This window comes from Sturnus vulgaris, chromosome 1 (assembly GCF_052056855.1).
Source record: "Sturnus vulgaris isolate bStuVul1 chromosome 1, bStuVul1.hap1, whole genome shotgun sequence".
Classification (NCBI taxonomy): Eukaryota; Metazoa; Chordata; class Aves; order Passeriformes; family Sturnidae; genus Sturnus; species Sturnus vulgaris.
The window spans coordinates 109,313,381-109,550,706 of NC_142243.1; the positions used below are offsets into that span (position 1 = coordinate 109,313,381).

General features: G+C 39.6%; 3 protein-coding genes and 1 long non-coding RNA gene across 16 annotated transcripts; 1 reads left to right on the forward strand and 3 right to left on the reverse strand.

Annotated features, from left to right (window-relative positions):
- Positions 1 to 12,369: 12,369 nt before the first annotated feature.
- Positions 12,370 to 14,336, reverse strand: LOC148225402 (uncharacterized). 2 transcript variants are annotated; one of them, XR_015803962.1, is made up of 4 exons: positions 14,183 to 14,336; positions 13,447 to 13,502; positions 13,120 to 13,292; positions 12,370 to 12,703 (listed from the first exon to the last, which is right to left on the reverse strand). It is a non-coding gene; the product is annotated as an uncharacterized LOC148225402 (long non-coding RNA). The 2 variants fall into 2 exon arrangements; XR_015803946.1 differs by having other exon boundaries at positions 12,370 to 13,292.
- A 17,229-nt stretch (positions 14,337 to 31,565) lies between these two features.
- Positions 31,566 to 161,993, forward strand: GREB1L (GREB1 like retinoic acid receptor coactivator). Of its 7 annotated transcripts, none has more exons than XM_088173845.1 (34): positions 31,592 to 31,790; positions 39,246 to 39,365; positions 87,140 to 87,243; positions 101,912 to 102,083; positions 102,362 to 102,559; positions 109,556 to 109,732; positions 112,153 to 112,329; positions 117,531 to 117,668; positions 119,513 to 119,650; positions 119,992 to 120,111; positions 121,829 to 121,966; positions 123,747 to 123,932; positions 129,437 to 129,763; positions 130,617 to 130,745; positions 131,318 to 131,452; positions 133,304 to 133,501; positions 134,284 to 134,464; positions 135,859 to 136,051; positions 137,440 to 137,573; positions 139,593 to 139,932; positions 142,846 to 142,961; positions 143,308 to 143,552; positions 144,598 to 145,160; positions 145,623 to 145,725; positions 148,587 to 148,742; positions 148,945 to 149,084; positions 150,778 to 150,939; positions 151,246 to 151,453; positions 152,137 to 152,302; positions 152,996 to 153,223; positions 154,546 to 154,687; positions 155,809 to 156,009; positions 157,729 to 157,867; positions 159,279 to 161,993. In XM_088173845.1, exons 4-34 carry the CDS (start codon positions 101,915 to 101,917, stop codon positions 159,440 to 159,442), a joined length of 5,811 nt encoding a protein of 1,936 aa, XP_088029971.1. In that variant the 5' UTR covers positions 31,592 to 31,790; positions 39,246 to 39,365; positions 87,140 to 87,243; positions 101,912 to 101,914; the 3' UTR covers positions 159,443 to 161,993. The 7 variants fall into 7 exon arrangements, with proteins under 7 accessions (XP_088029978.1, XP_088029971.1, XP_088029972.1 ...); XM_088173846.1 differs by lacking the exon at positions 39,246 to 39,365 and adding an exon at positions 46,903 to 46,916; XM_088173877.1 differs by lacking the exon at positions 39,246 to 39,365 and adding an exon at positions 114,247 to 114,369 and having other exon boundaries at positions 101,912 to 102,071.
- Positions 161,994 to 162,540: 547 nt separating this feature from the next.
- ESCO1 (establishment of sister chromatid cohesion N-acetyltransferase 1) lies at positions 162,541 to 195,414 on the reverse strand. Of its 5 annotated transcripts, none has more exons than XR_015807041.1 (13): positions 195,315 to 195,414; positions 192,580 to 192,683; positions 192,223 to 192,421; positions 190,297 to 191,659; positions 189,559 to 189,670; positions 188,302 to 188,365; positions 186,124 to 186,238; positions 176,774 to 176,905; positions 170,081 to 170,203; positions 169,402 to 169,491; positions 166,900 to 167,043; positions 165,863 to 166,050; positions 162,541 to 163,526 (listed from the first exon to the last, which is right to left on the reverse strand). XR_015807041.1 is itself a non-coding variant. In XM_088173897.1 (13 exons), the coding sequence occupies exons 4-13, from the start codon at positions 192,417 to 192,419 to the stop codon at positions 163,379 to 163,381; spliced, it is 2,553 nt and encodes an 850-aa protein (XP_088030023.1). In that variant the 5' UTR covers positions 192,420 to 192,421; positions 192,580 to 192,683; positions 192,936 to 193,029; positions 194,321 to 194,732; the 3' UTR covers positions 162,541 to 163,378. The 5 variants fall into 5 exon arrangements, 4 of the variants coding, with proteins under 4 accessions (XP_088030023.1, XP_014726773.1, XP_088030015.1 ...); XM_088173897.1 differs by lacking the exons at positions 170,081 to 170,203; positions 195,315 to 195,414 and adding exons at positions 192,936 to 193,029; positions 194,321 to 194,732; XM_014871287.2 differs by lacking the exon at positions 170,081 to 170,203.
- Positions 195,415 to 201,930: 6,516 nt separating this feature from the next.
- ABHD3 (abhydrolase domain containing 3, phospholipase) lies at positions 201,931 to 226,127 on the reverse strand. 2 transcript variants are annotated; one of them, XM_014871290.2, is made up of 9 exons: positions 225,852 to 226,127; positions 224,118 to 224,281; positions 221,353 to 221,535; positions 219,588 to 219,633; positions 216,660 to 216,772; positions 213,056 to 213,229; positions 212,362 to 212,410; positions 212,112 to 212,277; positions 201,931 to 204,029 (listed from the first exon to the last, which is right to left on the reverse strand). In XM_014871290.2, the coding sequence occupies exons 1-9, from the start codon at positions 225,996 to 225,998 to the stop codon at positions 203,851 to 203,853; spliced, it is 1,221 nt and encodes a 406-aa protein (XP_014726776.1). In that variant the 5' UTR covers positions 225,999 to 226,127; the 3' UTR covers positions 201,931 to 203,850. The 2 variants fall into 2 exon arrangements, with proteins under 2 accessions (XP_014726776.1, XP_088030043.1); XM_088173917.1 differs by lacking the exon at positions 201,931 to 204,029 and adding an exon at positions 204,144 to 204,328 and having other exon boundaries at positions 225,852 to 226,112.
- Between the last annotated feature and the right edge of the window lie 11,199 nt (positions 226,128 to 237,326).

Genomic DNA, 237,326 nt, shown 5'->3' on the forward strand with positions numbered 1-237,326 from the left:
CTAGAGTGAGTCCTTACAAATAGATTATTGAAACTAGAAGTACTATGTCAAAATTATTATGGAGTTTCAGTTTGTTTACCTGATTACATGGAGTTCCCAGCACTCCTTGATGGTGGCCATGCCATCATTTTATATTCCTATGAAGGAAGAAATGTTATACTGCCTGCACTGTAAAATATCCACAGCAACTTAGACCACATCTGCAACGTGTTGACAGATGTGATTGTATAATCTATCTGGCTGAAGTCAAAGCAGGTAACATGAATTACCTGCTAGCCCCAGGTCATAAGACCAGAAGTTTATCCTTTTGCTTGTCAATGTGCATGCAGAAAAGGGACGTACAACTCTGTTGCTCCCGACTTACCTGAACTAGTTTCTAGCTAGCTAGCTGAGGCATGTACAGTGACACAATCATCCTCCACAGACCATCATGTTACTTGCCCAGGCCCCAAACCCCATGTTGCTGCAGCTTCATGCAGCTGGATTACACCATCACATCTGCTGAGCATAGTGTGGACATGATCTGAATTCCTATGGGCATTTCACAGTGCTGGGAGCATAATGCTGCTACCTTCACATATGTAGAAAATGATGGCACCATCACCAGAGGGGCCTGCTGAGAACTGCTTCAAGTTGGATAAACACAAGACCTTTTCACAGAAGGAAACCTGAACTCTGTTATAGTTCGGATATGGTACATGTAGTTTCAGTAATTTGAATATAGGAATCTGTCCAAATATGAAACATCATGCAGTTATAATAGTCAGTGGTCAGTGATGTTATCTGCAGTGTGGGTAACTATGGCAAGAATTTCTTGTGGCCCGTATTTCTACTATTTGATGACCACATGATTTTTTTTTTGCTAGTTGTGACTATTTCCATCTTGACTCACTCCTAAAAGGCACTGAAACATCATAGACTTACCACTCACATAGCAATAACTGCAACTGTCCTTAAATCAGTTTTGCAAACCTGCATCCAGAGCATCTCCTACCAGAAGAGTGTGTACTTTGCATCTTGTGAAGTTGAAGTCTCCCACTTTCTTTTGATGTAAGCCATGAGATCCAGCCTTTCATTTGAGCTTCTTTAGACTGGATTGAGTCTGAGGGGAAGTGCCTGCAAAGCACTAGATGCCACACCATGGGAAAATGAGGAAAGAAATGTATGTCTCCTGCAGTGTGGGAGACAATCAGCTATTAGCCACCATTCTTCTCAGCTGGGTGGAGATTTTAATCCCCCCACCTCACCATGGGCAGCCAACAGATCATTTCACAGCAGTCATCTTTATAGCATCTATGTGAGCATGGTGGGGTGCCTTGTGCTTCTGCACACACATTTCGTTAATGTCTCTTTTCATGCCCTGATCAGACTATTGCAAAACGCCACACGCAGACTCCCCAAAATGAGTCATGTCTGCCGGCAGGGATGTCTGTAAGATGTCTCTGCACAGAGGTGCAGAGCCGTCCAGGAAGCGTGGGAGAAGACCACCCTGGCACAGCACAAACGCTTATTTATTAGAGAGAATGCCTTAGTGGAGCAGAGCAGGCCTAGCAGGTCTACCCCAGGTGGCAATCCATTAGCTTCCAGGTAAAATGTAGTGGGTTCATTGTGACCTCCAACTTCCAAAGTCTGACTGCCGTGAGGGTTGCCCCTCTATGAAATACATCCCCCCTTGCATCTGCAGAGAATTGAAGTTTTGTCTGGAAGGGTAATCCCCCAGTGGGACTTGAGACACTGGTACATGATCTGCTCTGCATCTCCAGGTCCCCAGCTTTTCCTTTCTTGTGGCATGTTCTGATTTGTCTGGTTTTACACCCGCTGTCCATGAGATTTTTCCCGTACATCAAATCTTACACTGGGAGAAGGAGCTGCATTACTCATACATAATTTCAAAATTGTGGGCAAACTGGATGGCTTCTTGCTCCCATAGACATATGACTTCATCTTGTCTATCTTCCCAACTTCATGCACTAATACTCATTGCTTCAGAGGCCTTATCACCAGCTGAAAAAGAATTCCTTCCTTATCACCTGATAAGTTGAAGGTTCAGTTGGGGCAGCCATGTGGCATCTCTTGGTTTCTGTCTGACAGTAAGTTAGCTGCATTCAGTTTCAATAACTTGGCTTTTCTTAATACGTTAATTCTTTTTTTTGTTGTTATTTAAATGAGAAAAAAATAGATTGTCATGGCAAAATTCAGATCCTCTAAAGCATAGTATACTAATACAATAATGCCTTGATATTGAAGAAAGTGACAAATATTTTCCCCTTTGGCTCCAGAACTTTCCACAACACAGTTACCTGAGCAATTTACTCAGGTTATTCATAAGTATGATGTGATTAGCAGTATGCTATTAATTGTTGAAACCCTCTGGTTTGCTGCTATTGTCCATAAAGGATAAAAAAACGCTTCGGCAGCCCAGTTCATTTCCAGCCATACAATTTAAAGTCACTAAATTACTAGGCCAAATCTATATTCAGAAATTGTTCCACCCTACTCTATATGCTTTCTCACTCTGTTTCATCTTTTTCCAAGCATGTATTGGACAACTTACATGCAGAAAATAACATCTGTAAGGCTTACCTTGATTTTTAAAACTATTTAGTCTCCTATTGATCAAAATAAACAAAAAAACCTCCCAACCAACCAAATAAAAAAACCTAATTACAAAGCTATGTGCAGACTGATACAGAGAAATCCTAATGCAAATTTACCCATCTTTCACACTCAATAGCTGTTTCTAGTACTCTGCCTTTGTCCTTAGGATTTAATTAAATCTCTCACAGAAAACAGAATTTTCTAGTACTTGACCTTTGTTTTCAGAGGCCCGAAACACAAAAGGCATTTAGAATCAATGACAAGGCACAAAACACAACGCACTCGATTTAGCGCTCAGGGCAACACAATGCTCATCCTTTTTATGGAGAGACCCTGGGTTAAAAAAGGATTAAAATTAAGCCACAGTATTCTTTTCGAGGTTGTCTCCTGAAGAATCACGACTGCTGCTTCAAGCTGACAATATGTTACACAGTCCATCAGCACATGATGCCCAATGCTACCCCTAATGTAATCTTTTTTTTCCACTACATAAACTATATCTCCACTCTTTATTTGCCTTCACGGGCTTCCTTCCTGTCTTAATTCTCACTGCAAGCTCCTCACCCTCCACTTGAAGACCAAACACAAACTCCCGGCTCCCATTTCTGCTCCACTTCCCCTTCAACCCATCCGGGCCGCCTACAGCCAACTTTGCTCCAGCAGCCTTTCTGCTTTTGTTTCCCAGCTGCTCTCTCCTGCATCTCTTCAGCTGCTCTTTACACCGCTTACATTCCTTTCCTACATGGCTTTTTGCAGAGATTCTTCACACTTTCTCTTCCTTTTCTCTCACTGATCTCTTGCTGGATTTTTTTTCTTCACTATGGTGTTAATGTCAGAGAAATGGTGGATTTATGATAAATAGTGAGTAAAATTTTAGTTCTTGCAGAACTCATTGAAGCAAATCTGAAAATTAACACTCAGATAAAACAAAAACTGGTAGAAAGCTTATTAAGGGAAAGCATGATGTTCAATGGCCTTGAACTATGTAGACAAAGGCCACTGAATGAGAAGCTACAGAAAATAATTTTGCATCTGCTCGTGTTAACAAGGGACAGTAAGCCACACATTAATTACATTCCTCGAATTAGAAGGAGTTTTGAGGGTGAAACTCTCCTTAGCCCTCGTAGGGTGGCTCACAGTAGGAGAAAGGTGTGCTCTGCCTGTCACACCAGCCAGCCAGGCCCATAACATTTCCTTCTGTTGATCTCTTACTCATTTACCATCCCACAAGCTGCAAGGAAGCCGTTCACAGCTTCTTTCCCACCCAGTGGCAGGCTACACCTCTGCCTGCTATTCATGCAGCTGGGAAAAGTTTGTCGGCTTCCCTGAGCTAAAAAGTGTCATTCTTCTGTCTATTAGAGCATTGTCACTCAGCACAGCGTACAGTCTCAGGGTTCACAGCCTGGCTATTAGCTTAACTAGAGCCTGGGCATGGTTTTGTTTGGGTTTTTGAGGGTTGTTTTTTTTTTTTTAATGTGGGAGTAGAAGCAACAAATATATTTGTTATATACAAGCTAATACATTTTAGGGAAATAATTTAATAATAACAGTAATTAAAATTATATTGTAACTCAAGTTATTGCCACCAGTATCCTGCCGAAGGATGACCAGGTTTGCTTTGGCATATTCAACCCCCCCCTATAATATTGCTCACTGCAATGTATACTTGCTGAGGGGCCTCCTATCCCCTGGGATGCTTTCAGGGATACCTGGTTCTGGTCCATACGGTACAAATCACATATTTTAAGCCTTTTGTAGGAAAAGCAAAAGGTGTCCAAAACTTAGGAAAACAAGGAAGACTGGGGGAGATGCATTGGCACTGGTCCCATTTCCATCTTCCCTGTTGGTTAAACTCAATTTTAACCAATGACTAAATTTTTTTAAGGAATAAATTATTCTGTAGGTCATTTAAACAAATTCCCATAATCTACACAAAATCTGAGGACTTTTAAAGGTCCCTTCCAACCCAAACAAACACACACACACAGGAATCCACCTCTGCTGGGCCTCTCCAGCAACTCTGTTGGCAGGAGCTGCTTTGAGGATGTGTGAATCACTAAGGTGTTCCCAATTTCTGTTTTACCGGGTGCCAGGCAAGTTGCAAGGATACAACCCCCAGCCGGAGGGACTCTCTTGCTCATGGCCCTCTGCCGGGCTCTGCACAAGCAGGGGCCTGATTCTGCAGACAGATGAAGGAGGGACAGGCAGATGTTCTCCCAAAGGAAAAAAAAAAAAAGCATGAACTGAAGACACATCCTGTACCACGACTGCAGATGCCTACAGAAAATGTTCCACATTACTCTGCTACAGAAGCTGCCTCTCTAAGACTTGCATTTCCTTTGATTTTCCTAGGACCAGAAACAGCAAATAACAAATTGGGAATCAAACCCAATACCCACCCCTGAAACCCTCTGCATTTAAGAGAAACCAGCTGTTTTTCTGCAGCATTTTTACGGTAATCTATTAAGCTATTTTCAGACTACTTGAACCAAGAATAGCAGTGAATGTCAAGTCTTTCTGTGCATGGCCATACCCTTCATTTCTCTGCAAGATACATTTCCAGGCAAGTATCAGGCCTCGACAACTATATCAAACGTTCAGATCAGGAAATGTTATGTCCAAGAGGTAGATAATTTCCCCCCCTGCTGTGGCCAGAAACACACAATATTCTACAACCCAGCTCCTCTGTTTCTTCCCATCACATATGCCAGTCACCACTGTTTTCCTTATTCTTCTTTGTCCAGAGTTTTGACCTCTGATTGACTTTGAAGTTTACATATGAGGAAAAACAGTCAGGCAGCTGCTAAAACAGGCGCGGAGAGATCAAACGGCTCTGAAAGAATTAAAAACAAACAACTTTTATCTTTTTCTTTTGTGTTTACCAATACATTAACAGATCCAGATAGATGGAGAGATACACAAATGTGCATACATATATATTTAAATGGTAATATTAAAAAATTACATTAAAAGAATATTGTTTAGATTAGTGCAGCCGAACATTGAAGGATAAGGAAATTAGGAAAATTAGGAAATAGCAGATTAAGACTGCTATGCTAATTTCTTTCTGCCACTGGGTGTGATTATCCTGTGTTGTACAGAATGAGGCATGCATCCTGTGGGAAAGTCTAAAGTCTGACTGTGTCAGGGAAGGGTTTGTAAGAAAACATATGCACATGGGGAGGGACAAAAAAAGACTGCCCAGAGAGTCTTAAATCTGCCATTTTCTAATGTGTCAGGAACTGAACTGTAGCTTAAGTGGCACTATTTAATGACTGGAGCATAGGGAATTGAATGTTCTAGCTTGTTTTCAAGGGAGGAAAAAGCTAGTGGAGGGAAGTTCCCCGCAACATGTATAGAGAAACACAGACTCTTGCCATTTATTGAGTCATTGCAGGTATTTAATTAATCGGATTTGCAGTGTCAGGCATAAGTAGGAGCTATTTGGTCCAGGCCCTGGAGCTGGAAGACCACTTAGTAGAAACCAAGTTTTGTTTCCTCTACCATACAAAACCGTTTTAAGCTTCATCTCTATTAAATTGAATCCAGAAATTTCGTTCTGCTTTTTGCTGTACAATTTCTCCTAATGCTTCATCTCCCATTACTGTTTCAGTGTCAGTAAGAATTCAGGTCTTTAAAACAGTGATGTTGCCCAATTGCTATAGTGGCAGACTGCCTGGACCTTTCCTGGAGAAGCCAACAAGAGAAAAGCAGTGGTGGTTCCCAACAGTTTCCATCTCAATGACTCTCACACAGAAATTCACAGAACACAGGCAAAATGTTGTCTCTGAGATGAATGACTTTGAATTTCAAAGGTCTGCTGAAAGTAATAAAGACATTAAACTTCCCAGATGTCAAATTTCACAGATACGTAAAAAATATTTCTGAAGATACCATGTAAGGATGAATAATAATCTAAACCAGAATGTTTTAATTGATGATAAAGTTATATTTGCTTCATGAGAAGTTTCCTTTCTTTTTTTTTTAAATAAGTTTACTCTGGCCTGTATAATATGAACTCTGTAGTGCTCTGTAACTTGTGGCAGAGGCAAACCAGTCTTTGCATTCTCCTACCTTTTGATATTGCTTGTATATGTAAGATAATTTTCATCGTCAGTTAATTCAAATCTGCTTTCTTAAATGCATAAAAAGCATTAAGTTATAGGATGAAAATTCTACCAAATCACAACTCTCTGTGTGTCATTTTGCCTTTCTGCCGTAGATAAGCCATTGTCTCTTATATAGGTTATAACAGACTGCAAAGGGACCAGCTTGGATAAATGGAAATACTTTTTCCTGTGTGCCTTTTGTTTGGTTGGTTTTGGTTTTTTGTTTTTTTAATGCTAAATTTCACAGATTGTTAAGATCATTTCTGTAGAGCAAAGTAGCAGTATAAACTAAGCAGAAGTTAAATCTTTTCAGTGTTAGCTTCAGAGCTAATGTGTACAGTTGTCTTTTCTATCTATCCCTTGGGCATAAAGGCAGTGAAAGAATTCCTAAAGAGAGGAAGGAAATTGCGTTGGTCAAGATCAAATTGCAAGCATGCATAATTTGATGTACTGATGACTGTCCACCAGATATCACAGCAGGACACTTGCCAAGATGTTAATTGTCCCAAGGACTGGAGTTTGATGCTTAACAAACATCTCAGTTTCGTTGTGGAATGGAAGTTATAACAGCTGCAAAGACTCCTTAGTTGCATGCGCGGTAGTGAGCAGCATTGAGAGAAATCCTGATTTTAAATGAAAATGTCCTCTGCTTGCAAATAGTAGTTATTGGTAGAGTTACTAGAGAGAGAGGAAATGTAACTTCATAGCTTCAGTATGTGGAGTCAGTACAAAACTCCACGGTTGACTTTGTGGCTTCAAATCAACTCAGACACTAGGGGAGCATGTAATTTTGTGTAGCTCTTTCCACTTTTGAAAATGCCAGGTTATATCTTAGAGTCAGTCCCACAGTGAAGTCCTTGTATAAAACAACTGAAACCTCTTTTTCACAGTCTTTGGTTAAAAGTCTGCAGGTTGCAAACCTGGCGTATTGCTAGTTGGAAGATGTGATTTGCAACCTCTCATGCCCACACATATGAGCCAACAAATGAACAGACTACTTTGTTTACTGTTTTTTGAAGCAAAGAGGTCAGTCAACAGCCTATTAAAAAGACTTATGGTGAATAAAATATTTCTAAACTCCTTAGAAGAATCCCTTAATCTGACTTCTGTTAAGCAAGGCTGCCATTCATCACCCCAGTCCTGAGGAGTGTATATAATGAGAATAAATACTTCTCCATTTAGGACAGAAAATTTTCTCACTTTGATAGCTAGAATTTCACCCCAGAAATTAAGAAAACTCTGCACTAATTGTAGATCTGCTGGTCGTACAGGGAGCATTAGCCTCATACCAGCCAAATAATTGTTGTCCAATTGGAGAATGATATGGCCTTTCTCTCTAATATTTCCCCTCACCAGCAGATGGAGAAGAATCCTTCAACACAAATGTTACTGTGCCTGACTTTTTGTAGCTGTTACTGTGGAAATTATACAGCTTGGATTCTGGTTTTGGCTGAAGCAGATTAAGCTGCAGAGCGAATAATTGGAATTAGCCAAGAGCTATCACATATATGCTGGATTACTGAAGCATGTAGGTGATCAGCATTTCCCATAGGCACCAGTAAAAGAATGTCAAGTCCATTTTCTGCAATAATCCTAATTTAATCTCAATACTCTTCTGAAAAAAAAAGTGGTAGTTATGTTTATCCACATCATATATCCTTGATTGTTTCAGTTTCCTGTCTGTGTAAAACTATACGGATAACATGATCCAGGTTGGAATACATGAATTATTTTATTTGATAATGAAACTGGTATCTTTGCTATAGTATTCCTAGACAGTTGCTGGAAACAAATGTAAGGGCAGATATCAGTAAATTATGTTGAGAAAAATAATGATATCAAACCAGAAGAATTACTGGAGTGACTGAAAGCTGAATATTCTTCAGGATACATCCAGATACCTAAAAATAGTGTGTACTTCAAAGCTCTGTACATCCATATTGATGATGAGAAATAACAACCATATTATGGCCATTCCATAATTGCTACTGGTTCCTGAAATGCTTGTCTATCTGCAAGTTGATCAAACTGTTAAGCATTTTTTTCCGAAGCAAGAGAACTTGGCATTGGCTTGGAGCTCAACCTGGAATAGGCAGGATGAGCTGTGAGCTGGGTAGAGCAGCTGTTGATCCTGTTTTTCTTTCAACTGCTGCTTGCAAGGAGTTATTTACCCTGCTACACTTCACAGGCTGCTCCAACTTGCCATTAGGCTTTTCTTTCTTTCTGCAGCATTCAAAAGAGGCAGGTCTGTAAATTGTCCTCTCTGACTACTCTGAATCACATTAGCCTGCTCTTTTTTGTAAGCATACCCCATAGTGATAATAGAATTCAATTAGGTAGGCAACGTTGCTGTGCCTTCTCTTCCCCATGTGCACATACATTCCCGTGTTCACCACCTCTTGGGGAGCTCATACCAGGGAGCAGCTTTACCCCCTGCACCAGGGCAGCTCTTGGGGCTCTCCTGCTGCAGGCACAGGGAGGAAAACCTCACTCACCTGCCCTCTGGGGAATGCATAGCCTGTGAGAAACCTACACAGAAGTGAGGCCATCATCTAAGAGAAAAATCACCTTGAACAGTTTTGTTCTAGGTGCCAGGGAAAATTCTGACATTTATCTGTGGCACTGGTGCCAAGTTACATTTAGGCTTGCTCATGCTCAGGAATTTTTTGGCTTGGAGAGAGAAGAAAAAGAAAGCAGTTAGGCCACAAGGCTCTTCACTGCCTTTCACTTTCTTTCACTGCCTGTCCCTCTGGGCTGCTGCCTTTTTCCTTACTCCACAGCAATTCATGTGGGAGGAGAAAGAAGTGACTGTGGCAGAAAAGCACAACAGAAACTGGAAGCAGGAACCTGTATATTAGGGCATGGTGATCAGCAAATCTGCCAGGAGCTGGCGATAATACCTAGGGCACAGTAACCTACACTAACAGCTAGGAAAATTACTTTATGTACTTCCAGGTTTGCTGGCCTGTTTGTGCTCTTACACCTTCCTGGGGAAAACATGGAGTTGCTGCTTGGTGTCAGTGCTTCTGGGCACCTCAAAAGTTTCTCCATGTGCTGAATACTTGCCTCTGGGAGGTTAAGAATTTGGATTTGCATGAATAGTTCATATTTCATTACTATAACTTATCCAATCATACATTTAATTCATTATTTATCATTATAATGTGTTACGTATTTTATGCAAATATATTTGCTTCTCTAACTCCAATTTGGACTGCTGGCTTTACTTTCCCAGGAAGGAAGAACCCTTGTTTTGGCAAAGTGTGCATCCACCCTATGAGGAATCGCCAAAGGCTTGAAACCCAGGTTTCTTCTGCAGTATACAAAGCGAGGAAGATGTCATTGGTGACTATTACCTTGGGCAGAACTGAGGATGAGCAACAAAATCTGAGCAACACAGTCTGAAAAGGGGTGAATTTGTTTGCTTTCCCATCCTGGTCTCATCTTTGCTCTCTCTTACAGAAAGATGTTGGCCTGGATCAGTTTCTGTTTTTCTGAAGGGAGCTTGCCCTGGGACACTGGGATAGCTGAGAACAACTGCTGAGCAAGGACATTCCCCACTTCAGTTTGAGCAAAATACTGTTTACCCCATTCTCACTCATTTGCCTCTCCCATTTCCCTGTTTCTCACTGGAGGCAACGGCTGCCTGAGGCATGGGAGTAACAGCAGATCCTTCAGCTGCAACTGCTGTCAGACCAGGAAGGGCACACCGAGCCCCACAGAGTGTACCCAGGACCCTTGGGAATCTGCTCTTTGCTTCATGGTCTTGTTACCCTGCCCAAAGCCCCCTACACCCAGGGAGATGCCACTGCATGGTCTGACATTCTTCATACACACATCCTGCACTGATTAGGGCACTCTGGCATTGACTTCCAGGTGCCACTGCACAGCATGCTTATGCACAGCTCTGGAGATGATCCTCCTCTTCCCACCACCTGTCACTGCTTTGAGATACAGAGGATCCCTATGGATATGAAGAGGGAAGTCTCGAATTGTGGTTTCTGGTCCCAGATGTGCTGGTGCCAGGACAAATGTCCTTCATTCATGGGAAAGCACAGAAGAAAGAAGCTCAGCAACGGGACCTGTAGCTGCCATGAGAAAGTCTCAGGGTCTCAACTGCTGGCACTCAGACTTGGCTTCCTTCATGTGTCTGGCCCCCTCCCGCTTGCCCACAGTTCTTTTCAGTCTTGCCTGTCTTCTTTGACAGGAGACTCTCACTGTCTTTGAGACCAGGAGGCTTGGGCCAACGAGTTCTGCTTACACTTGGAGACATGGATTGAGTGCTGGTTCATCAGGACTGGTTTCTGCATATCTGTAAGATTACTTATTAATCACAGACACCACCACTCATGGTGAAAGCCCAGGTTCTCACAGTGGACCATGAGGGAAAATACAGCTTGCCACTGCCCAGGCCAGATTTGTCAGTGGTACACTTGATGGCAACAAGAACAGGAAAGCTCAGGAGGGGGAGCCCAGCTAAACAGCCCTGGGCATGGCACATGTGTGAAGGTAACTCTGACCTGCCTGCACAAACCATCCTGGCTTCCCATACTTGTGTTTTTTGAGTTCCACTTTTAAATCTGACTTATAAGATTTGCTGCACCTGTCTACGCCAGCTACATAGTGTGCACAACAGTGGATCTAACCTACACATCAGCAAATCTGCTGTGCACTGGAAGCTGCTGTTGGGGCCTGCCTTTCCAGTTGGGGAGACACATGCTTTTGTGCGCTTGTACCTTAACATGGCATTGGAGCCAGTGTGCTGAGGGTTGTTTCTACAGTGTGAAGAAATTTGTGGTGGAGCCACTTTACCCTGGAGTTGGTTACAAGACTATTTCCTCAGATGGAGCAAAAGCCAAACAGCAGAAGGCAGTGCCTTTGTTTGTCCTTACCAGCTCCTGTCACACAGAGTTCAGCTAAAGAGGCTCTTAATTTCAATTTTCCTCAGAGACATATTTGCTGGTTTCTTCTCAGACCACAGGATCAAATCATCTTTTGCTCCTTTGTTTCACAGATTCTCCCATCTTTTCTGTTTTTTCTTTCACATATTTCCAACATTCACTGAATGTTGGCCATAGCTGGTTATTCTCTCATACGTGTCTTGTATGCCTGCTCTGCTACAGGCATTGACTTGGTCCTGTGTTTGAGATAGAGTATGGTTTGTATGATCTAGCTACATGGAGATCCCCTACAGAACCATCTCAAATAAGGGATGATAGTCAAACACAAAGCAATGTAAAGTAAAAAAAGGCAAGTTATTTGAAAACTGGGGGAGTGAGAGACTGGAAAGCAGTGCTGAGGAAAGGGATATAGCAAGCTGAATATGAGTCACCAGTGCCCTGCCAGCCAGGAGGACCAAACGTGTCCTGGGGGCATTGGGCATAGCATCACCAGCCAGGCAAGAGAGGGATTGTCCTCCTCTGCTCTGTACTGGGGCAGCCTCACCTTGAGTGCTGGCAACAGTTTTGGGTGTAATACAAGGAGTGTCTGAAGTCACTTGGTTTGTTCAGCCAGGAGGAGACTGAAGGAAGACCTCATCACAGTCTTCAACATCCTCGTGAGGGAAGTGAAGGGGTCAGTACTGATCTGTTCTCTCTGGTGATCAGTGACAGGACTCAAGGGAATGGCATGAAGCTGTGTCAGGGGAAGTTTAGGCTGGACATTGGGAAAAGATTTTTCACCAAGAGGGTGGCTGAGCACTGGAACAGGCTCCTCAGGGAAGTGGTCACAGCATCAAGACTGTTAGAGTTTAAGAAACATTTGGACAACACTCTAACATTTCACATGGTGTGATTTATTGGTCTTGCCCTGTGCAGAACCAGGAGCTGGACTCGATGATCCTTGTGCGTCCCTTCCAACTCAGAATATTCTATGATTATATGATTCTAAATATTTTCTCACAATTGTCCCAGACTGCTCACTCAAAGTTAAAAGGAACTTTTTGCTTTGAACCCCATGTTCTGCTTCACATATAAGGACGACAATCCTTCACTTCACTACAATAGAAAGATAAAGAAATATATGTGAATCTCTCAGATATTATAATAATGAGAAGTGTAGAAAAGCCTAGGAAGAAGCTGATGGTTTTTCCTCTGATAATGAGACTTGGGTCAGGTAAACATTTGATGAAGAAAAGTTCAGTCCTACCATGAATTTTTTTTCTTTCTTTTCCTGCCTAACATTCAGCCCATCTGCTGATACTGTGAGACATGGGGCAATGGTTACAGTAAAAGAAATCACACCACCGCCACCACATTACAGCAAAAGAGATCCCCTATTAACCAGGGAGAATCTACTGTGGGAATCTCCAGTCATTTTAAGTTCGTGCTCTGCATGCATAAGCAGAGCAAACTTGGCAGGCTGAACAGTCTGTTCCTTGAGAATATTGACAGATTAATATAAACTCAATTACCTTGCTTTTCCATTCCAGTTGAGTTACTTGTGCTGTGTAACTAAGTACATCAGCATCTAGAGTCACTCTGAACGACAGGAGAAAACATTTTCTGGTGTTGAAACTAGAATTTTGTACAGCATTTATAACTTGCAAAAAGTCAGGAGGCTGGCTGTGCTTTGTTTCCCACCATCCTGAAAAAGCAAACAAACCAAAACCAAGGTAGAAGGGTCACCACTGCCAAGGGCTGAGGTTTGTTCTTTTGATATAGCTAAAAGGCTGATGGTTATTTTGCCTATGAGCCTGCACAACTGAAACGTGTAAAACCAGCTCCTGAATTTTCCTTACCATTCTCCCCACCACCACCATCTTCACTATCCATCAACCTGCCTCATTGCTGAAAGCTGAAAACACAAAAGTAAACATTAGTTAAGGAGATTTGCACCTGGGGGTGGTAAACAAAAACTACTCTCTGTGCCTGTGAGCTCTTGAAGGGGAACTCTGCTGCAGGAAAGCAAATCTCATCACAGTAAGAACAGGTCTGCTTGGGGTAGGGTGTGTGTGCGTAGAATGAGAAGAATATTTTCATTTTTCTGATTTCATAATTAGGGAACAATGAGGGATAAAATCTTTCCTAAATGTGTTTCTCCAGTTAGAAAATTGCCTTATCTTTGTTTTCATTGTAGCTAGAAACAGAAGTTGATGCTAATCTGATTCCTTACTCCTCTGTAGTTTAGGACATTTCAAATACTTATTTTTTGTCCTGAGATTTTGTCTCAAATTGAGACAATTGAGACTTTGTCTCGGACTAAGAGAATCAAGACTTTGTCTAAAATGCAATAATATGGTGCATGCTAAACAAAACAAGTCTTTGTGTATCATTGTTATTAAAACATTGTAGCAGCAGGAAATAGCTAGACATGGACTTTCCTTTGCTAGTTAACTGCTACTACAGATCTGTTAAAGTTCAACTCATTATACATTTAAATCCTATTACAGTAGCTGAATGCTTTGACAAAGAAACAGTCTGTAAGACAGTTCCTTGCAAAATAGAGGCGCATATATTAAATCATTATGTTCTCACCTTACCGTGTCCTTCATTCAGTCCACATTTCTCTGAACGTGACTTTCACTCCTGCACCCAGGCGTGACCTCCTCCCCCCTGCCCAGTGGAGCATCACCGGCGAGCAGGCAGGAACCCCCCGGCAATCTGCCCCCCTCGGGAGCTGCACGACAGGGTCAGGTCCACCCCTTCGGCATCGGTCACCAGAGCCGGGCTCAGTCTTTCAGGAGCTGCTTGCGCGTCGCTGGTCGGAGGAAACCGCGTACAGTTTAATGCCCGTGGCAGGGTCTGCTCGTTCGCTCGTTCGGTGCTTCCCCCACCGCAGGGCTGTGGTCTGAAACAAAAGCAACTCTATAAAAGCAGATTTCCCTAGTCATACATTCAGGGATGGATTTTCTCCTCTTCTTCTGGTGCTCAAATCAGGGAGAGGACTAATTTCTCTGAAGATAATGGAGCAAACCAACACAAGACAAAGGAGAATCAGACTATAGCTCTAAGAAACACCTATTCCTATCATTTCCTAGTTTTTTGTTGCAAATATATAAATCTTTGTATTAGCTGACTTCAAAGATCATAAAGCCCTAATTGTATGTGCAGACTACTAATGCAATGTGCTGCTGATGCATAAAACACTCATAGATAGTACACAAATACACTCAGGCTGGGCTTAAATTTAGCTTCAACCACACAAAAGATATCTTTATAACTAAGAATGATGGGAAGAAAGATCTCATTCCAGACCAGATGAACAACTCATTTTTTCACTAATCCTGGATTTGGCTGACCTGACTTAAATGTGTCCTGAGACATTTCTTAGTGCTTTGGAAATTACATCAACATACTTGGGTTGGAGATGCTAGAGTTAGGAAAAAAAAAATCAGGGATTCTATTTTTAAAATTCTGCTGTTCCTTTTAAAAATAGATCAGTGAAGCATAACTTTTCCTATAGCTGTAATTTTTCAGGCTAAGCAAACTCCAGTAATTTCAAAAGCAGTGGGAACAAGGGGTCACTTGGGGCCAGCCAGAAAAAAAATTAACTATTTGCTCTTTTCCAGTACAAGTTTTTGTCATGTTATTATTGTTGGAAAGAGTCAGCTTATAATGAAAATGTAAGCATTTCCTTGCAAGAAAACACAAACTGAGAAAAGTATGCAGCAATAGTGATTTCAGAGCTGTACAAGAACATTAATGAGAGAAGAGAAACAACAAGGGGAGCTCAGCTGTGCATTTTCTCAGTACCTATCACTAGAGCTGGACTAGATTTTGCTAAATGAAGTCTGTCACTGACAGCTGCTGTCATCAGGAGACTGCCAGGAGCTACAAACACCTTTCAGCAGCAGGAGGCTATCAGCCGTGGCAGTGTACAAGCTTTTCATGACATTGCCTTCAGTGGTAAGAGCTCAAAAGCCTTTCCCAAATAATATTGCTGGAAGTCTTCAGTTTAGAGGGGAAGAGAGCCATGTTACAGCAGCATGACCTGACTCTCTTGAAAATTTAACATGAATAGTAGATCCTTGGTTCATGATTGTTTTGTATCGGACAGCTAGACTTACATGAGCTAGTGTTCCAGGTGATTTTTAGATGTTACATTTTATACAAATATACAAATAACCCCGAAACACTGAAAAACCCAAGCACAGGTAGATAGGCTGTCCTTGCCATTAAGGTGTGTTTAGCAAAAGGATGGACTCCCCTCAGCCTGAATTCACACCTTTGAGCTCTGGCCATCACACAGATAAAATCCCTGGGAGTAGAACTCCATCTTTACTTAACCTGCCAATTGTAGCTCAAGTTTGCTGATTTCAACTGGGGCTCCACTCACATTTGTATAGAAGTTATTTACCATCCTCCTGGCAAGTCACAGGGTAGATTATTCTTTTTGCCCAGTACTTTTCAATTATGGGAATGGGGGTTAAAAAAACTATTGGTTTCCCAAGTGGCTTCCAACGGGGTAATGATAGTTTGGCACTGGAAAAGCTTGGCCTCTGTAGTTTGATAACCAAACTGGAGGAGCTAGGATAGATGTTCAGGCTTTGAAAACACCAGTTATCTTCTGTTTGTTTGTATCTACATTTGCATTGAGATAAACAACTCTCAGCAGAAGAAAATGCAATTTGTTTAAGTATTTCAGCCAAAGAACAGCAATTATAAAAATAAGGCACTCCCTTCCCTACCTTCAAAGCGTTTGCTAGTGTCAATAACTAGGACCTTAGACCAAGTCCTGAGGCTTAAATCTAAATGAGCCAGCTTGACACTTAAGAGATCCACTATTATGCATTAGACATTGTGAAATGTTACAAACGCTTTCTAGTTAGAGCTTCTTTTGTCCCATTGACCAAGGAATAGTCACACTGCAATGATGTCACACTGCAATGATGTTGTAGAGTCCTCCTTCAGCAATGAGCTGCTTCGTGCTGTAACTGCAGAGTATGATCAGTGGATAGACAAGAAACCAATGAATCTTTAGTCACAAGCTACCCATGCAGTTCAGTAGCACCCTCTGAAACATCCACAGCTCCTCTCTTGTCAGGATTTGTGTTACCTTAATAAATCACATCAAAAATCTTTAATGGTATTTAAACAGCACTGAGCATGCATTGTTTCTAGAAGAAAACCCCCAAAAGCTCAAAACCAGATATAAGGATTTGAAATTAAAAAAACCCTTGGTGATCTAAAAGTGCATACTAGGAAGGAAAACCCTGTAGCTACAACGCACAGCTCTGATGTTGGCATTGACAAAGCAAAAGGGAGCCTTCTCCAATGTAACAAAGATTTCCATGAGTTGATCAGAACATACAGAACTCTTTGACGAAAAGTTTCTTTTATTTAAAAAATGTCTGCCATATATAAGCTATTATAAAGAATAAATTTTAAGGGCTTAATCAAATATAAATTTCTTTCATGAAAGATAAATTTCTGCTTATAGAGAAATTTCATAAAATTTCTTTATAAGCAGAGACTGAAAAGTGTAATATAAAAGTTAAATTGTTCATTTTGTGTCCGTTACTGAAAGAGTTCTCCTGGTAAAAGAATTTTTTAAAATGCCTTCATAATTTTTCTTCCTTCTACTTTTCAAGTTTTCTGTATTTTCATTTTTGCATTTTGTTTCTAAAAAGCAGCTCAAATATTGAGCCAAAATTACACTTGCAAACAACCTAAACTGGTGCAATCAAGCAGCTCAATGCAGACTGTTGTGTTCAAAGACAGCAGATGGATCCTACATGAAACTCTTCCCTGAAAATCTAGTCACTTCAGGCAAAGGCTATTTTGAATTTTATAACATAAATAGTGCCAGACCCCGAGTCAGATGAGAAATATGCAAAGAAAAAAACTGAAGATGTTTTAAGGAGCTGTAGTGTGGGGACACAGTAAATTCAGGTTTAGGACTTCTAGTATCACATCAGAAGTTGGCAGTCACATATCGTAAAAGATTTTGTGAAAAAAAACTCATGCTTTTAGCTGAATTCTGTTTGAAACAATCTTAACTCTAAGCAGGTGGCACTTGGGCTTGTATTGATACTGTCAGAACAAATGTCATCAGCCAGTCCTCAGCTTCTTGTTATTTCATCATCTGCAAGTTGGCGTTGCCAGTCAGTGTTCTTTAATATCAGATTAAAGTCAGAATCTAATAATCTCTGTGTTGCAGCCATTTCCATAATTTGCCACAGATACCTTGCATGTTCTTTTGACCTCCTCTTTTGTATCCACCCTTTGCCTCTCTCCTCATGTGCTGAAGAAAGTGAAGAAACTCAGGACGATCTCAGGGACAGATACAGGTTTCTATCCGTAAAGAGGCACACTGTAATTCACGTGCACTGTCTGTATTTCCCTAGCCCTGTCAGCCAAAATTCAGGTCCCAGGTTGTCAGCATAAATCATGATAAAGTTTACAATGCTATTTCTATGTGGGTATCACACGATAGACACCAAAGAGAATTGGAGCAGTACAGGGATAGAGTTTTGAAGTGTGACTACATAAAAGGAACAGGACACTTGATGCAATAGGGTGCTGCTGGCTCCTGAGGTGACCAGCTCATCCAAAGAAAGTGGGTACAATGGGAACTTGAGGGCATATTTCAAACTGAAACTTTGAGCCTAAATGCTCTCTTGTCAGAAAAAAAGAAAAGGATTCAAGGATTATGGAGGGCACTGTCCGAGGAGTGGCAGCCAAAGGGTAGATGGGTAGATGGGCAGTGCCTTCTCTGTCCTTGGGTGTTGTTTACAGGAGAATGTCAAAATAAAAAAAAAAAAAAAAAAAAAAAAAAAAAAAAAAAAAAAAAAAAAACTGCCTCTGGCCCAAGTAAAAAAGCCACTATGAGAGCTCTCTTCTGCTTGCATTTTTTTTGATTGCTTTTATTTTTTTTTTTTTTATTGCTTTCTTTTATGGGGTGCTCCAGCTTTCTGGGCATGTCTCCAGGGTTTGTGTGCTTTGCCAAGTGGCAGCTCCACATTCTCAGGCAGGCAACATCCTGGTTCCACCCTATCCTGAACGGGTGTGCTCACACACCCTCATCTACCGTCAAGAACACTTTATTTCAGACAGATATCTGGTAAAGAGAAATTAGACTAAATCTGCATTTCTCTCACAAAATGGCCTTATTTAGTGTATCAGCACCTATAAACATGAGCTGTAGCTTGACACAGTAGTGTTGTATCCTTTGGAGAGGTCCCAGAAGAAGAGATTCTCCCTGAGAGGCGCACAGGGTCTTTCCACAGTCAGGTTCACAATGTGTCCTCAGGCATCATTTGCTGTTGGTGCATTGTGGCGTAGGTTGAATTGAGTGACACAGGACTTCAACTGATTAGAAACTACACGGATCACTGTCACATTCTCCAGCAGGGCAGAGATTTCACCTGTTCGTGGACCACCGCCCACAAATATTTACTGTCTCCAGGGCTGGCCGAGACAGGGAAGGAAAAAACCAGAGATGCAGTTTCTAAACAGAAAGGAAAATAGTTATTTATCTGTATAGTAGAGGAGAACTGCTTACATTTTACAATACTGCCCCGGAACAGGCATGCATAAGTCAAGGGAAAGATGATAAATCCGCACGTGTAAAAAAGGCCAGGGAGCCGGAGAAGGCAGCGAAGTCGACAAGGGGAGGGCTCAGCCCAGCAAGCACGCACCTCGTCCCCAGCGCAGAGCTCTGCTCCCGGCAGCCATGGGCAGCGGAGGGAAGGAAGGAGGGAAGAGAACAACCAGCTTGTTCAGGGGAACGAAAAGCGAAACTTATTGCGGTGAGTGCCGCAGACCCCTCATTGCCGGCCGGGCCCGGCTCCCCGCGCTCTCCGGGCCGCTGGGCGGCACTGCGGCAGCGCGCGCCCGGCCCGCGCCGTGAGGGGCCGACGCGGGGGCTCGCCAGGCGCTGGCGCTTGTGGGAAACGCAGAAAATTATATGCGTATATATAGTTAAAAATAATAAAAAAAAATAATAAAAAAAAAGGACGTGATTAACAAAACTGATTTAGGCGCAGAGGGAAGGTTCCGTGGGAGGATGACGTCCGTGGCGCTACTTGCGTACGGCAGCGAGCCCCGGTGGCCCTGTCCCTCTTTCCCCCGGGAGCCCGGGCCGCCGCCGATGCATCCCCCCGGCTCCCTCCCGAGGGGACTGGAAGCCCGTCCCCATGTGTCTCCCACACTGCGGCAGTGCCGATACTGGAGGGCTTGTCGGGATTTCCACAGGAAGGACAGAGTGACAGACGGAACGCAGCCAGGAGAGGCGGCTGCCATGCAGCACCACAGAGGGGCAAGGACGCCGCAGAGATGAAGAGCAGTATAAATACAGATAATAAACATTTCAGAAGAAGGTTTCTCTGAAATGATAGTAACAAAGGGATTTTTATAATGTATTAATTGTTGTATGAGTGGTATGAGTGGTAACAGTGACATAGGAAGGGGTGAAGCTTCAACCAACATAACTGCTCCCGTAGGAAACCCTTCGAGGGCATTTGTTAAGACTTTGCTTCAGTTTTGACTCAAGTTTGCCCGGGATTTTTGCCTATGCACAGTATAAAACAAACAAAGATTTGCAAGGGACCTGTTTTGGGAATTTCAATGAACACCTCAGCTCTTCATCTGGGAGAAAAAGCAAGTGGAGTTCCTGCTGTGGAGGAAGAGTAGGTGTATCAAAATGCTCAGAACAACAGCCACGGATACCAGACATTCTAACATCAGAAAATGTGTCAGCATGCCAGAACTTCCTAAGAGCTGGCAGAAGCTTGTCATTAAAACTCACTTTCAGAAGACCTGGAAATCCAGGGGCTCTCCAGGGGGTTGAAAAAAGGTTTATGCTGAAACAGTAATTTGAAAGATACACAGAACAACGCAGGCAATTCAGGCAGTGAACTTCTGTCCAGCCCTGACATTGCCTGGATTCCTCTGACTGTGAGCCTGATGGAAGTCCATAGCCTGAAATGTGTGCTGCCCAAAATGACTGTGTTAATAAATACCAAGATAAAAGAAAGTATATTATTCATACTGAGTAACTATTTATACTAAGTAACATGGATTTACAGAAAGCAGATTTTGCTGAGATGATCTGGTACCTTTCTCAAAAGAGTAAGGCATTTTCATAAAAAGCTGCTAGATGCATGAGGCTTTAGTTTTGTGCAGCTCTTTGATGGAGAGGTTATAGTATATCAGTATATCAGTTCACAATCCAGTGGTTAACTCTATCAGTAGTCTTAATGTTAAACAATCATTGTTCAGTATCATTCATTGTTCAGGGGTGTTAACTACTGAAGCTCCACCTAGATTGTCTCCTGGCTATTTTCCATTTTGATCTGTGGTACAGAAAAAAACCCATAAACTCATCATATGGCAACAGACCAGAGGAACAGAAACGAAAATAGGCCACTGATGTAATCAGATGGTAAACAAAAAGCAAGCATATAATATGCTACTTTGTTACAGGTAAACATGAATCTCTATATCTAAGCACAGAGAATGAAGGCCACAAAATTAAGATGGGAAAGTATACTTTGAAGCAGTGGCTCTGGAAAAAACTCACAAAAGAGGGGCACAGCAACTGAACAGAAACTCCCACTGAAAGAGGACGTAGAGGGATAAGGAAACCTTTAGATGTACAGGCAAATGAATTCCTGAGTTGGGCTAAGGAAGATTTTGAGATTTGTTACTAATTTTGCCATTATGATGAAATGTTGGGTCTAGTTCTCCTATGCTTGGGTCTGGGAGGATGTTGTTACATTAGTAGGGGAGAGAGGTCAGTGTCATTTTGCTTTGTTAGACCTGAAGCACACATTAAGGAGCTCCTAATGGTCCAGGGACTTCTCTTATAGACAAGAAAATGGTGTAATGCAGTAAACATAATGCTGACATTTGTGAAAGCTTTTTCTACTTGAAAGATTGATTCATGGTTGTTATCAAGTGTAATTTTCCTGGAACTGAAACCATTCAATGCAACTGAATTTTTCTCCTAGATGAAAGTAAATACCTTTGAGGTCAAGCTTTCCAGCTTCTACCTGTGACTGGGAACAAAATTATGTCCCACAGAATAGTTATCTGAAACAGGAAAACCTTATGCACTTCTGAGGATAAATGTAAGACTATTTCTTTTACTGGACTTCTGAAAATAGCAAATTAAATAAAAGAATCATAGAATAATTAAGTTTGGAAAAGAACACTAAGATGATTTAGTAAAACCATCAACCCAGCACTTTCAAGTCTGCCATCATTCATTGTGCAAGGGTTTTCTCCACCTCAAGCACTCTTTCCTCTGCCCTCATATTTTGCTGTTGCACTGCTTTTGCACAGAACAGCCGATGTCAACACTTGCCTGTGTCCCTGTGTGAGGATTTATGGATTTGCAAGTCGCCTGCATCTTAACACCTCACCACTGTGTTATTTTTTTATTCATTTTAGTTGCAGCAGCACAGAGTATACAACTAGGAGGCTAAAAGTGCTTAAAAGTGTCCTTTCTTTTTTTACTGAGTCACTATGCAGTTGCTTACTGACTATAGAAAAAAGGGACAACTGGAGAGCACCTGCTCCAACCCCCTGCTCAGGGCTGATTTAACACATGCTACTCTGTGTCTTTTCCAGTCAGTTGTAACTATGCCAAGGTAGGAGATTCCTCAGTCCCACCAGGCAACCAGTGCTTGAAAGGGTTTTTTCCCCCTAATGTTGTGATGGAATTTCCATTCTTGTTCCCTGATAGGCGAGTAAGTGTCAACTGGTGTTTACAGGGAAGGCAGTATGCCTGATGGTGATGTGATGAAGGACAAACGCAGGGAGCTGGCATTTACATTCTTCAGCTTGCTCTTGGTCTTACTGGTTGCTCAGCAACTCGTCTTCAGTGAAACCAGATAAGATTTGAGTAGCAACATTGCTCTCCCAGTCAGCGGGCAGTTAAATGACCAGGTAGTTGACCAAAGTGTTTGATGAAGTCAAAGCAGATTCTGTTTCGACCAGTACTTTAATGAGCATTGTGTTTACCTGCCTCCATTTCATATCCATCTTCTCATGCCAGTTTTAGTGATTTCTGGTTCCCTCCTTAGTTGCATCTCTTGAAACATTTTATAAACTATTCCCAATATCTGTCTATTTTCAGCACTGACTTGCTGATAGCACTGGACTTCTTCCTCGAGTCTTCACCTGACAAGTGATATGCTTTCTCTCCTACCCTCAACTTAATTTGGAATTGAAAAGTTCAAAGTCTTGCAATTTTCAAGTTTATTTTTGCATAATGTTCATGTTCCTGGTGCTGATGATTGCAGCAGATCTAGACAGCACCCAAGCACCAAGAGTATAGTGTCTGGCAACACTAGAAGTTGCCACCACAGCCGGAGCCACCATCTGTAAGACATCACACAGCTCATTTGGTACTTTAGGAAAAGTGTTACTCTCAGGAGGTCTCTTGAGGAGGTTCCTGCTGAGAGAGGCAAAAGTATGCCTCATTTTAATTTGGGGGTGTCAAAACCCAAGAAAATCTTGGGACTTTCAACTACAAAACATTACGTAAAACTGAACTTACTTATGAGGAAAAACCTTCCTCACAGGCTAGGGAAAATAAAACAAACAAACAAACAAACAAAGCCCCAAACCAAACAAGACAAAAACAAAAGCCCAATCCACTAACCAACCAAAAAGCAAATACCATGGAGGGCAGGAATACCATATAAATTCATAGATCGCTAAACGTCATGAGTGAACATACTAAGAGACTTAAATGACTTTTTGTTAATTCAGATGAACAGAAACTCTTTTTAAACAAACTGGAAAACTCAGAGGAATTTGTTTTGCATAACCCGGATCTGCCTTTCTCTGGAGCTACTGGAACATGGGCTAGTCTATACAATAAACACATAATAAGGGAAATGAATAGAGATTAACTTACAGCATTAATCAGTTCATGTTTTGTAGCCCTCAGGATTTTCTTGCTCTTTTTGGCTGACTGGACAGCAGCTGTTTTTGGAACTGTTTCTAAGCAGCAGAGCAAGCAGGCAGGTTTCCTTCCCTGCAGGCAGTGATCGCAATCCTGTCTGTTTCACTGTCAGGAGGTACCAAGAAACTGGTACAAAAAAGCAATATGTAAATAAAACATGACCTGAAACTAGACGTTGCAGTCATAAGGATCCAAACATGTCTGAGCTGGGACTGGGGGTCATAGATTGGCTGTTGTGGACTCCAGGGCGAAGCCATGCAGGAAGTTAGTGCAGCAGCCTTCCCTGCTGGCCAACCCACATACAAAGCCCATCCCAGATTGCTTTCAAAATGCTAGTAGAGACTCTCCATCAATTCTCTTTCACTGATGCCATGAGAAGACCCACAGAAATCCAAAAGCTGTACAGCAAGTTGTTAGCAAAGGTAAAAATCTCACCGTCCATTTTTTTAGTACCACGTGCTTGAGAGATGGTGATACAGTAAAAGACAGAAAATTACACTAATTTGATGAAAGAGCTGATTTCCCTGACACGCAGATGAATTTAACTCAGTATTAAATCCAGTAGTTTTGTGAGACATTAACCTAAATTAATCTTCCATGAAAGTTACACACGGAGAAAGAGAAAGAAAAAGAAGATGGGTAGTTGGACAAAAGTATTTGTAATTAATACATTATAATTCATGTACAAATTTATTTTTGCAAAGAGATTTGTAGGCATATAGATACTGCAGCATTTAACTTGGTTTGTTTTCTTTTTCTCTTTTGTTGGAGAAACAGGAGAAACAGCTGGGAGATGAGTAATGAAAGTATTCTGTGTCTGCACACCTGCAGAGTGCAGGTTGAGACACCTCAATGTCGAGACTCTGGAAGCTGCCCAAGAGAGGGATGGTGGGTATCTGACATGTTTCCGAAGCTCAGTGGGAAACCTTCACTGTGGAAAACCCAGCTGCTGGTACACACCCATTTTTCTTTCTGTGCTTCAGGAGAATCAAGCCAAGTTGTCTCTGCATTCATAATCTCTGTAAATTTTTCTGAAGAAGGTGGAAATTTTATAAATATGGGAGTAGATATCTGTGTAGGCTTAGATGTTTGCCTTCACAAGACTAAGGCAGCATTTGAGCCAGTTAAGATACAGTGATTGTCAGACTGAGTTCCCTTACCAGCTAAGCTTTTCTTTAGCATAAAGTCTGGTCTACCATGATGTGTGTGGAGCCAGTAGGAAAACTGAGAGAGGAGTGAGTTACTGTTACTTCTGGCAGCTACACAAGATCAGGAATTTTACCATAGGCTGCTTTAAGTAGGTTTTTTTTGTGTAAGGGGAACAGTGAGAAACCCATGAATAGTTAGGGCTTGTGCAGTCTTATCTACCTCACCTTAAAAGTATTTTCCACTTGCTTCCAAAAGCTCAAACACATCTATGACTTTTTAGCAAAAACAAAACAAAGTCACAAACCAAGATGAAAATTGGATACCCTAGATAGATAAACCTGCATAGATTACAGGTAGTTGAAAACACTAAAAGTTCCTTGCACTACAAATATTACACTTAGGCCATGGCTGACATTCCACTAGACACATTGGGTGCTGTAATTGTGAGATGACTGTTTTTCACCTCTAAAATGACCAATTTCCATGTTTTGACTCCAGTACGAATTCAGGGCCATTTTCTTGGCTATTGTTAACATACTTGTAGTTCATAAGCAGCACCTCTTACGCAATGCAAATATCTGTTTAAGAAAAGGGCAGTAAAAATAAAGTAGCAAAGGAACTAACTGCCATTTCCCATCCGGATTCAGAATAAATATCCCAACAAACATCAACCAACACTAATGAGACCAAGCTGAATGGAGCTCTGAGCAACCTGGTCTAGTGGAAGTTGCCCTGCTAATGGCAAGGTATTGGAACTAGATGACTTTTAATGTCCCTTCCAACCCAAACTATTATTCTATGATTCTTTACCAACTTTGATGAGTCACTTCTCTTACTGACAACAACTTCAGGAAACCTTGCAAATTTGGAATTTAAAAAACTGACCATTGAGCTTTACTCTTCAAACCATGTCAGTACCATGAAACACCCCCCAGCTCTGTAAGCTCTAAATGTAAATGCTTATGTGAAACCACAACTTATCTTTTTGCTGTAAATGACTAACTAGCCAGGAGACTCACAGCCAACCTGTGAGTGGTTCTGTTGTGCAAGTCCAATGGTGAACAACAGGGAGAAATTTTTTTATATCCCTGTGGCAAATGATCAGGACCCCAAGGAGATGGTCTACATTCCCCCAATATTGGTGATGTATAGGTGCATAGTTCTAAACTCTCTCAAAAGTAAATGAGAACAAGAGAAGAGGGATTGCCTTTTGAAGGTATTAATTTAAGAACTGTCAAGTAATTTTCACTGTCTATAAATAAAGATAGATTAGATCTCAAGTTTTATACCTCTGAAAGTTAGGCAAGACTGCCTCCTCTGTAAGTAAGCCCTATTTAAAATGATTATTTCACTCCAGGCTATAAAATAATTTGATTCGATTAGATGTGTTTGCAAATGGAGATGTGTCAATTAGGAGTAATGGATCTGAGTTTCAGTAGTGTCTCTGAAAGAGCAACTCATGGTGAAAAATCCAGAGCAGACTGGAGTATTTTATAGAATAGCCAGTATTATGCATACCTTTTCCATGTTGTTGAGATTGCTTTTCATGTGGTCTTGCACTTCAAACACATTAAAACAATAGGTAGTATTAATTTTTATTACATCCAATTAGCTAAGTAGCCTTGGCAAAATTATTTTTAAAATAGTATTTCCTGATGAAGAAAAGACTAATCTATATCTAGATATCCTTGGGGGAAAAACAAGTCTTTGATCTATGGGCCTCATGAGTATACTAACCATGCATTCAAAGATACATGGAAATTCTTTCTAATGTAGTTAAAATGAAAAAATACAACTACAATCAGAAAACACTTCTTGAATAATTTTAAGCCGCCACCATGCTTTTAATTTCCCTTTTAAAAATGATGGTGGTATTGATGACATTTTGTTGTACAGTAAAAAATCTGTCTGTATCTTCTCACTGAAAGAGGTCAAAATGGATTGTGCTAATCACATGATGTATAAAAACCAGGCTCAATCCAAAAATCTGAATTCACTCTGTGTGATTCATTTTACTTAGCTACATTCTAAAGTAATGCACAGATTAGATAATAAAAAGGATTCCTTGATCAATAACTAATAAAAATGATTCACTGAAAGATCAGTGAATTCTGAAAGTGAAATATGACATCAAAATTTGTATTTAAAAAAAAGAAAAAGAAAAATATAAAAACTATGTAGACAGTCAGCTTTGTCGAGTGCTCACTTACAGAGTTTTCCTTAGCTGAGAACGTACTTTTTTTTTTGCAATATGTGTGGTAGCACCAAAAAGGGGTAGTCCTTTTTCATTGCCTTTTCTGAAACAAAATTATTTAGAAAATTATGAAGAGACACATGGTCTTCCATGCAAGTGCATTTTCTCTTTAGCTGGCATCCAGGCTGCTGTTAAGGACAGGCTTCCTAGTAAAGGAAATAGCATGCTGCCCTGCCTTTCATGATGGATGCTGTACAGTTAGCAATGTGTAAACCAGAGCTGACACTACAATACCAAATATTTTATAGAGGTTTCTAAGAAATGGAGACTCTGTTATAGTTTTTAGAGTGAGTGTGACTGAGATCTAAGTCATTAACTCCAGGACTTTTCGACAATCATCCTTTTCTTTTTGTGAAGTGATTATCTCATTATCTCATTCTAAATGACCTAAAATCCTATTAAAATAAAAAAGGAATAGGAAGTATATGCCTGTCAGTGACTATGTACTACTGCTGAATTTCCAGAAAAGCTTGATGATGAGTTGCTCAGTTCTCTGGAGTGAGTAATGGAAAGATAAAGAAGCATGTCCTTAATAATTGTAAGAAACACTCTTGTCTCTTTCATCTTGCTGTGCATTATCAATGTGTTTTGGTAGGAGGTGTGCTAAATATTCGTGCTAAAAACATGGATGCCAAAATATGGATTTTAAAAACATTTCCATGAAATAGTAGTGATAAGGAAGCCTAGATATGATGACTTGGAATTGGAATTACAGCAGTGTCTGAGCATCAGATCTGAATATAGTATAGCTCTGCCCTCAGACTGTCTGCATTAAAAACATTTAATTTTACATACTTCCACTCCCCATCTCCATCTCATGCTTTCTGTTTCATCCTATCCACCTGTATCACCCATTTAGAATGAATGTTTTTTGGGGAGTAGCTCATTTCATAGATGCCTTGATGTTAAACAGACCAAAGAGTATTGGTCCTAATCCTAATTACATAGTACAACTAGGGAAAGGATAATTCACATCAAAATAATAAAGGGACAAAGTATAATGAACCTTGAAAGATTATTAGTGATTCATACAGAAGAATAGAAGTTATTTAGAAGGTTCAAACCAGAACTACCCATAAGGATGGTGGGATTCACTTTAGCCTCAAAAATGAAATCAAAGCAAAGTCTGCAATCGGATTTTAACAATGACAACATCAGGCCTGTGGAACTCAGACACTTCATTCAGGCAAAATTTAATACCAAAGGTTTCATAGGCTGGATCAACTAAAACATTGATATTAAAACAGGATAGAAATTACTGGATTTAGTATGCATGAAATCAATAGTTCACAAATAATAAGAAATTAAAGCAGAGAGTTCTCTTGAGTGACTATTTGTTTATTACTTTGTGTTTTTGAAACCTAGTTCCTGAGGTTGGATACATCAGATTATCAATGAACATTTAAATGTAACAGGCACGACAACAATAGACACAAACTGCAGTTCAGAGAATAATCTAAGATGAACTTAAAACCTTTGCTTGTAGGATTGAGAAAAAAGGTTGAAATCTGTTGGAAGCTTGCCTTTATGGCTTGGCAGAAGGAAATGGACTTCCAGAGCACTATATCATAAAAGACCTTATCCCATTGCTCTCAAACCCAGCAAATATGAAGGAAGTGAAGAGACTTTCACTGACGTGCAGAGTGAAACGCAATGCACAATGAAGGCTTATGTCTGAATGATACCTATCAACTTCTCTGGTTCCACTGGGCAGTGGCCTATCAGTCTTTGCACAAAGTGTAGTATCATATAGTGTTCTTATACAATAGTCCTTTACAACAGAATAAAGGTGATGGTATCTTGCCTTGTGAGTATGAAAATGACCAAAAACCCAACCTGTGATAGACAATTTTCTTCTGTGTTGCCTAGTCAGCAATCAGAAAATGCTGTTTGCTAAACAAAGTGCTTTTTTTCATGCTGCCTCTTTACCTCAGTATTAATTGACCTTGATTCCCAAAGTGAGTATCTAATTGCTGTGCAACTGCATATCTGCTGTCAATAATTCTGAATGACTGACTTCAATTTCTCACTGCTTGAAGCTGTGCTTTCTTGTTCCCTCAAATGTCCTTTTGTTCTTGATGCCATCATGTTCCCCAAACTGTGTGGTCTCTCTTTTATTTCACTCCAGCAGCTGCTTTAGCATTCTGCATCTTCTGTTTCAGATACATGAGTGGCTGTGCACATTTGTGTTGTGAATATCATGGCTTCAAACCTTGAAAGACTTTTATGTCCCAAAACGCTCTCATTGCAGATTTTATCCTGCCATCTGATGTGCAATATGGCCCACAGATGGTACGGATGAAACCACTCTACAAACTGTAAATGTTGATAGTCAAAATAAGAAGTTAGAAGAAAACATATAATTAATGTCTCTTCCTTTTCAAAAAAGCAAAAATAAAAATAAGTCCAAATAGGAAAAGAGTTACTGCATTAAAGCTACCAGAATAATTCTAACTCATTCAGTACATTTCTCTAATTAAATTCAAACACAAATTTCGAGGGAAATCTAGACTGCAATTACTGGGATTGATTTAGATATAATTAAGTAATCTGAGTTAAAGTTATCATATGGTACAGCATAGTATTATTCAGGCACCTTGATATGCTTTCAAACTACTCACAAACCTTTAATACCAATAATGGTTACTATCTAAATCTGTCCAGAGCCACATGGCAACATTGATCTCAAAAGGACTGACACTGACATTACTTAATTCCATTATATTCGTGTTTAGTATCAATAGCAGAGTTGACATATGCAGCATAAAAATGTATCACTTAGAACTGGCAAAGTGACGAAGTTTGATCCTAAAGCCTGACCTGATTTGTAAGTTCTCTTAAACTCTGATTCAACTAAATTTTTAGCTACCCATTATTAAAGGTGATATTATTAGCAACTTTATAAATACAGAGATACCAAGATGTTTAGGCTAATGGAGGTAGCGTGTCTTCAGGTAATCCATGGCAGAAGCCCAGCTCTAAGCAATTCAAGCATGCAAATAGCCCTCTCAAAGACAACTGATATAGCTATTCACATAAAATTTGCATGAAATCAGAATCAAAGTAGCCAGTGAACAACCCAGTTGCAAAGCTTTATTTGGGAAGTGCCTTGGTTTTGAACATTAAATGAATCCAGCCTTTTTCTGCATTAATCAGACTTTTAGCTATAGCCATGAGCTCCAGAACTTCCTTACATTTATTCTTCTGCCGCAGTCGTTCTCATTTCTGGACCAAGCAGCATTTTGGCAGTGCCACACTGTTGCTTTGCCACCTCTACTTTCTGCAAGGGGTATGGAGAGTTTTATTCCCTCTGGCTTTTTGATTGGAAGGATACTGGAACTTAGTGTTTTAACCAGCAAGTGCAAGAGAAAAAGATGTTAGAAAAGTACTGGACTTCTCTTTCTCTATGACACACTGCAGCAGGTTCCTGTCAAAAAAAAAAATGAACAAACAACACTACCACTTTTTTGTCACTGTACTTTTTTTTTTTTCTTGGATGTTGAAGCAGAAAGATAAAACACTGCATAGGATTGAGCCCTATGGTCTCAAGAGATGAGAAAGACTTTTTGAAAAGCTCTCAATAAATATGTCCTGTGAAAAGCACAAAGAGAGATGGTTCATATGCTCACTTAATCAACCCAAGGCAAAAGGAAGGAAATGCAAAATAACTCTTTCCCCAGTTCAGTGGGTATTTACCCTCCAAGCACCTGGCTATATTTCGAGTCTCTTTCCTATGCTCCTGCTATGTTTGACCTTCATCTTTGTACACATCAAGAATCCAAACCCACTTCTTCCCCACCCACTTGGACGCAATTTACAGATCTAAATGTTCCAGATCCTTCTGTTTCCAATCTCTCCAACACAATCAGACCCCCTCATCTTTACCCACCTCAATTAAATATCAGACACACTGTCAGTTTAATTTAATATCAGACACAAATATACTCAGGTTGCCCTTCTCCTGTTTGCCTCCAGCAACCTCCTAGCATGTTAGATCCCTTCAGCTTCTACTTCAGCACTCCGGGACCAGCTTCATTGCTAACTAAACCCAAACACAGCATGAGGTGACCCTCCCCCCCCAAATTTCAGCTCTGCCCACAGCTCTGAGCAGCGTGCACTATAACGCCGTATCTCCCAGTGCCATCTCCTGCCCTGCCGGCGGCCGAGCCACGCTGGATATCCGACATGGTTTTGACACTTCGTAGCTTGGCTCCTCTCAGCGCAGGGCTTCGCCCCTTCCTTCACAGACTGGAAGCATCCCAGTTCGCTCTGTCCTCACTGAGTCCCGGCCGCTACGTCCCGAGCCTCACTGCTCTCCACCTGCCTCCTCCCCTAACTCACGTCCACTGTAGCTCCCGTTCCATCACCTCAGACCCTGACACGACGCTGGCACCCCCTTCCCAGCCCCGCCGCCCTGTGCCACGGCTGGGGACGCCGCCGCCGGACACCCCCGCACCTGAGCGCGGCACTCCCGCGGCCACCGCCCGCTCCCCGCGCCCGCCGGCCCCCGACCCCTCTCCGCTGACAGAGCAGGAGGGGCGGCACCTGCGGGTCCGCCCCAATCTCCTCCCCTCGCCTCCCCTCCCCTTCTCTCGCCGAGAGAGACAGACCGAGACCCGGAGGGAGAGAGAGAGAGAGAGACGGTGGCACCGAGGGCGCCGGGAGCGACTGCCTGAGCGCAGTGCTCGGCGTGAGGGGAGGGAGGGGGAAATTAAAAAAAACAAAAACAACCCCCCAAAATTTCAAATATTTAAATTTAAACAAAAAAGTGAGGGAGGTGTAGAAGGAGACTGCTTCAACTTTTTCTCTCTCTGCCCAGCAAGGTAAGGGAGCGGCGCGGGGCTTTGCTTCGCTTTCTCGCCGGTTTCTGGGAGGGCACAAAGGTAGCGGGATCGGGTGGCGGCGGCGTCTCCGCTCGCGGAGTCGCGCTCGGCGTTGTCACCCCGCGGAGCGCAGCCCCGGGGGCAGGGGGCAGCGGGCTGCCAGCGGCGCGGCGGGCAGCGCCCGTGTCAGCCGCGGGCTGCGGGCGCCCGCCCCTGGGTGGGCTCCAGCCCTTTGTTACCGGCGTCTTGGATCGGGGCGGGGGAAATAACCCGAGCGGATGGGGCAAGGCGGGCGTGGGAGCACCTTGGCCGGGGGGCTGCGGGAGTAAAGCACCGCTGTGGCCGGGCGGGCAGCGAGCCTCGGGACGAGGCGGGCGCGGGGGGTGCAGGTGGCTCAGCCGGGGCGCGGGCGGGCGGCGAGTGCGCGCCCCCGCCCCGCGCTGCCACGCGGGCGGCCGCCGGCAGAGGGGGCTCGGCCGCCTCGCCCTCCGCGCCCGCGGGAGGCTGCGCCCCGGGCGGGGAGCGCCGGCCGTGGGTGGCCCGCGGGACCGGGGTGTTTGGGGCCACTTCTGTACATGTGCAAGCCGGGTTTGAGGAGGGAGGGGAGGACAGGGCGCCGGCCCCCCTTGGCGGGGATGAGGGGCTGCCGCTGCGGCGGAGGGATGGCTGTGTCCCCGGGGGACTCGGCGGCCCCGACGCGCGGTGGCGACCGCGCTGTCCCGCGGGCCGTGTCAGCGGCGGCCCGTCCGTGCCGCTTACACCGCGGGGGGCAGCCGATGGACGCGGCTCCTTTGCTGCAGGGAGGTAAAGGGAGAACGGGGAAAAGCGGCTGCGATGAAGCCGGCGGCGGCTCCCCGCGGCAGCTGACAGATGTACACAGGGGCCTTTAGGTACCGCCGGCTCCGGCGCTTCCCTCCCAGCGCTCCCCGAAACCTCCCAAAGATGAAAACTTCGTGCGCACCACAGGATTTCGGCCAGCTCGGCGGGTGGGCCAAGCGTTGCTGTTTGTTTAGGCCCCACGCCTGTAAATATTTGCCCGTATTCTGAAATTTAGGAATTATCAATGGTTAGATGTGTTTCAAGTGCGGGAGACTCTTTCAGTAACCCTGTGGAAAAATATTTCCCATGTCTGCTGCTTGTCAGCATGTTTGCTTCGAAAACACTGAAGATAGGACCTTTATTTTACATTATTCCATTTGCGTTTCTTTGAATTGGTGCCTCTTCACCGAATGATACTTAAAGTATTACTGAAATAATACTTCATATTCTTCATACTTCATTGATACCTTGTTACAAAGAGCTTTTTAAAAGATGGAAATAAAAAGGCTGCTGAGATGAAAGTGTTGTGTCTTATTGCCTGACTAGGAATTGCTGAAGCTTTATTTTATTTAATTTATTTTTACAATTATTACTATCTTTTGAGCAGTGAATCAAATAGGTGCATAGTTCAGTTGCAGGTATAGTTATACATGTGGCTTCTGAGACAAGTAAAGCTTTCAGCCCTTTTAAATACTGTAATGCACACCTAAGTTTGTTTTTTATCAAAGGATATGCCCTCTAAAGAGAAACAATGTTGATTTTCTTTTGTTGATTGAAAAACTTATTGCATATGTGCTAGTGGATTAAAAAAATCTTTACAAATTTTAAACTATCCTGTAGAATTTGCTTGTGAGTACAACAAAAGCACTTATCAGGCTGGAGGATTAGCTTGTTAAATACCTCTTTGCAAAGGAGTAGGGATTGTGTGAGTATTCTCAGGGCTGTTGAGAAATATTTAGTTGTTTGTCATTTTTAACATTGGTGGATTTTGCACATATGCATACTTTTTCTCATGTGTTCTCAATTATTTCCAACAAAATGCTCCCGAAAGTCAGCGAATAATGCTCAATATGTGCCTACCTGTTTAAATGATTGGTTTCTGAGCCCTGAAGGTTTAATTCAACATCCGTAAATACAGATAAAAAATGCAATGTGTATTTTTGGTTACTCTTAATAGTGTTTGTAGAAAACAAATTTTTTCTAAGGTGTTTAACAGGAAAAAAAATAGCTATAAGAAACAATTTGTGCATACTAGGAATTTTTATTGGTTGGGTTTGGCTGTAGATAATGTAGCAATCATAAATAGTGAGGATTTTTTGGTAAGGCAGTTTTTAATTCCAGGATGTAATACTAAAGGAAATAAGTAATAATAGGCAAGCTGATTACTGAGCTTTTACTGGGATAATTTAATTATATGAAGTTTCTTAAGATGCATGAGGACATCACAGATGAAAGGAGGGGTGATCTGACTGTGTGAAAAGTTTGTCTAGAATTCAAAAAAAGCACATTTGGTTCAAGGTCTTCTGAAACACATAGCTACTGGCATTGATATTTGGCAGTGTAGCAAGTCACGTCCAAAGTATTTTGCAGATAAAACGTAAAGAAAATTTGGAGTCCAATTTAGGAGACTCTAATTAGTTACTAGGGGATATAGAGAATTAAACTATTTTTTTAAATGGAATAATGTCTGTACCTTGAAGTCAGTCACCCTATGAATGTTGGGCTGTTTATTCAGTGTGAAACTTGACTCAGTATAATGTCAAAAATATATTCTAGGAAACCTTTTAGTGAGAGCTGAAAAAAAGAGATTGAATGTATTTCTCTCTAATTTTCAGTGTTTCTAGGAAATTTGGAATGGGCATAGGATTTTACTTTCAGTGGTGTAACCAGTTTTGTAGTACCTTTTATATAAAGCATGTGGGTTTTAAAAGTGCTTTTTTTGCTTTGTCGTTCTGTGCCATATGTTTTGTATTTAATTCTTTGAATGACCACTGAAACGCAGCCAACTTTGGGTAAATGTGGCAACTGTTAACTAGCGCTTAGCAACAGTGCACAATAATCAAGACGGGAAGTGAGGAAGAATACCATGTCTAATTGAAACTACGGGGGGCATTTAGCTAGGTAGGACGTAATTAACAAAACATGGAGCTTGGACATGATATTAAGGCATCACATCTTGACTCTTGCCAAAAAAAAGATTGTGAAATCAATAACATAAAAAAAAACATTGCAGGTATTTGGCCTTAGACCTCAGAAGAACACCCTTTTTGAGATGTATATGCTTTGCCTATTCTTACATAATCATTTCTTGCACGTAGTGCAAAAGACGCATTTTCTTTTGTTTCTAAAATGTAATTGTGAGGAGGAGAACTGTTGAGAAAACCGACAAATGAAGGAGTAATAAGCCTTGACATTCTGACAATCATGTCTTTTAGAGAATTAGTCCTGTGAGCTGGAGTTCATTAGATATAGTAAGCAATTAAGATATCTCTAATATCCTGAAACAGATTACAACAGCAGTCATAAAACAACGTTAAACTTTTACAATTAATGTGTTGTTATTCTTTTTCAGATTTGTTGACTTTCCTCAAATCCTGTCTTGTTATTACTTTCCTTAATATGTTGAGAAAACATAATGCCTGTAAGAATATGTGTTCAAAACGCTTTTGCCTAATGTAGTTTCAGGTTTTATTTTTTTCAGATAATTTTGTTTCACTCTGTATTCTGTGTGGAGATACACTAGAAATGAAATTGGTCCATGAATGTAACCCAAACACATCTTGTTTTAAGAACTCCGAAGATATCCTCACATTGTAAGGAGAGAACTAGTGAATAAACTTTTAGTGAGTTATTGCAAAAGCTTATCTGCAATTCTGAGCAAGCTCCTATAGCCCCTGTTAATGGATTTTAATTTGCAGGTAGGAAGCGAAGATGACCCAAAACCAAGGAGCCATTCTTTGAAGGTGCATGTATTGGTGAACTATCCGGTAGCATTAGGCTCTTAATAATTAAATAGAAACATTAATGTTTTTATAATCCAGAAGTAAAAAACACAAGATATCTGGGGAACTTGTAGATGACAGAAATTTGGAACAGTGTTTATTCACAACAGGGACAGCCAAAATTTGTACACTGTTGTTGTTGGCTTGGAATATCAAACAGAAGTATGGAGTTCTTACAGAAATTGCAGGCTGGATCAATGAGCCAAGGCCAATTGTATGAGGTTTAATGAGGTAAAGTGCCAAGTCCTGCTCTTGGGTCATGATAACCCCCTGCAACACTACAGCCGTGGGAAGAGTGGCTGGAAATGTACCTGGTGGATAAGGACCCAGGGGTATTTGTTGACAGCCAGCTAAACGTGAGCCAGCGTGTGCCCAGGTAGCCAAGAATGCTGGTGGTGTCCTGGCTTGTATCATATACTGTGGCCAGAAGGACCAGAGTAGCAGTTAACCCTCTGTATTCAGCACTGCATGAGGCTGCACCTTTAATCCCATGTTCTGTTTTGGGCTCCTCAATTCAGGAAGGGCACTGAGGTGCTGGAGTGTGTCCAGAGAAGGGCAACAGAGCTGATGATGTTTCTGAAACAAAAGTCCTATGAGGAGTGGCTGAGGGAGGCAGGATTGCTCATCCTGGAGAAAAAGAGGCACTGAGGGGATCACCTTGGTAGATGGGTGTTGATCTCTTCTGCCAGGTAACAAGTGATAGGACAAGAGGAAATGGCCTTAACTTCCACCAGGGGAGGTTTAGATTGGATATTGGGAAAAATTTCTGCATGGAAAGGTTTGTCCAGCATTGTAACAGCCTGCCCTGGGAAGCTGCTGAGTCACCAGCCTTGGAGGTATTGAAAAGAAGTGTAGTCATGGCACTTACAGACATGGTTTAGCAGTGAACTTGGCAGTGCTGGGTTGGTGCTTGGACTCAGTGATCATATAGGTCTTTTTTCACATAAATCATTCTATGAATCTGTGATTCTAAAATGTAATTAGGTTTGGTTTGGATTACTGCTGAAGCCTCGTGAGTTGCTTTCTGTTGTCTTACTCTGTCACACAATAATGTCACAACTTCTTTGAAATTCTTTTGGGACATTGGAGATCATAGAGAATTGTGTAAATTACTACTTTCATTGAAATGTGTTTAATGTTACTCTCATTGATTTAGCATTTTAAGTTCCATGGCACCTCAGATATGTAGTAAAAAACTTCCATCTACTTGACCTGAAAATCTTGCATCATATACTATCAAGTGCTTTGGTTAATTTGCATTTAATTTTTTTTTAGCAGTTACACTACACTAGCTAATAAAATGTTCATAAAATATAAAAGATAGGAAGAACTATATGTTATGACAGAAAATCACCAGAAGAGTAAAAAGGTAGGGAGCATCCTGAGTCAGTATGATGAGATATGATTGATTAGTATTTCTCATGTAAGGTTTTAGAGAGGTTATTTTGAGGTAGATCTTCAAACTGCTGGAGCTTTGAGCAGAAAACAGTGTGGGCAGACCTAAAATACTATTACTTAAGAGATTACCTGACATCTGTTGTACGGGTTCAATGAACAAGCCTGGAGTGACTAGTTTCGTGAAATGCTGTGCAGAGATCCTCTTGTTGTCTGTCTCCTATCTCCATCACTGTCTGTAATTAGCTCTTTTCAACACCCTTGGTGTGATCTGATCAGAGCACTTTCAGGCAAGTGAAGAAGTTAGTTACTGAATGGAACTGTGGTCTGAAACACACTCTATTAATAGTCTTCCTTTTTAAAATGAAGATTCATCTGTGTGTCTCACCAAAAGTGATAATATTTCCCTAGAATCTACAGTGTGAAGCTTCTTTAGATGGCTGACTATTTTAAGCTGCTGAACATTTTCCTGGTACTCCTGTCCTTTTGCACCAAATTCTGCTGCCCCTCCCTCTGCAGCGCTGATTTCTCTGTTGAATGGAGTGTACGGTACCAGAATTTCAGAGAAATCAGTAGCCTTTTTTGAAAGGCTCTGTTTATGCCTATCCATTTGTCTGTTTTTCTCTAGAGCCACACTAAATTTCAATTTGGCTTCATAAAGAAGTATTAATGTGCATAAGAAACATTTTACTTCTAGCATTCTGCATATTTGAGAGATATTATGATTCTTCCCTCCTCACCCCCTTTCTTTTATAATGCTACCTCCAACTTCAAAACTTGCTTTCTTATAGTCTCCCAGGTCTGTAGGCATAAGGAAACCCAAACACAATTTTTCTGGGAGTGTGATAGTTAAATTATGCTTTTAATTTGGTAGAATTCCCTTATGCCACCTTCCTACCACCCCACATTATTTCCAGCTGAATTTAAAAGATAGAGGTGGTCATATGCAATTGTAATGCCAATGCTCAGGGAGACTTGTGTATATTCTGAGTTGTATGGTCTCTTGTTGTGTTATCACTCAGGAGTAATTGAGTAATTAGAAGAGCGCTTGGAAATTGCTGTGAGCCTGCTCCTCCACAGTCTTCCTAGTAAAGAGGAAATGGTCACTTATTAAAAAAGTGAAGCGTGGTGCAGCATTCTGGGCTAGAGAGATCCAAGGTCTTTCTCCGTCACACCCACTTCAAGGAGATGATGTGGTAAGGAACAGCAAACACAGATAGCTGAGCTCAGCTGCTTCTGATGTTGTAAGGAATCTGGGCAAATACCTCTTTACACTGGAAAAACTGGTGAAATAGGGATGTTCACAGCCAAGTTTTATAAATATTGCTGTTTCGTACGCCTGCTCAGAATGAAGAGCAAAAACTTCGTCTTGATGGCTTGATTTGGGATTTGCAGAGAGCCAAGTGCTCTGTTCCCTGTCCTGAGCCCGTGTCCTTTTACTGCTGGTACAGTACTTCACTGCCATTAGTTCTCTACTTGCTATCTCCTCGGTGATAATGTGTTTCACTGTGTACGATTGCATCTCAGTTTTGCCGTTCAGGAGAACAAGCCATCTGCTTTTACTGCTTTTTTTCCTGCCTCACTGACCATCTCCCTGTGGCTTCCTGGGAAGTCTCCTAAACTCTGTGTTGCTTTGGAGCATTAGATGACTATTTTCCTGGTCTTTTACACTTTAGTCCACTTTGAGAACAGCTGTTTCATAAAGGAAGCTTAATCTTGTAATTTCTTTAAATCACTCTTACAGAATCAAATTCTTAGTGCTATTAGGTGATTCCTTTGGGAAGACTGAGAAATAAATCTTGATTTTTACAACTACAATGCACTGAATCAAGAAGAGGGACATAGCTTGCTGCCAGTCATGTTGTATGTGACATTTAAGAACATGGTGGTTTCCTAGTCTTGTAAAAAATACTTGCAAAAATTTTGTATGGATCAGATGTTAAGATACTGTTGTTAAACTTTTGAATCTTAACCTCTTAGAGGGAAATTTTTGGTTGTGAGAACCATAAGAAATTAGGTGGATCAGTACCACCCCACAGAGGAGCAGTTTTGAAGAAACCTAGAAGAGGAGGGTGGGAAAGGCAAAGCCATCCAAGAACACTTTAATGCCTCTAATAGAGGCAGAACTACAGATGAGATAAAGCAGAAGTTCAAAGTGAAAAATATGCATATCCTCACAGTCTCTTTTGCAGCAGTTTCAGTAAATTTTGACAGTTAGTGCTTGCCATTTTTTTTTCAGTAGGAGAATCAGCACTCAATTTCCAAGCCTTTTGAGCAGGATGAAGACAACTTGCCTACCAGACTGTGGACTGGGAGGAAGAAGGTGAAATTACAATCATGATTATAGCAGATGTGGAAGGTGAGCTGGATTTCGAGGGCACAAAGATTAAAACATTAGCTGTCAAAAACTTTTGTGTCAAGAGCTATGAAATGACAGGGCATTTAAACATACAGACTTTTTGTTTTGTTTTGCTGCATTAACTTAGTAATGGTCTTTCTTTCTTACTACGTGTCTGAAAGTGTTTTGGGTGTTGCATGGGAAATACATAGGCAATTGTCTCCTCTGAAGTACTCAGAGCTATAAAGAATAGTGTGTATGTTTGTGCATGGACATATATATACATATATGAAAGAGAAAAGGTCTAATATAATGCTGGTCCAATCCATGCTGGTTCTTCTTTAAAGAAGATTCTTTTTTTTTAATGATTGACTGGCTGAGATGATTTATATTATGTGTTCACAGTTTGCCTTTGTAGACCAGAAATTCTTAGTGGGTAGTAGATGTGCCACTAGTAATGTTATTCAAAACAGTATGCCTTGGAAGCTTTTAAACAAAGGCCCACACCACAAAAAAGAAAAAAAATAATTTAGAACAGCAGATGTGACCCTGTGGCAGAAAAGCCTGAGAAGGAAGGGGGAAAAAAAGGATTCTTCTGGCTGCTTTCAGCTATCATAATGAACAGTGTTGCTTGTTGCCTGTCCAGCTTGGCTGTCTTATTGAGAGAAGTCTTGTATCTGGTATAGATGCTCAATTTTCATCTGCAGCACAGCTGACTGGCTTTCTGTCAAGCTTGGCTTTGGGGTGATTCCAGTTGTCATGTGGATTTGGTGTAGAAAGAGGGAGGCTATGCTTGCAATAGGATTTAAGCACTCCCCTACACAGTGCAGTGTAGGTTTTCAGCTCCGTTTGCTGTCACTGTGGTAAATCCATTTCTGACTATGTGCTAAAGCCAGACAGATTAACTGCTGAGTTGAACTTGTGAAGTTGTGTGTGTGTTGCCAGAGTCCCTCCTGCTGGAAAAGGCAGATCTATATAACCTGTAGATTCCGAACAGTTGGAAATTCATCCTAACATTGTTGCTTTGATGTCTGTTTGAAAGCAAAAAAAACATGTTTGCTTTTGATTACCATGTTTAAAGGCTGCTGTCCCAGCAGTGTAATAAATGAGAATTGGATCTGGGACTTAGTTTCAGTAAAAGACAGTGTTCTTCCAGATGCTTTTAAATTGAATCTTTCTGTGAAAATGGGCTCAACTTCAAATTCAGTAACAGGCAGCTCAGGGGCTGAAATAGACAGAGGAATGCAACAGATGCTGCATAGTTTTGATACTTCTTATGTCGGATGATACTGATACTTTAAAGCTTGTGTTCATTTTCTGATTTCTATATAAACAAGAACAGCATGAACCTCAGTGTATAACCTTGACACGACTGCATCTTTACTTTATAGATCACTAGCAGTTTGTCCAAATTGCAAAAACTGTGTGTTGGGAAACAGATGAAGTATTTGCATCAATAAAATATTTAATTTCCTTTAATAAAAGCAGTTTTGTTCCTTGGGCTTTTTATTTTTAAAAAATGAACCTTCAGTTCTTGATTCATTGTACTATAGCTGAGAATCACTGAGCACCTCACAGTTAGATTTGACAGGATAATAAGTCAAAACTATCGATGCAGATCAGCCATGAACCAAAATACACCATAATGTGTTGTTTTAAAGGGATTTCCAACATGGCCCTGCCAAGAGTGTGAGTTTGGACTGGTCCACCTCCAGAGATCCCTTCCAACCTGAATGATTCTGCTATTGATTGTAAAGTGGGGTAGTACAAAACCCATAAAACTCAGCAGTATTACCTATTGGTAAGATACAGCTTCCTGAAACAATTCATCTGGCCTGAGGCCTTTGCAAAGATAGTCAAGGAACAGGCTACTGGCAGCCTGAACTGTCTTCTTTCTGGCCATTTTTCTGCTCTGAGCCAGATGTGCTTTCTGTATATCATCAGAAATAAGTGCTGGTTGCACATTCAGTCACATGCATGGACAGAAAGACTCCGTGAGTTCTGCTACTGGCAGCACTCTGATGGTCTTGTCACGCTGGTGGATGGCAACAGAAATGGTCTGGTGATTGAGGCATCGCTGAGCATGTGTTAATAGGAAGGCTGCAAAGCTTGAGTGATTCCCTAAGAGGTTGTTTGGCCTGTCTAGGATGGAAGATTGAGCATCAAAGGATAATAATGATACCTGATGGATTGACATTGTTGCATTGTCTAAAATCAGTCTGTCTAGATTCAGGTTCATAATTGAACATTTCACTCCAAGGAAACTTGGAATAAGCCCAGTACTATTAATTTTAAACCTTCTTCAGGGCTAAAATAAAACATGCATTATAAGGAGATATTTGTTATTTCAGTCATCACTTGTTATTTAGTTAATTAGTGAGATTTGGGAACTGCAGTTTTCAATGACACGCCCTCCAGCATCTTTCTTTAGTTGTGTGTATCCATATGTTTTATTTTTCTGGACATACTGATTCTTATGTGACAATTCAGTATGTGGGTTGCAGTTTCTCCCTGCCATTTTCTAGCTGAATACACTCCATATGTAGGGGAAAACCAGCCAAGTGTGGAAAGCAGGAGGTTGTCCTTTTTTGTTGCAATTATGAAAAAAGTAATGAAGGCTGGATGATAAAATACCTTTTCCTAAAATACCTTTTCCTGCTCCAAATGATTATCTGAACAAACGGTGGGATATTGAGGTTTTGTAAAAAAACATTGCAAAGGGGGGAAAGAACTAGAAATTTGCAACTGCAGATTGAGTTTTCTTTGAGAAATTCCACTTCGGGAAGAAGCTGACTGGCAAGTTAACAAGAGCCAGAAAGCAGAACTGTTTTATGATTCATAACTAATCTTTTGTCCCAAAGACAGAAGCAAGTGTATTTTGAGGCCATATGCCTGGGAGGAGGCTGGCCTCAGGTTGAATTCATTAAAACAATTCTGTCCTCCCTGTTCCAAAGTGCAGTTCATGCTGAGAGAGACTGATAAATTTCTCATTAAGAAATGCTTGTTGAAAATGTGGTCTATTCTCTGTGTTGTCACACTGCCTTTCTGATCTGGAATAAATTATATAAACTGTGTTCCTTTCAGCCAGCATGCAGAGATAAGAGAATGCACTGGTGAATCTTGTGTCCATTCTGTCATTATATGTGCCAGGAAAAATAGCCCCAAACTAAATATATAAGCAGAAAATTGTTTTAAGAGAAATGTCCCCTTTTAAGACTTTGATGTCAAACTGGGGAGTAAATAGTTAAATGCAATGACACCATATAGCCACATGAAGGATAATATTCAGGTTCTGATGTTCTTTGTTTTGGAAATGAGGCTTGCAATTATCTACTTGCAGATTTTACTGGGTTACCTATCCCTGTAGGTTATCCCTTTTGTAATTGCTTGTCTGTTTCTATGGATAAACTTGTTTTTACTTAACAGAGCTTTTAACTGATGATCACAGTTCTTTACTGTGCTATTCTTCTGCCCATCCTTTAATGGAGAGTAGTGCAATTATGATTTTAATAAGACTGAGGAATGTTTTTATGTTTTGAACACTGCCTATTCCTTCTGTGTTCTATGGCAAAAAATAATGGGGACTTGTTTGGAACATTACAGATAAAAGCTTTATTTTGCTGTTGAGTGGCTTAGTTCAAGGTAAAGAGTCAAGTTAAACTAATTATTATAATAGACTGTGTCAGGAGACCTGGAGTTCTAAATTAGCAGTTTGAGAGATGGAGAATTGAAAGAAAATCTGTTGTGATTTTTCCAAGAAAAAAATGCTGGAATGCAGTCTCCTCAGACATCATTTCATAGAATCATAGAATTATTGACAGAGATTTGAAGTAAACTTGTGTCCTTTTGCTATTTCAACCAAAAAACATGCAATGTGTCTAGAGATTCCACTTGTGCCAGGGACTATGGAAACTTCTTTGGTCACTGAAGTAAAAGCATGATGGTTTACTTAAGAGGAGAAAAGAAAGCAACCTTTCTTTCCCCTCTTAGGTGGTTCTCTCTCTCTGACCGTGGCAGAGTGGTGTAAAGGACATATATTTAAATGTAAGAGAAAACACCTCTTTTAAAACTGTCATAAATACTTATTCAAAGCTATAATGTATGTTTTTTTTATCCCAGACGATGGTCTGTGTATTAGCAGGTAAAGAGTATCGAGCTTTTGCTACCATGGTATATTTTGCACCATTTACACTTATCTACAAAAGAAACAAAATCCTTGCAGTCCATAATTACTTTAATATTTATAGAGAAATTGCTAACTTGCATTACAGAAGGGTTGTAGTTTCATGTCTTAGCCAAATTTAGCCAAATTCTGAATGTGTTAGGAAAATAAGTATATCCATTCCTGAGTAACTCTGGGATGACTATCATTCCCTGCCTGGTTGGAGAGAATAATTTTGGTAAAGAATTGGATTTAATCTACAGATCTCTTACTCAGCTCTGATGGTGCCAGGAAAAACAGCTGTAAAAAATTTGATGTTGGCCATGAATTTACCTAAATAACAACTTGCTTACTTTCAAATGCCTACTCATGGTGATATTACAGTGATGGACTTGGGTCTGCAGAAGATCTGATTTTATTTCCAAATTTTGCCACTGAGAAATGGCACGTGGCTTCTACATGCCTCAGTTTCCCTCTCTCTAAACCATGGGTGTTATTGGCCTGGGGTTTTTAAAGCACTAAATGATAGTAATGATTTGCTGTTAAGGTCTTTTGTGGCTGAGCCTTGAGAGCCTTTAGTTCAAGTCTCCTGGTCAGGTCCTTGGGCTGCTAAGCTTCATGATTCTGTCAGAAAGCTTTAGACCTCAAAGAACAAATGGTGTTCTTGGCATACATACAAGCAGCTATTTGGCTTTTGTGTTCAAACTTTCTGTTTAATTTCAATTAACTTAATTTTAATTAATTTAATTTAGACATCACAGTCTCTGGTTTGCCTGTGAAAACTATTTGCTGTGTAGAGAGAGCCGGGACAGTGTCTCCACTGAGATGACTTTGTGGTGAAATGGATTCAAAAGTCCAAGGCCTTTGTTCAGTGGAGCAGCCCATGGCCAGGGCTGTGTTTACCCACCATAGTGGTGGTAACCAGAATCTGCACTGGTGTCAAAGGAGTACATGAAATACCCAGTGAAAATAGGCTGTGTCTTGCAGAAGGTCTTCAGCTGGCTAAAGCAAGCAGTACTTGAGGAGGGAGTAAATAAAGCTCTTGCAGACCACATGCTGTCACAACCTTTCCCCTCCCCCCATACCCTCTTTTTTTTTCTTTCTTTTTTTTTTTATTGGCCATATGTTTTAGTAGTCTAAGTATGTGTCAGTGGTAATCCAGGCTCTGTGCTTTTAAAGGATGATTACCCGGTTTGTTGCCGAAGTGAGACTTTTTCTTCCCCATTTAATTAATTTCTGTGAGGGTTGTAATCATAAACCTCTTTTTTTTTTTTTTTTTAATTTATCACAGATTACTCTTTGTGTGGCTAAATTTAACTCCCATCTCTTTTTGCTGGCTGCCGGTTTGTATCATGGGGGGGGGGGGTCAAACAAACCGGTTGTTTCCCTGGATGCTAATCTGAATTTCAGAGGCGCTGTCCTTCACCCCCGGGCTCTGGTCCCCTCCCCCTACTCCCTGGTCTCTCCAAACAGCCTCTCCAGGTCTCTTTCTCCCCTCCATCCCACCCCTTGCTCCAGCCCTTCTTTCCTCCACTGGCTCACCAGAATAGTAAATGTTGATTATCCTTTTCTACTCATCCCATACCCCAATTCTCACTTCGGCTGTTTGCTCTACTAGAGAATTAGTGCTCCTAAAATTCAAATGGTTTGAAAGCTGGTCTGTGTATTACATTAAAAATATCATGGTGCTTTTTTTGGGAATTAAATTTTATGGATTTTCATGGGTTAAAGCAGGTACAGAGTATTCTTATGAGTTAAAAAAAATAGGTGGTGACCTTTTGTCAGGGTGTGATGAGGGTCATCTTGGTTTTATATAAAATAATGATTAGGAACTCCCCTCTTTAGGGAGTAATTTCTCAGGTCACCTTGGCGGAACAAGGAGGGGTTACTAACTAGCATTGGATCCCTTCTTGTAACCCTTCTTCATGGTAGTTCTCTTAGCATGGATACAGTTAACCTCCTTCTTGTCTTAAAAAAAAAAGGAAGCATGGCTAGTGGGCATGCAGAAAGGCATTGTCCTTGCACAGAATAAACCCTCCTACCTGTTATGTGGAAAATAAACAAACCCACAAACATACCGCCCTAGTAGATTGAAATGTATGTGTGTCGGGGAGGAGGGGAATAACACGTAGGAAAAGATTTATGCCTTCCTTTGGGCTGTTGCTTGGTAACAGAAAATGCCTCTTAAGCCTATTTTTGGAGAGGGGAGGGGTGAAACCTGATTCAGTGACCATCTGTCCCAAGCTGGTTGATTTCCTGTTGAGCTCTCCTTTGTTTCTGTCAAACAATTGATTCTTACCCTTTACAGATAAGAATACTGTTGGTGACACTGCCCTGAATCAGCAGGTTGCCTTGTGGCGACCACAAAACAGACCTATTAATTTTAATATTTTTTTTAAATGTTTAAGGGATTTCAGTTTTTTTGGAGGCTACTGACTGTGGTTTTACTGGGATTTATTTATCTGTCTTGTGGTTTTGTTTTTTTGATTTTTAGCTCTTTGGGAATGCCTGCAGTACAGTAGGCAGGTGTAATAAATGTAGTTGAAACATTTTTAGAGAAGATGTCATAATCTGTTTTTTCAGTCTGCAACTGTTGGGGAAAAGCAGTCATGGTTTTGAGCCCATTAAGCCTTTTGTCAGTGGGGGGGGGCGGGGAGCAGAAGTTAATTGAAGTCACTATTGAAGAAATCCCCACTGTTTTTGTGAAAACAAAACCCAGATTCTTAATTGCAAATGGAATATTTGCTATTGTTCTTGCTTAATTGTCAGAAAATCATTCTCTATTTGACTACCTCCTCATGTTTGCTTAGTAGTAGCATGCTGGATAGATTTGAACTCAAGTTATTTTTAAGTCATCTGTTTTATTTATATTGCAGAAGCCCATATTTTTCCTTTAGCTTTATGCATGCAGGGTACAAGGCCCATGCATATGCCAATATGTGTGTGTCATCTGTAGCTACGATTATTTAAAAGCATTCCAATACCATTTTCTTCCCTGCCCTGAATTGCAGCATTCAGAGAAGCATTTCATAGTTCCAGGTATCTGCTGAAAGGGAGCTAAGGCATGTGTGACATAGGGACAGGTACTATCTGCAAAATAACTAGTGAAGTCCCCCAGGGCAGCAGGAAAATAATAGTCACTGTTATTTCCTTCAGTCATTGAAACTCTTTCCTGGGGTATTTTCATGATGTTGTGTTACAGAGGAGGGTGAGAAGGAAAGGCTTTAAATAAAGATGTCCAGACTTCTTACAGGTCTTTGCTTATGTGAGTTTAGCCTACTTGCCATTCCGTGGATGAAATTTGGAGGCAATTCCCAAAGGTCACTTCACAGACTTGGAGGTGTTAGAAAAGTTAATTTCCCTTTCTCTTCTTTTTTTCCCCACATGCTTTTCCAGATTGTTTTCCACAGGTAGGAGATCTGTTGTCTGCAGTTTTCAGCATGATCCTGGATGCATGTGGGTTCAGATCTTTTTTAAGCCAATGGCAGTATGCCTACTGAACAGAGATTTTGTGAGTGTTGGGTCAGGGATACTTGTGAGATGTCCATCTTTTTAAAAGAAAGTTGCATCTGTAATTTGGCTCAGTAAGGGAGGTTCATATCAAACCATGTGAATGAGCCTGAGGCTTTTGGTTCCATCAGCCCTTGCTCCTTGTTGGTTGTCCATTTCCTCATCCCAGTCTCAGCCTTTCCCCCTATTTTGCTGCTGTTGTTTGGAGCATGCTGGGATCTGGCAGAACAACTGATCCACTTGGAAAACAACATAGTTTTCCAGGTTACTTTTCAGATGGATGAATACCTTGATCTAGTTTACCCACTGAGTGGCATGCCAAGTTTGACTGATGCAGTGTAACACAATGGGGTGGAAGTTATCAGTACTGAGCAGATTTTTTTTTTTCCACAAACCACTAGTGCCAAATGTACTGTGAAGTGTTTCTAAACATGCATTCTCTTTTAGGTTGAGAAATCCTACTTTTGGGTTTTACACTGGACATGAGTATGTGCTGCTTTTTTGCCTTTTTTTTTTTTTTTTTTTTTTTGTTAGAAAGGGATAGGTACCACCAACACGCCTTTTGGGTATTTCCAGTCTGTCTTGAAATTATACCGAGATCAAAAATATCATTTGTAGAACTAGTGCCAACTAGGTCAGTGTTGACCTGAGAATTTAAAATTGGCAGCGAAGGAGCTGTTCTGAACTGTTTTAAGAACTGATTAAATTTTGTTTCTTCCTGCAGAATAAGTTTTGCAAAAAAAAAAAAAAACCCACAAAAAAACAACTGGAAATTTTATTTCAGGCTTGAAATAAATGAAAAGTGAAGCCCTGTTCTAGATATTTGGAACACAATTTTTGTGTCTGACCTAGAGAAGATGATGAGTGGTTGTTCTGATTCAGGTTTTCTCGGAACCCTTAAAAGAGCATTAAGCACTAAGCTATATGACTGAAATTGTAGGGAACTGACAAAAAGTCCAGTTCTTCCAGCATCTGGGGCAAGCAGCTGAGTCCATGGCCTGTGCAGATGACATAGCAGTTAGAATACAGTCCTGCACTTGTCTTTGTGCTTTCTCTGCCTGGGCTGTACTGCACTTCTCCCCTTAGACAGATCTGATGTGCCCTTTGTTCCCAGATAAAAGCATCTTCAGATCTGCCAGTCAGTAGGCACAGCTTACCCTACAGACAGGAGGGCAGTAATTCTAGAAAGGGAAGTTGATAGAAGACTAGCATCTGCTTGCATTCACCTTCTCATATTACTTTCGCAAGGATGGAATAATTTATGTACATTTTTAGTCCCATCTGAGTGCAGTCAACCAGAGTCTGAAGAACTGCTCTTCAGTGTCAGGGTATTTGGCAGGGGTTTTCTTTTGGGAGTGGGAGCACAGAGGTAGGGTCATGATGAGCTGTTTCTCCATGCTGGTTGAGTTCATGTATGGGCCTCAGGTATGTCATTGTTACAATCTTCTTATTGCAGTTCTGACTCAGCAGCCATTTACAGAACTAACAGCAGTGCCATCCTTAATACGAATTTGAGAAATCTTCCTCTCTTGTGATAAAAAGGCCTATTTGTGGTTTGCAGGACAGTGTTTGGGCACTGTAGCAATGACTTTATGCTGTGAGGATAAGAATAATGCAACCCTTTCCTCCCCAGCCAAACCCCCAACTCCAAAGCCACGTGCATCAAATGTGTAAGTGCCAAGCTTCCCTTCTAGGAAGGTATGGCCATCAGCACCACTGACAGGCTTTTCAGGGAGGAAGCAACAAAGAAAAGGCTTTTAGAGAGCCTCTTGTTTCCAGAAAATAGCTTTCTGAAGCTACAAAATTGAAACTTAAATTTGGAAAGGAAAAACCCCATGTTCTTCAATGGAGTTACATGGCCAATTACTTCCTAGTCTACCACAGCCCTGTTCTGTATTAGAAGTTACTGCTTAGGTGAACACTCACCTTTAAAAGAGCTCCAGGCCTTGGGCATACTGGATTGTGCTCATCCTCTAATCTTTGGTTAATGTTCTGAGGCCTAAGCTACTGTCTCAAAACCTACCTTCTTCATATTTCTGAATTAAATACGCTCTTCTGAAACCTGATGGCTCAATGTTCTTATGAGTGTGCTTTCCTTTGTAGAGATGAGCCCATTCCCACTCAGGAGTGGAGAATAGCCACTCCCCTATTTATCTAAAAAACCTATGAGTGGACCAGAAGCAATTCTTCCATACATAGTAACTGATTTGATTTAATCTGGACTTTCTCTTTGATTTAAGTTGAAGTTGAAGATATGCTTCTGTTTTGCTCTATGAGCAGCGCTTTGAAAGCGTATCTTTGGTGTTTACTAACGTTTAACATGATGCAGACATTTCATATAATGCAGTGTAAAAAACAGAGAATCTGGACTATTGCATGTTAAACAAGTGTTGCCTCTTTCTGGTACTGCTTTGTATATGTGGGTAAAGGACTGCAGAAGACTACAAATAAGTGGAGGATGTAACTCTTACATGTGTCAATGTTGTCCGGAGTAGCAATTTCTATGAATGGAAAAGAAATAATTTATCAGTTGAAAGAGAAGTGAACCAGTGTAAGGCAAGGCAAGGCCAGGGTCTCTGAACTACTGTTGCTTTCCAGGCTTTTTGATGCCAAGATTTTTGTCATCACGTAATGACCAAGTAGACCAATATTTCTATTTTTTTTCCTCCCTCACTGAGCAAAGATATGTTCATTTCCTTCCCCAACCTTGTTCTCATGAGGCTGAATTTCTTGCTCATTTTTCCAATGGTTTTGCCTGGAACTTTTTTCTGGTTGTTTTCCTAAGTGACTAGATAGCAGCAAAGAGTAAGGGGATGAACCTAAAATTAAGCCAGCTAAAGCCAGCAGCTGGGAGATCTTTGTTCTGTTCAGTCTTGACCACAAGCTTCCCAAAAGACATTGGTGGGGGTAGGGGCATGGATTTCAGCTCTTTATGTTCTTAGTTTTCTTTTCCCCCTTCATGAGTAAAATGGAAATAAAGTGTTACTTAAATGAGCAGGTCAATTCTTCTTAGTGTTAGTGTTGAATTGACATACTCTGTAAAGCCTGTAATAAACTGGTGTTACAGAAATATTCTGAGAGGATGTGCTGACTTTTTTTTTTCCTTGCAGTACATTTGTTTAAAGTGAATTATCTAAGTACCATGAAAGTGGGTCTTCATTTTACTCTTCTTTTTGGAATGCAATTTATTAGTGATATCCAGAGGGGTCAGCAGCATAAATAATGTTTGTTTCGAGGCATGTTGGGTGCAAAGGAGGGAGGTTCACAGTAAAGAGCTGTTTTGTTTGGTGTGGCTGATGAGGAGTGAGGCTGGAATTGCTCATAGCTGTCATTCAGGTTTTGTTTCAAAGTCCAAGGACCTACTGGGAAAAACAAAAAGCTAATGAAAGCTGACTGTATTTCAACCCAAACCCTGTGGAATCCAAAATGATGTCCTGACACTGCATGTATTCTTATTCTCCTGCATTCCCATGGTTACTAAGGTAACAGGTTTTTAGAGGCTTTACATCTTCATTGTCAAGTATTTGCTACACTTATTGTTGCTGTTTGCAGATTAGGGCAATTTAAACAATGCCTTTTGAAATGGCAACCAAAAAAATACAAAAAGAAATATAGTAGAAATAGATGTAATGAATCAATTACCTTCCCTTGTTTAAGTTTTCGGTGTTATATCCCAGAAGCTATGCACAAAATGCCACACTAGTTTAGTGTAGGGATTTTAGGCACAGGAAGATGCTTTTTTTTAAAGCATGTTAATTACAGAACTCTGAATACAGATGTGAGGAGTACCAAATGTGACTTAGTGCCTTTTTTGACAACAGAACTGTGAAGAGACTGAAGTTCGTGTTTGTGTCAGGGTATTGTCTCTGTTTAGGGTATATCTGAGACAGTGACCCAAATCTTGTAAGCTGGGTTACCTACGACATCTATGAAATCATACTCGAAAAATTAAGCAGCTGGGAAAAAACTACTTTTTTTCTAACCAAGCTTAACTATATGCAGAACTCTTGTACTTGAACACACTTTACTGATGCTCCTCTGTGTCCATTTAGATCAAGCAGAAATATGCTTGTTCACATCTTCACTGGAAAAATGGATTATGGATGAGATGGTCAGTCTTGTAAATGTATCTCCAAGAAGACAATATTTAAATTGATTTAGTACCTGCTGAGTTCTTGAAAATTAGTGCATTGCTGCAGCAAAAATCTTTAGCATCTGTGCTAGGAGAAGTATTTTAAAAAAAGAATTGGTGAAAGTAGTGAAGTCTACATTATGATAATTCGTGCTATGCAGCTGATGTAAGGGATATACTGATTCCCTTTGCCTGACAGAAATAAAATGTTTCTAGTTGAGAAGAATCCTGCTAGACTGGGAAAATACAGTACTGTTCTCCCTGAGTGTCCTTGAAATGAGTCTTTTGCAGTAGACTCAAGAGCCTTTTATTGGACAAACCCATGCAGTGGGTGAGAACCCCATGCTGCTGAAGTGAATCACCAGCAGTGTCCAAGCTGTCTTCATCTGGGCAAGACTCAGAGTGTGCTCTTAGACCACTTTTTAAATAAAGGTAGGTTATAGGAAACAACTTTATTGCTGCTTATTTACATTTCAATATAGTTTCTTTGGAAGCATGAGTGGTGGTGGTGGAGGGGCCCTGTTGAGCACCATTTTATTACAGTTTTGCAGATGCTGCTGGCAGTGGTTTGTGCTCAGCCAGGCAGATGTCTGCTCTCAACCACCTCTACCCTCAATATCAGCAAGAAGTAACTTTCTTGAGGTAGACAAGACTTAGGAGTCTAGTGTTCAGATAAGTACAGAGCAGATTACCCCAGAAAAAGGGAGGTGACAGATGGGTGGCTGACGCCAGAGGGGTGAAGCCGAATGCAGACTGAATTAGTCCCTGCAACCAAGGACAGAAGGTGCTTGGCACGCAGCTCTCACAAGTTATCATTTTAAAGTGTTTGTAGGGAAGCTTTTAATTTGATTAGGTCATTTCCTTAATAGTTTTGTACTTGTGCTTGTTACATTGCTGCGGACAAAGGTGCGATTTGACATCAAAATGGCTGTTAACATTTACCTTTATAATAAGCCATTTATATATAACAAGATTTAAATTTTTCTCGTACATTCAAAAAGCTGAATTAGTTAATGTATAGGTATAATTGAACGTAGGTATGCTTCTCTGAGATTACTGAAGGATATGTCATCTTCCTTCCATCTCACTTAAAAATACATATAAAGCATAAGAAAAATAAAGTGTGCAACTCAAAAAAATTATGCAGTGCACCATATAATTACAGTTGTTTATTAATTTTTAAATTTTGTTTTTATGTGTTTTTTCAAACTTGTTTAAACCTGTTGTTATACTTTCAGCACTTCTTTAAGTTTTTTGAAAGTTGCAGAACAAGAGGGGAAAACAAATTTATTATTAGTGCTTCATGAAGCTTTTGAGATTTAAAGCTTTAAACCAGTATTCAATGTGTGTCAGTTGCAAGCTTACTAGGAGGGCTTGTAAATTCCTTAGTTGGAAAGAAAATAGTCTCTGAAGTGTAAGGTTTTTAAGGACAGACTTGACTGCAGAAGGGTCCACAAGAACTTGTTTTTTGAAAAAGAAATAAAATAGAAAAGTCATACTGCTGTTTGCCAAACTTTGGGATAATCATTAAAGGCTAATGTGGCAGGAGGCTGTAGCACCCTCTGCCAGAATTTCTCCATCCTGTAATAAATATCTTCCTTCTCTGCTGGAGCAGGGATGAACGTCCACCCATCTCTGATGTATGGAGCATTTCAGAGGAGTTTGGAGGGGGCCTCCACTTTCGGGAGCAGGGAGGATATCGGAGTGCTTTGTGCGTGCTTTGTCATTCCAAATCTAACCAAATATCATTTAAAAGCATTTGTATGGGCCTCAAAGGGTCCTTCCACTTTGCTAATGAAAATCAACTCTACTCCTTCCTTCTTTTGGTCCCCCATCCAAGGAACAAGTCTTGCACAAAAATGTGTTTTTCAGCCCCTTTTTTTCATCAGTGCTACCTCTTCTGTTTTTTTTAAGCACGATTTTTATACCTTTTTGGTCAATGCTTTAGATGCCACTTTTAATTCCTGTTGAAAACTTTTTTCATTATAATCTTAAGAAAGGTTTCTGTTGGATAGGCTCCTTTCTCTTCAAAATAATTATTTCAGACAAACTGAAAGATGTTAATAAAATTATATGAAACTTAAACTTTAATGAGTCATTAGGTATGTGTTCTTCCCTTCAACATGCTGGTCACTGATTAGATTCTAGGAGATTCTGTTGGGTGCTTTGTAAGTAAGAGTGCCAGCCTTGACAGTGAATCTGAGATTAGAGTTTAGCAACCTTGATTTAATTTTTTTTTTAAAGCATTGCGTTTGTTGTTGTTTGGTTTTGGGTTTTATTTTAATGGAAGATGTTTGAATGTCCTTTTTTAAAAATAACAGACAAAAGGATTTAGTTACTACTTAACCTCTAGATCTTTCATCAGTAAGTTATTACCCTTCAGTGAGGTAAAGGGTATTTACCTCAGTAAGAACCCACTGTGGTAGAGCACCAGAGAAAATAGGAGGGGTTTCTTTCTCTGTATGGTTTGGCTGTTAAAAGCAAATTGAAGTTAAAACTCTGAGTTGACTTAGCTGTTTGCATTCTTACATATGACATGCGTTTCTGCAGTTGGCTTAAAAGATTTTGAAGACTGAAAGTGTGGATAAAATCAACAAGATGAATTAGTTGCTGGAATGTTTAGTGTGCTCCTGGTTCAAACAAGGGAATGACTTTTATTCTTTGTGGATAAAAACAACTTAATGCTTTATAATATAATATAATATAATATAATATATAATTTCTAGACTAATAACATATTATGCATAAATGAGTTATAAATTTGCGTTATCTGCAGAAGATGCAAATTTTTTTCTCCTGAGCCAGTAGGCAACTTACCAGTTTATTCCCATTGACAATGATGGCTGAGGAAGAGGCACAGACATTGCAGGATCAAGCTATAAATTTAATTTCTGGCACACTGGAAGCTCTTCAAAGTGTCTTTTGTTGGCAAACAAGAAAGTTCTTGCAATGTAAATAAGTGTTGTGTCTTTCAGCCCACATTGGAGAGAGGTGGAATGAAATGTAAGAAAATTCTTTGGGTTTTGATTAAGTGGTTTTCTCTGGGACAACAGAACACAGAAATAATTCATGAACCCTTTTAAGGCTGCAAGATTTAACTACTTTATATCTTCTTCAGTCAGCCTGTGCTGAACACCATTTGCTATATAAGAAACAGTGACTGAATAAGTTGGGGGGAGTTCTCCTCAATAACTGCATAAAAGAGGGATGGAAAAAAATCAGTACAAACCTATCATCCTCTCTTTTTCCTATAAATTTACTTTGTGGAATTTCCACACAAAGTTCTTTAAGAATGAATTTTTGACATGGCAGCTCTCAAATCTGGGTGGAAAAGCTGTTGGTCATGCACTAGAGCTAAAGTAAATTATTCATTGAGTAACCTCTTAATCTGACACTTAGTGTTATAATAGAAAAATTAGAATCGCATCTCATTTATTCAGACTATCTAAATGGAACGTATCCAGTGATAATTAAATAGACAATTTTTGTAATATTTGCATTAGCCTATTACTCTTTTTCTTCATTAAGTGTATGGAGTGCTACAGCCTCTGGTTAGATAGGTATTGGTTGATTAACCTTATGGGGAAATTTGGGGGTTTCAGCTCTATTTCACAAAACTGAAGTACTCCTAAGGCCAAACAAGTACAAAAGATTGGTTGCAAATAACTTTGGTTTGCAGCAAGGAAACAGTGGAAACCAGAAGGCCAAGGGGGTTGTCTTCCATCTGTGCTGAAGATGCAAAGTCATGCTATCTATAGGAAAAGAAAGATGACATTGCCCTTTAGCCTGGGTTTAATGTGGGTCAGTTGGGTCACCAGATGACATGACTTTAATGGCCAAACTGCTTTTAACAATTGCCTTGGGCAGTGTTTAATTTCACTGATCTTTGCCAGCCTTCAGGAGAAGACAGAGGAGAAATCCACCTTATCTTTTGGTTTTCACACAGTGATGATTTAATCCTCTTTTGTACTGCAATTTCTCTAATGAAACCTATTACCTAGTACACACTTGTTATAGTTGAACACAACACAGGTTTGTATGAAATTTCAGAATGAGTTGACAAAGAGGTTTGTTAGTGTTCTTGGGCTCTTAGCTGCCATATACAGAATTCCTAGTCTGCTTAAGTTGACCTATGGTTTATTTTCTCTCTTTCACATGCAGTATCTTCCTTCTCACTTCAAACCACTGTAACAATCAATCATACTGTAATAACAGAAGAGGAAGGATAGAACTGAATTCCACTTGTCCTACTGTTTTTCCATCCTCGTGATGTACTGGAATAGCAGTTCAGGGAATACACAATGTTCTCTTTTGGAAATACCTCAGTATATATCTTAGAAAGTTCATGGACGTGTGTCAGTATAGATGCTCTGAATGGGCTACTGCTCAGAAACAATATCTTGAGGTTGTAATGGAGGGTGCTATTAATGTGCTAGCTTAATGGTCTATAATGGTAGCGGGGGGGAAAGACAAAGAAAAGCAAATGTTGAGGCATTAGTGGGAAAAAAGAGGAAGCCAAAGCAAAAACATATATTCTGCCATGCACATGCATCTTTAGGATACCTACATCTTGAAGGTCACGTGCAATTAGTCTCCTTCCTCTTGCTTCTGTGATAACATATTTCTTTCTCTGTATTTTTTCCAATCTTAATAAGGCTAATCCAACTGTAGAACAACTATTATTATGTAAGGAACAACTACGTTGACTAGACTTCAGCCCTGCCAGTCAGACAGCTGATGTCCATAAAATACTGTGGGGCAGAAGGTGAAAGCTATTTGTGTCTTCTGGAGGAAAAGAGCTGAGGAGCATCAAATGAAATTAGCAGGGGCTGTGCTGAATGCAAACAAAAGGTGATAATTACCAGTGTGAGGTGGGTTATGGCACTCCTTTCTCAGGTCCCAGGCATGGTGCTTTCTAAAGCAGCTGGATAAATTTATGGTTCCTGCTAAATGGGCCTTGAGCTGAAGATCAGTGGAGGTTGGGAGAATATTTCAGATACTTATGACTGCAGGAACATCACAGTTTGTGTTCTTCTCTGAGTACCTGCTGTTAGCAACTGTGTGACTTAGGGAAAGCGGCCCATGGTCTGACTTTTAGGTGTGTCTGCTTTTAGGTTGATCTGACCACTCCACTGTTCTTCTTTGATTAGTGTGGGTCACTGTGTTGGGTGAGGTGGGCTGCAGAAAGTGTTCCAGGTCTGCTCTTTGCTCACAGTGCATTTTCTGCAGGCAGTGAGCCAGATGAAAGCTGCATACAGATGTCTTGTCTGCACCATGTTGGTTTTATAGGTAATAAAATTAAGCATTAACAAGCAATTCCAGGAGTGCCAGAACTGAAGAAGCTAGTTTCCTAAAGATTTATCTCTCTCTCTGTTAATAAACTCTGATTTAAAATGTTTTCTGTATTTAGGATGTGGTTAGGATCAGCCCTTCCAATGTCTTCCTGTTGTACTGCCATTATACAGTCAAATGTCCTGCCTAACTGGCTAAGTTTCCTCATGAATATTGAGAAGCTGAAATATTTTTCAGAGCTCTGTTCCTCTGTTTCATTTGCATGGAATTGTGGGTTTAAGAGGTGATTGACAGAAAACATGTAATATAAGCCATGTTTCTCTTGGAAGCCAGGCAAACAGAAATAGTACAAAATAAATAGAAATAATGCAAATAAGCCAAATAATCCTTCATCTTGCCCCAAAGTAGTGATAATATAGTTGAAAAAGTCACATGAATATAAAAAGTAGATTAATGTTAATCTTTCCAAAGTTTTGAGTGTAATGCAGGTCAGTTCAATGCCCATGGTTGTGCACACGAACAGTGGAGTATGAGTGTGACATCCTATTTTTCTTACATTATTTAGTAACTGACACACATGCTGTGTTCTTGCTGGTTGTTAACAGCATGTGAATTATGAGGCCAAAGGGGTCTTCCCCATGACAATGGCTAATGTTTGCAGAAATGCAAAGGTCACGATCATGACTACTTTTTTTTAATGCCAACTGGATACCAATGGCAATTACTGAACTAGACAGTTCCTAAAGGGTCAGTTTATTGACTTATCTTCTCTGCTTTGTGAGGGGTGATGGAATCAAAGCAACTGCCTGGCTTCTGGGCTGTTCCAATTTAGGTGAGTTTAGCCTTGGATAGTTTTCCTTCATATTTCCATGGAAAATGAAAGCAACTGGTTCACTAGGTTTATTTTTTTGTGAGGTGCTACTTGATTAGCAATATTATTATCATTTTTAAAAGAGAAAATACAATCAACTTGTTAAAACATATTTTGTGGTTTTGAGATATCTTTCTTTTCATTCTAACCTCTAGTTTAAATTTTAATGGTGAAAAGAAATTGGTGGTTTTGTACTTACAGATTTTAAGTGCTAGTGGTGTAGTGTACTTTTGTTTTATAAACAAATTTGAATATTGGTATCTTTGAGCTAAGCCCAGGATGTTCAACTAAAACTCTTTACTTACTTATGGCTGAAAATATGAGAATGTGTATTTTTGGTTTTTTAACAGACATAATGTGTTTGGAGGCAATTGCAGCTGTAGGACAAATAGCCATGGTTATATCTTCTTTTTCCCAGCTCAGGCTTTCAAAACTGAGTGTCCATGAGCTTAAAATTGATTCTGAATTAATTCCTCTGTAATACAGTGACCTTACATCTGTGGGATGCTGGAAGCCTGCTCTGTGCTGTGTTTAGTCACCCCTTACAGTGATTAAAAATTTGAAGTGGAGACATGAAGGCTATTATTTGTTTCTTTGGAAACCATACTTTGCAATTACTGCACTGATTTCTGGAGTAGTAAAATACTAGACTAGTATTTTGAGAGGGCAGGAAGTTGAGTCACAGTTGGAGTGGACACAGCTCTAGGAAGTATCTTTCTTAATAGCCTGAGAAGACAAGAGGTATTAGATGACCTAATCTTTTTCCTGTGAAATTTTTGCTCTTATGACTTTATTTTCCTGGCTGCCAATACTAAATGTGGAGGTCATCTTTTTTCTTTTTTCTTTTTTCTTTTTTTTTCTCTTTGCACAGGAAAATTTCATCAATATACAGCTGTTTAATATAAACAGCTTATTTAATAAAATATAAATACACAGTTTAAACCTTGCATGAATTAGTGGCCTTCTGGTGCAGATATGTTAGGAGTATGGTAGATGTGATACTAGAACTTAATTTTATCAGTTTACAAAACTGTTGATTAATTACTAAAAAGAGGACTTTGGCTTTATGATGAGAATCTTTGTCTCAAAAGAGGCTGGAAATTATGCAATCAATGACTTTGTGTTTGCTAATAGCAAATCCATATGAATTTTGTCTAAAGTTAAAGGAGTTGGTCTAAAGCCAGATGTATCAATGCAACAGTTGAGTGTAAGTTTGAAAGTTCTTGTTTGCATCCCCTTGGGAGCTGGGGGGTAGTGGTGGCAAAATTAAGGTTAAAAGTCTTGCCAAGGTTAAAACCAGCAGTGAAGGAAAACTCATTTTTAGAAACAAATCACAGGAAACAGCAAATACTTTTAGACATATTATTTTATGGTTTTAAGTAATTATAGGTGAAACTTATAAAATCTGCTGAGATTTGCAAGTGGTTTCTGTGACACAATTTAGTATCCTAGACTTCAGTCATTTGTGTGAAACTTGGACTTGTTGAACAGCTGTTGAAGACTTCTCTGTCCCCTTAGTTCAGTTGTTGGCAGTTTTTGGCATCAGGCACACAGCTGGAGCAACTGCTTTTTTTCAGAAGGGAAAACACCGTGAAAACATTGTTCTTGCTTGCTTTTATTTTTTTTTAAATCCTTGCCGTCTAATTACTTTGTACTTGGCAGGAGTAGATTTAATCTTGAGTTTACATCTTTGCTGTCCCTTCAGAAATTAGCCAAAGCTATTCAGGTTAAGAGCCAAAACGTCTCGTTTATTCATGCTCAGAAACTTTAGTGCTGCACAGCAAAAAAGGTTCTGTTACAGCCCGCAGCTGTACAACCTTTAGTTGTACCCCCTGATCCTTACAACTCCTCTGAAGATCAGGCACTGAAACTGAGGAGGTTTTTAAGGGTGGTTGGGGTGTGTGTGTGACTGTATGATTTCACTGGTTGGATTTAGGCAATGTGCAGGTGGAAGATTGTGAGGAAATGGGAATAATCATGGGGGGAGTAAACAAGGAAACTGAGAAAGATGGAGAAGCTTGGAGTGAAGGATGTAGAACAAATTGAGAAGGAGATTGGACTGGCCACAATAGAATCTGTGGGTTGGAAACTAAAGGGAAAGCACATGTTAAAAGAAATCAAGATTGGCTTGATGAGGAGGAAGTGTTAGAGAATCAGAAAAGGAAGTGAAGGGGTGTTGAAGGCAAAGCTGGGCAGTAACACTGAGAATACATTGAATGACAAGGAACCTGAGAACTTCTGAGATGAGGGGGGAAAAGTGTACTGAGACCAAGTGTTCTTGACAAAATATGCAAATAGGCAATGTCGTTTGTAATGAGTCTGGATGATGGGAGAGAGTTGCTGAACTGGGATAAAACTTTAGGAGTGGGATGAAAACCCTATGGAATGAGAACTGGCACAGTGTGTGTAGCCTAGTAAACAGGATTCAGCTTACGGAAAGGGATCGGTCTGGAGTTTGACAGTTTGGTTAGGAGAGGAAACAGTAGGGCTATATCAGAATAATACGTTTACACATAAATTTATCCACTGTAATCCCTAAAAAAAAGATCAAAATTTTTTTGTCACTTTTCTGCTGTGTTTTTGGCTGACCCTGGCTGGACACCAGATACTCACAAAAATCACTCCTTTCTTCAGCTGGATGGGGGAGGGAAAATACAGCAAAAGGCTTGTGGGTGGAGATAAGGACAAGAAGAGATCACTCACTCATTACCATCAAGGGCAAAGTAGACTCAGCTTGGGGAAATTAGTTTTAATTTATTACTGATCAAGTCAGGGTAGGGTAATGAGAACTCTTTGAACACCTTTCCCCTACTCCTCCCTTTTTCCTGGGCTCAACATTATGGGTCTTTTCCCACCCAGAATATTCTGTGATATTTCTCTCCCTGCTCCCCACCAGCAGCACTATTGGTTCATCACATGTTGTCTCTGTCTCCTTTCTCCTTGGGGGGAGGACTTCTCACACTCGTCCCCTTCATCACCAAGAGGGTCCTTTTTTCACAGGGTGCAGTCCTTCAGGATCAGACTTCTCCAACGTGTGTCCCTTATGGAGTCACAGGTCCTCCAGAAAATCTGCTCCAGCCTGGGCTTCTCTCTCCATGGGCCCACAGGTCCTGCTCCAGTGTGGGTTTCCCAAGGAAAAACACCTCCTTTGAGCAGGGTTTTGGGTCCTCTGTGGGCTGCAGGTGGATCTCTGCTCCACCACGGACCTCCATGGGCTGCAGGGGCCCATCCTTCTTCACCATGGTCTGCACCGTGGGCTGCAGGGGGATCTCGGTTCCTGAGCCTGGATCACCTCCTCCCTCTCCTTCTGCCGTGACCTTGGTGTCTGCAGAGTTTTTTCACATATTCTCACCCTTCTTTCCAACTGCAGTTGCACATCAACTTTTTCCCATTGTTAGCTCTGTTATGTCAGAGGCACTGCCATGATCACTGATGGGCTCGACCTTCTGCTGCCACACATCCTTCTTGGACTGCACTGGCATTGGCTCTGTTGGACACAGGAACGTTCTAGCAGCTTCTCACGGGAGTCATCCTTGTACCCTTCCACCACCATAACCTTTCCACAATGCATGCTGTCAGTAAATATCATAAATCTTTTAGCTGACAGGGTCTTGCCTTATTACTGGTGTTCCACGTGAAGCACCTGACTCGAGGAGAGGAACTCCAAAGAGCTTTGCTGCTCCCATTTGCCAAGCAGACATGGGAGAAACAGGCACCACTGTGTTCTCATTGATGTGTAGGAATACTGGCAGTGCTGTTTGACTTCTGCTTGTCTTCATGAAAACAGACCATCAGCTAATGGTTGCCCACCTCCTCCCCTGTTTGGGGATTACTTGTCCCCACAGATACTCGCAGCAGTCTGATCCCACACTGCTGGAGCCGGGACACTGGTGGGTTTGGCTTAGCTGTTGGGTCAGGCTGCGGCTGGGATAGAAAAGAGGTCACAGTCAGGGTCAGGAAAACCCAAGGTCAGAGACCAGAGAAGAGCAAACACATTAATTCTGAGGGCAAGGCAGGGGTGTGGGTGCCCGGCTGTGATGTGGAACGTGGGAAGTGCCAGGGTGCCAGAGAAAGCATCCAAGCCCAGAGTCTGGGCTGAGGCAAAGGCAGGACTCAAACTCTGCACCAGGACACGGGAATGCTGAAAAAGCAGGATTGTTGGGAATGACTCCCAGAGGATCAGAAAGCAGGATCAGGGATTAAATGTAGAAATTGCAGCATGATACACAGTTTTAGGAAAATTGGCAAGCTCACAGAAAACCTTCTGTAAAGATGTACCTAGCACTTTCTGAGTTTGGGGCAGTTGCCAGATGGGGCAGCACAATGGGGGACTCTTTTCATAAAAAAGGTTGAATCAAAGCACAGTTGTGTAAGTGTAGATAATAATGTTTTTTCTTAACTTACTGCAGATGCCTAGGCTTCACTCTGTAAGGAGACAGTGCCACAAATGTTTGTAATGTGTGGTGGTTTCCTTGTTTTGTCCCGGGTATGGCAAGTACACTGGCACAGACAGAAGAAAAATACTTTTATGGTGAAATCACATTCTGAGCTCTGATTTTACAAAGGTTTATGAAGAAGGTTCTGCTGAGAGCACTGTTAGGAGAGTAAAATCAGTTCTCTGGGAAACAGCTAAAGCCACAAATTATTATAATTATACCCTTGACTGTTTCAGAAAATTAGATTCATTAACTTCGAGGAAAAGAAGGAGGTATGTGTGAAACTGGCCTGAAATGTTGAAAGAAGAAAAAATAATTAGTGAGGTTTCATGTAGGTGAAACCAATCTCACTTACAAAGGCTAACTAGCCCCTCATTTTCATGAGTGTAATAAACATTCATTTATTCCTGGCTGCTGGCAACATAAAGTAGCTTAACAATTAGTGTGGGATGGGCTCATCTGTGGGTGGCATGTGAGGTAATACCAGTTATTCCTGAGGGGAAAACTCATACCTGGCTACCTAGGCTGTCATATTTTTACCACCACTGGCACACTCAGTGGACTTGAGTCCTGCACCTGTGGCTCCAGTGTAGTCAAGATGGAATGGGTGTGGGATTTAAATGTGGATTTCCATGGGATTTTGGCTCAAATAAATCAAGTGGCTTGCACTGCCTTCTGTAAGGTGGAAACTCAGATAGAATTAAGCTTAAAAACCTGTATAAATAAACACCCATTTACAGTTTTTGAAATGTGAGGAATTTTGCTGAAATACTCAGTGTTAATTCAGTGTTCTGCATGTGGAGGGGGAGAGAGTGGAGACAGAAGGGACTTGATATTCCTTCAGACTGTCTTAGTGTATAACAGAGGTCAGAGGACTTTCCCAGTGGTTTTCATGCTAAATCTTGGGACGTGGGAAATGCATAATCATTATATTTGAATTAATTTGGTTTTCCATCTCTTAAATTTAATGATTGTCATTGGTTGTTTGTTTGCCTGGGTTTTTTTAACTTTTGAGGCACACTCAAGATGCTTTCCTACAATTTGTTTCACAAGACTAGAAGATGCTTTGGTGTATAGACTTTGAAATTTTGTGGATTTAGGGTGAGATTGCCTTAAAAATGTAATTTCTTGCTGGTATATAAAATTGAATCTGAGAAGCATTTCTATGTTAAATAGAGTTAAATTAATTGAAAGAATATTTGAAAATGTAGCTATTTCTTCTTTTCTTTTCTCCTCCTCCGAAATCTACTCCCTGAACTCTAGGAAAAGCCTAGTAATTTTTAAAGCTTCATTCTTCTTTCAGGACTGGTATTTTGGGAGGGCGGTCATATTGTCAATTGTAAAGGGGCACATCAAATCCTAGAATTTTTATTTTTTTTTTCTACCTAGTGTGTTCATCCTGCCTGGTTTTGTTGCAGACAAGTGTTGCACAGGATAGGATGGAGAAGTGAAACGGACAGAGAAAAATACATTGCTTAATTTAATAAAATTTGTTTTTCTATTTTAAAGCCTGAATTATTATTTCATGCTTTTTATAACACTGGCTCTAGAGGAACATTGAAAATAGTGAATCCATTTTGTAGGTTGTAGAGAAGTGCTGTTTATTAGGCAGCAGTCACAGGAAATGATAGCAATTTTTTTTGAGTCTACACACAGTACAATAAGGTTCTAATGACAGTAAATTTTACTAAAATATTTAGTATTACTTAGGAGAACTGCCAATCCACAAATTTCCCAAGTACAAAGACGTGCAGTTGGTGCAGCCATTATTTGCTGTATCCACCCCCACCCCTTCCCCTTTGATTTACTAATAACTCTGATTCTCTTGAAAATTTTCTTTCTTCCCCACCCAACAACTGCTTTATAGCTGACAAAAATAAGCCATTTCCTAGCTTTATCCTCTACCTACCGAGGTAATAAAAATTGCTAATGGAAACGCTGTTGCCTTCTGTTGTGTGATTCTAATAGGAAACGGATCACTGCAATTTATGGGGTACTTACCCTTTTCGGTACATGATGAATGGCTCACTTCAAATGATGTTTCCTCATTGATTTCCAAGTATTTATCACCAGAAAAGACAGAGCAGGAAGAACAGCATTTAAACATGAAGTTGATTTTGAAGATGTCATCTTTTCACCATGGTGTGAATTCATGGCAATATAGCATTTGCTGTATTAGGGGAGCAGAAGATGTGAAGTCGGTTCTTTACATTGCTCTTAAGATTAGGTCTCTAAACCCACTTTTTTTTTTAATGCTGTATTAGCTTTCTTGCCTGTTCTTTGGTAGGGAGAGTGAGAGGCTTACCCCGTGCAGAGGTTTTGCTCACACTGCCTATTTGTTGCCATGTTCTTGCAACAAGCACGTACAATATTTATATGTCAGTAGTCTCTTTGTTGTCACGATTTTGGGGATATTTTCACTTAATTCACAGGAAAATCTATATGCAAATAAATTCGGTGTAATGTTTAGCAGGTGACTGAAATATTTGTATTATTGTGGTGGTGTTTTAGTTTGCTGCAATGAAGTATTAGAAGAGACCCTCTGAATCAGTTCAGTTTCTGTCTGGCTGGACTGGGCTGAATCAAAATAAAAACCATCTCTTTAGTGTCTGCAGAGTTCGTACAATCTGTTTCTGTGTGTTGCTGCATGAATCACTGGGCAAAACCACATGTAAGCAAGGTAGATCATGGGCAGATACAATCCTACAAAATATGTTTGTTTTTATATTGCCAAGGGTAGAAAATTGATACATCCCTGTGCCAAGTAGGATAACTTGCTTCAACTGAGAAATATATTGCAGTTTTGCTGTTTTAAGACTGACTTAAATGTCATTGACTTGACAGTCTTTGAATTCTGCAAATGGATATAGCCGTGCAGTAACTAAAATTGCTATTTAAAATGGTAGTGTTAAAACTTGTTTGCATTCTTCAGAGAGTCCAATATTAGATAATATGCTAGCAAAAATGAGGCTATGTTGGTAAGAAAAAAGCGTGGAGTTTCACAAGTCACTTTTATAGCTACTACTGCAATTAGGTTTACTATTAAATGGATATAAAATGATTTTTTATTAAAGCACTATATTAAACCATTGATGAAAATGCACCAATTCCAGAGAACTTGTAATAATTTTAACTTTCACTATGTAAGAGCACATCTGTAGACCATTCTCTTACATTATTTATCTGCTTCTTGAGAGTATAACTTTTTTCTTTCTTATTGTAATGTGATTTACAAATTTTTCGTTTCAAATCATGATGCAAACATGGAAGTGAAGAATAAAATCTGCAGATGAAGTCTGTGCAGTTTCCATTTTTTTTCTCTCTTTCTGAAAGCAGTGTTGAATAAATCTCTAAAGCTATCAGGCTGCACGCAGATGACTGACAAAAACCACTTTGTATTGTCTACTTCCATTGCTAAGATTTATAGAATTGGTCTTCAGATGTCTCTAGTGTAAACAGGCTGGATGTCAAAAGAAAACAAGTGAAGACTGTCATACCTCTCTGATCATATTTGCTCTAAAATGGGCTTAGCATAATGCACAATTTCTTTCTAAATGAAAAAGCACTCTTCTGTAAAACCATCCTTTTCAGCTGTCCTTTCCAAAATCAGTATTGTCAAGTGTTCTGTTCTTAACTTCACCTGCTTTCTCATGCCACACTGCAGTTACTTTCAAAAGAAGAGCTCTGATAACTTCTGTGAGATGTCTCACATAATATAACAACAAAAAAGTAGTTACCAGCCTTGCAGAACACTAGATTCTATGTTAATTCACATTCTGGGCTAAAAGTTGTCCTATTAAGGAGTGCCTCAATTCCCACACTGTTCACATGGAGCCACCACAGTCAGTGATTAATCTATGTTTCCTTTGGAAACCGGTGTTAATTGGTTGGACACTGAGTAATGGGCGATGGTGTGAAGAATAGGTGCAGCTTTAAATCTGTGTAATATTGGAACATAAAAGATAATTGAAACAGCATCTTTGAAACACAAAAATATTATCTGACTTGTTAGAAGGCAAGGAATAAACTACATTCTTTACCTTGGGTATGTGTAAGGCTATGGATGGAGAAAGGGAAGAAAAAAATGCAGTTGGTTTACTGTACTTCATTTCAATGCAAAACAAGCATAATTCATTTCAATGTATCTGCTTTTCTTTGTAACCTAGGGTTTGGTGTACATGCTTGAATGGCAGAGAACAAAATGTACTTTTTGAAGATAAGAAATGTTCTAAATGATGAGAACATGCACTGAACAAGCACAAATCATTCAGACACCTCTCTAAATTGCACATACTGAATTTAAGTGATTCAAAATTAGGTTGAAGTAACAATCTAAAAATACACAGAACCTCTTTTTTCTAAATCCTGCTTTTAGAATTTATGTTCTTATTGTACATCAAACAGCTGTTGATGGCAAGTCTCTAAGTGACTGGCCCAAGTCTGAGTTGAATAATAATTTTGGAATGAACTATTCCTTGTCTTTGCTCTTCCAAACCAGCCTTGTCTCTGAAAATGATAAGCATTTATATTTGCAGTCTTGCCTTTTGCTCTTGGTGTTGGCATGGCCTGCATGTTGGCATGGCCTGCATTGAAAATCTCACGTCTGGAGATCCTGACATTTTGCTGCAGCTAAATGAGCATCTGAATCCTGATAGTCACAGAGCTGCAGTGGGCATGTTTGTAAGGTTGGAACAATGCTGGTTTTGAATAGTGCTGGTGAGTGTTGCTGGAAGATCTGTCAGTCAGGGGATTTCAAAACAAGAGCAATTGCAATGAAATGTTGACAGAATTTTAATAAAGTTACAATTGCTTAAAGTGTGTTCAAACTTATTTAACTTGTATTTTTTACCTTATAGTCTGTCTCACACTGTTAATATCTAAATGTAAGAGCTGATTATAAAAGAGATTATGTAGATTCATGAAGTATTTTAGCAATGCTACCCAATTCTTTCATTGCATTTGCAGTAACCCTTAGAGCTTCATGGAAATGCAGACCTCACTGAAAAATATTGACCTGAATTATTAAAACCATGTATGGCTTAGAGTTGTCCTGTGAAAGCTTTGGATATGATTTAGGTTTTCTTTATTCAAGCAACTTATACTAATCACCTTAAATTTTAGATCAGTAGTTTATAGAGAAGTTTGAAAAACATTTGTATTGCTGTTTGTCTTTTAGAGCATAGATGAGAAAGACTTGTAATTGAGAGGAATCGGGTTTTCATTAGTAATTCTAGTGGGGGTATTGTTTTTTGAGGGTTTTTTTGTGGAAAAAGAAATGAAGTGGGTGACTTAACAAAGTTGTGTTCTCTCTGAAAACAATTATACTTTACTACTGGTCATGGTTGAGAGTTTTATTTTACTGTAGTCTAAAAAGCACTGGGTTTTTTTCACTGAAGCTGAATGTTTGAACAGAGGATTCTGTTGCAAATGAGAATTGCTTACTTCTTTGAGTTTTAAAAGGGCAAATTTTATTTCATCTCTGCTGGCTGTATACCACAGAAGAGCACTCCACTGAGCTTCCTTCTTCAGGTGCCAAGTTCTGCATTGCCAGAATGTACAGCTGTGGTTGTAAGCAAAAAGTCAAAGGGACCGTTTTAAACTTCCAGTTTGTTCCTTGCTACTTAGTGCTGTTCAATAAATACTAACTAAACTTCTTATATATGCTGGGCTTTTATCTGTTTATTCTGTGCCTTGTGCTTTCTTTCTGTGTTGCTTTCTGCTCTATCTGAAATAAGCGTTACGTGCTTGTTGTTTAGTAACTTGTAGTTTCCCTATTTTATTTTTTTGAAAGTCAAAACTCCTGGCATATAAATGAGTTGGCAAAGAAAAAGGTTGCACAACCTGTCATGAAACTTCATCACCATCAGTCACCTCTAGTACAGAAATATATTCTGTTTCCAAAAATGCAAACTAACAAGTATTTGCATGTTTAGTGCTCAGAGACCTGACTTTTATTTTTATGCATCAGAACTGAATCATAGGCTCCATAAAATTCTCTGCTTGGATAAAGCTGATAGCAGCTTCTTGTCCATCAGTATGGGGATGGAAAGTCATGTTCTTTGCTCTGTGAAAGAAAATTATAGTATCCTACAAACAGCTGACTGGTGAAACTCTCCTCAGAGGGTCAGCATGGAGAAGATGTCAGTCAGAATATTCATTTTCAACACTCTGAGGAGTCATTCAGCTGAAGGATGGAGCTTCACTGCTGGAGCCAGCTTTCCCTTCAATGCTCCTTCAGAGACTGACATTACACCTATAGCTCCTGGTGTTAATAGGACTGCACCTCCCTCTATCTGCAATTCAGACATCAGGATGGGAAGAAGCATTTGATCTGGTTAAAGCTTGTCATGGCGCTGTAAATTATGACTTAGAACCTTAAGCGGCCGAGAGAGTACTAGTGGAGGTTGTTAGTAAAGCAGCAAGCAAAGTTTTATCCATAGCTTTTTCTTCACTAGAATTAATTCACTGCCCAAGTGCCCTTTGGCCTCATCTTTCCAAATGAGTTCTGCCTCCAGTGAAGAGAACCTCACATTCAAACTCTGCTAGCTGATACCTAAGTGCCCAAGAGGTATTTAGCGTGGGGGGGAAAATGTTTTGTACTCACTGCTGTGACTCTTACTTCCGACACAAAAGCATGCACAACTCTGCTCTATGAATTTGCTTTAAATGAATGTTAAATGAATGTTAAATGCATATGCTAACAATCTTCTACTTAATATGTGCAGGGGGATAGCACCAGTAACAAATGCACTGCCTTCTTTTAAAGTAGCAACTTACTATAAGGAATTTACAGTTTGTAAATGTCCTGATCCATTCTATCATCATACCCACAGACATGGTATTTCTTCATTATTTTTCAGTGCAGTGTAACGGAACCCAAATGTGACTGTTCAGAGGAAGGTTGGACTTGGGTAGACACTGACCCCAGGACAGCAAGGAGCTCCATGTGAGCTATCCAGTCCACTGCTCAGAACATGATGCCCACAAAGCTGCCTGCAGCTGTGGGTGGGCTCTTTCTGCTTCTTGAGCTGCCTCCTCCCTCCAGATATCTTTGCTCTGCATATGCTGGGAATATACAGCCTAGTCAGGGCTGTGTGTCAGCTTTGTGCTTTGTTAACAAAAGAAACAGACAACAAGGCATGTCTTATCTTTGCAGGAGCTACTGCAGGTCCCAGTGCTCTCCCATTCCACCACTGGGGGAGAGCTACTCCTTTGCTTTCAGGCATGTAATGCAAAATTCATCAGCTAGATACTGAAATTGCTGTATTTGTTGTTAAACTTCACCTCTGACTGACAGCCATTCAGCTTGCTTTTGGGTTTTGCAAATAGGAAAGGGAATACAGACTTGTTAGATGTACAATGCTAGTGATTCTTGCATAGCTGGAGTCTCATTGAAAATAACCCTTTACAGTTCTGTGGTGATTTTTAATGCCCTTGTCCAGTTCCTGTGATCCAGCAATACTCTATACTGTGGCAGTAAACACTTGATAAATTTTTGCCACTGACTTGACAACAGAGAGAGGAAGTGCTCAGCTGAGGAGTAGAGAGCTTTTATGGATAGAAAGCTCTGTGATCTCCTCTACTCTGGGGAATTCACCTTTGCCTGACCTAGGCATTTTTAAAGCTGCAACTTACCATTTATTGATCTGTGGTTTTTCCCCCTCTAGTTTGACTCAGCATTCCCAGTTTTAAGAAAATAGGTGGGACTGCAATCCAGAAAAAAAATTATTATTTCTGGGACAAAAAAGATGGCTTGAGTATGAAGGAAGACAGTTTTTTTGGTAGCTCACAGTAGGGGTATGGGTAAGAAAGGAGACAGTCTTACTCGTATTTTCACATCCCTTATATGGCAATCTGCATTGGTAGCATTTGATATTTGGATTAGAGAATAACCTCAAATTTTGAGCCCTGAAGTTCCAATATTCCTTTTGTTTTCCATAGCCTTGTGTTCCACAGCCCTTTGTTCACGTTTACTTTTCCTATGGACTCAGATTGCCTAGCCTTGCTGCTTTGTGTCTCATCAATTCCAACCTAGTCCCTTCCAGTGTAGAAAATCTCCTTTCTTCTTTAGCAACATGCAGCAGAGACCACCTTGCTTTTTCCACCTTTTGCCTCCCAGTTGGCATCTTACCTGCATTTAACCACAGGTCTTTGGATTTGGATGGTCTCTTCACCCATGCCGCTATTCCCCATCCCTGCTTTATCTATCCTGTTGGCACAAGGACCTAGAGGTCTGTTGATTCCTGAACCCAGATGGGGAAACAATGTAAGGAAAAGTAGGAAATTGCAGGTGGCTGTCCCTGTTGTTGCCTCAACATCTGCAAGTGAAGAGGCAGGGAAATCTTCCTCTGGGTTGTGGCTTACAGTATTCTTGAAAGAAAGAAATGTAATTTTTTACACTTGCTTTGACATAAACAATATTTAACTGCTCCAGCATGGTTGGTATCCCTTGAAATTCCATGTAGTTTATGGCAAGAACACCATGTTCACTTTTTGAATGGCTAATTTTGCTCACAGAGATAAATAGTGGTAGTTGTTCTGGTGTAAATGAATGAAAGAAGATTGCTTGGAGAACTGGTCTGGGCCAGATAGCACAGGCAGCTATTTTTATGGAACAGTAAGCCTGGAATGAAACAGTTCAAGATCAGAGTGGCATAGCTAAACCCAAGAGTTACCAAGTTCCTCTGACCCAGAAGAAGATCTTTTTCTTCAGTAAGAAAACAGTGGCTCTTGTATACCTCTGCCTTGGTCGTTATGTTGGTGAGACACAGATTGTAGTCTGATTTATATTTGAAATAGATCACCAAGAGCTGAGTTGGACTTGCCCTGGCTGGCAACAGTTCACAGAGTGCCATGACCTGGTCCTCTCTGACCTGGACTGGTTTCCTCTGTGACCAGTAATTATCAAAGAATTAAGAGTTTTTAAAAGGTATGATTGAGACAATGTCTACCCTTTAAGGATAGAAAATAATCAGGTGAACATATAATTATGCCCAAATATTTTGTTTATCTTTTTGGGAAGGTGAGGGAGATGCATGGAGAGAAACTACAAAATGATAGAAATATATATATAATGTGTATATTAGAAATATGTATTTCTACATGCAAATGCAGTGATTTATATATTAAGTATCTGTTTGTGAGAAGAGTGCAGAATCTACTTTACATAAGGATGCCTGTACTTTGGTTACACCAAATCAGTATCCTCAAAGATACATTACTAGTGTGGGGTTTGGTGCATTTTGCAGTATATGGCATCCCCCTTTTAGGGGCCATTGTATAATGTCTTGCCCTCAAAAACAGGAATTCCTCACAGTCTTAACAGTAAGGTATGTTAGAACTTGGGGTAGGTAAAGGAAGAGGAGGAAATTTCAACTGCACTGTAAGAAAAATGGTTTTGATTAATTAGGGATACCTAGCAGGCCCAGGGAGAGAAGGAAAGTGTAAGGGAGAGTAAGAAGGAACCATAATTCAGTTCAGAAAGCATAATCTGTGAAAAACTTTTTTCCTTACAATTTCTACTCTTTCAGTGCACAGTAATGTTGACTGTCTCTACAATTTGTCTGGATTTTAAATCAGATCAGCGTAATTAGCTAACTTTACATATTAGCTTGAGCTGACTCTACTGGCACAATGGTTGAATTGGTTGCCATTATATTTGTTTAACTGCTGTAAAGTAAGATTCTAACAATAGGTCCCTACACTTAAATAGCACTGTCGAGCACTGGTGCCCTATCAATCAGTCAGAGCTCTCCCTCCTGCTGTCTGCTCTGATAGACAGTTCTGCTGATGTGGGGGACTCTGGAAGAAGAGATCAGGAAGAAGGGATGATGGATAAAGACCATCTCCTGTCTTGGGAGGAAATCAGAAAAATCCTTTCTTTGACTATCAACAAGCTGCTTTGTCAAGGTGTCAGAAGATTAATTATGCTCATGCAAGAGGCGAGAGCGGCTGTTTTCCGTGCCCGTTTTGGTGTAATGGGGTGGCATTCTTCTGAACTATGGCAGAGAATTGCAAAGAAAGAGGCTTAAGAGATTTCAGCTCCCTAACATCACTGTCCTGTAAGCGTTTGTAAAGCTCTTAGGCACACATCCACAGTACTGTGAAGTTCTGCCAGTAATTGATTAATCAAAGTGTTTGTTTCGAGTGCTGTATGGACTTGATCTCGTGAAACATTTGGTGCCAACCACTGTTAAAGTCTGTCAGCATTATGGGTAGCTGGAATTCCTTATATAGAACAAACTTTCAACAAAAAGTTGCAGAAAACTCTTCCACAGCATAACGGTGAACATGAAAACATGCAACCACTCATGAGTTTTTGGAGTTTATAAATCAGTTAAAGGGAAGATCGCCAGTAAGTGTTTGGAGTACTTCATGTTGGAGCCGAGCAAATCTGCTTTGTGTTTCCTTTTATCCATCATACTTTTGTATGTTTTTGAATGAATTAAATGTAAAGTATAATAAAAAATTAATGATCTTACATTTTGACTTAATCTATTTGGGAATAAAGAAAATGTGCAAGCTTTAATCCTGAGCAGATTGGATATTGTAAAAAAGAGGTTTTTCTTAGAATAAATCTAAATCACAGACTTGAAGAAATTCACTACTTGAAATACAAGGCCATTTTTACTAAGTCACTCGCTATATTAAAAGAGGATCTTCAAAAGCTCTTTAAATTTTGAACAAACTTTATCAGTAAAAAATGGACTCCTTCCATCTGGCCAAATCTGTCTCACTTAATCCCATGCTCAGATGAAGAGGAGCATTCTTTGTAATCTGCTAATTTGATACAGTTTTGGGGTTTTTTTTCCTTAAAAGAGTCAAGTCTTGAGTTAATTAAAGGGAGAGTTTAAAAAGCCACATCACTTTATTAGTTTTGGTTTAAGATGTTTTGAACTCTAGTATGCTGTAGTTGAAACTGTAACAAAACCAAATGTTTTAGACATGGCTGTGCCTGACCTTGAAATGCTGCTGATAAAAGCTAATGCTGTTAAATTGCATGCCAAATTAACCCTCATTTCCAAATGCTTTGTGTGTGTGTTTCCTGTAGGATAGGCTTTGATCCTGCCAAGCAACACTTCTTTTACAATCAGTTATTTTTTAATGAAGGAAAATCAATGAACAAGTTTCAGTAGCTGATTTCAGCCGTGGTGAAATGAAATATTTTGTTTTACATCCTTCTGCCACTATGCTAGGCCTACTGTGTCAGATGCCTGACATGATACAGTGTTTTTGTATAGAGGTAATGGTGATTTTAATCTTAAAACTTTTTTTTTACATGTGTAAACCTTATCAAGGATTGCAAGTTCATGTGAGAAAGGTACAGGAAACTGGCTAATAGACTGGGCAAAATACTTTTCGAAGCATCTGTTTTTTTAAGTCTTACTGAGGTTTAGCATCAGTAAAGTGGGGATTTAATCTAAATCAAGAGAAAAAATGTCAATTGTCTCACAAGTGCTTTTTTCTTGTAGCATCTGGGTTCACATTATTTTAGCAGTTGTCCATTTTGGAGTGTTTGTTCTTAATTCAGAAGTTATGTTGCAGGAACATCTGCCTGTGCAATCCACGGGTTTTTCATTTGCATCTTTTGAGAAATATGGACTTGGTGTGAGATTTAATGGGATATAATAATGTGCCTTTTTGGACCAGCAGGCCTGTGTAGGTCTGGTGGTGTAAACTCCCACTAAAATCAGACAACGGGAATGAGCAGAAACTGCTGACATATAGATACTGGCTTTCTGTTTGCTCTTGTCTGCTGAGGACCTCGAGTGTTCTCATTTTAAAATGGAAGTGGCTCTTTTTAACCTCTGACAAGTGAACTGCCATCTGCATAAATTCATTTGAGGGGGACATTATCTTCCTGTGTGAACTTTGGTGGGAAGTGCTTTCAGGCCATAAAGTGAATCATTGGTCTCCCTGGGCTGGAGCTGATATATTGGCCTCTCTCCCTGGCATCTCCTCCAGGATTTTTAGCTCCCTCTCCTCTGTCGTGTGTCTTTCTCTGCCACTATGCATGGGCCACCCATACCGTGGCTGTGTCCTGTGTAAGGTCTCTGACCTAGCAGTATTGCCTTTTCATTTGGAGAGGGAAATACCACGGTCCAAGTTTCCACCTTCCAGCTTCACCACATCAGGACCATGTTCATTGCACTGGGCAGATGTCTCCTTATGCCTGCTCTGTGTGGCAATTGTTTTCTGAATGTCACCATGATTGTGCTATCTTTCTTTTTGCACTTCTCTGCCAGCGTATTTTTTTGTCTCTATAGTGTTACACCTAAGGTCTTTATCTTTTCTTTCGAGGCTCTCAAAAAAACCCCCAAGCCACGAGGGTTTTTTCTCTCTGTTATCTGCCACTTGTGCCCCCTTGTTATTGAGATGTCCATCCCAGTGCCTAATGGGGCAGCTGACCTTGATCCAGGGGTAGCTGACTTTGATCCAGGGCCAGCCCAGCACTGGTGAGCCTTGTTGGGTCCCTGCTCCCTGGCACCATCTCACTTGCATGGTGCTTTTGAATATGCTGAGACGTTTTGGCTGCAGGAATGGAAGTGTGGCTGCATGGATCCCACCCAGACAGCTCCTGAGCCAGGGTGGAAGAGCCTTCTCCAAGCCAGAGGTGGCCAGTTGCTGTGCTGGTACCAGCCCTGCTCTGAGAAGGGCTTTTTTTTCACCCTGGTTCTGACCTGACCTTGCTGCTGCTGGGAGAGCTGCTTAAACATCCCTGCTCTGTGCTCCCACTCTCTGGAATTGGATTTTCCTGTTACCCGGTGTATTCCAGCACCCACTTCTCTGTTCACTGGAGGTGACTGTATTCCTTTGTGTGGCCTGTTGTCTCATGTGGATGCTCGGGAAAGCAGCCAATCTGTAGGTCAGGGCAGCATCTTTCCCAGTATATATACTGCCAGCTCCAAGGTAACACGAACTATTGGAAAAGTATATTTATAGTGCTTTACCTGCATACTTTGGTTCAGGCCATTTTAGAGACTCGTGGGGGTGGGGGGGTGTGAATAGTTGGGAGGGAGCAAGTTCAGAGAGCAAGACTCAGGATTTTCCAAAGGCTCTGTTTTGTTTCTGCACTTTTAAAGCGTTATCCTCTTTCCAACTCTAAATACAAGAATTAACATTACTTTAGCACTTCGATGCACAGCTGTTTCTTTGTGCAAGCCCACATAGCTTTCTGCTTACTTCGAAGGACCCTGGATTTGTCTCCAGGAAAATCCAGGGGCAGGGTTTCCAGTTTGTGCCTAATGGTGGGGATGCAACAGCTCGTGGGCGAGCGGATTGCTCATGGCAGTGCTGAAGTGCTGCTGGAAGAGGTGTCTGAGGTCTAGTCCAGCTCCTGCACTTAACAGGTCTGTTGCCAGCATTTGTGTTAAAACTCAGAGGAAGATGAAAAGGTGATAGGGTATAAGCAAAGATATTGCTGTATTGTAGCAGAGAGAGCCTTAGAAAATGTTAATAGCGAGAGGAAGAGGTAATGGGTTTGCTATTGCCTCTTTTTAACAGCATTTCTCTGAGAATTTAAGAGAAAAAGAATTCTGCTGAAATGACCTTTTCTCACCTCTTATTGTCTCTTGAAAAGCCTGTGCTCCCTGAGCCATCCACACAAACACACAAATAATGAAAAATCCAAGTGTACATGCTCCAAGGGATAGGTAGGCATGTCTAAAAAAAAAAAACCTCATCACTGTTACTATGTTAGAGGGCAGTTGTTTCTGAGGAAAATTGTTTTTTTCCCATTTGAATACCTTAAAAATGCTCTTAACTGTCCCTAAGGAAAATGTGATAAGTTCTAAATAACTAACTAGAAGCTTTTTAAAGCCAGGAATATCTTGTTTTCCCTTTGCATATGTTTTCCCAAGACTAAGGGTTTTGTTAAAACGTAGAAATAATATTTAGAAAGAGATAAGGGTATCTGATCTTGCTAAGTCCTATACTTTTTTGTAGAAATTCAAAGTAATTGAAGATGCTGTTTTTTCCTTTTAAAATTGGGTGTACAGCAGATAAAAAGTGAGCTTCAAAAGAGGCTGTTCTGGGAAGGAATAACTTGAGAAAAATGGGCAATTGAACAGGAATTGGTTTTTTAGCTTTCCTTTGAGCACAAAGTGTTCCTGTTACACTTGCTGACCTAGTTGTCCCACCGTTATTTCGGAGCGTACTTATTTCCTCCTCTGTATTTTTTTTTCTTTCCATTCATGGAGGAGTAATGTGCAACATTTGCCTGGTACCTGACAGTAGATAAGTCACATCTCTGCCTTCCTAAATGAGACCTTTTCTGTCTGATACCATTTTGTTTTTTTGAAAAAGGAGAGTCTGTATTTTTCTGTCTTGGCAGATTAATGGCCATGAATGACACCTTGCAATAAAATCAGCATTCTGGCACAGTCCCTCTTGGGCCTTTTGTATTTACAGGGTAGGAATCCCTGATCACCGGGTTGTTTTCTGTGCAAACACTGGGAGAATGCTGGGACCAACAAGGTTGAGCTGACCTTATGTGCTGGCCTGCCCACTGCCACTGACTGTCATGTTTCAAAGGTTAAACTAACTGTGGATGAAATGTAATCAGTAGTGCACTGGATCCTTTCCAGAGCTCACTGGAGGAGTGCAATAACCAGCATTGTTAGCTTTGGGAGAGCAAGAGGCAGAGGTCATTACCTGTGTGCGTCTGAGCATGAGGAACCAACTGCCTTTCCTGCTACCTCCCACGTATGTTTATTTAAATCTTATCTGGAATTGTTATCCAGCTGGCCCCTGCTTTTTTTTTTTTTTTTTTTAAAGTCTGCTTATTCTTCATACACTGTAATTTTCATCCTTCTGTTGCTTTCTCAGAGTTTCCATGGGAAAGATGTGCTTCTCTCAAACCCTGTCATTAGATGGGATGAGAATTGATACTTGGGGAAGTAGAAAAGGCTGAAAGAAAGAATTGCTCTGTTTTTAGATGACAGCCAAACCTAGGCTGGGGTAAACCAGACAATACTCTTAAGACAGTCACATAATGCACCAGCAGAGGAAAGATGATCTTGGTAAATTTTCCTTCCTGCACTAGTGAGTAGCAAGAAAAAGAGCTGGTAAAATAGGAAGCTGGCAAGGGACGAGAGCAAGTGTGGGAGGAGGAGGCCAAACAGAAGCACTGAAGCAAAGATAGCATTCTGAGAATTGATTTTCCGTTTCTTTCTATAATCAACCACTCATTTTCCCCTACTCTCTGTCATTTGTGCAGTACTTTCAGTCCTAGGCATTGAGATCTGCAGCAGGAGCCTGTTCACAGCATCAGATAAAAAGGCTTTCTGGAAGGCACCAGAAGCGTGTAGGATATGGTGGGGAAGTACTGCTTGTTGTCACATTAGGAATTTCAAGGGTGACAGGCATTGAAGCCAGTATTTTTTTTTTTTTTTTTTTGCCTGTACAGCTTTTACACTACCTGCCCTCTGAAAATGCCAGTACAATAACAATAGATTTAAGTGAGGAGCAGAAAACTGTATTCCTTTGGAATCCTGTGGAAAGATTCTTTTTCACTCCCTCAAAGAACTTTGTTTTCTTTATGGATTGGGGTGTGGGTATGGCCTTGCAAACCAATACATTTAGCAGAAACTGAGACATTTCCCTTGAAAGAAGAGAGAGACAGATGGGGGACTTCTATTTCAGAGCAAATCAGAGCTGTAGAGACGATTAGATTATTTTAATATATGTTTTGTTATACACTTGTTATTATTGTGCAATAATCAACTGGGTGGGAATATGAATGTCTTTTTCTGGATCTTTCTGTATGGCCTTTTCATTTTGATTTAGTTTCTAAAGAAGCCTTGACAAAAATAGAGCCCTGTACCAGTCCATAGGAAGGTCAGTTCCTTTCGGAAAAGCTCAGTGTAAATTGGTTATGATGCTGTCAGAAGAAAATGCCATTATCCTCCTTAGCCCATATTTATCAGACTCTCAGGTTTGTCACAAGCAGAGAGTTCCTCAGCACTGTTTCTATCTGTTGCTGCCTCCTGTACTTCAAAAGCAGAATGATCTTTTCTTTATTCCTGAGTCTTGATGAGATCTCTCTACTTCAGTGTGTGTGAGAGAGGACAAGATATTCCCTTTTTATTTACTTTTCTTATGAAATCTTCTTTCTGAAAGGTCTTTTTTCCCCCCTTGGCCATTTTTTTTCCCTTTCTCTTCATGCCAGGACACTGGAGATGTGGAAGGACTGAGTAAAAGCACTTGCAACTGTCTTACCCTTGTCAATGCAGAGCAATATTCTTTCCCAGACCTGCGGCTTTCATGTCTTTCTGTGCTTGATTTCTGTTTAAATTATTCAAAGAGTAGCTTGGTTTCTTCTCCCACCTTGAGGTAGAATGCTTCAATAGCCACTTTTGTAATATATTCCTGGACTTCTAGCATGGAAAGCAGTGTCTGGATTAGATATGTTTCTCCATGAATGGTTTCTACTCTACTGGGATAACTATCCTAATGTCTGATATTTGTGGTCCAAAATTGTGCTCAAGGAAACTCTCTGGGTGTTGTGCAAGTCATCATATAGACAGCTTCTCAACAAAAGCACTTTTGATACGAGAAAAGGTGTGGACTCAAACTGCAGTCATAGGGGATGTAGAGCAGCATGAGTAGTGAAGATGCCCTGGTCTGTTTGTGATTTTCCTATCAGATCTGTAAGGAGCCCATCAGTTTTTCTGTGTATGTGGGAGTCTTCCTAGAGACCTTGTGCCAGCCCTGCTGAATGACCTTAGGAAGAAGAACCAGTTTCTTCAGCCTCCCAGGTGTTCAGTCAACTACAGAACTGGGTCCATGGCATTCCCAGCTAAGGGAAGACTTGTGAGTCAGGTGCTTGCCCCTGTGTAGAAATAATTTCTCAAAGAGAGGAAAGCTTTCAACATTAGCATTTTTAGGAAGATCTGGCCATACTGTGTCTTTCTGCACAAGAAACAGCAGCTAAATAGGAAGCCCTGACAGAGTTTCTGTTTTTCTGGAATATCTTAGTGATGGGGGAACTTGGGCAACACAACTTGAAATAAATAGCCTTGCTTGGAAAAGCCATTTGTAATTGAAACATGGGAGTCTTACATGGGAGTCTTCTTGTATTAAATATTTAAAGTTTTTCTAATATTCTGAACTGATCAGCTTCTTTGTTTAGTGTGCTTTGACTTTTGTATTAGAAAGATACTATGTAAAATCACTAATCATAATCTAACTGTTTATGACTACCAAGCATGTTGTTTTCTTTTTGCAGTACAAAGACCAACTGCATCAACGTGGATGATTTTACGTGATTACTAGCTGCATCCATCTTTGTATTCAGACTGGATGATTGCTATAAATACAAACACAAGTTTCTTGAATGGTGATAGGCTGAATCTCCTCAGTATAAGGGTTCAAGATGAGCCAGATATACAACAGTACCTTGTGTTTCCCATCCTTGCTGATGCTAACTGGTTTAGTTGCTGTATGTGTTCAAAACCCAGGGAAGAAACGTGGTGTCCCAGGAAGTCTTGTTCCCTCTCTGTGTGTCAGGTTTCTGTATTGTGTGCTAGCAACAAGAAATGCAGAGAGCAAAGCTAGCAAGATGAAATGCTCTCTGTGTGCCACAGTGTTCCTCAGAAATTTCTGCCAGCTCGTGAATATTTTGTAGCAGAACAATTTAGTGTCTTGTGGAGAAATACTTCTTTTGGCTTTGAGTGTATAGAATTCTTAAATGTATAAGACAAAATTGTGGCAAATTTTCCAGTTTTACCCTGGAAAGTTTTGACTTCTCTCTCTCTGGTGTCTACATATGCTTACAGATTTTAGTGTTTGAGTTTTGCAGTTTGGTCCTGTGATTATAGTATGCCTGTGTTTTTTTCAGGATAAAAATCCTGTTTTAAGCTTCTGATAAGGAATATAATATGATTCTTTCCTGTGTTGACAGTGAGTGAGACTCATATGTCAGGAGATGGGGACTGGGGAGTGAAGGCAGTCTTCTTGTGTAATTACATGAGGATATTGTGGTATGTGCATTCTCTGCAGGAGACTTTTAAATACAGATAAAACTTATGAATCTTTTCCTCAAGCCTGGCCATACACATTACGTCTTCTAACTGAAATCTGCACAACAGATTTAAAAATCATTATTAGACCTTTAAAATGTCATAAAGATTCAAAGAGAGAGAGGCCAGTTTGCCTCTTTAAATTATATGGTGTTCAAGGATGTGTTATTTCAGGAGCTTTTCCAAGACACTGCACTGTCACAGCTTCATTGCTTCAAATGTCACTTCAAGTAGGAGCAGTTTTTATAACTACACAGCAAACTCAAGATGGTTTAATGGAAATTATTTCTTCATGTGTCAAAATGACCCCTTTGTTTCTCATTTTACTCTTTTGTTGCCTGCAGCTAATCTGGTTTTTGGGTTATCAGATCCAAGCATCTTACAATGCTGACTCTAGCAGCGGCATTCAGCTGGAATGCTGCCTTTTGTTTACTGGTTTCACCAGGCCTCCAGTGCTTTCTTTGGTCATCTGGTGGCTCCACTAATGTGATTTGCACTCCCAGGCTCTGCAGGTAGTCATGGGCTTTTAAAGGGAATTAGAGGAAAGCCTGCCACCCTGGTTGCTAATGAATCCACAGGATATATCTTATTGGTGTTTTGTTTTTCCAGATTCTTTTTTCTGTTTTATGGTGTTTTTCTTCTGTCTGCTTGGACTTCAGTTTCTAAAGTTGGTTTACCTGGCTGTGGTGTGATAATATTCACTTTGCTTGAAATAGAAGTAACAAATCCTATTGATCAATGTGTCCATTTGAGGTTTTCTCAGGAACTGTAAATAAGTATGGAAAAAATAGATGGCTACAGAAATACTCAAAACTTCTTTATTACAATACATATTATACAAAGCTTGTTCTTGGTAATAGAGGATGTGGTAAAAAGAGAGAAACTTTCACCTTCACGAGAACTCTGACTATTAAAATAGGAAATGTTGGCTCCTGTAGGGCAGTTGAAGTGTTTTGCTAATGAGGTTGCAGCTGGAATCCTAAATTTTTGCAAGCACACCAGGAGAAGGTGCAAGTTTATAAACACTCCCAGCACAGTCTTACAAATGTGAGCCAGTGAAGAATAGTCAAAGAAATATTTTATTACAGTTTTTGAAAAAAAGTTGTACTGGAGAGGGGTTTTTAATATGAGAAGCACATGCACAGAAGAGGATGTATTCTTAAAACATCTTTGGCTCTTTTTCTGGAGTGATGGAGAGTTTGAGACTGAGGAGTTAAGCTGAGTAGCATGTCAGATGCTGAGTAAGATGCCATTCCTTCTTATATCCACAACCTCTTACTTAAGTATCCTTGTGGATTTGAGTGGGGATTAATAGAGTGATTAGGGTTGGTTGGTTTTTTTTTTTTTCCAGATTAGTCCTACAGTTTTGTTAGGGCTAGTATTTGGCTTGCACAAAAACAAGCACAATGTCAATGTTTTTAAAGCTTCACTCTAGTCTAATTAAGACTCAACCTACTGTGGCAGGATGTGCAATTTTAAAATATTTTCATAACGTACTTTTTGTCCATTTCTGTTCTTTTAGAATGGAAGAGAAAAAACTGTGATAAAAGCAAAATTTGAATAAGATTTTGGAAATGAATGGGCCCTTTCTATGCAAAAATAGTTAATATTGAATCTATTCTTATTGTTCTTTACCTTAAGAGTAAGTCCATCTGTTTACTCAAATCTGAAGAATTTAGACTGGTAAGAGTTGTGCCACTGATATGTGGTTTATAAGACTGGGTCTTAAGAGTAGAAGAAAGCTTTAGAAAAGTTGAAATACATAAACCTATTTCAGTGCCCTTGCTTTGTGCTCTTCCACAAGGTCAGTGCTGTAGGATTTATGTTTATATTATAGGTGTGTGCTTATGTTTTTTAATATACAAACTGAATACATCACAGCATTAAGTTTTGTTCCAAGAATGTCGCTATAGTTGTTGACTTGGTATTTTTGCTTCAGAAAAAAATAACCCTGTAGAAATTCAGGTGCAGGGGTTTTAATAGTGGACAAATAAAGCAAGAGTGTATCGATTGAGTTTTACTAGGCTGACAGCAGCACTGAAGGTCCTCGTGATACAGAAGTTTGTGACCCGTGAAATCTCCATTTTCCTTCTATTGGTAATATATCTTGAAGTACAGAAGCCTAGAAAATGCATCCTGGGTGACCTAACACATTGATTATCTACAAACAGAAAATTATTTGAGCTTACTGCAAAAAATGGGTTTGATACTAGTAAGCATAAGAGACAGGCTTAAATTAGATTGTTAAACAAGTGTTCCCTGAGCACAAATTCACTAAGGCAACAGCCAGTCCTTACAGGTATGAATATGATCTGTATTTTCCTTTAAAATGCTAATTTCAGATGCTTGGCCATTTTGCTGATTCAGTTCCATCAGCTTGCATGCCAGTGCCCAAAAATCAAAATTTTGCTTTATAAATAGTTCTTGTGTCTGATTGAAGGAAATAAAGGGTGGTAAGGAATTGAGCAGGGTTATTTCTAAAATGGGTAAATATCCAAGGTTCATGAAAAGAGGCCTGTAGCACACAGGCACACCAGCAGGCAGATTTTACAGCTCTGTCCACAGCACAGAAGGAAGATAAATCATGGCCATCCCCCTCTCATTTTTGAAATGGTTCAACCCTGGGGTTTAGCTGAAGGACTTAAGGAGTTTTTGAAGTGCAAATAGACTGGTGAAGGGTAAACCTTTTCAGAGTTTCATTTAGATGGATTTTTTTTTCTATGTGGATTTCTGGCACCAGCTGAGATCTGGAAAGCCACAGGATTTTTTTGTTTTTGATCAATCAAGCAAGCAGAACTTGCCATGGGGGTGTACATTCTCTGCATACATATTGATCCTATTGTGTTTAAAAGTAGTTAATTTAATCAGGGCTTTTTGAAACCTTCCCTGGTAAAACTTGCATTAATGAAGCTGTCATTTCAAGGTCATGTTTCAGTGTCAATAACTTAATGGTAATGACAGAAGTTACCTGTAAGTTTATTATCAATTTTTCAATCATTCCATGTTAAAATTAAATTGAATGAGAAGTGATTTTACATACGTACATGTAAAAATGTTCAGCATCAATTGGAAAATGTGACTCTCGTTAAATGAGAGATTTTCAAAGCAGTCTGGAGTTACCAAGCACATTAATACTGAGGGTTCTGATACTGGTCACTGCTGTTTGGATCAGTAGGTTTGGCCTGCCCTATTCCATACAGAGTTTGGCTCCAGTAATCTATTTTACACCTTGTCTCTTCCAGCAAAATGCTCTAGTATCAGAGTTTTTGTTCAAGGCTCTTTCTAGTAGTTTTGACCTTTTACCTCACACTTTGTCTTGTTTAAAAGCAGCAGCATGCAGAAGATGGATTGCATATTAACTATAAATGCTTCTCTCCACTGTGATAAATATTTGGAGATAAAGTGTGTAAGGGCTGGCTGTTTACTAAGATGCCCATTTGAGTGCAGAGTACAGATTTTATAAGGCAGGATCCAGTTTCCTGCTTTTTCATCCATATCTGATGCCAAGATCTTCAAGTATTTTGGGTGAAAGCATCTATTTTTCAAGACTTTTTCCTGTGTGAATGTTAAGTGCAGACTTCATTATTTGCTTATTTGATTTATTTGGGTTGGAAGGAGCTTCAGAAAATTGTTCTGGACATGGTGACACTGAAGGATGTGCTGGTACATCCCTCAGAGTCAATTTTCTCATTTCTTTTCTTCTTGGTAGTTGCAGTATGCCTTGAACCCTGCCAGTTGCTGAGATAGGAGGTGGAAAGCAGAGCCTTGCATAAAACTTTTTCAATCATATACCAGTAATGGTCTTCTCTGCTATGAGAGCACAGCAGAAACATTCTACATCAGAACAGGCACCTAAAATTATAACTAATCACAAATTAATAAGTATGGCTAAATATAATCAATAAATAGATCTTGAGAAGTCTATGTTGTGATTTTTTCCCTGACTTTACACTGGACAGGAGATGTTTGGTTATCAGGCCCCTTATCCTGGTCTTTTATTTTACAACTCTAACTTTGCATCCATAAAACTCACATGTTCTCGGTGTCGTGTACTGCAATGATGGTTATTGTGTAGTGTTTGAAAACTGAACATGAGTTCCTGGGAAAGACAGGGAAATTCTTTGTATCTCACTGCAGAAAAGGGGTTTGCAGCATTTTTGGTGTCACTTTTGCAAATATGACACTGGGAGAAGCTAGTATTATTTTTATTCCTTTTTTAAAGTAATGTTTTCTACCACCCAGGACTCTTCAACAAGTCCCGTTCTGCTGAGTGGATGGAGAATTTTGGGTGTATTTCAAATCAGCAGTTTTCAGTTCAGTCTTACAAGCATTGAGGGCAGATTTTTGTTTAGGAACAGGCATAATTCTGTAGCTGGATAGGTGGGTGTTGGCTGGAAAATCTATCATTCTAATTTAATTTTTTTTTTAAGTGGTGCATGTTCAAATGTCAAAACACTAAGGGGCTGTTGCTTGCAGATAACAGATTTATCAAGCAGCTGTGACATTAAAGTAATCTTACTCTGGTTACAGTATGCATTTGTCAAGGGCACAGGCTTGCACGATGATTCTGAATTCCTGTGGAATTTAACTGGGCAACAGCTGGTCTGTAGGATGTGTAGATTTTAACAAGGTAATGTCTGTGTTTTGGCAAAGGACTTGTGTGACCTTCTACTGAAACTGTTCCAAAGTGCCTTCTTCCTCCATTCAAGTCTGTAGGGGTCCTGAAACAGTATTTTTGTGTGAAATTTCTCAATTCTCTCTTCTCCTCTTGATTTTATCATAGGTAAATTCTACAAAATTCTTCAATGGATTAATAGCAAGGGAAGAAAAGAAAATAAAAAGGTCATCAACACCACAAACTGCAGCTTAGGATAGAAAGGATACTCTTTTTGGTTTGTAATTGTGTCAGATTCCTTTTCCCCACAGTTGTTGGTTGGGTTTTTTTTTTCACTTGAGAGGTTTATGGTGCTGTGTCTGCCAGGATAACCGTGTCTCAGGGTTGAAGTTGTATTTCTCCCCGAGTTCCTAGAGGTGATGTTATCTTTTGTTCACTCAACAGTATGGTCATTCCTGAGAGCATCTGTCACTTTAGGCATTGTAAGATGGATGAGTCTCAAGTGAACTGCTAGTTGAAGCAAATGGTAAAAATAAGAAAAGACATGGGGGTTGGGGGTCTTCAGAGGGGACAGACAACAAGGAAGCACTGTTAAAAATCAAAAGTAAGCCAGACCATGGTGGAGGAAAGAACCAAGATGTGGATTGTGTTAGCAGATCTCACAGGTCTTGGTAATGAAGATTGGTGGCTGATGAATTCTGAAGAGATCTTCTGCATCTTGGCAAAAATGCTGCTGATTTGTTTCCTATTTTGGTTGCAAATAAGGGAAGGTAAACAGGAGTTGACCTGAACATAAAATGAAAAATATTTTTTTTGTCACATTATGTCATATGGTCAGGACAAATTAACGTTGCCAATAATCAGGAAAAGGGTTAGCAGTATTTTCTGTGTCTTAAATATTGTATGACGATCTGTCAGTGCTGAGTAGGCACATAACATTATGAAAACCAAAGCAGCATATCAGCAGTTTAGCTTTTGGGAAAAAAATAGAAACTTAAAAATTTGTAGTTGATGGTATTTCCGAAGGTACTTAGTATTTTTAAAAGAGGTAAGGTTCCTTACAGCATCTCTGATTTAGCTGGACTAATTGAGTTCGATTTTTTACAGGGAGGAGGTGGTGCAAAAACACACAAACCCCAAGAAAATTCCCTCAAATGCAGTGACAGGCAGATCCATACCCCCCACCCCCAAGCTGAGCAAAGGTCTGTGTTTGCAAAAGCAGCCGGCAAAGGACAAAAGGCACTTACAGCCCAGTGTGTGTCAAGGTTTGGGAAGGGTCCAGGAGGATCTTGGCTTGAAAAATTATTTTGTCACACTGTTGGCATTGGTCCATAAGGGGAAGCACTGGTTGAAAGGCGAAGAAATTAAGATGATTAGAAGCTTTAAAGCTTCACAAATGGTGGAGTATCTCTCTTCTCAATGGATGTAAATAATAGATGAAAGACCAAGAGTGACAACAAAGGCTCAGGGCCTTTAAGAGAATGTGTGCAGCCTGAATAGAGGTCTGTGGCCTAGGGCCAAAGGTCTTAGCTTTGAGTGTAATTAGAAGAAAATACAAAAATGTCATTACTAGCAGGTGAAATGTTCAGCACGTGTCTGAAAAATAGCAATTTCAGAGCCAGGAGCTGTTGGAATTGGATTACTGGCATTCTGCAGTCGCTGAAGTCTGTGCAGAGCCCTACAGTTTGGCCAGGAGTTGTGTGTGTGTTATCCCTGCTCTCCATGCCGTGGCACTGAGCCATGGCCAGCGTGGCGGGGATGCGCCGTGCGGGGCGGCATCCGTGGTCCCTGGCTATGGAGTTGTTTAGTGCCTTTCTTCAGAACCCCAAAACCCTGCCCAAAACCTTTCCTTGAGCCAGAGGGGAGGGTTACAGCTGCTCTCTTAAACAGGCCGGTTTTTAAAAGTGAGAGGAGGGGGAGGAAGCTTTAAGGCCTTTAATTTTAAAACCTGGAGTTTGAATTCTGGGTATACAGCTGCGTTCTGGTTTTGCCAGAGGGCTTGTGCCTGTAGTCCCAGCTTTAAGCCTTAAAATCCCATTTGTGAGCACCAGGGAAAATTCCTTTAAATCTTTTGGCAAAATATGGTCTGTTGCTACTGAGAAACCAAGCCAGTTCTTCTGCCTAAGAGAGTCTTGTCAAAGTCCACTCAATGATAACTTAATTTAAAGCTTTTCCTGATGTTAATTGGTGTTCTGTACAGCCCTAGGTATTTCAGGAGTTATTCTTTTCTTTGCTGCTTGCCACTCCATTTTTTGCCATTTCTTGGGGTATTTCAGGTGTATTTTCTTTTATAAAATGCAATTTCTATTTCACTTCAATATTTTCATGGAAAGGCAGGTAGAAGAGCAACCAGCTAATTCTGATTTCATTTTGAGCATCGATCTCCAGGGTAGATAACTGCTCCCCCATTTAGTTTGTTTCCTTAGAATTAGTATAATAATTACTTCTACATTATCATATCTTTTTTTAAATGTTTCTGCAACAATTATTTTTATCATATTCATGTGATAAATTTTTGATCCGTCATATCGTGACTTCAGTACCAAAAATGTGCAAATTCTAAGTTTGTACTTCTGGTAGAATATAGAGAAGCAACCAAGCACTTTCAACCAAATATTTCTCTAAAGAAAAATGTGCTTTTTAAAGTCATTGGCTCTCCTTTTTTCACTCTAGACCAGGAAGGTATTTTTTGTCTTGTTATAAACGATATGCTGGCATGAGTCATTCTGATTTTTTTCTCCCTTTTTTATTTTTCAGGTGTTCAGGAGTTTTAAACAACTTTGCAGCAAGGCTTCACAAACTCTTAGCTGCATCCTTTAATCATGACTGCATTTCAAATAGGTTAAAAGGAATCTGAGAAGGTACCGTACTTGCCTTTCCTAATAGACAGTACATTGTATGTTTGTGATCAGCATCTCTGCTTTCATTTCCATTGACTGCATTTTAGGAGCAGTGTGGACTTTAAATAACGATTTTATTTTTGCTTCAGGCATATAAGATGTCCAAGTTCTTAAAAAAAAACAAACTATGAAATCCAGTTCATATAATCAAAAAGCCTTCAGCAGAGGGCTAATTTGTGCTTCCATTTTTTTCTTACATACCCACAATGAGGTCAACTTCATTATTTAATGACAGTTCTTTTGAAGCTGTGACAATCTTCTGCTGTTTTACTTAGAGGCTCTGCAAATACCTAAGCAACTAGCTAAATATATGTTTTATGCACTTGGAGGGTGAATGTTTGTTTGTTTATTTGCCCTCTCAAAGGGTTTAAAACAAATGGGAAGAAGAATGCAGATCTTTGTAATGATTGGGATAGATTTGTGCTTCCAACTGAGATTCTCACACGTCTTTTTTTCCCTGACTTCTGAGAGGGGGGAGGCTTGCCTCAGTACCCAATATTGGGCTCTCATCGTTTCTTGTTGCATTTAAATAGCCAGTGTCCCCAGAAGGCTGAAGATCTATTCCTGCTTTATGACCTGTTGTATCCCTGGGGGCAAGGGCAGCCCTGAGCAGAGCAAGGGGGTCATGGCCACAGCCCAGGCTCTGAGTGGCCCTTCTGGGCTCCCAAAAACCTGCCTGCAGGAACATTCTGCTTGGCAACATCTGGAACGTGGTATAAATCTGGAAGAGGGGGGGAACCTCTAGGATTTTGCTTCGCCAGGTGCTAGGAGGAAGCAACATTAGCCTTTTTGATGGGGGGGAGGCAGATTCTGTGGCCCTGAAGTTAGGCTAAACAATTGCAGAGGTCAAAGGACAGCTGAGTGCGGTCAATGAGACACCCTGGGGTGTATTTTGTTACTTAGTAAAAGGAGCAGCATCCTAAAACCCTAAAGGATTCTCTTGAAAATCTGTGTTGTGAAAAGGTTTTATGAGTCTGATGGCAAAAAGTGCTGATTTAGCTAAGGAATGCTTGCTTTTGTGTAAATGAAAGGCTAATCCTTACCAAATGTTGGCAGCTATTATAGTGCAGTCAATGCAGGTCTGAAAGGACAGTTAGAGTAGAAGTGTACTTTGGGATCCCAAATGTTTATCATTTTAATGGTTCTGTAACTGAAAAGATTTCTGAAACTTCCACACTTTATCCTAAAATTTAAACCATGAACAAAATATCTGAAAAGGTAGTAACTAACTCTTCACTTATAATTTAAAAAACTGTTCATAAAGGAGCTGTGCCTGCCTGGTTATTCTATATTCCCTGATAAATTTGCTTTAGATTTTCAGGGCATTGCCTGGCTTAAAGTGAAACTTCCTTTAATATGCTAACATTTATTAATTGGCTGGAAAAAAAAGTGTGGGGTTTTTTCCTGGTCTTGAGTAATTTTTACTGTTCTTGTTTCAATGCTCATGAGAAAAAACATAAAGAATAGGCTTGGGGTAATTAATTCCTATAATTTGTTTAGCATTATCTTTCTTTAAAAGGACAGCTTATTAACACTTAACATTTGTCATAGAAACAGATAAGAAATCAATGTCAGAGCCAAGACCTTGTAAATAACCCGAAAGGAAATGTAATAATGGCTGTCTTCACCACAGAGGTGGTGGGGGAAGGACTGGGCATGTGGCAGAAAAGGTTCAATGCTTTTTGTTTTCCTTTGGAAGGGGGGGGGGTTGCTGCAAGGCACGACCCAGGGCCTCTGACTCGCTGGCCCTACTGTCTTACACAAACACTCGTGGTTGTATTAGGAGGAAAAATGTTCTTGGGAGCCAGTGGTGGTGGCATTTTTATAGTCACCAGCCTGGTGTTTCATCGTGATCTTTAGAAGAGCTCTGTAAAAAGAGAAAAAAAAAAAAAAAAACCTGCATAATTTTCAAGGTCGGGGGAAAGTGAACAAAGAAGTTGACAAGTTGGTTTGGTTTAATTTTGAAACCTCCTTGCAAAATGCAGCTCTTTGTAGAGTTTAATTTTTAAACTCTTCAGAAGTACTCCATACAGATGCTTAGCATTGATTTATGTCAAGGTTAAGGCACCTTTAAACAAATAAAGTTGGGAATGGATAAACCTACTAAAATACAAATTGCCTATTAAACACGGAAGATGTTTGTATAGCATTCAGGTTGCCACAAAACTGACACATGTCCTGAAATTCTCCTGATAACCCCTTCTAAACTCATCAGGAAATGATGGCATGTGTTTGAGGGGTACACAAGGGAGCAGCCAGAGAGGATAGAGAGGGAAGGTCAGGCCTTAGCTTTGACTTTCTAGGCTTCAGCTTCATGCTTTTGCAATAGGGTGATGGCAGATGAAGAAAGGATTAGGTGATTTATTTATCAATGGAGATTGGTCTGGCTTTTGCTGTAGGAATTCAATGAGAGGTCTGAGACTATTTTCAGCTTTATCTCTGCAGACAATAGCTATCACATTTTACATATATATCTATGTGGAATTAAGTGCTATATCAGTATAATTAAACTGCTTAGAAGAGTACATATTTGAGCTGTAATGCTTAACTTTGTTTGTAACTTCAGAATTTAACTACTCAGAGTATGTAAAATAGGTTTAGATGTTTATTATATTTTTTTCTTGTCTACTGGAGAAAATTGTTCTGTGTTTCTAAGCTGTTTATTTCTCAGGTGTTTGGGTTATTTATTTTTTTAAAGCAGATTTTAGTCTACAGTGAGGATTTTATGCATAGTATTTATATTCTACTGTGGCAACAGTCACAGAAAAATATTTTGAGCACTAGTTTCTTGAGTGTCAAGATTTACTGGAAGTTTTATATGCATGCCATCAAGAATGCATAGAACCTATAAATATTCTGTGTTGCTGACTCATTAAACCATAGTAGCCACTTCAGGATTGCCTGTGCTGGCATGTTTATGTTGCACATAAATTAAGATCAGCCTGTAAACATCATTAAGATTTTGGGGAGAAAAGTAGAGAAGTACATCTAATGCCTCCAACAAGTCAAGTATTTTATTATAATTTTTTCTTCATGTCAGACATAGCTGCCCCTCCCCCCTAGTTTATCATAGTGGCTGATGAGTTGCATTACAGAACAATATAAGCATTAGAAATTGAAAATTATTTCCTTCTCCGACTAAGTGTTAATAGTATGTGCTTTGAATTTTTGGATTTCTGTTTGGAGTAAAGATAAAGGTAGGCGTTTTTTTCCAAACCTAAATGGCATTGTATAAATGCCATTTGTGGACATTTATCCCACAGATATCTTTTGAGATTCCTAAGTATCTAGACAAGGTAGCTAGAATGTCAAAAGTCTTCTTTTTTAGCCGTATCCCTGGATATGGTGTTCAAGTGTTGTTCTCTTGCTTGCCTGTTTCTTGCAAATTTCATCCTAACTAAAATCAGGGATGTTGCAGACAGACCAACAGTGATGTGCATCTTTGATCTCAAACAGGGTTGCCTCTGGTAATTTCGGAGATTCTGGAGAGAACTTTGTTTATTTTAGAGAAGAATTTGTGGTATTCTGGGGAGGGGAGAAAGTAGAGTCAGCTTTGACACATGACAAACACATGTTGTGGAAAAGGAAGAACTCTACAAAGCACTCTGCACTTGGAAGTTCATTTCCACTAAAATTATCTATGAGAAATATGGACAGTTTCCCACGGGCAAGGAAGTTACAAAAAGTGTCTGAATGATATTAAATTGACATTACTTGTGGATTTAAGCTGATTGTTGTGGTTTTGACCTCTAGAGGGTTTTCCTGTCCGTTCAGAGCGTTGGTTTTTTTGCATAGAAATGGCCATGAAAGCAGCTGGCTTTGCTGTGTTGGTCTTTTCTTGTCTCTGCATCATGGGCTAAAAGTGACTGCAGAAATATTAGATGTATTAGATATACCTCTCTATCTAGTGACTACATGGGAGCCTCAGATAAGAAAAATCTTGTTTGTTCCTTTCTAAGACATACTTTGAGTCCAAAAGAGCAGAAGCATGATCATTTTGACTTATTTGAAAATGGTACTTTTGGAAGAGCTGTGCAGGTACGTGCTCTGAGGGAGCTTGACAAACATTTTGACACAAGCCTCTGTGGAAGAAGAGGTGCTCGTTTCCACCTTTGCTGGTTCCTTTTTAGGAATGACTAAGCCTTGTAAAACCAAGGAGAACTCTTGTTCAGGCTTGCCTGTTTTCAAACTGGGCTCTAGAGAGAAAAACAGTCCTTTTTCAGAGGATGTGAGGAGCCAACAACTTACCTAACCTTCCATCCAAGTGCATTAATGAAGGCTAGTTTAATTACTTAAGGCTGACTTTATTTCTTCTTGATGAAATTTTATTTCTTAATCTAGAAATCTGTATTAGGGATATAATCTGTCTGAAGAGAGAGAGGAACAAAACTTGATGGTGCTTTTGGCAGAATTACACAAGAAGAAGGGGGAAATGCCATGTGAGTCACTTGGATACAGAGTATGCAGTCATAGGCACACTCTGGCTGTAGAGATTTTTTGTTTTTCTTTTTTCTTTTTCTTTTTTTTTTTTTTTAATTGGTAACCCTGAAATTACTTTCAAGTTGCATATTTGAAGAAGTGCCATGGTACATCTCCAGCTCTGCCAACTTCAGGGGGGGAAAAAGTTTGCTTTCAGCAAAGGAAAGGATGAAGTCAACAAAGTTTTACTCCAGTGCTTTATTTTTAGCCTGTTGCAGCTGTCAGAAACCAGAATATGCATCAGATAAGATGAATACTATGGAAAAAGAAAGTATTAAGTGGATATTTGTGAAGAATTGGGTCATCTTTGTTCGGAAAGTTTTAAGAGCCAATGTAATCTGTATTACCATTATGCCTATTATTCCGAGAGTTTTATTTTCATTAGTGTCAGTTCGTATGTGTTTTGAGAACTGAGAACTTTCAGAACCATTAATGTCTCTGCAAAATGAATAGTGAGTCGTTTATATTGCTTGGCAATAAAAATAGCCTTACCTCTCCTATTTAGCAGCACTTCCACGTGAGAAAACTTCAAAAAAGAAAAGAAAATGAAATGGGGAAAACCACTTTTATTGTAGATATACATATCTAAAATGATCTTTATTAAGGATTTTCTTTTTAATGTTGTACAATCCGATGTTGAGAGGTGTCAGAACGGATTACATTTTTGCTTCTATTTTCTGTATCTTAATAGTGAATATTTTTCCTATCAAGTAGTGTCATCTTGGTGAGCAGCCTTTAAAAATGTCGAGCAGAAGTTCCTATACAAATGATACCTTCTGCTGCAATGAATAAATAGCATAAACTGTGATGTTTAAGACTTAAAATTTTGCAGCTCGGTGGCCTAAGGATTTACAATAATTTACGTTCAGGGTTGGCTAAGTCATAATGCACAGTCCTATTGCAGGCAACACCAAGCAAGTGAATATGTGCTTACAGTGCTGAGTTCTGAAGGCAGATCAGGAGAACTGGTGTAGAGAGAACTTGCAGGAAAAAAATGAAACACAAACAAGCAGAGCAAACTCAGCGGTTGGAAATTACTTCAATACCATTAGCTTCATACAGGGGTCTTTGTTAGTCCAGTTGTGTTGAAGAGTTGGTCACAAAAGCAATTGATAAGGCATTGAAAGTATGCCTGGGATTGTAGGTGAAGTGCTCAGCTCCCAGGTGCCCAGTTCTAAAGTGCTTAATAGATGATCATCCCTTTCATTTTCACCAGCAATGCCAGCTGAGATGCCATTGTGACTGCTTCTTTTTATGGCATTACATGGCTCTTTTGAAACATTGGTGACTTTGCCTTTCAATTTCTCAGGATAGAAGCAACTGGAAAAAAAAAAACCGAACAAAAACATAATTCATAAAAGTCAGCAATTAGTGATAATTACTAGCATTAAAATTGGTGACAAACACAGATTTGTGTTTATTTAGAAAGACCATTCACTGAGCTTCCCAGTTATGGATTTTTTTTTATGGTGGAATATTAGACAGTGTTCTGTTGAAATGAACATTAAATCTGCATTAGAAACAAAGCTTTAAATTAACTGGTGCATCTGAGAAGATAGTTTACTTTATAGATTTTTGTAAATAGAGTTTATATTTCTAATGCTTCTGAATAGTTTGTTTTAATTGGTAATTACCAAATACAGTTGTTAGCTAATAACTTACAATAAAATCTGTGTATTAACAGAATATATGTTGTTAGTGAATGACTGAACACTTATGTATATAAAATGTATATAGAAATAACTAAGTTTCAATTAAACTGGCTTTGGGAACAGTTACTGATTTTGAATACATTATTTGAGGAACAAATTAGTATTTATTTTGTTATTTGCTTACATACTGTATTAATTGTATCTGCTGTGTTATTAAGAGTGGTAGCTAAATGAATTCACAGAATCATAGAATGGGTTGATTTGGAAGAGACCTTCAAGACCATGTAGTTCCAACTCCAGTGCCTCACCACCCTCACAGTGAAGAATTTCTTCCTAAAACGTACTGTAAATCTATCTTCTTCCCGTTTAAAGCCATTTCCCCTTGTTCTATCACTCCTTGCCCTTGTCAAAAGTGCCTCTCCAGCTTTCTCCTAGGCACTGGAGGTCTGCCTGGAGCTTTCTCTTCTCCAGGCTGAACAGCCTCAACTCTCACAGCCTTTTCTCACAGAAGAGGTGCTCCAGTCCTCTAATCATATTCATGGCCCTCCTCTGGACCTGCTCCAGCAGGTTTACATCATTCTTAGTGTGATGTAGACCCCAGGGCTGGATGCAGCACTGCAGGTGGGGTCTCACCAGAGTGGAGGGGCAGAATCCCCTCCCTTGGCCGGCTGGCCATGCTGCTGTTGATGGAGCTCAGGATGCTCCTGAAGGCCTTCTGAGCTGCAAGTGCACATGGCTGGGTCATGTTGCTCTTCTTGTCAACCAGCATGCCCAGGTCTTTCTCCTCAGGGCTGCTCTCAATCCATTCCTTATTCAGTCTGTATTTATGCCTGGGGTTGTCCCAGCCCAGGTGCAGAATTTTCATGAAGTTTTCATGGGACCCGCTCTCAAGCCTGTGAGGTCCCTCCACATGGGATCCCTTCCCACCACTCTTCCCCTTTCTAGAAGATTACCAAATTTTCTGGCACAATTTGTCCTTAGTGAAGCTGTGTTGGCTGTCACCAATCAGCTCCTTATTTTCCATGTGCCTTAGCAGAGTTTCCAGGAGGATCTGCTCCATGATCTTGCGGGGCACAGAGGTGATTAAGACACATAACTGCCTGTGTGAACAGACCAGGTTGTTAGAAGAATAAATTGTAATTCATATCTGCAACTAATTGCAAAATCAAAATTACACAGCAAAAATACCCCTTGATCCTATAGCTAGGATTAAACATTGTTGCTGGTTTGGTTGTATTGCACTGGCATTAATAATGTGGTTAAGAGTCCTGTTGATTTAGGACAGAAGACATAAGTGGGTCTTCCAAGTGGGGAAAGCTATGTATGAGCATGCATGTTTTAAGGAAGTAGGCTGAGGTTTTCCAAAATGATTAGTGGTTTATTTGTGCCATCCCTTCCACGACTGTGTGAGCACATACTCCCTTTAAAATAATGAATTCTTTTAATAATACCTAAACTTTAAAATCAAAAGCGATATTTGTAGGTTGATAATATTTTTTCCCACCTGAAGGTTTTTCTGTTGAAAGAGAAGTGTATCCCTTCTGTTAAGCATGCATAGTAATGTTCCTTTTCCTATGTATACTGTGAAAGATCCCTGCAGCATAAAAGGATTTGCTCCATCTTCTACAAATTTAGAAAACCCTACAAAATCTCCACAGTCACTTATCTGTTCGTTTCATAACATCATTTGAAAGGAGGACTCCAAAAGCTTTGCAGTTAGAGTAGGCTAAATCCACATAATTAACTCCTGAAAGCTTTTATAGTTTTCCTTCATCTATTTTTTGAGGAAATGGCATCAAATGAAGCTTGGAACATGCTTAATCTTGAATCACCTCAGTCCTCACTCGAGGAATGTGTTGGTGCACCGACTGCACCAGTTTTCTTCTCACTATGAGTTTAACCTATCTAGAATGCAGCATTTTTTTCTTGATTGGAAGACATAACCTGGAGAAAAGTAAAGCCAGTGCCATTTTGTAAAACTTGACTTGAGCCCAGCTTGCAGTGACTTCTGTACCATTGTGCCTCTCAGTTTATTTTGTGTTTGATCATGGTTGTAAACTGCTCTTTGTGCGCACAGCTCTGTGGATAACTCTGTTAAAAAGAACTAAAGAAACATTTAAAACTTTAGGTAAAAGAGATGAGATGGTGTTTAAGTTGCTGTTTCTTGGTGGTTTTTGCCAGCCTCAGTGTTACATGACTACTGGTTCATTGTGTGAAACTGAAAGCTCCCAGGTCACTGAACTTCTAAAAATGCAATTCAGACCTAATTTTTGCAGCACTTGGGGGTGATTTGAAGTTGATAGCTTCACGCATGTAAGTTCTACTTAGTAACACCATCCTGCATCCAGGTGTTAATTTTATCTTTAGTATGTTTATTGTTTTGTGAGCTGTTCCTGAGGACTGTAGGAATAGTCTTGGGGTGGAAGGGATGGAGCAGTAAGGGCATAGCATCCTCCATATCACCACTTGTGATTTGCTTTCTGTTTGATGTTGTGGGGGAACAGCTGCCCTCTTCCACCATCCTGCATGTGGCTGCTCAGTAGCATATGCATTTTCCTGTCTCTGTCCAAGGAATTGTCCAAACCCCAGATAATCTGATGCAATACTCCAAGTACAGATACCATTAATTGAGCACCAAGAGAAATAACCTCGTCAGGAAAAAATATGTGTTCTTGATCCTTCCCATTACTTTTACACAGTAGTGGCAACATTAGACTGAAAGATGAGACTCTAAATGGTATTGGATGCAAACAGCATTTTCTTAAAAATAAAATGAAATTAAAGATGAGAGGAAACTGCACTGTAAATGGGCTAAATCCAAACTAATAATTCATTTTTCTTGAAAGACATTGTGAGTGAGTTATCTATCATTTGCTACATCAGATTGTAAGCTCTTTTACAGCTGAGTTTGAATATCCCTAATGAAGACAAAACAGGATGAGACTCTCAAGACCTTGAAAACACTGTGAGGTGGGAAAAAAGGGATCTTGCAGTGGTTGTGAAGTTAGGCTTCCACTCCACCTTACAATCTTGTTTTGAGTCACATATAAATCTTCCCTACTGAATGCTACAGCTGATGCTGTACATAGACTTCTGACTTTGAAGTCTGCACTTTTAATGAGTGTATATATTTGTTATTGTCATTATTGCCTGACATTCTTCCTGCTGTATGCATGTTCAGGGTACATCCTAATGATGCTCTAATGGTAAAAAATAATACTCCCAGAACATGACTCAGAATGATGTAAACAATCAAAAACACTAGCTGTACCTGAAACAACCAGTTCAGTTATTCTGCAGCACAAATAGATGCCTGGTCTCTCTTTTCCTGAGATAACCCTTTGAGATACAGAAGCTGTGCTGGGCCTGGCAATGCCTTTGTGGAGGAACTTGCTTTCTTTTCCTTTGAAGAGAAACTTTTCTGTGGGGTAGGTCAGATCAGAAGCTAGATTATGTGTTTTGGAGAACACAATTACATTATTAGGTTAAACACAAAGTAAGGACTTGATAGAGCTGACTTAATGGAGGGTGTTTGCATCAGATTCATCATTTGCTATCAGGTAATTGTGAAATTGCTTTAAGCCATAACAACAACACTCACCCCCTCCCTCATCCTCCAGTTCGGTTCCTCTCCTTTAAAGTCTCTGGGGTCATGACCCACCTGGAGGCCAAATATGTGGTATCTGGTGTACTGAATGATCTGATTATATTTTTACTAGCAGAGCCTTCAACTCAACGTGCAGTTCTGGCTCCCAAGAGTTATTGAGTAATGATCCACTTTTCAGAGGTGACTTTTTTTTTTTTTTTAATGTAAAGAAGCATAGTCACCTTTTTTTCTATCTAAAAGTGGGTGGTGTTTACTGTACTTATACACTGCAGGACCTGGGCTCTGGTTTTTCTCAAACATCCCATGTCATGTTTCTGCACAGATCTTTTGAAACCTGGGTGACCACATGAAAAAAAGATTATTTGCTTGAATTGACAAGGCCTTTTTGTAAGTTCAGCTTCTGGGTTTGAAAGTGATTAGAATTTCCCTGAGTCTTTCACCACACAGTTAAGTGATGCAGTGCTAAAATCAATTCTCTTTGAAATTTTGCTTTTGTTATTTCCATTTCTGTCTGCTTTGATAGAAGCTCATGGTAGCTGTAGTTTTGCTTTCCACAATGAATACCCATATCACTTGTTTTATTAAAAGCTATAGCAATAATCCTTCTTTACCTGTGGTCAGGTTAGAGGAATTTCACGATTGCCTTGTTCATGTGTCTTTGTAAGGAGACAGACTGAAATGTGAGGGCTGCCTTCCAGCTCTGTGTAAGGCAGTTCTCGCTCCAGCAGATCTCATGGTTAATCCTCTCGTTCAGTGATGGGCCACTGCAAAGACAACTTGAAGTGGGTTTAGGAAATTTGCTTTGAAGGAGCACAGCAGCAACGGATATGTGTTGGGTGGTGCCTTAGCATCCGAATCTTTTCCAAAAACAACGCTGAGAGTGACAGAGCCTGGAGGTGGGGGTGATCTAAATTTTAGGAAATTCCCCTATTATTTCATGCTTTCTTTCAGATTTAATTTTCAAGTTATTAAATTCTGATAGTCTTCTAATCCCAATAGTAAATTTAAAGGAAAATAAATAAAATTCATCTGTGTACAGTGGGAAAGTTGTTGAGGTAGAAGGGAAGTCCTTAGAAGGACTGTTGCCAAACTGAACCTCCTTCCTTGCTAAGGTGGTGGGGAAGGAAAGAGTATAGTAGCTAAATACACATACACTTTGCACATACTAACATTCTGTAGAGTTCAATTCAAAACAGACCTCCAAAGCTTGCCAAGAGAAGTAGGCAACTTAAGGCTTACACTGGTATCCATTCAGTGGTGCAGGTAATAGGAAAGGTGAGGGCTGGAATACTGAGTTAGAGATGTGCAGATTGCTCATTGCTGAGAATTTAACCAGCTCTGTGCTGAGTTAGTTACAATTAGTGTGCATGTAGAAATGGAAATAATTATTAACCCTCTCATCAAACCTCCTGCCCTTTGGAAATCTCTTGGTGCACACAGGTAGGCTCCAGCAGAGTTCTGTGCCATGTTGCGCTGGGTGTGGAACAATGGACACGAGGGTGAGCCCCGATGTGCTGGAGTTAGAAGCATAAAAACAAGTTTGTGAATTCGGGGAGGAGCTCGTGAGTCAAGTCCAGCTCTGTTTTCTCTCAGTTGCTGTGTCAAATCAGCTCAAATGAACTCAACAATGGAATGTCTTTCCCACATCCTCCTGAGCCCACCGATGCATCAGATGGGCAGAATTTTAAGAAAACCTTGTTTTAATTTCACTATAGAAAGCAAGAGGGGTTGGTTTGTTTTATTTTCACCAAATGACCTCATATATGAATGTTGGATAGACATATTATTTGGGTAACTTTTTAAACAATGAGCATTAATTCAGTTATGTTAAATCGTTGGCTTTGGTCGTATTTAAATGCAGATACAGCAGATACATGTCTTAATAAGAGAAATGTTCTTTGATTTTGGTGTTTTGTTTTTTTTTTTTTTGGTCTCCCTTTAAATTCCATCAATTAATTTTTCCTCCAGGCTCTGCTGCCTCCTCAAGCCCCCTCAGCACACTTGAGCCCATTTAAAGCACATCCTCCTGTCTCCTCTGCTGCTGAGGTGTGCTTGCTGGAGGCTGCCTCCCATTTACACTGTGAAGAGGAAAACTAACGATTTCCTAATTGCACCAGCCATTTAGAAGCAGAATCAAGTGCAGAAACACTAAGGAGTTACTCCCTTGAATTGGTGCTCCTGGCTTTTGGGGAGGCTGGATCAAGATAGCACAACCTGAACCAGGCTCAGCGTTGGAGGGTCTTGCACCTCCTCTCCCCTGCAGAAGGAAAAGCCCCTGCTCTCCCCTCCCCAGCTCTATTGAACTCCAAATGAGGCCCAGCTGCCCTAATGGCCCCGGGCAGTGTTAGGAAATCAGCTGCCCCATGCTGTTCTCCAGGGCTCCCAGTTTCCTCAGCTGCAGCCCAGCAGGACCTGCAGCCACTGCCCTCTGATACCTCTGCCTGCCACATCTTGCACAAGCACATCCCTGACACATCCCTTCCTCATCCCTTCCTCCTGCTCTGCTTCCACACTGCAGGGACCAGAACTCACACAAGCTGTGCTTCCTGAGCTTTTTTTTATTTGGCATTTCCACCAGCAATCTTGTTTCCTCTTGGCAAGCTGGAAACATCCTCTGGTAACATTAACCAGCTTTCTCAGGTAAATCTGTGGCAATCTCCATCCACAGGCAAGTCTCCTTGTATAGATGCCAGGGAAGCAAATCAAATTTGCCAGCATTTTTGCTGTGTGCATCCTATGCTTTATTAATAGCTTCCCATCAAAATTAAAGTAGTTGTCATAGATTTTATACAACAGGCAGGCTGTAGAAAATATGGAGAATGAACAGACTTTAGGCAGGTTCTGTGAGAATTGCAAATTTTCTGATTCATGAAGATTGATTCATTTTCATCATGGTGTTTTATCTAAAGTCTTTTAATTTGATACATTCCTGAAATCTTACCTTAAGTACATCATAACTGACATAAATTGCAGAGAAATTAAATTCTATTGCATGAAATTTGCGTCTGTTGTGATTTCACTTTATATTTCTGGATGTATCATCATTGATGATGTAAAATCACTATTTCAGTCACATAGCTGATTCCCATAAATTCTTTTTATCAGAGGCATCTAACAAGCTTTAGCTTACTGCAGCCTTAATACTGCTTCAGTGTAACTTTTTCCCTAACACACTTTGTAGTTGTGTGTTTGTACACGCTTCCTACCATTTCCAAATGTAATGAAAGCTTATAGAAGGGAAAAAGGAATCTACTTATCTTAGGTATTTCACTGCTGAAATAGCAGAATATGTCAGGTTAAGAAATGTTTTTGTATCTGGTATTGTCTCTGGTTGGGCTAGAGAAGTGTAGTTGCCACAAATTTTATTAAAAGCCAGTCTAAATCAGAGATGGGGAATTATTTTCCCAAAGCTGCATAAAGTCTCTGAACAGGGAACTGACCTTCTCTCCCAGGTTAGAGGTGAATAATTTGATTTGTTTCACACCTATGTATCCAGTAGTGTAGTAATAATTAGCTCTTAGGTATTTGTCTACACCAGCAGACCTCAAAGGCTGCTGGAAGTGGCTGTCATGATTATTGCCCTTTTACAGGTGGCCCTGAAGACCTTGAGCAACCTTGTGATAAAGCAGGAGTGAACTGTAGGTTTTCAAAATGCCAGCTTATCTTCTTGGCCAAGGTCTCTCCCTGTTTTTAGGGCTAGGTGACATCTAGTGAGGGGAAATACAAAGATAATATTATAAGGTTTTATATTTTTGTGTCTGTTGATTTTACTGGGGAAAACTTTTGTCTGTTGAAATAAATTTCTCTCCAAGTTCAGTCTTGGGTTCTGAATATTGGAAAATGTTAGATTGCTGTTTCTTTGGAACAAATGTAATTTTGTATAATGATCTAGAAAAGTGGAAAAGTTCATTTTTCAGTGAGTCTCCCTTAGCTCATTTTAAAACCTGTCATGGCCACCCTGTTACTAAGTGTTTAAATTTGAGAGTCCACATCCTAGTGCTGGGTGCACAAATATAGCAGTCTATGGGGCTGTGTGATGCCATCCAAGGAGAAAAAAATTATCTGCAGGTCTGTTTGTGCTTGAATATTTAATTAAATTCCTAAGTTCATCATCGATATAAACAGAAATATTAATTGTTAAAGCAGATATTTAAATGGTTGTTATCATTCTATGAGTGTAAAGCATAGTTTCAAATGAAGACATTTCACTGCATTTGCTGCCTGTGGTTTAGAAGTTATTTATTTCTTTCTTTTTTATGTATATCTTTTGTTATAAAAGTATAATTCGATCCTTGGATAGGTCTGATTACATGTAAATCGCAGCATTACATTGAAGACAGGAGGTGAAGAGATTCTGAACAGACAGAGAAACTGACCTTCCATGTAATTTCAGTTAATATGAGCAAGAGCAAAACTTAAAGTTATTGGATGTCTTTGTGTGAAGTTTTTCTCCAAATGATGGCATAATGACAAGTGAAAAACTGTGTAAACACGCTCTTTGACAAAAACTTGATTTTTAAATTTTTTTTTTGTTACATACCCTTTGTATTCTACCCTGAATATCCTAAAAAACGCCAAATAATAATGAATTTATCTACCCACCATTAATGTTTTATACCAGGCATGTTCTTTGGGCTGTTGAGAGGCGATGTATGCAGAAGACACAGAGCAGCATGTTGGAAATGTGCTAAAAGCTCAGTGGAACAGAAGCTAAAAGCTTATGCACTGTGCCAGATTGAGAGAAATATGAATGTGTAGTGCTAATTAGAGATGTTTCCACAGCATATTTTCTTGCTGTCATGGATGATAGTAGCATCTCTGTCTTCATTTCTAAATTCTCTGTGTGTGGACATTCCCATCCCCTTACCAATTGTTTCCTTTGTGTTTTTAGATCATGGGGAATTCATATGCAGGGCAACTAAAATCTGCCCGTTTTGAAGAAGCTCTTCATAATTCCATAGAAGCTTCTCTGAGATGTAGCAGCGTTGTGCCACGGCCAATCTTCTCACAGCTGTACCTGGATCCTGACCAGCCTCCTTTCTTGCCGGAAGGTAACCATGAAAGTATGGCACGTTTCACTTGTTTTTCTGTGTGTGTGAAGGGTGGGGTGGGTTTCATTAAAAAAAGAAAAAAAAAATCAGCAAAAACTGCACAGCAGTTCATTGTGTGACAAAATCTGAATCTTGGGCATCATTAAGGGGAAAGAATGGCATGCTGGTTATTTTAAAGGAGATAGTTGTTGTATTAAAAGTTGTTGAAAAGTTTAATTTACTGTTGAAAAATGTAATTTTCTATGTTATTTTTACTATATTTTAGAATTTTTTCTATTTTTATTCTTCAGATGTGAAGCCAAAGGTAGAAGAGTTGGATAAAGAGTTAGTACATCGCTATTCACAAAATGGAAACCTGGACTTTTCTACTAACCAAACTGTTAATGAAATGGAAGATGAAGAAGAGGATGAAGACATGTCAGATTCAAGTAGTCCACCAATCCCATACTCGCAAAAACCTGCCCCAGAAGGGTCTTGCACTACTGATGGTTGGTATCTTTTTTTTTTTTACTGTACCATCTTCACAACTGATTGTAATGATAGTGTGCACTCTCTACAGTTACAAATTCTTGAGCTAGAAAGTCTGAAAACACAGTTTCTAGTCAAAGCCTTAGATCTGACAAAATACAGATTAGAAGGAGTTGTTTGAGGATATAAAGTTTAATATATCATTTGAAAGCAGTGTCGAGGACTGGCTGTGGCACTTCATTAGTTTCTGAAAGCCCTTTTTTGTCCATGGTTTTCATTGAGTCACTGTCCTCAAAGAGGTTACCTTAATTGGCATCAGTATGGCTGGCTCTCAGTCTATCCCTAAATAATTCTCAGAAACATTGGCAAAGCTGGATTTAGTTGCTTCCATGGGCAGAAGGAAGAGTTTGGAGAAAGAAAATGGGAAGGACATTTAAGTGTACTTTCTGTGCTGAGATGGTGAGAAGGTTGGTAGTGGAAGCTTGTCTGTTTTGTCTTCCCTATGCTGGCTATTGCTTCCTTACCCTGAGCTGTCCCGAGTTGTTGTTGTTCAAGATGAGCAAAGTTGTTGACCATACTATACTTGTTTGGCTTTAAATGTGTTAAGGAAAGAACCAGGCCATTATGCATGCACTTACTTGGCCAAAGAAAAATTGATGTGATTGGTTCATCTTACCACAAAATTGTTCTATTCTGAAGATTTGCCTTCCTCAAAAAAGGAAGATTTACTTGCATGTATTTGATGTGCTTGTTAAAACATCTCCCTGCTGACTTCAGACACCTGAAAACAAGAACTGTTCCCACCTGGTCCAAGTGCCATTCTTGACGTTTTATTCAATACCCCCTGAATCATGGAATTCCTTGTGCACAGTTCATCAAAAGCTGTAATTTGTAAAATGGTTCTGTACCTTACTGAAATATCTGGTTACATGAAGTGACAGAAGTAAGGACCAATCACTGGTAATTCTTTGACATTTCTGGGGGTTGTTAGTGGCATGTGTTGAAGTCTTTGCCTTTTCCACTTCCAAATGCAGCTCACAGGAGCATGTTTACCTCTGTAACAGCGTCCTGACCATTCCCTGCAGCACAAAGAACGGAAGGGCTGGCTGGCTGCTGTGAAAAGATGGGGAATATCGCTGGGAGAATTTGTTATTCACACAGAAGTGTGGTTTTCTGTTCTTTGAAGGCTTGTAAGTTTGAAGGAGGAGGAAAGGAGAAAGTATAAAATGATGTATTCCTAGGAAAGTGTTCTCAGTTGAGGACAAGTATCAATAAAGTCTGCAAAATCTCCTGTGGAGAGCAGGAGCAGTACATTTTTCACTTCACGTATTATATGTATGTAATATTAAACTTCTTAGTATGTCCTGGAAAAACTTGACCTTTCAGGGGCAGTTTTGATTTTTATCCATAAGATTTTTATGATCAAAGCACTCTAGAAGAAAGTTTCGTGTGTTACATCTGCAGAACTTTAGTATTGTTCATTACTCATTTTTAAGTTTACCATTCTGAGTTTACAAAATCTGCCTTACTTTGAGATGTTCTCAAGGAACTAATTTAAGAGAGCACTGCTTTTGTATCTGGAAAAGGAAAGGAAAACAGATTTTTTTTCCCAAATACTTCTGGTGATCTGTTAGGACAGTTTTACATAATTGTTTAAAATGCCCTGGTTCCCAAACATTAACACTGCAGACCATATCTCAACAAGATATTAATCTGGTAGCTCATCTTTCATCTCATAGGTATGCCTTCCAGAGATGTAAGACAGGATCACTGCCATTGTTTGCATCTCTTATCTTAGTTATTTAATTGCAAAGGTAAATAACATTATGAAGATGTTAAACAATACTGATAGACCATTTGAACTCGCTGTGTTTGGGTACTTTAAATTAAGCATGTATTCAATTGTTTATCCAAGAGCAAAATATTGGTACTAGAACCTGCAGTTCATTGCTCTGCTTTCTGTAAAACCTGTTTCTCACTTTTTGGATCAGGTGGGATGAAGTCTTTTTCACTTTAAGGTATTTGTGCTGTTTGCTCTTCCTGAATTCAGGATGTGTGGCATAACCATCATATTATTTTCTGTGGTGACTTGTTCTTTTATTCAGATGCATTTGTCGGTCACATGGGTGCTGAAAGTAGATCTTAATGCCTTTAGTTGTCAGAAAAAAAAAAAAGTGCCTCTCAGGTGAGTTGGTTGGAAATTCTTTCTCAGCTGGTTATAGTACTTCATCTCTTAACTCTCTCCTTAGCCCATTGGAAAGAGCAACTGCATTTGCCACTGAGCCTTGCTATTAGTCATGTAAATAATTAATGACTAATGGCTTATTTTCAGGGACTTTGGGGAGGACTTTTTTTTACCTGCTCAACACAAATTTTTGTAACTAAAACTTCCATGAAAATAGGGTTTCAAGAAAAATTACTTACTTGTTTTCATATGGGTACCTCAAATAGGCAACGAAATTCTTGCATTAGCAAAGAGCTGTTCTGAACCGCTTGCTTGTTTGCTGTAGCTTTAAAAGAGGCTGCTTATAATTTGTGGAATAACATTCTATGCAAGCTGTGGGAAACACAATAGTATCACCTTTCTTTTGTTAGCAAATCCTCAATTTACCTGATGCTTAAAGAAAGGCCAAGGTAGTTTCAGAAGCAATTAGGTAAGCAGGTACTTAACACCTGATCAGTTACTGGGAGGTTACAATAGCGAGTGACAGTGACCCCTAATTCATATGTAATTCCTGGAAGCTAATTCCTTATGCAAATACCCCATTTATTACAGTGCAACAAGGGGCTGGTACCCCACATGGAAACTACTTCTTACAGTGGGGAAAGGGAAGATAGCTACAGATTTCATTTTAAAGAAGATTCTAGCACTTGTAGTTGTTGACAGCTGCGGGGATACATTTTCAGGAAGATGAGACTGGGTTACTTTAAATGAAGTGATGCTGGAGAATGCAAATGTGCTTCTCAGAAGCAAAAACTAGTGAATTTTCTTTCAAAGAAATTAAGATATCTGTAAAAGCTCTTAATATTTTAAATTTTTTGGTGACTGCTCCTGGTATTCACAAATCTTGAATCGAAATATAAATGCCTGTTCCTTATTTGAAACAAAACTGAGATTCTGTGAGAACATGTTGGGGTTTTTTATTTTTTAGTGTTTCAGCAGTTCAGCTTTGGACTTCTGCTTTTTATAATTACATGTCGATAAAAGATTTCACAAAGAGAAGTTGACTTGGTTTTCTACTCTTTGTGCTTAGATTTTCATAAAAGGAACACAAGTAAATTAAAGTGCCATTCTTTCTTCTTTACATGAAATGTTTTACTGCTGTTCGACATAGAAATGAAGGTGCCAGCACAGTTATAAATGAATAGCTATGAAATGTAAATGGATTTTAAATGTTCCAAGTCTTAGACACTGACAGCACAAGTTCATCTACTACTGAGACATTATGTCTTGTCTTTCCTAATGTGGAAATTATTATTTCTAACAGATAATTAATTACCAATGCAAAAATCATGCAAAACAGAAAAGAAAATAAGGTTGGGGTCTCTGTGGTGCTTGCTAGTTAGAAAAAGAGAGGGTTAATCTCCCCTTCATCTCCCCACAGTGAGTTACTTGCTTCCAAATAATTGTGTTTTGGGTGGAATTTCCTCATTCAGTTTCAAAAACCAGCAGAAACTTAAAAGAGTGCTTTTCAGCCCTAAAAGTCAAGAAAAAGGAGGATAATGAAGGGCTCTTGAAGTATACCATCTGCATGTCTTTGAAGGAAAATTCAAACCTTTTACTGCACAGAAGCAGATTTGCATCCTCTGGGTATCTCCTGATGGAAGTAAATCCCGGCTGTACCTGGCCAAGCTCTGCAGCCCTCCCTGCTTCTCCTGTGGCAGCCCTTCAGTGAGCAAGGGAAAAGCTCATGGATGCTTGAGGATCTGTCTGTGCTGCCTCTGTCACTGCCCACCCATCGGGATCCCTCTCTCTCTGCAGAAGGGCAGCCGGAGGAAACCATTTGGTATCAGCCCTGTTTATTATGTCACCACCTCAGAAAATGAGGTTTTGGCAATCGCCTGTGAGCTCTGAGCTGGTAGCTGCTTTCTGCCATTGCTGGCAGAGGGGTAGAGATTATAAAGGTAGTGAATTTCAGCAAGATTTGTGAAGTTCAGGAGCTGGTTGGATGACATCGGTGTCCCCAAACTGAAGTCCCCTGGGGCAGCAAAGTAATTATAGCTCTGTCACAGGCTGAACATCACAGAGGCATGTGCTGGTCAGCCAGTCTGCACATGCATACCTCTCTGATCCACAGATGTCTCCAGCCAAAGCAGAGGAGGATGCCAGAGGAGATTGTGAAAGGAAGGGAGAAGGGCGAGCATGCAAGGGGTCTGGGAGCACTGGATAAGTAAGAGATGATACTGGGGGTAAATTGTAGGTATTGTTTGCAGATCAGATAGGATGCAGCATTTCTACAGTCCAGTCCTACATATCCTAACTGGTGGGAAATATTAAGTATATTAAGATTTACAGCCTCTCAGGTAAGAGGCTACTGTTCCCATGATAGCAGGCAGTTAGTGAATTGTGCCTGTAAACTTAAGATGTTGTTTCATAGGGTTCTGCAGTAGCTTCTCCCTTGGGGACTGATGCAGAATGGTGACACAGAGCTGCTCAAAGCTTAGCTGAAGTGGTTTTGCTTGTAGCCCGTATAAAGCTGAGGCTTTTCTTTCACCTGGGATGTTGTGGAACACTGCTTCACTTCACTGGGACATCAAAACCCTCCAGCACTCCGAGGGGCTCAGAGCTTCTCATGTGATACTCACCCTTCTCAATGCTGTGTGCTCCTTCGGAAAGCAAGTCTGTATTAACACACAGCAAGGCTGACAACCTTGCTTGTGCTGGTATTGCTATTGCTAGTAATTCCTTCAAAAGCCTCCATTTGTGCTTCTGGACATTTCCGGAGCATTTTTAGGTAGAGACCAGGCTAGAAGCTAATTGTGTAAAAACACATGTTGAAATCTTACTGCACTTGCTGTTTCATAATCCTTATCTACAGATTTCCTGTTTGCCCACATTGTCAGCAATGGGTAATTTCTTTATTTTAAATCTAGATTTAAAGTGGAATTTTCTAAGCATGTCAGTTACTCAAATTTCACTGAATGCCTAAATATTTAAGGTCAGTTTTGAAAATTCTGGATATAATACCCAGGTGGCATAAACATTTGCATAAGCAAATTTTATTTTGAATATAAGGGACTTTTCTCCTGGGTTTATCTGCAACTGTTTCTTTCTAAATTACATCAAAAAGTCTCGATAATACTTAGCCCAACGCCTGGCTTTCTATTTGACTAGGATCAATATGTTTTTAGAGAGCATGCCTTAAGAAGAATTTAACAGATTAAAATCAAATGGCATCTGATCAGAAAATAACAAATTGTACTTCAAATATGCAGATTTAATATTTCGGTCCTAAAACATATATGTTTTTCTTGGTGAGTTATTGATATAGTCCACTGATTCATACATGAAAACTTTAGGTGCTGCATTTCAATTAATTGCCTGGAAAAAGATGTGTGTGAGGGGTGAATCCAAGCTAGCTTTCCATGAGCTGCTGCTGGAACTGAGCTAATTGAAGAACTGAGGAAACTGTTCAGCCAAGAACTGGTTCAGCAGATTGTGAATGTAGGCACAAGACTGAACCTGCATGGACCCTGTTTTCAGCAAGCTGCTGCTTGTGAGGAAATTCATGCAAGCTGATTCTGTGCATTCCACTTTACACACTCTCTGTGCTTGCTACAGTTCTGAGATAAAACCAAAACCCATTAACTTCCATAATTTTTGCTGAAGTTGCTATAGGTTTTGGCACAGGACCTAAGAGCACAGACATATGTATCAATAATGGCTGAGGTGGCTTTTGGTTAAGTTGTGATCACATCGTGTTACCAGATGCTTAGACAGTGTCTTTCTCCAGGATTTTTTTTTCCTTCCTTAAAATTTCTGTGACAATTAAGGACTATATGAATAATATTTTAAATCAAGTGTAAGTAATAGTATTGATAGCTGAAGTCTTAATAGCTATTGCAGTAATTTAAAATTTCACAGTAACCTTGATTCTTGTGACTATGATTTTCTTTATTTTTTGTTTATTTAGCCTGGACACTGCTCTGGGTTGCCTTCCTATGCTTTCTGTGTGACCCAGCCTTCTACCAGCTCACTGCAGGGCACAGAGCAGCAGAAACTCTCTCATGTCCCCATGTTTGCCCACTTCTGCTGCTTTAGCCCTACATTGATAAGAAGCCCAAGAAGCAATGTTATGTCCTTATTTTGTGTGCATATGTATATTTAAGTGGGGAAAAAACTTAACTGGAGACTTGAAAGTCATGGAGTCCACTGAGACTTCAAGAGACTCAACTGGAGACTTAGCGAAAACGTGATTCACATGTCTAAAACTAGTGAATTATTTGTTTGCTGGAATTTCTAAAATGTGTAAAGAATTTAAAAATTAGATATTTAATTATTTTAATGCAATAAACTATGTTTTAGTAGCCACTACTAAACTTCTGTCATCAATTTTTGTCCTTCTTTTGTATTACTTAATGGTGTTTATATATCAATACTAGCCTTCTGCAAGCAACAAAGGCAAAATGGTTTCTCTTGAAAAAACTAATCTTTGGTATATTTTAAGAGGTGTTTTCTGTTTTTAAATCACAAGCTTATCCTCTTATTTTGATTGTTTTGAAAAATTTGGTTTCAGAGCCATTTGATGTCTAATGTTTGGACATGTAAAAATTTCTTTTGTGCCTGTATATGTTCAGCATATTTAAAACAATGTTATCTATTGCCTCTGAAACCCTCAGCTCATGGTTCTGATGAGATGCTATCTCAATTTCCTCTATTTCCCTTAAAAAGGATATATTAAAACCCCAGTTACAGCATCAAGTTGTGAAGCTCATTTGCTTTTGTAACTGATAAAACAAAGAAAATTAAATGAATTCTTTTGAAGACTTATCATTTGTTTTGCTTTATTTTGTAGGTTTTTGTCAAGCAGGCAAGGATTTACGGTTAGTATCTCTGTGCATGGAGCAAATTGATATCCCAGCAGGCTTCCTGTTAGTAGGAGCCAAATCTCCCAACCTTCCTGAGCACATTCTAGTCTGCGCTGTTGACAAGAGGTTTTTGCCAGATGATCATGGAAAAAATGCACTTTTAGGTAAGAGATCTTTTTTCCTTTGTGCCATAATAATTCAGAGGAAAAAAAAGCCAGTTGAAAATTGTCTGATGTCATTTCAGCTAATAACCTTCTATTAGAAATATGTTGAGGAGAGGAGTGATTTAATTTAATCACATCTGTAGATGAACCTGCCTTAAAAGCCCATTTTAAAACAAGTCCCTGATTCCACAATTAACCACAATTGAATCTCCTAGATATCTGTGTAGGCAGAAGTCAATTGCAGCCCTGACATTCTAAATGTGAACTACCCATATACTCTTTATCTCTGCTGGAGCTGACAGCATTTTCATTTAAGAAGAAATATGCTCATGCAAGTATTGAAAATGAACTATATAATTATTTTTTTTTATTAAGTGATGATTTCTGCCCTTGGCTTCACCAGGATCATTGTTCTCAGTAGAAGTTCTGGGAACAATTTGCTTCCCAAAACCCAATACACAGGGACACCCCCCAACACCTTTCCCAATTATGTCATAATCTGTTACATTTATGAAGTTTAAAATTTTAATACAACAGTGTCTCCTGGTAATTGAAGACAGGCCTATGTGCACCTAGATTTCCTGCCTGGATCACAACTGGTACACATTTTAACAGGCTAGTAGAGTGATTTAATGCATTTTGGTTCCTGTAGCCTGTTTTGAATTTACTCTCTCATTTCTCCCTCCAGTCATTGTTCTGCCTAGGATATGTTCAGAAAGACCTTTCATCAGGAAAGAAATAACAACAAAGGATAAATATCCTGATTTAACTACATTGCTCAAATTCTGGTCTAGCAATATTTTGTGTAACTATTGGAAACAGCTTTGTTTTGAGCTTTAATGTTACCTCTCCATTAAATCCATTTGATATGCTACTACACACTGTAAACCTTTGGGCCTAAGGCAGAAATGCCCCTGGCCTGGGTTAGTTAGAGGCTGTGGTGTGCTGTGCCCTCACTGGCTATGGCTGGGGATGTGGGATAATGGGATACTCTGGTGTACACTTCAGGATTCAGAGGGACTTCTCCCCTGCTAAGCAGGGGAAGTGCCAGGAGCTGACCAGTAAGAACTATCTGATAGACAGGCAGATGGTGTTTAAACCTGATTAAATGTGGTACTGCTTGCCATTGTTGGTAAGTCACCCCCCCAATCCCAGCTTTGTATCCATCCATCATCTCTGGTCTCATTTGATGACTCACGTCTCCAGCACTGCTGGTGTATTGAAGAGCCTCAAGGCTTCTGTGTCTGGCACCTATGAGCAAAGAACTGACTCAGTAGCTCTGAGAGACCCTGGTTGCTCTTCCTGAAAACTGTGGAGATGCACCAGTGGATCCTGTGGGCTGCAAGGGAGTAAAGAAAGAATGATTCAGTCCCAGGAAAAACAGGATGAAGAAATTTGCATCTTGGCATCCTTGTCCAAGCTGATAAAGAGGCACAGTAAGGCTAAAGACAATGGCCTAATTATTAAGAGTTTTATGGATAAGGCATTTTGTCAAAAACACTGAATATATTTGTCATAAACTATTAATTTGACTGACAGATGAGTGTAGGAACTAGCATCTTCCAAGGTGTTTGTCATTGTGGAAAATAATGACAGTAACAGGAATGAAAAATTGATTATCTTACAGATCTTGAACTGATTAGTCAATGGGATAAAACCCCAAACAAACAAAAATACAGCATGTCCACTAGGTGTGAATCTGCTAGCACTTTTATAAATCATTATTGATATTCCATAGAAAACCTGCTTCATTAAGGATTGACAGCAATTCAGAGATAAGTGGCATGACAAGTAAGACGAGAGGTCTTAATTGTTCAGCATTAGATAATAAAGGGCTGATTCAAACAAAAAAGATTTTAAGGCAGACCCGTTTCAGAACATGCCCTGTGCTTTGTTCTATAAAATGTTCGACTGGTGCCATCATTATGCCAGATTCCCATTAACATAGCTATGAATGGCACTGGAAATCAAGACTGCTCATATCCTCTGGATCTCAACTCAAAATTTCACCCCTTTCTGTGAAACCTTGTTGGGAACGTTGCAGAAAAACAGCTTTCGTCCCTAAATTTGTTACTTTTTTGAAAAGCTGTAGGTTTTAAAAATTATTCTGAAGCAGTCCTAACTTTGGCTGTGCAAATCTTGACATCAAGTGATTGTTTTCAAGACTTGAATAAAATGTAATGTTCAGCTTCAGGGAAAATTCATTTGATGTTCATTTCAGTCATATGAAATTGCTCTGATGGATTAGCCACTGTTTTGAGAGAGATGTCTGCAGTTTGGAACCCATGGATATTTAATATAGAAAATATGGCCTCCAGTCCCTTGGAACTGGACTGGCAGGTAGATTTAGATGGCCTTATTCCAAACAGATAGTACAAGACATTTAATCTGTTTGTGTATCTTCTGCTTTGTTCTTCCAGGATTTTCTGGGAATTGTATAGGCTGTGGAGAAAGAGGATTTCGGTACTTCACAGAGTTTTCCAATCATATCAACCTGAAATTAACCACTCAGCCAAAGAAGCAGAAGCACTTAAAGTACTACCTAGTAAGAAGCTCCCAAGGTGTACTGTCAAAGGGACCCCTTATTTGCTGGAAAGGTAATAAAGGTGCCCATTTAATTAAGGGTGTTCTGTGTAAGGGGTGATGTTGAACGAAAAATTGCAAGTTGCTGTTGAAAACGTATGCATTCAAAAGCAACTGCTTGAAGGGAAAATTCTCACTGATTTCACTGAAGTTTGGATTTTGCCAAAGAAGTTTAAGTCTTAATAACCATGTTATTGTAAACACTCTTCTTTCATCTCCCCATACTTTTGGTGGCAGCCCTAGATCTGCCCACCTTAGAGTGTGCAGTCATCTTGGTAGAAGAAAAGAGGTTACTCAGTCTGATGATTCCTTTATGTGCCTGAAGCAAGGTGACTCAGCCAGGGCTGCAACATTGGTTTTCTACTGATATTCATCTTTGCAGGTGCAATCCAATCTGTCTCGTGCCTGGGGATAGCTAGCATGCTGTAAGATTAAGAAAGCTCAGGCCATTGATCTCAGGGAAAGCAAAGACTTGGATGCTCTTTGCCATTTGCAGTGTTTTACACTTGGTCTTACCCTCTACCAGAGCAGCCTGGGCGATATTATGTGCTACGATAGGGAATATTTGTGATCCCAAGGCAAAATAACTATGGGGTCTCTTACTGGAGGATGAACCATGGAGCTCTTATTGGAGCTAGAACCATGCAAAGACTCAAGGAAAGAGTGTTTTACCTACTCACTGCCGACCAAGTTGGTTTATGTGCAGACTACCTGACCTTTCCATCTGTGGTCTCACTCAGTGAGGTCAGTTTGATGTAGTCCCTGTTGTTCCAAAAAGTTGATGAGAGGAGAGGGGAAGCTCTGCAGGAGGACTGACAGACATCTGAAGAGTCACATCCTGATGTGAATAGCAGCATGACACCAGAAGGAGATGGCTATCACCGAGCTGTATGAGTGATTATAGTTTGTATCAGTTAGTGGTTCAAAAGGATCCTGGCTTCAGCTGCTTTGCTCCCTTACAAGGATAATTAACTACTGCTTTAGAGTGCATGTGGCTTTTCAACAGCATTTTTCAGAAAAATGACACAAATATTTAATTTTGTAGTCAAATCCCAAATGCAGACAAAGGAAGCCTTATTTTACTTTTGGATTCTTTTTTCTCCCTGATGCTCATGCAGTTGGAGTTGGTGTGTGTCCTGGTAAATGCAGTCAGGAGTAATGCACATATGGAGGAAGCAGATACTGATTTCACTTTTGGTTATATGCTAATTCCAAGTGTTCTGAGCACCCATGAAAGTTTAGAAAATCAACCAAGAGTCAACCTCATGGGCATTGCTTTGATAGGTTCTATTCCCATATTGCTGCCATCCATCTGGTAACCTTTCCCTCTTCACTTACATTTTAGGTGTAATTAGAAGAAGAGTGCTTTTAAACAATTAAAACCTTCTCTTAAAATAAATCCTGATTAGATCTCAGTTTTAAAGTGGATTAATATGTGATTTTCAAGGTGACTTTCTCCTCCCTCCACTCAGTTTTCATCCAGACAGACACTAACAGCACTGAGTTCTCCCCGAAGGTTTGTGGGGGCATATTAAAAATCTGTGTTTCAGCACAATTTCTCCTTTTAAAAGGCAACATATGACAGTTTGTATACAGGTTGTGCCGCAGAAGTCGCTGAGTGTTTTCTGGGACATGTCCAATACCTTCAAATCTCTTGGAAGCTGTGATCTGAGGGCTCTTGCCATTTTGCAGCATCTGGTCTGTATTTGCCTGGCCCCCTGAGTGGCCCCCAGGGAGGTTTTCTTAATTAGAAGACAAAGTTGACTAAACTGCGAATCCGTATTTTCGTTGAACGCTGCCATTTGCCGCTGTTTGTTGTACGTGCTCTGTGTATGCTCTTAACGTTTTGTCACCTTTCGCCACCGTGCTGCTGAAGCCTGCTGCTGGAAGGCAGGCCTTGTTAATATGTACTGTAGCTGCTTCGTTTGCAGAATGTAGAAGCAGGCAATCATCTGCTGCTAGCCTCTCTGCTAAACCAAATCCTTCGGTGTCACCGTCCACGACCCCAGAGGGTGGATCAGCTAATGGATACAAATCAGGGTTCACTCAGACAGGTAGGAGCTGAAAGTGCTGTAAAGATAACCATTGGGGGTGGTAAGTTACCTCAGACACTGGTGGGTCAGGGATGCTGTAAACAACTGGGTATTTACCTTGAGCCATGTATAGATTACACTGGAGAGGATGCCTTTCAAAATTTGCTTTGGCAAAGATTAAGACCCAGGTGAGGCTGAAGGTTAGATTAGTCTCAAAACAGCAGTTGATGTAAAAACATTAAACGATCTTTTGATTATTTTATTTTATATTATGCCTTCCTGTCTTTGTTTCATTAATTTTTTTGTGCATCTCAAAAAACTTCAATTACACGTTTGTAAGAAAGTGTCTCCTTAGTATATAAACTAGGTTATTTGTCTGGAAAAGGAAAATAAACTCCTTTTAGGGAGAGAGGGCCAGATTTTATATTATTTGCCTGCTTATTTCCTTATTTATTTAAATTTTATTGCACACAGAGGTGTACTTAGAATTGCAAGTTCCCCACATGCATACAGTGAGTTTGTGTTATGTGAGCTAGCAGGTCACTCACAACTATTCTAGAGAACTATTAATGATATCCTTAAATAAGGAGAAAATATAAAAATCAAATAGACATTGACTGAGAAAGAAGCAGCATATATCTATTTATTTATTGCAAGTAGACAAAGTGCTCTTGTGTGAGCTTTCTTCCTCATTGCTTTGTTGAAGCTTCATCTATGCTGTTACATATTTTTGAGTCTGTTCGTTCTCTTGAAAGATTAAAAACAAGAGAAAATTGCCTGTTAATTGTTGTTATGAATTGACATGAATGTCCAAAAACATATGTTTCCCTAAAGGAGTATGAAATGCAGATATAAAGCAAGATGGTTAAAATACTTTTGACACATAGAAAGTTTGTTAAATGGAGTCCCAAACAAAAGCTAAACATGCGCATTCATGTGAGACTATAATCACTGATTAGTATTTTCAGAGGCTCTTCCCTCAGGTGGTTGCCTCTGTCTCTGTTGAGGAAGCTAAATGCTTTAGGCTTTGGGTAAAATTAAATGACCGTGTGGTTTAAGCACATCTGCATTTCATTGCATGATCCCTTGGCTTCCAGATCCAGGCCTGAGAACTGTGCACATGCATGAGAACCTGTTTATTTGGAACAACAAGAATTCTAATATTTACACAGCTTTGTCTTCTATTGTATCTGCCAAGTTAATAGATACACCTTTTATATATGGCTTTCTCCTTATCACTCCCTGCCATTTTCAGTCTGCTTGGTCTTTCTGTGTGTCACTGTTTGTACTTCTAGGTCATGCTCATCAAAACCTTTTCATCTCCTTCCACTGTTATCTTCTAGTGAAGATAATGCCACATACATACACATGAATCCCCTGTGACTGGGAGAAGGGCGGAGAGCACCTTTTATTCAGTGGCATAAATTCTGACTTGTCACCTGTGATGGAGGGCCTTTCTGGCTTTTTCTCTTCTAGATTCTGCATAGCTCTTTCTACTGGAGTTTGCTTCTTGGTTGTTTTAAAACAGGACTGCTTATTAGCAGGTTGTTTTCTGAAATTGTTTTCAGTTCATCACCAGCTCATACCCTTTTTTCCTTTAAAAGTTGTGCAGATATTTCTGGTGAGCAGTTCAGTCTCTGAATTCTCTAAGATACATCTAGGTAGTTATGACCATACGGTTTTGGGCAGACACTTGAGAGGGGAAAATTCAATTCATGTGTTAAGCAACTAGAAACAAAAAGAGAAAGATTAAGAATTTTAATAATTGGTATTTTAATAACTATAAGTCCTGCTTAGGTAACAGAGTGGTGTTTAAACATGTACCAGCCACATCCACATTCACAGGTAAAATTTCAAGAAAATGTATTACAACTAGAGATGGGAAAAAAAAAATCCCCAAAGCTTCTGGACAGTTTAATATCAAGAAACTTTAACACTACATATTTGCTACACCATATTTAATGACAGACCAGTGTCTCCCTCCAAGGGCCCTGACCTGGTGCTCTATTTTGTTAGCCATTCAGTGTATTTCCTGTGAACATGGACAAGATTTTCTGGTGGGGCAGCAGCAGCAGAGGCTTCTGTGTTTGTTGTTCATGTCAGTTACTGTGTCTGGCAAAGCAGAGCTTCCTCCCACCCTCCTTCACCAAATGGTGTGTGGCCTGAGGGTGAATGTGTTTGGCAGATCAAGTTGGTGTTTGTTCCTCTGTTTTCTTTAGCTGGCTGTTTTACTAGGACATCTGTAGGTGAACTTAGCCTCCTCTGCCTACTTGTTGCAAACTACTTTCTGGACTGATGCTGAGTTAATATCCTTTCACTCTGGTTATATGAATTTGGATTAGCCAGTGTATCAGCATCTGAATGCCAATTTTTTCTTGAAGTAAATTGCAACTGTGAAATGCCTGATGTTAAAGGGACTTACATACTGAGAGGTTTGGAATCAGTTTTATACTGGGCAAATACTAAAATTCGTTTGTTCTTCAGTTTATCCTTCCACAAAATAAGATTTTTAAAGTTTTAGCCTTGGTAAAGTGCTCTATGAAGTTTGTTAATTCATGCAAAGAGTTTGGGCTCAAATATCCTTAACTTTTAACTCAGATTTGTAAATGGAAGCATACTTTTTTATAGTTTTATAGAAGTTCTATAAGAAGGCTATGTTTTTGGGTTTGTTTTCTTCTGCCCTTAGTCAAGCGTGGCTGTGTCTGACAGAGATTCAGTAGCTTGTTGTTGAAAATCTCAGGTGATGGAGATTCCACAACCTCTTTAGGCAACTTATTCCAGTGCTTATTCCCTATGCTTGCTGGCTGCAAGTTCCATAAGCACTTTGTCTTAGCTTCCTCATGTGAACCATGAGAAAGCTGCATTTACGTGCCTATCCCATGAGGCTATTTTGAGGAGCAATGGGATAGCCCTTTCTATTTAAAATATTTTTTGAGTGTGTGTAAGTGCAAAATATCGTGGAAGAGATCAATCATGGGTTCAGTAGAACATAAGATTCTATAGAAATGCCTGGTTAAACGTTTGTTAAAATTCCTGAAAGATACATGGTAATTTCTTAGGAGTGTAAAAAAATTGTTTGCAATTTATGCAGAGATGAGTTTTGATAAAAGTGTATATAATAAAAATTATATATATATATATTTTTTTTTTTAAATCATTACTTAATCAACTTATATTCTCAGATTCTTCAGTGTTCAGTCCAGCAAAATCATCTTCTGCTGCTGTTAACTTAAGTGGAACACAAGACCCATCCCGGAACAAGAACGTTGTGAAACCTCTGGCCCTGTCAGTACAGCTCGTAGGAAAGGCTTTTCCTGCAGGTATGGCTTTGCTTTCTAAAACACCTGAGAGCCAAGGGAATCATCAGCTTAACAGCCAAGAAAAGAGAGTGCAAAATTTTTTTTTTTTGGTGGAAAAGGGAAAGGAAAACATTCACTAGCATTCTCCAGAACTCTCATATTCTTGCAGTCTTTGGCACAGAAATTTTTGCAGTTAGCACTGTCCCCAGGCTTGAGCCACACCTGGGCTTTCAGGTTTAACATCCTGGTAGGAGAGCAATAATATCTCTCTCTGCACTTCCTAAGACATGCAGGAGAGCATAAATGTCACCTCTTGATATCACACTGATTCTTGCCTCACTAATTGAGGGCTGTGTGTAGTTCTGCATTTCTAACAATTACAGTTCCTCAACACACATTTGGTGGAATTTAGTCTCATTTTAAGGGGTTTCAATATCTCTGCTGTTTTAATTGCTGATTTCTGTATTGTGTGTTTAATAAATTCTAACCCTTAACTGTGACATCAAAGTCCCTCACTGACACTCTGTTGTTTTTTACTTTAGCTGGTTAGTCTTTAAGCAATAAAAAAGAAATCATCATACTTATTGCAGGACAGTATGCTCGAATAAGAAAATATATCAATTTATTTGATTATGTATGCACATAAGCATTACATTTTATATATGATTTATTACATCGGCTATTTAATACAATATATACTTTTATGGTACATTATATAATTATGTTGTATCTAATAAATCATTAAGTGTTCTTTGTGTAAAATACCTTTTCCTCTTCCATACTTATGTGGTTTTGTTTTGCACTGAAATTTCTTCCCAGCTTTCCAACCACTTCTGTAACTGACTCGTGTCCCCCATATCTGTCCATACAAAATTGCTGATTCAGAGTACAAATGGGGAGCTTACAATGGGCAAGTGAGATTATTAATGTTTTGTAGTTGGAAAACAGAGAATCTTGTGCCAGAATTTATTTGGATGTCTGCAGCTGGGGAGTTGCATTGTTTTAAGCCACATATCCACATCTCTAACACTGTCTTCTGGTGTTGCTCCTGGAATATTGCTCTTGGGAGCTAAATCCTTGTGGAGCTGGCCAATACCAGCAAGGAACTGTAGTTTCCACTGGCCTCCATGTTGGCAGTTTATGCTTTTTTTTTTTCTTCTGCAAAACTGTGTTCTGAAAAATAATGAGAACGAGCTCAGATGAGTGATGGCAACTTCTGGTGGTCATCCATTGTTGTGGTTTAATTTTGTGGCCTGGATATAGCAGGTCCTGCCAGAGTGTCAGGCTTGCTGGGACTGGAGGATCACCTTAGGCAGAGGTAGCAAAATGAAGCATGATTTGTCTCAGTGATGCTCAGGCCATGTACACTTTGCAGCAAACTGCCTTGTCTTCCCCTGCCCAGTGTCCTTTGCTGAGGCTTTAGATGAGACAGCCCTGTAGTGAATTGCTGTGCATTGCATATGGATGACTGGGGGAAAATTCTGTAGATACACACAAGTGGCTTAGAAATCGGTACAAACTGAATTTACAATGTATTTTTTTTTTAATTTCAGCGTGTAAAAAAATATATCACAAACTTCCCAATAATTTCGTGTGTGTTTAATTTTCTATTGTATTTTCGTGGGGCTTTCTTTGGATTCTTTTTTCCACCTGTCTCTCCTCACCTTGAAATCTGGACACCCCCTTTCAAGGCTTGGATTTGCAACCTGAATGTTTCTCTGCCGAGTGCATTTAATGCTTTCCCTGGAGTATGGTTTTTTTCAGTCACGCATCTTGCCCTGTTCTTTTGCATCTCTGTGTGGCTGTATTATTTTGTTTGTTTTCAAGATTCTCAAGCCACACACTCTGTATTTTATTATACCCAGCTCCTCTTTCACTGCGTGCCACGGATGTTGCTAATGGAAACGCTAATGGAGGAAGAAATAACGCATTGAGTACTACAGTCTCTCGGCCAATGCCTCACTCCACATCTCCAAGTCCTGGCTGTGCAGCTGGAGACCAAGGTAAAGAAAAACCTCTCTGAATTTTTTATTCTAAGCTGCATTGGATGTTGAGCTTGAAATTTGTGATTTTGTTCTTCTTCTGATTGTAGCTGTTTTTGCCATTCAGTCTTTACAGATCCATTTGCTTTTTGGCATTAATGACCATTAATGATAATGCTGGACTTTTTAACACGGGTAACAATATTTTTCACATCATAGTCTGGTTTTATGTAAATCTAGGTATGAGCTTCTGGTGTTCTGCAATGTGATACCTGCTCAACACCAGTGTCAAATGGAGTGTGGGCTGGAATTTGGTCATTTGGGAGGATAGGGTTTAGAATTAGTTTTTGCTTTCCTTCCAGCATCTATGTGCAGTTCTGGACCACCAAAGAAACGTCACCGAGGATGGTCTCCTGGGTCCCCAGTCCCGCCTCCTGCTGCAGCAGTACCTGTTCCTACAATCCGGCCTTCAACAAGAACAGGTAAAACTTGAGTGACACCGAGATTTCTTTTGTTAAAACATGGACTGAGCCAGCCCAGCAGCCCCGTGCTGCACCTCTCATGTGCTGCACAGCAAACATAACTGATCTTGTCCAAGTGTTTAAGCACACCATGGAGAGTTTTTCAGGTGCCCCCCAAAAAAGCACGTATGATTGCTTGGTCCTGGTTGTTGTAATTTAAGATGTGACACGGGGGAAGTAAAACTACTGGGGGAGAGAGAGAGGAAAGGAAGAGGCAAATAATATAATTTAAAATATAAAGATAAAAGAAATCCATAGTTCCATAGTCCCCCAACTGTAACTCAGTTGTTCTAAAATTGTGCAGGTGTATGGATATATGAATGTATTTCAAGGATTTTTCGTTGGCCTTCACCTTGACTGTTGTGTCTCAGTCTGGTGTGGGATGGTGTACAGAAACTGTACACTCCGTTTCTGCATGGGAAAAACAGCTTTATATAATTTTGGCCTGACAAAGGACACTGATATCCACTAGGTCACCTTCAGTTAAAAGCAGAAAGTGAGACCAATTGTTAGTTGTGCATGGAAAAGCTGTAGGAGTTTAATATCATGACATGAAATAGTATTAATTATGAGTACTCATCGATATCCATATAGATACCTCTTTTTTGTAGCTGTTAATAAAACTGTTCTCTATTTGAGTACTTTTCAGTTGTGAGATTGAGCATGTTTTCTGAAGGGGGATCAAGAATTACTTATTCTTGTCTCTATAGTGTGAGAGAATAAGCATCCAAAGAATGAAAAAAGCCATTCATCAACATGCACAATGCATTTTAAACTCTACTCTTCAGGACTAGGTTTTAAGATGTTTTGGCATTATTTTCAGAGATACTCATCATAGGAAGTAGGGTTACATGTTAGTGCAGGCCTGCTCATCTGAACACCTCAAATTGCAGCTTTTGTCGGTTTCTATCTTCAGAAACCTGATGAAGAGACATGATATAAGACAATTTTCCCTTTTTGTTGAGTTTGTCTCCACTAATCTGCTACCTCTGTTGTGTACTCCCATTTTCTATGAGTCTTTAGTAGTACTTTTTTCTGTTGGATAAAGTTTTCCCTGGTAAAGCATAAGCATTCATTCATCCTGCCTTTGATTTTTTTTCTGCTGATGGCATGGTTTGAAAAAGAGGTTTCAAACCACCAAATGAAGCCTAAGAAACTTGTGAAGCAGGCCTTACTCTGAAACCTGATTGCAGATTACAAAATTCTTGCACTTGGTTTCCTTTACTTATGAAAACTGCTGTTGCTCTTTTAAAAGCCTGAGTTTTATCCTTGTAGGAGCTATCTAAAGGCAGCTTTGAGATTTTAGCCTGCTTTTATTTTTCTTATCTACATATATTCTAGGTCAGAAGTTGAAGCAGTTTCTTCTCTTGTATTGAGAGGCAGTATTGGGGGGTGGCCTTTTGGCTTTGTTTAAAGATGCATATTCAAACTTGTGTTTTGCTCTCTCATTCTCACCAACAATACAGTGGTCAGAAAAAGTTTTATTTTAGGGGGGGTGCTACAGGAGGATATAGGCTCTTCATTTAAATTACTTAAAACTATAGCAGGAAATGCAGAGACCTTTCGAATTTTATTACAGTTAGTGATTTGCAGTAATTTTTTTTCTTATTTGTTCATAAGGCCAAATCACAGTATGAGCCTTTTAGTAATGGAAGTCTCTCTTTTCTTTATTTTATAGAGCCTCTTTTGTCAGTCCCAGTTCCTCAATCCATGTTAACTGGAATTTTACAGCCTCAACCCATCCCAGCAGGGGAGACTGTAATAGTTCCTGAAAACCTGCTGAATAACTCGGGAGTCAGACCAGTGATTCTGATAGGTAAGTCTTGCACTGGGGAATCAAATGCTGCATTTTGTACTAATGCCTGCTCCCCAGGAGAAAGGGAATTTGATTTTTTTTTGTTGGTTCTGGCATTCAGTGCAATACGAAGTCGGTTTGTCACAGATAGTTTCCCATAGTTGCTCAATATTTTAAAATGAGAGTCAGGCGATTTCTGGAGAACCTGATTTGCAAACAGGTCACCACTAGGTCAAATTTATACAGAACCACTAGCCAAATCTAAGTTTTATACAAATAAGATTTTTGTAAAACTCAAGAAGAGAAATATTTCCAAGTAATGAAAATAGCTTTCCGGTATAAACAACTTATAAAACTAAGCAGATATTTCCTGCAGCATTTATAGTTCTGATCTTGAAGCCCCAGAATTCTATGTGAGAACCAGAAAATTGATTTGCACTGACTAAACAGAAGTAAATCATACTAACTTTTTGTCATTTATAGTCCATAGTTCTTGTAAGCAATTGAGATAACTGATCAGGCTCCAGGCTTTTAAAATCCTTTAGCTGTATAAAGTACTTTGTTAACCCTTAGAAAGACATTGCTTTAAGAGTATGACTTTTAATGGGTATATGCCTTTCAACCTGAGCTATCTGGGTATAGTATGTAATAAAAAATGGGTCAGCTAGTGCTGCCAAAATTTTGATGAGTGATTTTTTTTTTCCACTCTAAATTTCTTTTAGGTCCAATATAGTATAGATGGTCATATAAAGTAGCTTCACTGTCAACAGAACATGCCTGTCAATACAGTCCATGGAATAATTTACCATTCCTGAAGGAAAGGAGAAGTTCTCCAAGTCCTCACTTGCATAGATAATTTTAATACACACAGTTCCCAAAGAATTAACAGGACCATCTACACCAGTAAATCTGTAAAGGATAGGGTTACACTTCTGGTTTGTTTTGCTTAGCGTTGTTTTCCTGGAAGCCGATTATAAAGCTCTAGCATGGTGCTCTAATGGTTTTCAGAGAAACACTTCCTTATTAAAGATGAGGGTGGCTACAGCCATCAGCTTAAGTGCAAATTGAATGCAGCCCTTAGGCTCTTGGAGAGCTGCCATCAAGTCCTCAGTTAGGCTAAATGTTAGTGGCCCTGAGAAACAGCATCCTATTAATAGTACAGAACCAGATGTACCCAAAAGGATGGATTTGGCAAAATCTCTGTGGAAATGCTTCTTTTGAAACGAAAAACATTCTGAAGGAAAAGAGGAGCTAGCTTGTGCTCATGTGCTTTAGCTTGCAGAATAGCATGTTTAGTTGGTGATGTTTATTTTACCTGTTTATGAAAACAGAATGGGAAGGTGGCAAAAAAGTTAAATCAATCACAGCAGTACCACAGTAGCTGAATCAATGCAAATGTGACTTATGCTGCTTTTATAATGTTAAAATCAATGTACTTTTGCTTTCATTGATTTTTCTTCTTTGTACACTATATTATGGAGAATCTGTATTTAAAGGTCAGGGTAAGACCCAAGCAGATAATATTCTCATCTGTATTTGGATAACAATAGTTATTATCCTGCTGGATATCATGCAGTTAATGTTAGTTCTTGCAGATGTGTGTGATCACTTGTCGTAAAACACAGCAGAGGATCCCTGGCCTAGAATTTATTTTTTAAGCTATTATAATGCCAAGAACAGTCGTTAATGCAATGTATTTTGCCAGACAACTTTAAGAAGAAGATTGGAAAGGTATAATTGAGCAAGATTTCATGTAATGGCAGATTTTGTGAATTTCTGAGGTGTTTGTTTCTTTTATCAGGCTATGGCACTTTACCTTATTTCTATGGAAATGTTGGTGATATTGTTGTAAGTCCCTTGCTGGTGAACTGCTACAAGATTCCACAGCTGGAAAACAAGGATTTGGATCTCTTGGGTTTGTCCAGCAGTCAGCTGCTAAGTGTGGAGAATATGATACTTTTAACTATTCAGTATCTTGTCCAACTAGGTAAGCAATTTGTTAAAAGCACTTGGTTTTATTTGAGACTGTCCTTTTTTCTTCATACCTTCTTTATATCCCTTTTAGGGCCAGTTTTCTGGCTGCTTTTGTGGCTGGAAGAGGGAAGTGGCTCCATCTAGTGTGTGTGACTTTGCCACTTTGTTCCTGAAACGGAAGAAGTGAAGTGAATTTAAAGGCTGATACTGCTTCTGCTCTCCATATGGGGATTGACCAGGTCACCTTTGTGAAATGGATTTGCAATGCAGATAACTCATTTGCTTAGAGTATCAAACCATCAGTTATCACAGCCCTTTCTAAGGACACTCGGTCTGTTTTATTCAGTTTTGTGACAAATGCTGGCAGATGTGTGATGGTTGTCATTGTTTTGGTGACAGCACTGTTTACATGAAAACCACATTTGTTATTCAGACTAAGGCAAGTGATTCAGTGAATATCTCATTCTGGTAAATGTTTTTGAAATGGACTTTTTGCAGGTTTGAGAGTAAACCAGAAAGCCACATTTTTTTTCTCTTGTTGCAGGTCCAGTCATTTTCCCTACCTTAGAATAAAAAGAGCAGTGGTAACATCAAGGTTTTAGAAGTCAAAATGCAGGATAGTGTTGGGAAACTTCCACGGCAGTCTCACCCTAACTTTTATATTTGAAAAGATGCCACTTATCATAGGGGAGTGTGAAGTTACTTTTGTGAAGAGCACAGTGCATTTGTAATACATAATGGTATGAAATATGCAGGTGTTCCAAAAGCAGCAAGCACAACTTACATTTTGGGGAGCAAACATGCTCCATGCAGGTTTCACCCAGGAGTGCTTACACTTTACTGCAGTTCTGTAAGAGAGAGGAAGGAAACAATTTTCCATGTTGTAATACTCTCTAAGTGACCTGCTAGCTTTGGTTATCATTCTCTGCCTCACTAGTCCCTTGGATGCCATGTTAGAACTGACAAAGAGTTTCCAGGTTTTTTTACAGGATGTTTTTCTGTTACGTTCTTTCAGTGGGCTTAAATTTGTTATTTGAGGTTTTCATCTTTACTGGAAAGTTTGTAGAGTGTATGTGTTAAAACTAGCTGCTTCACACAATTCTGGATTGATAGAGGCAGCTTGCAAATTTGTAGCCAGCTGATAACAGCATTTCTAATTAAAAATAAACTATTTGTTGAAACCTGTGAGTCAGTGAATCACGCTCCACGAACAGGTCTAACTTTAGATGGATGCAGCAAGTCTGTACTTGCTGCGAACTAGAGGAGGCTTCATGCAAAGCTTCTGCAGCACAACTGTGTTTATTGAGCATTGTGACTTCAGCATAAAGCAGTTCTCTTATTAGCAGGTGTTTAGTTTGGCTTTTGTTCTTAGCTGTGCAGAGCTGAATAGTTTTCTCTTTGACCTTATGTGGAGATGTGTTCCAGTGCTGTAAGATGAAAGAGCTTAATGAGGAGAAAAGTAAAAACATTCTGTAGAGGAGGGGATCAAGACATGTTGCTGCTTTGAATATTGCTGTAAACTTAAAACTGCTGGAATTGTGACAGCTGCACTGATCTGTAGCCTTTGTCCCAAGCTGTTAAATCAAAGTAGATTAGGGATGATTGGAGGGCAGCCAGATTCAAAAGTTTTTTAGAGGAAGAGACAAATACACATATAAATTAACAGTTTATTCATGTAAGCCTTTTTTTTTTTTAATTGAGAAAGTAAGACTAAAATGTTTTTCTTTTCTCCAGAGTATATTGCAAAAGAGTAAGATAAAGGCAAAGATAAAAAAGCAGACAAAAGCATGAAAGAGTCTTGCCTAATTTTTTTCAGATCTCACTATTTGTATAAAATATATTTGCAGATGACTGTGATCACAGATGATAAGAATATTATCTATGGAAGTGCTCCTTTTTTGGGGGGGAAAAAAAGATGTAGAGAATTCCTATCAGTTTTCTTGTAAAATTATGACATTAGCTGTAGGATGATGCTGCTGTGTTTTCAGAAATCAGCTGAGCAACTCATGATGGTATTACAAATCAAAGTTTAAAAAAATGCATTTCTGATGCTTTAAACCTTCTGTGAAGACTATATATAGTTAAACCTGTAATTGTGAGCTGTAGCGTTGCTATAAATAAATTTTACTGACTGTGGTAAAGGAATAAGTAAAAAAAGATAAAGAGGTGTGTTTGATTGTAGTGGTGTTTTTCTTTTTAGTTTACCTCCTGGACTTACTCGGATTTCACATTTGTTATCTTTGGCAGCATTCATGGTGAAGTATTCTCAAGTTTTGTTTTTATACATCAGGATGCCCATATTTGCAGTATGGGTTACATTCCATCATCTGTAATCATCAGCTTTTTACTATTACCCTGCCATTTCTACAAACACAGTCTCAGCCTTTGCAGTGCTGAGGTGGTCTGTGTTCTGGTTGAAAAAGATTTCTGGACCCGTTGTTATTCCACCTGTTTAGAGCTCTGAAATCATTCTCCCTTCTCTCTTGTTGTGGTTCATTTGAATTATTTTGGCTATATATGTGGTATGCTGTGACATCCAGAGGTGTTTTGTAGTTTTAATGTCCAAATGCACATCCAGACTCAAGGCTCTTGCAAGACTTTGTCCTGAGTGGAAGGGATAGGCAGAAACTAGAAGCAAGAACTTATTCCAGCAATTCTCTTGTCTTAGATGGTTGGAGAAGTAGTTTCTGTGGGATGCACCCTGAAGTTTGTGTACACAGAAATGAGTGTCATCCAGAAATGGATGACATTTGAATATGTGGACTTAAACGGTATAGAAGAGTAGAATAGAATCATAGCAGCATTGAATCATTTAGGTTGAAAAAAACCTTTAAGATCCCTGAGACCAATCATTAACCCAGAACTGCCAGGCTCACCACTAACCCATGTCCCCAAATGCCACATCCACATGTCTTTTGAATGCCTTCAGGGATGTTGAATACACCACTTCCCTGGGCAGCCTATTCCAATGCCTAGCCACCCTTTCAGTGAAGAAATTTATCCTAATATCCAGTCTAAACTTTCCCTGGCACAACTTGAGGCCATTTCCACCTGTCCTTGTTATCCAAGAGACCACTCCCCACCTGGCTACAGCCTCCTTTCAGGTGATGGTAGAGAGCAATGAGGTCCTCCTGGGCCTCTTTTTCTCCAGGCTGAACAACCCCAGCTCCCATTTCCCATAGAACTTGTGCTCACCGGCTCTGTTTCCCTTCTCTGGACATGTTCCACCACTTCAATGTCCTTCCTGAACTGAGAGACCCTGAACTGGACACAGGATTTGAGGTGTTTTCTCACCAGTGCCCACTACAGGGGGATGGTCCTGGTGGTCACATTATTTCTGGTGCAAGCCAGGCATTGGCTGCCTTGGCCACCAGGGCAAGAACATGCTGGCTCATGTTCAGCCAGCCATCAACCAACAGCCCCAGGTGCTTTTCCACCAGGCAGCTTTCCAGCCACTCTTCCCACTCAAGCCATTGAACCTCAAACCATTGTCCTCAGCCCATTGATCCAGCCTGTCCAGATCCCTCTGCAGAGCCTTCCTGCCCTCTGTCACCTGCAAACTGCCTGAGGGTGCTCTCATACAAAATATTTTCATACTGAATATTCTGAGTTGAAAGGGACCCATAAGGATCATTGAGTCCAGCTCTTAAGGGAATGGCCCATGTGGAGTTGGAACCTGCTGGCTTGGCATTATTAGCACCATGTTCTAACCAGCTGAGCCAATCTCACTCAGCCTCACTCACCCTTGTCCATATCAACAATAGAGATATTAAACAGGATGGCCTACACACTGAGCCCTGGGGAGCACCACTTGTGACCAGATACCCACTGGGTGTAACTCATATTAATATTTTATGACTTTGTTTATTTGGTAGTTTTGTTTTTGAAAACAAGATGATTGTGCTCATTTCTGTAGAGAAGCTTCTATATATTCCCTTTTAGCATGGACATATTTTTAGGAAACTGTTCAGAATCAAAGTCAGTACTATCATTTTGTCTTACATCTCATCTGATATTAGTTCCATTATTTTTCTGGACAGCTGTGGAGAAAGACTGCCCTACTTTCTTATAAGTAATCTGAGTGATATTCTGTGTATTCTCATATTGAGAATCTGCTTTTCTATTTGTACCATTATTTTAATCTTCTTGGATCATGATGATGACCCTTGTATTTAGAGCCTGTCTCTTAAGTAGCCTTCCTCAATCAGCAAAAGTTTGCTTTTATATCTGTTAGTGGGTAGCATAATTTTCAGGGGTTGATATATTTCAGATAAATTTTATTTCTGTAGAGGAACATTCTTCTCTACTCATATATGTCTAGGATTTTTTTTTTTAATTTTCAGATCTTCAAGGCCGTAGAATGTGTGATGCTTTCCTAGAAGGAAAAAGAAAATATATTTCCAAAAGAGAACTCTAAAAGAGATAATTATGCCCATGCTGTGTTTAATTGGACTCCTCAGAATTTTTCAGTTTGCATCAAAAATGAAAACAGCCTTGCACTTACAAGTTTATAGTTGTCTTACCGTCCTATGGTAATTAGGTGGTGACACTTTCCATATGTTACTCCTCAAAAAGGCAAAAATGAAAACAGGTGGCAGTTTTTACAGATTCTGTGCTGTGGGTTATTTACCCACACCCTGTTTCTCACACAACCTTTCTGTTTCCTGGCCTGAAAGAAAACATAAACACAAACCTAGTGTTTCACATATCTCTGATATTTAAGCACCCTCTCGTTTTGTCATAGAAAAGAAAGCTGCTGAAGTGTGAAGCTGCCTCCTTTGGCACTGATACGAGATCTTGGCAATATAAGCTATGGTTACTTTTTACTCTGTGTTCATGAATGTTTTTAACTGTTCCTGAATATCTTTGACAATGAGACAAAGCCAACTGAACCAAATGTTTACTGAAGTTCAGTTGGAGGACTGATGCCAAGATAGGATGGCTTATATTTCTGTTTTCCTGTTTGAGTTGACAGTACAGTTGATAGAGACTGGGGAATGTAGATCTAAAGTTGCATATTCTTCTTTGTGTTAGAAGCCTGTGGATTTGCTAAATTAATTTAGTTTAGCTAAGGAAGAGGTTAAACATGTTTATTTGCATCCATGCTTAGTTGATTAGTGTGCATGATGAGAAAAGGCAAAGCAAAAGAGCATTTCACAGGCTTTGTCAGCCTGCATGGCTGTGATTAGGCTACAAGGATAAGCATTTTGGTTTTCTGCTGCAAAAAACATATGGCTGCATGCTTAATCCTTCTCTTCCAGGCAAAAGGCACATATTTTCCCACTCTCTCGTTTGTCCCACCAGTTGCTGAAGGTAGGAGTGAGGTGGAATACCTCATTGTTTGGAGAAGAAAAAAATAAAAGGTGGTGGTAGAAGAGAAAGACTTCTAAATTAAAAACCAAGAATAAAAAAATGTGGTGAAGGAGCTGTCACATCAAGATAGACATGTAATTATTCCTGGTTCAATAACATTTTTATACGAGACGCTGTTCTTCTGTTTGTTTATTCTCACTGTAGGTCCTGACCAGATACCCCTGAGGGAAGAATTTGAGCAGATCATGTTGAAAGCTATGCAGGAGTTCACTCTGAGAGAGAGATCCTTGCAAATGAGTGCACAGTGTATCTCTGTGTCACCAGGTCAACTCCCTTGGCTTGCCAGGTTAATCGCTAGTGTGTCTCGGGATCTCGTGCATGTGGTTGTCACCCAGAATTCCCTGGCAGAGGGCATCTCGGAGACCTTGAGGTCTCTCAATGAAATGAAACATCAGCAAAAGCTACCAGATTATGTAGTTGCCATTTGTGCATCAAAGATTAGAGGAAATGAATTCTGTGTAGTGGTTCTAGGTGAGTATGTTTGCAGACTGCTTCAAATGGCAATGCCAAATTAATTTTCTTGAGTGATTGATCTGGTCTTTAAATCCTTTTCGTTCTTTTTATTTTCCTTTGTATTGTTGCACTGCAATGTCACAGTTTACTGTCTCTTCAGCAAGGCTTGGAGTGCTGAGGTCCATGAGGATATCGAAAAATAACTTTATGCTAGTCATTACTGCTTGAGAGGCCTGAGACTTTATTGTTTGTGTGATTGCCTTAGAAAATATCTTGAAGCGAGCCAGTGGCAAAAAAGTTGTTTTGTCTTTGTTTCATGTAACAACTGTGGTATTTTACATGGCAGAGTCTTCTGCAGACTGCTTAAAACAGAGTGTCTTTTAAATTCTTTTTATCCTTATTTTTATCCTTTTTATTCTGCACTGATGACTGGCTGTGCTGTTTGTGTGTGAATGAGTGTGTCTGGATGGAAATTAATTTTGACTAGGCATCTTTCCTTTGTAGGCAGATAAATCAGTAATGCCAATTTTTTACCTTTTTTTTCCTTCCCCCCCCCCCCCCACTAGGGATAATTACTTTTTTCATATTTATCCAGAATCCTCCATTTCATCTAAGGTACTTTGAATATCATTTGTCATACAACTATGCATAATGATGTGCAATAGCAAAGAACCTGCTAAAATTAATTACATCAACTAATTCTCCAGTCACCAGTGAAGTAGGCTTGAGACTGCTCTCCCAGTCTACTGATAAAGGCAGTGGAGATCCATGATTGAAGATCAGAGTGCCCCAGACTTGTAGGATGAAAAGGTTGTGTTGACAATAAACTGTGTTAAGGTTTGCTCTGACTCTTTTTCCCTCTCTTCTCCAGGTCAGTATCAATCTCGGGCACTTGCAGAGAGCATGCTTACCACCAGTGAATTTTTAAAAGAGATCAGTTATGAGCTCATCACAGGGAAAGTTAGTTTCCTGGCGTCACATTTCAAAAATACATCTTTAGGTGAGTGATTTGAAGAAGTTCTAGCCAAGACAGTCTTGTCTTTAGGGTTGGTGTGTCTCCTGTTCAGCAGTTAAAATGCACATGGATACAGCTCTGCTCTCTCCATTGAGAGGCTTTCTGTTCTTCTCTGCTCCTTTTGTATAGAAGAGTCCTTGTCTTCTTCACCTGGGTGGTAGCAGTTCATAACCCTCTGGCAAAACATTTTTAACACTGTCTCAGCTGTTGAATGTAATGGCAGGGCATGTAGTGCACCCATAAGTACACAACTGTTTTCTAGTTTGCACTTTTAGCAAGGTTTTAGAGGTTGTCTTATAGTGTGTGTTTCTTTGTAATCATCAGATGTCATCAGTAGCTATAAAGCCACAGACCTGAAATTATACAACTGTGGTTCTTTTTTTTTTTTCTAATTTGTTGGTAAAAATATTCTCCCTCCCTCTCTTCCCTGTATCTCCAGTCCCTTGCCCAAATGCAGATTTGGCATCAGCTATGTGAGAACATGGATGTGTGTAACATTCAGTGTTGTTTCTCTGAAATGGTTTCCAGATAATTTGGTTTTGCTAATTCTGATCTAGGTGATGATTTGGACAAGCTGCTGGAGAAGATGCTACAGCAGCGAGGGGAAAGTGTCATTATTCCTTTTAATGGAGATGTCAGTGAGTGTGTGTCATCTCAGGAGGCAATTGCCATGGTTTCTGCACAAGAACCAGGTAATTTTTTATAGGTGCAAGATATGAAATAAGTGAGTAGCTCGTTAAACGTTAAAATGCATACACTTCAGGGGAATCTGAGGGCATGTTTGCAGTGTGCCAACTTTAAAATACTAATACTGCCAGCTAAATGTAGAAATACAGCAGTTGCTCAGACGGAAAATCTCTCTAATAACTTTCAGCAAATTTTTTTGCCTGATGTTTTAAAATTCTCTAAACTAAAAGATGTTATCTTCTGTTGGGCATCAGGCAGAGTAGAGAAGATGTTTCTCTCTAACACTTGCAGAGTGGATTCATCTCATCGTTTTGGACAGAGAAAAGGAATGTAACCTTTAAGTTTAAGGCAGAGGGGAATTGTCTTCTCCTGATCTCCTCAGGTGTCCTCTTGCCTGGTAGTATGCATTAGAGACTTGTGCTCTGGGGCTTAAACTTTTAGGGAATGTTTTTGAAGATCTTGGACTGAAAGTGCTAGCAAATGTGATCTGTAATTTGTTGATCAGAGATGTGTCTTATTCAACATAATGTGATAAGATGCTTAAGTGCAAAAGATAAGTTAGGATTTCCTGTCTAAAACTGCTAATTTTCAGAATTATTTAACTATTTAACTATTCAGAGTTCTAAACATACTTTCCTTTTCATATCACAATAATGGCAAAACATTGAGCTGTTGTGGACACTGAGATTCTTTCAGGTCTAATATCAAAGCAAATTCAGCCTCCAGTAAAGTTTTTTTCTGTGAAAGAATGGTATGCTCTTGGTTCATATCAGTTAATTTGAATTCATCTATTTGGTGTTAAATCTGAATGAAAGCAAAATGGTTTATTGTCTAAACATGGATCAGGAGATCCAGCTAGAAGGGCTGCCAGGCACTTTGTTCTGGCACCCTCAGAATACGAGTATTGAGCTTCCTCAGAGGATTAATTTGAAGGGAGAATGATCTTTAGATTCTAGGATTTTTTTCTTCTTACTGTGTACTTCTTAAAAAACCTTTGTATTTTCTCAAACCATTGTTCTGTGTTCATTTTGTCCTTAACATGTGGCTGTAGAGTGGTTGAAGCTATAGAGAAACTGCCCGAATAAAAAAAAAAAAAGAAGTAAATCTCTTAGGCAGTGAGAGGGGCATTTCTTCCATAGCAGATCTACTGAAATGGACTCTAAAGCATATTTGAACAGGAGATAAGCACATGTGCACATACACACAAGAAAACATATCCCTATGTAAAATGAACACAGTAGAAGAAGTGGCATAAACAGAAACTGTAATACCATTATAGGATTTAATCTAGTAATCTCCAAGTTGAAAATGCTCAGTGGTTAATGAAGCATGGAATATTGGACATAGAATTTACTTAATGGAAATACTGAAATGGAACATACTGCATTTTATTATAGGTGCACATGCACATCTTTATGTGTATCTATGTATGTGCATGCATATTATGTTTATTATTGCATATTGCATGCAATTGCATGCATGTTATGTATGTGTTGGTTCATTTAACAGAATGAATTTCACTGTGTTGAGGTTTCATTGGGTTGCACTGTTAAAAATCGTTAAAAAGGATTTTAAATCCTTTAAAAGGGCATTTAAAAATGGGGAGTGCTGTACTTGAGGTCATCTAATATGTTACCACATTTTGATCAAAGAAAGAAAGTTGGCATTTGTGATCTGGACCAAACTCTCCAGAGTGTTGAGATTTATTCTGGTGAGTGATTTTGTTTTGTTTTGGTTTGTTTTTTCCCTGATAATAGAGGGTAGGCTGTTTGGAGGGTCATATTTTGCTGGGGGGTGGGGAAGTAAACATGTTTCTTGTTGTGTTTTGTTTTCTTTTTCAAACAAACACACTCTAGATTTGGATGTTGATACCTTCCAAATTTACCAGCCACAGCTCACAGTTGCCAGAAAGCTCTTGTCCCAGGTTTGTGCTATAGCAGACAGTGGCAATCAGAGCCTGGATCTGGGCCACTTCAGCAAGGTGGATTTCATCGTTATCGTGCCCCGCTCAGAAGTCCTGGTGCAGCAGACCCTTCAACGGATTCGACAATCAGGTAAAAGGGAGAGGAGGGGAAACAGGCTGCTAAACCCCAGTGTGTGATGCTGTTACATCATTACTGGTGTAAGGGGAAAAGTAAGTTGCTCCAGGATATCTTTTGTCCTCATCGTTTACATTTTATTTTACTTAAAAAAAAAAAAAATTACAAGATCATTAAGACCCTGGAAAATACCTAATTGACCCATATTTCAGAATAGTTTGTTTCTACTTCTTTAATTGGAATTACATTCAAAGTCATATACATTGCACCATGCCTAACTTATGAATATGACAGCAATATATCTTTACAAACACTAATTGTATTGACACAAACATTGAAGCAGATCATGGAAAGTATGATATGATATATGATTGATATGATAGTAGGGAGAATCAATTTTATTGTAAATTCATGATACTTGCAAAGGAAAGGTCAGGGTAACTTTTTTTGACTCAAACAATAATAATATATTAGCTTAATATAGGCAGGTTTGGCCTAGGATCATGGAGCACAGCCAACTGAGTGCTGCCTTGGAAATCTTTTTGGAGGTCTGATTTCCATCCCCCTTTTTTTTGATAATGTGAGAAGTTTTTGAAAGGTCTTCAGGCACTTTTTGGAGGAAATGCAGAAGCCAAGGACCACATTTTTGGCCTCCATTGTGAGAGAAATTGCATTTGGATAATCCTCTTCTTACTAGGGCTTATCAGTTTGGCGGACAAGTGGCAGCTTCCTGTTGAGCCTTCATTTTTGGATGCGCTCAGAGGAAAATATTTTTGTTGTATTCTTCTTTTTGACAGGTGTGCTTGTGGACTTGGGCTTAGAAGACAATGGAACAGCCTATCAGAGAGCTGAGAAATACGTGGTCCGGCTGGACAACGAGATTCAAACAAAATTTGAGGTTTTCATGAGGCGAGTCAAGCAGAACCCCTACACGCTCTTTGTGCTGGTCCATGACAATGCCCACGTGGATTTAACAAGGTAGCTGCTTCAGTCTGCTGGAGGAAAAACCATCCTTTCCCAGCATCTTTCCATTAGGTTTTTCAAAAGACTTACCATCTTAGACTGCCACTGCTTCCTCTAGGCATTTTTAGGCATTTTGTGCCTTATAATCAGAAAGAATCTCTTTTGGTTGCTTATGATATTTGTTACCCAATTCTGATTCAGCTGAAGGTAGGTGAGACTTGTTTCAGATTATTGGATGCTTAACAGGACTCTTCTTAGGGTTATGTGCTATGGTGCTGAAATCAAGGGGAAAAGGCTGGATTTTGCTAATTTCTTTGTTCTTCGTGTCTTTTTTTCCTATTCCTCTACTTTTCTGTACTCAAACCCAAATGTCTCCGATATTCACAAGCTGGTCATGCTTTAATTCATGTTTTTATCCCTGATAATTGCATTGTTTGTGATATGAGAAAGCTTACAGACATTTAAGTCTGAATCATAAGATGCCGTAGCTTCTATAAGAAAAGGATTTTTAAAAACAGCTATATTGAAATTGGCTTTAGGTCTAAACACAACATGTACACACATGCAAAAATTCACACCAAATCACAACTTCATCTTGAAAGAAGAAAGAAATAAGTGAAGCTGATAATTCTGTTATTGTTCCATGAGTAAACTAAGGAGGATAATGTGGTTTAAGCATGATGTATAAGGTTGTGGGATTCATTTCAATATCAGAAAGAGTGAAAGGTGTCTCTGCCCATGGCAGAGGGGTTGGAACTAGATGGTCTTTAAGATATCTTCCAACACAAACCATTCTATGCTTCTACAATAAGCAAAATACTCTCCGTGAAGGACAGCTGAAAATAGACAAAAGAGACATTATTTCTACCTGGTCTTCCCCATCACGTTTTTTTACTATCTTTGCTATTTGAATTTAGAATTTCTGAATGTATAATGGAAGTAAAGGCAATTTCAGGAGCTCAGAATATCAGAACATCAGTAGACTTTCAGACTCTCCCCAGCCTTTTAGAAATTTGTTGTTTCAGACTGGAAAAGCCACTGGATTTCATAAAATTGCTGCTATATCCTATCACCACAGCTCATGGACCAGTGTTTCTTAATGAGAGGGATTTAATCAGCTTTGGCTTATTTTTGGTTTCCTCTGTGTGATGTTGTTTTAAATTTCCACACTAATCCACCTTCTCACTGTCAACAGATTTTGATCCTTTATTTAGGCGTTTGTTGTTTTCCCTTGTTTTCCTGAGTTTACCCACAGAGAACAGTCAGACATTTTTTACCTTTCCAAAGAGATTTTTTTGAGCTATGGTTCTCTGTGTCATGGTCATTTAGAGACTTTTCTGTTGGAAGAGAGTAATCCATTGAGTTTCAGAATGTCAGTAAGGCAATTCTCTGCATTCTTATTTCTGCAGTGCCATTTCAAGTTCCCTGTCACACGGTGAGCCTAATCATGGTCTGGCTGATAGAGTTATTAATTGCAGGGAGGTGCTTGAAGCATTCAACCTCCTTGTTCTTCAGGTCAGCTCTTTGCCTTATGCCCTGCAAACGCAGCAGTCCAGGATCAGCTCTAGCAATGAGGTACATTGGATACAATCTGACACCGTGGTAAGTGTTTCGCTGTTAATGTTAACTGTGAATTTTAATGTGGAATTCACACCTAACAGAATCTAGAAAATGTGTGTGTTAGGAGGAAGCTGTTTCTCTGCTGGAGAGGGACAGCCCTGAGATAATGATGGTAGAGGTAGCACCTGATATTCAGGACCAGGAATTACGCAGTTTTCTTTATCCTGTCATGCAAGATGAGAAACCACTTTCTGTGCTCTGGTCAGACAAAGCTGTGTAGACATGCCATAAAGCTCCAGAGCTGGCTTTCCCTTTTCAAGCAGTCTGGCTTTTGACTGTAAGTTATATGTCACATAGCCTGTCAGGTCTGTTCACTGCTTTCCTAGTCCTAATTAAAGTTGTGTGCTAGGTTAAAAAGTTTTGGAGCAGTAGGTGCTGTCACTGTGCAGAGGAAAAATTCAGTTGGATCTTCTGCACTATTCATTTTTTCATCATTTCAACCAGATGATTCTGAGCTTGTTTCAGATAAAACCTGCTAAAAATAGCATTTTCTCCTATTACTCGTTCAGTGTATTTATATCAGATTTTACTGTGCTGAGTGGACCATTAGTTTCTGCAAAGTGTCTTGAAATGGGAGCTTGAAAAATAGTTAATGTAAAATGAATAATGTAAAGTGAATGAATATTCTAAGTTTGTTTTTTGGTTGATTGTTAATATAAACTATGTGGTGACCTTCTGTAAAATGGCCTTAAAAATTTTTTGTTTCCTAAAAGCGAAAAAAATAACAACTTTCAGTCTTCTGACAAAAAAAAATAAAACCACACAAGGTTTGTGGAGGAGACTGTAGGTAATTAATTACATTCCTAGAGATTAGTGCTGATGTAAATGCACTAGAGAACATGCTTTGCTTCCATTAAAGGCTCACAAAATTTGAAACACAAATATTCTGAGTTTCTGATAGCTGTCTGCAGATTCACATTCCAACAAAAAATTATTAATTTGTGGTTTCCATTAGAAAAGCATGTAGAGTCTGACAATCAAGAATACTTTGGAAATCATTAATCCTTCTCTTTTCAGATTCTACGTTAAATAGAAATGAGATGACAGTAGATATAAATCCAGGGGTAGGGAGTCAGAAAATAATTAGCAGGATTCTAGAAACCCCCTGCAGTCACAGGGAGGAGATATACTGAAAAATTTTGAAGGACCCACACCTGTCTTTTCTAGCTGCAGACAAATAATAAGTAAAAAACCAATTTATATTTTATTGTATTTATTGAAATAAATAAATAACATCACTTAGGGAGAACAGATAAAAAGAAAGGATTTTTTGGTTGGGAAAGTGCTTTCTACTCATTTTTTTAAATGACACAAGAAATACAAATTTGTTCCAGAATACCTTATATTTCTGCTGTTTGTGTATGAAACAGGATGATGCAGCAAGTGAAGAAAAGCTATACTTTGGTTTAAATGAATACAGCAAATCCCTCCAGTGGGGAGTCACAAGTCCCCTTTTGAGATGTGATGAAACCTTTGAAAAAATGGTCAACACGCTTTTAGAAAGGTAAATAATAAAAAATAATAAAATGGAAGCTTGGGATTCTTTAAGATAGATCTTTATGAGCCCCATTATGGGGATGAAGACATGATGACCTTTGATGTTGATCTTGGAAAACATGAAGTATGTGCAATTTTATTTTTGTAACAAATTTAGTGCAGTTGAAGAAGGGAGTGGATATACTTTATTTGTTTTTAGAAGAGATTGGGCCCATTCAGCATCAATCTGGGCTCAGCTGTGCTTCTCTCTTCTTTTGGCTCAGCCTTCCCCAAGTTCAGAAGGTACCAGAGGTTTCATACCTCACCATTTCTGGTGTCTGTCTTGTTGGTGGTGAGGGACATTGTTTCAACAACATAATTTTTGTTATTTCAGTAGATGGCCATGGTTTTGGTTCCTGCAGCTGCCTGAAGTTCCTGCAGCCTGTTAGTACCCTGCAGCTGCCTGAAAAAGCTACTTTCATGGCAGATATCCAAGATACAATTATATGTGCCTATTTCAAGGATGAAGGGAATTCTGTCATTTCCAGCCATGTGGAGTTAATCTGCTGTGTGTATCAGCAGGACAGATCCCTTACAGCACTAAAAATAATAGGTCTCGTGTTTTCACATTTACTAGAACAGGATTGTTCTGTGTTCAGTACTGTCTTTTCTGTTTTAATTAGGTCAGTATAATAGTTGTAAATGTATCTGTATTTATTAAGAGAAATTCAGTATCAAATGTGTTAAATTAGCAACATTAATAATTAAGTACATCATTAATACTTAATATTTGCTATTATCTACAAATAGGCAATAATAATTAGGTCAGTTCCTTAGGTTTTTCCTATTCTTTCTGGTAAAATCCAATGGAAGAGGTACTGGGCACTATCACTCCCTTTCTGTTTAAGTGTGGGTGGGAAAAAGGATGAAGGAGGATTTATGCAAGTGCAAATAACCATATGAGATTAGGATAATACTAGAAGTTGATGGCAGGTGAACCTCTCTGCCTTGGAGCCAGGATATGTTTTTGTGTCACAGTTTATTCTGTCTGGGTGGATGAGCCATTCAAGCTTACAAGATGAAAATATTGCAGACATTTTTGTATTATAAGAAAGGCTCCATTTGTTTTAGGAGGAGAAGTGCAGTGGATACTTTTATGAAGAGTAAAAAGTACTTTAAAAACTTACTGGTTTCACGACTGGCTTATGGTACCCAGAACAAACGACTGTATCTACCACCTAAACACAAACCCAAAGCTTTCTTTCAATGGGTATCATATTGCCTATTAGAGTACACGAGATAGAAAACAGAGAAATTTGGAACTTCTAGTTATTTCAGTTGTTTGGACTTATGTGGCATAAGACCAGCACTCAAGACATAACAGTGTAGTGTTTTTCTGTATTGTGGTGGTGAGCAAGCTCATGGGAAATGTCTAGAAATTGAGTGGGTTTTTTTTACTCGAGTAGGTTTTAATTTTATTTCTCTTAAAATTTTATTTCATATTTGTTGTCACTGCATGTAACTCTAATGAAAGCAAAGATTTTAGCTATGTAAGTTAAATGGCAAAATAGAAGTTCAGATTTGGCCCAGAGCCAGCAATTCCTATTGGAATTAGCAATTCCAATTTCTGGTGAGAGATTGAAAGATGTGAAATTATTAAGTACTTCTCCCACAAACCACTTGAAGCCACAATGGTCTTCAAGTTTGTAGAATAAAAGCTTGTGGAAAGCAAAGGAATGATAAGCATGTGCTCTCGGAATGAATCGGATCTGAACTGTTCCTTATCTCCATGAAGTCAAAGATCTTTAGCTGAATTTTGGATTTACCAGATGAGGATAAGAGAAGTTTATAATTCCAGTGACTTGAGCTCAGGGCTTGGGCCAAATGCAGAGAATTTCTGTTCAAAATTTTGTCTATGAAAATGGAAGACTTTTTGCACTTCTGGAAAAAATAGGCATTTCTTTACTGTGCAGTCCTGTGTTTTGGCTGATTTTCAGGCAGTGCTGTGATTTTGCATGTGCTAATGCCGAGCTGTGTCTCCCCCAAGGTACCCCCGGCTGCACAGCATGGTGATCCGCTGCTACCTGCTCATCCAGCAGTATTCCCAAGCTCTGATGGCCCTCACAACCATGGCCTCTCTGAGGGATCACAGCACCCCTGAAACACTCAGCATAATGGATGACCTCATCACATCTCCAGGAAAGGATAAGAATGGCTGTGGCCACATGCTGGTCATCCGGGTGCCGTCGGTGCAGCTGGCCATGCTGGCCAAGGAGAGGCTGCAGGAAGTAAGGGACAAGCTGGGGCTGCAGTATCGTTTTGAGATCCTCCTTGGGAACCCTGCCTCGGAGCTCACTGTCGCCAAACACTTTGTGACACGGCTCAAGGTTAGCAGAAGCTGAATGTTTGTGTGCTCACTGTAGTCGTCTGGCTGTTGCAGTTGCTCTGTGTTTATATTCCCATGTGTTTATAGGTTAATTATTCTATAAGCAAAGGACAAGTGTTCTGTATCTGTCACTGTGAAAGCATTTCTGTACTTAGAGCATAACACAGAGACTTGAAACAAACCTGAATTGTTACTGGTCCATGAAGTCAAACATCAGCTGTTATTTCACTTCTTAAAGTTGAATAACAGCATGCATCAGATAGGATTCATCTCTAAAAGCAGAGCTCAGATCTCTGTAGGCAAACTAACTTTCCACCAACTTATCTGTCTGTCTAGTGTATCTGTTGTCTGCTCTGTTCATCCATCTTCTGCCCTTCTGATAACTGGTAAAGTATGCTGTTTGTCACAGATTTCTGTCCTCAACCCCCTGCATGCTGAAAGCTTGAAAAGGTTACATGTAAATATGCCTAGCATATCTGCACCAGCCTAAAACTTTGCATGGATTTACAAGAGCATGGTTCAAGTAGCCAAACCCACTTCATGAATTGACTTCACTACATAAAACGAAGGGGCAATGGGTTGCCTGCTTTAGGTTTCAGCCTGAAAGTAATACTGGTTATCTGTCCTGATCCTTGCCCTAAGTCTCACAGAGAAGTTAATTTCTGCTTCTACTGTGAGTTACACAGTGTATTCAAAACCACAGAGAAGAGGAATAAATTTTGTGAGCCTGTCTAAAAGAGCTTGCCGACAGCCAAAAGCAGATAAAATGTCCTTTAAAGAAGCTATGACTCCTGCTTCTCAAACTTTATCTGCAGCAGGAGAGGGAAGAAAGTAGTCATAAATGAGACAATGACATGTGATAGAACAGCTCTGGACTGGTGGGTTTTTTTGGATGGGCATTAATTCCACCCTTAAATCATTCTCGACTGAGTCCTGTGAGGACTTCTTAATAGTGCTTTGCCATAATGAGTTGCAGCCCTTACACAGTGCTGGAGCAGCCTGTGAGGCCTTGACTGTGGAGCTGTTGCAGGTGAATATCCATGTAGACATTGGTCTGGAATAGAGAAATTTTATCAGGTAGAGAATGGAAAACCTTCTAAATAATAATTCTTATTCCTCTCTCCAAAACATAAGACGTGTTTGTGGACTAAACACAGCTGTAGGATTCTGTATTTGTTTATTTCCTTGCAGTTTACTAGTAGAAAAACCCTCAAATCTGAACCATGCATCTGAAGGGAGTGAGGAGAGGAATTCAGTTGCCCAAATATAAGCCTGTAGTGTCTTTTTGGGCGGGCTGTCTCAGAAGTATTTCAGAATAATAAAGGTCACCTGTGAGGCTGGTGCTGCACTACCATACCTGCTAGTCTGGTGCTTACAATAACACAATATTTCTGACATGGTGTGAGCATATGTTTGGGGAACTGATTCCCGTTATAAAATTAATCAGCCGAGTTTATTGCAGACAATTTTGATTTAGTCTCCATGCTGCTGGGCATTTGTTCTGACATTAGGTGGAGTAGTGAAACTGAAGGACTAGAGCCAGTGGAGAGCTTTCACTACCAGCATCCCAGCCCTTTTTTTTGATGTGGGTATGGGGAGAGACCAACATGAGACTGCTGAGTGCTCAAAATGTGGTCCCACCAATGAATACTCTTAGTTGCAGGAAGGATGAGACCTCATCATGACCATTTTCAGGGGCAGGGAGGGAAACTTCATAGGTGTCAGTGAACCTAGCTGAAAATTGTGACTTAGCCTCTCTCTCGGAGGGCATTAGCAGGGTGTGTGCTGCCACAGCAGGGCAGGGAGGCTGGGAAGCTGTCTCTGCAGGGCTGGTGGCCACATTGTTCAGGGAAACAATGTCAGACAAGCCTGCTGGTCAGCCAGACCAACCAGACAGGTCATTCCTCTCCATCAGGGAGCCAGAAGTGCAGAATGAAACAAGAGGCGGAAGACAATTTAAATAACTATCTCACTGACCAGGGATGCTGTCATGGCATACCCTTTACCTGTAACAAGAATCAAACATTTTGGGAGACACTGAGAAGTGAGGAGCCCTGAGGGTTGCACCTCTCTGACCTTCCTGAGAAAGATGGTCAAGAAATACGTCTTCTGGATGCAAGTTTACAGCTCAAAGCCCCAGGCAGTCATTCTTTGTGGGTCCTTATATTAGCAGAAAGAAAATCAAGGAAAATCAAAAGAAAAGCTGTCTTCCCCTATTTCACTTTCTAGTCATGCACTCTCACAGAAACCTTGGTCATTGGAGAGGCAGGGGGAGCACACAGATGCCAAGGCTGCTTTACCAAGTCATTAGATACTGCTAGGTAATTGGAGAAATAATTTTTTCAGTAAGTTCTGCTGAACCAGGGGAGCTGAAGGGCCTAGGGACATGGGACTGATGCTACCAACCTTTCCAGTGCTAAGGGAAAATGGTGCAGTTTTGTGGTCTGGGGCCTTGGTAGACTGTAGGTAAGGAGTTCTTTTGCAGGGGGATTACCTCCAGGGAAAGGTGAAATGTGCTTCTGTCACATAATTTTTCATTGTATAAAATAATTAAACAAGGTTCATTGGCCCATTTTCATACTCCACTTTAAAATCTTACTTTAGCTTTACTCTAATATCTTTTATCTGTGCCAAATTGAAGGCATCGACTACTTTTTTCTCTGACAGACCACACTAATACCACACCAGTGAACATTTCCAGCACTGAATAACATATGCTATACACCATTTTCTTTGCATTTAATGCTTGGCTAACAGTTGGCTACCAGAAAACAAATGCATGCCTGTACCCAAGGTCTCCTCCCCGTTGGCCGTTGAGTAAGCAACAAAGCAAAAGTGGAAATGATGAAAAAAGGAAAAAGCTGAAGATTTAGAAGATGTTTTTTAGGTGTGACTGAATGTTCTCTGTTCACAGGCTTGGAGGGGCAATGAGCAGGATGACTGGATTCCTCGCACCTATCAGGATCTGGAAGGTCTACCTTGCATTGTTATTCTCACTGGCAAAGACCCTCTGGGAGAGACTTTCCCCAGGTGCTGTATTACTCTTTCAATATTATTGCTCTGTTCAGATAAATTGGGTTTGGTACCATTTAGCTGTCTTTTCACAAAAGAAGTGTATTTTTGCAAACTTCGTTTAGGAACCGTTTAAAGGTTTGGAAAGCACAGTTTGTGCAAAGCCACGTTGCTCTACTCTGTGGCTCAGTAAGTGTCTGTGCAAGTACCAAGGAGCACAACTTACGTGCTGAATATTTTAAAATCGTTTCATATGTACGGGCTAATAAAATTGTCCATGAATATCGAGTAAGTAATTAAAGGTAGTGAGTGTTCTTCAGAGAGAAAACAGAACTTATTTTTTCATTTGTGTTGGCTTTCTTAGGTCGTTGAAATACTGTGACCTTCGACTGATTGACTCCAGCTACTTAACTCGTACAGCATTAGAGCAAGAAGTAGGCCTGGCATGCTGCTATGTCTCCAAGGAGGCAATTCGAGGGCCTATTGTAGCTCTTGACCTCAGTGAGAAGGAGCAGGAGAAGGCAAATGGCAGTGAGAATGACTCTGATGAGCTGCTGATAGACTTGGACCGGCCCCAGAGCAACAGCAGTGCTGTCACTGGAACCTCAGGTCGGTTATTCTGCTGTTGGTCTGAAAAACAGGTCTTTATTCCTGCGTCATTGGGATTTGGATGCAAACAATTTTTTTTTTTGAGATTTTGAGAATTTGAGATGTTTTCTCAAATGTGGGTTGCTTAGCTGGATCCAGCTGCGGGCTAGACAATGAAATGTTAGTTGCAGATTCTTCACACAGTGAGCAGTTTTCCTGTCTGCTGCTAAAAGGAAACAGTTTTTCAGTGGGAGGGATGGTATGCCATAGCTAAGTGTCCCTTGTGATTTTGATTTTTTAACTTACATTTCACATTTGTTGCTAGCTTTGTTCAGTGGAACCTGAAAAGATCTTAAAAATCAGAGCGAAAAGGGCTGGTATAAAATTCTAGGAATAGAAAAATGCTCTGTAACTCTGGGAGTACCTGTGGGTGAGGATGGATATCTGCCTCCTTGCCAAGGCCAGCAGAATGGTTGGGTGATGTCCTACCTCTTCAGGCATCACCTCCCACCAAGCCTTCCCTTCTTTGTATTCTTCAGACACTTCTGATTCCTTCCCTTTATTTCCCTATGAGTCTGAGGTGTTAAGACAGCTGAATTGGGTCTTTGCTATGCACCAGGTCTTCCCATTAACTAACTAAATGTGACAGGTAGGGAGGAGGAGATGTAGCCCAGTTCATGTCCAAGTTGCAGTAAAATAAATACTCTGTTATTCATAGAAAGGAGGGTGCAATGGATTTGTGTATATAGTGGTTTGTTAAACTTGACTTTCAGAATGTTGTACCATCAAATTCCAAGTCCTAGATGGGAAATGATAGCTGGCATATAGAGATTAGGATTGAACACTTGGAGTCTGAACCCTGTTGCAGCAGGGCATTTGCCTCTCCAGCCAAAGAGACAGATACATGCAAATGATTTGTTTTTACATGGTGAAACACTGATCTAAGCCAGAGCAGCATTCATGGAACAGAAATATTGTATGTTAGGATTGTCATATAGATCAAATGAATTCATGGTTTTCTTCTGTCAGTCAGTAACTTTTCATGGCCTGCTTTTTGTTTTCCCAGGTTCCCTGGCTGACAATGGTGTGAGCTCCTCGAGTGCTGCAGACAAGTCTCAGAAACAGGCACCATCCCTTAACTTCCAGGCTGTGGCACACAGCTCAGTAGATGAGGGAGCTTACTCCAGTTTTACAGCCAGAGAGACCCTGAAACAAGAGTGTGACTCTCTGGGTAACCAGATGGCGAGCAGCACCACTCCCAAACTCTCCTCACTGTCTTCAGTGTCCCAGACCTTTCAGTGGCCTGCCCAGTCGGCCAAGGACAGCAAAGCCGTCCGTGCGGCGCTGCCACGCATCGTCATCCTGTCCAAAGCTGCCTACTGCCTCCTGAGCTCACAGAAAAATGGGAATTTGCCTTCCTCCTCTTCCCTCCTGCCTCATGCTGACGTGTCTTGGCTGAGCTCTCTGAGGCCTCTGCTTCACAAGGACATGAGCAGTGAGGAGCAGTCTCTGTACTACAGGCAGTGGACGGCAGCCCGGCAGCACCACGCGGACTTCAGCAATCAGGCTGAGGCGTCTGGCACCAGGACTTTCCACCCCAGGCGGCTGCTCCTGACAGGACCACCACAAGTAACAGCACAGTTCCTTCCTCCTGCCTTTTTAGCGGTCTGAGGGGGCCAAGTTTGCAGTGATGTGTTTTGAGGTCAAAAATCAAAGTCAAATTTTAAGGCTAAGTCCATGCTGAAAGTGGTAAGGAGAGGAAGGATGATGCTTGATGTCATGTTTTAGCCCAAACAAAACACATATGGGTGGCACTGGGTATAACATTGCTGTGAGCACGTCAGGAGAGAAGCAGTTAGCACTGCTGATCTCCCTGCATACAGAAGTGACACAGGCTGTGGCCAGGTTGTGCTCAGAGACCCCTTTAGTAAAAGTGTTTTCAGTACAGTGGGCAGTATTACATCTCGCAGTGTTTTCAGGCAGTGCTGAACACAGAACTTTGGGGTAAGCCCAGAGGCATTTATGTGAAGTTTACCCTTCCACTGGAGTAGTCTGAGTTGGCATTTAGACTTTTTTCCATCTCTGGCTCAGGTTGGAAAGACTGGTTCATACTTGCAGTTCCTAAGGATTCTCTTCCGCATGCTGATCCGGTTGCTGGAAGTAGATGTGTATGATGAAGAAGAGATTAATGCCAGTAAGTATTTAGTGGTTATTCTTAAGATATATCATAAAGAGCTTATGTTGTGTATTATTCAGCAAGGAAGATTTTAGGCTCACTGAAAGACTATGAATTACACCTACTACATGTCCTCTCCATTTGTGTTAGCTAATCTTTAGGTTTCTGCATATATTTCAGTATAGATTGATACAAAAGTAAACTTTATAATGGGCTTGTCTGAGAACTATTAAATGTGTTTTAGGTCGACACATTTGTGTAGCACTCAAATGAAAGTGAGCACAAAGCTGTAAATGGGCAACATCTGCTTATGCCATCTCTCCTTGCAGGTTTTTAAGTGCTGGCTGCTTTTAAGCAGACAGGACATTTAAGAATATTTTGTTCCTGGTTGAAACCTAACTATTTAATATCCATTTTCAGTAGGATTGTCTCCTGTCTGCAGTTTGCAGGTTTTATGCTGAGGATAAAGGGGGGCGGGATCCTCTTTGGATTTGTGCTCATTTGTCAGAGCTCACAGATCCATTAACTGCCATGGCAGGACTTTGCTGTGAGAAGAGAAAAACCTTTTAAAATTAGTCCTCTTCATGGTGTTCTGGTACATAATGCTCATAACCATTAGACTGGCATCCTGAAAATGTAGTTGTTGTCGAACCTTTGAAAAGACTAATTTGTATTTCTGTTCATATAGTGCTATTAAATGAAAAAAAAAACCAGAGAGAGAAAATATTTTCCTTTGATTTGGAGCTTTGGGGGCAGTTATTCCCTCATTATTTGAACTAAAATACTTCAGAAACTTAGGCTGAAATATCAAAATGTAAGAGATGTTCTGCAGTATGCCGACTGGCCTGTTGAGATCACAGCAATGTGTCACACCCCTGCCAGGAATGCACGGAACTCCAGCAGAAGAGCAATTTGAGTTTGGTTGGGGTTTTTGGTTGTGGCTTTTTTGCTCCCACTCTTTCTGTCAGAATGCTTCTCCAGAGCCCTCATGTTCTCACTATTTTAAATACTGCTTTATTCTCCACCCCAAATATGTTTCGGTCACATTTCTACACATTCTCTTTGAGACCAAAAAACATAGTAATTTAAGTTAAAATACTTTTTCTTTTCTTTGAGGTTTGTTTCTTTGGAGTGGTCAGGCAGTTATCTTACTTCCTCTTCAGCATTCATTTAGGTAGTCTGGATCTTCTTACAGGATTCTCACAAATGACAGGCTCTTTATTCTCCTTATCAGTTTGGTACTCTGGCCTACGCATCTATTTTCAACTTATCCTTCTGGTGCATGGGTGAGCAGAACTGAATGTTTAACCAACCCAGCCTACAACAGCTCATGTATTTCCCTGCCCCCACTGAAAGCCCCATGACTGATGAAACCTATGATTACACTGGTCTTTTCCATTCTCCCTTTTCACTGGCATTGATGCATAGTTTATACTCCAAGGTTTCTCAGCAACTTGGTTATTTCCAATCAAGGTGCTCCCAGACTGCTGCAGAAATGCTTGTTATTAATCCTTGAATGTACATATGACTCACATTTTTTTCTGTTAAATATCACCGAATTTTTGTTGTTACAGTTATCGAAGGCTTTGAATTCTTTCCAGCTGATCTTTGATTCCTTCTCCATGTTTACAATGACTCTTAGGAGTGTGCCACCAGCAAACTTAAGCCAATTTTTTGTTTAAGCTGGTGACATTAGTGAGAATATTAAACAGTACACACCTCTCTACTGACCTTTTAACTTCATTGATAATCTCACCTGCCTTAATGCTTACAATGTTACATGCTGCCATCTTCTATTTAGTCAGCTCTTTCAATTTGCAGACCATTTCCTCTCTCCATTTTCTTCAGCTGTATTAATAATTTGTCCTATAGTACCATAGCAAGTACTTGAGTCCAGAAGGATAAGATTAATTGCATTTCCTTTGTTTAGAGAAATAGGTATTTCATAGCCATATAACGAAAGTAATAGTCAACCTATTTGCATTTTATCACATTTTTCATTTAATTCAACATCTTTAATTACTTCCTTCACCCTCTGCAAATTTTGAGTGTTATCCAGGTCAAAGTAATGGATTCAGAGCTCTGTAGATTACTGTCTCCTCTTGCATCAGGGTAGGGTGATCACATGCTCATCTGTAGACCCAACCTTCATTTCACCTGAATTGACTTTTCTAAAATCAGTAACCTCAGTTACACACCTTCTTTCATGTGTTCTTCCATCTCATTTTGATCTGATTTGACTCATGTTCAAGCTGCATTCCAAAGCTGTTTTCTTTGGCCAGTGTTTTCTACCATTCCCTTGCTTAAACTTGATTTTCTACTTTAGACTTATCTCTGTTGGATCAGTGCAGAAAAGTTTTGTTTGATCCTTGCCGGCCACATCCCATTCCATAAAAGGAACGTGTCTTCTACTGCCTTTATCATGTACCACCAGCTACTAGTTCATAAATATATACAGATTCTCTTTCCTTGCTTTCATCTTTCTGCCTTTTCTTCTGCTTCTCCTTTACCCAGTGCTCTTCATTCCATCACAGAGAAGCTTCTAACTACTACACCTGTGCCTCTTGCACCAATAGGACCATTCATCTGAGCATTTTATGCTTAAACCAGAGTGAATTATACCTCAGCAGCATGATGAGGAAAAGTGCAGAAAGATACCTAGGAGGCTTCTTCCCCTGCACACAGTTTCTAAGGAATTGCCATTTCTTTGAAATGGCTTTGTATGGATTGTAATTTCACTGGTAATATTTATGACGTTCAAAGATGTTGCTCTGTGTGTGTACCTGTGTGAGTTCCAGTGCAACTGTAAAGCAGCAACTATCACATAAACATCATTTGGTGGGTATCTGATTCTGCTTACCTGAAGTGTGTTGTTGCAGATCATACAGAAAACAGCGAAATTACTCAGTCTAGCAATGACCACTGGCCAGACATTGAGATCTTCAGCAAAATATCTTTTGACCTGAGTGTACATGACCCTAAGTACAGAAATATAAGTCCCGTATACACAGAACAACTCTCAAGAGTGAAACAAGGTAAGTAAAATGTAGACTTTTTTAGGAATACTTTCCTACAGAGACTCAGTGTTTATTGGTTCATTTCAACACAAGTTCACAATAACCTTTAATCGCCAAAATTAAATGGGATGAAACAGTTTATATATTCTTTACAGTTTTTACCAGGATAACAGTTTCTAACTCCCCTAAAATTTGTGTTGCTTCTTTTCTTTGTGCACAGAAACAAGCAAAGAAACAAAATCAGAGGAACCTAAGAAAAGGGAGACTGTGTCCATGATGCTGACCAAATATGCAGCTTACAACACCTTCCATCACTGTGAGCAGTGCCATCAGTACATGGACATTAATCCTACTGCACAGGTTGGTGTCAGGGACTAAGGGTAAACTGCATCCTTGGTTTTTTATTGTGGTCCCTCCAGGCATACTGTTCTCATCTCAGGACTCATGCTCTCACCTTCTCTGAGATGGAATTGTTTAATTCTTCCATTCTCAGGGGAGAGATTGAGCTACAGGCCCAGGAGCATTAACTGTGTCTGCCATGTTCTGAATGAGCAGTTTTCCTCTGCAGCTGCCTCTGGCAAAGGGTGAATATTGTGATTAGTTTTCTCAAGCCAAAGCATTATTCAGCCTGCCCAGAGGGTTTGCAGTGTCTAACAGGAGAAGACTCTAAAACTTAAGATAAATGTTTGTCTAACCAGCCATCCACACCTGTGATGGGAGATGGCAAGGCCTACTTCTTCCTTGCTTTGTATGTATCTGTGCATCCTTCTCAGCAATAGCTTATGAGTTGCTGGACAGAAATGAACATTTTAATCTGTTTAGTTAAAAAAACTGTAGTTTCTAAAGTAAACTGTTATGCTCACAGGAGACTGGCATGTAAGATTATTACTGGTTAATAGCTCACACATTATTTCTTAATCACCAGCAGCAGTTTACCTGGAAGTTTCTTATCTCACTTCATTCCTTCCTTGCTCACTAAGGTTTTCCAACAGCTTGCTATTAAGATATGGCAGCGTAGACACCCCAACCTGCCAGTCCACAATGCCAGTTCCCTCAGAGCAGCACCAGCAGGTCTGATCTAAACCTCATGCTTAATTAAGTCCATTGACAGAAGCAAATCCTCCCCAAGGACATCTGTTGTTCCCTCCACTCATGTTTGTGCATGTGGTTAAACATAACTAGTACTAATAAATATAAACATATACTTGTATGTGCCAGTGTGAGCTGTCTATATAGAATTAAGGTAATTAAGCTCAGGGAAATTACACTTTCAAAGGGGAGTAATTGGATAGCAAACATTGTGAAGGGAGAGAGATTCTTAAATGCTTTAACAGAACCTAAATAAAGTCCCTTGCATTTTCCATCTCGGGCTAATTATTTCAATTTTTAGCAAAGATTTTGGAAAGCTCATTGGTGAGAGTAAGTGATTTGACTTTGTAGTAAGACAGCTGCTTTTGTAGGATGAAATCTATCAGCTGTGTATGCATTTGTATACACTCACATGGTTCAGTGACGTGCTGTGCAAACTCACCCAAGCTCACCCAAGTTCTTCATAGCCCTGTTAATGGTGTGGTCTGCTTTGGTCACACAACTACTCAGGAGAGTTTTGCCACAAGAAAAATACTATACTGATATCAATACAGTAGTGCTCCTGCTGAGGTGTCTGAATGACAGTTCATGCTGCTGTGGAGGCACTCCCACATGCTGCACTGCTCTTTGCATCTTCTGGGGAAATTGATTTGGACAGTTTTTTTCCCAGTATGTATGCATGTTTGTGTGTGTGTATCTGTATATTTGATTTTTCTTTGTAAATATTGATAAATAATACCTAGCTGAAATGGATTTCAGAAGAGTCTAGTTTGGCCAAAGACCATTACTGGTACAGAAAGCTGATTTCTTTAATAGCAAGGCCTAAATAGTGCACCTTATTGTGAGGAAAATGATTACTGAAAGAGAGTGGTTTGGGTGTTCTTCTCTGATGGCTCCTCCTCTTTACACACTCCTTATGTATTACCTGCTTGGAAATCTCTTTTTGCTGCTTGTTTGTATTCAGGTGTCTGACTCCACTCTGCATGCATTCACATTTTCATCCTCGATGCTGGGAGAAGAGGTTCAGCTGCATTTTATAATCCCCAAGTCCAAAGAGAACCATTTTGTCTTCAGCAAACAGGGAAAGCATCTCGAAAGCATGCGACTCCCACTCGTTTCTGACAAGGTTCGTGTGCTGCTCTTACCCATCTGCTGCATGCAGTCAGTTTGACATACATACACAAATTAATGGCAGGGGAGGTTTTTCCTGTAGTCTTTTTGTTTCAAAGTCCTTTGTGTAAATCTTGCCCGACTGTCCTTAGAATGGGCTTTTTGAGGGCAAACATCCTTTTTTCCATTTCTAGCATCTAGTTCATATGCGTTGCAGTAATCAGTGATCTTAAAATCTGGTATAAAAAATAAGCAAATAGAAGTCCCTATCAGGAATAATCTGTTTTTTTACCTAATGTTGCCAAAATACCTCGTGTTCCAGCAGAATTTGAATGCAGTCAAGAGTCCTATCTTCACCCCATCGAGCGGACGTCATGAACACGGACTCTTGAACCTCTACCATGCTATGGAAGGCATCAGCCACCTGCACCTCCTGGTAGTCAAGGAGTATGAAATGCCACTTTACCGAAAATACTGGCCCAACCACATCATGCTTGTCCTGCCAGGCATGTTCAACAATGCTGGAGTTGGTAAGAGACACCATCCATGCATTGCTGTGAAGGTATCAAGATCTATGCTGGACAATGTGGCTCATGCTGTTGCAAGAAACACTGCAGGAGCTCCTCACATACCTGCTGTGATAATAGCAGCAATGTCTGTGCAAAACTGTGGAAGAACTGCTGTCAGGGACATGGAATATATATGTTTGCATGGATCACTGCCTTCTCAGCTTAAAGTCTGATGTTTTATGGGCCATATTCACTCATTTTACTGTGTAAATGTTCATTCTAGATGTTTTACATGTATTCAAATTACAATGCTTTAGGTTAGAAGAAGGTAAATATTAACTGCAACTGAACACTGAGGGCTTGAACTTCGGAATTTGTTTTCATGGATGCTGAGTTTATTCTGCAAGAAATTTTAAGTAGCTTCTGTTTTGGGATATTAGTCCCTTCTTGTTTCAAGTTATTTCATTAATGCCTGCAAAATTGTGTTCTGCAGAGTGTCTTAAAGCATCCAGTCTTCTTGGCATCTGCCTTTCATATTTGATCACACTGAAAAAGGCACATACGGATTTCTTTCTAAACTAGGGTGTTATAAGCACTAAGTTAAAAAAGGGTAATGACTGCAGATGTTGGTATTACCTTTTTCTGGAAAGAGTGATAAAGTCTAATAAAGATGTCTGTACATCTTCTTTATGGTATTTCCTCAGGTGCTGCCAGGTTTCTTATTAAGGAACTTTCCTACCACAATCTAGAACTGGAACGGAACCGCTTGGAGGAGCTGGGAGTGAAGCGCCAGTGCGTGTGGCCCTTCATCGTGGTCATGGACGACTCCTGCGTCCTGTGGAACATGCACAGCCTCCACGAGCAGTCCAGGTTGGTACCCACCCACGCTGGGTCCTTGCTCTGATCCAGCACTGACAGCAGCACGGCTGTGACCGAGGCTCATCTCCAGCGTCTGGCAGGGTGCTCAGAGCAGTAGGAAGGCCATGTTTGTCTTGTTGGCCACCAACATTCAACATTCAACCTCCTGCTGTTGAGCACTTCTCCATGACTGTGCCCTTACATCCGTGTCAGTACCACCACCAGACCTCTGCTTGTGTTCGTTCTTTGCCTGGAGCCACTCTTGTTTCTAGTGACTGTTTGAGTGATTTTTCAATATGCTTTGATTCAATTTATGTTTCTCAGAGCAAACAATTTATTTGGGGAACTTAGAAAGCATTAAGCTTTTGACCTTCTTACTGCTTATACTGTCCAGTACAGAGAAAATAGCATTCCAAAAATTATATGTAAGGTGACTTCTTTTCCCTTCCCATATCGCTGTGTAAGAACTTATTCTGCTGAAAGGCTCATCTTTTGAATGGCTGCATTGATGGGGTAAAATTAATTGCCTATTGCTGACAAAATCTTAATTCTTGTATATATTGTTACAGCATCTGGAGTAAACATTCTCAGCTATCAATGGAATTTTTTGGTCCTTTTTATGCACACATATGTATATATATGCAGTGTATGTAGTATAAAAATAATAAAATATGTTTGTATGTTGTGTATGATCATGTTTTGCAGCCAGTCCCTGGAGCCTGGGGGTTTCAGCAAGAATGTGTCTTTGAAAAGTGTCCTCCAACACATTGAAGCCACCCCCAAAATTGTTCATTATGCAATACTGGGTGTTCAGAAATGGAACAGCAAGCTGGACACCAAGAAATCAAAGGCTCCATTCTCCAGGTGCCACGTGCATGATTTTATACTGCTCAACATAGACCTGACCCAGAATGTGCAATATGATCTAAACAGGTAGGCAGTACATATATATCTGTGGGAAAATAGTATATTGACTTGATAAGAACCTTGTCACAATGCTTCTGAACGCTATTGAGATAAACAGAAAGATCCTGCCTTAGGTAATGAGTGCACAATAAAAAAAAAAAAAAAAAACACAGCATGATATACGTTTCATCTGAATGAGTAAGGCATCAAAATAAACCTTCCATAAGCCAAGAAAACCTGGAAAGACAGATCAAGGGCAAGGAAGGGCTTCAGAGGAGTGAAAAAATGAGGAAGGAAGAAACTTCAGGTGAAAAAATAATTGGGGCACCAAAAGTACAAGAAAGGAGCCAAAATGGCATCACTTGCAGGAAGAATGGGGGGCTTCCAGAGTGCCTAGGAAAAGTGATTCCTTGTATTTCCTTCAGGGATAGCTGTCCTCCCTGTTGCCACTTGAGTTTGCAAGAAAAACTGATGAAAAAATTACTTTTCTACTATTTCCTTCCTTTCCTTCCTCCCTCCTCTCCTAATTTCATCCTAAAGCATTTGCAATAAAGCACCCATATTGTGGGCCTTTATTGCTAGCTCTTATCACACAGATATACCCAATTCTTCCTCTTCCCAGACAAGTGAGTTCCAAATAAACCCTGTCTCTGCTGGCCATAAATGGCCCTGGGGCTTCTCACCTTGGGCTCCTCCTGCTGTTTTCAGGGATCCTATGTGTTTCTGTGAGGAATTGCAGCCTGTCAGTGCAAGCTTGTATGACTTTCAGAGCTCTTGATTTCACATTCTGTGTCAGATTGAATCATGAGGTGGGAGTCAGCCCATAGAAGTGAACAACGACATCATAAATAGTGGAGGACTAAGGTTACTTCCCAGCAGCTTTTCCTCTCTTAGCCAAGTATTTGTTAAAGCCATATTTTCCCCCTGATTACAGTTTATGGAGAAATAGGTCATATGGAACCGACTTGTTCAGAAGTGGAGGTTGGTCACTGCAGAGCTTCTGTCAAGTCCAAAATATATAATACAAAACCCCCAAACATAAAAAGAATTTTTAAAAAGGGTGGAAAGGGAAATGGTTGATGCCAGTATGTCATGAGCATGAGAGTGCAAGCCAGATTTGGTGTGGGGAAGAAGCACACAGGCACACTGAAAAGTGAAGACTTTTAGGGTGACCAGCAGCTGCTTTCCTCGACCAGGGGCACATTGAAGGAATGATTCTTCAGAGCTCTGCAGAAAATTTGTAGTGGTACCATATCAGATGATCTCCAAAAGTCTCTGCTGAGCCCATACTGGTGCATTTCAGCAGGGAGCTACACAGCTGGTTTAGTGATCTTGTGTTTCATGTCCAGGTATTTCTGTGAAGATGTGGATTTTAACCTGCGGACCAACAGCAGCGGCCTCCTCATCTGCCGCTTCAACAACTTCAGTGTCATGAAGAAACATATTCAGGTTGGAGGACAAAAGGACTTTGTTGTTAAGCCAAAAATCATGGTAAGTATGGAAATATGCTCTGTTGTACTCTTAAAGGGTGAAATCAGGACCTCTTTTCCCTAGAAATAAAGAATTCTCTAGTTCTTTAGATTTATTTTGTGCTTATTTGAAATCTGACATTCAGGGCTTAATCCATGGTAGGGCTGCCACATCAAAAATAGAAAATGAGAAATAGTTTGCTATTTTTAAATCACTAAAAAAAAATCCTCCTGATCTATTAGAAGATGGACTGAGATTGGGAAGAGTTTGGTCTAGCTTTTCAGTGGTATCTCTGATGGAGGAAGAATTTGCAGACTCTGATCCAAAGCAGGCAAGTTGTACCAGATTCAGTTTTAAAAATGTTAGTACAGCCACAAGTTTCTGGGGTTTACTGATTTGTGATGACTTTCAGTCCATGCACTTCCTAACAAGAAGAGGGTTGAGGAAAGGCTCTGAAAACTGAAACCTTCTGAAATCCCCCCAGGAAATCCAAATATTTATAAAAATATACCAAATATTTTATACAGATTATGTTTACACCTATGCCAGCTTTAAATGGAGGTGTATTTCAAAGGATTGTCTTTCATCTAGGAGTCTTACCGTTTGTGTTCCTGGTGGTTTTGTACACATCCTACACCATCTCCCTTTAAAAAAACCACCTCCCATACTTCACAATTTAACTGACTAAACTCTGGGTTTGAATATTTTTGAAGATCATTTTCTGATTTTCCTTTTCTTGTGGTTGCAATGGAATCTGTAGTGATGGACTGGCCTATGAAAAAACTCCATAGTAAACACTTTTTATGGATGACTCCATGCAAAGAGTGTGTAATTTCATATAATGCCCAGGAGTAAGTCAGGATGAAGGCCACTGTGACAGTTTGAACTCTGTATTTTATGTCCCTTCTTTAGGCAAGCAGATATCTACAGAAGTACATAGCAAGCACAGAGCAAGAAATTAATTTGTTTATGTGCTTTGGAGCTATGTGAAAATCGAATGGGGAGTTTTGATCCTTTTGTTCCTCTTCTCTCTCTCTCTTCCTGCTCTGTCATGGCAATCTCTTCCCCAGTTAGAGGAACTCTTGCAGAGTAAATACATGGAGTAGGTGGGTTAAAAGGGGTTCCCCTTGGTTTCACTGCAGGTCTCAGACAGCGTGGCACCAATAATGCCCCTTCAGTACGTCTGTGCCCCTGACAGCGAGCACACATTGTTGGCAGCCCCGTCTCAGTTCCTCCTGGAGAAATTCCTTCAACATGCAACCTACAAACTCTTCCCCAAGGCCATTCATAACTTCAAGAACCCGGTATTGGCCATCGACTGCTACCTGAACATCGGGCTCGAGGTACAAAAGATTTGCAGGGGTGATGGGGACAAGGATATGCAAATCTTTACTTCAATATCTTTGTTGTATTGAAATGCCCTTGTTGAGCATCAAGGTAATGTTTGAAGACGTTGGTCTCAAACAGATTCTGCTGCTGGAAGTAAAGAACCAATCCACTGGAGAAGATGGCGGTGAAGCCTCCAGCTGGCTGGTGTGGGTAGAGACCAGAGGTCTGTGGTGGATTAATGTGACTGCTGGACTGTGCCAGGTCCTGCACTTGGGTCCAACAGCTCCATGCAGTGCTACAGGTTTGGAGAAGAGTAGCTGGGAAGCGGCACAAAGGAGAAGGACCTGGGGGTGCTGAACATGAGCCAGTGTGCACCCAGGTGGCCAAGAAGGCCAATGGCATCCTGGCTTGGATCAGCAATAGTGAGGCCAGCAGGACTAGGGAGGGGATCGTTCCCTTGTACTTGGCACTGGGGAGGCTGCACCTCAAATCCTGTATTCAGGTTTGGGCCCCTTAATTTAGGAAGGACATTGAGGTGCTGGAGCATGTCTAGAGAAGGGCAGTAAAGCTGGTGAAGGGTCTGGAGCACAAGTCTGATGAGAAACAGCTGAGGGAGCTGGGGCTCTTTAGCGAAAAACAGGCTCAGGAGAGACCTTATCACTCTCTACAACCACGTGAAAGGAGGCTGTAGCCAGGTGGGAGTCAGCCTCTTCTGCAAGGTAATAAATGATGGGACAAGGGGAAACAAACCTCAAGATGTGCCAGGGGAGATTTAGATTGGATTTTGGGAAAAATTTCTCCGTGGAAAGTTTTGTCAAGCACTGGAACAGGCTGCGCAGAATAGTAGTGGGTTCACCATTCCAGAAGGTATTTAAAAGATGTGTAGATGTGGCATTTGGCAACATGGTTTAGTGGTGAACTTGGGAGTGCTGGGTTAACAGTTGAAGTCAGTGATCTTGGATCTCATGGATCCATGATAACAGTGGTATCTCGATGAGCGTAACTTACACAATTCCATGATTTGCAAAGGAATTGGGTGTGTCTATCTGAAATAATATTTCATACAAAGCAAAAACCTGAAAGTGATGCCGTTCTTGAAAAAACTTGGTATTCATCCTTTGATGCTTCTCTTTTTATGAACCTGGGTTACAAGGAAATTAGATTTTTGCAAATATGTTCTAGGTGTTTGTAGGTGGGGAGATTAGAATTTTTGAACCCAATGGTCAGTTTGAACTGGATCTGGAGCAGGGTCAATGTCTAACAAGGGTGTTCTTCAGACAAATTTTATGGGGGGTCAGTAATAAGATAGAGGAGACACCCTTTGATATGTAACAGCCATCACAGCACTGAGACACGAGAGTGCTTGGAACCACAAGCATAAGCATTTTCCCTACTTAGGGAATCACTATGTTTGACGAATGTATCCTTATTAGAATAACCTATATAATCTATACAGTCATTATAAGCAGGTAATTCGTAGAGGAAAAAAAATCAAACTGAATTACAGAGAGCCCTGAAATAACATGTTGCAGACTTGTGACCAAATCTGAATCTAGAGGTTTGTTCCGTGTATTACTTTTTTGGGAAAGTTTGCTCAGTACTACAATCTTGTTGGATTGGGATTTTATCAGAGCACCAGCTGACTTGCCTGTTATCACTAAGTTATATTCCATTCCATGTAAATCATCCTTTGACATTTCTGAGACAGCATTTCTTTCCCCCTTGTGTTTCAGGTGGCCATATGTTACATTAGCTCTCGCCCACACTCTGTCAATGTCAACTGTGAAGGGGTGTTCTTCAGTGGACTTCTGCTCTATCTCTGTGACTCCTTCGTTGGTGCAGACCTCCTCAAGCGGTTTAGGTTTCTCAAAGGTAATCACACATCTCTGCTGGGCATTCTGGGTGGCTCTTGCCAATTAATAATAGCATGGACAAACAGGGAAAGGCAGAGGAATTAAGAAAAAAAGAAATAGATGGAGTGTTTTTTGAGGGGTGTATCAGACTTCTGTTCCTGTTGGCTGGTAATTGAACCTTAGGTAAGCGTTGATAAATGACATTCATTAAGTTACTTTAAAGTGACATCAGCAAGGATTGTGGAAATCCTTGTGGAAAGTGAATTGTGCAATCAGCAATTTTAGAGCTGTGAGCATAGGTTACTGATGAAGACGGGAAATTCTGCTCTGGAAATCAGTCTATAATGGCAATAAATCTTCAGTTCTGTAAATAAGGACAGCTCTTAGCTGGAGGATGATTTGGTCTGGCCAACCAGAACTTGATAAACCTCATAAAAATCTTTCTTTTTGTCTTAATGCTGACAATTATCAAATTGCCAGAGGAATTCAGTAGTGCTGAAGTGTGTTGCAGAGCTCCAGTGGAGTTGTGGTGGCAGAGCTGAGCTGTTTCCCTCTCGGGATGACCCTTAGCTAGTTCCAAGAACCATATTTTGAAGTTTTCTCCTGTGCCCTCTTGGGCCGTGCAGGGCAGGGACAAAGGAAGAAGGCACAAAGACGTGCTGGGGATGGTGCTGCCCACCACCAGGTCCCCAGAGCTGATGCAGCTAGAGAGGCATCTTGTTGTTTCTTGGGCAAGGGGTGGCTTCTTCCCAAAGGCCTTCCCCTGCTTCAGTGAAGCAGAGGAGGGATATGAACTAAAACTTTCTGTGTGCCGGAGCAGATAACAGAGAAGGTCCTGAAGGTGCCCAGTTCTGCTTATTAAATGATAATGTGTAACACCAGGTGGAACAAAGTTTGTAGATTTAAGCCACAGAAAAAATTACAGACTCTTGGTGTGCTTTACCAAGGGTAGCTCTCATACTTAAAGTTAGTGGATTTTCTTAAGTCAGTTGTGGGACTGGTTTGGCTTAGTAGACTTTTATCATTGACCTTCTACAAACCCAAGTGTCCCATGAAATAAACAAAAAAATAGGCTTTATTATTTGGGCATTATTATCAGTAGTAATTTAAAGATCCAGTTAATGTTCTCTTTGCTGCAGTTGATGATATTAACACTGCCTGTCAGGCAGTGACATCCTGAGATCCAGAACACACCCCAAACTGTGCTTGCTTCTTCATTTCTGTGCCTTCCTGCAAATAGACACATTCATTTCAGTCCTGGGGCTCAAAGGACTGACCTGAGCCTGGACTGGATGGTTGGTGATAGACCCTTCTAATACTACTTCTTTGCTCCCTAGCAGCAGAGATTTTTTTAAAATATCTTAGGAAGATGAGTGAAGGAGATGAGTTGTTATTGTACCTTGAGAATCTAATGTGCTTTTCAATTGAAGGTGCCACCCTGTGTGTCATATGTCAAGACAGAAGCTCGCTACGGCAGACAATAGTCCGGCTGGAGTTGGAGGATGAGTGGCAGTTCCGACTTCGGGATGAGTTTCAAACTGCCAACAGTAGTGATGATGAACCACTCTATTTCCTTACGGGACGCCACATATAAGCTTCGCTGAGACACCACTAAGAAAAAAAAGAACTTTTTTTAAAAAAAGTACAATCACTGTGGAGCAAAGTGCAACCAATATTTATCTAGACTGCTCTAAAGGATTCCCTGCATTCTGAAGTAGCTTTATTCTTTGGGATAAAAATTACCACATCGGTTATGATTTAAAGGATCCTGGATTCCAGTTATTTTCACGTCATTCACAACCACCAACACTAATCACACAGCCAACCAAACTGTAGGATCGGGGAAGAGGATGTTTCATCCAAGAAGAATCCTTTTTATATTCAGCCAAGTTAGGGAAGAAGCTGCTCTCTTCTTGCAGCTGCAAGCTTGAATGTGTTACATGAAATGCACCCTAGCATGTGGAATTTATCGAAGATAGGTGGAGAGCCTACCACGTCTCTTCAGCTCTGTGCTGTGGTACAGGAATACTCAGGGGTTTGAAACTACAATATAAAGTAGATATTTGTATTACAAGGAATAGTCTTGTTCTCTGTGCGGTGTTAGTTTAAAATTTGTAATTGTGTACGTATTGAAACTGTCTTTGGCAAAATTTCCACAGGTGTTCAAAGTTTACTACTTAAACCTGAACAAACGGGCAAACGCATGGCAGGCACTGTGCACCCTTAGCAATGGTATTTTGCCCCAGCAGGTACCGCCTCCTCAGCTCCAGGGCCTGAAGCAAAAAGCTTCTCAGAGCTGCTCTCTCTTCTTAGAGGCCAGAGTAACTTCCCAGCAAATCACCCTCAGTTTCTCATTCTCCTCAGAGCTTTGGAAACTTGTGGTCCATCCTCCTTTGCGTATGGAAGTGTATCCTCCTGTCCCTCCGGTGCCTTTGTGGTGGACTGGCTGCAACTCTCTCTCTCCATTTCCTTTACACTCAACTCCAGTTGGCTGCAGAGCTGAGATCAGGTCTGAGTTGTACCTTTATATGACGCAGCACACCAAGAAACACGCAAGAGGGTAACAGTGCCTGAGCTGGACCCCAGAGAAACAAAGTATTCTACACTAGCTCCAGCGGGGAGCAGGGGAGAAATCCCAAGGAGCTGGGACTGCTCAGGAGGGACTCTCCAGAAGCAAAGATCACCTGATCACCTGATACCGTCATCCGTGTAGCTCTGTAAATGCTGGCTCTGCAGCAGTCGCAACCTGTTCTATTTCCAGGCACAATACTGATCCTTGGGAAGGCATTCCGGACTTAACTCGCTGCCGTAGGTTTTGGCTGTCAGGGGTGAATGTAGCAGTGCTCTTTCCCCTCACACTTAGCAGGTGTTGCCTCACAGAGATGTACACACACACCCCCCCAATAATCATCTTCTGCACATCGTGATCCCCTCTATCAATAAGAAAAATGCAGAGTATTCTTAAAGGCTCCCCAAAAAAGCAATTAGATTAATGCATCTTTATACCTGACCTGCAGTCATTGCAGAAGGACCTGCCAAAGCTGCATTTTTTTTAAGGCATAGTGTTAATTAAGCAACTTTTTTTATCTTGTGAAGAGATGTTTACAGATGAATGAACATAATATATTTGACAGAGGCCAAAGGAAAATGGTTTGCATATGTCTGTGTTGATGTAGCATTATTTCTGATGCTGTAAATTTAGCAAATATCAAATGATCAACCCCTTTCAGTAAATTTATTTTTTATTTTCCTTCAGATAGAACCTGCCTTACCTATTTTAACACTGGGAGGAAGTAGGGATATAAAAGATGATTCTTGAAGCGTTTGCTACATGCCTGAATGTATTGGAGTAGCTCTGGTTTTGCCAGAGGGCTTAAGGCCAGCCGCCAGTCTTAGCATGGTGTAGAGAGGTGTCAGGTATTACATGTTCAAAAATGGTTTCCTTTTTGTTCGTGTATTTGATGTTTGCACTAAGTTCTTAAAATTCCAGGTGCTGAGACTACTAGGAGGAGTTAGCCCACTGGTGGAACAGAGCAAACTCATCCTGAAGGCTGAGAGTGCATTTAGAAAATCAGTGTATTTGCCTGCCTTTACCAGCTAATAGTAAATCCATTTCCTTAGTGCTGTCGTCTATAGAAGCAAGGAGTTTTGGTAACGCTCTGGCCAGAGTGCACTACACCAGCCCCAACAGCACAGGCCTGTCCCATGGAACACTTTAAACCGGCTGCCTGTGAATTCCTGGCAAGGAAACCCTTGGCTGACAGGCACATGACTGCTATTCCATTTTGGTTTTAAGCCTTGCCATTAAGGCCATTCTTATGAATGTATGAAAATTGGCCAGCGTTACATTTTACCTGTAGATGTTCTTGTCTATTCACAGGTTCAAACTGAATGTAAACTAAGATTTAAAGAATCATATGCAGATGCTTTTTGCTTAACTTATGTAATTGCTTTTTGTGACTTTTGGAAGAGGGTTAAAAACGTTGCTTTCCTAGTGTAAAGTTTTCTTAACCAAAAACTTGGTGAATTTAGCTTCACTAGTCAGTCTACCTCATGTTATTGTTTATGAACTGAAACTGTCCGAAGTTGTGGCTATGGTATGTTTATAATGTGCTTTCATTAAATTTGAATATATTAAGTTACCATTTCAGACTGCCTCTCTCTTAATGGGTCCTGCTCTTGCTTTCTGAGCCTGCCACAGAGGATCACTTCTAGAGTTCCTGTGCATCTGCACCATTTTTCTGACAAAACTCTTTATAGGCTGCTCACAATCCCCTGGAAAATTACACACGGCAGCTTGGAAACAAGCAGCCTCTGCAGCCCAGAATTCACCCCCGTTCTGCTACTCCAGCTTTGGGTATTGTTTGGGATGTGATGCAAAGTCTTTGCTTCAGCTCCAGACCAAAGCTAAGGACAGCACACAATAAACAAGTACATCCTGACTGCACACAGGTTCCAAAATTGAAACAAACCCTAAGTTTAACCTTAACTAAATCTTTCCCATCTTCCATTACGGTTTGAAACTGTTACTCAAGATTGATGGTATCCCTGCTCACCTTACTAGAAACCTTGTACGAGGATGGTCTTGATCCAGGGCTCCTGGGGGCACTGATCTTCAGCATGTTATGTTTTTCTCACTAAGAAAATTATGAAATACACTAGAGATTCATTCACACTTAGTATTATACAGAGTAACTTTAAAAAAGCTATCAAGTATTTTATTTTTAACCTATCTACATTATGTACAGATCAAGAAAGGCCACAGCAGTTTTTCAACATACAAACCCTTTGAAAGAGGAGAGACTTATGAAGGAGTGACAAGTATCAAAGTGAAGTTCACTAACAAAGGTATATACTCAGTACAATATTTCAAGAATGACGAGTACACCAGTCCTTGGGCTTTTCATTCCACCTTTTACTCCAAAACTAATCAGGGGGAGAAGGGGACAGGGGCCACAGCAAGATTCCAAAGCTGCTGCCAGGAAGCAGGCACCCTGACATGGAGCAGGGTACAGGGGCACCCCAGAAGGCACCGGACAGCCTGTGAGGGTTGTTGCCCACACCAACTGCACTGTAACACTTCCTGCCTCGATGTCACTGGGCACAGCCTGGAACTCTGTCAGACAAGTGCTGGCAGTGGGAGCTGGGGCAGGAGCCCAGCATTCCAGTACTGGGAAGCACTGGTATATCACCTCAGTAAGAACTTCAGCATGTACTCGTCAGCCAGACTACAGTCTTTGCATTAGTTTACAGTCCACTATGAACAATTTTCTGCTGCATGTAAACATGAATAACTAGATAAAATACAATCAAACTTTTGTAAAAGTTAATAAAATATCTTTCTTTTAAAAAAACAAAGTTAGCCTATTACTGCATTGTTTACAATTTTAATAAAATAGTACAACCGTTTGGTTGTTACCAGTCCTGAGTTCACTGTAATAAAAATGGCCCTGGCTTCTGCTGAAGGTCTGCACCCACTCCATGCAGTTTGGCAGAAGTCTCCAACAGAAATGGAATTCCTGCAGAGCAGTTAAGTCTGGTGCTGTCCATTGAGGAAGTTGTATACCAGGAACTGGCCAGTGCCACAGTACTGTGTTGCAAAGAGCTTTCCATCAGGAGTGGGGTCCGAGAAAGCAATTTCCTCCTTGCTTAAGTACGAGCCATATATGAAGTTGCTCCTGGTTAAAAGACAGGAAAAGGGAAAAAGATAATTACCCTCAGGGAATAATGAAAAATATTTATGCTATTAGGCCACAAACCATTAATTAAGTGCCACAGACATTCAAAAGGAGGAAGTCATAGGATTTATCTCCTCCTTCCAAAGAGCAAGGAGGATCTCTTATCTGGGAAGGGTTTTGAAGGGTCTGGTGTTTTAGAAGGAATGTTTGTACAGAACAATTGCATCAAGAGTTCAAATTCTGAGTTTAAAATAAAAAGTTTGAATTAATTCCAAATATTTTTAATAGAAAAGAGACCTCTAGGGCTGTGACTACAATCACTAGGAATGAAAACAAGCTACAAAACAAGTTGGGGTGCTTATGGAGGAGCCTCAAGGGACCAACCTCAAGGCATAATTCCTAAATATACATTCAGTAATTAACTATACAAAAAGAAAGAATCAATTTGCTTAACTTGTTCATGAAGAGTATTTCCTGTATGTTTTAGTCTTATTTGAAGGGAGAGTGGGAATCAAGGGATACCATTCTAATTCTCTGGCTGGGTATGTGAGCAATTTTAGAAAACTGAATTCAGGCTTTAAGACCTCAATTCGTCTTAAAGGGAAGGTGATATTTATCCTTAGAAGCAGAAGAAACTCCCTTTAGACATAAGTTCTTCAGCTTCTATAAAATAACCATAAATGTACTTGAAGAGGAAGCAGGAGCTTCACTCATATGGACATCTTCATTAAATACTGAGGAAAAGATAATAGGAACAAAATCCTTTTTAATTACTACCAGCTTTATTCTCTTCTCTTTCATGTCTTCAGAAAGACAATTTTGCAAGGTTCTGAAGACTGACTGTGTTTCTGTGACTCCAAGGTACTGTGAAAGCCTGGGTGAAATGGGGCAGACATTCTCAAAATGGACCTCAGTCTGGTACCATGCCTTCAATATTTTCAAGTCAGGATTTATCTGGTTACCAAAATTATCCCATTCCAAGTACCTTTTGCTATGGAAAACGTTTAGGTAGCTGAGAAGATATAACTACTTACTGCCATCCCAAAACAAGTCTCACTCCTTTCCTTTGCCTTCTGCAACTTCCTCGGCTCCCTCATCTACACTATCTCTAGAACTCATCAGACCTTTCTACAAACCAAAGGAGTACCTGAGTAACACAAAACTTTTAGTGAATACAGCATTGAGCTACTGCAAGGCCAACAAGCACCAGAGCACAGCAAAAGGGGAGGTGCAGTGCACAGTTAAGAGGAAAACGGAGGCCTCACTAGCTGCAACAAGTCATCAAAATTGATTCTAAAGATCCCTTTAATGCTGTAGCTGAGGAAGTAACTCCAGCATCATTTTGGGAGATAAATTTTTCTTTTAGAAATAGTTTCTAGGAAGCTACAGAACACACCATTAAAAATCTGCCAAAAACATAAGCAAATCATCAAGTTAACATGCTTACGTGAATACAACTTTGCTGTCAATAGGTCAGCCAAAACATGATCTGATCATGATTTGCTCCACCAGCCAGGCAAGATGAATTGTGCAGGGCAGAACAGCTTTGCTGAGCTCCCCAAATACCCAAGAGGGTGAGGACTGGCAGAGGCAGCAGTACTTGTTCTAGAAACTCCAAGATGAGGCGAGCACAAACCTGACAGCCTGGCAGTCGTTAAGATTTGAGCAATTCTTGCCATTACTCAGAACTAACATTTAAACTTCTTGGAAAGAAACCGAAGGTTTGGAGATTCAACATTTTTAACATTTATCTAGACAATAGCCCAGATGTTTGAGTCCTTTTTATGGATGTAACACTTAGTATTCAGCTGGAATACACTCACCACTAGCTACTAAAGCTCCATGGAAATTGAAAATATCCATAAGGTTCAGTGGACATGAGTATATATGAAAAAAACAAAACAAAACAACAGCTGGAAGCCACCAGACTATACCCAATAGTTTGGTGCACTGGGCCTCCATTGCTTCCCTCTTGCTACCTCTAAAGAATGGACAATCAGCCAGTGGTTGGGTCCCAGGCCATGGGTAATCTCACACTGTCACCAAAGACAGTCCTGTGTCCTTTACTCATAATTACTGTGAAAGATTTTCCCCGGGAGTCTGCCAGGATGACTCATTACAATTGCACTTAAAGATTTCTATGGAAGACAAACAATTGTAGAGTATGACGTTATTTACTGAATTCCACCTAATACTGGAACTGTCAACTGTGCTCAAACTCTACCCCCAGTATCACCAGCAGCTTGGAAATACAAGCTTGAGACACACAAGACAATCAATATCTTGCACTGAGTTCTGTCTATGCAATGTGTAGCTGAGGAATGTTTTCTCCTTACCTAAGACACTCTATCATCCGAGAAGCGATCTTCTTCCGCCGCATCATGCTGAACACCCAGATCCGACTGATCCCACAGATAGCAGGTTCTGGAGAAGTTGAACAGCACCATGCTTTCTGTCTCTCAAATATCACTTTCTCATTTTCTGAACTGATTTCTGGAACCTTCTCTTCTATTACTCTGTAGCCCTGCAGATGATGTAAAAAACATTCATCACTTTATAAAAGTATCACTAATGACTGAAGAAAGTAATGTTTAATTTATTTCAGTTAAACGTACTTGGCTATTAAAATTCTTTATCAAAAAGACTGTATATTTGTGTCATTTAATTTTTCGTAACAGTTTCAAAAACCAAGCAGATGATAAAATACTAAATAAACAAAAAACCCTCTAAAGTTTATCTCAAATAAAATAACTTAAAATAACAGCAACAAATAATCCAATTCTTATTACCATCTGTATTAAAGTGTTTGCATCAATTTCTCTGGCTTTGGCTAGGACTGTTTTGCTTGTTGTCTGATACTCACAAGGTACAGCAGAAAACACTACAATTTGGAATAGACAGATTAGGTGACATCTGTGATTAGTACTGCAATGACTTCTTGTCCTGCCTTCCAGTGCAATTCTGTCCTCTGCTTTTATTTCCTGTGGAGCTGTTATCACCTGTGGTGATTCAACTCAGTCATACAGAGCATCCACTCTTTCATCCATGCTGGATTTCTACTGGGTAGGGAGTTGAACCTGCTTGTCACAAGCAAGAGCATAGCCAGAGCTGTGTAACAGCAGAGGAAGTAAAATTCCACTCCTCAGCTGTAGCAAGTTTTTAGATGATGAGGTCTGTCTGAGCTAAGTGTGACACCATCCACGTTTTTCTGTTCAGTGTCAACCCCACAGAACTGAGTAACTATATTTCAGAACGGTCCAACCACCCAGTCTCTTCCTCTGTGGAACAGGCATACACAGAATACTAATTTGCTGTGAAAAACAGTTATTACACACTGACAGATTATCTTTCTCCAATTCAATCACTTACTTACCCACTGTATATGTTCTGCAATTAAGCAGCCAATGACTTTTTTGTCATTAGAAATAAAAAGGAGAGTTTTAGTTCTAGAGTAGCACATGAGAGGAGTTTGCTGAAATCCCAAGTCATTGTCTACCATTTCTCTGATTTCTTCAACCTGTCAAAATAATTTTAAAAGCTGTATAAGAAACACATCTAAATGCACGTTTTTATAAATTTACATTGAAATCACGGATTTGCAGAAATGTATTAGGGTATCTAGAACACTGAAAGCTGTTCTTCTTCCAGAAGTTAAGGATCAACCTAAGTAACCTGCAACACATCATCTGCATAAATATTCCTTAAACAGTACTTGTCTGGAAATAGGAAGAGACGCCTTCAGTCAGCTTCCATTAAGTCCAAACTTCATTAGTCAAAGGCTAATGGAGAGAATGCAGATAATCAAACTGTGAGCTCTGATATTTTAGAAGTAAATTAGACCTACAAGGAAAGTTAAAGCAGTTTAAGATTTTTTTTGTTATTTTTGAAGTCTTGAAAAAATAATCCATTAAGGGTTTTGAGCAGATGACAGCAGACACAGTGCCAAGGCAGGTAGAAAATACAGGCATTTGTTTTAAAGGAATAACTGTTGTCTCTTTGCTCCAGCTCTCTACTCTTCCATTGGGTTTTCAAAGAGTAACTGAAACTAAAAATAAAATTTTGTTTAGTATTAGTAAGTTTAGAAGAAACAGATACACTGCAGCATGAATGTAAATGAAAACTTATGCACAAACTAATTTTTTACTGAGGGTTTCAGAACCTACATCTGGACATTGGAACAGCCTCTATCATCCCTCATCTCCTGTAAGGCAAAAAAGGTGCCCTCACCTATGGTGCATTAAATGGCATAAGCTTTTTGAATGCATGATGTAGTTACAGTAGTAATACAAAAGGAGAATTACTGATGCTGTGAGTATCATAGATAGAATCACAGAACAGGTCAGGTTGGAAGGTATCACATCTGGTCCAACCTCCCTGCTTATGCAGGGCCATCCTAGAGCACATGGCACAGGATTGCATCCAGATGGTTCTTGAATATCTCCAGTGAGGAGACCCCACACCCTCTCTGGGCAATCTGTTCCAATGCACAGGCACCCACACAATAAAGAAAACTGTGTTAAAAATGCTTTAAAAATAATTTTTAACAGGTATGAGTTACTCTCTATTTTCTCATCTACCCTTCAGGTACTAATCATTTAATGACACATCCAATTATCTGAAACACTAAAGAAAACTATTCTTGAAATCAGGCATCCAAGGTTATGACAGCTCTAAGATTCTATCAACTTCTGCTACACAGAACTAAAGATAACTCTATCCTAAATTAATTCATTTGCTACAGTCTTCCTTCTTTTTTTTCAGCCATTATATTAAAAAATGAATGTGCAACAAATGTACTAAAATTAGAATAACTCCACAGAAAAATAAACAAATAAACTGATCTGCATCAAATGTGAAAATTTGTAGGTTCTTTTTAATTCAGTAACTTAGACTAAAGAAACCTGCTACAGCCACACCAGCAGCAAGATCTGTCTTGGGCATCAATTCAGCCTCCATAGGTCCCTTCCAACCTCAACTATTCTGTGACCCTGTCACTGTGCTGGGCCCAGTTTTAGAGCTTCAAGAAAGACATGAGTCATGGCACACATGGAGATAAGCTAGAAGAGAGCATGACAATGAATGAAGCTCTAAGAAACATTATTTAGGAGTATAAACAAAAAACCAGCACATCTAGTTAATCTTCTGAAGGTAAAAAAAAAAAATCAGTTTGTTCAGGCACAAAAAAGCTGCTGCAAGGAGGAAAAAAAGGATGTTTTCTATAGCTATGGCAGTATGATTAGTACTAATGAGCTTAAACTGCAGTATGGAGATTCTGTTAAGACATCCAGGGAAAATTTCCTAATGTTATTGAAGCTATCACAGTGAAGCACTGTGATACAGTCTGAAGAGGTCAGACAAACCTCTAGTGGTAGAATTTTTAGAAAGTTGTCAGATGCAGCATAATCAGAGCAAATCCTGCTTTGGACATAGCAATGGACTAGATGACTTGGAGGCCACTTCCCACCTAAATCTGTTTTTATCAGAAAGTCACCTAGAGAATGGTGCCACATTTGTGCTGTGTTATAAAGTCAATAAATTTCAGTTAATTTAAATATAATGGGAAGTTTATATTACATAAAATACGTGTCAGACATTCTGCAAGGATACTTAAAAAAACCCAAAAAAACCAACACACAACTTGAAGAAGTCAGTTGGTTGGCACTCTTCCCACCCCTGCCCTGGCCTCTCCATGAAGAAACCAGCAGTGCTTAAGAGTGAGGTATCTGACCTGTCTGGGAACAGGGAACAGAACCACTGCAGTTTTGAGTCCAATTTCAACTGTTCACATGTAAATGACACTTTTCTATGAACATTCTCATGTATATGAAAACAGCAAACAAAGCAAGACATACAAGTCCAGTCCTTCTCACTGTACCTTTTTAAGTGCATATTTTGGGTCATCAGGAAGAACCATTATTATCTTCCCATCAGGATATTCAGCCAAGATTCTCTCCTTTTTCCAACCCTAAATAAAACAAACACTTATCTAAAACATATACAAGATGTACGTTTACAAACAGAAGTAGCAGATTATTGTTCTAGACACTGAATTTATGCAATTTCACAGAATTTAGCAGTTGCTTTGCTAGAGAAGGAAACTTCAGCTAGCTTTTTAAAATGAGCACAACAGATAAAATATGATGTTATTTATACAATAATTTACACAGTAATCTAACTATATCTAAAAACAATGTGAAAGTGTCTTACAATTTCCCAACTAGATTTTTTCCCCCAGAACTGCAGTGCAAACTCAATTTTAGAACAGAAGTAGCAAATTCAGCTCACATAACTGATTTCCAAACCTACATAAATACTATTTTTAGAAGTCCAGTGAATGAGAAAGCCCTAAGTTTTATTAGAAGATTTCTTTTTAACATAGTTACCTCCACAAATACACACTCAGTTTTAAAAGTCTGGCATGCGAAAGACCTCCAGGAGGTTCTAAGTGAACTGATTGGCATGCAGTTGCCCAAAATGTAAGGAATATTTTATCTTGTTACTGATCATAACTGTTAAAGCCACAAGAAGGATACTAGAAAAAAATTTATAACTACCTTCTAAGAATCTAATAGGGAAGGAGACTACGTTGTGTGTATCTGAAGTATAAACATACTCAAAAAAATAGAGGTAATTAACTCTTCTTCAGATCCACACTCGTGGTGAATAATGAGCAGTACCTGCATGGAAAAAAACAAAACAAAAAAGCCACTTAAATCTAGCAAGATGGGACTGGTAGATATTAGAACTCAAGTTGCTTTGATGGGACCTAAAAATACTGAATGCAGAAGTAACTTCAGCCACTAAAAAGGCTGATCTACAAATCTTACTTCAAAGCAACTTTAAATAAAAAAAGTCTTTGAAGAAACAATACTGATGGAGTGATTCTCATTGAAATCTGTACCTTCCCATAAAATAACGTTTGACTAAAGACCAAGCAATGGAATTTGGCACTATATAAATGCCACATATACTACCACAAAAAGCATTAAACTTCAGTGTTATAATTCTTGATCTGCACCTCATTTTATTCATACTGATTTTAGTCCCTTACCCGAAGGAGGACATGAAGAGAGTGATTTTAGAAGTTTTTCTACTCGCTGCTAGTCCTGAAACTATTTAAGTATTAGTTTAGCACCCAGCATGACAATGGTTGCAACACAGACACCATTTTAATCCTGTCTGCTTTTTTTCTCAGTAGTAATTGAACAAATAAAGATCCTGCTTAAATTTATATACATGATGGTCTGAACAGGAAGGGCAGTAAACAGCTGTGTCATCATATTTAGGGGAGCAGGCAAGTGCAATTTGTGGGATTGTGACATGCTTTTTGAGACTCATCAGGAAAGGCATCAAAAATCAGGCAAGGAGTACTACTCTCTAACTTCAAACCTTACCTCTCTCAAATTTTTGTCTTTTTCTGCCTTTTGGTTATCTGTTTACTCTGTAAGAGCTTTTTACAGCTTATTTTAAAGCATCACTCAGGATATAAATGCAATGTGTTTGATAATCCTGTGATTACAGCATCCAGACTTCTGTAAGCCTAATGCAAAAAATTCAATGCTAATTTTTAGGTTAAGGTATCCTGTTAATGCTATAGCCAGGTATTTCCACAAAATGAAATCCAATAAAGAACAGAACACTTCTCCACATCACAGTATTTATGCCTTTAAGCAACAGTAGATTAGCATAAGTCTAAAAATCTGTTAAAAAGGCAGTAATTATTTTAATTACTGTCCACCTGACAATCTTCTTAAGTGATCTGTATAATATGGAGACTGATGATATTCACAGGAGGGGCAGTTTCTGAACTGAAGTATTTTGGAATTCAGAAATGCAGCTTTTAGATGCAGCTTTCCAAAAAGTTTCTGGATTGCTTAAGCTCATCCAGATTTTCAGTGAAGCTATTTTAAAGCCCTATTGAGCCTTTAAAGTCATATGCAGCTCTAATAATGTTATAAAGAAAAACCGTGATTTCATATCTTTATCTGCACCATTAGTACCCTGAGTTTTGCTTCCTTTAAACCACACAAATGGAAGCAATACACAAGACTGACCACAACTCTGTCATATTGTAACATTGAAGGAAAAAGTGCTGCAGCTGGGAATAATCTTATTAGATATTCGCAGTACACAAAATATGCTTTAGTGCCAGCATTTTCATGTAGTCTGAAAATTATTTCCCTAAACACACCTATTAACACTTTTTAACCAACCCCCCATTATTTTAACACTATTAAAATACTACTGTGTGCAAGATATTTCAGTCACTGAGAATTAAAGTACGACTCTTTAAGGAGACAGATGATAATACCTCAGTAGAGTAAGAGACAGAAGTCCTATGTCTGCAATATATAATATTCTACTGCAATGTCAGAAAAACTGGTTTCCTTTTTAATTAACATTACTTTAGGACATTAAGACAATTTACAGCTAAATCAGATGCCCAAGCATTGATACACGTTGCCTGTGATGACCAAAGAAGTGAAAAGGAAAGCTACTCATCCCACAGGGAAACATGTTCCGCAAGGCCTGGAGTAAAAGCACGTGATTACAGCACTCCTCCCTGATCCTGCGAGTCTATGCCCAACAACAGATTCCCTCCAGCCAGCAGCAGCAAGGCAGGCAGAGACCCTTCACCACAACTGGGCAGACTGGTGATGTAAGGGGGTGTGTAAGTGCTGTAGCAACACCCTTCTCCCCTCCATGTTAGGACTACTTATCCTGTAAGTATTTGTAATTCTTTGAGAAAATAACGCAACTATGCAATATACGGTTAGCTTCTTTTTAGTCTACATCTAACTTCCTCCCAATTCAAACAAGAATAAAGGCTGCTTCTGCTTTGTTTATTAAGGTGCAATGACAATAGGATTACAAAAGACATCATTACAGAAAGGACAATACAGAGAAGCAGCTGCTATCAGATCATGAAATAATGTGGACTGTAGCTACCAATACAGAGTGCAGTGCATTGTTTTCACTGGTTATGATGTATGTATATAAAGAATGAGGTAGAACAGAGGTGTAAAGAGGGCTCCAACATTAATAGCACAGTAACTAAATGTTCAGTGGTCTGTTTTTCATGAATTAGGTTCTGCTTATAGTTTAAAATAATCTCTGATATAGATTTGTCTTTAAAAGCTAGCAGATTTGATAGCCTACTTCCCACAAATTTCCTAAGTTTTAACAAATTCTTACATAGGAGTAGGAAACAATACAGCAGTGCTGGTGCCTTTCTGCATGTGCCAGTTCTGGCTTTTCTGTACTCACTATTTCTCAACTGAATACAAATACATGAAAAAAAAAATGTCTTTTTCTTATAAAGTCTTTTTTCCTCAAAAATACGGAGGTACTGAAGAAAACATGGTTAATACTGTAAAATTCTTGGTCTTCATATGAAAAGCATTTAGGAATTTTTTCCCCTAGTAATGAAGTCTAGTGTGAAATTTTGTAAACTATTGTCCTTGACAATTTGCAGCAGAGAAATGGGTCTGCTGCATTCTTCTTCCTGACAAGTACAGATATTCTGCCTCTCCTTCCTATGAATGAAATATAGAGAATGAGTTTTTGACTGCAGAACACATTAAGATCCTTGGATATAACTACCAAATATTATCCTCTATTAAAACTTCTCACAGAAGATATTAATGGTAAGAACTTCATTTGTAATATTATTTTTATGTCATACAGATGCATTACTTTTGGAATTAATGCAAATCAAGACAAGTATGAAATCCTTCTAAGATGACAAACTTCAACACCATTTTCAATCCCAATATCCTATTAACTTTAGATGCCAAGAAGTCAAATATTGACTTTCTTTAAATGTGAGAATTTTAAGAAACTCAGAGATTAACTTGGGTGCAGTTACAGCAGAATAGCTGTAAACTTATCAAGATTACACAGCCCAAATAACAGCTTCCTCCATTTTCTTAAGCTCAAGATATTCTTAACCAAGAAGATAAGCTTGAAGTACAAACACATTAACTGCAATCACATATGACACCTGAATCCACAGGCATTTACTAACTTAAGGTTCTGGCTTTGCAACTTCAAAGCGCCATTAAAAATGCCTTGCTCTTACAAAAATATTTTGCAGAAATACTAAGATGATCGTACATGGTATCACAGAGGGGATGCAGAATTGGCACTGTGTGGTATTACAGCTAGAAGATTTTATAAAACTGAATCATTTATCCATCCCACAGAGTTGCCCATCCTGCTGGTGCTAACATCTAATGTTACTGCTTACACATCCCATGTGATGTGTGTGTACATCATGCACACACATACTAGAATGGCATCACTTGTCTGGAGACTTTCAGATGTCTGAAACCAGAGGAAAGTGAGACAGATTGCTCTATTTGTCTGCAGCTGGGGACATGTCTCATTCCTGCTCCAGTGCTATCCCTGGCCACCTTACCTTCTTGCTAATTTAATATGCATGCTTCTATTAACAGCAAATGTCACCCTTAGGAAAACCTGTATCAATCCTTGCCAATCTTCTGTCTAGAAATGGTCATTACACTTATCAAAATTCCTCTCTACACACAAGGTCTACAATTTCCTTAACTTCTCTATCAGACACCCACGACAAAGCAAGTACTCAACACCCAACTCCCTGTTGGCCTGTCCTTTTTTTGGGGCATTATGACATTTCTAGAGACCTAAACAGAATTTTTTACTACAAGCAGTAGACAGGCCTTTAAAATAACCCACCAAACAAAAATTTATTTTGTTGATAGAAAGTAGCTTATTATTTACATACAAACTATCTTCTGGCTACTCAAAAGCTTTTTAAAAACCCACAGAGCACCTCCAGGCAGGTGGGCAAGACATTTAGCAAGGAGCTCTAGCATGAAAATGTATATAGACCTACTTTTTTGAGTCTGTGAAATGAATAATTCATAGAACTACTAAGCCCATAAGAAATGTTTGAAAGGGACAAAAAAGAAAAGCTTTCTCAATTTAGACTGGGACCTCATCATATGGCATGGAGAATGTGAATGACAAATGCTTATAAGATCCCTTAGAATGGCCTCTGAATCACAAGTAATGCCAAACACATAAACTACATATAAAGAGTGTCTGGAGAGCTAAAAATGTAACATGTCACTGAGACCACGTGTTCCTGGACCAGGAAGTCTAAACAAGGAATTACCAGGACTTTCCCTAGTACATTTTTAAAATTCCCTGATGCTACTGTCCAGTTGACATTGTCAGGGAAAGGGAGACAGTTAAACTTTCAATGCAGTAACTACATACAAATATCCAGAAACCTATGAGCTATCCTCCCAACAATCCCCACTAAAACCCTCCTAGCAAAATCAGGATAATTAGTAGTCATTCCAGTATTTCTGGATGACTAAGAATTAACAAGTAGTCACTTGCTGTACTAATTCACTGCCAAGAAGTCTTATCTTAAATTGAAATTATTTTCTAAGAGGAGGCGAGAATGTTTCTGTCACAATACTATCAACCAAGAGCCACTGACTCCAGATCAAATGACTAGTGGTAAAAACTCATATTTAGAATGGCAAAAGTTACTCATCCATGCAGAAAACAGTGTTAAGATTGTTAAGAAGGGAAAAAAAAATCACAGAGGGGAATTTGAAGACTCGTAAGAGTTCTTTCGCCTGTTACTCTACAGTTTCCATTCCAGAATAACCATCATGGCTCCATGTCTCAACAGTTATCTACAATGTCACAAAACACAATTAAAGCCTCAAAATATTACAGAGAGAGAACTGTTTTCTCACTGAACTAACAATACAAATAATTCGCTTGAGTACACATTGTTGGAAGTTTTAAGAAGATGCTTAGCAACTGAGAAAACAACAGGGAAAGCTTTTCTCAAATTAAAAGTGTACCTAACTCTGTATTAAATTATTTATGACTGGTTTAAAGCAGTCTGCTCATTCACTTTCATGTTAATTACGTTGCTACCCTAGACATACATGCAAGTGAGAGATTTTAGCTCTTTCAACTTCCAAAACACTCAAAACTTCAGTACAGCTTCTTACCTACATGAACATAGCAGCTTTAAGTAGCTACTGAACTCATGTGCCAAAGAGCTTCTGTCCAAAACAACTAAACATCATCTTCTGTGAATTATGTTTACATCTTTGGTAACATTCATGATCTGAAAGTACTTGGGTGGGGAGAGGAAGGACAAACAGGAATAAAATGGGGAAACGTTTTATGCTGCCATTATAATGTACTGAGTTCCATCACACTTTCTGTCCAGTCCCACCCTACAATGTAGCTAACATCCAGATTATTTGGCAAAAACTAACCAAAGATGGAATAAATACCAGAAGTATTCATCAGAGACTTTCAAGCACTTTAGGTATGAAGTTACATCTTTATATTTGCCAACAGTAGGATAAAAGTGTGTTTGAGATTTAAGAGTAGCCCAACAGCCATTTGGTGCCTACATGAAATGAATAGGTGGCCTCAGTTCAGTTATCCTGGAGGTCTTATCTACTCGAGTGTAGAGTACTGAAGGTAACATGTATGATAAAGAAAATAGACTTTGTGGATTCTGTTCTGGATCTCAGACATGTGAACAGGTATTTCATGTCTTGTAACATCAGCTAGTGTGAAGTAGCTGATTTTACAATATACTTGAAATTATACAGAATTTTTTAAATCTGAGATTTAATGAGAGATACTCAGAGACAGCATATATGATTAAACTTTCAAATAATATGTACTTTAGGGACCACATTCTCATTGAAAATTCAGTATAGCTTCAATACGCTATGAAATTGTAATTAGTTGAAGTCCTAGGCAGTCTCCCCTCAAATTACACATAATTAATGGAAAAGTAATTTATAAGTCATCTAAGATCACACACTTAAAAAAACAGGACAGTCAGCCCTTCATCTGACTATTAAGTCAACTGCTGCTGTGAACACCAGTAGTAGAGAAACCTGTATTTAGTACTTTCAGAACAGTGACATTCCTTTGTTTTCCTATCACTACCCTCACATCTCCCCAAGATCAGGAAATTGTAGCAGAAATAATAATATGGCAATGAAACACCATTATTGTACTAACCATTTTAATACATAACATATAACCTGTCTAGCATGGCTCTTAAAAACATTTATTTCCCAAAGTGGATGATTTATGTCCTACTGTGGTAACAATTTATCAAAACACAACTTAATATAATATGAATTGTAACTAGTACAAAGCAAACAACAGATACTGTTTATGTCTTTCAAAACAGAGGATTTTCTTACCACATATTTAACAGCACTTATGAACTGGTTGTGGAATAACAGATGTTGGGTTTCATCCTCTGGATTTGACACAGTGTAAAGCATTCCACAAATATTACAGGAAATAGCACCAAATCTCTTCTGTCCTCCATCCTATAAAAAAAGAAAAACAACAAAACCAAACCAACAAATAACCAACGAAACAAGAATTTATCAATTCCTTGCACAGTAAATACAGTTAAACAGAACTTTCATTGACTCATCCCTCCTAATAGCATATCTTCTGGAAACTCAAAGGCTAAAATGGAGAAACAACAAGCACAGAACTTAGAATTTCATCTTTCAAAAACCCATATACCCTTAAAAGGCACAGGCATCAATCACAAGGCAAACTCTACCTAAAAATACTAGCTCCACCCCCATTACGTTTGAACAAATTACTTTTATTCTATGATATACAAAGAACAGAGAATTTTTCCTTCATTTTCCCATCTGCAGAAATAGAAACATCTTCCACAAAGAAAATTATCATATTCAGCCCCACACTACTTGGTTTTCTCTACACTTCTGCTGCCGCCTGTCTTTGGTTGTGAACTGCTTTGAGGTATGTCACAGGTGAGCCATTTTCCTGAATGTCTGGAAGCGTATCATAAAAAATGAAAGTTATGGAAATAATCATTAAGATCAGCAATATGTCTGCAACAGCTGATCACTACCTTCTTTGGTTTTTAATGAAAACCAAGTATTTCAAGGCGATTTTTGAGACACTGTAAAACAGCTACACTGCAAATGTAAAATCATACCATTCATGAACTTCTAAGTTTGGTCTATATTGCTACTCAATATGCAACAATTACAAAACTCAGGGCATTAGTCAGAATCTATTGGTTTATGTTTATTCATTAAAAGTGTTATTTATCTGGAAATATGCTCAGATTTTGGAGTCAGTGCCTAATAAACAGTGAAGTATCAGGTGCTGGGGCTGCCTTTTGCAAAGAGCAAAAGAATACCAGTTAGAATAAAGACTCTAGCCAAAAAGGCATGTTTAAGTTACAGCTTAATGCTCAACGACTTTTTTTCTCTTTAACTACATTTGGAAATTGAGCTTATGTAAGCAGCAATAAATGTCCCTTTTAATTTATTTTAACATACATCACAAGCAATAGAGAAACAGGAATTTACTCTATACTCTAAACCAGTGTACTGCATAAGCAAAAAAAGATTTGAGGGTGTTTTTTAACATTAAATTGATCTCTGTGCACAATTTGCAAGGAAACAGATTACATGAACTTAATACTGTTTTCTAAGAGCTGAAAACATTCATAGTAGGAAAAATCTATTTTAAGAAGAAAGCATTTTGCAACACAGAAGTGTTTACGAAACATCTCCTATTCCTTCCATCTTCAAAGACATGTCTACGAGCTAAACAACAGTTCAATTCTCTACACAACAGCAACCTATTTCAAAGAGATATTGGTGGCATCTAAAGTGAAGGTATCAGTTTCTTCCCAAGAAGAGACTAAAGGCACAACAGGCCAGACAAATTCAAAGTTGAATTTCTCCTTAGGAGCACATCTATGGAACTCAGCCAAAAGAAAGAAGTTGAATCTGGATAGCCATTGCTTTAACCATACATCAATGTACAGATCCCTACCATATACCGAAGGAGAAACAGTACACTATGTTTCTGAATGAAAAGAGAAAGATGAACCCTGAGGTTAGATTTGTAAAGTCAGAGTAAGATGAGCCTTCTAAAAGTCCAAAAATTGAACCAAACATTTTATTTTGCTTGCAGATTTCCTTTAAAGCAGCAAGACCAAGTACCCTTTCTAGCCATCAAAAGACACTGCATTTCAAAGTTAATACACAAAAGATTAAAAAGGCAGTAGGTGACTATCTAGAGATGAACCAAGTGAACTAGACTTAATAATCCTATCTTGAAGACGGAGAACATATCCCCTATACCTAGAGTAAGATAAGTAAAAAGGAAGTGTACTTTGATGCTTGAAATATATGCCAAAAAACCCCTCACCAGTTTCAATTAGAAATTCAGCTACATAAAGCAAATCTTAGGTATTGGTGCTGCATTAACTCTCATGACACAATTTCTGTTCAAATCATCAAGAACCTAAGATATTAAACTAACCTGTAAGTTTGCTATCAAAAATCTCAAGCCAAAAAACCCTAGTTATGCAGGAAGTCATCAGAAAACTCAAGGCAAGGATATCCTCAAAGTTGTCCAGCTCTCTAGCTTACTCCATCGTGCCTTGTAAATACAAATGCTGTTTTGCAAATTTCTAGGAACAGATTAGTTCTCTGGAATAGTACAGCCATATTGTATTCTACAGTCAGACTTTCTCAGATGTTGCTGGTATCAGAGGCTTTGAGTTTTGGGAGGGAGATTTTTTTGTCTAGGTTTTTTTTTAAGGATTTTAAGGATTTCACTGATATTACTATTCTACACACATTCAGTTGTATCAATGGGCTACCCACAGAAGTTAGTATGAAAATTCTGTTTAATAAATTATTGAAAAAAAGCACACTGTAGTATCCAAAGCAATATTTTGAACTCTGTAGCCCTGACAAATGTGGACTATAGCCTTTAGGAAATATTTTACAGTCTCCTGAAGACAAGGAAGATTTTTGTATAACTGAAGTACTATTTCAAAGCCACAGCACAGGACATAATGCTTCATGCAAAAATAAAATGCAGGAGCTTTAAAATCCAACTCAGACTGCAATAACAAAAAAAAAGACATGCAAAATAAAGTCAGGAATTATGATGAATGCATGTTTGTACTCCCACAAAACATCTACAGGCTCTGACTATTTTTAAAGTGATGTCATTGCATAAGCAAAATGGAAAGGGCATGCATCCAGAGAAAAAAAGTGCTCCCAAATCGTAATACTGCATTAAAGCTTGCCAGACCTTCCTCATGGGATGAGATCAACAACAATCAACGAAAACCCAAAATGAAACAACTACAAAAAAACCCCAACAAAACAAACAAACAAAAAACCCCAAAAAACCACCAAAAAACCAAACCAAACAAAAAAACCCGACCAAAACAAACCAAAACCAGAAACAAAAATGCTTCAAACCCCAATGAGTTAGGAGCACCTTCTGTACTATGTGTGAGAGTAAATATAACTGGGATTTGAAAGTGGAGAGGTGGAATCTTCTCAGCAAGCATCAACTACTGAAAAAAAAAAAGTGCTGACTCATCACAACTAGACAAAGATGCAAGAGGTTTGACTCTTGGAACTCAATGTTTTTCAGAGCAACAATATTCAGGAAAACGTGCGGTTTCAGGCAGAAAAAAATGTTGTTACTCTGTTCACAACTCAGTTTTCTAAATAATAACAATAAAGAAAATTCTGCATGTGTAGATGGCAACTAAGCATTCCAGCATCTCTGGCAATCCTAAAGTACAGGATATCCACTCTTTCCAGGCTAACTGTAATTGAACAATGAGACAACACTGCCTTAACTTCAGAAGGGTTTCTTAATTCTGTGTCAGACAAAGAAAAGTCTTACCAATATCTTCTTTGAGAAGGTGCATGTCTGCTGATCCTCCGTATGTGCAATAAGGAACCCTGCAAGCAAAAAAGGCATTTGGTGCCTCTGTAGGAGATGAAAAGGGGCCTTTTTTTTTTTCTTCCTTTTTTTTCTCTCTCTTCAGTTATAAATTAGGTCAACTCCTTCTTGATTACCTAGTATTAGTTAGAGGAAGATTGTTTTTTCCTCTTTTCCTCTAGCCTTTTCACAGAATAAAGACTAAAGCCAAGCCAGAGAAACAGGCAGGCTGGAAAGGAAATACAAGAAGGGCAGGAAGAAACAACAAAGATTTTGTGGCTCTCCACAGAAAATTAAAAGGTCAAAGAATGCTATTCCAGTGAAAGATGCATTCAAGACTGAAACTGATGGATAGATCCCCTTGCTGACCAGGAGGATCAGAAGACACGTCCCAACTCAGAATAAAATCCAGTCTTCATTTTGAACAAAAAGCTCCAACCAACCACGAAAAAAACAAAAAAAAACAACTCATCACCAGCACCCATCTTCCTGAAAAGCTATTTAAACAAAAGGATATAAATCAACTCGAAACTTTCAAAGTCATAATGTATCTAATTTTACTTAACATATTTGAAAAATGAAAATGGAGGGTCATCATCCATCACTAAATTCTATCTTCACTGGTCATTAGCTAGAGCAGTATGAAAAGCAATACAGAGTAAGAAAATAAATCCGCACAATATTTACGATGGACAGGTAATCCATTCTGAACCCATATAAAAATATTAAGCAGGAATATTACAGAAAGTGTTCTGATGAGCACGGGTTTTGGCTTGGATAAGGTTAATTTCCTTCACAGAAGCTGCTTTGGTGCCGTATACTAGATCTGTGACCAAAACAAGGCTGATAACACAAGGATGTTGTAGCTATTGCTGCACAGTCCTTACACAGCATTCAAGGCCTTTTCTGTTTCTCACACTGCTGTGCCAGTGAGGAAGATGGGGGTGCCAAGAAGCTGGGAGGTGACAGAGCTGGGACCAGCTGATCCCACCTGACCAGACGGGCATCCCACGCCACATGGCATCCTGACAAGCAGTAAGAGCTAGGGAAACAGGAAGGAAGGGGAGGATGTTTGGAGTTAATGGCATTTGTCTTCCCAATTATTATACATGATAAATCCTTTTTTCACAGAGAAGGCTGAACATCTGCAAGCCGAAGAACAGCAGTGAATGAATTCCTTATTTTGCTTTACCTGTGAAACTGTTCTCCCCCATCCTACTCGGGGACAATGAGGGAGCAGCTGCACGGTGCTTAGCTGCCTGCCACAGCACAGTGCTCATGGCCTTGGTGCCTGAATTCCTGTAGCAGCTCCCAGCTAATGTTACAAAACATTCTCACCCCTCTTCAGGAAAAAGGACACCAAGTACAACCCACCTGAACTTGCAAGACAAAGCTGGGTTGCTGCAGAGAAGAAGAAATGGGAAGAAGTGGTAATAAGAAAGGATACCATCCCTGTAAGAATGGAGCTATCCCAAAGGGCACCATTTGTGTGGAAAGAAAAATAACTGCTCTCAACTACTTAATTCCCCTTATGCTTACTAAGTAGTCACTGTCTCGTTTTCACTGGGGTTACAGGATAGGAGAGAGGCAGTACTTAACTAATGTGAACAATGAAAGATTGCCTAAATGCCATTCTCTAAATCTTCAGAGAAATTGCCTAACCAGACTATACAAGTTTAAGGAAGAAAATAGCAACTTCAAATGACTGCTATGCAAGTTTCTTCAGAAATTCTTCTCATAAGAAATTACTCTTACACTTATTTCCACTAAGGGCTGTGTTTTCACCTTAAAGAAAGATATTTATTTCATATATAATCTATTTCAGTCAAGCAGGAAACTGTTCAATTTTATTCAAAACATATATAAGGAAAAATTCAAGCATGATATCCAAACGTGTAAACTAGATTAGCACGCACATCACGTCCACACATAGCACCAACTCAAATCTCAGAATCAAAAGCACCTTCCATCAAGCAATCCCGATCCATGCACTTGCTGACACTTAAAATGATCAACTACATTTAATCACATTTCCTAGCATCCAGGCATTAACTCAGAGCTCTAGAAAGGCAAAAAAGTCTCCATAACTCAACACTATCCTGCTATCACTTCAGTGATTTGTTTTCCCTGTTCATTCATTTTACATGTTCTTTCCTAAAATCAGTAACTTATTTTCCAAATACTAGTCAAATTCAAAGGAACAAACCTCAAAATGGAGTAAGTATCCCTGTGCTTCATAGGTAACTATTTAGGAGATTCCCTTATAGCATTAATGCTTTTATCAATTCCTATTTTTATGGTCAAAATGTTGTCCTAGGTCTGACAGTCAAACAGAATTTTTACAGGACGAAAACAACTGACTTTCCTTGTCTTGGTTGTACAGCATCTCTCATTTGATGAAAACTGAGAAGACATGCTTTGTGAATTTGTATTTCATTTCATTTCAGAATTTAAAGGAACAGATGATTTAATATTCAAGTTCTCATATTTGCAAATCCATTCAAGTAATTGCAAAGTAAAGAACCTGATAACCTACCAACTGAACATTTAAATGAAGTATAAGAGGTGCAGTTCACAAATACTCAGAGCAGACTACTCCACCAAACACCAAGTCACAGATTTGGAATGCAATGAATTTTTAGCCTTGATCATAATTTCTTTCCCTTAAAAAAGAGATCATACCTCTCTTCAGTCTCAACCTAAGTCTTTGCATATCACTTCAAACACCACCGTTTTCTGGCACTGTTTGCTTTATAAAGTGTTCTCAGCTGAAGTTCTACGCTCTGAAGAGACTTCCTTTTTAAGATGTGTGACAGCAAGCAAATCTGCACAGACACAACCCATGTTGACTTAGAGGTACTTCTACAAAATGAAGATAATTCTATGTTTGAAAGCTGCCCAGATAATTGGATGATGTGTACTAGGAAAGAGCATGGGGCAAGTGCAGCTATTAAGCATTTCTTCTACAAATAGAATTTGTGTTATTTTACTTCTGTTAGTCAAATAGCCTTAAAGTTTGTTAAAAATTATATTACTTAAGAAAAAAAGAAAACGTTTCTATTCACTATAGTATGAATATGGGAGAAGAAGGAAGCTAAAACGTATCTTTATGGATTAAATATCAAAAACTCAAAGCATACTGTGAAGAACAAAGCCCAGTTTTACCATAAAACCTCTCTAAATATAGCTCAGGGACCAAAAAGATTAGAATACAGTAACATTCCAGACTCTGAGCCTTAGATACCCCAAAAAAATTTAAAAGGACAAGTGCCAAACTTTCTTAAGAAAGACTAGGAAAATTCAGCAGCAAAAAAGCAGCAAAATAAAGATCTTGCATTATGTGACTAGTCAAACAAATAATCCATTTTTCATCTGTGGTTACAAAAAGAAAACAGGATTCTGTACATACATTAAGATGGACTGGCTTGACATCTCCAAAAGAATCAGATCTCACATTGGAGAGTCCAAAATTGCATCTTTCAGGCATTTAGTTTTTTTAAGTGTAACGAAGTGCTAATTAAATGCCTCTTGCTAAGAATAAAAGCATGACTTCCCAACTCTGCTCAAGGTAAAGAATAATGAAATTACTTCTCTTAATACAACATGCCAGAAACTTGAAATAAAAATGATTTCTAGCTATTAACTATAATTTTTTATACACTATAAATGCTAATTTAAGTGATTTGACCTTGTGTAGTGAGACTGCTCTCTACCTAGGAGAAATTTCAACCTCAGCAGTTTTTAAACCAAATTACTAATTTCTCTGTTCTCATAGGATCATTATGGAACTATATAAACACCTTTGAAAATAATTACTACTAATAATAGAAAAATAAGCCCAGCCATTCAGATTCCACATTTTAAAAACTCACCATGGTTTTGCAAGCAAAACTATTAATTACAAAAAGTACCTTATTTTATTACATGTATTTAATCCCAAATCTTTTGAGTATTTGTAGGAGGAAAGCCTAGTAATTTAGAAGTTAATTTAGCCACTTTTCACCTCTAGAAGATGGCACAAACTATTCTAAATGTAACTGTGTCTCATCTCCACTGTAACCAAGGTCAAGGACAGTATTTCATCAAGTAGCTTAACTAATATTTGAGTTCCTCTACATGTTTTGACAAAAGAGCAGTTTTCCCTAAGATAAAAGAATAACAGACCAATACTCTACCTAATGTTGTCTTGGTAAACTGAAATATAGGCATTATTAAAATGCCCTTTCCACATAATAAAAAGCCTACTCTGAACTCAATTGAATCAAAGTGAATTAGATTTGTATGAAGTGCTGAACTGTGTAAGATATTGTCAATCTGTTATTTTTACATTTACAAATTAAATACCCACTTGCTTTTTCCACAAATACCACACAAAACCACAAACTACACCTCTCCCATTTTTCCTCATTTTCCCCACTGCTCTTCATCAATGAACCTTTCTATAAAATTTTGCTTGGTAAATAACTTTTATTGTTGCATACCTGAAGAAAAGATTGCTCTCCTAATTCTAGCTGAATACAAGGGTACTAGCAACATAATCAGTAACTCACAAAAAAATCTCTTTGTATAATAAACACTGCAGAGAGCTACACAAGTCCTCTTCTGTGACCAAGCAGGAAGTTCTGTATTTCTTCTTGTCAAAGACCCTAGCAACTTTTCAACCAAGTTATATTACTGTATGAGTATAAATTAGGTTAGTTTCACAGAAATGAAAAGAGATATTCTTATAGTCCTTTTAATGTAGTTAAGATATTTAATAATTCATTTTAATTCTGTTGGTAAAATGGATTTCAAAGAGGCAGTAACTGAAATACTTCTTAAATGTTTGATGCAGTTCAGTTATCCTGTGGCTGGGCATTCACGTGCCTGGATTTGTATAACTTCAGACAGCTGGAGGATATATTTATCACCTTAGTTCTTAGAAGCTCTGATTTTAAAATATTTCAGTATGGATATAACAGAGTGTTCAGAATTCATTTGGTTCTATTTCAGTTAATATTTTCACTAATAATGATAATCCATGTATAATCCATGTATGAAAAAGTAACAGCTTAGTAATAGCTCCAATTACATATGTTAGATGCATCATTTCATAAGAAAACTCTTTCCTTCCTAATGCTCTGCATTCCTCTCGCTCTCTAGCCTTTCATTTCTCAAGGATTATCTGACATGTGCGTTATTGAAAACATAAACCAAAACACAACCAAGAACTCCAACTGTCTCACAATCAAGTTGTGTGATTCTACAAGACAACAAACCAGCTCTGTCACTCCCTTCTCATTTCGCATTTTCTTGTTATCTGTATTTTGTAGCTAACAGCCAAAAGGCTAAGAATAAATAACCCAACTGGTACTGCTGCTTAAATAGTATGGTAAAAATAAGTGCATGCACAGGGAAATCTTTAAGCTGGTCTCAGAACAATGGACACCTTAATGGCAGAGGAACAAATCTGTTGGTATTAATTCTGCACACAATCTACCAGATGCACCTCCCCCTATAATTCTGAAATTTTAAGAAACTGAGAATTTACACATAAGTTAAGGCATATTCACTCTCCCTATCTTCAATGAATAGCCATCCTATTTAAAAATTGCAGAAATTTATTTTAACAAGAAACATAAAACATTAAGGCTTGCTGACACCATTTCCCCATCAACATTGAATAGCAATCTAGTACAGGTTCTACTTTTGCAAGTCATTTACAGTGGTGTTAAGTAGTATGTAAAAGTAATTATTTCTAGACAAGTTCATTAAACATAGAAGATATAAGCCTTCCTAAAAGGGTATTACTTACTGTGATCAGCTGCTTATCACCATCTTTTCCTGCTTCTTTTAGTTTCTGAATATGTTCCTCAGATGATGGCAAGTTACTGCATTTTGATGCTAATGAAGGATTTGACAATGGAGCCCTTGAAATACAAATATATTTAATGTTAAAAATGGAACTGCTTATACACGTCATGCTGGATACTCAAAACGTTGTGATTAGTACAAATTTTACCAAGATGCAAATCCAAATTAATTACATAAAACACAGTCCTGTATATTTTAACATGCAATTCAAATGGAAAAATAAGGAAATAAAAGGATTAATCAAAAAGACAGTTTGTAACTAGCCTAATTAAAAGATTTTTTTGGTTTATGAAAAAAAAAATTACTATCAAGTGGGTAGGTTAGTCTCAAACATTAACACCAGCATTTAAAAGAGGCACTTTCAGAGCATGTCTGATGGTGCCTAATGCTATGTATTTCCAAAGTAAGATCTAGGTATCAGGCTGCTAAAGCAGACCACGTAAATATATTCTCACAAATCTAAGTCAGATGTCAAATCCCTACAATTAAAAGTTATTCTCTTCTAATAGGGAAGAAGGGAGGAAGACCCAAGGAGTAAATGCATCAGTATCATTGCAATCTTACTCAATTTAAATCACAACTGAAAGAAACACTGGAAAATACAATAAACTACCACCAAAATCATTCTATGAACTTGTTCCTATATTCAGGGAAAAAAAAAATGACGTTCATTCCAGGTTTGGATGAAACTCTTGGAGATTGCCAAAGCAAAACACACACAAAAATACACATACTTCAACGAGGTATTTACGTATTTTTCTTTTTCTGAGCAAACTTAACTGTGGCAGCCCTGCAGCACAGGCACCAGGTTACTGTGCAGCAATGAGCTTTCTAAAAAATTATCTCTTGCCAGACATTTTTAAAACACCATTTTTGTGGTAAATCAGGGGTAATTTTATTCTGTTCAGGTTTCCTAAAATTTGCCATATGTAGCTACTTGGAGGTCTGCCTTTTCCTGCTGGAACCTTTTCCTACAAAGCCCTAAAGAGAGCTACATGGTAGATATGTACACAGATTATTATATATTGTAGCAGGAGTACCACAGAATAAACGATGGCTTAAATCTTGGGTATCATATAGAAAGCAGGGTAAGAAAGGCGTCAGAATTAAAATATATATCCAGATAATAGTAAAGCCATATGAGCTTGTTCAGGTAATGAAGATAATAAATTTAAGTAGATACCATAAACCTGTTTGGCAGTTGTGAATAAAAATATGAAAAATCAAAGTTATTGCAATGCTTATCAATACATTTTAAACCACTCATTTAACTAGTTTCCATCTACCTTACCAACCATCTTCTGTGAAGTTCCAAAGTAGCAGACTTTTTCAACATGTACAAAGGGGTCGATTAGTTGGAATTGTTAATCTGGCCTCAGAGAGATGTACTGAAAATTACCTGAAACATTTCTTCCTGTCCCCATTATAAATATAGAAAACAATAACAATACACGGACCTCTGCTGATGCTTAAGGTAACAGGTACAAAGAAATTTTTGTCTTTAGCTTATTGGCTAAAACCAGAGCCTATGTCAGAACTGCTTAAAAACTTTAACAGTCAATGTGATCAAGGCTAAAATGCAAACTTGAACTATAAGACAAACTCAGTACTAAGAACTTTTTCTTTTTAATATGGCTGCTGACACCTTCATTTTACAGCAATCACAACATTCCTAATAAAATCCCCTCCTCCCCACCTTAAAAAAAAAAAAATCACATGTACAAGACTCCCGTAGTACAAGGGGTAAAAAAACTCCTCCAGACATAAATGAAGTAACTCAGTACACGAAAATCATGCGGCAAAGCCTTTCCCTACTCTCTGGTTCTCATCTGATTTGAGGAAGAGACCAGTATAAATGTTTTTCTGACTCTGTTAAATAATAACTTTTGAAATAAATGTGCAGCTGCAAATATCTTAATTATTTTCTTAGCAAAGCAAAAACATCCCTTAACAATGGAATAAAATTAAAATCTGTTTTTACAAAGGACAAGTCACTTATTTGAAACTGAAAACTGAGGCTGGAAGACAACTGTTTTATAATAAATTCTCTCATAACATGCAAGGTTATCTCATATCTGTGCAAGGTTACTGTAATTTCATAATGTATGAAATACTATACCTGTTCTCAGATTCCGAAGTTTGACTTGTAAGTGAAGTTTGCATCAACTGTGTGGGAGCCAAATCTGCAATTAATCAAAAATTGTAACTTCATTATAAAGTTTTTAGCTGCAAAGGAAATTTGAGTTAAACTAAAACTGATTTTCATAAAACATATTCAAAACTATTTTGCAATCTGTTCATGGTCAATTAAAAAACATTCAAGTTTGAGGCAGTATTCACATTTCTCTAAGTATACTTTAAAAAAAAGGGCATTTTTCTCCAACTTTGACAGCAGTTCTGCTGAACAGTTTGCCAGAAGCTAAACAAGGCCAGCAGTAAACTACCTAGGAGTTTAAATATGTTTATACTGACACATATAAATAGTTGTCTATATTTTATTAGAATCACAAATGTACAGTATTTACAATACTGTAAATACTCTACTGACAATCAGTATGTTCTACAACACTTAAGGAAAAGAAACAATTAAAAACATCAAAAGAAAGAATTTTTTTTTAATTCTGTAACAGAAATTAAGAGTAGTTACCCTTCAAAAGTATCCTACAGTGTCAGTAAAAAACCTCCAACTATTTAGTAAAGGTAAATACTAAAGCAGTGCACTCAAACTGAGGTTCAGATAAAAAGAATATATAAATTAAATACATTAAAGAATACATAAAAACCCCAGAACAAACCCCTCACCATTAAAAACAAAAAAAATTAATGAAGAGACAAGTTACTGATCCATTGACAGTACTTCTTAGTCAAATGTACTTCAGTCAAAATATTCACATCACACTCATCATAAGCTTTGACAAACTGCATTCACTGGCTGATAAATGAAGACTACATAATAAAAACAGAGAGTGATTACTCAATTAATAATTTACTTAAGATCAAATAGAAAAATTTAGAAGTAAGAGGTGCAGATTCTTATTCAAAAGGGAAGAGAATTAACAAAAGCCAAGCCAAGAGAAGAAGCCAACTGAAACATAGAAGTTTTACTGCTTTATTACATAGAAAAGGAAAAAATTTGGTTGGGTTTCCCCTCTTTCCCACTCCACAGCCCAGAGAAAAAAAGTACATTTCAGTGCTACTCAAGTGACCCTAGGTGTGACACAAAGCAATACAAAACCCCCGGTCATTAGTTCCAACTCTCGAAGTTTAGTTCTGCACCATCTATGCCTCACTCCGTGAAACATTCCTCTTACAGGGAGACTTATCCTGCCCACAGAACTGATCAAACCAAGTGGAGAAATCAGTAGTAGACAGTTACCTTGAGGTTCACTTTCTCTGGGTTCTTTCTTTAATTGTTTTGGTGGTCTAGGAGCTGTAACACACTTTATTGGAGAACTTTCTGGATCTGATTCCAAATATAATTTAAAGTCCTAAGCAAAACAGGAAACAGTAAAATGTGCAAATTATTCAATGCCTTTAACCTATTAACAAAACAACTGATTGAACTAAGTATTAACATTTTGAATACAGCATCATTTTTGTTAATTTAAGCAGACAAAATGCAACTGATTAGATAGTCCATATTGAAGTTTGTGGTATTAATTTTGAAAAAATCTTTCTCAGTTTATATATAAGCTTATAAAATATTTCCTGTATTTCAGTTGTCCTTAAAATCCTGAATTTTAGTAGAAACTCATTCAGATAAGGAAATGAGAGGAAAAAACCTGTTCTCCTAATACACCTTTGCACAACAAAACAGCTACGGAAGCTGAAGACATGAAGAAGTGTCCATATGAATCCGTACAAAGTTTGGTTCCAGCACAAAATTTTACTGATCAACATTTAGTTAACAACAGAATCTAGAAAGGTGGAATCAATTTTTCAGCTTATTATCACCCATCTATGACAACACAGCAGTAAATCTCTAATACATTTGAAAATTTTAAGTTACTGTAAAAGAAAGTCATTGTTAAAACAATTCTGAGCATGAGATTCTCAGAAAACATAATAGATTTAGAACACCCTCCCACTATACACCATAATTAAAATAACTTACCTCATCTGGTCTTGGCTCACATAAAGGTTTTGTCAAGTTAGGCAACAAACCATTTTCTGCACCTTTCCTTGTGGGCTGTTTTGTTTCTAATGCCACTTCTTTAGCTCCAGCTCTTTCAGATGAAGGATCTGATTTCTCCTGCGCACAAGTTGTACTTTCATTCTCAAAGAGTCTTGTTGACAGCTTGCCTTGTGCCTTTGAAAGCTCTGCTTCTACAGCCATTTGACTTGCCTCTGAAACTTCAGGGAAATCTTTTAAAAAAGGAAGCTTGGGGACATTTGGAGAATTTGCATTACTTTGCTTCACATTACTAGCTTTCAGCAATTTAATTTTGGTCCATTTAGAGTTTTTGTTTGAGGAGTTATTTCTACCATTCAGAGTGCATTTGACAGGCATTGCTTTTTTGCTAGGGAAAAACCGTTTGCACTGAGTACTTTGACTGGGCTCTTTCTGAGTAAGCATTTCACTTTGCTGTAATTGTGTGTCATCGTGCTTTTCTTCTGCTTTGCTATCCTCTGCATTAGGGGAATTTTTTTTCACTTCTACTGTATCTGACTCAATCTCACCTGCAATTTCTTCACAAAGTTCAAGGATGCTCACCCTTTTGGATTTCGCATCATTCTCTGGTTGATCAGCCACATTTGTCTCACTCACAGACGGCTGTGAAGTATTTTTTGGTTTTGTACTGGGTTTTATGTTCTGGTGTGTTTGTTGCTTTTCCTTAGATGCTGTAGAATTTGGGTTAAGAGAATCGGTTTCTGCTTTCTTTGTGTTGTTAGAATTAGGAGATACAGGGCCCTTTTGGTCTTTCTTGACTTCCTCAAGACTCTCATCAGGACATGATGAGGACCCCTGAAGATTGTGTTGAAAGCTACTGGAATTATCCTTTTTATTGTCCACTTTACACTTTTTCAGAGAGCTGGTCACTTCTACATGTACTTCTTTATCCTCGTTTTTATTGTTTGTCTTTATTTTTGTGTTTTTCTGCTCTGTTTTCCCTCCAGCAGATTTCAGTGGTTTTGATGTAACACTGTGAGCATGTTTTTTTGCCTGGCTACTGTGCTTAACTTCCGAAACCTTTTCTTCTTTAACTTCTCTGCTGCGCAGGGATCTTGCTGGAACATGCACTTCTGTTAACTGCTGCAGCCTCTGTGATCTCCTCATTACTGGCTCGTTTGGTGCAATTAAGCATTTTGACTTAGGAATTTCTTGCACAGATTTTTTCTGGCATACCTCCTTATTTTTTGCAGATTTAGACTGCTGCTGTTGGACTGTTTTGCCAGATATTGTTTTATTATTTGAATTGAGTGCTGATGATCTTGTAGTCATGCGTGTTCCTACTTCAAGTTCATTGGTGTTATCACTGAAAGATTCAAATAATACTTTTATCAGTATCCAGAAAGTAGAATCTATCATAAGATTCTTTTCATTCCTCCTCCGCCTCTTTCTTTTTTAAAACACTAGATCTTTTACTCTCAATATTTTTGGAAGGATTTGCTTATTTATTTGGAAGGATTATTCCAAAAAGGTGTTCATTTCCACCTAGTTACTCTTAAGTGTTGTATTTAATGATTTTTATGCATGGCAAGACTGAACTATGAACCCCAGATGAATGCTTTGTAACATCTCTAGCAGTTTCTAATCACTGACACCTGTGACTTTCAAATGAAGTATGAGCTATATGTATATTTATAGATAGTATTAGATTTATTTTTGATCCAGAAACTTTTTTGAAGGAGGTCTTTGTAGATTTCAAGGCATTTATATGGTTGCAGAGAAAAATCCTGTAGCAGACAGCATACATAATGATTAAAATCTCATCTCCCTTCTAGTACTATTTAACTATAACTCAGATTCCCTCTGATGGATCTGCACTAATGTAGTCTATCAAGACAATGCAAAATGATGTATTTTTTTGTCACTGACCTGTTTGGTTTGACAGAGGTTTTGAGTACAGTTTTCTCCTGCACTGCACACTGATTGGGCTTTGATTTATTTGAGCCATGTTTTGTATCCGACACCTCTTTTTCCTTCTTTGACAAACACGGTTTGTTGTTCTTGTCCAGCTTTGGACGTTTAGCAGAAGGTTCTACTAATGTAGACTTCCTTTTCTGAGCTGCCATTTCTGTAAAAAAACAAGCAACTCAGCTTTTAGACTCTTTGTCAAATATCATAACTTTTCACTTTCATATATCTACGTTTCCTTTTACAGTCAGATCATGCTGTGATCAGAAAGCAAATCATTAAACCAATCTCAAATCAAATGACACTCATTTTACTTACAGGTTTTTACAAGAGGCAATCGATGTTTAGGCCAAAGTAACTTATCAAGGAGTGACAAGAGCATTCCTTATGCATATGTTTACAAACAGGATGTTTCATGCCACCTATGAAGAACAGAAAATGTTCATGCAGTAAACACTTCATACCTTCCTACTCAAGACTGAATTCCCACCCTCTTCCATCCCCTCAAACAATGCTTAGCTTTAGAGTTGCATTGATAAGGAACTAAAATTAAAAAAAAAACACCAAAACCAAACCAACAACCATCAAAAAACAATAGACAATTTTAATTTTTTTATTTATTTCCATATCCAACAATTTTTAGCACTTTGCTGTCTTAAGCACTACTCTTTTACCTTTCAAAAGGTGGCAAGTAACAGTACAATTCAAAAGGAAGTTTCTCAGCCTTTCACGTTTTCCCACAAAACAGTGCTCTGTTCTGTTGCAGAACTGGCAAAAAACATGGGACTGCTGTCAATCCTGTGCTTCACAGCAACAGGGAATAAATACATTAGACTCAGTTACCAAGTTTTGTGGCTGCTACAACAGAACTTCACAGACATTAGCAACCACCTACAACTGTTCCTTCTAATGTGACTTAAGCTACAAATCAGATGGAAAGCCTAGAAAGTAGCATTATTAAAGATTTTGCCTTGGGCAGTTAAAGACAATGCCTTCATGAGAATTGAAATGATGTTAATGATGCAGAAGTTACACTGCACAAGAGTCTGAAAGCTAAGAGAGATTCTTGATTAAAAAAAACCTTCACAGATTTGCCTGATCATTCCTTTCATACACATTTCTGACTAGTGAAATTTTCAGTTCCCTTATTTAAAGACATCGGTATTGTATTATGGCATAGGTAATAATTGTTCAATAAAGTTTCACTAATAACTTCATAAAATTAAGTTTACTGGAAGACTCAGTTGTCAGAACTTCCACATCACCTTTTTCAATCAGGAATTACCTATTAATTTTTGTCCCTGATAGATTTACAGATTATATACAGATTTCTACAAAACTATATTGCTTTTCAAACCTTAACTGATCTGATGTTAAATCTGACACATTTTTAAGGTCAAACAGGAACAAGTCACCAGTTGTGTAACACAGACCAGACACTTTCAGTTCATTACAAGTATGACTTCCAGTATTGACAAATGAATGATTTTCCCTAAAAATTTGAAAGATATATATGTTAAGCTCCTTTTAGCAATTGATCATTATCCAGAAGGAAAAAGTAAACAACTATACTTTTTTTCAGACTTTATATTGTTCTTAACTCATTTTCATTTATCGACTTATGAAAGCATTTCTAACCATGCAAACCTGGTAATTTTGTTAAAAAGCTGATTAAAAACTCAGATTCCAGACACCAGTACTGTCTTCTGACCTTCTCCTTTAAAGAAGATACATAAGAAACAACCCATATTTGAGGTATATTTTTTTTAATTCTACCCAGGGAAGAAATCTCTAACAGCACTTTTTGTGGTGCTATTTTCATGTCTCTCCCTAAGGAGCAGGTAATAGAATTTGCATGCCTATGTTCTAATAGCTCATGAGCTCCATTGACACCTCACAAGCCTATGGGTTTCCATCAGTCAAATAAAAACCTGTCACAGATGCAGTATGGTCACTCATCCTGAAAATAAACAGCCCTAGTTGCTGAATAGGTCTTTGCTCTCTTAGAGCCCAACACCGACTCTCAGAATTTGAGAATACCATGACACACACTGCATACCTGGACCTCCTTTGTTTTTTTTCCAGACATGGCACACTTGAGAAAGACTTTCAAGTACAAAACAGAAAGTATAAAACTTCCTCGCTGGCACTCCTTCTCATGCAACTAAAAAATATACTCTCCTCCCACAGAGCTCTTGAACAGTAATTTCTTTCCTGCTAATACTTTGTACAGCAGAGCAAAGTCTTTTCCAGACATTCCAGAACTGGCAGTCTCTGCCCTGGAGAAGTCACCCTCTAGTAAAAGCTGGATTATGGAAAGCACGGCAGACACAGAAGTGCAGGAACAAACTAGAACAAGAGCAAAGGTTTGGTGCAGGGAAGTACAGGGGGAAAAAACCCGAAAACAAAACAGAGCAAAAAAAAAACCTGAAACCCAAAAAACCCAAACCAACAAACGAACAAAACAGAGAAATGCGAGCCCCACAGCTCCCAGTCCTTAGAGCAGGGGCTGAGGCTGGTTGCACAACAGCTGGACAGGGTGCGGGGGTCTCGAACCTGAACCGTCCGGGCTGAGGGCCACGGCAGCGCCCGGCAGCCCCTACGGCACAACTCAGGACGAAGGGAAGGGAAGGGAAGGGAAGGGAAGGGAAGGGAAGGGAAGGGAAGGGAAGGGAAGGCCTCCAAGCGTGGCCCGGTGTCAGCCGGCCCAGCGCCCCGCGGTGACAGCCCTCCCGGGGCAGGGCCTGGCGGGGGGACCCCGCTCCCGGCCGGCAGCTCCCGCGGCCGGGACCGCCGGGGCAGCGCAAGGGTGCCGGGATGAGGCCGGGTGCCCGCCGCGGCTCCCGCTGGCAACAGGGCACGGCCGGCCCGCTTCCCCCCGCGACAGCAACGGGCAGGCCCGGGGAGGAGCCGCCGCCGGGCTCTCGGCCCCGAGGGAGGCGCGGGGGGCAGCGGGCACGGGACAGCCGAGGGTGATGGGACACGGGTGGGGTGGGGAGGGTGTGGAGGAGAGCAACTTCCTCAGCCCCCCCGGTATGCCGGCGGCCGCTTACCTCGCTAGGGTGTCAGCGACGTGCCGGCGCTGGCGGAGGCGGCGAGCCTGAGCCTCGAACCCGCCCACAGCCGGGCACCGCCGCGACACCGCCCCGTCCGTCCCGCCCGCCCCGGCGCGCCGCGCCCCGCCCGCCGCCGGCCCAGCCTCCCCCGGCGGGGACGGGACATCTTCCGGCGGGAAGGAACGGGGAGGGCGGGAAGCGGCGCGGCTCGCGCATGCGCAGCCGCCTGCATGAGGGCGGCTGCCATATGGGAATGGGAAGTGAGGAATCCAGAGACGGTGCTAATTAAAGCACGCATCTAAGGACTGGAGGGTGTTTGTAAGAGCATGTATTGACAGGACAAGGGGGAATGGCTTCAAACTGAGACAGGGTGGGTTTAGGTTAGATATAAGGAAGAAATTCCTTAATGCAAGAAGATGAGGTGCTGGAACAGGTTGCCCAGAAAAGTCATGGATGCCTCATCCCTGGAAGTGTTCAAGGTCAGGCTGGATGGAGCTCTGAGTATCCTGGTCTAGTAGGAGGTGTCCCTGCCCATGGCAACGGGGTTGGAACCAGACGATCTTTAAGCTCCGCTCCTGGCAGCGATGTCCCGGTGGCTCAGCCCGCTCGCACCGCCCGAGTGCGTTGTCCGAGCCTCGTCCTTTGCCAAAAACAAGTGGGAAAAGCGGTGCCATGTGCTGTGGGGCCAGTGGGCACAAAGTGACTGCGGTGGCAGCCCACTCGGTGTCACTGGCTTATACCTCACAGCTGGCAGCCGTAGTGAAATGAAGAGTCGACTGAGAGGAGACCCCATCAATGTGTATAGCGATCCAAAGGGAGGGTGTCAAGAGGATGGAGCCAGGCTCTCCTCGGTGGTTCCAAGCAGTAGGACAAGAGGCAGCAGACAGAAACAGATGCACAGGAAGCTCCATGTGAACATGAGGAAGAACTTTACTGTTCTGTGGGTGACTGTGGACTGGAATAGATTGCCCAGAGAGGTTGTGCAGTTGCCCTCACTGAAGATACCAAGAACCATCTGAGCACAATTCTGTGCCATGTGCTCTAGGATAACCCTGCTTGGGCAGGAAGGTTGGACCAGGATGTCTCTCTGTGGTCCTTTCCAACCTGACCGATTCTATGTTTCTGTGATTGTGAATCCCACCAAGTTCCAGGTGGTATTACAGCAGATGTGCTTGCAGCAGCGTTTCCTTAGTGTTTGCAGGCCCCTTCTCACAATTATGTTTGCAGACACCTTTGAAATAGGTTACTCAGCTGTTGCTCAGCTGTACAGATGTGCAGACAGCTGCCAGCCCCCTTGGTACACGTGTGTCACGGTGTCAGCATATGTCGCTTAGGTGTAAAGCTGTATGGATGCTTGTCTGTGTCTGGGAGATAAAGAGAGTTCTTGGGTGTGTCTTGGTCCTGCAATGTGTCCACTCCTCTCTCCAGAGCACTGAGTTCGCTCAGTGAGGTGCCTTTCTGAGTCATTTATCCAATTTGTTTTGTTTTCCTAAGTTCAGCAATAACTGAAGGTTAATAACTCTTTTGTTCTGTGTATTCAGCACAGTGTTTCACAACTCACTCTGTAGCATAACCACCTATTTGTGATTTTTGCCATGGTCTGGGATGTTTCAGTCCTTCCTACGCTTGTAAAGTGTTTATACCTTACCTTTATAACCTTATGTCACGACTTCTTTGCCTCAGGATATTTATGTGTCTGAGCCTGTTGTCTACATTGGCAAGTAAGAGAAGTTCTGAAGAAAAAGCTGAAGACCTGACATCCACACCACTGATGTGGCAGTCCAGACCAGTTTTTGTCCCAATGAATGCAGTGGCAGCTGGAGTTTGAATATATTGAGTGTGTTCTGGGGATGTAACTGTGGGTTTGGTTTTCTTCAAAAAGAATCCTTTGTGCACACTCCAAGACCCTTGATGGTAAGTGGGAGCCATCTGAGGATTCCCTTCAAAAGTGAGCTGCTGATCCTAACTAGAATACTGATGCAGAGGTGCCTCATGCATACCTAGTGTGCCCCATCCAGATTACTTTCCTAGGGGTAACCTGAAGTAGGTCCTACCTGAAATGCACGTAAATGTATCAAGATCTCTACGTTCGGTGTATTTGCACTCCTATCAGTATGTTCTACTTGCCAGTATAAACACAGCCTCAGATTATTTGACTGTGAATTCACCTAGTGATGTGTATACACCGCTGGAGAACAGCGTGATGAATCTCAGCCAATAGTCATGAAAGGTTTTAGAAGAAAAGGTAGTATGTGATGGGATTTCTCCCAGAAATTTCTGATTTTCTTTACAATTTTTGTTCAGTTCACTGATCTAAAGGAAACCACAGAAGTATTTTAGTATTTGGTTCTGTAAATATTCATTTGTTAATGCTTGAACTATTTAAAGAGAGGTTATTTTTGGTTTTATAATAAACTTTCTAGGTTATTTTATAATCTTCAAAGCATTTTAGTGATTTCTATTGTTATCACATGGGATTAATTGTTGGAAATTACTGTCAAGTTTCTGACTAGCATAAATTTGTTTATATGAATATCAAATTTACCTGGAGATACTCTGTTTTGCCTGTAAAGTTTTTTGTCTCTTTATTAACTGGAACAAGGAACTGCCTTCCTTGATAAGTCCTCTTTCTGGGCACACTTCACTGAAGCACAGCTTGTACTGGATAAATTGGAATTTTCAGCAGCTGTAGTTTTTTTTAAAAGCTGATAGGAGGAGATGTTATTTATAACTCTCTGTAGCAGCTCCTCTTTAATGCATGATAATCTGCTGTGACTTTACAATGAATGCAGCAACATGTGGTCTTCTGCTCTCCTTCAGTAACCAACAGAAAATTTTCCAGATGAAGGATCTTTTAATCACTAGACTGCATGAAAATTTCCTGAAGGATGATAAAAGCATTTGTTTATGTTACCATTATCTTTATAAACCTTAAATTATGCTTTCCTATGTCTCTTTCTTAGGAACATGAAGCAAGTAAACCTAGATTTTCTTACATCCTTCCATGAAATAGTAATTTGCTGTACAGCAGGGAAATAGTAACGTAGCAGGCATTCTTATAAAGCCTTAAATTCAAAAATTTGGAAAAAGTTCACGGGATAGAAGAATATCAGTAATTTTCGGTTTTCCACAGAAGGTGGCAGCATTCTGAAGCACTGATAGCAGTGTGAACTTGCTAGCAAATGTCGTTGAAAGAGCACAAACTTTACAGAAATTTACTCTCCTTGGAAGTTGTGAATATAAACCAGAGTGCTTGGGCAGAATTGTTGTTGAACTGGGGAATCTGGGGAGGGAGGAGAAACTGTATTAACATAGATGGAGTATATGAGTAGTACAGATTTAAAGCCAAAAGGATTCCTTGTTAATTTAGCCATGTTTATTTGCCACTGCAGTAATACTGCTGGAGTGCCTCTTGTCTGCAGCTAAGTGAAAAATTACTTGCTTCTAGGTTATGCCTTTTTTCACAGAATAACTCAGCTGATAATGGATCACTCCACTAATTGCAGAGAATGTCCTGTTTGGCTACAGCTTTGGGAGATGACTGTCACCAGAGAGGGGAAGCTTCTATTGTTTTCTCCATTCCTTTGCCCATTCCCAGCTGTGTTCTCCAGCTCCTTACCATGCCTGCCTCCATCTAGCACCTGGGGGGACCTGCTTAGGCAAGCAAATTTAAGTTCCTGAGCTAGCAAAAAACAAAACAAAAAACAGTGGAAAAACTGAGTCATATTCTACCAGAGTAAGAAAGGCTGGGACCGTATGACTGGAATCAGGATAAGAAAAGACAGGGGAGGAGGAAGGCAGGCCTTCCCCTTTTGGCATGAGGGAGCTGTTAAAGTTGACAGCTGCTTGTGAAACCGCAGCCTTAGGGCGGGCTGCGTAGTTACAGGATTGAGCTCTTGATCCCAAACTCAATCCCAGCGTGCAGATCTTACAGCCCCCTTTGACATGCAAACACACTCCCAGCCTGCCCTGCCGTTTATCAGACATTTCATCTGAGCAGGGAAGTGGTGACAGACAACCAAAAGGCAGGAGCTGCTTAATCTTTCACCGGTAATTAACCTTGCAAGCACCGCTCGAGCTTCAGAGTGCCTCACACAGGTGAGGGAAGGCCACACGGGAAGCTCATTTAAACCAGTGGTTTTCTCATCACTACGTATACAGAACATTGAAGGAAATGGAGGAGTAGCTGAGACAGCACAGGACTCTGGTTTTTCTCCCTTCAGCAGAGTCCCTCTATCCTAGGAAGAAGGGAGAAGCAGATTTTTGCATCTGAGTAGAAGGAATGAGACAGGAAAATTGGATCCTTCAGAGGAGGAGATGCTTGCCGATGAAGAACCCGTCTGCTTGGCAGATTTTTCCTTTTCTTCTGTTGGAATAAAAATTAAACAACAACCCAAACCCAAAAAGTAGCTGAGATATTCCGCAGCAGATTGGTTGCAGCAGGAGTTACTTGGGGGGACTCAGCATGGATGCTGGAGGTCAGTGGCAAATCCCCAGGGTGAGCCTCCTGGCCTTTTTTATACCTTCCTCTTTCTTACTCATTACCTTGAGCATTCCAAGACTCTTTTTGACCAGCTGGCATGCTGGGATGAGAACCCCAATAAGTGGCACAGGTTGAAGCGTTCCCGTGTGTTAAAGCAACCTGATGACTCAGGGAACAAATATTTCCTTTTTTCTTCTCAGGGTTATGATGCATTGAGCTGAAGCGACCCGGGGAGAAGCAGAGTGCAGGGCTAAAAGTTCTCTCCCTGGCAGGTGTGAGTGACTGGCATGAGCCAGGTAGCTACAGGAATTGTAGGTGAAAGAGGCAGTTCCCCTCTGAAATTCCTGTGTAGATGGCACGTGGGACAACAAGGATTGTAGAATGCCCTCCCTGACTGCCTGGTGTTAAAAAGCTTTACAGGGAGTTAGCTGAAAAAGCAGGGGACCATGTTCAAAATGGGAGGAGGTATAATTTGAATAATTGGTTTTGTTTTGGTGTTTTTCTTTTTGCAGGGAGGCAGGGGAAAAAATTGGGCTGTGACTTGCCCACTTTTCTTGCATGCTGAATGAGTTGGGGTTTTTTTGTTTGTTTTTTGTGCGTTGTTTTCAGGGGAAGAGGGGAACAGGAATAAAAAGGACGGCAGATAACTACATCTGGAAGGAAGACTGGTTAGTCACCTTACAGGGATTTGGGTCTGGGACGGAGGGCTCCAGACCATTCCAGAAAAAAGGGAGGAGGCTGTTGTCTGAAACATTTGGGAACTGCTGAGATAGAGTAAACTGCTTCATTCTGTTGATTTGAAGGGCTCAAACAGTTGACCATTAGATCTCAGCTGGAAATTGCAATTGCAGCATGGAGAAGGTAAGGAGAAGCTTCCTGAACCACATCTGGGGAGTAATTCTTGAATGTGGGGCCCTTTTCCAGTCTCTGTAATGGTGAGGCTAGGCCTCAGAATTACTGCACTCTGCAACAGTCAGCATGTTGGTATCTGAAGTGTGACACTCTGTGCCACATTGACAGGACCATGTTGACCTGCCTGGAGTCACTGCTGCTTTATTGGCATTTTCTTGACACTAGCTCCTGTGGAGTTATAGACTGTCATCCACAGCCCTTTCTACCAAGTATTTTAAATGGTGCTGTTATGTGTCTTGGTTTCTAAAAAGAGCATTAATTCTTCTATTCAGTGTGAAATATGGATGGATTAGTTTCTCTGTATTCAAAGAACCATATTTGCCTATTGAAAATTTTCCTGGGTTTTAAGGGTTTTTTATTGTTGTTTAATTTTTTTAGTCAGGAGTAGACATAATAAATTACACCTTAGTCTTGGTCTTTATGATCTGGTGCTAAGATAGATGAGGCCACAAATGGCTCTTGGGTGACTGAACTCCTCACAGAGAAAAAGAATTGTACTATGCATTGACTCCAAGGGAAAAATGAGAAAAGGTGAATGTTCTGGAGCATGTATGTGATATGTCCTGTCTTGGTCAGGAGGGCTGAACTAAATCACCTCTAGAGGATCCCACCAACTTCAGCTGCTTTGGGATTCTGAACTAGGAGAAAAGGGGGTTTTTTTAAGAGGTAGGTGTCTGCAGCCTTTGTGGCTTGGAATTTAGTTTTTGTTCTACTCCATCTTTCCAGTATTGAGTACACTGAGAACTAACAACTTTCTCCCACCTTCGGCACTGCATATCCCTGCTGATGCCTGAATAATCAGATCACATGAGAAGCCAAATAAAGACCCTGTGAATTCACACTGTTTTGAATAGAGGGCACATTGTGGACTTTGGCTCACTTGTGAAACTGTGTGTGAGGTACAAAGTTACTACACAGCAAAAATGTTTTGGCACTTGTTTCTAGCTTGTGTGTACCCTGTAAGATCTGAGGTGTCTGCATTTTTTGTTTCAGAAAATCTGACTGGGAAAGCTTGAAGATACCAATATTAAAATTTGATTGTTACCACCTTGCACACTGCTTTTCCCTGATGGGGTGTAAGGACACTGTACGTCTGGGGGGGGAACACCAGCTTTAACACCAACTCTACAAATTTTTGCTTGATGTAGCTTTATAGATAAATGTCACAGAGATCTGTATAGAGATTGGACCTAAATTAAGACAGTACAGAGAGACAAATTCTGGCATTAATCATATTACTTTTATTTAAATGGTACGGTGTGATTTCATGTAAGTGGTTTTATTTTTATTAATACTTAATGCTGAATTTTGAACAGCCGTACCTAAACACTTTTACAAATATAACACTAAATACACTGTTTATTGCTCATTGTTTTGCATGAACATAAAACCTGGAAATGAATACAAGAATAAATAAGGCACCCTACTAATATGCTATTTTCTGTATTGTAGTAGCATGCACAAAATTTCATTTTGCTTTTGCAAGTCACTTTCCTCATTTTTCTTACAAGAGAAAAAAATAAGAGTTCGGGTAAGTGCCTGTTTGAAAGTCAAAACTTGAAAGCACTTTTTAATTTTCTTAATTCAACCGTCTACCTTACAAAACAGCTCTCGTATAGCATGTCCCAATTTCTTTTTCTCAAGACAAAAAGTATTTTTGTTCTTCCTTTGCTGTTACTAGGAAACATGCCTTGCAAGAGGAGTGTTCACGTACTGCTTGAGACAAAAGACCTGACTTGCTTTTTTTAGCTGCATTTTCTTCTTGTACTGACCCTGCTCAAAAGATAAAAATAAAAATGCAGAGACATCTTTCCTGACTTCTTGTATGTGGCTGGGCCCAAATCAGTGATCAGCAAAAGATAGGAGCTCCACAGATACTGCTTAAGGGCCTGTTTTAAATTTCAGTATGCCCTAAACCAGGGCTTCCCAACAGTTTCAAAATATATTCTGTCCAACTGTCCTTTGTCTTGAAAGGCCACGCTGGCTGTCACCTGTCAGGGCTCAGGAGAACAGCAGTGCCTCAGCCACCCTCGCAACTTGTAAGCCACTAGGGCAGAAGTTGTTTTGCAGTGCCTTCAGTGATTTGACAACCTACTGCCAAAATGGTGACAAATGATCAAATAAACAAACCAGAGGCACAACTCTGACCTCCATCCCAACTTTCTTTAAACAGTTTGTTCCATTATTTTAAGAAATGATATGAAACAATAGCAGAGACAAAAGGTTTGAATTTGTCTTTTTTTTTTTTTGTAATTTAAAGCAGATTATATAATAGTTTCCTGATGCTCTAATATTTATTCTTTAAAACTGAAATGTTCTTGCAAGGTAATATAAACATAGCAGGTTCAATCACCAAGTTTACCAGTAATATGAAGTATGTGTTACTTACTTATGTGACAACACCCAGCTTTACATAAACTCTGAAATGCAAAATGTCTTTTAATTACATAAGTTATTACAGTACTGTTTTAAAGGAATCTTTTGGTTATATGTAAACACTATAAATTAGCTCTTTAAAAAATAACCATGTAAGACAAGTATGGCATTGACATAGTTTAAAAAAACAATAAACAGCCCTAAATCTGAATACTCTCAGGGCAGAACAGCAAAAGCAGGTATCAATCTAATGCTGTGGAATAACATGCTGAAATTTCAACTTATTTGAAGAATCAGTACTTTTATTTGATCCTTCCTTTTGTTTTCATATTTTAAGACTTTCACCATCAGTGCTCTAAGGAATGGGCCAACTGGTACTATATGTGACAGAATAATATAAGCTATTTTGAGTGTTGCCATTTTAATAGTAAAAGCCATCTAAATAAAGTCTCCTAAATACATACCGGTTTAAATTAAAATCCTGAGGAATTATAATCTCTCTACTTGATAGTTTTGGTTAAGTGCAATTTGATGTATGCAGAACACTGTTTCATTTAAGGTCATTCTTAGTAAGGCATATTAAAAATAAATATAAAAGTGACAACATAATATTTAGTTTCTTGCTACAAAATCTTAGGCAAAAATATTTTTGCATGTAGTAATAGACTTTATCCATTTGCTGGCTTACAGGAGTTAAAATTTGTGCACTAAGCTTAACTGCCCTTGTCAGAATGTGCCACTGTGCTATAATAGTGATCCAAGCTACATGCTAAAGATTTTATTTCCATGCTCAAACATAGCTTGCACAAACTGCTTGAAGACTCTGTCCATGTAAGTGCACTTCCTTGGCCATATTCCTTCCAGAAAACCAATATGGCCTCCGCACGAAGTCAGAACCAAAGCAACGTTTGCATTTTGTTTGGCAGTTTCTACTGGTATAGCTAAAAGGGGGGTAAAAACATTTTAAATCCTTAACCTTCTATGAAATGCCAGCCATTGAATAATTTCTCTTAAATATTTCTCATATTATGTATGAATGAATAGGCACAACATTAATACACACTTAAATGTCTTACAGGGTTTGGAACCACAGCTGTATTAAAAACCATTTTTCTCTTCATCATTAACTCACCTTATCTGTGTGATTTTTTTTTCCTGGCTGCTGTAAAAATTTCAGCTTCATCTGTCTTTCACTCACACTGATGGAACAGCACCCATGTTAATGCATACTGAGGATTTGCTATAAATAGTGTAAGTAAAAGGACAATCAGCCCTCTAATTTTTAACTATTATTGCAATATTCAGCTTTAGAAAAGCTGAGGAACTGGACCCTCAATTGCAATTGTATGAGACTCTCAACACAGAACCTTTAATGTCAGGGTAAAATTTGGCCTGTAAGATATCCTATCGGCTAATATAAAAGATTATCATTATATATGATCTGCCATATTTTTACACCTGCATGTTTAGGAGCACACCATGCAAACACACTAGGGGATGGTTCTTGCCCTGAGGAGCCCATAATCTAAGACACAAGGTAAACAGAGAAAGAGGAAGGGGCAAACAAGTGTACAAGGACACAGAAAGTGCTCCGTGCTACCCAGGAGATTAGCGGTTCTCTTCTGAATAGTGACTGATAGAAATTATTTTAGAATATAGATTATTAGACTGGATAGTACAAGGATTTTTCTTTTGCTGGGTTAGTTTTTCTGATCTGATTAGCACCCTAATCCAGTTCCCCATGTTAATGCCAACATCTGAATAGTGGCAGCCACAGTCAGATGGAGCCTTCAGGGAGGCCTTCAGCAATGGCCTGCAATTAGCTTAAAGTCATCAGTGAATGACACCTGAGATATGCACTGATCTGGAAATGTGTAGGAGGAAGGCTTCAGTGCCTCCTGTTTTGACTCTGCATAGATGTGTGGCTTAATCAGTTTCACCACCTGGGCAGTTCCCTTTGTGAAGGAAAATAGAGGTCAGTTAGCACAGACTGACACCAGAGAAAGCATTATGACTTTACAAAGGGTACTTGATGTGACGGGATGACCCTATTATCATTTGAACTGGTTGACACAGCAGTGGAGCCTTATATCAAGACTGCAAACACCATAGATCCATAAAAATTAAGTTATTTAGGCAACTTCCTCTGAAGTTTTAGGTATGCTAAGTAGACATCTGAATGAGCAGAAATCTCAAGACATTTCAGTAAAAAATGCTCTTCAAAGTTCCAGTTTTCAAGTAAGAAACTATGAAATGGGAAGAAAAAAATACGGATTTTTGGTTATTCAGGATTGACAGAAAAAGCAAAAGCAAAAGAAAAATGCTTTGTCGAAAGAAGGGAGTAGCAGCAGCTTCCCTATGTTGTCTATAAAAGGTTATGATAAGGGAATAAAGCTGATTTTACGTCATATACTGCTCAACTAAAAATGCCTTGTCACTACAACATTAAGCAGAAAGTTGTTCACAAGATTTATACTACTTCCTTATTTACTTTAAAGTAGTTTTGAGTCAGATTCAATTTTGGGGATGTTCCGTTGTTCACATCCCTTTCTGACTGCACTTCCTTCAGAGACACCTTCCACTCATTCCTATTTCTAGGAGTTTGTTCCTTTACCCCTTTATACATTTGCTATCTCAAAGGTCATTATCCTTGAATAGTCCCTATCTGCATATTACTACCTTCTTCACAGACGTGCTCTTTACTTCCATTTAGATGCTGGCAAACTCATAGCTTTGTGCTTGAGATACCACTTTGCCTTCATTTTCAGCAGCTAGAGTAAGAGCACAGAGTAGCCCTTTGCTTAGCCAAAAAAGGACCCCCAGCCAGAGTAAGTCACAGGACAAGTTGAGTGCAATGACTGTGGTGAACAGCTGTGCAACTTAAAATAGATCAGGCAGAAGCACTGGACCTGTGGAGCCAGGGGAGCAGTCTGTGCCTCAGAGGTCTCTACCAGCAGCGCCTGGAATGACACGCTCTGTTCCACTCCAGGGCCTCAGCACGGATGCCAAACCAACTGCCCGCAGAGCTGGGGTAGTGTCTTGTGCAGGTGTGTTACAAGCTCCCTGCCCCATACCTGACCATGCCCTGGGGGAGCATGGACAGCTCCAGGGAGCAATGGGCTCTCTTGCCAAATGTGTGAGGTTCTTTGCTACTCAGTGCTATCCATTTCTTCCACTCTTTCTCTCCTTTCAAAATCACAGGCACCTAAATAGTTTGTAGATTCCAGCATTTACTAAGTGATTCTGATTCTTTGCTAGGAGGAAGAAACTGCTTCTTACTACTTCTACAAGAAGTTCTTGGCTTTTCCTTTCAGTTTGAAAACTAAAAATACTGTATGGAGGATCTGGGCCTTTTAAAGCATTGCTGAGGCCAGACTAAAAAGTCAATGATACAAAAACCTAGACTGGGGAATAGCACATGCTGAGAACATGAGATGCAGAAAACAATGTGTTACTTCTTGCAATCGAACACATGCATCATTTTCAGACTCAGCACGCACTTGTCTGGAGTTTTGCCTGAGTTAATCTGCTCAGCAATCTCTGATCTGCCTCTCTTGGATTCTGTGGAGGAACACATTGCCGTGTACAAAGAAAGTGGCTGCGATTCATGTCAGCTTCTGCTGACTTGCATAGGAATTTGCCCACTGCCAAGCATCTGCTCTTCTTCCCTCCAGTAGCCTGTGGTCTATGTTCAACAGAACCCAAGAGAGAAGTGGGGATCAGACACAAACCCCATGCCTGCTTCAGACAATGAATCACGCTTTCCACACCCGTTCTGCAGCTGTCTGCCTGGTCACTGAGGGGACTAATAAATAGGCTTCTGTGCAAGGTGTGGGAAGGAATAGATTTGACCTCCAAGTATCAGAGATAGGCATGAGAATTCCTTCAGTCCTAATGGATTCAGGATCAGCTGCTAATTGGCCTGAACATACCTCTTCACTAGCAAAAACATGCAAAAAACGTGACAGTCATTCAATTTGGCAGACTAGTGTCAATGTTTAGGGAGAATGTCCCTTCCTGATAAGAAACTGCTTTGCTGGGGGATTAAAAGGGAGATCATAATAAATGTCTCCTCTACTGTGGGGAAACCCTTACAGGCCAATCTCACTATGACCTCTGCATGCCTGTCATTCAGAGGTTGCCAGCGTAATCATAGCTCCCAAATCAATTTGCTGGTGGTCATTCATTCCCAAACTGGCTGGCAGTACTGGAGTGGGTGCCATGTGCTGCCTGCCTCCACACAGCTACAGTGGCTCTTTCCTAGAAGCCTAGCAGTCCTGCACTAACTAGGATGCTGATTATTTTCCATGCCTGGTCAGGTGCAAGCCACATGCAGGTCTTTACAGATGTCATCTTCCCCATCCTGAAATTCCCTCTATTTGTCCATGTAACTCCTCCCCAGCAGAGTTTCTTGCTCTGGAGGTTCTTGGAAAAGAATTGAGTATATTGTGTTGCTCTTCGGTGCCAAAATGCAAATGATGCTTGGCAGTGATGTGGTACTTTTCTCAAGGCTGTTCCTAGGGACTGTTAGCCATCCAATAAATAAAATCACAATGCAACAGAGTAAATTTTGCAATGTAAAGGGCAGATGAATGGAGCACTTGATGTATGCATTCTAGAAGATAGGGTTGCATGCCAAAAGATACCACTGTTCATTTTTGTCCACACATACAATGTACTTAAGTTTCTTTTGGCGAAAATCTGTACTGCTGTTTGATCCAGCAAACACGGACCTGTGATTTATGATCACAGAACTACAATGTAAATACTTGTATGCAAAATTACTTCATTCAAAACCAAATTATTATATGTTATCTGCCAAAAATAATTACTATTTTCTTAAAGTACAAAAGAAAAAACATATAAGTCACTGCTATCAGACGTTCCATTTTTTGCTTAATTTCTCTGTTCCTTAAACTTTTAACTTAATTGTTATCTGTCTGGCCATTCCTTGGCCATTTGGTCTCTCCTGACAACTTCATTTGACTGTGCTCTTTTACATAACAGGATGTAAAGTAACACTGAAGAGCAATTACTCCAAGTTTGAATTCAGGGCGACACAAAACTTCAGAGAGTTCAATAAAATATAATTAACTGAACTTTAGACATGCACTTATTTGTCACAGTGGATCAGGAGAGAGCTGGCATGGTACCTAGCTCCAAGGGCAGGCTTCCAGTTCGGGCACAGTGCTCATCAGCAGCAATTAGCTAAGCATTAGTATAGTGAAATTTAAGTCAGATGCCTAATACACTGTTTAAAGTCTCTTCAGAGAAAAATGCCAATTCAGATGAAAAGTTAAACGTGACAGTGATAATGAATGCTATCACTCCATCTTCCTGATTTATTTTTCACATTTACAAAATACAAGGGCTTGACTTGGTTTTATTATGTATTTCCTGAAGCAGTGGCTTGTTTAAATTAGTTATGGTGAGAGAAGTGTCATACAATGAAGAAAGTATTTGTTTTCATTAGTCAGTATTATGCAATATGAGAATTGCATTCCAGAATTAAACTACAGATACATCAGCTGCCAAACTCTGTGAACTTTAAACAGCAACATTAAGGAAGGACTGCAAATTGATTGCTTCTTCATAATACTGGATTGAGATCAAAGGGCACATTTTCACTATATATTTAAAAATAACTGCTGGGAAGTACAAAGCGTACCAAAAAGCACATGAGAAGAAATGATCAGGTAGTAACAAGCAACTGAGACAGCATCTGCACTTTTTAAGGGAAGTGTCTCTTTAGGTCCACATTATGTAGTGACAAAGCAGACTTGGTTTTGTGTCCCTCGAGCTCTGTTACTGGAAGATAGATATCCCTGGCTTTATGGAAACTATTTAAACACAAAGGAATTCTGGCACAGCTTTCTCCCTGATGAGTTTTCTAGGCTGGTTTCCCAGCTCTTGGAAACTGCAGCTATCTACAACAGAATTGGAAGATAGCTTAAAAGCTGGTAGGTATTACTGGGAGAGATGAGGCATGAAACAATCAGTCCCCTAAGTCAATAAAAGGCTTGGGTTTGGATGAGTATGAATTTTGTGGCCTTGAATCCATGATACAGTTTTGAGTGGAAACTGCCTTTGGCTGCCACAGGCTTCTATGTGTCCATGCATAGAATTTTTTAAGTCAGAAAAAGAAAGCCAGTTGCCAGAATAAAGTCACCTCCAAGACTAACACCAACCCTTTACGTTTGCTAACACAGAACAGCTCATAGAAGATGTCAGGATGTCAAGATGAATGAACTCCAATAACTAATGGCAGCAAATACAAATCCCAGGCTGCTAATCGGGATGCTCTGTGTCTCCTGCCAGCACAACGATTCTCACTGAGGGTGCATAGCACAAATGAAAAAGGAGCCAAGGATAGACAGATATAACAGAGTTGTGCTATTAGCTGGAAATCAACATCGTCCTGGTAGCCCTTTCTGAGGTAAACTTGACTCCACAAGTACAAGGGTTTACAGCTAACAGCATTAACTCTGAACAAGGAATAAATGAATGCCTAGCCAATCAGATACCTTCATGGAGAAAGGCTGGTTACAGTCAGATTTTTAGGAGAAGATGGACAGTTATTACAATAGACTCTTAGCACTTCTTGTTTCAGAAGTCCTGGTGTTCTACCTTGCCCCCCTCTACACTTCAAGACTTCTGAGGTATCCTCACAATTGTTTAGATACCTATTTTTACACAAGCAACCATACCACGGTTCACCAAGACTTATGTTACTTTTACAAAACAGCTTCAAGGATTGAGATATCTACTACAGCTGTACTCTAGGGGACTCAATCTTTGTGTACTCAAATTAATCACAGAACTGCTAAGGCTGTAAGAGACCTCTTGAGATCATCTAGTCCAACCCCCTGCTCAAGCAGGGTTATCAACAGCAGGTTTTCCAGGGCTGTGTCCAATAAGGTTGTGAGTATCTCAATAGATGGAGACCAAACAAACTATGCCAGCATTTGACCACTCTCACAGTGAAAAAAAAAAAAAAAAGTGTCTTCTTTTGTTCAGATTGAATGTCATAGAGTCAGATCAATAGCTGGCTCTTGAGAGCTGGAGATAAAAAGAGGATGGAGTATCTGCACTAGCTTTAATCTAGGTTACAAATGTCCCAGTCCCAGTCATAATGGGCTGGGAAAGGTTAACAAATCTTTCAGGGACTGAGGCATACTGACTGGTTTACTGCTGTTGTCACTATGCTAACTAAGTAGACCCTGCCAGTTATTACTTAACTTTAGACAGAAACCATAAACTCAGCTAGTGCCTAACAAGGAGGTGAAACCATTGTTCTCTCTCTCAGATACTCTGTGAAAGAAACATGGCACAGCAGATGAGCTCCCAACAGTGTAAAGGAAAACTCGTCTTTAGGGTCCTAAGACCCATAAAAATTATCTTCAGAATCACTAGCCAGATTTTATACTTGGACATAGATTTTAGGGTCACAGCCCATCCATTCTAATTTTCAGGCCATTATAAGCTCATAACAGAACAAGCAACTGTCCAATTTCAAGGAAAAAAGATCCCACAGAGGCTAATAAATACAAGTGCAAATTTTTAAAGGTGCATACAGTATTCTACTATAATATTGCTATGTTTACTCTGACCCTTTTTTTTTTATTAAGCCTCTGTTTTGGCCAATGTGAGGGATTAATTGCAAAGATTAATTACTACTACAAAGGGTAGTTTGGCTAATCTAGAGTTACCATTTTTCCCCCTCATATTAGGTGTCTGTCATCTCTTTACATTGTTCGTGCAAAGCATGGATGCTTTTTATACTACAGAAGAAGAAGACTTTTTCTAGTGCACTCTACTGGAGTGGCCCTTTTCATGTCACATTAGTCTCTAACTGGTCTTTGAGCTATAAATAGTAATGTGTGTGCATGTTTCTGTATGTGTTGTACATCTGCACACAGATAAACAGTACACACAAAGAGTCTCTTCCAATTCTTTCATTTCTGCTTGTTGTTCTGATCTGTTTGCCTGCTCACTTTGGTTTCATGACTCATTCTGCAAGAATCTCACTTCACTTGTGGTGGCAGAAGAAAACTTCCCTGAAATAAATCAGTTGTATAAACTACTTTTTAAAGGTGGCAGGTGCTCATTGCTGAAGACTGTTGCTTCAACCAGCTGTTCATTTTAGTAGTGTTCCTCTACATCAGCTTTTGTTCTCTTTTCTGAAGCTATAACCAATACACAGACCACAGGAACAAGCATATATTTTCAGAGCAGTTAGCAACGGGGTTTTGATCTTTAGAGGAAAAGCAAAATGGTAATGTGTTCGGCATGAAACAGAAAGAAAATGGCAAATGGAGTTTTCAGCCTGTTACTTAGCTGATATTGAGGCTTCTTATTAATTCCAATATGCCTCCTTCTAGGAGCTCACCTTGTGTGTATCTCTTCCCTTACCCTAGACTTTGGCCTACATGATTAGATGTAAGTAATCTAACTTAGTTGGGTTTTTATACTTTTAATTTACAGGCACTGGAGGTGACACTGACATCAACAGATGAGGATTTCATGTCATCTCAAACACAGGCAAATCCCAGACATTCTTTGTAGAGACTTAAAGAATGACAATAAAAACCCCCACTTGTTTCCAGTTTGAATTCTGAATGTCTACATCCAGGCATCAGAATCCAAGTTTCTTTTTTTATGGGTTCTCTTCATACTTGGTGAACGGAAACAGGTGCTTCTGAGAGGGCACTACATCTGGTATCTTCCTTACAGTGAGATAACTCACACCCTAAATGTGCCTTGACTGTAGAGACTCCACTAATGCCTAATGAGGTCACCTCATATACTTCTGCATTCTGTACTAACAAAGTCTCGCCATCATCATCTGTTTTATATATGTCTTAAACTTAACTACAAGGCTGAGCCATGGAAGTTTTGATCCTCCATGCAAATAACATTTAAATACACTTCTACACATAGGCCTGAGTTTATTCTCAGACCTATGTAGTTTGTCTTAATGACTGCATATACAGATAAACACATTTTAAAAAGCCTAAACTTACCATGAGCTGGGGAGAAAACATCATCCACAGAGTTTAGACATAACACTGGAATTCCTACTGACTTCAGCTTGCGACATGGGCTAGCATCTTCATAGTAATCATCAATTGAACGGTAGCCAAACATGACTGAAGTGAACTGCTTATCAAATTCTCTAACAGTTCTAGCCTGAAGTACAGAATTCAAATAGGGAACTATGTCAGCATTTGGAAAACAGCATCCAGCTCAAGCAGAATTAAGATTTTCACATACCTTCATGACAAGATCCATATCAAATAATTTCTCCAACATTTGTCGATGTCTAAAAAGAAGGATAGAAAAATTGGAGGGCTTGTTTTTTCATTATGTAAACAAATGTAGAAGTTCTCTGCTTTACAGATACATTTATAGAAGTAACTGTCTAACATGTTTGTTTTTGATTTTCTGTCATATTAATAATCTGTCTGGAATCCAAGAGCAGAATAAATGTTCATCCATATGCAGGCACATCCAGCAACATGGTGAAAATCTGCATAAGCCATGAGAAAGATGCCAAAGATAAGAGAACTTAATATTTGGGAATACAAAATACACCCTGGTTTTATAAAGCCATTGATGAACTAGGCCTTCCTGTGCTTTTGCAGTCAACACCGACTTAAAACAATTATTATATTTGCAATCTATTCAAAGTCAATATGTACAAGTCTAAAAATTTTAAAAATCCATTTACTTCACCCATAGATACAGAAGTACATTGGGTTGTGAGTCCCTTGTGCAGCATATACATTTAATCACATTGATGACAAACTTTCTTGAAAAGATCCTTTTGATTTCAAAACTTGCCAAATAATGCACAGAGAACAACTAGAGTTGTTTTACAGCATTATTTTTGCCAATACTTTTATACCTGCTGTCGATTTCATGTTAAAATCCTCCACCTCGCTAAATAGTTCAGAAGGCAACTCACCTGCTGATAGAGGATTGTAGACAAGTGGTCAAGTAATAGTTGAAAAGAAGCCAGTTTAGTGGCTTCTCCAGAGATTCTACAGATTCAAAAACATTCCAACCCGCAGAGAAAATTGCAGCTGCCATTAAAGGAGTGTCTCTGCCAGTTTTGCCCAGGTAATTTAAAAGAAGCATGCTACAAATGAAAAACAGAAACATACATACTATCAAATTGTTTGCTTCAATTTAGAGTAAATGTAACAGTCAGCCATGTTATTCTCTGTTTTTCAATAGTTTCTCCTATGAGTCCTACAGTTGTGCCTACTACACCTAGAAGGTAGTCACATAATCAACATATGACTCATGAAGTTTACTTTCTCTACTATTAGAGGAACAGGGTGCACTGTGTAGGTTGTGAGTAGGAGTGCATTTAGAAATAGAGATGTATTAGTCTTACTTAAATCACTAAAGGGAGGGAAAAGTCAAATGATTCTTACTTGTGGAACAAGTATTCCCAATTGTTTGTAACTTTTACCATCTTACAGGCTCTTGGTCTGATCAGCGTGCCTGACAAATGCAAACTGCCCTGGCACACCTGCCTCACTGTGAAGAAGTCTTTTGAGATTAAGATAGTGCCATTACCTCACCTCACATGTATGGAAGAACATAGCTCTTCTTTAACACAAAGTATGAAGTCTTGCATAATGAATAAAACTGAGAAACAAAATTATGACCCAAATAAATGGCTCAGATCTTGTCTTTCTGACCAATTGCAATTTACAGTCTCTACTGCTAATGTACACTTGAGTTGAAAATGGGGGGATTTCACAAGTATCTACCCTTCAAATGTAGAAAAAAATAAAACAGCAGGAAGAGTAAAATAAAAATACTGACGAAAAAGCTCTAAGTCTTACTTTACTGCCTGAGACCATAAAGTTTGCAACAAGCATTTTAATACCAAATTTTCAACACAAACTAGTTAATCAGTTAACATTATGATAGTTTCCTGGATTGCCACACTCTGTACCTTGGCTCATCTCCTGTACTTCAGAGAGGCAGCAACCTTTAGCAAAGACATTATGAACCAGCCTTCTATCACAGAGACTTTATCCCTCTGCACTACCTATCACATCATAGGACAGCAGTCCAATAAACCAACCAAAAAACAGTTGCAGTAGCAGAAGGACCACTTCTCTAATAGAATTCACAGAGTATATGTGGTAGAGAAAAGGCTTAGGAATCTTTATGTTACAAAATAAAGTCCCCTTCCACAATAATACCTACTGAAGATAGTAGAACAGGTGGTCTTTCATTTACATTTATGTATGTCTGTGAAGTGAATATATATTTTAATTCTTAACTGGGCATATCTGTCTTATATAGATTATCTGACTATTCAGAATATTCTGAAAAGCAATAGATGATAAATAACTCCTCTAAGATTAAGACAAGTGGATGATTTTTGCATATGTCCCTGGTGAAATCTTTGCTCCTGCTTCATTTTAAACATGCAATGCTCCAATTAATTTTGAAGCATGGAAACAGTTCTCATGTAGATGATTAGTGACTATTCCCGTGTTCTGTACAATTAAGCATATGTTTTCTGGTTTTGGTAAAGGATTTTAAAAACATATTGGAGGGTGAAGGTGGAACACCTTGCCTAAAATTGCCCAGTGGGGCTGGTGACATATAAGGTACAGGTCACAGATTCCTGTGCCATTGTAACAGATTTTGCCAGTATTTTGGATACCATAACTAGGTTAAGCCAAGGACAGAAATGATACTAAGGGCTGATGTGGCCTTTTGTACCAATCACAGAATTGCCAGCTTATACCACACCTTCAGTCCTTCATAATTGCCAGGCACAGGGAATTGTAGCCATCCCAACATCAACTGCCACAGCAAGGCACAAGCAGACTAGATTTCTGGAGAATATTGACGACAATATTTTGATATGCAATCAAGGACCTAAATAGGAGAAAGATTCTATGGATCTGCTATTCATATGTAAGGAAGAACTGGTCAGGTAGAGAAGATGCAAAACAGTGTTGGCCACTGAGATTATTTGATGGTGGATTTTTAAGATGAAAAGTAAGTGGGTAAGGTAAGGAGCAAAATTACAATGCTGGAGAGAGTTGGCTTTCATTTGTGCAGGGATCTGGTTAGCAAGATCTCACATTACATGGCCCTGATGACCAAAGGGGACTTTAAGGATAACCAAACATAAAACAGAAGTATGATACATTCTGATATGCAGGAAGAGTAGTAGAAGATCACATGGAGGAAAAAAAATTCTTTTGACTAATTTCGGGAGGAAGTATCTTTAAGGTTGAAGAGGGGTGGTCTGCCTGGGAGAAATAGTCACTGCCCAAGCATGCAGGGATGCAGTTAGGAAAACTGAAGTTCAGCTGGAGCTGGAACAAGCAAGGGATGTGGAAGACATCCAAGACATCCAAGAACAGAAAGTTTTTTGCAACAAGAAAGGATCCTCTAAGTCTTTTGGTACAAAACAAGACTCAGAACAAACAACATTATTTTCTTTCCCCTTATCTGTGAAGCCAGTAATCTCATCATAGAATGCAATCAGATCACCTGGGCGTGTTTTGTCCTTGATGAAAACTGTCACTATTACTCCCCATATACTTGGAAATGGCTCCCAGAGGATCTTCCCAAAGAACTGAAGTTAGACTGACCAGCCTTTTTCCCTCCTGAGACTACTATTCAACAGAATAGGGAACCTAGTGACTAAAGATTTGCTAAAAAGCAGAGAATACCAGCCTTGAACAAATATGTATTTATCTCAAAGCTCCTACAAGTAATCGATATTTTAATGTCAATATATAGTAATATATATTAATATCAATATATATGGGCTGTATCTGCCCATCCTCCACAAAATTTATTACGGAAAAAGAAAGGAAGTTACCACTGTGTCTGCCATATTCCTAAGGAAAATTCTCTTCTGCTACGATTTTTGTTAAAGAGGCTGCTGGAATATTTCTGCTAGCTTCTGGCAGTGATTTTTTTTTTCCTAAGGAACTGTGCTATCATTGTCTGTTCTCACTGTGCTTTCTGGAGAGAAGCCAGGACATGGCAAGTCTTAATATCACATGCTCTACCAATCCATACCAGTTTGAACAATACTGCTTCTTGCTTCTGAGCCAGACAGAGCAGATATCCACACCTATTCCAGCCTAACCTACCCACACACTGCACAACACCTAGTGAAGACAAATCTTATTGCCAGAGGTTGCTATGAAACATGGTGTATTAGCTCAAGAACCTGTTTCACTCTGTTCCAAACACAGCCTCCATAGTGTCCAAAGACTATATTGCCTACCTGTTTGGCTGTCAATCTGCCTGTCACTGTTTCCTATCTATCTTTCTCCACACCCCCACCCCCCCAATTTTTAAATGTTACCCAATTTCAACCTTCTCTGACACAGAGGTAAAAGCCTCAAAGATATGAAGTTTCTAAAGGTCTTCTGCATATTAACTGTTGGAGAGAAACCCAACTTGCTTGCAGTTCAGTAAGTAATGCAGGTATTCCAGAGTAATAATTTACAATCAGGCTACACCAGTCTTATGATCACAGTTAAGATGAGACTTGTGTTACACAACCTTACCCTCCCATAGAAACACCTGCTGCCATGAATGGAGCTGAGGGGTACAAGCTGTGCACATGATGAATAACAGCCTCTAAATCCTCTGTGTTAGCTGCACAGTAAGTCCTCGGTGTCTGTAAGGAGTCAAGAGAGAAAAAATGCCATCATAAGCTTTTGTATTATCCTTTAAGGACAAAGCAAACTGAACAGTGGACCATTATATAAGAAGATAAATTTAGCATTTATTGTGAAGCTTCACTAAATGGCAAATATAAATCCAAAGTGATTCACAAGGAGGTGAAGGAAGGAGTTATGCTTGTTACCATTATAAAATAAAAGAGGAGAAAGTATCTTCAGTATCTGCAACCTCCAGGTCATTAGACAAAATCTGAACAGAGATCATGCTAAACTAGACAGAACTAGATCAGAACTAGATAGATACTGATATTTTTAAACTATCCCAAAGAAATGGAAACATTATAAAGGCAGTCGTTTACAGAAAAGGAAGTTATAACAACAATTTTACTATATTCACCCACATTCAAATGCAAAAGAAAGCATTAGATTTCAAGTTCTGTCAGCCAGCATTTGAAAACTAACCATATTTAGATTCTATATTCAAAAAAAAATAAACAGATAAATAAATTCCCCAGCGTGGTTTACCTTATTTAGTAAAGTATTCTATTACCTGAAGCAATGAAACATGTATTATCTGTTCTTTATCCATCATTAGTGTCTCTTTAAATCCTGAATCAAGACTTGGAATGACTTCTGCTGGCATCAGATTGGGTAACCCTTTGGGTAAGATTTGGTTAACCACTTCCCTGCTATTGTAGGCTAAGCACAACTTCTGAGCCTCCCCTGCACAGACAGCTGGAACAGGCCACATATTCTGACCTGACAGGGACTATCTGGAGCAGTATGAGGGAGACAAGTCCATTTAGGCACCATAAGAATCACAGTAACAGATGTTCATTCTAATGGTGTTGTCTGGATCTCAGCTACAGAGAAATAAAGTTTTTAACTTTAGAGCTGCTACCAACATGTTAGCGACCTGGACTTAACTGCAGGTACTGACTGAACTGCCAAAATTCAGTGAAACATTAAAATGAAATATAAAAATACATAACTATGAATTAAGGGAACTTTTCTGTTGCCTGAGGCAACGATGAATTTCAAGAGTGTTTTTTTAAATTGCTTTCAGTTAAACTGCCTGGCTATTTGTGGGTGATTTTAAAAACATTAAACTAATTACTTAAAACACATTTAACAAGAATATTGAAATGTTGATGTCAAAGATTAAGAAATGGAAAGAAAATCTAAATCTAGATAATTAAAACTGAAGATATTTTTAATTTCCATTTATGTTGCATTTCCATTTCTCATCCGCATGAATCACTCTTCAATGTTTAACCTCCTATTAATTATAAATAATGTGAATGTGTTTCATTTTAATTAAATTGTCAACTTTACAAGAAAAAATAAATTATTTTTGGTAACTAGGATCTAATGCATTCTAAATGAAAGTGTATTTGATTGAAGTTTATAAAACTAAAGACATATCTTCCATTTTAAATTCATTTAATTCCAGACAGTTTAATGTTTAGCTATCTATGCTTTGTATGAAGATATTTTAAAACACCATCTTAGCTCACAGTGGCTATAGTCAATATAATATTTGAGTATTCCAGAGCAATAATTCACAATAGGTTTCAATAACCTATGAGAACAGTATTCTTTAAATAACTATTATTTGTTGTAAATTTGAATCTATATTTAAAGTGACTAGAAAAAGAACTGCTTACATAACTAATTCCTACTGTGGTGCTTAACTATGCTTCAGAGTCATTAAGTAGGGATTTTATACTAAAATGTTGAAAACTCTCTGCAGAAAATGTGATAATTTCAGCTGGTTTTCTGCACCACAAGAACTTATAAAGCTTAAAGATGTAAATCCGATTACAGTAAAATACACACAATGTATCCAAACAAGGGATCTTTTCTCTAAATGATTCAGAAATTCATCAATAAGGACTTTGTGTGTCACAAAACTGCTTTGTAGATCCATCTCCAAAAGTATGCAGAAAACTACTCTTAACATGGCAATATTTGCATTGAAATGCTTTATCTGATTATGGGAAAACATTCTGAGCTTTTTAAAGTTTGAAACCAGGGGATTAAAAAAATTCAAAACAATACCAAGTATTATGCACATTCATTCCAGCTGCAGAATTGTCAACAGAATGCATATGAAAAAACAAAGCTTATTCAGCAATATTTCATCATGCCTTGTCCCTAGCTGCAGAAAACGTTTAGCTCCAAGATTTTTTCATCTGAAGAATGGCCAGTTATTTCTAAGCAAACATGATATGTCTGTCCCAAAGAAAAGTCCTCTGTAGCTGAGTGTGTGTCATGATTGCTGAGAAAAATACAAGAACACATTTAACTTTCAGGATGGAGACATCCATATAAAGCTGGTTTGTTAATTCACTAACATGTAGTGTGGATCACTTTTAATGGCACACCTTTTTAACCATATCAAAAATATATTTTAAACTGGGAAAGAAATGAAAATAGATTATATTTGGATATGTATGTTAAAGCAATGGGAGAAAATTGCAATGATTGAGGAGAGATGTGCACATTTTAGATACTGCACTATGTTTTGAAAGAAAATGTAAGGATTATTCATTTTAATGTTACAGATATTATTAAATGAATAATTTCCTAAAATGAAATGTTCAGAAAAAATGATGTGTTGACCAGTTTCAAAATAAAGAAATAATATTGGCATATGATTGATCTACCAGATAAGTGAATTCTCTTCTGTGCATTTCCAACCCATGCTCTGAGTTTCTCTCATTTAAATCCAACTGTACAAATAGGGACAAATGATTTCATAATTACCACTTATAAGTGAGAGATGTTTATCTTAGAAGTCATACTTACCAAAAGCTCCTCGCCAGCAATTCCCCGATTGTTAAAAACAACGCATCTAAAAATTAAGACAGTAAATTCAATTGTGCACATTGTTAATTTCACCAAAAGAGGCAACTTAAGCACAGAAAAAATGAAAATGCATAAAGAAAAATGAGTCACTTCTATGAATAAGTTCAGCACATAAATATTTTCAGACCTACAGATCCTAGAGGCTGACCTAGAGGCTGTATGGAACAAGCTTTATACCAAAATGGAGTTCACTGAGGTCAGTGGGACTATCAGAACTCTGTGATTTGTAGAGGTCAGATTGCAAGGTGAGAACCCCAAGGTTTAACTGAAGGTGGAATAGACATGTCCTGCCTGCACTCTGCCATGAGCTCTGCCAGTGCAGGGCCCAGCCTAAAGCTGTGCTCTGAAAAAAGAATGTCAGACATCCGTGTGCAGACATCCCCACAAAGCTACATAATTCTATTAAATCGGAAGAAATGAGCCAAGTCAAGATGATAATTACAGCTGGATCTAAGTTGTAGGTTCTTGGGAATGTTTTTTTTTCTCCTCTGGTACAGCAGAAGTTTCTGATCTCTCTCTGTTGGTGGCAGTCTCTAAATCTTCTAGCAGTATTACCATGATTTAGGAATCCATACTTTCTCAATAAATATTATTTTTCTATTACTCTTCTACCATCTCACTGAAATAATTTTATTAAATAATATACATAGTTAGATGGTTTAAAGGCATGAAAGAATATTTATTTTGGTATTTTTCTCAAATGTTGCTATTTAAAAACAAAATTATAGCATTCTCTTGAAACCTGACCTAAAGCTTCACTTTTTACTGTTCTACCTTCTTCCCTTAGGGGATGAAATGCAGATATAACTTCCAGGAATACTTTAAAAATTAATAGTAACAAGTTGTTGATTTCAGGGCTTTCCTCTGATATTTTTTACTGCTAAGTTTTAAAGTGATTTAAAAAGTACTTTGAACAAATAAAGTGCTGCTTTACTTTCATAATTTAGTAAAGTAGTTATCCAAATAGAGAAGAGATAGCCAAACATGTAGATAAAAGCTTATACATTTCGAAGGACTTACTGGAGTCAGCAGCAGAAGCCAATCTGCAAAGACAAAATCTAATATTCCAAATACAGATCCTGGAACAATGACAACTAATTTTAATGCGCAGCAGCAGCAATATGGTTACATAAAAGAGTCTACTCATTAACTAATCACTTATGTTACCCAACTCTGACCAGAAGCCTTAAAACGAAACTAAATTACACAGTGACAATGAAGAGGTGACAGACCCCCTTAAACACTATCAGTAAGAGTGGGCTAGCTCTCCTTTCTGCACCCAGGAATTTGAGGCTGCTGAATCAAGCAACTTTGGCATTCAGAAGCCGACCTCCTCTGAGGCCTACTGCCAGCAAACCATCCACACAAGTCTTCTTGGAGCTGAATACAAACCCCTTCTCTAGAAAGTATAAAGTTTAACACCTAATATAATATAATAACTTAAGAAGCAGCAGCAAAGCCCTATGCAGACTTAGTTGGCCTTCACTGCAACCTCTGGGGCACATCTGTAGGTATTAAAACAGCCCTTCCAAATGTACTGCCTGTTATATAATTCCACTGTGATTATTATTACTAATAACACTTCCTTACATAAACTACTGCATTCAGATCTCATTTGCCTTAGGAAAACATCTGATACATATACATACTGATATTGGATCCTACCAGAAGCAGCAAAATGAATAACAATGAAAAACAACAGTACCTATATCCCAGTGTTTCGCTTTGGTGGATCATATGAAGAATGTAGGATTCCTTGCTTGTTCCTGTCAGGCCAGGCAATAACAGGACAGTGGGTCTTGTGCTGGCATCCGGATAATATGAGCTGTCATTATTATCAAACCAATCCAACGAAATCTGTCCTCCATCTGCTGTTTTAATGAGCTCACTGAAAGGTACATTTTAAGACACCACTGATTAGATTGAAAAATAAATACATACTATTAAGAGTGCTTGCGGTTTACAAATTAACAGGTATCAATTCTCCGTTTTTCATTATGTTTTAATACTCAAAGTGCCACCTGACTAGGCATGTCTGCATTCAGAAAGAGTTACACCTACAGCTGACAAGAGTTAGAACAGTCAATTTGCAGAGTAATTCCTGTTCAGTAAATGAAGACAGTAAATGAAGACATGGCCTTTCATAAATTGCTGCTGATGTACTGGAAGCTTGTAGCTAATGTGATTTTTGGCACTGCCTTGTGTTTTATACAGGCATTTGTGTGTATTGCAGATTTCCTTTGAATCATCTGAGAATCTCTTGATAGCATGCTGGGCAATGTAATAAGCATTTATCACATTTTCTTCCTCTTCATCCAAAGAAGTAGAGAGTATAATGGATTGCTATGTTTTAAACATGCAGAACACGGACAAACACACTACTGCATCTTTCACCCCTTATCACTACAAACTGTGCTAGAATGTATCTTAATAATGCAACAAATATTGTAATATCTCACAAAGCCATGCATGCATTAAACAATGACAAAAAAGTTTTGTTCTTTGTTTTAGAAACATACAAATCTTCCCACTTCCTGGAAATTTGAACAGTTGAAGAGCTACTTGGCTTTTATAATTTAGAAAAGTAGCTGTCCAAATGGAGAAGAGATAGCCAAACATGTAGATAAAAGCTAACATATACATATTTGAATTGTTCGAGGGAGTTGGTATTGAAACTACTGAAATGTAAGCCAACCTTGCATTTGATTCTTCTTTTGAAATTTTAAAGGTGACCAGCCTTGTTGGACTCATTACCTCAGCTTTGCCCTTTTTCAGTAATAGGAAGTAGATTAAATGCTAGTGAGTACTGCCAACACAATCTAAAATGGTGCAAAATAAGTAGTTCCACTGCCCTGTGGAACTATGTTTCTTCTCTCAAAACCCTTGAAATAAAAATGTACAAGAAGGACTAGAAAAAGTGGACATGGCCATAGCACTGAAATGTTTCCTAGTTACTAAAACTAAGGGAAGCTGCTAAATGCTAAATCTATTCTACCGTGCAAGCAGAGCTGAAACAACTTGTGTTGCATCCAGGTTCCGGCGCATAAAAGTCCTTCTCCTTAGGTCTTGTGCCAAATGCCTCATTTGCCAGACTAAGTCTCATTTCTGTGTGAAAGAGATTAGCTGGGGACAAAAAATAAATATAAGGGATATTTTCCCTCTTAGAATTCAGGCATGAAAGAACACAACATAAACTCCACAGGTAAAAGTCACTCTGAAAATCCCAGAAGTTCTATATATTCAAAACAAGGCTGAATGTGGCCATACTATGGTTAAGGTACAACATGTTGGTTTAATGGACAGATACAATAACTGCATGACCTCTGCAAAATTATGGCATTTGAACACCAGAATATTTGATAAGCCAAGTAATTGTGCTGCCATCCAGAGGGGCCTCAACAGGCTGCAGAAATGGGTTGACAGGAACTTCACAAAGTTCAGTGAGGGGAAGTGCAAAGTGTTGTGCCTGGGAAGGAGCAACCTCATGGACCAGTAGAGGCTGCCCATCAGGAAGACAGCAGAAAAGGACCCGAGGGTCCTCCTAGTGGACACCATGTTGAACATGAGCCAGTAATGTGCCCTTGCAGGAAAGATGGCCAAAAGTCTGGAGGGTGTGGTGGCTTAGGAGGAATATAGTCAGCAGGTTGAGGGCAATGATCCTGTCCCACTATGGAGCACTGGTGATGCCACACCTGGAGTACTGAGTCCATCTCTGGGCTCCCCAGTCCAAGGCAGACATGGACATACTGGTGAGAATCCAGCATAGCGCCACAGAGATGATGAACAAACTGGAGCCTATCTTCTATGAGGAAAGGCTGGGACAGCTAGGGCTGCTCAGCCTGAAGAAGAAAAGGCTCAGGGGGAACTTAACAATGTGTTTACATACCTGAAGGGAGGATGCAAAGAGGATGGAACCAGGTTTCTTTCAGTGGTACCCATTGACAGAACAAGAGGCAATGGGCCCAACCTGAAACATGGGAGGTTCTCTCTAAATATGAGGAAACACATTTTTAATGTGAGAGTGACTGAGCACTAGCACAATTTTCCCAGGGTTATTGGCAGTCACCATCCTTATGGAAATCTGAAAGCTATTTCTACATGATCTGGGGCAGTTGGGTCTGGGTGACCCCGCTTGAGCAGGGGAGTTGGACTAGGTGGCCTCCAGAGGTCTTTATGACTTCATCCACTGTGTAATCCTGTGAACATATAACCACATATTGTTACCCATATTTCGGTGCTACAAAACTCTCTGAGCTAAAATAGGGCCATTTGGGAACATTGACATTTCAAACCTACTTAATATTGAATCCATGATAAAGGTAGTTCCAAGTCTATGACAAAGTTTTAAAGGTGGGCATAAAGGAAAAAAAAACAGGCACAAACTTGAGCAATGACAGTGGGTATGATGCAGTCAGAGTAAGAGAACAGCTGGATATCAAATCAATTGCTTTCCAGAATAAAGGCACTTACTTCCTGTACTGCACTTGGGGTCTAGATGTGATAAAGGGGCGCAGGAGCGTCTGTACCCGACCTTCCCAGCACCAAATCGTGGGATAGTAAGTTTCTGTCACAACAGGGCAATATTCCTCGAGAAAGCGGCAGAAACGATCATTGCTTGCCACCAGCTGGGGTTTCTAGGAAAAGAGACTACAGTCAGACATGGGCATTCTTATAAAATAAACTAAAAAATAAATAAAGAAAGAAACAAAGCTTATTTAAATCATCTCTCAATTAACTAATTTATTTCATATAATCATTTGCAATGCTTTTATCTTTCATGGTACAGAGATAAGTAAATGAAAACCAAACAAAATGTCAAAATGCCCAAGTGAAAAGTGAAACCCATTAGGCATAATGGATTCCTTACCTATTTCTAATAACATCTAGCTCTAGCTAGATCTAGCTATGATCTAGCTCTACTTTTACCAGCATTGTATCTTCACCGACAAATTAAAATCGTACTGTTTCTTAGTAGGCAAGAAAGATTTTACCAAGTCCGTTTTCTTGGGCCACACAAAAATGACATTTAATTCATGCATGCACTTTGACCACAGTACCTTTTTTCACCTGTATGCTGGTTTTGCACACTTCTCCTCGCATCTCATTCTACAGTACACAAGTGCATTGGTTCCTCCTCTCTAAGAATACTCTGCATGCAGACAATTTGCCTACAGTTTCCATTTGATTATCAATTAACATGGAAAAGTCCCTGTATACCAAACATCTCAGGTTTTAGCAACCTTATTTCTTATACCTCTCTGTCACAATGACTCCCCAACATGCAAGTATTAATAGGATGGTAACAGACGCTTCGAGGAAAACCATTCCACAAAAACAGCTGTAATGGCACATCCTCCATTCGTTTTTCTCTTCTAACCAAAATCAAGTACCTTCTTCTTTATGAAGAGGAACGCTACGTTCCCAGAGGTTCTCTGAAGGACTGTGGCAACACTCAGGTCCTCAACACTCAAAAACCTTTTGATATGCGTATTTTCAGTTGATTACACATTCAACGAGGCGCTCTCACCATGGGGCACTTCAGATCTCACCACGCTCACCGTATCCAAGTAATTTGCGATTGCCTAATTTATCTGTAAAACTACTGCTGATGAGGAGATGCCCAAGAGTGCTCCAGCCCCCAAAACGCTGTCATGGTGCCTTCAGAGGTACTTAGGACGGTACCGACAGGGACACAAGGACAGCAAAACTACTTTATCACCTGCCCTGCTAGTGAACCAAGTAGGTCGGGTTCGTGTTGTGGAGGGCAGTCTCCCAACCTCCCTTTCCAAACCATGGCACCTGGCCAAGCTCTCCAACTGGTACGACTTTTTTTGGGGTCTGCTGAGGCCGGAGCTCCTTCCCCTCCCAGACCGAGCACGACCAGGGGAGCCCCCCCTCACCGCAGGCCGGCGGCCTCCGGGGGTCACCGGCGGCCCCCGCGGAAGACGCAGCCCCGGCGGGCGGAGGAGGCTGCGCTGCTGGGCCCGCGGGGGCTTCGAGCGGGGTTTCGGCCGGCCGGGACCCCGAACACCTGCAGGGGACGGATGAGCGATGCGAGGACAAGGCGGCCGCAGAGCCCTGCCCCCCTAGCCATTCCAGGTGCGATCCCCTCGCCTACGGGCGGTGGGTCGCGGTGACCTTCGGGACTGTCCCCATCGGCGGGACACCTGCGGAGCCCGTCCTCCCCGCCGCCCTCCCGCTCACCTTGGCGATGCTGTTGAGGTAGTAGCAGGCGTAGGCGACGCCGAAACCTAGTACCAGGGACAAGCCCACGCCGGAGCCGAAGAACCCCACGCGGACCTGGCTCTCCAGGTAGAGGGAGAGCTCCCTGGTCAGCACCTGCCAGTCCATCGCACACGGGGGACGGCACGGCAGGACACCACACCCCGGCTGCCGCGGGCGAGCCCACCCCGGCGCTGAGGGAGGAGGAGGAGGAGGAGGAAAGGAGAAGGAGGAGCTGGCGCCCGCCTCCCGCTGCCGCTGCCCGCGGCCCGCTCCGCGCTACAGCGCCGCCCCGGGACCGGGACCGCCCCCGCCGCGGCCGCCGGGGCCTGGGGCCGGCTTGGAGGGGCTGGGACCGGGCACCGGCTGGGTCGCAGCCTGGCCCGCAGTGGACGCAGTCCTGGGCGGCCCGGAGTGCCTCAGCCGCCGCCGCCAGCGCCGGCTCCTCCACAGCAGTGCTGCGGGCATCGGCCGCCCCACGGCAGGTGGCATCTCGGTGCTCCTTAGCGGTCACCTTGCCCCGTCGCTTTGGCGGGAGGGCAAAGAGGGCGTGTGGGGGTCAGATAGGAAAGGGACCCGTCCAAAACCGTAAGGAACTGCTGATGCAGGCGTGTGGAAACTCAGTCACTGCCGGATAGGGAAAAGGGGACATGAGCTTCCAAATTAAGCAGTGGTTAATCAGCAACGCCTCTCTTAATATTTTACGTGAGATAGAAGTGTGCTACTGCTCTTCCACTTATCACTACTGTTACAAGGCATTAGTGAAGACCAGAGAGGAGTAGAGATATCTCTGATTCCCTAGAGAATTTGTGCCAGCTCCCTTTTCAACTGTATGGATTGTTGCCTGGAAGCCCTCGTGTTTGCTAACTCAGATGCTCCTCCCTTCAGCTTCATTAAAAGACGCACAGTATCTGCTTCTTTTCCTTGGCAAAATCTTAGGGGCACAGCTGATAACATGAAGATCCTGGAGCTGAGCATCTGCTATTTAAGATGCATGCATGCACCACGGTACACAAAAGTACTTTCCCTCTCCCTATTTTATGGCCCAGCTCCATGAACTGCTGGGAGAAGACAGACGTTGCTCAGCAAGACTCTTCTCTTCTTACCTTATCTGTGTTTTCTTGCTATATCCAAATTTCAAAATTTACCTGAAAAAAAGGAAGAAAAAATGTAACAGCAGAAAGGAAATGTGGCCTTTTTCACTTGCTCCTCGTAACTAAGACAGAGCTTACCAGAGAGATTATGCTTTGACATAAAGCATTTCAGTCCAAAATTTTCTTGTTCACCATGAAACTATTAATAAGAGTGTATTGCAGAGATCTGAAGAAATTTTAAGATACCTATTCTTCCTATACACTCAGCTGTCCAAAGTTGAAAAGAGTATGGGAATTGGTAAGTGAAGGCAGGGATGGTCTGGGGTTTGTTTTTTTTTCCCCAGCTCTGTTACAAAAACAGGAAACCAAATGGGTGGGAACCTGCTGTCATCAACGCTGCACTTCCTTTGCTGATGGAGAATAACCATACCTAGGTTTTGGTCCTGACTTGCTGGGAGTGTATGCCATACACCCCAGATAAAAGGATTTATCATGAAGGGACACTCCACTGGGAGAGCTGAAGTAGATAGCTCAGTTTGGGAACATGTAGGCTTCAGCTACAGTGTGAACTTAGGAATCTTCAGAGACAATAATTTGGCTGAACTGCCAACTAGATTTTAGGATGCAGAGGAACCTCCTCTGAAGGAGGAACTAGTTGTTGCTTGAAGCAGACTGTTCTGTATCTGAGTCCTATCCTACGCTGAAGAATCCTTGAGTCACCCAAAATCTAGAGAAAAGAAAAATCCCAAATGCCTGAGAAAGAAGAGGACGCAGCCTGTGTCCTTGTTCTAGAAGGCTTCGAAATGCATATCCACTCATTTGACTGAAAAGTGGAAGGTGTGGTTGTTGATGGTTAGAGAAAGCCTTTGAGTCATACAAACCCCGTAGTTTAATGACTTCATCAACAATCAAGAGAGATTGAGTGCCTGAAGAAACATCCAGACACAAAGGCTGATGAGGTTTATCTGGTGTTGGACTTCCACCTACCTCTTGTTGCTTACTCATGGGAATATTAACAAGGTCAGGCACATGTGACACACCGTTGGCAAACTGAAACAAATGACATGTACTGAGAAGGCCTGACAGGTTTGGGTTTTTTACTGTGTAAACATGTTGCTACATTGACAACACCAGTAATGTTAATAACTTCCTTCTGCTTCAAGCAATCCCCATCAGATCCTCCGGTTCTGGTGCTGGGTTTTTTTAAGTCTTTAAAAGGTTGTCCTTTGACCTACAACGAGCAGAGCTGATAAAGAAAAGACTGTACTCTGCTCATATTTCAACCACTTCTAAGTGATTGAGTCATTGCAAATTGTGCATGTGTGAAAAAATGAGGTGGTCACTATGGTGTTTTGAACACTTACTCCTTTTTTGTTCAGAGAAAAAAAGTCCACATTCCCAGAGAGAGTTCCTGTTTGCAATATGCTCTCTTCTCTCCAAGTGCTTCATAAAACGATTGCCTCAGCCCACTACTAATGGATTATAGATTAAGCAGAAATAAAAGGGCACAGACCTGTTCTTTCATACTGTCTCCCAATTTATCTTGCTTAAGCAATAGATAATAATTGCCAGAAGCAATTGAAGAGTTACAATTTGATTTGCTTTTATCACTAGAAGGCTGCACTATGTTTATGTTATCTTTTGTTTAGGGAGGTGGTTCTATGATCGACTGGGGCTTGGGACAGAATCATTGTGTTCTTACTGACATTCCAATGGGCAATTGCAAGTTGATCCCACTGCAGTTCTCTGTAGGCCCACTCTTGGACTAGATTTCAATGAGCAGCACCTCTGATGAGGAGCAAAGTGACTTTTAACCTCAGAACTTTAAATTCAAGGTTCTGTTTGATTATATTCTTTTAGTTTTGTTTAAATTTAGTATTCATCTAACAAAATGGGACAAATATCTTTGTGTCAGCATAAACTGTCTTGGGATACTTAAAATGTGCAAAGTCCATGCATAAAACATCTGAAAAGCTTTCCATTAAAACAGGGGAAAAGGCATTCAGTGTTGGTGATATTTATTATCAGCAAGGGAATGGGAGAAAAAAAGTGCATTTGAAAAATTCAATTCAGCATTTCTCAAGACTTTCTCATGCATATTATTTATTTGCCTTTCCTTAAAATATGAATGAAGTCAGTGAAAATGCTGTGTGTTGGAGGCTCTTCAAATTTCAGATGGAAAAAGCCAGGCTGTTTGTGTTTGTACTCCCGGTGCTCATGAAAAAATCAATAATTATGGCATTAGGAATGGCTGCTTTTGTTGTGCCTTTCTTAATCTACTCTTACTATTATCTTCATATTCCCATTCATCTGTATCTTTTTCTTCCATGGTTCTTCTCTTCACTCCATCAAGAAATACTTCAGCCTTTTATGGTGGTAAAATTGGAAGGAACAAAGGATTCAAAAGGGATTACTTGGTACATATGTTGGTGGATGAGAAACTCAACATGACCTGGCTTTACTTGCAGCCCAGAAAGCCAACGGCATCCTGGACAGCATCAAAAGGAGTGTAGCCAGCAGGGAAGGAAGGTGATTCTCCCCTTCTCCTTTGCCCTTGTGAGAACCCACCTGGAGCTCTGGAGTTCTTGGCACAGCAAAGATGTGGTCCTGTTGGAGGGCCACAAAAATGATCAGAGGGGTGGAGCACCTCTCCTTTGAAGACAGACGGAGAGAGCAGGAGCTTTCGTCCTGTGGAAGAGAAGGCCCTGGGGACATCAGAAGCAGCCTTTGAGTACATAAAGGTGGGCTACAAGAGAGCTGGAGAGAGACTTTTTACAAGGGCTTTCAGTGGTAGGATAAGGGGGAATGTCTTTAAACTAGATGAGAGTAGATTCAGAGATTTAAGAGAAGCTGTGGGTGTTCCATCTCTGGAGGTGTTCAAGGGCAGGGTGGAAGAGGCTTTGAGCAAGCTGGTCTAGTGGAAGGTGTCCCAGCCTATGGCAGGGGGTTGGAACTGGATGATATGTACAGTCCCTCCCAACCCAGACTATTCTATGATTCTATGATAATTTGATTTAACTTCCTCCCTTAACTATGTTTCCTTCAATTAAATGTATTTCAATTCAGCAGGCATAGCAGGTATTGTTTTACTCTCTTTGTGTGACTGAAGATACCTTCAACAGCTGCTGCAACAGAAAGACTGCTCAATATTTGTCTCCCTCGGGATCACTCTTGCAGGATCTGATCTGCATGAAATCAGTTCCATGCCTTTGACTACAGCTGGCAAACTGCTAAATACAAAATCATGATTAATAGATGATCAGACCGATTTGATTCATCATTATAAAAATAATAAAATTTAATATTTAAATAATAATGATGAAACTGTTTTGTGTTACCTAAATTTTCACAGAAGAGTTAAAGTGAAGGGTAAAATTCTGTGATATATAGCTGAATGTAATTCTCAGAAACATGAATTAATTTAAAATTGTTTTGTACAGAAGTCAGAGACCCAGGGCATGCTGAAAACTGAATATGAGACAGTACACTATAAAATAATTTGAAAATGAGCAACTGCATTGAGGACTTTTGTCTTATCCATTTTTTTCATTAAAAATATTAACAGAAGCTGCTACAGAACTTAGAGAATATTTGAAAGAGTGCAGTAGAGCTGGATGTTGAATCCATGTTAAATTTCTTCCTATCTTCAAGGAAGATTTATTGCAGTAAAGAATTCTCAGTTTTATTTACCTGTTTTCATTCCTTCATAATCACTTCAAAGAGGATAAAAGGATAAATAGTTGTGTTTCACACAAAAGACCAAAATATCTTAGAGTGCTTTATAATCATGTAACACCTCCCTCCCCGGTGAAATAACTTCCATATACATTTAGTAAATTCTTTTTCTATGTACGTCAGCAGTATGGCCCCAGCTGAATTCAGAGGAGTCAGAAATAAGCTCATCAAATCTTCTTCCTTTAGGTAATTTCTTAGATTTTCTTTAGCATGTTAAGAGTGAAAATTATTTATAAGAATTGTATACAAATTTAAATGAAATGTATCTTTTCAGTGTTTGCTTTATGCAAAGCATTTTGCCTTGTTTAGCAACAGATTTTTTTTTTATTAAAAAAAAATTTATCCATATTTTAGCTAAATACAGACTTCAACAAATCTATCAGAGTGTACTGCAAATGTCACTTAGAATTTAAGATTACATAATGTTGTGACTGGAACAATTTTCTTATGACAAAACATAGAAAATTTAGATTCTGTTTGAGTTGCTCAATGTTTGTTACTATTTTGGAGGATTGTTAAAATTAAACAGAGGTATTTTTTTGGTACTGAGGTCTTCTTTCAGGTATTTCTTAGTGAATATTGAATGCCTTTTTAATAGAAGACAAACATATACTTGACACAGGACACTGTATACACAGGATTGAGCCCATTGATTGCAAAAAAAATTATCATGCACATAAAGTAGGAACATGCTTAAAATATCTTGATGACTCCTGGAGACAGTTTATTTTCCTATCAGTCTAAAAATATGACCTAGCTGGTTCTGATTACATCTTAGAATTTCAAGTAAGTACTTTCTTTACAATCTTTGCAATCAGGAAATTTAATACCAGGAAGAAATTAATCCCTCCTTGCAATGTGCCACCTAATTTAAAAATCATCTATGAATTAAACAACAATATTTGGCTAAACTCTTGGAAATATCAGGCAAGTATACATTTTTGAATCCTCTAAAGTGTGCAAAAGTAGAATTTGTATGGATGTGTAAACATGTGGTATTGTAGTGTGTATGCCCTAGATTGCTACAAAATTTTTAGTTATTTTATTTTATCTTTGAATATTTAAAACTTCAAGATTAACTTCACAGGTTTCTTGTTTTCTGTCTACTCAGAAGAGTTCAGCACAGTAAAACTTAAAACCTTGACCAAGAAAGAAAATTCCAGGATGCTCATTATTGATCATTATCCTAAAACACTTTCTTCAACATGTTGAAGTTGTTAGCTACATACAGAAAAAAAACCCATTCTTTTTTAGCATAAGCACTCCATAGGAGTGCTGTTTCACAGGAGGAAAATGGAATTATGTATTTTTATTCTGTTCTCTGCTCAGCTGTTTTTCTCTCCTAGAAAAGGAGATAAAAACTCTTTAGAAAAGATCTAGTGTCATGGACATTGTGGGTTAATACATCTGTTCTAATTAACAGTTTCATAGAGGATGCCACTAGCATAGTGAAAACCAAGCCCACCAAAGCAATTTGCTCCAGTACATGATAACTTGCTCACCATCTGACATTAGAAATATTTTAATCTGCAGAACCTAGGAAAAAAACCAATGCCAATTATCCATGGCATTTCCGAAAACTGAGGAAGAAAATTGGATTGTGCCGGGGTAATGAATCTGGTAAATAAAGTGAAGGAAATAGAGTGCGACAAGTGAAGATGGGCGAGTTTTAGCATTAATGCGAGATGGTTCTCGGCCACGCGATGGCAGCAGAGGCTGCGGAATTAGAGTTGTTTTTAACCCTAAATCACGGATAAATAGAATATGCCCTGAAGTTCCTAAGTGGTACGTCGGGTTCCAGAGAATATACATTATGTACATTTTCACTTAAAGAAGTGGCATGTTCATCAGGCCAGAGGTTTCTGTGGAGTTGGATTACATACTTTTCATTAAAAGAAAAAAGGCATTTGGGGCAATATTTTTTTTCTCTAAGACAGTACTTTATCTCATTTGCCAATTTTCCGTCGGTCTTCCTCAGTTACTTGAGTTAGTTACACAGAAAAGAATATGCCTATGTCAATAAAAGCAAGACAGTTGCTTCCTTTTTCCTAATTTATTTTCCTAGTACTTTCGTCCACAGGAAAGAACTGCGGTGTAAAATCTCTAGTAGGGAAAACCAGAAAATTAAAATCTAGAATGCTTTCAGCTTTTAAGAGGAGGACTAAAAAACTGTGCTTGTTCTAAAAGAGAGTCTTGAACTAAGGAAGCAGAATTTTTGGACTCATATCAGTATAAATTAACAAGCTCTACCTCTGTAATTAAAAAAGAAAACTACAATCTGCTCATTTTATCCAAACTAGATGTTCTTTCTCAATTCTTAGGCAGCTATTTGTATAGATTCTTCATATGACAAATTCTAAGAACTCAGAATTTGTGCAAGATAGTAAACAAAATCTTCTAGCTCCACAAGTCAAAAATTATCTTTCCAAGAAGTCAAGATTTTTTCTTCTGAAATGTATGAAAGCAAGTCTTTCATATATAATTCTTTCCTGCAAAAGGCACAGCTCCCTTTATGTGATCTGTTTCCATTATGTGTTCCAGATACTACACTGCTAGTTCAGCTTTAATCAAACAAGACAGTCCAGAAAAACCTCCATCAAAGCCTCTCTTCAATCCAGGAAAATACTCATACTAGAATTTCCTGCTGGAGCATGACATTTTGCAGATCTGAAAGGCAACCAGGCAGAGTTTAGACAAGCAGCTTTCTGGATGGCTTTGATGGATAGGAACATGGGCTGGATGGTCTCCAAAGTCCTATTTCCTGTGACTCTGTGAGAGTTGTCTTGAGAGTTGCCCTACCCTTCAGAAGGGTGGCAGCTGCTCTTACAAAATGTCACTCTTACAAAAGTGTTTGCTTTCCAACAAAACCAAGGAGTCTACAGGGTATGCACAGCACTGAATTCTGCCCAGAGGTCTTCTCTCTTGGCCCCTGACTGGACTTCTCCAATATGGCAGGAAGTTGTGAGGAAAACCATAATCATCAGCTGGGGGATTGACTCAGCAATATCTGTGATTTTGGGTAGCCAGAAGAGAACTTGTTCACTAGCTTATTTTGTGCATCCAAAATCCTGCACTGGATGAATATGAATGAGTCTTTGCAATTAGAGTGAGTTTGCCTAAAGCACTGTGGATTCCCTTCCTCCAGCCTGTGATTCAGCTGCTCTGTCCCGACTACCTGAGGTGTTCAAAGCAAGCACTCTCACAGTAAATAAGCCTTTCGCAGACGAGCCTTGCTTGCTCCTGATGCAGCTGTTTAATGCATTATTGCTCTGCCAGTGTGAATAGTGGAAAAACCCCATGGTCCCATTCCTCTACTGGTTCTAGGTTTGAAGGAGGTTATAAGTTTAATTTTTAGATTGTAGACCTTAAAATCAAAGAAATAAATTGTCTGTAGACAATAAAGTCTAGTAGACAGGGTTTATCTGACTGATAGATTAAATTACCTGGAGTGTGAGCACATGGATTCACAAGGGAGACAGTACTGTTTAACCAATTTGGTATCTTTTTATGATATAGTCACACATCTAGTGGCTGAAGGGAAGACTGTGAATGCAGTTTTTCTGGATTTTAGTAAGGCTTTTGATATTGTTCCTCACATAATCCTTTTGGACAAGTTAATCCAATCATAGGACAAGCCAGTTCACAATGCACTGGGTGAAGAACTGGCTGAAGGACAGGGCTCATAGGGTTCTGGTGAATGGGGTCACATCTGGCTGGTTACTGGACACCAGCAGTGCTCTTCAGGGCTCAGTCCTCTTCTCTTCTCTTCTCTTCTCTTCTCTTCTCTTCTCTTCTCTTCTCTTCTCTTCTCTTCTCTCCTGTCAAATGGCTATTCTGTGCAATTAGGGGCAAATGCAAGTTTAGGAGACATGAGAAGCTCTCAGCATACATCAGAAGAAAACAGTGCTATTGAGGGACTAGAGACTTGTTAGAGACAACTGCAAATCCTTGTGAATTTATTCTGTGTACAACCAGCCAGCCAAGGAGCTAACTCATTCTGCCTCACAAAAGGCCTTAAGTCAACAAAGGGTTTTTTTCAGCTGAAAAATGAATATGAGTTCTTTCCGTAAGGTGTTACTGTGGCTAGTTTCCCAGTTTCTAAAGAAAATGCTGACACATATCTCAAAATGTGGTATCTGTCACTTTTCTTGTTGCAATATATTAATTGGATACAACTTCCTATGGAATCTCTATCTTGTTTACACTTTTGCTTGTTTTATTTCTAATCTTAGTTCAGCTTCTTTTCGAAACTCAAAGCTCTCTTTTTCCTTTTGCTATTACATTCTGATTCCTTTATCTACACCCTTCTGTGAGTCTGCAATGGTCTTCCGGTCTTTACTCAGAATTAGATTCTCTTGTGTATTATTCTAGCACTAATGCTGTTGTAAATTCTTGTGGCTGATACCAGAAAAATATCAAGATAGGACTACTAACTGTCCAACATATCTTGAAAACCTTATCCCACAGCTATACTCTTTTTCTATGCCCTGATGTTAGTTTTTTAATCTCCATCTGAAAACAGTATTTACTGCTTATTTTGAAGCCTAATTCCAATAAAATGTTCAAGAGCTAAATATCTTTTTTTTCTTGTTAGTCAGTTAAACAGATGCACAGAATATAGAATATAATGTATGATTCAAAGATATAATACAATAAAGTATCTGAGATTTGGAAAACCAAATAATGTAACCAATGACAATTTTGTACCTTCCACAACTTTGTGGCCATATAGAAGTAGAAATAAGAGTGCAGAGATTAGTCATGTAGTCATTGGCAAGTGAATATATCAGATCAGTCTATCCAGCCTTTATTTTCTACCACACAAATAAATTTGTACAAGTCTCTGTATTTTGAGCTGGTGAAGAATTCTCTGTCAGCTATTGAGAGAGCAGTCATATTCAGTCCAAGAGATACTGGGTTCCAGCTATTATTTATGTTCTTGTTGTCTAAGACACCTCTGAAATGATCCAGGCATCTTTAGAGATTCTGGTTTTTGCAAGTTAATCATCTGATAGAAAAAGCAGGTGAGTAGGAGGAGAGGCAGGGGTTATTGTTATAGACAGAGCATGAGTCGTCAGAAGGATTATTGGGAGAGAAGAAGCTCCAGGATAATATCTAACCCACTTGCATTGCTGCTGAACTGCAGCAGCAGCAGACTCTCTTAAGATCTGTAAGTTAGGATATACCCTTTGTGGAAAAATTAATGTAAGGGATGAACCTCTCAGATTCTCTCCAGGAGAACTAATTCTGATCTCAGACTTTATTAGTTATTTCTGGCATATCTTTCCTGATTACAAAAAGCCTTTTTTATCTAAATGTATGAGAGAGTAATAGAAAAACATGCTCTGGGTTATCCTTAGGCATGTGTGAACCTTCTACTTGTCCATAACCATCAAAGCATTGAAAAGTAGAATGAGGCTGATGAAGAAATTTTTCCCACATAGGTCCTTTGATATACCAAGAAACCTCCGGAATTTCTGTGAAATTCTGTTCCAATGTAATAAGCTAGTACAAGCTGTGGGTAGTTTTTGTATAAGGAGAAGCATCTGCCATAAAACCCACACTGCCTGGCAACTGCATGGTATCTGTTGGGCTTCGAGGTTTCCACTGCAGGAGCAGAAATCAGACACTGCTTGGGATTGCCCACTGTCAGGACACAACATTCTCATGTTTGAGATAACATTCTTTAGCCTTAGCAGGGGTTAAGAAGGAATAAATTATGTGAAGAATGTGGTTGCCTGGTGATTACATGTCCATATTATTCTGCTGTGTTATACTTTTTGTAAAAAACTACACCAAAGAAATCAGGAGATGACCTCATATACTCTTCTAGCTGTATTAATAACCAAAAAGGTGGAAGAAAGCACGGAAACAACAGAAATACCCAGAACATAAGGTAGCTGGGCTGCCTTTTTTCAGCTATATCCCTGTTAACTAAGAAATTGTTTTCTTTTGTCTGTTTCAGACTTGTCTGTCCTTTGGATAGACGCTTTCAAAAAGAGACACCAAAAAAAATGAGAGAGAAAAGCAATGGAGGACCGTTTTTGAAATGAAGAATCATATTCTATGAAAGATTAGCAAGGATGTGTGGAGATAAAAGAAATTCTTGAGTGTCATGAGCGTGCTAACAAAGAGGTAGTTTATGAAGAATTGCATTGCATGTATTGGCTCAAAGTTTGAGCAGAACATCCCCTGTGAAGGATCCTCCGAGGTGGGAAGGGCAGGTGGAGGTACTGATTCCTCCTTTTGGCAGACTGAAGCACCGGAACACCAGCTTAAAATGCTCCTGGGTACAAAAGTACGGCCCCACCAACTTCACCTCGGTAGTATGCAAGCCACACATCCACAGTGTGAAAAGAAAATAGGACATGAAGACACAAAAGTAAATAAAAAATTAGGAAACCACTACACAGGTTTAGAATCATAGAACTGTAGATTCATAAAATGCCCCATCCTTGGAAGTGTTCAAGGTTGCGCTGGATGGGGACTTGAACAACCTGGTTTATTGGAAGGTGTCCCTGCCCATGGCAGGGGGCCTGGAACCAGATGATCATCAAGGACCCTTCCAATCCAAACCATTCAATAATTCTATGATTTACGTAAGGCAGATCGCTCATGACTTAGTTGA

What these genes read in the sequence shown, in the direction of transcription:
- ABHD3 (XM_014871290.2), bottom strand. Translation starts at nt 225,998, where the DNA reads ATGGACTGGCAGGTGCTGACCAGGGAGCTCTCCCTCTACCTGGAGAGC. An exon ending in CCCCAAGTGCAGTACAGGAA is followed by an intron (nt 221,536 to 224,117) that starts GTAAGTGCCTTT and finishes TGTACCTTTCAG; the next exon opens with TGAGCTCATTAAAACAGCAG. An exon ending in TGTTTTCTCCCCAGCTCATG is followed by an intron (nt 204,030 to 212,111) that starts GTAAGTTTAGGC and finishes CCCCCCTTTTAG; the next exon opens with CTATACCAGTAGAAACTGCC.
- ESCO1 (XM_014871287.2), bottom strand. Translation starts at nt 192,419, where the DNA reads ATGGCAGCTCAGAAAAGGAAGTCTACATTAGTAGAACCTTCTGCTAAA. An exon ending in GTGATAAGCAGCTGATCACA is followed by an intron (nt 176,906 to 186,123) that starts GTAAGTAATACC and finishes CTTTTTTTATAG; the next exon opens with GATGGAGGACAGAAGAGATT. An exon ending in CAAAATATGCACTTAAAAAG is followed by an intron (nt 167,044 to 169,401) that starts GTACAGTGAGAA and finishes TTATTTTGACAG; the next exon opens with GTTGAAGAAATCAGAGAAAT.
- GREB1L (XM_088173877.1), top strand. Translation starts at nt 101,915, where the DNA reads ATGGGGAATTCATATGCAGGGCAACTAAAATCTGCCCGTTTTGAAGAA. An exon ending in GGTTTCTGCACAAGAACCAG is followed by an intron (nt 131,453 to 133,303) that starts GTAATTTTTTAT and finishes AACACACTCTAG; the next exon opens with ATTTGGATGTTGATACCTTC. An exon ending in ACTCTCAAGAGTGAAACAAG is followed by an intron (nt 148,743 to 148,944) that starts GTAAGTAAAATG and finishes CTTTGTGCACAG; the next exon opens with AAACAAGCAAAGAAACAAAA.